At 42.5% G+C, this 288358-nt stretch overlaps 2 protein-coding genes across 3 annotated transcripts; one reads left to right on the forward strand and one right to left on the reverse strand.

The window, feature by feature from the left end:
• Positions 1-19197: 19197 nt before the first annotated feature.
• LOC306810308 (proline-rich extensin-like protein EPR1) lies at positions 19198-65359 on the forward strand (the record flags this gene model as incomplete). The annotated part of the gene is made up of 5 exons (XM_079322737.1): positions 19198-19464; positions 19627-19777; positions 38104-38232; positions 54569-54699; positions 65151-65359. 5 exons carry the CDS (start codon positions 19198-19200, stop codon positions 65220-65222), a joined length of 750 nt encoding a protein of 249 aa, XP_079178863.1. The 3' UTR covers positions 65223-65359.
• Positions 65360-68287: 2928 nt separating this feature from the next.
• Positions 68288-235899, reverse strand: MED13L (mediator complex subunit 13L). 2 transcript variants are annotated; one of them, XM_079322303.1, is made up of 31 exons: positions 234936-235899; positions 216025-216262; positions 155442-155526; positions 151184-151267; positions 114172-114317; positions 112910-113104; positions 112326-112517; positions 108220-108382; positions 107295-107399; positions 104313-105041; positions 103010-103232; positions 102469-102568; positions 101675-101796; positions 100450-100549; positions 96329-96549; positions 93065-93315; positions 89898-90841; positions 89089-89268; positions 87271-87494; positions 86473-86665; positions 85639-86086; positions 84234-84453; positions 81717-81905; positions 80095-80318; positions 79537-79679; positions 78186-78344; positions 76760-76936; positions 74532-74686; positions 72559-72720; positions 72154-72266; positions 68288-71133 (listed from the first exon to the last, which is right to left on the reverse strand). In XM_079322303.1, exons 1-31 carry the CDS (start codon positions 235005-235007, stop codon positions 71001-71003), a joined length of 6690 nt encoding a protein of 2229 aa, XP_079178429.1. In that variant the 5' UTR covers positions 235008-235899; the 3' UTR covers positions 68288-71000. The 2 variants fall into 2 exon arrangements, with proteins under 2 accessions (XP_079178429.1, XP_079178430.1); XM_079322304.1 differs by having other exon boundaries at positions 93065-93270; positions 234936-235898.
• Between the last annotated feature and the right edge of the window lie 52459 nt (positions 235900-288358).

Consider the following 288358-nt stretch of genomic DNA (forward strand, 5'->3'; position numbering starts at 1 on the left):
TAAGCTAGCACTTGTTGCTGGAAGAAAGCAGATGAAACAGTTCATTTACCACCATGTTAAGCCAGCCTCAAATACGATTTTTGGCAAAGGTTTCTTACAAGACGTTTGAGGAAGCAGGTCCAGCAGGAGAATGAACTTGCAAGCAGTTACTGTCATAACGCCTCGAATGAGTCAGAGATCTTTTTGTCTGAAAGCTTAAGTTCCCTTTGTCTGAAGGAAAGACTTATGCACACATTTTCAAAAGCAGCAAAGTAATTAAAAGACAAATTCCTTTAGAATTCATCAGCCCACACCACACAAGCCACTTCTTACCTACAATTACTTACATTATTGATTACCATTAGCTAAATGAAGTCCTTTTGGATACAGGTTTGCAAATAACCCACCTCTCCCTATGCCTGTACCCTGAGTTTACTGCTTACAAGCAGTTGAGAGAGGATAGTAGACAAATATATTTAATGGCATAAAAATAGAGAGGAGTGGGATGATCCCAAGGTCAGTGCTTTCCTAGGACTCTGTAAACATTGCATTTCAGGTCCATGAGAGAAGAGGTGGTGGCCAAGTGAAGAGACATAGAGTGCATATAGCAGGGAAAATCTGGTCTAAGGGGATGATTAAAACCTCACTAACTATTAATTCATACATGCCATAGTCCAATATATTAAACATATTTATACATCCATCTCTACTGAAATCAGTAAGAGACAGGTACCTGATTGAATATATTCAAAGAACTGGGCTTCCATCTGATGACTCTTAATGAGACTCAAACTCATGTGTGTTGCTCATGGGAATAGTACATGGACCTGGGGAAAATTACCTGGGTGTAAGGTAGCTCTGCTCATCCTTCAGCAAAAAAAAAAGGGTAAGTTTCCAGATGGGAGGTAGCAAGGAATCATGGTGTTCAACAGGAATTGTGTAGAACAAAGCCTGTAGGTGAAAACACTGGAAGCCGGTTTTTACTCTGAGGATCCAATTTAAGGCATTCTCCTGGTATGAGAATATTGCTACTGAGAATACACCTCCTCACCAGGCAGCACGAGGAGAGAGAACCAGTCCTCTGAACAGCCAGCCTTGCAATGCTTTCCTTCACTCACAGAGACTGGATTCCTCAGAAACTGAGGCTGACTGCTACAACACTCCCAGGTGCCAGGTCAGCTCCTACAGGGATGCTGAGCTCCTAGCAGCCAGTGTGAGGAACAAGGAGGTTCATGACACATGACACAGGTCCCACAAAATCCCCCACTATTCTTTGTCTCAGTCATGGCTTCTGCTGATTCTGCATCCAGATGATGCCCCTGCAGCACAGGAGAATTCTGATCTTCTTTAAGCCTTCCAAATGACTTTAGGGGGCATGGAGACTGCTATTAATTGCACTTTTTTGAAATTCTACAAAGTACAGGAATTGCCCTTCATGTGTAACAAATACCTGAGTAAAACAAACCTTTTGTGGACAGCTGTGAAATACCTCAACCATCACAAAATATTCATAATAATCCTTTATTGTCACAAACAGAACAGCACATTCTTTGATAAGGATCAGGTGTGTGGAATGGTGCAGAGAAAGTACATCTCTTGGGGCACCAAGTGGTGGTTCTGCAACTGTGAGGAGAAATGAGAGAGAAACAACACAGCCAGCAGTTCTCTTGGCAAAACTCAGCTTTAACTAGAGTGTTTGCTCTGCCAGAGGCAAGGTGGCAATCACACCATTTCCTTACCTCGCAGGGGTGTGAGGTGAGCTAGTTAATGTCTGCAGAGTACAAAGTCAAAGCTGGCTATTATTGCTGGGGTATTACGTCCTACCAAGTTTCTCTGCGCAGTAGGACAGGGAACACTGAGCGGAAAATTGCAAATGTAATAGCTGAAGTTATTCACTTTACAAGTTACCTCAATGTTTTTCTTTTTAGCTGTCAAAGTGCTTTATAAAAAGCAGCTCAGCTAAGCAACTCTCACCCTCTACAATTTGGTTTTGTTTGCTTCCTAACCTGGAAATGGGCGTCTCTTGTCTTTATTTCATTTCCAAGTCAAGTCTGAAAAGAAAAATGCTTGTAGAAAAATTATGTAATTACTGGATCTGATTTTCATTTGAACTTTTGCTTCATTCATATGGTACCAACAACTTCTGAAATTCAATGAAACTAATGTAATTGCAATTTATATGGAAGAATGAGTGGGCAAGTCTTTAAGTGGGCACATATATGATACACTGTATGTCCATAAGTGAAAAAAAAGTACTTACAAGATTAATACAGAGTCATTGGAACTGTAATATATGAACCAGCTTTCCTGAAGAATCCAGCCTCAATTTGGGCATTAAAATAAGTGGCTAGATTTTCAAAACTCCCTAGCTTCCACCATGCTGAGCAATTTTGATTATCTGGCCATAAAAATGTCTCAGTGAGAACTGCTGGGTGCCAAGCACTTTTGGAAATCTGGGCTCAATTGTGGGCTCTGAGCATTTAAGAAACCACTAGCTACAAATGTAAACAGTGGTTGTATGAAGCAATGGGTAAAAGTTATATAAAAGGCATATATGTGTCTGAAAGTATGTGTATTTCCTTAGCTTCCCTTAAGCATCTAATCTGCATCATACTCCTGCATGTTACCGTGCAAAAAGACACAATCATGTTGCAAGTCTTTCTTCTGAAATGAAAAGAAGCCTCAAAATTCAACTGTGTTCTAAATAAGTTCCGCTTCAATGCATCATCTCACAGGAAAACTATGAGGATGCTCCTTCATTTTGTATATTCATCCAAATGATGCAGGATGGTGCCAGCAGAGGCTAACCTTAATTACCATTGCAGGAGGAGTCATAAAGTCATTAAGAGCTAGACTATGATGGACAAGTTCATCACACATCTGAAAGTGACACTTCCTTTTCAACCCCACCAGAAAAACAAAAACACAAAAGAAATAATATGACTGGAAACAACAAACACTAAAGTCTAACACACTAGTAAGTGCATGTTTATGAGCCAAACAAGACCTGCACCACTGTTCTTTTTAGCCACCATGAGGCTCTGTGGATTTGCTTTGCAGTTACCTGGTTGCCTCAGACACCAGCTCACCAAAGTCCAACTTCTCTGGACAGGTCTGGTAAAGCCAACTCTTTCAGCAGTGATATTTAGAACTTGTCAGTCAGCACTCCTTCAATCTGAGCTACGTAACCAAAATGGAACAGAATGAGCATCATGTGAGCTAGGTGGCCAGTGGCACAAAAAATTTGAATACTTAAGGAAAAAGTCTCTGAAAATTGTTAGTAAACAATTTACATCTTGAAATATATTCATATGCAATATTTGTTAGTGTTTTTCAGTGACTGGTATAATATAAATGCTTATGGAATATTGATAGATAAGATGTGACAAAATTGTCAATATTTTTCTTAAAAATGGTTTTCCCAGCTCAATTAGCAGCTGTATTACAATAATGTTGTACTTAGCTCCATCATCTTTAATAATCTACAAGAAAGTAAGTAAATATCAGCTAATTCAGAAAGCTGCAAAGCATTTGCAGTCACTTTATGAAGAGATTCTTTCTACTAACACAACATGCCAGTCACTTTGATTTTGTGAAAAAAAAAAAAAGTGTTGCTCAGTGCCCCAAGGGACTCTGTAGCTTTCTACAGATGCTGCTAATCTCAATGGTCAGACCAGAATCACAAAAAGAAATCAAACTCCCCACACAGAGAGAGCATAATTAAACATTAAATTAAGCTGGCATTAATTAGCAAAGCATTGGTTAGTAATTTAATGAGAAAGATGGAAAAAGGGAAAAGGAGGTAAAACAGGAAGACAAAAGATGAGTGGCAAAATAAAGAGCGGCATGAAACATTTTTTCAACTGCTTTTCATGGTTTTAGAAGAGAATACACAATTCAGTGAAGTAATGTGAACAAAGAGTATATTTTTGTTCCAATAAATGCTTCATTTCCCTCAAATCTGGATAGCAATGCTTCCTCTTTCAAAAGTGCCTCCTATTGACTGGCAATAGTTAATCTCCCCATTTTTAGGTGACTTTGCTGAAGGGGGTGGAGGGGAATCAGGAAAAACAGTTTTGTTACTTATTTTACTTCCCTCGCTGTTCTGCAAGAGCTTATGAAAAGTATATTTTTACCTGTACCAAGTTTTCCAACAACTGTAATTTAAATGTGCTAATGGAAATGCTGGGGAAAAAAATTGCAATTTTACATGTGAAACTTCTGTGGTGAAAGCTTTGGCCAGGGTTTGTTTGCTCCCCTCTCCTCCACTCTCTAGCCCCTGCCTCTCCTCCTCTTCAGGTGCTTAAGAAATCAAGTGGCTGTTTTGTGCTTCAGTGTAGCAGCTCATAAGGCAAATGGATCAGATAGTGCAGATTATGCCCTTTAGGCCTTTACAACCCAAAACAATTTTTCCTTTTTAACTCTATAAGCCAAACATTTCTTCAAAGCACAACTATTAAGCTACACCAAACCCCTCTCATCTGCATCAGTCACAGAGTAACACTCATATGCCAGAAGCGGATTGGTGCACTCCCACTCACCAGCTTTAATGAGGATGAGAAACTGTCTGAAGTTCAAGTGTGCAAAGCATTTGGAAATTTTCTCTTACTACTGTAGTAAACCATTCTCAGTATGGGCTGTTGGACAGAAGGGGCTTCTACACAGCAGCATGATCTCCTGTGCAGAGTGACTCAGCAAGCAATCCAAGTGTGCTCCACAATCCCAGACAAGTTGGGCTCATGGTGCCTGCTCAGATCCCTGTGCAGTGTGAGACATCCTTCATGAGAGTGCAATGAAGCAGCTGCTTCTCCCATACCTGTGAATATTCAGCAACTGCAGCAAAACTACAATTCCAGAAAGGCTGTTGAATGTCAGGAAATCCTGGGCAAACAGGCAGAGCACAAAGTTCCTTTCCATTTATAAACAACATTTCAGGACAAATCAGATATATGGTAGCCTACACTGACAGAGAGCACAGATTACAAATGATCACCACTTAAAAAAAGGAGGCCATGGCAGCCCAGCATGGATGGCCCTCGTGTGCTTTTTTGGCACGAGTAAACATGCTCACACTGTGCTCCATTCTGCACAAACAGCCAGATTTTCAGAATGGCTAAGCTGCCTTTTAGGGTGACTAGACAGATTTTTGGAATGAGTTAAACCCATCTGGTGCATCCTGGATGGAGAAAATATTTTGAATCCTTATTTATTTGCCCAGGTGAGAAGAGAAGCTTTCAGATAATATGCTCCCCTAACATCAGATGGCAATAAGAAACATACTTTGTTTTGGCATCAGAAAAACCAAAACCTTTTACATCAGGCCTCGCTAGTACTAGCTTAGTTTCCAACCCCTACTGAACCAGAATGTTCAAGGTAAACCAACAGTTTATCTTTTTGCACTTCATTGCCACTTTTTGCATTGAATTGCCTTGCAATTTCCCCATAGAAGGGAAAGGGCCAAGACACAGGTTATTAGATATTCTTGCAGAGCTACTCTGTTTTATCCTAGAAGTGGCTGCAGTTTAGTAGTGACAGATAGAAAGTATAATAGCTAATCTATCCACAGTGGCTACAGTACCTTCTCAGGAGGGAACTCTGAGGAAGCAGCGACTCCCAGGATGGCTGAGCAGAGGCTGCAGGCAGAAGCTGCACAGCTCCACACCCCTTTCATTCAGTGAAGACCTACAGAGACACAAAAATTCACACAGTTGCTCCCAGCATTGCACACCACAGACTTCCAGAGATTTCTTGGGAGGAAAAGAGAACAGATCTTTTCCCTCTTCCCTGTCTGTGCTTTTATCATGAACTTTTCACACACAGACCTCACCAGGCTCCCTCTCCCAGGCCTGGCAGCAGTCCTGGCTGGTTCCCTCTGCACTGCCTAAGAGGAAGGGCCATGAAACTATCAGGGTTAAACTGCCAAGTACTTTCTATCTAAAGTGCCTATGAATATATGGAGACATCTATTTTTTAAAAACCTGATCACGCTACTCACAAAAGTGAGCATATTTACTGGCATGTATTTTTACACTGTCAGCACAATCATGCCTATATCACTAAACAAAAAATCACCAGCACAGAAAAGCAATCTGCCTATTACAGCAGACTGGTGATAATTTGCTTCATTTAATTTAGATTTATCTTTATCTCAAGAAAACAAAAAATTAATTTATTATCTCTGTACATTCTTTCATCCCACACATGCTAGGTCAGAGTCATAATGCTGAGAATTGCTCTATTTTTAAAAAAATTGTTTTAATACTTATTAATAACAAATGTAGAATTAATTAGAGACTCATTGTGAATGCAAAAGTGCAAAAGAAATTTTGTGAGATGTGCTATATTTAAGTATGAATGCTGCTGACAAGCAAAAATAAAGGCAATGCTATTTTTAGTGTTTATAGAAGATAAAATTTGTGTGCATACATGAATATATATTGTGCTTGTAAACAACACGCAGAGGGAACTGATGTCTTTGGGTGCTCATCAGCATGAGCATCAAGAGACCTTTCAGAACACCTTTGGACTCCTTTAGAGCATATGAATTTCACCATACAAAAATAAAAACCACTACCAGCCTTCAAAATTTAATCAGCTATGCATTCATGCAATTTCAGTGTATAAGACTCCATTCTGAATTTCAGTTCTGTATCTCAGAGTGTATTATTCTGCCTATTTTTCATTAAGTACACGATTATAAAAAAATTTATTTTTGAAAATTCTCCATGCAAATATCTTACAAAAATATAAATAAAACCATCAAGATTTTAATTGCGGCAGGAAAAAAATAAGGAAATAATATTTCTTAAACTGTCTTCCATCTTTTACTGTAATTGTTCTTCCAAGCTATACCGATTTCTTTGTTGCTGATTATCACACATTGTCTCCAAGCAGGGTTTGTAAAGCAATGCATAAGACTTGACAAGAAAAGATAATGTGAAGTGTGGATTTAAGTCAGCCAAAACAGATATCTAAATAAATGCCCGAGAATTTTCCTCAGAAAAAAATAATTATTTCAAATCTGCCCCAAATATCTATGCATTTTGCACAACATTCACACACATAGGATCTTATTTCAATGGTTTCCAAAGGCAGCAACATCATCTGCATTTGGCAGTTAGCTGCCAGCAAAGAGCCGTGATGGATTTGCAGTGTATATTTCTTTCCTATCTATTTTTGAACACTGCAAACATTGACGGTACCTTTGAATTCGATTTCCTCTGTCACTGGCTTTTAACCTGAGAGAAAAAGGAATATGAGCCCTTCTCTCGTGTACTTTCATGATTTGAGATATATGGAGGCAGAGGGTCTGTTTAATGGGAAATTATTTCCTAGTATTTTGTGCCTTGCTTGGATTTCCTTTCTTTTTAGTATTTTTAGATCCCAAGATAAAAAACCCCTTGGTTTATTTGTGTTGTAAGACAATCCACCAAATAAAGCACGGATCACTGGGAGACTTTCTTCAATGAAAGGTCCAGTTTAACTGGTTCACTTTTAATTTAATGAATGGCTCTTTCCCTCAGACAAGGAGAAACCGCCACAGACATTTACAAAGACACAAAGCCAACACTGGGCTGTTTTATGTTAGTGTCTTTTCTTAAAACATTTGTTTTTAACTTGAAATGTTCAAGGCAGAACTTGCAGATACAAATCCTTCCCCTCATAGAAACAAAAGTGTTTATATAGCCCACAGTAAATAAACTCTAATTAAATATATGCATCAACTATATTCTTTTATATCATTTATTATTTGTTTTCAGAATGTAAGATAATGTTTGATGGAGACTTATAATTAAATCTTTATCATACAGCAAATGCCATTTTTCTTTTGAATACTATGTATTCTTTTCTTCTTTAGAAGACTGTCATGTCTGATAGATGCAGCTTCTTAACACCAAATCCAGTACAACTTACTGTCCTGTTTGGATGTATTTTGACATAAAATATAATCCTTTCATGCCATCAGTTGCTGCCTCTAGTTTAGTCCAATTGGTACTTACTGCGTATTTCTACAAAATATTATTTCCTCTTTTCCTCTTCCTGCAAAGTTAAAATGCAAACAGCTCAGCAAATATAACAGAAAGGGAGGGGGGGAAAGGGGAGAAAATAAAAGAGAAAAAGAAAAAGAAGAAACAAGAAACAGGCCATGTAATATAGTCCAGAATTTTTTTCATTGTTTTTACAGAGGTTTACAGTGAAAAAGGAAGGAAAAATTCATATTTTGTTTTCTGCCTTTCTAGTGGTTTGTGCTTGTTGTAGAAATAAAGTATTACAAATAGAAACCAGAGAGAGAGAAAGGGGGGGCGGGGGAAGGCTCGTTTAGCTTCCCTTTTTCATTTCCTTTGCTGGAATCCTGGTTTGGAACATCTGAAGACAAAAAGGATTTCAAAGTTGGATGTTTTGTTGTTGTTTAAAGGAGCCCTTCAAGCAGCGCCGTGCGGGGTTCGTGGTGTCACAGCGGCCCCTGGAGGCGGCGGGCCGGGGCACGGCGGCGGCTCGGCTCGGAGCTGGGTCCCCAATGATCGCAAATCGCTCACAAACGCTATTCCCCTGCTCCCCTTCCGCCGGGCTCTGACCTTGGCCGCTTCCCGAAGTTTTTAACCTGCTACTTGTGGAACTAGCGAAGGCGGGAGCACGTATGGAGAGCTGGCTGGAGTCAGTTAAAGTCTCCATGACCAAACTGCTTTGGTTTTGTCCTTATAGCTCAACCCCCATAATTACAGACTTCACATGTTTTTTAAACTCTTACGTTTAACAGCACCTTATTGAAGCAGAGAAAGTGTTCACCACATAAAGCATATTCTGTGATATTTGTATATAATTGGTTTTTAAAATGTACTGATTACAAACCTGGTAGTCATACACAGATCTAAATACCTGTATTACATGCCTGCCAATTCCGGTTTGGGTTCGAAGATGTGAAATTCAAGTTACTTTTCTGAGAAATAAATATATCTAAAGTGTGGTAGACTATCAGGATCTAGTTTATTGCTTCATTAAGATATAATTCACTATGCAAAATATCTTGCAGGGTGCAGACCAGAAAATGAATCGTTCTGGTTTTTAGGCATGAGTATCTGTTGATCCCAAGTCTTTTGTTTATCTGATAAAATTGCTAGAGAGGCAGAGAGACTACATTATAATGTTTTAACATTTAAACATGTGCAATAAATCATAAATTTGGGCCAACATATCCACAATTTTTGTGGATATAAAATTTCAGTGATTGCCTTCACTATTCTTCTTAATGTTGTATAAACACTTCCTTCCCAAACCATTCTTTTGGGAAAAGTGGATAGAAGCTCACTGCAGCAGGAAATCTGACTATTTAAGTTTTAGATTACTAGTACACTTATATTTATTTTCAATAAAATAAAAGAATAAAGAATATTAGGCTCGGTAATTCTTAATTGGATATTTCATGTTCATATCTGTAACTTAGATACTTCATGTGATTTTGGTATTTCTGATAACTTTTTCCTCCTCCATATATACTTAAAGAATATTTAACTACATACAAAATAAATCTAATATTTTGGTATTTTGAAATGATAATAATAATAATAATAATAATAATAATAATAATAATAATAATAATATCTCCCAGTGAGAACCTGTAAAAATATTGTACATCTTCAATATGATCCTGTTATATAGGACAACTAAGTTCAAAAACATCAGTTTGTGCATACAGTGAGGCTTTTAAAGAATCTGTAGAATTTAAACAAGGTTTTATCAGTAAGGTTAGAATCAGTGGGGGTTTCTGCCTCATATACTGTCCGAGGGATTACAAATGTAACAAGATGTACACATGTGAAAGCATTTCAAACTCTGTTGACATAATCATGATGTAGAAAAAAAAATCCACCTCTGTCAGACAAAAACCACTGTAACTTGTGATTCATGCAGTTATGAATATACACAATCTCCATTTTCCTTCCACACTAAGCATGGAACAAGCATCTCATCCTTCAGTTCTGACACAACCTAGACCTGCATTTCTTACTGCAGTGGCCTCTGAATTCAACCTAATTCAACTAATTCAACTGTTCTGGGAAGGACACAACAGATCTCGCTCCATCCATCTGATCTCCCAGCTTCCAAACAAGTTCTGTACTTCCTAATCCTGCCAGGAGGAAAAAAAACTGACCCAGTGGCTCTAAATCAAATAAAAACAGACCACCACTGAACCCTAGAAATCATTTGTAAAAACACCTTTAGTGGGTGTTTAATGAAAGGAACTGCTCCACTGGGAGGAGGAATTTTTTTGTTTCCAACAGCCATTTAAATATCAGATAGAAATTACAAACTGAAGTAACTGTACTGAAACACAGCTGGAAAATACAGGAGAAATTTTTTCTGAGAAAATCACATCAAATTGTGAACCTACTCCCCCAACAGTCAATGTTCTGCCTGGACAGATAAATTACATTTGTATATATTACACTACTCTGGAAAATATATTTGCCCCATTTTTGAGGAAATTAAAGACAATTTTTTAGGGCTGTGACACAAACCAACAAAAGCCAGGAAATGCAGTGTTAGGACTGACGTTGTGTTATTACCTCTCTCATCATTGTACTTTTTTCCCCACAAAAAGCACTCACAATAGCGTGAGGCAAGAAGGGAATATCAGTCTTAATTTACATTTCCTGGCTTCTTCCAGCTGCTGTCCAAAACCTTACAGTTGTTTAGACAGAACTGAGGTCTTTTGTATTTCAAGTTTTTGTTGTGCATGCAAAAACACAAAATGCATCTAATTAAGAAGTCAACTAAAAGACTGAATAAGCAACTTTTTGCTGCACCAAGAAAAAAAGACAAATCATGGTTTTATTTCTACGTTAGGAATGTGGAAATAACTAACAGGAATAGCTACCAATGAGAAACAAACACTTTTCTGTCATTAATGCCACAACACCATGTACTATTTAAAATCACAGAGCATTTTGGATTACATTATTTACCAAAGACACCAATGTGATGTGAAAAGAAGGCCTCAGCCTCCAAAGGTTTTTGTTTAAGACTATATTTGTCCAAAAGAAGACAAGTTACAAAGGAAAAAAAAGCAAAAGGAAAAAAGAAAAAAAAAAGTTTGAATGCTAACACTATTAGTTTAGTGCTTAATACTTCAATAATACTGAGTGATGAAAGACTGAACATACAGGTTTTCTACATGTTGATTCTCTGCAAGTTCTTTTGCATATTTTCTTCTGCAAAATGTTTAAACTTTAACTACATTTTAGCATTTGAAGCATGATATATGTGCATGTAAAACTTCCCAGTGTGTACATAGTTATTCATTAAAACAAGCTTTATGACACTCTCCGTTAATTTCTGCATTTTTAAGGTGAATGCAAGAAGTTGTGGGTTGTTTTTTTTTTTAAACATATTTTGGTTGGATTTCACTGAATGTGTGCTACACCTTGGCATTTTAGGTACTTTAATGGGGGTTTTCTTAGTTACAAAAACGAAGTTCTTGAAATTAGAGGTTGAGAAGGGGGGAAATCCTTTTAGGAAAAAAGAGGGGGGCAGTATGGGTAAAAGTACTTTATTTTCTAAAGCTCAAATTCCAAAGGAGGAAGACGGGGAGAAATAGGAACTGAAACTAATTTACCTGCATTCCTTTGTCACTGCTTGGCCCTTGACTAGTAAATGATTCCTTTCACTAGCCAATAAAACCAAATCAAAAGCAGGCTTAGGGAGCAAAGGGGGAAGGGGGGCAAGAGAGTAGAGGAGAAAATCAACTTAAACTTTGACAAAAAAAAAGAAAAAGGGAAGAAAGCAAACTCACTCCTCTTGCTTTCCAGAAGCTCTCAGGAGCTGCATGCCTGACTCCTTGCGCTAACTTCCCAGCATTAGCACAGCACAAAGACATTCCCTACCTGCTTTCTTGCAGCACTAGCTAAGGTTGTTCCATTGTTGCCCAGGACAGATAGAGCTGCTTTTGTCCCCACGCCATGCTGGTTCCAGCCCTGCCAAATTAGGTACAGTAGGAGGCCTATACAGCAGATTCAGAGGTGAATGGTATCCCAGAAGGGATTTGCTCGGCACAAACCTGATGCCTCAGCAGCGGATCTGCGAGACCTGGGAAATGTTTACTTCAAAGGAAGGACATTCAGTAACAGCCAGCAGCACCAAGAGCTCTGAGGGTGAGAGCCTGGGATCCTGGATGCTGTACAAACACGTACCCTGGTATCTTCTCCCCCAGAGCACTTCACATTCTGAAGAAGCAAGACAGGGGTTCAGAGAAGGACACAGAATGTACTGACAGGGTCAAATTTTCAAAAGTGCCCACAGGCTTAAGGTTTATGGAACTCCACTGAAGGATACTTCAAATTCTGATTTTAATTTTTACCCTATTAATTATTTTTAATAAATGATTAGTGGCAAAAGAGGCAAGATAAGCTCCTCAAAACCAGACAACAGAAAGTATGATATGGAAATTCTTTGTTCTTGAAACCACTACATCATATTTTTAGCATCAAAGGGGCTTCCTTAGAGCTCAGTATACAGCATTTTTCAGAACTGGATTTTGTTTTCTTCTTTCATGCCTCTTTTGACTACAAAGAAGAGTTGATTAGAATGACAAGGAGGCAGTAAAGAGCATAATGAACAGCAAAGCCAAATAGATCTCTCAGTAACACGCACATCTTCAAGTGGTTGTAGTGCTGCCAAATACAAGTCAGGAGGTACAAGCACTAGTGAAAATAAAAGCTTTAAGTCCTGTCAAGATCAGGATCATTTAAAGCTTTACATTTTAATTTTAAGGCGTTCTATTTTAATGTTAAGGTGTTACAAGTTTGTGGAGAGAGGGCGCAGGGACTGTGTCAGACAGCAGCAGAGCCTACCAGCTGCTCCAGCACCCTACACGTGCTGCTTTGCCAACACTCACAGCAAGTCCTGAAGATTGTGAACCACACAAAGACGTGGATCAGCAGCAGAGCAGAAATTAGACCAGTTTTATCAAGATACCAGTGCTAAACACTCTCCATGAGCCTTTGGTACCTCTACAGTAGAGGTTAAGATACAGTCACAAACAAATACTTCCCTATTTTTTTCCTGCCTAAATTACTGGGTTGTGCCCAAATGACCTATATCCATCTCCATGGCAGAGGAAGACATCATCAGTGTAAGCACAGGCATGTAGTATTGTTGTCTGTACCTGAACTGTAGAAGACAAAGGCCCACCTTGGGGAACTTGGATAAACTTCCTTGACAGGGGAGAGGGAGAGCTGCCTCAGGAGACCAAGACACTTTTAGTTGTCGTCAATCAGCAAAATCTTTTTAAACTTTCTACCTTAGGGAAACGCTGCCTCAATAAATTAGATCAGCATTCAAATAGCAGGTGAAGCAACTTTGAGGGGTAGGGAACAGTATAGATTCCCACTGAGCACTGTTTGGAATTTCATGCAGAGTACAGGGTATTTATTCTAATTAGCAGCAAATATAACACATACAATAAAGAATTCTAAGGATTTAAAATTTCCGTTTGCATAGTACACATATACACACATACACATATCAGGTTTTACGGTCCTCACAGATACTCAAGAAACACAATCACAGAGAGAGGTGCAGTCTTAACTTATGATGTTTAATATGAGGAAAAGAGTACAGTAAGTATCAGAAAATTTCAGGAGCTCTGGGTAAGACAAAATGAGAGAACTGTACCTCCAAAGGACGAATGGTCTGTAATAAAGGGTTCCATTTATAGTGATGAAGAAATAGAAAACCAAAATTCCTTGGTGTAGCTTGATGCTGCACCAAGGCAGGTGCACAAACTTCATGGTGTGAACAAAGAACAAGCTGTGGTGCACAATGCACTCAACAACAGACAAGATAAATGTTAGTGATATCAATCATAATTGATATTGGGTGTAAGATCTAACAGAGGGTGTAAGATCTGGGGCATAAAACCCCAGAACCAGTCACCAGCACGGCGACATCTACATGCACATTTATTCTGAAAATGACAGAGACATCCACCAGCTCAAACATCTGCATTCACTAGGGTTTCATATGTGGACAGCAGAAGCTCTGGATTGGTGACTACCTCAGTCAAATCCCACAGAAAGAAGGCTGCAAAAGAAAGTTATCACAGAAGAAAACCCATGGAGCATGGGGTCACACTTCTTCCTGGTATCTCAGAAAAATACAACACAGAAGTTTCAGTTTTTCAGTGCAGATGTTAATAAATAAAGTATATTTTTTCCTTCTGTCAGAAGACATTGATCAGATTTATGCATATGTCAGATATTCAGACTAATATGGAGGAATGTTAGGGGCAGTAAAAATTACTATTAAAAGCAAATTAAATCAGTAGGAATCTATGATGTCTGTAGCCTACCTGAGAGGAGGTGTTAGGAGCTTGGTTCAAATGAAAGTCACTAAGCCCATGGCAGAGCTATGTAATGTAAATACGAACAGCTGAAGGAACTAAAGTAATGACAATCCAATGAGAATGCTGGGAAAATCTTAGACATTTACTCCAATGAAAGAAACTGTGAAAAGATGGAGTACATAAGAAACAGGTAAAAAACCCCCAACAAACCAAAAAACAAAACTCTTTTGAAAATAAATTACTATACACAGGAAAAGCATTGCCCAGACAACCAAATTCAGTCCAGACTGAGAGACTGCTCTATTAAGCATGGTAGGAACATATAAGAAATCCTGGCCTCGTCTTGAAGTATTTGCATTTAAGATGATGAAAGGAATTCATAAATGCTGAATAGTTGGGATGTTCTATGGTCTGTTTGCAGACAAACCATGAACAAAAACAGGGATGGAAAAAATTAAATTAATCAGGAGAAAATATGCACTCTTACTTATCCTAGCAGATCTCAACAAAGCCAAGGATTGTTGTTTTTTTTTTTTTTCAAAATACGTCACTGATCAATGACAAATATTTTAACAATATCAGTGTACAAACATGTATTTCTTTGTGCATTCTTGGACACTAACTCGAAAGGTGGAGTGAGTCAGTCATCAAGTGTAGCTGTAGAAACTTCAGCATATTTAAGGCCTCTAATTCTTCCCACTGAATTCTACAAAGTTTTTAAGACTAGCAAATTACAATAATATTTTGCTTTGTGAAATAATCTTTCTTGCTCTCCTTAATCTCTTTGTCTCCACAAAGTCTCTAATTTAATGGAGCAGGATGCTTCAAAATATTGCCAAGGCCATTATCTCTAGTGGTATTAATAAACTTGCCTCCAAGACACGCCCATACTCACATTCCCACATGCAGCCATTTCACATGGAAGGCACCGAGAATGCCTCAGCCCCTGCGGGCAATGTTTCTGAGCACTGTGAAAGAAGCAGCGCTAAGGAAGAAATAGGTAGGGCATGGCAGACACACGAAAAACCCCTCTCATATCCACGAGAAAGCAGGCTGAGCAGCCCATTTGCCAAGCTCTACGTTTCCTGGAGCAAACAAGTTGCAGGAAACTCCTCAAACAAGCCAGAGCTGGCCACACAAAAAGCATAACCCCTCCCTTTGGTTGTTACGTTGATAACTGGGCAATCCTTGGCCAGAGGACTTGAGGAAAAGGAAGGCAGAAACAGGAAATTTCAAGATCCAATTCATGGAATACCATAGTGAAACACTGGCTACCAGAGCACAGAAAAATACCCATCCCCATCAACTTCCCCGATCTAAAAGCATAAAATAGATGGCTCAGGGAGATAAAGTCTTCTCAAAAATGTAGAGATCTGCTTTGCCAGTCACCCACAAATTGTCTAATAAATATACCAACACACAGCAGGGCACAGACAAACTCAGGGAAACAAGCAGTGAGCACCTCCATCTACACAGGAAGCCAGTTAGCTTGTCCCAGTTTGCTCTCTTGGTGCCACAGAAACAGGAGACGAGTCTGGTCAGCCACAATCATACCTGCAGGAGGAAAACACCACTGATTTCTGCCACACAGTTCTGCTCTGAGCTGCAGTGCAAGTTCTTATTCATTGAAAACAACACAGACACAAGACTCTTAGACCAACCTAGCACCTGCCATAACCTACCCTCTTCCAGACGCTTTAAGCCAGCCTTGGCTTTAGCTAAGAGCAAGATGATTTGCCATCACTTAACGTCTTGTAGCTTCTTTCCTCCTCCTTCTGCTGATCAGGTTTTTTTCACTTTGCTGGCTCTTAACACATTTGCTAACTCACATCAGGACACTTCACCTCCTCTCCATGCTTTCTACAGTGTCTGGTCTCTTAGATCAATGCAAGGTGTTAATCTTTATCCCTATCTACTCCATGCTACCCTCATAGACCCACTTGGCCATTGGGTAGGGCCCTGTGATATGGTACAACAGCAGCAAAAGCAGTCGGTGTAGAGTTCTCCACACACACAGCACTGAATTCAGTAGTGACAATGACTGCTCTGCTATTTCACATTCATTGCATCCTACCTTTTTCCCCTGCATCCTTTAGCACCCCATACCCATTCCACCTTTGGCTTCCCTTCAAACACCATCCAAGATGGTACAACCAGTCCTTCAACCATCTGCCTGCTAAAAACTACAGAAGAATTGCAGATACTTTATTTTCTCTCAGGAGTTCACAGAAATCTCTCTCCGCAGGCACTAGAGAGCTGGGCCAAGAGACCATGTTAAAATAACCAAGCTTTGGGTTTTAGTTTTCACCCAGAGAAGGAAGTAAGTTCCATGATTTCCCGTTTCCAGGTCTTTCTTTGAAAATCCTTTCTTTTCTTTAATAACAAGGGGTAGCAGTCAAGTGAAAGCAAGGGCTACTTGATCCATTGTTTGGCCCCCAGCCAGGTTCTGCTGGTCCCGCTTTCCCTCTCAACCACCCGTTTTTCTATCGGTCCTGTAATTTGGGGAGATTAAGATGTATAGCCTGTAAATTGGCTAAACTTTTCCAGGCTGCTTTAATGAGACTTCATATAATAGGGCTGGCTTTTTTTTTTTTTTTTTAATATTTTCCTTAACGTGACCCATATGGAAATAAAAAGATATATTTTTTAATGTATGCTAGATTACGGCCGACATTTTCCTCAAATTAAAATCCATGCTTCAGCAGCAGCATACATTTTCAATGATGTCAAATATATTTTTTCAGCCAACTGGCTGGGGTCACCCTTATAACTCAAAGTTTAAGTGTGCTGGATAATCAGTAGAACATGTGAGACTCTGTAGGGCACTGTGGCTGCCTTGGTGCCTGCTCAGGAGCACACAGGGCCTATTCTACTCCAAGGCACTCGGGGCAGGAGATACGGAATGAGACAGGGATAAAGCTCTGCCTTGGAACGAGCTGACAGCACATGGCTCACAGCAGGAACCATGTGGCTCCAGCCCATGGAGGCATCAAGCTCTTCCAGCAAGATCACCAGGACAAAATCACCATGCTCAGCTCTAGGCTCAGACTGATTTTACAGGCAAAGCTAAAACCACCAGCACTTCTGCATTGACAGATGGAGTGTCCTTGTCAACCATTCCTGTTATTATTGTGTTGGGAATGACACTCAGTGGGAGCAGCCACAAACTAAACAAGGGCTGTTCTTAGCTTTGTTCATACTGAACAGTACTTCATTACTCAGCTACTTACTTACCTGATTTTCACACCCTAGGAATAAAGTCAGAATATTACCGATAGCATAGCAAATGTTTGGGCCTGTTGACACTCTAAATAAAGCTACATAGATTGCAACTAAGGCTGAAGCAAAATTTTCTAACAACTCTTTAAAGTCACTGATAATGAATCCACAATTGCTTAGGGAACCAAAAGAAACACAGGGCTTTCCACTTTAAATGTTTTTTTTGTTGTTGTTTTTTGGGTTTTTTGTTTTGTTTTTTGTTTTTTTTTTTTTTATTTCACACTATAGTTCCTGATTAGAAATTGCATTCTCATACAATTCAGTCCAAAAATCCCATTTCCATCACAATGATGTCCATTCAGCTTTACAGAAAAATATTTTTAAGTTTTAAGTAATTTCATAGTTAGCACAGATAGTGATAACTTAGAATGGAAAACTGAAACCTGGCCTATACTTAAAAGTAGCACAAGAATGCTGGTATTGACTGGGTGTAGAGAGTAACCCCTGTAACCCTAACATGGATGAATTCAAAAATGGGCAAAAAACCCAAAAGCAAACAATCAAAGTCAGTTTGCTCCCAGGGCTTGCCTCAAGCACGAGGAAATCACTATAAACTATGTAGACAAATGGTTCTTTTAAAGCTGTGGCTCCACTCAGAAGATTCAGTGATAGAATTGTGTCAGGGTATTTATGGCAGCAAACACTTCATAGTTAATGAATAAAAACCCACCAAAACCTCATTTACAGTCAAAATAACAGGTAATTAATATACAAGGGATTATGTTACTTCAAATAAGATTCAAAAAGGTTATGGGATTCAAGTATCAGGCTTCGCCCATAAATAAATTTGTTCAGTCACATCTGGCTTGCTCAACACCCCTATCTTCCCATCACAATCCTGTTCCTCTTCTGTTTAAAGATTCAACCTGTGAAATATTCATTTTTAGCCCAGGTCTCACAGACATTGAGGGCCCTGGAGCCTTGCTCTATCGCTATACCATTCTAATGGGGTTTTCATTCAACAACAATTAAGTTATTACTAAATAACTGCACTAACAATATACCTGTGACTGTACATATTCAGTTTCCTGGAGAAGTCAGTCCTGCCTTACTGAGCGAAGCCCAGATGAGCTACCAACGGCTCTGGAGCAATTTTATCCCAGGATGCAGAGGACACAGAGGGAATTAAGGAGAAAGTCATGTGAACCTAAAGGTATGGATCTCCTGAACAAGAGTAACAGTGTTTTGATGAAAGCTGCCCATAGTCAGAAGCAGAAACAACCATTGTATTGGAAATGCAGAGTAGGACACAGGTTGTCATTGAAACGAACATGAAATTGACTGTTGACAGTGAAAACAACCAACCAAGAGTTACAAAGCCATTTGTAGCATTTCACGAACAATACCAACATGAAAGGCCATGAACTTATTTCTGTGGAGGGTGGCAGACCACTGGAACACTAGTCTCCCTCTCTGGAGACGTTCCAAACTCACTTGGATGTGTTCCTTTGTCACCTGTACCAGGTGACCCTGCCTTGCAAGGGAGTGGGACTGGGTCATCTGCAGAGGTCCCTTCCAACTCTGACTATCCTGTGAACCTGTGAAAGCCACGTTTACTGCACCAGAGGTCACCTGTTTGCCCTCAACCTCCTCCCGCCATGAAGCGCTTCCTGAAGGGCCGCATCACCACTGCGCTTCGTGCCCCTCAGCCCCTCACGGCTTCCCGCGCTCGCCCCTCAGGGCCGCATCACCGCGCCCCGTGTCCCTCCGCGCCCCACGGCTTCCCTCGCTCCAGCCGCGTCACTGCCTCACTGTTCGTCTCGTATCCCTCCGCGCCTCAGAGCCGCGTCACCGCCACGCCTCGTGTCCCTTCACGGCTCGGGCGGCATCGCTCTGCCCTCCCTATCCTGCCGCCACAGCAGCAGGTAATTGCTCACCCGTGTCCTGCCTGGAGCACATTCCAGCGCCAGGGACATCCCAGATAGGTTTGAGGAAGAGATCTTCTCAAGTGTTAAGAGAGTCACAGAATGGTTTTGGTTGGAAGGGACTTTTAAGTTTCATCTCGTCCCAACCGCTGCCATGGGCAGGGACACCTTGCACTATCCCAGGTTGCTCCAAGCCCTGTCCAGCCTGGCTTTGGTCAGGCATGGGACAGCCAAGCTTCTTTGGGCAACCTGTGCCAGTTCTTCACCTCACAGCACAGGGAGCCTGTAAAAGGAGAACGTGGGCTACCCTCAGGTAGGAGATGAGGGTGATAATCACTTTCCAAGTTCAGCTTTGTGGCGTTCTATTAAACTCACTCATGGCCCATTGAGTCAAATAAAATAAATTTAATTAATTAAATTAATTTGTCACAAAGTAGACAGAAAATCCTTGGTTTCTTCTCCCATTGTGAGGGCTTAATGGCTTTTCTTGATGTCCTGGTCCACACTGGCATTAGCAGGATTGAAGCATTCAGACAATAGTAAAGGCTGAAACTGAGGCAAGTAACAAGAGTCAGGATGATTCCCGATGAAATTAGTTCCACTCTTGGCTAGACATGGTGCTGATAACACCAAGGTTATAGGTTCAATCCCTGTACAGGCTATATATATTTAAGAATTGGCTCAATGATCCTTGTGAGTACCTTCCAATTCAGAATATTCTGTGAATCAAAATGTGTTTACTCTATACTTGTTGAAATGAAGTAAAAATATAGAAGGTAATTGAGGCAGTTTTCTGAAAATCAAAAAAATTCTCCCTGGAGTTCTCATTGTTCTGAAGTTTATTCTCCTGTGTTTCACTCTAAACTCTGCATTTAATCAACTTATTGTCATTGATCAGCCATACCAAAGCAAGGCTGCAGTTCTGATTGGATATTACTGCATTTTAACTGAGCATCAGAAACATTTCTTAGTGATGAGACCTGTCAGACAGCTGAACTCTCTTCCCATGGAGCTCATAGGGGCCCTGTTATTGCAGCCAGTGGTAAATCCATTGTACAAAGTACTCTGTAGGCAGCAGGTTCAGGACAAAACTAAACTGATGTTCTGTCTCCAGGATTTTGGGGAGCTGCTCTGTGAACCTTGGGAGCTGTGAAAAAGCTGGGATTGCCCAGATGCCTTGCCGGAATTGCTTACACCCGTGTATAATTAAGAGTTCAGTTGTATAAGCTCTTTGGAACTTTCTGGAAGATGGTAAGTCACCAAATCATTGGACTTGTTCAATTTTCAGTGGCAGAAAAGGGTCATATCTGCAGAATCAGGTTCCTAATAAAATGTGGGAATGGGCAAGAACAGCCTTGTTTCAAAATTTGAATATAGCATTGAGATATTTATTTATTTTGAGCGTGAATATTTCCACACTCTACAGTGCTAACAAGAGCACTAAATTTGCATTTAAGTCTCTTTATTCCATAGCTAACACACTGAACTGTGAAAAAGACTCCATACATTTTTCTCTGATCATTTCTAGCTGTCCTGTATCTACTGGTTTCATTTAAGAACTGAAGGATGAAATGGAAGTAAAAACCAGAGAGTGGTGTCTTGAAATTGCCTGATATCCAGCTATACCAGAAATCTCATTAAAATATTATATATTAGAGTCCCATAAAATGTTCTTAATCAAACATGTCTATAGAAATATCCCTAACTGTCAAAGTAGAATACAGAAAAGGGTGAAGAGAAGGAAGGATTCAGATTTTTAAAGAAGTTTGGGAGTGCTGAAAAGAATAAATCTGCTGGAGGAAAGAAGGAAAAAATCAAATAGTTTTTGCCTGAGCACTAAGTATTACTGAAATCCCCTGCTTTGGCTGATGAGAGGAAAAGACGGGGAAACAGAAGATGTTTTGAATGTTCAGTGCCCAGGCAGTGGAGTGTTTTGAAATGTGCTCTGGTACAGCTGTGTTCTGTCACACAGCCATGTGCAGGCAGCCTTTGGTCTGCCTGCCAGGACAGGCAGGTAAGAGTGAGTGGTGTCAGCCCCTGGCACCTCCCAGCCCTGGCTGTGCACGGCAGGTGCTGCAGGCTCACTGCCAGCTGAAAGCCACCTTGTTTCCCTGCTTAGGCATTCCACAGGGTTACTGGAAAACTGCTTCAAGTGGCCATCCAGTACTAGGGAGTGCTTTTCACAACATGAACTCGTTCTAATGGACCCTAGAGGGCAACTGGTATTTTCTAGTATTTGCTATGGCACTTCAGGAATGAAAATAACTCTTGCCAGACTAAACAAGGCTAAATTAAATGAACAAATATCCCGTCTCTAGGACAAGTGCAATAACTTGTAGTTATGGGGCAGTGGAGGAACTGACAGCATCATTTCTTTTGGATACGATGATGTCACAGTGCACAGCTTTGGTCTGTTGACTGAGGTGGATTTTGTATTCCCATGTATCTTATCATCAGCACTTTCAAATCAATTTTACCCTTTTGAGGAAGGGAAGTGAGAGTTGGGGGTTGGATTTTTATTAGGCACAGCTGGTCCAAGGGACGTCATTTGTTCCTAAAGCCAGGGCTGTCTTTCATATGAAACTGTGGGGTGGATGGTGGGCAGGGGGAATCACTTGAAGTAGTTTCAGCAGCTGGGGGTCAAATTATAGGGAAAAGTGGAGAGAAGTGAAATTTATAATCTCTAATTTGAAACCAAAATAAGAATGAGACAAGCTGATTTGAAGGACTGGAAGGAAAAGGATGTGATATATGGCCTGATATAGCCAAGCAAAATGAACACTGGCATTGTACTATTACTTTGCAGACAATCCAAAAAAACCAAAAGGGCCTATTAAGGCTGTCTCTGTGGAGATCTAATTAGGGCATACAAACAATCTCTGTTGTTAATAGGACCCTTTAACCATACATGGACACCTTAAGAAGTCTGTAGCGGATATAGGAAAGATTCTGATCCATGATGGGAACAAGTGAACAAGAGCAAAGAAATAACAGATGAGAAATTGGCATAGGAAAAAAAAAGTCTAGAAATAGAATTATTGAAGTAGGAGAGGAACGTGAGAGCATTATTCTTCCCTAAAGGTGATGTTGTCCTGTTATGTGAGACATGATCTGCTTTGTTTGCTTAACATTAAGGGTATGGAGAAGAGGAATTGGTTAGAAATAATGCATTTTGAGGGGGAAAAATGTGCTTCTAAGGGAAAGTGTGGGAAAGATCATGTTAAAAGAATGTGTTTGCTTAGAGTGACTGATAGCAGTGACTACCTGTATCATCCTAGTGAAAGAGATCTAGAGGAAAGTTGAGTGCAAATTAAAATAGAATCACAAGTGCAGTGGGACCTCTTCTGGCTTCAGGACATCATGCAAGAAAGGTATCAGAGGAGTGTGGGTCCTCACTCACTGCAGACTGGACTTGTTGAGACAACAGCATCAAGTGACCCACTCACCCTTACACTGCAGGTGTGGTCCCTCTTCACACTTACCTTCTCTCCCTCCCAAGTTTCCAGGTAGCAAATAACTGTTTCACACCTATTACTCCCAATACGTGCTAATAATATTCTGACCACTCCTCTAGCACAGAACCCCACTCCTGTACTTGTTACAGCTAAGGGTTGAGTAATTTTTTTATGAGCATGTCCTAGAATCTTGAAAGAGTTATGGACTTAATCATAGCAGGATACTCTGTGGGCCAGCAAATGTTCAGAGTGTGTAGCAGTGTACCTGGACAGGGAGAATTTAATATCTGCAGAAAGCACACACTGAATGAGCAGTTGTTCATGGCATACTTGGAATGTGCTGTTCAGTCACCAGTGGGTGTACAGTATTTCTGTCACCTGAGTCCTGTAACTGGCTCACTTGGAGGGAATTTGCAGGTGGGATATTCACAGTGGCCTGGTTCTGAGCTATTTGCAACAAGCAATATTGCACACTAACACTTACAGGTAGTAAAGCATCTGAAATTTCATAATGTCACAATCCACTTACCAGTGGCTCAATACTATAAAGAGCCTAATTCAGTACTCAGACTTCTTCCCTTGGGTATTTAAGTCCCACTGAATCAGATGCTAAGAGAGTCAAAACCATGAGAAAAAAAAACACTTTGGAACCTTTATATGCATTCCAATCTAGCAGTGCATGGTCCTACAGCATTTTATCAGCAGTATTTAAGCTCCTCATTACCTATATGAAAACCCAGAGAGGTTATACAGCTTTGCTTATGCTGTGCTAAATAATTTCCTAAAGATTGTATAGGAGACCTGTAGTTAAGCCTGTAAATAGCATCCCATCCCAATCCTTCACTCCTCATTGAGGAAGAGTGCAAGTGTAGCTGTCCCAGGGAAAGAGATGTCTTAGGAGATCTGTTAGCCTTCCTTTCCGACCTGTTTTATGACTCTCTGCTCTGTTCCATAAAGTAAGTCTGACACTCCACTGCTTGGATTTTGGAGCAGCTAAGTTATAATCAGTTGAAAAAATCCAGTGAAGGCCAAAAATAAGAGTACAAAAACTAATTTTAATTTATTATTCGAAATTATAAATCAATTAGTTTATAACAAAATAACTAATCTATATGCCAATTATATATAGTCATCCAGTATATCAGCAGGTGCCACGACGTGTAGGAAACTCAAGGCAGTGATTTGGTAGCAAACCTACTGAGCTGATATTGCCCGTGTTTTGCTGGTGACATCATCACTGCTGGATGGCTCTTTGGAATTAATAACCTCTTCCACGTGTCCCTAAGCACGTGCTCCCAAAATACATTTCAATTGCTGTAAGGCTCAAGGACATCCTAAATCACCTTGGGTTAATAAGCAGAAGAAAAAGAGAAGGAAGGCATCCAGGATTTGTTTTTATTTCACTAGAAATACTTCAGATGAAGCAATTGTTAAATGCATTAAATACTACTCAAGTCAAGCAGGAAATAAAAGCATGAAGGTGGGAGAGATGTTTATATCAGATTAACATACTGAAAACCTGGCAGGAAACACTTCTCTAACTTGTGTATTGCCAGACTGGAAACCATGGCAGCATTCAAGATAGGCTGAGGTTCTGTGACTGTTTCATGAGCACTGGTTTTGTCAGGAGTCTTTGCAGAGGATTGTGTTAAACATTTCAGAATACAGAAGTTTAATGTAAAACTTCCCTGAGGAAAAAAAACCCCACAAGAACACTCACATTCTCACTCACAAACAGCAAAATTCATTCCCAAGTAGATGATCAGTGAAGGATGAGTAAATATAACTTCCACTTAGACCTAATCTGTAATTCTGGAATGTAAATGGTGCCTTTATCTCTTTCTCAGAACAGGGAAAATTTATGAAAGTATGAATAGATGTGTCATGGATGAATAATGCCAGTTTATTTAGAAGTGTCCAGAGCAGTTGATCTTCCAGGAACTAACAGGTGAAAATGAGTACTTAGCCAGTTTATGCTGGTTCTCTTTTTATAGAAGTAGGTTTTATTTATTCTGATGTGGTTTTTGCTTATCAGTCTGTAATACAGGGGAAATTGTGTCTAGAGACACTTTTGCATATAACATGCCCTGTCACTGCAGCAAAAAGTAATTCTAATATTCAGGTTGTGTTTCACTGAATTTTTGACAATTCTATCTGCTGCATCAAGCCTTGCACATCTGTGTGGTGCACCACAGAGAGCAGCATGGTTGTATTTCCTGAAACTTTGTGAAGTTGGAATTTTATTTAAGTAATAATTGGAATGTTGTTATTATTATTAATAGTGATTAGGCTCCAGTTTCTGAAGACATACAAAGCACAAGCAGTAGAGGTGTAAATAAATTATAAGTGCACAATATACAAAGGATCTTGTTCCTTCACCTAGAGAAGAGGGATTTTTCTCTGCATGTAATAGATGCTTTCTAAGCATCAGGTTTGACTTGTCCCTCTGCCCCATTATGGTTTTTTTCTCCTTACAATGGATAATAACAAAGCATAAAAACACAAGAAGTTGCCCTGAGTAGTGTTTTATCCTCAAGACCTATAGGGAAATAATTTACAGAAGTTGCTACCTCTGTACAAAACCAAGAAGGAAATTAAAAACTCCTGAAGTTGGAGCCATCTTTCTGCTTTTTGCCAGGAAAACAAGGCTTAGTTTAGAAGTGCAATGGGAGAAGTGATCAGTGTCCAACAAAGATTCCAGTTTTGTTTTTTACATGTTGCACTAAAGAGCAGAACCGCATTTTGGTTCATGAGAAAAAAATTAAAAACGAAAGACAAAATGTGTAAAAACCCCACTTTTTAATCAAAATGGTGTGTGGTTTTTGGTTGGTATCATTTGGTATGTCCTGTGGTGTGCAGCTGAACTGGACTGAGAAGCTGTGACATGCAGACTTTCAGAGAAGAGGTACATTCAGAATTCCCATTACACCACTCATCTCTACCTTTGCTGATTTTTTCCTCACAGTGCAGTATTTTCTCTTGTTATTTGTTCCGTGCTGCCTTAAAACAATTTGAACATCATAGTTTCACAAATCCCTTGCAGACTGCACTTATCATTCTGCATTTCATCCCATCCTACTCGTTCTATTCCCCAGAGAAGCTGAGGCAATCCCTTCCACTGCCTGGTGTGCTCCCCTTGCCCACCAGGGCTGGGGCAGCTGCCAGAGGTGGAGGTGAGCAGGAAGCAGTGATGGAGAAAGCAGAGGGGAGCACCTGGCACTGTGAGATCACTCTAGCAAGAGCTGGTTTAAAATTTCTGTCGATGACAGGCAGTTCAGAGACACTTGACAGTTTTATCACAGCAGAGCACACTGTAATTTCACTGCTTACATGGTACATGTGCTTGCATTTTACTGGTGTTTTTGCCTCCCCATGCACCTGCCCTAGTTACCTGAATGCAGTGACTTGAGTCACAGTTACTTTGCTCTCATTCTCTCTTACCTATACCACATCACACTGAAAATCCAGTAGGGAAGAATGCCATTGATTTATCCCATCTCCCAGGAAATACTGGCAAAGACTGGATGTTTTAAAAACTGTGAATAGCAAAGGCGTGTGATTGTTCCACTAAGTGTAATTTTCATCTCAGATGCATTTTTTTTAGAGACTTCCACATTTTATGAGCGTTTCACCATGTATTTGCTGTGTAGAAATGGTTCTCCCTGTCCCAGATCCAACCCTATATCCTCTGTCCCACCTCCCATGTTTATAGAGAATGTCATAATCATATGGTGCTATTATTATGCCTGTCACAAAGCAGATATGTCTAAATGGCAGCCTTTCAGGAATTAGCTCCCTCTTTCAGAAACCTGCAGTTGCAATTGTTTTCAGCTGCATATCCTCAGCTCAGACACCTTAAGACTGTGAAGCATGGTGATGTTTTGGAGGTCCTCATCTTCACATTCTAAAAGCTCTCAGCTTAGTTAAGTCTGTATTATAAGGATCCCAAGCCACATAATACTATCATACAGCAGTGGAAATCGTGCATGTAGCGAGCCAAACCTTTACATTGAATCAGCTGAGACAGAGACCTTGACAATCATCTCTCAGAAGCAGAAGTACTAAAGATGCCTGCATTGAGGCAGATTTTTGTAAGCCTTTAGCTATTCCACAATCCTTCCACAAACAGTGAGAAAGGTCTTAAGTATGCAAGTCAAGATTATTAGCATGTGACCCCAGCACCATGCTTTTCCATGGCAGCAGGGCACAGTGCCTGGGCCTGAGGGAGCAGAGCTGGTGGGTGACTGGGGTGTGCTCCCTGACCTCCCAAGAAGAGAAACCCAAGTAGTCTCTGACAAGCCTTGTCCTTCACACCCCGAGTCCTTGCTGTAAGCACTGTTCCTCCAGACCAGTCAGGGCAGCAAGAGGAGGGCTGGGACAGAGGACAGCAAGCCCAGGGAAGTTTAGTTTCGCAGGCTATAAATCCCCCTTCCCCTCCTCCCCTCTTTATTGCCTGTCTTTGGAAAACACAATCCGATATAAACCAGAGAGAGTGGAAGCAGGGCAATAAAACTGTACGGCAGGAGCACGAGTGTCACAGGGGTGTTATATTACTGGCATTCCAAGTGGCTGATGTCAGGCAGTGAGCAGCAGAGCCCACAAACCCACCAGGGCAAAGAAATGTCCCAACTGTCCTTTGTCTCCCTGTGACATCCCTTCTGTTCAGATCCATTCTCAACTCTTGCACTATTCATCTCTTCTGCCCTTTGCTACTCCCAAGTCCTTGTGTTATGATTTCAGAGGCTCTGGTTTCCAGGCTGTTCAAGTTGGGCACTCAGGCCTTTTGACCATGAGTCAAGATATTCTTGAAATGCATGATGTATTGTCTGATCCATGTGTAACAGGATCAGCAGTGCCACACATACAAAAATTATTTCTTGATGAGCACATGGCTGGATTAAAATATATATGTATTGATTTCTTTTATAAGTTAATTTATGCGAACTCAACTCTTTCTAGATTGGGCCAAGAGCCTCAAAACTGGTTAGCAGTTCTGAGTGCCATACATGAGTGATGGTTTTCACAGGACTGGCTCCCAGCATTTTCTGGAAACCAGGCCCCTTTAAGGTACTATTAATTGTGCACTTAAAAGAGTTTTGAACTGTCTTTGCCAATGCTTGCTGTGAAGAATTGAAGGAAAGACACTTAACCACAAGTTCCGAGGTATAAATATTGCTCAGAAACTCAGACATACTTCCATTCATAGAGCTGGCACAAGTACGATTTCTTGGGGCTAAGTTTCTTTCTCCTCAGTTGTCTTTAGTTAAGGTGTTTGCTATAAATTAACTTGTAAAGTTCTTATAATTGGTAGACTGAAAGAAATATCTCTGGAAAAGAATTCATTCTGCTTTTTTTTCGGATACGGTCGCACAATCAAAATTAAGCCTGCTGAAGTCAAGATGCATAACTCATGTTTTTCTCTCTCTTCTTGTTGTTGGTATTGTTCAGAGTTGGTTTGGGTTGGATCAGCTTCCTGATTTGATTTGTTCCGCAGCTGTATAAATGCTTGCTGGCACACAAGACATGGGGAAACATGCAGCTAAGGACAAGGGAATATGAGGTGAACTTTGGGGGACAGCTTCCCCTTATGTGGACTTACAGCAACCCTTTACCAGCAGCCTCAGAGATGCCTACCACAATGGCTTTGTCATCCTCTAGTTTTGCATATCTTTCTGTGGAGTTAGGACATGTAACAACCAAAGTTTGGTTTATCATTTAAGAATATTCCAGTTCTGAGGAATACTCAGCAGTGCCAATATGCTCATTGAAATGGTAAATTCTAAATGTAGATTCACAGAGCCCTGTGCTTGAATTTCTCTGCTATTTTATAAATATGACACATATACTCTGGGGTAGTTTTGGAGCATGTTGGGAAAAAATATCCAAATTAACTTTTGAAGTTGACCAATTAAAGCATAGTAAATCCCTGTGTAGACACTCTTCCTGAGTATCAAAGAGGCCTTAATTCAGGTCAACCTAATTTATTTTGTATTGAAGTAAAACAAATCAAATAAAGGTCCCTTTAATCCTAAATGAGAGTGCCTGTGCAGGCGGGTGGAGGGGGCTTAATGCTATTCAGAATTTAATGGCATTTGATAGCAATTACTTAGAATAATCTCCTTTATGAGGTTTTTGGACACTCCTCTCAAATTCAGTTGCACTGTTTGTTTAATTATATGGAATAAAGTTGACATTGAAGAGTTAACATTGGAAATTGAATTCCAAAAAGGTTTTCTGTACGTGAAATGTTGAGATTTTGAATGACCAAGGAAACAGGAGAAGGACGTGTGACTATCTCACCATTATAGGTATGCATTGCTCTCCATCTCATTTATTTCTACACATTTTGCCAAGTCTGCATAGCACTGATTTTTAGGTTTGAGTAACTTTCTGGTTCAACACAGCACTTGGAAGAGAAAGCTGTTAGATTAATAATTGCTTCCTGGTCTGTATATAAAGGGAGGTTCTCTTCATTCTCTCCTCTGACCAGATGGATATTTAATGTACAGAGTATCATGCTATTTTGCATGAACATATAACACCTTCAATCCTGTGATCCTAAAGGGTCTTCCAATGTCAGTGAACAAAGCTTCCACACTGTCCCTGAGAAAATCAGAGAAGTGCCATTATCCCAAATTTACGTATAGGAAAGAGATGATCCTGAAAAGTGAATTGTCTTTCCTAAGGTCACACACAAGGAGGGAGTGACTGCATGGAATAAAACCAATTCTTAATCCGTGTCTTGAGACTGCCCTTCTCTATTGTTTTATAACAAGCCTTATTTCCACTATCACCCCTTCCAGAAATTCTGCTGTCAATACAGTCCTTTCTGTGGTAGCCACATTGTCTGGCAGTATCTATTAGGAAAGATGGAGGAGTTACTGGTGGTATGCTTTAGGGCTGCTGTGGCACTTGAGTGTGGTGGGGTCTTTCTGCTCCTAATCCATTGTATCAGCTCCTGGCAATTCAAGCCCTGTCTACTGAATTGCTGGGGGTGAAAGGTCAATGCATTAAGCATAGCAGATTAATACACTGCAGTAAATCCCAGAACCAGCACTTTAAGGAGCCAGTAATATTTCACACGTGATTGTTCTACCAATTGATTGCACCATCTTGTGAGTGCGTTGTGTGTGTGCATTTCTTTGACTCCATTTACGAGCTTTCCCAAGCTCCCCTGTTTAGTGGAGATTGCTGTGTCCCACACTGGTTGCACTTTGATCAGGGAAATTCAATACCTGAGGTCTGGGCTTTATAGGAAAGCAAGGTCCAGATTAAGGGAATTAGCCACAGTATATCACAACTAATAAAAGAGTGATTGAGCCCCACCACAGTGCTGCCCCAGGGGATGGGAGGAAAAAGGAGGGGGGCAGTTAGTGGAGGGGGAGGAAGACTTGCAGATAAAGCCATGTCCATAATTAAAAATGAATAAACCTGCTATCACATCATGCTCTTACCGTGCTAGCAACCAAAGCAACATCTTTTCGCAAAATGTTGCAGCTATAGCCTTTTCTTTCCTTTTTTCCTTTCCCATTTCTTCCTGTTGACCTTATCCATTCCCACATTTTCAGAGCAACTAAATGGCAAGTCTTTTTAGAAATCTTGTGGAGAAATAAATCACATATTTATGGACTGATGCTTATGTCCATTTCATGGCAGTGATTAAATAACTCAGGTCAGTAGGAGCTGCAGTTTCAGACACTTGATAAAAGCAGGAGTAGGAGCACCAACTATTGTGTAGATGCTGGGATTTCTCTCAATATAAGCCTTGAGAGTTTTGTAAAGGGCTGCCTATTGTTATTATAAAATCAATCTGAATCATCAATCTTTCTTTATCTGTACTGCTAAAGAAAAGGGAAAAAAAATCAAACCAGATCTGAGCATATAGTTTGCACTTTGACTAAGAAAGTTGCTGCAATCATTTTCTTGGAAGTTTTTCACAGTAATATGCCATGACAAAGTGTAACATCTGCATATCTAAATCAGGAGATCATAGGTTCTATTATTTTACAGACAGTGACTAAGGAAAGATTAGTGATAACTCTATCAGAGGGAATCACACTGCTTGAAAATCCAAATAATTCACATACAAAAAGATTTTATATCAACTGTCTTCATCAAGGCCGTAAGCTTCACTTTGTTCTAATTTCCTTGCCTGTTTTTTTTTTCCTGAGCTCTTAATGCAGACCAATTTGCCTGGAGTTTTTCTTAAAAGATATTTTTTTTAAAAGATATTTGCTTGTACTAGAAGTGGCAAAAAGAGTAGAAAAAGACCCAGCTCATAATGCCTGTGTCTCATTTGTCTTACACATCTGGGGCTGGGTACACTGTACAGTTGTATACAAACAGCCTTGATTTGTTTCCCAAACTGTGCACTTGATTTTTCATGTTCTTTGTCCATGATATTTGTTTGGAAATCAAATATAGAAGAATATGTAGTTTTATAGTATCTCTTTGCATTTAGAAGTCTGTTAATGTAATGATTCTGGTGCTTCCTAATTTGAATCTGCAAAATCATTTTTGCATACACCTAATCTGACCTGCCATGTGTTTTAGGAGTTTTCTTGGAGTCAAACACAGAGTTAAGTGCTTCACTGAGTCAGAGCCACAGCAATTTAAACTAGGCACATAATGAAAGGAAGAGTGTATTAACCATACTTAGAGCCTTGCAGAATTTTAGGGTTTCTGTGTGTTGGATAAACGTCAACATCCTCTCCAATAACAAATTCCTATCTTTTTTTTCTAAATCTTTTCATTTCAATACTCTTCAGCATTCCTGCATGAGCAATGGTGAACACTGAAGCCAATGGGAAGAGTGTGTTGAACTAAATGCATATTTGATCAGGTTCCTAGAATCCATTTTCACCTATTATTTTTTATTACTGTTTATTATTATGATATAAAGTAGATGGCTACCTAAAGAGTTATTCTGTCTAATTAGGCTGGTCTGCCTGAAATCCTCATTCATTCTCCAGATAATGAATTTTCAGGCAAATGGCACAACAATATTGATTAATCACAGTAACTCTTGACAGTGTTTCTTGAAACACCTGACCAAGCACAGTACTTTAAAAGCATGGGCAAGTTTGTTTTTTTGGTCCCCTTGTGGTTGCCAATTAAATTTCCTCCAAGTTTTCAGAGCTACATAAAGAAATTTTCTTCCAGGATGAGGATTTCCTGCTTTCTAACACTTCTGTTTTCCTTAAGACCAGGAATCTTCATGCCAAAGCACACATTCGTGCTTGTAGCATTCTCTCTAAGCAAACCAGGCTCCCAGCCTCCTCAGCTTTGATATCATTACAAGAGGAGATTTAAAAAATTAACAGAAAAGAATATTTAATTCAAGTTCATTATGTTATGAAAAGGTATCATTAATTCAAGACAAATGGTTGGTTTACTTGAGCAGAAAATTTTGGTTAAATATCAGCTCCTAGAAAGATTTTTTTCCCTGATTGAGCCATCTTCCCACAATTGAGCCATCTCTTTGAATTGTCTGTCAAAAGTAAAATTATATATATTAGTTGAGACAGTGACAGCACTGAAATGTATTAAACTTGCCTGAGTATGAGCAAACCCACTTTCCTGTGGTAGCGAAGTTAAGCACTCAGGAATATACTATTTTATTTGAAATTAAAATGTAAATAAGGTGGAGAATTTCAGTTTAAAAACTTAAACCTAAACTTTGTGTCCTGTAAAGTATTATTAGATCATGTGCTTTTATGTAGTCTTTTACCTAGCAATAATTAAAGGCCAGCTTAAGCAATTTTGTGACAGCACAGCAAGTCTACCTTCTCTCACAAAAGATGCTCAGTACTGAGCAGTTTTTCTCTCCCTAATCCCCCACTGTCACCTGTGATTCTGTATTACTCATAATTTGTTCTGGTGTAGATTATCTGCTTTCATTATTTCATTATTCACCTGCCAAATAACAGGGGGAAAATATAAATCCCATTTTCTCTAAAAACCCCTCTAGCTGTCACATCAGATGATGCCTTTAACCCAGTGTCCTGTGCATGAATGGATCGTGGATCTGGGTATCAGTGGGACAAAGCTGTCAAGGGAAATCACATCAATAAACAAACAAACAAACAAACAAACAGGGAAACTTGTTTGAGAAACCCATTTTAAATCAAATGGGCAATCAATGCACCTAATGCAGTTCAGCTTTCCTTAGCATCTCCAGTCCAGTCCCTGGTACCCCTCCAAGCTACAGGTAGTATGAGCTTACTTCACAGTCCTGAAACTTTAACATTTTAATGAGGCAAAGTTTCGTCCCATAGAAGCTAAATTCTACCAGAAATGCCTAGGTAAGAGCCAAATATTGAAAATCTTTATGTACACAGTAATCTCTTTTCATACAATACTGCCATACAGCTATGAAATTGATTTCTTTCAGAAGAAAACAAGAGAGCAGCACCCTTTAGCTCTTAGTTAAATATTAGATTAAATTACTTAAATGCAAAATTTATGGCATTCATTCAGTAGAGGATTCAGACTATTTTTTAGCTGCTTTGTTACTTTTTCCAATCCATGAACAATTTACATGGTGAGGGATTAACTACCACTTCTTTAGGCATTTATTCCTGCTTCTATTCAATTGAATGATAAAATTCTGATAGATTTGAACAATGAAGAATCAAGGCTGATAAAAGGTCTACTGAAGATTCCCATCGACCCCCATAGTCTTTGCAGCAGGATTCCACCTGAGTGTTAACTTGAAGCAGCTCAGTGGAGTTATTTAGAATAACCCAAAACAAGTCTGTTACTGTAACTTGAGCCTGTTTTATGAAGTGGCAGGAAAGGAGGACACTGTTGATGGGCAGAACTCAGGAAATTGATTAAACCCCTCAAAATCTCTCTTTTGAGATCCATCTCCACAAGCAGCGGATGAATGCTACAGGTGATGATGAAATGCCAGTGAGCAGGGCCAGCCCACATCAACTATTTCATGACTGCTTGCCAGACAAACAGATTGGTTGTCAGAGCAGCAGGAGAAATACTTGGACTGCCAGTAACCAGAAGTTGAAAATCTGGCAAGGCCAGTCTCTCCCTCTAATCCTAACACTCAGATGTTGACTTCTCATCCCCCCTGAGAATGTGATAAAATTCATATGAACTGCTTTTAAAGTAGTTAGATAGGTAGTAGCTAGGCATTAAAATATTTGTGTGAAGCTACCCTAAGCTCTGCCAAACAGAATGCACTTTGCTGTACAAAACCCATCCAGACAGGACATGAAAGTTTGGTGCTGTTATCTCCACATAGTCATGAAAGAGACTTTCATGAGACTTTCACATCCTGCTCAGTTAGCATATTCCCAATTCCAAGCAGACTGTACCTTCAGCTGTCCAATAGCATTTGTCTTTCATTTTGACACTTTTAATCCATTTATGTGAATATATGTCTTATAAAGAAATCCCTTCTGTCCTTATCATTTCATAGATAGGGACAAAATTATTTACTCAAAACACTCCAGTGGCAGAGCCAGCAGTTAATGCAGTTTCCTGACTCACTGCCCTTTTGCTGAACCACATTGTGCTAGTCTAACATTGCCCAATATCTGCAACCACATACAGTAGCCTGGTTATCAATCCCCCATTATCTGTAACAACATGTACTGTGGTTTTTGGCTCTTCTAAGAAATGAAAGATTAGCAAATATTAGGTGTAATTTTCTGATTTTGATTACTGTTGCCCTAAATGGATAGTATTATAGTTAGCACCTCCCCATCCTTCTGGTCCTACTCAATCATGTATTTTGAAACCATTTGCTAAATAAAACTTCACTCTACCAAGGAGTCTGGAGAGATTTTGACCCATACAGTGCTACTATTCTTCCTCTTTTTTTTTTTTTTTTTTTTTTAACAGTCCCTTATTAAAATAGGAATGTCTACTTCAGTCCAGATTATCAGAATGAATGCTATGTTCCTTTTACCTGCACTCCAGGTATTTTTTTCTGTATTTACAGAACACTGCAAACAGCTGTCACTGGGACAGCTCAATGCAGACCTTTTGTCCATACAAGAAGTGGATTTGTTCATCCTTTACTTGAGCTGGTACCACTTATCCTCCCTTTGTCACCATCTACCACAGTGCAGCGGGTGCTAATGTTCTATATGAACAGGTTCTGAATAAGCCCTTAGGCCTCCAGTTTTCCCTAAGGGACAAAGTGTAGAACACTCAGGGCTTGGAGGTGAGCAAAATGCTTTCCAGGACAGCTTTTTTGAAATCAAATGTACTGAGGAGTATTTTCTTTGAATGTGTTCTCGCAAGATACTCAGAATGTTTTCAGTGCTTCCTTACATAATGATGACAGTGTGCAAGCAGCTTCCTTGGCAATCACAGAATGGAAATCTTTGGTTTGGGAAGCTGACAAATATTAAACCTTAGAGATGACTATCGTTTTACTCTGGCAGCTTCTAGTTCTAGGCTGCCACATTTGGCATGGCTTCTCATCACCATTATGCTCTGGTAGACACAACACCTAACATTTTTTTTAGTCAGGCTGCTATGATGAAAAGCCTTTTCTACACAGTGATTCTGGCTGATCTCCTCTTGCCTGGGGTAATCCTAACAAATGAAGTGCTGCAGTCAGGAGTGAATGTCAGTATACACACGTTCAGAAAGGGCAAGTTTATTGCTAAAGATAACATGGAAATCACACAGCTAAGTCAGTGTCCAAGTGTGGTGATCCCCCCAGTATGGACTGTAACTGTACACCCAGGCACACAAAGCCTGCTATAACCTTCTGTTAATTTGTTTTCATCTGGTTTTGTAACTACTTGGCCCATGAGAACATGTGTATAGCCACAGATAAGTTTAAGATGTGTTTTTCCTATGATTCTGATGGCATGGATTGTTGTGAAGTTCTGGAGATCCCAGAAGAATCATTACAAAGGGTTGAAGGTTGTTTGACCTGAGCATCTTTGATCTTCTGGACAGGAGGCTAATTTGAACTGGAAACTGAAGTATAGGTGACTATGAAAGGGAGTGGTAGAGAGAGAAAAATACATCCTGCTTGGGATCCATGTACTTGGATTTGCCATGGTGCTGTGTAAACTAGAGAAATCCAGTTTTCCACTGTATAAATAAAGACTTCTCCTGGGGAAATCTGACCTGGCCTTCCATAGGCATGGAATGCCTTGAAGCAGCAATAGGAAGATGACAGAAAAGTCCAGCGAATAAAAAATTTAGATAGGTACCTAGCACCCCGAGAATTTCTGTGATTGCACATGGGACATCAGAGTATCTGGGCAAGCTTCAAAGCTGGGAAAGCATGGGACAAGTGCAAATTGGCCTTGTGCCCTCCCAAGTGGCACCATGTTCTCTGTCCCTACTGTGCTGTTGAGTGATGGCACTTCCACACAGTTTCCACACAAGTTGATTGGATAAGAGGGGGACTCTCACAGAAGTGAGTCCTCACTTCCATACTGAGATAAACTGAATGCTTACCCCTTCACTGTGATTCTGTGAAATTTTCCAGCAGGTACTCAGAAAAATATTTCACTGCCCTAAAGGCAGGTTCTTAATTTATTTCCTGCCCTGCACGGTGTCTCACTCTTGCTTGTGTTTTTCTCTTTATTTTGAGAGTAGGGGACTGGGTTTTTATGGTGGCCATGTTAATCGTATCCCTGGTGGTCACAAAGGAGTTTAATAAAAGGGGTGGGTGGCTGGGTTAATTATTTTTTCCATCTGTCTTAGGAGAAGAGTGTTTTAAATAAATACAGCTCTGTTGGAGCAGAGGGGTTGCAAGGGTAACGTTTTCTAGTTTCCCTTCCTTTGTCACCCCACTACCCTCCTTACCACCCCCCCCATTTATTTCCTGATGTGGACACAAGTGACTTAATATACTGTTATTTATTTGTTAAAGATGTCTCTTTCCAGCAGTAGCTTTCCTGCTGGGGAGATGAGTGTCTATAAAATATTTCCAAGGTGTACCTCCTTTAAAGATTTAGTGGGTTTCCCAATAGCACGATCCAAGTTCTGCTGCTGTAAAAGTTGCTGGCTGTTTATTTTTCAATATGTCTAAGATCCTGAATGATGGAACTAGAGGAAAGTTTTGTTCTTCCATGGTTTTTTGAGTCTGATTCTACTTTGAGTCTCAGTTCTGTACAGCAGCAGCGAACTGCCAAGCCAGCACTGAGCCCTATTTTGTTTAACAAGGCTCTGGTTTAGCTCAACTTTATACCATGCAGATTTGCTAAGTAGGATTGAGACCTTCATTTTAAACAACTTTGTGAACAGTTGCTGAGCAGGGAGGCTTGAAGTTAAACTCTGGGCTTGAAGGCTCTGGGCCACAGCTCTCAGCATCATCAGTTTTTTTAATGTTTCAAGACAAGTTATTTTTTTACTACACCAGCATCTATGGAGGAGACTAAATACAGTACATTCCTGCTGGGAAAAAAAAAAAGCCAGCAAGGACTTTTTTTCACCACTGAAACATTCATTTTTTAAGAACAGACTTTAATTTCTATTTTTTTGCTCAAAATGCAGTCTGCCATGCTTAGTGCTGTGTCCAGCACTTTTCTGCTTTTCTCACAGAAGTCAGTAGAATATACTACAAAAATATTCAAAATTCATAACTACTCAATATTCAGTCTGCCATGCTTAGTGCTGTGTCCAGCACCCTTCTGCTTTCCTCATAGAAGTCAGAAGAATATACTACATAAATACTGCATACTAAGAGTGTATATCCTCACAAATGCCATACAGTTTCTCTCCAATCCTATAGAATTAGGAATTACTACTGTAGTAATTGTGCAATGTATGTAACACAACCTTCATACACATACATTACAGTGGTGTCTGGTGGCCCAGACAAGTTTACCTGCCAACTTCAGGAGCAATTCTGTACAATATAATGTAATTTGCTTTTTATAACCTCCCTGTATTGCATCAGCCCTAAAGCTACAGGTGAAACCCCACCTTTGGATCCAATTTTTCCTTGGGAGTAACCCTCAAAACCAACAGATTGGAGGTATGAGGACACCAACCAACCCAGTGTCTCTTTTGAGTGAAAACTCCTTCCTATATGTGGTTTTGGTCCACGTTCTGGTTGTTCAGTGCTGGTGTTGTACCTGGTACAACGTTTAAGCCTGGAGTTTACATATTTAGGAGCTACCTGAAGCAGGAGAGCACTTGGGAACCTTCCAGAAGTAAGGAGCTCAGTGTGTTTCTCTGCTTCCCCCAGGTGGAGCTGTCTGTGCTGGCATGGTTCTGAGATGGGCACAGCCTCTGCTGAGCAGAAGTCTACTAGAGACTCAAGGAAGGAGGAATTCCCAGCTTGAGAAGTTGGTAGAACAAGACCAAGATGCCCGAGGTATGTGACTGGTCACTGTCTACTGTTCTGGGTGAGCTGTTTGTGAGACTCTGCCTGATATCTTTATTGAGCAAAAATGCCATTTTGCCATCATAGGATGGGCTCAGCATTCTCTGGGTTTATGCATTACTGCTGAAGGTGTTCCAAGAATATTTATGTTCACCACTTAGATGAACTAAGGAGGGACAGAGCTATGCAGTGAAGAGAGAGGGGGAACACTAAGAAAAATTGAGAGAAGAGTTGAAACATCACTAGAAAGAGGCAGACACTGACTTTAGTTCTTCTAAGCCTGGACTTACAGAGTTTGAGACAACACACAGGGCTCCTGCATCATCTCACGTTGTAAGACAAGGCTACTGTACTGCCTTGAGCCACAGGTCCACACCGGACAGTCGCTGAGTGTGGCTACTTGGGACATTAATCCCTTCCAGTTTGTGAAAAGTTGCAGAGAGGTTGCTTCTCCACTAGGTACAAGGGGAAGGAAGGAGTCTGGAGAGGGAGCAGAAGATAGCTTAGTAATGTAACTACTGAAAAGATGCAGTGGGATCTGCTATGGAGGAGCAGGGCTCAGTCCCCTGTGTAGATGACCTTGTGTTGAACACAAAGAATGCAGAAAAAGTAGAGAAGGCTTAGAAAATGGTTCTTATTTGACAACTTGATTGTCTAATCTCAGGAGGGCCCTGAAGAGAGATGAACCAGTGCATGATAAGAATTCAAGAGAGTGGGTGTTGGAAGCAGACTGACTGTTAGCCAGCAACGATGGACAGCTGTATAAAATCCTGAAGACAGATAATTGTAATCAAAATTCAGTCCCACAGAGACAATTAGTTATGTGAATACAAACCAGAGCACACATAACTGAATGGAAAAGAAATATTTCATTCCTGTATAAGACTGGAACAAAAGCTGTGAAAAATACATGAAGAGTATTCATATGTACCATGAATGAAATAATTATATTATATGAAACTTTTACATTTCAGGCATTATTCAACATCCTAACTATGTATACATCTACTCAGAGTGGCCTTATCTGCAAGATAAGAGTTTGGGATTTTACCCTTGTTCCAGATTTGGGGTTTTTTTTGCTTACACAAAACACTGGTGTGAAATTTGAGCATTCTGAAACATTCCTGGATTTAAAGCAGTGGAATCTGAAATCAGGACCTTCCCTTAGCTTTGGCATCACCTTTCTCATTTTGTTCTCATTGATTTCAGCAGCCTTGCATGTGTAATAAAGTAAACACGTCAAGATTTGGCCCATAGCAGGAGTCATAAATTATTTGTTTTTGAAGGCCTGATCCTTCATCCACTGATGTTAATACAGGAATTCGTATTTGACGTCATTTGGGAGGAACAGATCCCAAGGCATTTGTTCTCAGGCATATCAAAGCAACTATTTTGTATTGAAAGTAAATTAAAATGCAATATTCCTACATTTGCCAGGAGTGTAAATCTGAGCACCACAAATCAAATTAATTCTATATCTGTGTCCAATATTTCAAATGAAACCTGTGACAGTCAGACAAGTTGTCCGATAACTGATCTTTTAAAAACATCAGAGCAAGATTATTCAAAGTATTACTTCAAACTGCTTTTTAGTGGCGGAAGCACAAAATGGTCTAGATTTAAAGTTTAAGTACAGCAATTTAAATTGAAGTTTCTCTGTATTTTATCAAGGATGCTTGAGGACAGAATGTCACCTGAATGAGCTACTCCCTACACTAACCAGAAGGTGACTGGACAATTTATATCTGTGCCTTTACTGAAAGGAAGGCTGAAGAGTCATTTTTGTTGATGAGTCTTGCAACAACGTTATTATGTCGGAAAACAAGCTGTAAGAGAAAAAGAGGGAAAAATAATTCTAAATTATCTCTGATCATATCCAGCCTCAGAAGAATGCGAGGCTATCCAGGATAATTCTTGATGCATCATTTTTAAATCATTCCCTGTCTAGTTTAGCAACACAACCCCACCTCAGTTTTGTTCAGTTTTTTACAGAACAGTTCTGACACTGTAAGTTCACTATGTAGGGTTACAACCTTATTTTAGGAAGATATAATTCCTCTGCTTCTCATGCTAATACTTGGCTGTTTTAAATGATTGATATATTTTACTTGTTGTGGAAGTCTTAGAGTATTTGTGTGTACACACATACTACATATATATATATATAAAAGTAAATTAGTTTGTTTTCTGTTTTTCTGTAAAGTTTCTTTCTAGGGAAGGCAGCTATTTCTAGGTTTTTATAAGCTGATGGAACAGACTTGTCAAATAGTCTTTATGAGAGAAGAAACAGGAAGATGGCTTGGTTTGCAGACAGAGGGTTATTGGGCAATTACGTTTTTTATAGAGCTGTTGTAGGACAAATCACGGGCCTGCTTTTGCCTTTGATGCTACGAGGCAGACGGCCCAATAAAGATCAGAACAAGGGAGGGCAAAGGGGGTCAGGGACAGAGCCTTCCCTTGGGGTCCCGCTTCTGCCGCTCGCCTCAGAAACCAGACACCCCTTCCAGATGCACCATAGCTCCACTGTGACCCTCCTGATGGGCTGTGCAGGGAAGCTGGGAGTGCTCCAGGAAGTGTTCACCCTGCACAGCCAGCTCCAGGGTGCTGGGGAGAAAGCTGCCCTCTGTGGTGTCCCAGCACAGCCATGGACATGGTTTGCTCCCATGACTATAAACAGCCAATGTACAAGAAACTGTGTGTGGAAAAAAAGTCCAGCTTAACTTATGCAAAGTTGTATAGCTGGCAAAACTCTCCCTGCATTTGTCCCTTTCTTGATATCTATTCCTTTTCTACTGTCTGAACTCAACTTTCAGCCACTCTCTAACTTTTCCCAATTAGGAAGAATCCTCCTTGGGGTGAGTTGTCCTCTAAGTTTTTATTTTGTTTCACCTTCATCTGTAGCAGTTGGTACTGGGCCTGTAAAAGAATCTTGGCTTACATAAACTACAAGTTATTTGTCTATGCCAATTCTTTTATATATAAACAGTGCTTAGTAGAAAAGTATGTTTATTTTGATAATGGAGATTCATCATATGCCTGTGTAGGGGACACTGGGGAAATCTCATCTCTGGAGTGTTCCTAATCTCCAAACATTTCTGCTGTCATTTAGCAGTAATTCAGTTGGGCAGCTCATTCCAAATACAAAATAGATAAATAAAATTGGAAGAAAAAGTGGTTGCACATTTTAAATCATCTTTTCATCATTATTCAGAGCAGTGCATGATATGAACCTGAGATACTTCTGTTCTGCTTTATTTTCTTTTGGGACACTTTGATGGCATTAGTTAGGTAAAGACCATATCCACATAAAGGCTGTGAATTGTGCACTGGAGTTATCTTTGGGAATATCCTGCTCTGCTCTCAGGGAGTTGGTGACTGGGAAAAGTGTCTAAGCCCAGAACTGCATGGAAAGGAGCCCTGTACCTCCAATGCTTGACTGGCCAGAGCAATAAAATAAATACATATATAACAACACAGGTCCACCTAGGAAAGCTTGGGGCAGTAGATCTGTTAGAACCAAATTATTTCATACAGTCAAAATTGTGGCTCAGTTACTTGAGGCCGTTCCTGCACTGACACCTGGCACAGGCTTCCAAATTATCTCTTTTGATCACTTCCACCACATTTTTGCCTCACAAGGAAAGTGTGTTGTGTCCTGGATATTGGAGAGACCAGAGTGTACTAGGGGTGCTAGAATCACACAAGTAGATGCAGTGTACATTATGCCAGGGAAGATGGAAATACTCAGTGTGCAAGTAGCAGATTTTGACCCCTGACTTTCCCTGACAAAAGTATTGACCCCCTTGCATCCTCAGGCTATCACAAAATTAGCTGTTCAGAATGAACTGAACCTAGAAAAAGGATTTATTAAATACAAAATTGACTGACAGGGTGAAAGTTCTCTCCCCTTCCAGCATGCCACTGATCAACTTGAATAGCAACGGGAAAGAAAATGTGTTGTTTAATGAAACTCACCAGTGTTTGCTGTTTATTTGCTAAATGCTTGATCAGTTACAGAGAAAATAGAGCACTGTCAAATTCTTACTGGAATAGCAGTGTGATTAGCTAGGGAATACCTAAGAGAGATAAAGATGGATCAGTTTTGCCAGCTGTACTTCCTTTTACTGTTACTAGTTTTCCTGTTTGATAAACCTGGAAGCTTTCCCTTTCCTCCACTACCAGTCACAGTTAGGCTTTTTCCAAAGACATCTGCTGCTTGTTTTTTGAGGAGTTTTTCAAATGATTGTTGGTCTGTGGCTGTTTCCAAGTGTCTGCTATAAAACCAAAACATGACTAGCTGATGTTCATTGTTGTTATTCACAACTCAACATCAAAAATTAAGTCTCATTCTGCACTCTAACAGAGAGAGAGCTTTGAACCACAGCATTGGAATTGACAGCAGATTCAGAGCCCTGTATCAGGACTCTCTGCAAGATACACAGGACTCTAATTTCCATGCTTATAGGATTCCTAACTACTTCAAAATGTAAGACTTTATGGACAACTAATTAACATTTAGTGTATAAAAGAATAAAAGTTTAGAGCTCAGAAGGGCCTCCTTAACATGCACATTAGAAGTCTGAAAACCTAGAAGATGGCTTGGTACAGGGAATACATCTTTCCCTCCTAGAGCTGAGGAATCCATATGTAGCCCGTTGGCCGAGCAGCTGGTCCCTGACAATCAGAGAATTCCAGGAACAGTCCCTTAGGCCTCTTCCAGTAGAGTCACAGGCAAGAGCCAGACAGAAGCACCAAGCTCTGTGCCCGAGACATCTTGAAGACTTAAATAACTGCACATTCCCTGCCCTCCTCTCTGCCTCTGCCCCCCAGTCATATTTCACCTACCTTGGGAAATCTGCAGAATTTCACCTGTGACAGCTCTGCTGACAAACAGGGGAGATCAGAGCTTTCATCTGGGTGATGAACTGCCAGGCTGTCAGAAGAGCAGAGTATCTGTGCTGTGGTGAGACAGGTCAGGGCTGCTGCAGGGGCTCTGCATCCTGACCTTGGGAAGGCTCAGGGAGGGCTGGGCTGTACCTGCTCCTGCCTCTCAGGCTCTGCAGGACACTCATGGCATGTGTTCCCTCATAGGACACAGAGACAAACCAGAGACACCCCTGAGCATACACATGGCTCAGGGAATTGTCTGGGATCACACTCCATTCCTCAAATGAGGGCCTCCCACACTGAGGGATTAATTGGCAGGTAGATTCTAGAAACTGATGGTGAGGTAATTACATTAAATTAGATATTTTCATTTGAATACCTGACTGTGAAGCCATAGCATTATATTTCCCCAGCTGTTACACAGCACAATTTGATCAACCTGAATTTTGATACATTTTAAAAAGCACCAAGACTAGCAATTTGTTTTCCTGCATGGCACCATATACAGAAGAGAACTATGTGAGTATTTAAGGAATTTCTCAATATGTCCTCTTCCAGTTTCTCTGGATCTGGTCTTTGAAAAGAGAAGGATCTTGTCTGGACATTTTGCTATCTACTCACACACATGTGATCTGAGTTGGGAAAACCCTGCATGCTTGTGACTTCCTGGATAAGCCCAGAAAATTTGAACAGAAAAAGAATATAGAAACCCTGTTTCTGTTTGAAGTAAGCTGAACCCACATCTAATTCTCTGAGTGGCCTGAACAGTGTACTAAAGTCTTTCTTGTGCCTAGGCTAAATATTTTATTTTTAAAATGTAATAGAACTAAACCTGAGCATCAAAAAAATCTCTCTGTTCTGAAATATCCAACAGTCTTGTGTCAGTGCTTTAAGGAAGATGCAAGTTCCAGGGTTCAGTAAAGAAGGAAAAGAGAGCTTTTAAGCCACGTTATTAGTTCCAAGGATGAAGACTTGGATCAAGCTCTCAACTTTGTTTTAGCCCCTCCCTACAGCTGAAGTCTTCCATCATCTCAACATTAATTTCTGTCAACATGTGAGGAATTTTGCTGAGAAATTTTTCTATCTTAACACATTACAGATGCATTTTTCTGCAAACATCTTGACTGCAGGGTGGCAGTTTCAAAGCAGAGACGAGGAGGTAGGAAAGGTGGGTCTCACTGCAGTGAAAGCATGTTATGAGAACATTAGTCATCTAATCCCTAATTCCTGGGGGGACTGGGTTGGTACAAGATCACTTTATGCTTGCATTGTTTCATACAAGCTTTCTATTTGCATCTACTAATGACCATTATAACAGACAGGATGCTGGGATAGATTTAGCTGTGATCTAATCCAATCTGACTCCTTTTGTGTGATTTGATAGTGGCTCCAAGACACTGTCTCTCCAGTGAGAAGATTTACAAGGTTTACCCAATTCGAGTAGTCCCCATCAGTGGAGTTAGGGAACTGTGGTGCCTCTAAGTGCTTGACAGAAGGACAGTGACTGTTGATCTGAAGTGGGACTGAGAGGCCTCTCGAGGCAAGTGCCGCACTGAAGAGCAAGTGCTATCATCGTTCCCTTCTTGCTCCCTAAATTTAAGACGCTGAACTGTTAAGATCAGTTGCCTGAGGTCAGAATGTTTCTCGGTGCTATAACAGGATTCTCTTCTCCTGGGGAAAGTACCGTGTCAGACTAGTTAGTACCTCCTTGCTGCTGGCAATTTATTTCTAATGGCAGGAGCCGGAATTCCCCTTTTTCCACAGGAGACAAGGAAGACAGGAGGCTCTGGCTGTTTGTTGGGGTTTCTTGCCTTTTTAAAATACTGTTTAATACTTTCTAGATGTAGTTTTGCTCATTCTTAGCACAGTGTTGTGCTTCTACACCTATGTATGTTTTCTCCCACCCCCCCCAATTCCTTCAAGAAAGGAAAGTTCACAAGTCCCAAGAAAGTTCACAAGTGAATTGCAGCTTAGAGTGTGAATGCCAGGTTAGCTGGACCAGCAGTAAATTACAAAAAACCAGGATGCAGCCAAGTGTTGACTGCAGAGAGAATCTGTGACCAGTAGAAGTTAAATAGAGAGGGGAAGAAATCTCAGCATTGCTGGTTTGTGTCTTTAGATCACAGAACCGCCTCAATGAACTCTTAACTGCTTAAAATTTTAGAAATTTAGACTCTGCAATGTGTTTTGAGCCTCTGCTGCTCTGTTGGCATATAATACCTTTGCAGGACTGGCAGTAAGGGCTCAGGGGCAGATTACTGCATGGAGGGCTCTCTCTCATCACCCAGTCTTGTATGGAGCTCTCTGAAACTCTAGAGCCATGGTAACACAAGAAGAATACTGGAAAATAAGAGTAATACGAGTGTTTGTATGGTTCTACACTAATGCTGAAGCAGTCCCTGGAAGGATGGTATAGTTAAAATGGGATCATGTGCAGGTCAGTGTCAATGGCATAGTGTAGTCTTCTGTATCTGTCGTTGTATTGACAAAGGAACAAGAAAATCTGCTGAATATTATTTAAACGTTTTTTTAAATTTTTCTTTTCCAGTCACCTCTTGAATTTAGATCTTTCAAATTTCAGGTATGTTCCAAAAATTCTGCAGAACAGTGAAATATCATACTTACAGTGTTTGAGGTATCAAGAGGAAAGTGTGAAAATGCTTAAACTCTTCAATTATCTGCTTTTCCCCTAATCTCCCTCCGTCTTGCCAATGTAAATTACACCATATTAAACTCCCTCTTGCTGTGGGGGCAAAACTAAGTGCACAAGAGTGGGAAGGGAAGAGGAAGGGAAAGAATGTGAGATTTGTGCACTACAAAGTAAACAGTTCCAAAAAAGTCTAAAGTTTTATAGGAAATGCACAACACCGAGTCATCCATCTGCTGCCACCTGCCTGCTCAGAGCACGAAGGGGAATCTCTGGACACTCAATTTCATTTTGGGTTGTGTCACTAGACCCAGAAACTGATGGGAAGAAGATATAGGTAGAAGAACTTTAATCTTAAGTCAGCCCTCTTTATTCCCAACTAAAAGCATCAGAGAGGGGCTTTCCTCTTCTCTTTGTAGAAAGAGCAGAAATCCCGTTTCACCCTCCTGTTCAGAACTGCCTGCCTGTACCTGCTCCTTCTGCCTCTGCTGGTCTGCTCTGTGTTTGGAATGAAAGATTTTCCCTGCAAGCCCTGAACCTCTTCCCTGGCCTGTCAGGCTCTTATCAGCACAGGTTCCTCAGTGGGCCACAGTGATTTACTGTCCAAATAGTGCTGTTCTTTGTCAGAGATTGTGATCGAAAAGCCTTACTTTGCAGCTAATAAGAAACTCTTCTCTTTCCCTCATGTTTTTTTACCTTTCTTCAAATATTGTTTTACGAGCCCATTGCTTGCTATCTGCCTGACACAGAAGCTGTGCCTCAGGGCATCATTTTCTCACCTCTAAGCCAGAGGGTTGTTGCTTTGATGCTGGGTTTGAAGAGCTTGGAACAGCTCCACGCAGGGTATCTACCCTGTCTCCCCAGGGCAATCTGCTCAGGTGAGGAAAGTTGCCTTCATGGTTCACACTGGCATTCTGGGCATTGCTGTTTTGTTTTGTTTTTCCCTGGTACAAAAAAAAAAAAACATTTTATAAAGGGAGAGGGCTTGACATTTATCAGACGTTTGAAAATGGCAACATGAACATGAATGGGAAAATGCCTGTTATTCACTGCATGTTTCTCAGGTTAAACTTCAGATGCTTGGGCACTTTGTTCTTAAGAGGTTGAAGGAGCAATCAGGAAAGGGGATTCTGGGCTGCAGTATACTTCCAAAAAAGTAGGAAAAGACAACTATCCTTTCACCACAATTTTGGTTGCTATTTGTCAAGCTTCTTCTCAAATAAGACAGGTGATGTTTTCTTGTTGATATCAAGCAAACTAGACATTCTACTGCTTAATTTTCACTAGAAGCTTTCTATTAATTGTGCTATTTTCCAGAAAAATCCATTTCTATTTCTGCCGTTCACATACTGAGAGTATGGCCATAACCTTTAAACAAAGTCCTGTCCTGAGATGCCTTCAACCATGTGGGAAGATTTGATAGCATGGGCGCTGCAAATGCTTTTTATCTTTAATTCAAGCACAAATACAAACAGACACACTCAGTTGAGATGATATTTCAAGCACAAGGCAATAGAGATTGCAATAGAGATGGCCAGACTACTCACAATCCCACTCTAAATTGATTATTTTTTCTTTTTTCCCCCCTTACTTTACATAGGGACATGCAAGTGTGTATTTCACTATTTATCTTCATACTGTAGAAATGTGTATTTTACCTTATCATTTTTCTCAAATGCATGTTATTATCTCAGTGTACACCTGAATGGTGACTTGACAGCCTATCATTTTCACATGTTAGAACACATTTTAAAGTGTCTATCAAAGGAGCCTGTTCTTAGCACCAGCTCTGTCACCCTTCAGCAGGGCTGCTTATTAATCATCATTCACATAAAAAGCTGTTTCCTTTGACTGTGCAACAAACATGAGAAAAAGAAAAGGGCAAAAAGGTAAAGATGCATAGATTGTTTGAGATTTAGTGAAGTGCAGTTGAAGCTTGCGTGCCACCTCAAGATATTATCTTGTCAGATTCCATACATTTTAAAAAGAATGCCAGAGCAATAAACGATAAGAGCTCCCAAGTCAATGCAGCACTGCAGGTAGTGACGTAGATCTGCAGGGTTTCTAAACATCCTGCAGCACTCTTTGCAATACAGAGGTGCCAAACCTGACATCCCTTCCAAATTCCAGCTGTAATTATTTTCTCTCCATTAATGTCTCATTGCATTTTCAATGGAGACATCATGCCTTGCTTTGTCCCGAGTTCATGTGTAGCATTCCTCCATCACATTAAACTGCTGCCAATTTCTGCCCTGAAGGGGGCTGCAATTAAGTGGAGGATTAATATTACTCCTTGTTTGACTCAAAACAAGTTTGGGTCCCTGCTGAAGCAGAAACTTGCTCCAACTGTTCTATTGGATTTCTTGGTTCTTGAAAGAAAAAGCAGATGTGGACTTCACACCTGGCTCAGAGTGTGCTGATACAAGAAAGTCAAGGGTAGCTGTGTATCCTGTTTGCTGTTTAACCAGAGGCCCAGAGGCTTCCTATGGTCCAAAATGGGCAAATTACTGATACAGTGTCAAATTTAACAAAACAGATTAGATTTTATTTTCTTCTTCAAAAGATAGATAGATACTAAAATAGTATCTACTTCAAGAAGAGCTCCTTCTTATACTCTTCATGTAGCTTCTAAGTTGTATTAAGAGCTTTTGGTGGCGGTGGTGGAATTTTGTTCCTTCAAGTCAGATTTGAATTTGGTTTGTATATGCTGAGCATTTGTGTGATCTGGCTGGAAGTGCTCAGCATCAGTGATTTTGGTTGAGAGTAGTTCTGTTCTCATGGCTCTCAGAGGTGGCATTTCTCACCCTTTCCTAAATCTGAGCAGCACTTGAGAACCAAGACTTTAATTAACAATGGCATTTCAGGCAGCTGCTGGTGGCTGCCCTTTCAGAGCAGAGTACATTTGTGGTCACACTGACAGCAGAGGGGGCAGGGGAAGAGAAAACAAGGAAACCCATGTGCACAGAATTGGAAACCTATCTTCTGCTTGATTGTGTTTTAGCAGTTAGAACTGAACTGTTTAGGACTGCTTCATTTTTTTTAGGTTCTTAATTGTTGAACCAGCAGTTCAGCATTTCAGTCTCCTCTGCAGTTTTCACGTTGCTCGTGTCAGAAGAGATGTCTCTCATCAGCCAAGTACCCAGTGGCACAGGCACTAAGAGTGTCCAAAATGCCAGCTGCAATTAAACATTGCTGTTGTGAGGCCCCACAGTTTGTGCATGGTGAGAGCAGCTTCCCTCCCTGAGCACAAACTGGAGCCTACCAACCTCAGCAGCAACAAAATCACATGTCCTTCCTCAGATACTCACAGGCCCACGATACAGAGGCTCACATGTAGATTAAGCAATATCTGACTATTCTGTGTATCCATCCACTGCTTACAGAGAGCAGAGGTAGAACTAACCTCAGTGATGTGCTTAGGTTTCTCCCTAAACTAATGCTCTACTATGTGACTGCTTACTTGGCAGCCTTGCTTCCTCTCTGTTACACCTCATATTCAAATTCAGGGACAGATTTTTTTTTTCATTTTAAACCCCACTGCTACCCCTGAAGGACAGGGACATTGAAGAAAATAGTGCATTTTTATCACTGATTCTTTTTCTGATGTCACAGAGCTGACACAGGTTTTACCTTTCTCCATAACTATGTGCACAGACAATATGTGATGGTGCAGTTTAGCACCAGCCTTGGCCTATAAATCTGAGTTGAGGGAGGCTGAGGCAATTTCCCCTCCCTTTTCAGTGTGAAGTCCTGCTCATCTGCATTTAGCCTGAGTTTGCCGAGCCAGCAGTTCAAGTTGCCATCATTTCACTTGCAAAGACAGCACATTTGAGCTGAGGTCTATGGAATGCAATACAGAACAATGCTCCTTCTCACTGGGGAGTGGCCCAAAAGGCTCTTCCTTCAATCCTCAGGGTTTATGTGGGACTCAGAGCTATCACTTCAGGTGGCTTGACCCACGTGGTTCTGACCTCCAGCTAACACAGTCCTTCATCCTACACAAACAGAGGGCTTTTCTCCTTGCTGCAGAGCAAACAGGTTTTAGATAGTGCAGATTTGCTTCCTTTGGGGCTGAAGGAGACAGAAGGCTGGAGCAATAAAATCCATTATATATATCATTTTGTATCTCCTTATCATGAACTCCTAAGAAAGGGAACTAAGAGGATCACCACCGAGAAAAGCACTATAATTGTAGCTCCTGAGCACCACATGGAGAAAATTGCCAAGGCAACCAATCATTCCACAGCAAGGGCAGAGGTAGTTGAGTTCTCCTGCTGTGCATAATCATATAGTAAGCAACATTTTTAAAAGGCTCTTGTAAAAAAATAGGAAAGAGGGGAAGGAACGAGAGAAATTAATTTAGTCCTATTTTTCTGCTTGTTCACTGATTGAGGTATAAGAGCAAATTATATGTGTGTTCTGCACCTGAGGACACTGGAGGCTGGCAAGGAACAGCTGCTTCCTTCAAAAACAATGTCTGACACATAGGGCACTGGGCTAGTTTTACCTAAAAAGAAATATGCTTTTGTTTCTAATGTATTTTTAAATATGAAATCTGCACAAAAGTGCTCTTCTAATGCAGAAGCTTATGTCTTGGCTCTTTGTTACAAATTACATTTCTTGAGGGATTGTTTGAAGTCAGTGAAATGTTTGTAAATAGGATTTTCTCCTGAAGTATGAGATTTGCAGATCAGTTCTCTAAAAATTAAAAGGGTATGTCTCACAGGGTATGTCCTTCCACCATCAGCAAACTCCTCTGAAGAAGGTCTTACCCTGGATTCCTCCCTCCCATTACTCCAAGCTACTTATCTGAGCTGCTAGAAATCACTTGTATAGCAGTACAGTGATTCACATGGCTGGATCATCAGCTGAAGCAGGTAATTTTATTTTTTGTTCAACTTAACCTTTCCAGGCAGCTGTATCAGTGGTTCTGCCTGTACTGGGCCCCACAAACAGTAAACTAGCAAGCACAACAAAGGCATGGCCAAGGCTAGGTACCCCAAGTACAAACAACTGCCAAAAAAATCTACCACAATTCTTCAGTGAACAGCACTTGTCACTTTTCCAATTCTAGGCACTGCTTTCCTCTAGTGACCTTCCACTTAAACAAGGAATAATTACTGCTTCACAAATGGCTGTTTCCATTTGTGGTTTTTTATTTCACAAAAGAGTTTGCTCCTTTTTGTTTTGAGCCATGCTGGCTCCTGCTAAATAGTTTGCAGACCAGACTGGAAGCATTCTGGACCCTCTTGTACAGATTCTCATTTCCACGAGTGGAACTGACCCCGAGTTTCTGTAGCTAGAACTGTGTCCATCATACATGTGAGCATCAGAAGTGGGATTCACCTGGGGTAGTCCTGCAGTGATGTTCTTGTTGCATAACTCAGCAGTAGCCATATAGCAAGGAACCAACCAAAAACATAACCTACAAAACAAAAACCCTGCTATCTGTCTTTATTTGTATGACCTGAAACCAGACAACTACAATTAGTACACTCTGAAAAACTGCACATAAAACTTTGTGGAAGAACAGATGCCAGCTGGAAAGCTGAAGCATCACAATAGTCTGTGCTGTTGTGTGAAATTTTGCCTCAGAAAAGTCATATGTAATTCATATGATACTGATCTTTGCTTTATTGGCAATTAGCAGGGGTGATTTTTATTCCAGACAGGTATCTAGTGGCAGACTAACTACAGAGCTCTCCTGCAGTATGGTCTGATTTTGTGATGTTACAGCTAAAAGCCAAGTAACACTTGCCCAGACCTTTCTTTTACTAAAATTAAACTCCAGCTCAGTCCTATACAAGTTTGAACTCTATGTTTGTCCTTTGGTACCCTTCAAATTAAAACTGACATTCAAGAAACTGAAAAACAAATTCTTTAGTTAGCACAGGGTCCTCGAAGAAAGTGGTTTTTCTGTACACATGAGGTGACCAGAGACATGGATGGTTCTCTTCTGTGATATTTTGAACCTATGGAAAGATGTTTGCTTGTTCTGCCATTCCAGATCCACTTTAATATTGATGTTTTAAGCCCCCACCCCTTTAAGGGTCCTCCAAGTAATCTGCATATCTTTTCATTGACAGATTCAGCTCTTTCCCAACCTTCATTTTAAAAAAGTGAGTCCCAATTCCACTGTTTCACTCTTGCTTTTAAAAAAGCTTTCCTGTTTTATACATTGCCTTCAGCCTGCAATATCACATCTTTCCATAAAGAATTTAGGTGTGGGGTTTGTTTGGTTTGCTGAGGAAGGATGCTTTTATGTCGAGGCAGACAACTAAAGTTGAGGGTATTTAGGTTGTGCCCACAGGGCTTCTCACAGTGTGAGCAGTGTGTGTAGCAAGTTATTACTTGATTTCTATGGCATTGCTAAAAAGATAGGGATAATACTTCACTATTTCAAGGTGATACAAAACTAGAGTAGTGTTTGAAATCATGCTGAAACAGCCTCTTTTCCCTCAAATAGAAGGTGTAATGGAGGCAGTGGTTTGTTATTATTATGTATTTACCCAATCTCATCTAGATTTTACATGTTTTTGCCCTGTGGTTATGTCAAATAGGGAAGAATACGGGAAATATGATTATATACTGTGAAGTAAATTGCTCTTATTTGCTGTTTTGTCCATAAAAGCTTCCTGGGGGAGCTAGGAGCTCAAAGGTACTTTTAGCTATGTCAGAGAGGGGTTTATACACCAATGAAAGCATTATCCTCTTCCCTGTCCTCTTTGCCACCCCAAAGTGATTTGGGTTCCCCCTCTCCTTTTCCACCAGGTTAGGAAGGAGCCCATCTAGCTAAGGGCTAACTGAGCTACTCAGAGCTAATTGTTTGTGAGCTGCACTAGCAAATTCATCTTTGCAAGCACAAGCTCAGAGCTTGGCATGACCCATCTTTGAGACACAGTGGCTCCCTCTTCACACGAAGCTGACTGCAGCCAAGTTCCCTTCTGGTATCACATTGAATTACTGTGCTTGACAAAAATAATATAAACAGTGATTGTACAAAACAGCTCTGTGCCCACCTTGTCTTTTTTGCAGGCTTAGGAAAAGAATTGGACAGTACTAATGTCATCCAGCTGGTGCTGCTTGGGCTCTTCTGGAATTGAGCCATGGATCAGTGGGCTCCTTTCTGGCAGCCATTTGCCACCCTTGCTTTAGTTACTCTGCTTTGCTTTACTCCAATTTCCACACAAATTATGACTAAGTGTGCAGGAGAAGCCTGGAACAAAGCTAGAGAAGTCTTCCCTGGTTTTTCTGGCTTTAGAACCCCAATCCTGCACATGTGCTCCTGGAAGCCTGATGTGCATCCCAGTGGCTTGGACAGAGAGCAAGACTCTCCTGAAAGCCTGGTGTTACAACTTTGGCTTGGCTCAGAGAAGTCAGAAGCTTGTCAATGCTACTCTTGAGGCTGAAAACAGCATTCCCAGTCCAGGGAGCAAAGACTGAGAGACAAACCAAGGTGTTCTACACATCAACACTTTATCCAGATTATTCTAGATAAAGAGCTTTATGTTTGTGCCATTGAAGTTTTGCCATGAAATGAGAATCTCTTTCTCTTCCCTTAGATTTGAAACAACACAGATGCAGCTCCAGGTTATCAGGCCTGAGATGTGTAAACCTGTCTTTTTTCTCACTTCAAAGATGTACATCCTGATGTTTCTCAGGTCAACCTGTATCTCTCTAAATGTATTGTAGGAGCAAAAAAAGTTATTAAACTCTGGGGAGAAACTGGTTCCTTTCCTGTGAGACTTTATTCACTCTCCCGTTCCCTATGAATGTCATTGTATCTGCTGTTTGCTGAGCAGGAAATGCATTATTAAAGCAGTTTCTCCTCTATAAACTGCTTTGCATCTGACTGTTCCATTGTAAATCCATAGCCACAAAGTCAGGCCACCTTGGGATAACCCAATGTGAAATCTGACCTGATGAAAGTGGTTCATGCCTCCCAGCCTGCATTGCAACCTGTGAGAAGGGCTTTTATTATTTATTCAAAACCTGTTTAAATCCCCCTTTTTCTGAAACAACCATTTTAAAAATATTAAAACACCACAGCTAAGCTGGGAGATTAAACAAGTTTAAACCTTATCATCGCAGGTGGGATATTAGTCCAATAAAATGAGGAGGGATGGCAGGCTGCATGGTAACTGGAGCCCCTTCTACTCAGTAACTAATCACCGAGAAAGCATTTGGGGAAGGAGGGGGAGAGGGGATGAGGGACTGACACAAACAATGCATCCAGGCTCCTGGCAACCCTCTCTGTTTACCATGGTGATGCACAAAAGGAAGAATGCCACGCAGAGGAGCAGACCTGGATCTGTCCCCATAACACTTGCCCTAGATTCAAGTGCTCTGGGAGGCTGAAAATGTGACCTTCAGATATTTTTTTGATGGGTGATGCTGCAGCTGGACAGCACTGTTCCAAAGCTGTCAAAAAGCTGCAGAGTATTTGCCTACATTTCTTCCATTGCACATTTTTCTTTTAAATCTTTAGCTATCAGTGCCTCTCTTCTATATTTCCACTCTTGTACTGATGCTTTTTAAAAAGAGCCACAGTCTTTGTGGGCCTTATTCACCCAGAAGTGTAATTTCATTAAAAGTATTTGAATTAAAACCCATCAAACTCCAAAATGTTCAGGTGAGGGATGACTATTTAAAATAATATTGTCCTCTCTTGAGAGCAGTATTTTCTAATTGGCCATTTGTGTTCTAAGGTACACTAACTTCTGTTTTCCAGTCAGGAGTAGCTTATGGAAACAATGTCCTACAGCTGGATCAGCCCTTCCCTTTTTTGCCCAGACTTCAGTCCCATGATGCAGGAGAACCACAAGTGGAGGCACAGCCTGGGGACCCCCAGCAAGAGATTGGGCACTTTTATCCTGAGACACAGATGTGCCAAACAGGAGAATCCTGCACCACCCAACAACATGGTAAGAAAGGGATTTATCAGTACAGGTACTTGACCATCTGGTTGGTGAGAGAATCATTTATTGCTAAGAGAAATTACATTGGTTGCTTACAAGTTTAACCTCTTTTTGTCACCAGCATTGAGACCTACGAGGTTGGTTCCTTTCTAGGGCATCTTTATACAGACTCAAACTTACAGTGGAGAAGATGCAATGTTAAAAAATACCAAACAAAACAAACAGTGCAAGCAAGGTTTTAAGGGCTACATAATTGTCCTGAGGGAGGGGCAGTAATCACTCAGTGATAATTCAGTAATTCAAGTTCTTATGCCTTGAGAATTTTCAGGAGGAAGATTCTAACATGTAAAAAAAATTTACTGTGTATCACAGGTACTTAGGCAGGCAGTATGTGCACTGTATAAACCCAAACCATTCAATAGCCCTTGGCCACTTCTTAAAGTGAGACAAGTATCTGCCTGAGCTATGTACTTAAATGCTTAGGAGAGGAAAAAAAGGGGGGCAAAGTTAATAGAAATCTCAGAGCACTAATAATGCAAGTGTAACTCCTAGAAGGAGAACTACTAAATGGTGCATCCAGAAACACTTAGGAGGAATCTGAAAATAATAAACAAATGCTTAGAAGGGGTCACCAGTGGGTGTGAAGGACAAAAACAGTATCAGAGGCTGATGGGGATAACGCTCTAACCTTGCAGGGGTGCCTGAGACCAGAGCCAGGGGGAGAATAGATCCAGAGCAGGTGTGGAATGGCCCAGCTCTCAGGTATTTTTGAGCACACCTGCCTGTAAGCCTGCTGCCCATGTTCCCAGCCATTGATGATTGCATCTGCCTCTCCTGTCATTAAGACGCTTTCTTGGTGGGAGTTGTAAAGAAACATTTACTTGTGACTGGAGGAATACTCTACCAGGGAGTGAGAGAAAGCTGATTTCACTGAATTAGAGATTTTCATGAGACTCCAAGAAGTAGCTCAGAAGCGAATACATGGGGAGGGTCCACATGGGCCACAGAGCATCTAATTCCTTTTGGAGGATGGACTTTCTACTTGTGATATAGTTCATGTATGTTTCCAGCTCTCATCTACAAAGGATTAGAGTAACTTCCCAGTGGTTTGGGGTTGGGTTGGCATTCTTGGATTCTTTGGGATTTATTTAACCTCCCTCCCACTAAGTATGACCTCTGGAGTCTGAGATGTTTTCTTTTTCTGAGAGGGACACAGGTATTTCATCCATATTCAGTATTTTTATATAAAGTTAAATTTTATGTGAGGGATAATCATCACTTCCTATCTTAGCTATATTAGTATCTTCCTGTATAGTGACTGACAGTTAGTATAAATTTGGGATATAATACAAGTTTAAAGCTTGCCAATAAATTCCTGCACCGGAGATGCACAGAAAATGTCTCAGTCTGATGTGTGTGGCTACATGTCCCCACACTTCATTGTCCAGAGGTGCCCAGTTTGTACTTGGCAAACACCACCACCAGCCAGTGCTGAGCCTCTGTTGCACTGGCTGCTGTATTTGCAAGTACAACTAAGGGTACCTTTGATGACCACAAACACAAGTGCTGCATACATGTCTCATTCAAGTCTAATGGAACTCAAGATGCCCAAAAAGTTAATTATATGGTGCACAGGATGCCCAATACTGCCTTCCTCTCTCAGGACACAGTCCCAGTATTCCACACCACCCTGTCCTCAGTGAAAGCCTCTTTAAATATGTCTTCTTTAATACAAGTCAGATCTCTCCCTATATATAGTCTCAATTTTTTTTTTTCGTCAGACCAAATCCAAAATCCCTCTGATTCTGAACATTTATTGGGCTTTGGCACCCACGGAAGGCAACCCAGCCGCCAGCAGGTTCAGCGGCCGGCAGGGAGAGCCCCTCGCCCTCTGCCCTGCTGCAAGTGAAGCCCCAGGTGCGCATGGGGAGCTCTGACACGGGGGGACGTGGGAATGAGATGGGCAAGGGGAGCCTCAGGCTGCTGCTGCCAGAGCATCACACAGGAGGAGTGGCTGGAGCCGGTTCTGCCGCCCGAGGCTGAGGTGGCCCGTGCTCTGAACGAGGGGACGCAGCCCGTGTATTCCGGCGCCTCCAGCCTTGGGCTGCGGCGACACCTCCCGGGAGTTCACGGCACAGGAGCGGCACCCGCCGCTCTCCTCCCCTGCCCCGGCTCTTGGCCGATCCACCATTTAGAAATAGCCTTTCGATTTTTAGCATGGGCTCCAGAAACTTTCCCTGTTTGACATCTGTTGTGTTAATCCCTCAGAGCAACAGCCCTTTGTTTTACCAGGGAAACCTCTTATCTTGCGCACCAGTATTAAGCTTGTAAGAGATAAGATTCTAAGCTGTTTTCTGTAGAAGGTGGTACCTGGAATTTAATGCTAAATGGGTGAAAAATGCTTGAACAGTGGTAGTTTAAGAGCCCTTTTTGCTTCTTAACCCAGTTAAAGAACATTTGCCTGTATGAAAAAAGGCTGGTGGTTCCTGGGATTGGATCAGGGGGATCAATAAGTACCTGCATGAACTGTTAAAGTTGTTAAGCCCAATTCAGCCCAAAGACTACCAAAGTCTTTGTTCTGATTATGGCCTTTGAAAGGTGATGTGTGAGAATGAAGGTTATTCTTGGGGGATCCTTTGATAAGTCAGTTGTGGTGTGACTGAGGAAGTCATTCCCTGTGCAGGTTCCTGTCAGTGGTGTCTATCACACTCCATAGGGTACTGAGAATTTAAAACCCCTGTGAAAGGCAGAAGCTTACAAAATCTGAGCAGCAAGAAAGAACACAAAATGTCCTTACCTTCCTGCTGATGACTTGGGCTCACTTAGTAAAATCAAAATGCCCTCTATAGTTGCTCACACCCCAATGGGATGCCAGTTCTTTACCAGGAGAACAGCCTGGTCACTCCAGGACAGAAGCCTCACAGTCCTAGCTGGCTCTTTTAGGAAATTCCCAAGTTTGTACAACAACATAGATCTAAGGATGCACAAGTATCCTGCTAAGCTCCCTCTGTAAGTAAAACCTGGGGTTTCACGCAGGCTCAAGTTGTGGGGAAACCGGCTCCTGAGAACAAGAATCAGAGCTGGCTCTTTCAAGACCCCTCCTGTCAGCTCAGTTACCTCCTGTCTCCTGAGCATGTTTCATTCAGAAAAAGTGGTTCTTAATACTCTTCAGAAACAAATATGTAGTGGTATCATTACATTCAGACACACCAAAAAAAAAAAAAAAAAAAAAAAAAAAAAAAGTAGACTAAATCATTTGAGTTCCAGCTGAAGTGGGACTTTAAAGTGTTCTGCCAACTTGGACCCTGCTGTCAGTTGCTCTGCAGTGGGCAGTGGGACAGGACAGTATCTAATCACTCTCACTGCCTTTTCCTCAGAAATGAGTGCTAGAGTTGTAACAGTAAGAGTGTTCCTAGATGCTTGTTTTTCAGTCTCAGCTCTTGTCCATAAGGGCTTTTTTTCCCCTCCTTAACAGAATGGCACAGTCTTCAGCCTCCTCCCCTGGTTCCCATCTTCTTTGGAAAATAAACAGCTCTGATTGTTGTGCACTTGAGATTATGAAAACATCAAGTCCATTAGTATTTGGCAAAGTGCTCTCTCATTTCCTTCTGATGTAATAATTGAGAGAGAGGGAGCAGAGACGGCAAAGATAGCACAAGGCACAAGTTAATGACCTTCTCGCATGTATGTGTGGGCTCTTTGAGAGGGAGCCTTTTCCAAGCCCCATCTCGCCTCCACTCATACTGCTTCAGCTGAAACACTGCTTCAATGTGGCTTTTATTATTTGATCTGATGTCCCTTGGCCAGCCTTCAGAGGCAGCTAAATGGCAGGCAGGTGTGGGGGGCTAAGAGACAAAAAGCAAATGGAGCTAATGCTTCAGCAGGCCTGCTACACACAGGCCCTTGGCTCCAGCCCTGCAGGCAAATGCCACTGGTGCCCAGTTCCTCTTGCCTGCTTTGGTTTCACTTACACATTCAAGTCTAGGGGGAGAATGTGTCCTGCTTCATTCTCTGAGGGAGATTCTTTGGAAGACTGAAGGCTTGATAAAAATCAGGACGTGGGTGGAATGGCTGAGTGTAGAAAGGGATCAGCTGTAGAAAGAAAATTAACTGAGGTCAGTGGTTGCTATTCTGTAAGTGTTGGACTGGCCACCCACTTACTTGATTGCCAAATTTGTGACTTTACTCTGGGTGCCTAGAGCCAAATTAAAGTGGGATAAATTCCACAGAAGGGTATAGTGTTCGCTGCTGGCTTTCCCTAGACTTTACTTCAGTCTTTTGAAGTGCTTCTAGAAGCCTCCAGAGATGTGTAGCTTTTCACATTAGCTTAACTAGAACCTAAGCCAAAAATCTCATCTCATTTAAAAAAATAATCTGAATTTGACAGCTGAATTTTTGGGAAAATAAAGATTACCCTTTGCCTAGTGGCCCCACCTTGAAGTGACAAGTCCCTAGGCTACCTGAGCCAAAAGGTGAAAATATGGATACTGCTCTTCCTCCGTGACATTGAAGCCCAATCCTTCCCTGTACCAGGTGTCCCTGCTCCCACTGGAGTCACATAGTCAGCACCCTGGAAAGAGGAAGCACGTGAAGGATCACAAGTGGATTTCAGTGGGGTACTCTCTCCTGCAGCCAAGGACTTCTGTCAAGGAATGGGTGGAGCTCTGAACAATCTGGGCTAGTGGAAGGTCCCGTGCCCATGGCAGGGGCATGGAACTGGGAGATCTTTAAGGTCCCTTCCAACCCAGACCATTCTGTGATAAAGGATTACTGATTTCTATGAAGGACTGACAGCAGTGCCAGGAGGCAATCCTACACTTCCTGGTGCCTAGAGAAGGAGTCTTTCTCCCCAGTTAAAGGTATCCACCTCTTCCCTCTGTACCTGGAAGTGTTGCAGTGGGAGAGTTAAGCAAGTTCGTTTGATGTATTCCAAGTCTCAGCAGGTTTGAGCTGGCCCTGTTTTGCCACCACAGCACCCTGGGTTTACATGTTCCAAGGCAAACCACGTGTTCTTTGTGCAGCAGTGTTGGAAGACTGGTGGGGGGGGATCAGTTTTACCATCTTTTCACATCCTATTCAAAAAGGAACTGACAAATGGATTCTAGAATTGATCTGTACCAGAAGACATATCTTTTCTGAAAGGACCCCCAGCTGTTTTCAGGGCTGTGTAACAGTCTTTCCCTGCCAATGTAATATGCCTTTATATTCGATTATGAAAAATTTCATATCAGAAAAATGCTCTTTTCTAGACCTAGCTGAAATGATAGCTGTTTCCTTCCTCCCTCTGCATTTCCTCCCCTCATATTTTATACATGCAAAGGCATATACATTCTTACTCCCTACTGCCATCCTTACATGGCTGCAGTTTTGATTTCATTGATTGCACACACCAATGTCTGCAGAGCTGCCTTAAGTAAGTCGAAGCCGTTGGGAATTCAAGGTGAATACATTTTTCTCCTTCAGATACGTTGTTTTAGTTAAAAGCCATTCCGGCTGCTCCATAACAAAACCTGACACAGTGGGCCCCATTGTCCGGCTCTTGGCCAAGGTAGCATGTAGGGATTAAGTGATGAATTGCAAAAAGGGCCTAAAAGCCAAGCTGTAACTTCACAAAAAGGCCATTAAAGGTGAGCGCTGTCAGTGAAGTGCCCATTCAGAAGGGCTTTTATGACCCTCGGTGTTGCAGAGACTCAGGAGCTACAAATGGTTCAGGCTCCCAGACTCCTGCCCGAGTGACACATCCTCAGCTGAACCTGGCTGGGAGAGCTGCTCTTTGCAGGGATGGGGGTGGGACACAGGCCCTGTCTGCACCCAGCAGGTGATGAAAACAGCACCTTGGACCTGCTCAGACATAAGAAGTCATGAGTTTAACTTCAAGGTGAAAAAATTAGGGAGAAAGAAAATGAACACACACTTTTTGGGCTACTTGTGCCTCCTGAACTTTACTTTCATTAATTCTGCATAAAATCTAATTTTGTCTCTTTTTATACAATCTTTCATATGGTTTTCAATGCACCTATCAAGCATCATAATTTCAATTATTGATACTTTTTAAAGCACATCTTAAAGTTTAGTACAGAGTGGCTAGCTTAGGTAATAGAAAATAGCTCACCTGTGGACTGAGATGTGCACATCCTTTAGTGTCATAAAGCTGCTAGAGGTAAATTGTGCCTGAGTTCTCTTACACTCCATATTAGTCTCTAAAAGAAGAAGGAGAATGAATTAAACCTGAGCCTGATTGTTTCTATCAAGCTTTAAAAGCACAGTTCATAGAGCAGCAGATTCATTACAAATATTTTGATTTCTCCCTGAAAGAAAAACATGCAACTTTCTTCTTAGTAAAGGAACTGAAAGGAGTGGTTTGTTGACTTCTTTGTGGTGCTTTGAAATCTGTAATTCAGTGCACTTGTGAAATGTTGGATGATGGTGGTTAGAAATAATTGCAACTCAAAGCAAGTAAATCTACCCAGGCTGGAGAATTGGCTACTTCAGACAGCTGAAACAAGCAGTCATTTCTCACCTGCAATCCACAGCTGAGAGGTGTTTTGGGGAAACTGCAACAAGCAGTTTAGCTTGAACTATATTCATCTCTTGGCTGAATTTAGTATTTCAGACAAGACTTGTTGAGGGCATTTCTTTCTTCACAGCAGCAGCTGATTTTCTGAGATCTGAGTTGGCTTTGCTGAGATCCCCTTACTGGGGACCTGCACTGGCCCTTAAATCCCAAGTTCCTGCTTTGGTCCAGTTGTAATGCTGAGCTGAGATCAGCCCTCTCTCTCTTTCTTTGCCTGAGAAGGGCTGAGGCTGGAAGCAGCTGGGCAAACTTTTACCAGTTTGGTTGCAGTTATTTGCTGTGATGCTGTTGCTCCTCCATCAGCAGCTCCCTTCCCAGCACCCAGCTGGACACAGGTTCTGCTCAGCCCTGAGGAAACAGCTCCCCTGGCAGCGTGCCTGTGTTTGGGGCTTCACTCTGACATGTCTTAGCCTCACACATTGCTGGGGAGGTGTTAGAAAGGCACCACAGCCTCTCTCTGAGCGGTGCTCTTTAAACTTTCTACTGATTAGGGGCCTTTTAGCACTCAGCTGGCTTTTCCTAATGGATTTTGCCTGTTCATTGAGACTATTTTTTTTGCAGGCATTGCCAATGTAAACAGTCACGGATGGCTATTTGGAAAGCAGGGAAGAGAAGAAAGGGACATAAGAGTCAGGACTGGTCCAAATGTGTCCAGACAAGCACTATATATCAGCTGATATGTGTTGGGAGCCAAGTGCTGCCAGAGTTAAAACCTCTGGGAAAACGAGTCCATTTGTTGAGAGACAGGCACAACAGATACAATTGCAAGGTCTTCTCTTGGATCAAAGATGCCATGCTTGAATTCTTGAGCCTTTAGGGGGAGCAGGGTGTGAGCTTGGCATTAATCAGCCCTCTTCTGATTTATTTCCAAAGTCTTGAAGTCAGAGGAGGTGTTTGAGTAATTCCAAGCTTACAGAGTTCAAGCATATCAATCCTTCACTGCTCTGAAGCAGATAATTTAGCCTTCAGCCAGCTCACTGTGTGGGAACCTATCAGGCACTGTCCTAAATGAAACTCCCTTCCTCTGCACTGTTCTGGTCGGTGGGAATCACATCTCTGTATAAGTTCAGAATTTGGTCCAGGCCAACAAAGAGAACAGTGGCTCTGTCCCCAGCTGGATCAGTGTGCCTGGTAACTTTTGTGTAGGCCCTGCAGAAGTGTTTGAGGGATATAATACATTTATGGCCTGCATTTTTTATCAGGCTCAGAAAAGAGTTGTTCTAGATTTGACAGTTCCTTCTCTGCTGCTTTGTGTCAAAGTATGAGAGGAAGAAAACAGACCTTTTGTGTAGGAATATCTTCTTTCCCTGTCCCATCTCCACACTGATTTGCTCCTTAGTTCAGCCAGCTGCTGAATGTCTGCTCTTCTTCCTCCTCAAATTAACTGCAAGAGTTCAGACTTTTCACCTTCAGCTGGGACTTGCTCCTTGCTGGAAGCTTCAGCTTTGTTTCACCTGGCTCCTTCTGGTCAGATGAGCATAATTCATGGACAGAGCTTGGGCTATGGCAGCTAGACCTGATCAGATGTCTCAAGTGCTTAGGACTCCTGCAGCCTCCTCTCCCCACGGCAGGGTCACCAGAATGTCCAGGGGCAGGCTCTCATGTGACTTTGATCCATGCCAGGGATGGATTCCAGATGGATACTTCCCCAGCGTTGGCCTACAGGCATGTTTCACACAGCATTGATGGGGTGTTAACGATGCTAAAATTTCAGCCAAGCTCCACTGACATGCTGGGTTGGGAATGAGGAGAGGAGTTCTTTAATAAAAACCTGATGTAGACCCAGCACTTTTACCTGTAGTGCAGCCAGAGGAGCCATCAGAGCACCTGGGAGAGGGAAATGAAGGTGCAGCCCCTGCCTGTTACCAACTTACTGAAGCACCAGTGGACCTCGGCATTTTCCAAGCTTCTGGCTGGAACTGGGGCCTGGGATGAAGCCATTCTTTGGAAGGTGCTGGGCAGTGTGCAAGTGGTGGCTTGATCCTGTAGGATCTGGAGGAGATTTGCCACCAGGAGCTGTGAGGGTGGCCCAGGGCGAGGGGAGCTGAGGGGAGGATCAGGCACATCCCCGCGGAGCTGTGGCTGCAGTCCTGCCTCCAGCTCCCCCCAGGGCCTGCGGTGCCCTGGGACACACACAGAGCTCGGGGCAGGCCTGCGAGGGGGCTCAGGGTCTGCTCTCCCCTGCCCTCAAGTCCTGCTTGATTCCTGGGGTGGGGACCTGCCACAGGCAGAACGGAGCTGAGCCACTGGGCTGGGCTGGGGCTGTCTGGGTGACATTATCTCACTCCTGCTAGGGCCATTTTTGGCTCAGACATCACACTTCTTTTTTCCTGAAGGGAATGATGCTGATCTGTATCCTAGTTTAGAGGCCATTCTACATCTATGTGTTTGGCTTAATTTTTTAGGTTTTTGTGTCTTACTATTAATTCTTGGTATTTTATTGGCCTGTTCCACAGCATTCTGGGATCTTTCTGTAAGTCTTTGCAGAAGGTTTTATTTTTTGTTGATCTAAATAATTTTATATCATCTTGACTAAAGTTTGCCAACTAATGCTCTGCATTCTGCTGCCTGAGAGGCTTAAAATGAACCAGAGGTCCAGTGAGTCAGTGGCATTGATTGTTACACAGGCAAAGAGTAGCAAAGCCAGCAGCTTGCCCAAAATCCCACATCAGTTTTAGATGGGCAGCTTTAGAGTTTTGATCTTTCCTCTCCCCTCAATCCCTTTAGCATGCCTTCTTGCTTATTAAATCTGGAGCTGTTCTTCTGATTAACTGCAGCCTTAATAACCCAAAGCCATTGCTCAGGAGGCTGTAGGAGTGGGCAGTATTTGCACAGAAACCTGGAACAGCAGTTCCATTCCATGAGTGCTGGCCCCAGGCACTCAGAGGTTATGCATTAACACTGAGTGCCAGTGTCCCTCACCTGCCCAGGCACCCTGGGCTGCTGTCCCCAAATCTCCAAAGGAATGGGGTACTGGGGTGGAGGAGCCCACATCACACATGAAACAGAGGTCACCCCAAATACCCCTCCCTGATTAGGAATCTGTAGGCTCTACAGCAAAGGATTCGTGCTTCCTGAATGGACAGGGGACTCATCCAGGTCACCTAAATAACAAAAGCAGAGAGATTCTGGGAAAGTGAGTATCTACATGCTCTCAACTTCCACCTGAATTTGTTTAGGGTGGAAAGGTTATGTATTGTGGAAAGAGATGCCCACTTGGGTGAGATATTCCTTTTAAATAAAAGCAACATTTCACTAATGAAGGGCAAACAAGTGATGATGAAGAGAATCTCCAAGCAAGGGAGGGGTCTCCTCTGTCCCTCTGTTGCCACAGAAGTAACAGGGTCCTTAGTGGTATGAGTTGTTTTCCATTTGGGCTCTCCCTGTTGTTCACAGCTCAAGTCACCCTGAGACCAGGCTTGGGCCATGCAGGTCCCTTTTCTGTCCCCTGCCTGTCCCTGAACAGCTCAGGTGGTGCAGCAGCATGTGGCATTGCAGCATGGGGCACTGCAGTGCGTGCCAGTGCAGCAGAACCCTTCCCCTCACACCACAGCCTAACGGGGAAAGAAATCCAAGGGCAATTACTTGTAACTGAAATGTTGCTGAAGCCAGGAGCCCGGAGAGCTGCTCACAGCACCGTTCTTTTAGCACTTCCATGGGCCATTACCCTGCTGGGATTAAGAGCCCCCTGCCCTGCCATGTACACCCTGCCCCATCACCTGCCTCTCCTGGCCTGTCTTTTCCCCAGGCACTAATGAAATTACCACCGAGACTGATTACAAGTGGGGTGGAGCACTTTGACCAATGAACCTACACCTGCTCGCGTGGTTGACCTTTAATGATCCAGCTCTGGAACTCTGCAGTTTAATTTGGTTGTTTAAAGCCCGGTTTAGGGAGAAGCTGCAGTTTCATTTGCCATCAAAACATGACCCCTGCTGGAGGACCAAGGTTGTGACTTTCAGTTATTCATATGGACAACCCCACACAGAGAATGGCACAGATGTGATTAATGTGACATGATACAGCTGTCGCTGGCTGCAGGAAATCACAGATAACTAAAAAAGTAGTTGGCTTAAAAAGACTTCTAGAGTATTCACCCAACTGCAAAGGTAAAAAACTTTTCCTGACTATTGTTTTTTTGGTTGGCTGGTTGGTTGTGGTTTTGGTTTTGGTTTAATTTTGGGGTTTTTTTTTCATGTGTGGGATTATTTTCTACAGAATTGCAATGAGGTTTTTCTGCAGGGCTCTGTGTGTATGTAATCCTTTTTAAATGGGGGTTCTGGACATCAAATCTTTTGGCAGAAAGTTCTCCAAACACTCATAGTAGCAACAGTGAATTTGAGGATGTAGTTTGTTCCCAGATTTATACCAACCTGACATTTTCCCAATGGCAAAATATTTAAATAAAAACAAAGAGAGTGTCAGGCTGGTAGGAATTTTTTAAACATATGTCTGATTTAGTGTGTAAGGAAAATAAATTCCACTTGTGAAGGCCCTAGGCCTGCCCTGGTTGCCACGTGGGCTGCAGCAGTTCCCTGCTGGCCTGGCTGTGTCTTTTAAAAGGCCCAGCTGGAGTGAGCATCACTGCCTGAGGAGCAGCTGATGTTGCTGAGTAGATGATAAAGTCCTGCAGGAGCAGGTACTGCTGAAATGAAACATCTGTCCAACAGGAAAAGGTGCATGTGCTGTGGGAAGGAACCACATTCCTGGGATGTGAAGGTAGAGGAGGTGGCTGGGTACCAGGGCTTGGCTAAGAACTGGAAGCTTTGGGGAATGGAGGTGTCAGCAGCAGAGGCTGCTGTGGTATCCTGAGCCAGGTGAGAGTGGCAGTGGAACTGGAGCAGACCCTGTGGAGCAGCCAAAGGGAGCCAGTGAATTCCAGTGGGTGTTGCAGGACCAAAAAAGATGTTCCTGTAGAAAGAGTCCCCAGCAGGGCCATGGCCTGCTGGTTTGGTGCAAAGGAGCCCTTGTGCTGAGCTGGTTTTTAACCATGATTCTGAAAGGTTTCAATAAACAGCTCTTAGAGGGAAGAGCTGATGTTTGTCAGATAAAGGAGCACGTGCTGTGTGGTTTTGGCTCCTGTCAGCTGTACTGGGTGTGTGTGTCTGTGGCTGCAGTGGCTGACAGGGCCTGCTGTGGGAGCAGAGCACGAGCTGCTCGTACAGAATGGCTCAGACTGGAGCCTGCCCTGCCCAGAGCAGAGCTCCTGTGACATCCCAACACTGGCAGCTCAGGGCAGCCTGAATTCCCAGCTGGCCTCACACAGAAACTGGGGCCATCTTCTTCCAGGCCTCTGCAGAGTATTTCAGGCTGCAAGCAGCCCTGAGGTTTCCATATCCCATGGGATGCTCTGGGATCGCTCCTTCGGTACGTGGTAGGGAAACAGCCAGTGAATCACAAACCAGGGGCTGCCACATCAACTTGTGTCCCAGGGCTAAGGTTTGGTATCAAAATAGGGAAGTGGAAGCTGCATAATTTTTTAAATCCTGTTTTGTTGTCAAAGACCAAAGACTTCCTGTTTGGGGATCCAGGGCTGTTTCCATTTCCACTGTAAATGGTGAGAGACTACCCATAAACCTCATGTTTACTTCACAATTTCTGATGCTTTCTACATGTGTGAAACAGCTTTCAGATGGCTGTGACATTTTGTCAAAAATAGAGATGGCAGTTGGGAAAGGAGAAGTAATCTTAAAAAGCATTTTCTTTATTGGAGTTAAAGAGCTGAGTCCATCACCACAGCGCTGCACACATTTGTTGTACATATTCCATTATTGTAACAAATCAACTGAGGTTTTTCAAAAATCAACTGAGTGTTTTCATTCAGTTTTTCCTTACAATCCTCATGGAATGGAATATTTAATTGCTGGATTTTGTCTGTGAAGCTAATGCATGAACTACACAGTAACAAATCCTGCTCTACAGTAATTCCAAGCACTTGCAGCTCTCACAGGGGAAGACCAAAGTGTAACTGTTCTGTACAAAGTTGGACAGGGTACTTGAAGTGTCATTTACTACCATAATTTACAATAGTACAGTGAACTAAAAAATACAAGCTCGAAAGTTAAAAAAAAAAAAAAAAGGTAAACTCTTAGGGACTATTTTTGTAACTGTCTAAATTCAGAACTAAGATGCACCAAAATTCAAGTGGACAAGAATCAACATCTGCTGAGGAAATCCCAAATGGCCATTAAAGAGCCATGGAAAGGAGTGGCAGTTCCTCCATCCAGTCACTGGAGCTGTCACACAATGCTGATGTGGGCTCCAGCTGTTATGGAAAATGAGTTCTTTTCGGATATTTTTTAAGGGAGTGAGCCACAAAGATCAGCTGTGAAACACTTGGGGTCTGCAGGAACTCCCCCATCCTCTTTTGCCAACCAGCCCTGCTGTAACAGGGGCTGTCCCTGCAGCCTGGGATGGCACAGCTGTTCATTACATGTCATTTTTGGCACTTGTGTCTTGGGATGACTCTGCTAAACCCAGAGTGTCTCACTTGGAGTGTCCTGTAGCTGTCAGCAGCTACACTCAGCACAGAACTCACAGTTAGCACAGAACCCAGAGTATCCTGAGCAGGGAGGGCCCACAGGGCCCGTGGAGTTGGCTCCTGGGGGCTGGGGGTTCTGCAGCCCCTCTGGGAAGCCTGAGGCCATGGCTCTGCTCCCTCCTCCAGGGCAATCCCTGTGCAGGGAGAGGGGCCAGGCTGACCCCTGCCAGCCTCTGCTGGAGACTCACCTGCTGCACTTGGACAAGTTCATCCATCCCTGATGGACTCTGGTTTGGAGTTGCCCATGGAAAGCAGCCACTGCTCCTGTGGCACTGGATGATCCCAGGCTGCTCCCACCTACCCCTCTGGCAGGATTTTCCATCCTTGGCATCAGTGACACCCGATTTCCCTCCACAACAGCCATGGTTTGAAACATTTCATTCCAGTTCCATTCACATCCCTGGATCTGCACTTTGCAATTCCTGCCCTGGGAATGCCAAAACTCAGAGCTCAATACAAGAATAAAACTCCACCAACAGTTTCAGTAATTCAATAATTTATTCATCTAAAAAAGTGTGTAAAAGTATATAGCTCTCATCCACAAGGTATATATGAATGACATTTAAAATGGAGGTCTTTTATTATTATTGTTTCTTTTTATCAAAGTCTTTTTTAGTGTATTGTACCAGCGATATACTGTAGATTTAAAATGAACTTCACATTTTTTTTTTTGTTTTCTTTCAAATTGTCGGCTATATATAAAAGAAGCTCACTGCAAAATGCTCAGAGGAAAAAAAAAAAAAGAAAACAAAAAGAAATTCAGAACTCCCCAGAAATGTACAGCTTTTACATTTAAAAAAGGTTCTGAAATATACATACAAGCATGCTGGACATTCCCCACCCTCCCACTCCCTTTAGCTGAAACAACTGTAATAATAATTCTGATTTAGGCATGATTTTCCAAAGTTAGAAATAAAAAAAAAAAATAATAACTTTCTTCACTCTGTAGGAAAGCCAGGGCTTGTACATTTCAGATTAATTCAGTAAAAAACTCACAAGTAAAATAATGCATATTTAAGAGAAATATTATACAGAACTTTTCACACTGAAGTACATAAGATTTTTCTTTAAAATCTATTGCCATTCATTTATTTTGCACAAAAACGTATAAATATGTCACCAGCTTCTCTTAACTTAAAAAAATTAAATAAAAGACACCAGATGAAAACTACTCCTTGCTGCCCTTTTTTAATTTCTAATTTTTGCTTAGAACCAGGTTTGTGGGGAAGAAACACCCCTGGATAAAAACGGCCCATTTAAAAACAATAAGCAAAATAATAATCCAAAGTTCAGATGAATCCTGGGAACAAATAACCCCCAAATGGTAAAAGATTACAAATGTCTACTTTACATTTTTTTCCTCCCCAAGTTAAATTTTTTATACAAGTTTACAATCTTCATCTTTTTATGCTCTTCAAAAGGCCTTGAGAATTTTCTTTTCTGATTAAGAAAAAATAGTACTGCAATATTTTTAAAGTCAATTTTACACTGTACACATTAGATACAAATGGTTTGATATCAGATTTTTTTTAACCTATACATTGCAAAGAGAACACCCACACGAAGGGGTGGAGCAGGGAAGGAAATAATCCATTTACAGGTTCCTTTCCTGCCTTCACCTTCTCATTACACAAGCAATTCTTTTTTTTTTTTCTTTTATTATTTTATATAATTTGTTTTAAATGTTACATTATCTCAAGAAAAATACTTTTTAAAATCATAGAATTTCATTTTTTTTAACCAGAACATGAAAGTCTTTTGGAAGAACTCTAAACTTGGTAGTTTTTCTTCACAGCCAGGGGAGGGGTCACCAAGCCTGATCCAAGTGCCTGACCCTGGCCCCCTCCTGCTGCCCAGTGCACCCCCAAAAATGAGGGAATGGGGCTGGAATAGGAACCCCTTGGAGCCTGGAATGAAGGAGTCATAAAAATACTTCAATTAGCCATTAACCTTCCCAATGGCAATCATTTCACTAAACAAAGTAACTTTGCCACCACAGTGGTGTAACTTCAAGTACTAATTTAATGATATAATTTTTTAAAATTATTTCTTTGAAATAATATTCCTATAGTCAGAAAAAATACACCAGATTTGTGACTGATTTAGTGTAAACAAAACCCATATTTTTGGATATGTACATGGACGAGTCTGCCCAAAATTAAAGGGCAAATTGGCTTTCAGTAAATACTTTTCTAGCATCACTAAATTTACTGGAAATATATTTCAATCATAGCTCTACAATAGATTAATTTACCACTTTCCACTTGCCCTGACACTGGGCTTTAAAGTATTTTTCCTCCCTACCTCCCTCTCACTCTTCTCCCTTAGGTAGTGTTATCCTTCATTAAACACTGGCCATTCCTTGCTTTAACCAGGCTAAACACAGGGGAAAACTCCTTAAAATACAAGATATCCTTACCAGAACAAACTTCCCTTCCCAGACTGACTGCTATGAGCTTCACTTTTGATTTCCAGGTCAGAAGAGTGAGAGGTCTGTAGATAAATAACCCTACAGTGGAACGCAGCTGGATTTTTAAGGTATTTTACTGTTCCTGGTCCTTTATAATTTAATCCCTCCCCAAACCTAAAAATAAATAAAGTATCTCCAGACCATTCATATCTACATGGACAGGTAACAAATGCATGCATTCATCCCAATCCACTCTGACAGGAACTCCAGGTAGACAGAAAACTCCAATATTTATACGAGACTACAACTGTGTGGTTTTGTGTTTGTGGTTTTTCCCTCCTGCAAAGTCCCAGTTTACGATGATCAAACGCCGAAACGCCCGAACTGGTCGCTACAAGGTGGGTTTAACTCGCTGGGCTGACACTGCTCGTGGGTCTTTATCAGTTCCTAATGCAAAAAGAGCCTGTAGTCTTCCTTAAAAAAATAAAATATTAAAAAAAATAATCACGCTGACCAGTAGTTACTGAGCCACCAAACTAACACTGGCTTGAGGTTACTCTGTGTTCACTGTTCTTGGATGTTCCCAGATTTTGGACTGAAGCTGCCAGAGATGTTAATGGAGAGTTTAGTTTTGAACACTGCAGAATTCACATGTGCTTTTGGAGGAACAGAAGCACAGCACAGGACTGGTGTGAAGAGAAGCAAACGGAGCTCTGTGCAGGTCGTGGCACGTTCCCGGGCGGAGGGGAGAAGCAGCCAGAAGAAGAAGTGCTTGTTGTGCCCTACAGGATGTTCATGATGGCGTTGTAGAGCTGGGTGAGCACCACGAAGTGCACGGGCAGGCAGGAGCTGCGGTCCTGCGTGGCCGGGTTACACGTCAGCCAGGACAGGGCGTTGTACTGCTCCAGCACGAACCTGCAGGAGGCACAGACATCACAGCCTGCCCTCCCTGGGGGGAATGGGCCCTCCTGCCTACACCCTGACACAGCTGCCACTGTGCTGGAAAAGGAGGAACCCCACTGACAAGCACTTGCTATGTCTGAACTATGTGCATGAAGGCCCTCCCAAACACACACAGACTCTGGACTCAGTGCTACAAATGCCACTGCAAGCCTTGGGGATTGAACACCTCTGCCTCTCTGGGCACCCTGTGCCAGTATTTGCTCACACTGTTCCTGTGATCCTGTATCTAATTGCAATTTCTCATCTTATAACTTCTGTCTATTTCATCTCATCCTTTCCCTGTCCACTGCATTCTTGTTCTAGCTCAATACCTAGGACACCTGTGAGAGTTCAGTCCTCCAAGAAGATGCAATTTCAGATCTTCTAGAATAGTACAACCCCAATTTCCTTAGATTAGACATTCCCATTCCCTGCGGATGTTTGTTTGGTTACCAGGGTGTCCCACACTCTGTGCTCTGATCACACAGATCTGTGTCCAGTCCCCAAAGGTGGGATAGAAGCAAACAGGCCCCACATGATTCTGAATAATAAAACACACCCTGAATGCATTCAGAAACAGTGTCTCCTTCATACTCCAGTCCTAGCACAGTGGGATCAGGCAGTGCTTTTATCTCCTACAAATCCATTTGGTGAGGTAAGATAACAAATGGCACAGCTCAGATCAGATGCCAGGGGAACAGAGCAGTCTGGGTGGGGGGCAAACCATGATGTCCCCGTGGCAAGGCTGAGCTGTTCTGAGTTTCCTTGGCATCACTGTGAACAGCAGAAGGAAGGCACAGAATTCCCTCTCAAAGCCCTGCTCTGGCATCTTGGAGGAGGAAGTGCCCCAAGACACATAGAGTACAGCAGGGCAAAAAAGTGCTGATAAAACTGGTAAGTAATAGTGATAGTTTGGAGAGGTTACTCTGAAACCTCTGAGTTCAGTCCCTAAAGTTCTGTTTAGGGCAAAAATGAAAACCTAAAGAGTGTTACCTCAAGACATCTGATGTAGTTTTAGAGTCAAGGGGATGAGGAACTCGCTGAGAATTTCTGGCAGGTAGAAGCTCGTCTGTCTGCGCTACAGAGATGTGGTGATGGAGAGAGGCCTGAAGAGGAAGAGAACAAAAATTAACTCCTCATACAGCAGGTACTGCTAAAGATTCCCAAGAAACATCCACTGTAAATCACCTCAGGATAGCGTGGAAAGTTGGCATGCTGTGTTGAACCCCCCCCCATGACCACGTGTATTTCCAAATCAATGGTAACATTTTTGAATAAACAGGTTGGAGTTCAGCAGTTCTGAAGTGGGAGGTCTCAGGTTCACTCTGACACCACAGACTCCAACTGCAGCTTTTACAGGCATGGAAACAGCAATGCTCCATGTGGAACATGACAGACCTTCAGGAAGAGGGGACACTGGTTCTGCGCCTGAGGACAGGAGGACCAGAACCACTGTGGGAGGTTCTCGGCTTTGGCAGTCGACACAAAGTATCCCAGAGCCAGAGGCTGCTGCTTCAGCTCCTCCGGGGCTTCCCTGGACAGGAGACGTTCACCTTGGCTCTGCAACACAGGCAAAAGGCAGCTCTGAGGGTGTTGTGACTTCATTTGCTAATTACTGTCCTGTGACAAATGAGCTCTCCTTTAGCTAGTCAGGAATCTCACTCAAAGTAATCCAGGCCCTGCCTTATTCCTCTGAACTCCAGGTTTATGTTTCAGAAACACTGTAGAGCAGTTCACTTCATCCATAAATGTCAATAGGTTAAAAGAAAAAGGCAAAGATTCCACTGCACAGAAAGCAGTTCAATTACAAATCCCTCCCTGCCAATCCCTTCCAGTGGGTCTGGACAGGAATCCAAGGCAGGGAAAAAGCCTGGAGCAGGTGGCACTGGGAGCCCGGCACACGGGGCCAGTGCCCGGCCATCAATTATTGCCCTGACCCTGGGCCCACGGGGGAATGATCACACACTGCTGCTCTGCTAAAGCCAAACATTACACTGCAATTACCAGGCCTGGCTTAATGGTTAATGGGAATTACTCAGGTTCAGCTGGAAGGGGCTTGTCCAGGGCTCTGGGCTCAGGCCCTGAACCTCCCAGGCCTGCTCCCAATGGATGCAGCTCCACTGAAAGCAAGCTCTGCATAGAAGTGGGGCAGAATGGATTGCTGAGGGAACTGGGGACTGAGAGAGTGAGGAGCTGTGATTTATGGCTGCAGGGTTTGGCAGCAGAATTTAGAAGTTTTCATTTGCCCACACATCAGTTTGGAATAACTGGGATGGCAACATGCTGTTACCAAGCCTTTGATGGGAGAGGTGTACAATCCACACAAGGTGGTTGTGGACTGAGCTCACAAAATGCAGGATTAGCATTTCTGTGGCTGAGGCAGGAGGCATTTCTCCCTCACTGACTGTATTAAAGCTGCACTGAGGCATTTTGCCAGAGTTTGCAAGGAAAATACAGGTAGGACTTTCTACTTCCAGGGGTAAAACTGCCACCATTTAGTCACACATTCTGATCTTGAGACATCTCAGTGACATGTCAAAAATGGTATGTTACCCTGTTTCTCTCATAAAATACTGTATTGTTTAGTAAAGAAGTAATATGCTACTACTTTAAACTTAATACTTTTAGAACAAAACTTCACAGAAACTTGTGAAGCATAAAACTTCTACCTAATTGTGATGGAAACCATTTTAAGAGAACAGCTCAGTCTTACATGTATGATAAAGTGTAGGAGGGAAAGAGTTCCATCAAACCTGATCCAAGCTGTGCCAATTCAAAAAAATAACTTCAATTACCAAAAATAATTTGCATTTTAAGCAATCACTGATGTTGGAACTGACTTTATAAAAGCCACTTCAAACAAAAATAACTCCCAAATGCTGCTTGCTCTGGGCTAAATATTCCTAAGAAAACAACATCTGCATAACCATCCAGCACCTGCGGAGTTTCCATGGGCAGAGTTTCACCACTGGGAGAATTCTCTCCCTCTTGCCTCCCCTGCAATCCACAGGAACAGGGCAATCACAGCTTCCCTTCTCTCAAAGACTTATCCCTTTGTTCCAGGGACATTCCATAGGATTTTCCAGGAAAGAATGGATGAGTACAGATTAAATCATGAGCTATGGCTGTGCCACACAAAAATAAAGCTGCTCTCCTCCTGCTCTCCCCCCCTCAATTATCCACCAGCCATGAACTTGGAGGGTGCAAACAGCCAATGCAGAGACAGTTCCTGCAGTATTTTACCTCCAATTTTAACCAAACTTTTGCTTGCTATTGACCTAATTATGTGTCAGGACCTAAAAGAAAAGGATTTGGGTCTTTCTTTATATTTTATTTTAAGCAGTGTGTGCCCTATGGTGTTCCAGCCTTACCCTACTGTGATGGTAGTGAGATCCCACTCCAGTGCCAGATGGTGATCCAGGGGAAGGAACTGGGGAGGAATTTGGTGAAGAGTGAAGATTCCCTGTTATCAAAATTCTAATGTCATTGTCCATGTCATCTGGGAATGGGAGGTCAAACATGTCATCTGAAAAGGAAAAGAAAGGAGAATAATTTCCAATGTGCTATACTCTTTTCTCCAACATCTTTTTATAATTTATTACCTTTCCCTTTAATTTATTATCATTACATTTTTTTCTTTTACATATTCCCAAGACAGATGAAAGCAGAGATAAAGACTTTACTGTTTAATCCCCCTTAGAACCCTTGACTGCAACCACACAGACATGAAAGGGAGAGTTGGCAGGCAGCTATTGGGATAATGAATTTTAGCAGTGGCCACAGAATGAACAGAATTCCCATTGTAGCACCTCCATAAAATCCAGACTGAATTTTGTAACAGAACAATTGACACCTCTGTGCAGTTGGTCAGAGACCCCTTAACAAGACACTTGGAATCATCACACAGCTCCATGTGTGTGCTGCTCCTCAGGCTCCCAGAGCTGCACCCCAGCTCCAGCCTCTGGGAACAGCCCTGGCAGCTCCAGGGAAACTGCTCTGGAACCCACGAGGGCAGCAAGGGACTTGTGATCCTTTCAGACGCTGCACAGGATCCCCAACAAAGCAGCCTTCATATCCCACTTTCACCTCAGGAGTTCCACACAGATTGTTAGCATAATTGGCTGGATTAATTTGGTTTATGTTAATATGTGGGGAGGTCTAAAGATACAGGAAGATGTGTTTGCCTTGTACATTCCATTGCTCATCATCTGCACACAGGTTACAATATCCCATAACAATAAGTTATGGGAGGGAAGGATAAGGCACCACCAACACAGCCAAAAATTACAGCATCACAATATGGTTTAGAGGGGTTTTTCTTATCCAGATTGCTCAGCAGACGAAGAAATCCAAGTGTATAATGACATTTAAAGCACATTTTAGTGGGTAGACAAGGACAGTGGGAGCTGTCTGACTTAACTGCATTAATTAGAACTGCAACCAAATTTATACTAACACTATACACGAAGCTCTAAATAGAAGTCATGCATCCTACATATAATAAATAATAATTTCTCTTGAAAAAGATTAATTTATGCTGTATAAAATAGAAAAGTATGCGTGTCCTGAACTAATTTCACCTGAAACCCCAATATGGAAACAGGCAGGTGGTTGTTTTCCTTCATCTCCCAAAGAGAACCTCTGGATTGCCGGAGCAATGCTTTAACTGAAGTTTATTAACTTGTGTCCTACAGCCTCAGTAAACAAAGCAGAGCTAATATCATGCTCTGCTTGGCCCCCAGAGCAGAAATGAGCTGGCTAATGGCATAGGAAGCAGCTTAATCATTAAGTAGAGCAGAGTTAAGAAAATTAAATTTAACACCATTTTGGAAAAGGCCATTCTTGTACCTGACTCTAATTAACATCTGCAGCACCAAGGGGCAGGTTAATGCAGGTTAATGTTTGTTGTGCTTGGGAGGGATCCCGGTGCCTCCTGGGACAGGGATTGAGAGGGGCAACTTCCCTTCAGAGGCCCTGGGACATTCCAAAAGGGACAGATCAAAGCCTTAAAAGCAGTAACGTGCCTTCCTCTCTAGGCCAACTGCCCTCCTCATTAATACAGCCACTGTACGTGTTCGCAGCTACTCTTGGTTTAAATTGCTTTGCACTCATTTAAAGGATTTGGGACAAAGTGGGAAAATGCTTATTTGGATATAAAGCATTAACCAGAGTCTTGCTGACTCAGACTGCAGGTTCAATTTAAAAGCACTCTGGGGGCACCAGGGAATCTCAGGTTGGGATATTTTCCCTACTCAACCACAAGTGCCTCCTTCCTGTCAGCTTTGCACACAACAGGGCATGATGTGAAGCACAACTGGAAAACAGCAGCTGGCCTGAGCAAGTCACAAGACGACAAAGCACATTCTGGTGTGTGCCACTCGGTGCATTGGCTGGTCCTTGTCCCTTTGGGAGTAGTGTGACTCTGAAAACACGCTCAGGGAAAGCACAGAGTGTCCCCCTGTAGCTAGAGCCCTGCAATGTTCCCTTGCCAGGGTGGTGTGGGGTCTGTGCAGAACCCTGGCCCCTCGGGGGTTATTCCTGCCCAGCTCAGCTCTGCTGACACCCTGCCAAGGCCCCGAGGGATTTCCCCCTCACTCACCGTTGGTGGGGCTGAAGCCATCCTCGTTGGGGTAATTTGCAGGTGCCACCTGGATGGTGGCAGAGGTGGGGAACACCAGGATGTGTGTGCAGGAGGCGTCCTGGGGGGTGTTGAGCTGGGACGACTGCAGGTTCAGTGCGGTGCTGCGCCCGAACACCGAGCCCATGGTCACGGCGTCTGTGGGGACAGCAACCGGCACAGGGTCACTGCAGAGCCCCCCAGCACTGCTCTGCGTGCAGGGACACCTCTGCCAACCCCCCTGCTCTGCAAACACACACAGCTGGAGGGCCTCATCTTCAAAAGATTACACTGCTGCAAGAGCTTGACATTCACACCACCAGCCCCACCCCGCCTGTCATTCTGCTGCCCCTTAATCAAATATTTACTTGTTAAATGAGCAAGTTAAATTGGTTTTTCACACATATCTCTGTAGATTTATGAAATACACCCTACTGTGGTTGATATGAACACAAGCACAAAAATGAAGCCACACAACAATAAAGCTTCTCTCTCCTCCTCTTCTATTCTTCTCAATTATCCACCAACAATTAACTTGGAAGGTGCAAACAGTCGATGCAGAGACACCTTTTCTGCAGTATTTAACCAGCACCTTCAATTTTAACCTAATTTTTGCTGGCTGTTGACCTAATTATGTGTCAGGATCTAAAGGAAAAAAAAAAATTCTGTTGAAGGATTTGGGTCTTTGTTTTACTGTGATATGAAAAAAGCCTCATTTGCCATCTGTTTTCTCACATTACAAAATCTCTGCTTTGAAAATATTCAGCATGATAAGTAATTTTCAAGCTCAATTAATTCTGGTCTGTATTAGTCTTTTCTTTCTAAACTTAAAAAACCCCAGAATGGTTTGTAAGGATATGTTAAGGATGTGTCACCACATACATTAAAAAGTATGTGCTTAGATAAAACAACAAAGGGAACCTCAGCATTAAATTTTACTTAAGCCCATGGACTGCTGCTTGTAAGTGAACTCCCTAAACAACTTCAGCATGTGAGAAGGCAAGTGGGCTTATCCTTTTTTTCATTTCCACAGGCTCCTACTCATTCCCACTGCAGCCTCCCCATGCACGAGGGTGTCTGTGACACAGCTTCCAGCCCATGGGAACTGGGCTGCATGAGCCCAGTTGTGTTAATACACGGGGAGGACTAAAGATACTAAAGATGTGTTCCCCAGGGAACAGATCAGCACCTTGGCAGTGTCCCACAGTCACCTTCCATCAGGAGACTGCTCTCCCCACACAGCATCTCTCTGTGGTATTTTGGGGAATTCTGCTGGCTCAACCTATTGTCTGCCACACGTAGCCATGCTAGTCAAGTTCTTCACAGAAATCCCAAGATTATTGTGCCCAAGTGTGAAATGTGATAAAGAAGAGTTTTGCTGGCACTGCCATAGCTGGCTAGAACGTACCTGGCATCACCACGAATGATCCCTGTGGCTCCATGGCAACGAGGCAGGCACTGAGGATGGAGGGGGAATCTGCTGCGGAGATGCCACACATGCGGCAAACCTCCTTCAGCTGTTTGCTGATTGTCTGCAGGGAGCACTCCCCGAGCAGGATACTCCAGTCTGCAAGGGAAAAGCACCATGGGAGGACAGAGCTCCTGCAGAGCCACCACTTGCCTGGAAACAGCAAAACATTCCCAACACTTGGCATTTCCCAGTCCCAAACTCTCCAGGACTGACTCCTGTGCACATGAGGGGTCTGGCCCTGCAAACTAGGTGCTCGAGCAGTTCCTGTGGGATGTTTCAGTCCAGGGTAGTCTCTTGGCTTTCCTTTGTTCAATACATTTTTTTTCTCCAAGACCTTTTTGTTTGCTTAGTGACATTTAAGTTGAGGAATCACAACTGAATCCTGTCTCTATTCTGTGTCAGGATAACTTCATTCAGAACTTTTTCTAACATGTGATAAGGCCTCCAACTTCCCTTGGAAGGACAGTGTGCAAACCCTGCACAACACGAGGGAGTAGCATCAGACCCAGGACACAAACAAGGAAAGGTTTATGGAAACCAATACAGGAATTCAATGCCAGGGTAGGACTGCAGCCAGCTCTGCTGTAATCCATGCTGTCATGGCCCAGGAAATTCCAGTTTGGAGGATCCTGGTGATTTCTCTGCCAGGTACTTTTACACTCAGATCCACTTGGTCAAGTGGGCATCAGTGTCAAGACAATGATGGGGACAAAGGGAGAGTAAAGGCCTTCAGCAGCTCTGGTGTTGATTATAAACTCCTAAGGATCCCTGCCTGGGAAGCCTGGAAATGTGGCTTCCCATCCACGTTTGCCCTCACTAAACTCTGGCAAAATAAACAACAGTCTATCCTGTCTGTGACAGAATTTGACACACCTTGTTCACCTTTTGTAAGGTCATAGTTCTAGGAAGCAGAGACAGGACTTGGCAAGGTGAAGCCAAATTCACCCCATCTAATGCCACTGTGTGAGGGCAGAGTGCACCCTCAGCAGGTCTGCAGGTGATGCAAAACTGAGAGGAATGGCTGAGTCCCCCATCCCTGGAAGTGTTCAAAAGCTGTGTGGATGTGGCACTTGGGGACATGGATCAGTGGTGGCTTCAGCAGTGTGGGGGAACAGCTGGACTTAAGCTCAGAGGGCTTTTCCAACCTAAACAATTTTGTGGCTATGTGATTATCACTCTCAAGTTTTTAGTTTGAAAGGTTTGTGATCAGGTCTGAGCTATCCTGCCTTTCACCCTGGGTCCCTGTCCCACTCCACAGGCTGGAGTGGCAGCCCTGACAATTGCACACCTTTCAGCTCCCCGTGGCCCAGCCGGCCCAGGCGCCCGATGACGACTCTCCAGGGCAGGGATGTCATCTGGACAATGCCAATGCACCATTCCCAGAGCTTCTGCAGCCCAATCTTCCGGGCAGACAGCTTGCTCCTCCTTGACCTGCAAGGGAAGGAATTAAAAACAACACTGAGAGGAGAATCAAGGACAATATTCAGATTTCTGTTCTCTCTAATTATGTCACTGTATGTCACTATAGAGGTCTGGCAGTCCCTAACCTACCTTTTACTAATACTAACAAGAAAAACTTAGGTGTCTGCTTTCAGTACTGTTACTGCAGTGCCATCACACCAGGTGTTCCTCAAGGGAAGATTTTAAACAAAACAGTTGTAAAACAAGTGTAACTCAGTCACTTTTCCCTGTGCAGATCTGAAAACCTACAAGTGCCAACTGAAATGTTCTCACTATAACAGCAGCATGATCTCCTGAGCAGGAAAGGGAAAGGCAGGGATATGCAAGGAGCTGGTGAGGGGTGACTCCAGACATGGATCCCTGGAGAAGCAAGGGCAGTGGGTACCTGCTGGGCAGGTCAATGTTGACAATGCAGGTCTCCAGCAGCTCCCCGTGCAGGTCGGTGCAGGATGCCAGGAGCCAGCGCTGGTCATGGGACAGGCAGTACCCCACAAAGAGCACGTTGTATTTCTGACTGGCCTCTCCAAATGTCTCTCCCAGCTCTGTCTGCTTGTCTTTGATGGGGGCCAGGATGAAAGGAGGTGAGTACAGCTGGATTGGGCTGGGCCTCTGCAACACAGTCAGCACAACCATCAGCTGGTAGATCAGAAACTACTGAACACAAGAACACACACACACTGGCAGCGAGTACAGAGACAGGCAAGCTTGAAACAATGAGTAAATTCAAAGCACTCCTAGTGAGGAGAGAGACTGGGAAAAGGAGGTTATAGACAATTCACTGCTGCCAGTTAAAGCTGATACACTTCAAACCTATCTAAAGATTTCTTTTCATGTAGAGGTAACCCAGGGTATGAAAGCTGTCTTTGGACCAGTCTCTGACACAGGCAGGAGTTTAAACCCCCTCAGCTGTCAGACCCTCCTGTCCCTTTATCATCTTTAGACCCTTGGCTGGATTGGCTCCAGTGTATCTGAGTTTCTTGTTCTGAGGAGCCCAGAACACAGGAGGACAAGCACCTCCCTGGCTGTGCTGCAGCACCTTCCAAAGGCTTCCAACTGCTGCTCCTCAGGAGCATCCATCGTGTCCAACAGGATCTCCAGGTCCTCTTCTGCAAAACTGCTTCCCACATGGGCACCCCAAGCCCATCTTTGCCTTGGAACTCCCCTCGGGAGAACACACAGGAGGGGCCTCACCAGACATGTTCCATAATTAAAAAATGGCCAGGGTGTTCTCCTAATTCTTCAGCAAAGTTTGGGAGTCTGCAGTGCAGACTGAGAACAAATGTGTAAAATGCAATCAACAGAGATTAATTAAATGCAATAAGTATTGTCAATAAGTTTGGCTTTGCAAGCAAGTTTTTAAACCCTCCCAAGCAGCTCTTCATGCCAAGGTAAGTATTTAAGTATTTCATTGGTCCATTAGATCTAAATAAAATATTCAAAGTTATCTTTCAAAGAATGCAAAACATTCATAGAAAGTAGGATGGATTATTCTTCCTTTGAAATCCCTGAAATTCCAGAATCAGGGCTTTACTATTTACAGTTTAAAATAGATAAAAGATAAGCTCATTGAAGAGGGGGATTTTTCCATTACCTCAGGGAATTAATATAACATCTGCAATTAGGCACAGCAACATATTTCATATATATGCATATATATGTGAATAGAAGTAAAAGTTTGGTTTAAACTCCGTTTGGAGCACTATAGACTGAAACCAGAAAATTACTCAGAATCCAAACTAACGATGTTCATTTTCTCTTCTTTCACACTTTAACCTTTTACTTTGTGACTCAAAACCAGAAGCTTAAAATGTTTTGAAAGCAAGTTAGCCTGATGGTTTTGTTATTATTTTCTATTCCATATTACCTTGCTTTTTCCCTTTATATCATCATTGTCTTCTATACCTTGAAAAAAAATCCCCCAACAACTATTTTCTCTACTCTTTGAAATTTGAGGAAAGTGGTTACAGTTTATTAACATACTTGGATTTTTTTGCCACCAATACCAACCTCAGGATTTTTGAGGGTCATCTCAATGCTGGCAGCTGGCCCAAAGCCTGTGAGGGACTTGATGTGGATCTGTGTGGGCAGGGGCCTCCTGCACTGGCAGTACACAGAGAATGCCAGAGACTTCAAGTGCTGAATGTAGAAAACCTGTTCATCCTTCATTGTCTGCAGCATGTACTGGCAAGGCACAATCTGTGGAATTCAGACACACAATAAAACAGGGCTGAGAGGCTTCCAGGAGCTGCCCATTAATATCCAACCAGATCCACACAGTCACTGGTCACTGAACACCCAGCATACTTTGGGATGCTCCACAATTTGCACTACAGGCCCCTTGGCAGGAGTGGCTGCAGCAGGCAGGGACTGCACCCTCTGGCACAAAACTGCTTCCACCATAATGAGAGTGAATTTTAATCCATAAAACCCAAACATCTGTATTCAAACACCCTGAATTTTTTACAAGTGTTTTTCTAGGCAACAGCTTCACTTGCAGGTGGCCTGAACCACACCATCCCTGAATGTTGTGCTCATGGTCAGGGCTGGGAATTGTTTGCTCTCCTTGTGGGAACTGGCACTATGGTGTCATCCTCAGAGAGGGGTGTCAAGGGCACAATTAAGATTCTGTTACAATGATTTGTGTGGTTGTTTCCCCTTTTCAATCTAGTTCCCAGTGGAAGCTCAGCAGCCTCAGCTGTTGCTCAGTTTATTTGTTTCAGAAAGCCATGGGAAGAAACCCACAAGGATTCCCAGGTTCAACAGCAAGAACCAGAGCTACAGGGAGATTTGCCTGGGAGATGAGTTTGGGGGTTAAGACTCAGCTACACAACAAGAGTAGGAAGGAGAAATGGCACAACACTCCTTCAGAAGGAAACAAAGCATTACAAAAAACTCAGTTTTCAGATCAAACCAATTTTAAAATTAGAATGAAATCCCTGTAACCTCACTGTTTTTATCTACCGGTTTTATTGTACAAGCACCACTTGTGGCTGTTAAAGTATCTTTCCTTTTACAGTGAGATCTTTGGAGCAGAAGATGTCAATATAAAACATTTACATTGTAGCTACCACTACAAGACTCAAACAGATTCTCTCAACAAATATTTTCAGTAGTAATAAAACTTAAGTGTCACAAAACTTTTACTACTTTATGGTTCTTGCTTGAACCTTCAGAACCTTGGCAGCACATTATGCTTAGCAAATGTGCCTGTGTGTTTTTAAAAGCCAGCCTTACCCAAGGATTTCAGAAGCTGAGCCTTTCTCCTCTGTACAGGAATGGCAATAAAGCTGCAAACATTTGGATTTGATTCATTTTGAAGTAACTGCATGTTGTGTGTGCTGTGGTACAGCTGTGAGAATACAGTGCTGGAACTGGATCATGTTTCCCTTAACTTACAAAAAACTGCTGCTTTGACTTAAACTGGCAAAATGCATTTTGAGGAACAAAAAGTGAATGTGCAAACAAACAGGACTGAGAAAAAGGGTCAGTGTGCTACAGGCTAAGCTCCAATGGCAGTGCAGGGGTTACACAGTTCTTGTGTTTTAGACACTGTGCTATCAGTGGCTGCTTTGGTTTTAGCATCCCCAGCTCTGGATCAATCAGCTGCCTGCAGCTTACCACAACATGAAGTTGTGGATCTGATTTTCAGCTCATCCCCAAGCCTGAAATATTTTGGTGACAGTTTCCCCCATCCTTTCAAGGGACAACGAGGTCAGAAACTATAAAAAAAACCCACAACAGTTTTCCATGCTCAACTTGAGACACCACAAGAATTTCCAATTACTAAAATTTTTTTAAAACTAATTTGAAACACCTATAAACCAAGATGAGCAGACATGGATAAGGTGCACAGAAATCCTTCCTACACTGTTCCTGCCTGTGCCCTCTGGCCTCCCATTGCCCCCACATTTATGGAGGCTTAGCCTCTGTGACAGGAGGCCTGGCAAAATGCAGCCAGCCTGGGCAGGAGGCCAAGAGCTGCCTCTGGCTGCACAAATTCAATTCTTCAGCAATTCCATAGTAAGTAACTGTTTTTATATGCCAAGTTACATGGTAAATTATTTTTAAGAAGCAGATAATAACAATACAATAGTCATATTATACATTAAATGTCTGGCTTCACGTACTTCTTTTGGATTAAATAGTATAAATCAAGGGAATATAAACAGCAAACGACTCAACATGTAAAGTAATCAAAGGAGCCACTGGCCAGTTTTGGCAATGGCAACTCGAGTTATAACTTAAATAATTGAAATCCCTCTCCAGGAAGCACTGAGCAGATAGGATTGCTGGGACCACGGGATAGATTCAATGCAGGGAAACTGTGGCTGCTGTAATTAATTTCCTCATCAAAACAAACACAAGGGGTTGTTTTAATATACATACTTGTACTGTCAACAAAACAATTTGTAAATGCCACCTACATTTTATGCATTATCTCCCATTTATCTATTAGCACCGTGTCCATATCACAGGTGTGCTGTGACAGTCTCAGTGTGAGGATACAGAGGAAGGCAGAGTTACCTGGAGAATGAAAGAATTCCTCATATTCTCAGGCAAGTTGTCCAACATTTCTGTGTAGCATCTCATGAGGCTCAGGAGCCAGAAGTTGGTGGAGGCAGACTCCTCGTCGGCGGTGTAGGTGAAGGGATCCACCATGTAGATGACCACGGCGGGGGGGAAGGCGTTGCTGTCGGCGGCGTCCGGCTCCGTGGGGATCCCGATCCGCTCCCGCTCCGCCGCGCTGCCGAGAGACACGCTCAGCACTGCCCCTGTGGGCCAGGAGAGCCAAACCAAACCCAGGAGGACAGCCATGGAGATCAGCTGTGCTCACAGCAGCTCCCAATCCGAAACAGCTGCTGCTAATCGGCATTAAAGGTACCATAGTCTAACAGCCTCTCACTGAATGCAACCAGACCAGCTTAGACCTGAAGAATATGGGAAAGCTGACTCCTTGGCTGTCTGTCTTTTCATGGAGGTGTGTGTTTGGGATTTTGGCAATTCATGGAGCCTGGAGTCCTGCTCAGGTCCAGGGAAGGCTCCACCGATAACAGAACAAGCAATTCAGAATTTCTTACAAGGTAAAACACTCCTCCCATGCCTCAGCCAGGAGACACAGGCTCAACATCTGTAAGTGATCAAAACTTCTCTGTCAGAAGCCCCTGCAGCTGCTCAAAGGGTTTTTTGCACAGATCAGGGAACAGATGTCTCAAGGACCAGCTCAGCTACAGCAGGATGTGGGTGTTTCCCTCTCTGTAGCACACACTAGGACTATCAGCAATGTGCATTATTATGAGAATAATGAAAAACATGCTGCCTTAGAAAGTTACTTACATATGATGTTAAAAAATCTTTTCTTAATTTTTATGTGATGGACGGCTATTCATAATGAAGTCTTTAAAAAAGTTGTGCTGTCCAAATTTCTTTTAAAGTAACAGGACTACAATTGTGTCTCCTGACCTCACAGTGTGCCTGCTTGAAAAACAACACCTTCAATGCAAAAGAATGGGGAAAAAAAAGAAATCCAAGGCTTGCATTTTGCATCTGTTAATGCTGCAGGTGTGATGGAGCAAGAGGCACTCAGCTCATGGGGTACCTGCAAGTGCCAAGCCACAGGTGTGGCACGGGCCCTGATACATCCCATGTGCTCCTGGTGCTGCATGGACAGGGCAGGTGGAGGGTCCCAAGGCAGCTCCACACCCATGCAGCTGAGTCGGGCAGGGATTCCTGTGCTGAAAAGGGGAGGGGAGTGTTTCCTGCTGCCCTTTGTCAGTGACTGCTCCAACAGCAAGAGGCACCACTCTGCTCCCACCTGCTCGGCTGTGCTGCACCTGCCAGAGGGGCTGCTCCTTGGAAGGGGTTCCCTAAGGCTGAGCACAGGACAGGGACCAGCGAGCAGCACAGTGAGCCACGCGAGCGCTTCACTCACCCCTCCTGTCCCTCCTGCTGCTGCTGCGGCAGGCTGGGGCCGGGCTCCGAGTCCGCCCCGGGCCCCGCGCTGCCCTGCGGGCGCTCGGCCGCGCCCCCCGCGGCGCCGCCGCCCTGCCCCGCGCCCGCAGCGCCGCTGAAGCCCGGCGTGGAGGACGTGCCCATCTGGGCGGCGCCGGGCGTGGCGGAGGAGGCGGACAGCTGCGGCACCGAGGAGCCCGAGGAGGAGGCGCTCCCCGCCGCCAGGCTGGTGGTGCCCGCGCTGGGCGTGGAGCTGAAGGAGCTGCCCGTGGCCGGGGCGCCGGCGGCGGCCGAGAGACACGAGGAGGAGCTGGAGGGAGCGGGGCCCGAGCTGCCGGCAGCTGCCTGCGGCTGGCTCGCAGCCGGCGTTTGGTACTTGGGCGGCAGCAGCAGGCTGCTGTCCAGCTGCAGGGTGGCCAAGTAAGGTGCTGGAACGGCATGGAAAGAGGGATTAATGACAGTCAGATCAAAGGAACCTGCATCAACCCGCAACTCTACAACATTCTAAGAGTATTTAAATGCTAAGAGAATGGATGAGTTTTATGGTCCCTTCCAACCACACCAGACTGTCATTCTGTAGTATTTGTGATACACAAACACCTTATACCAAACTGACTTTTCTAAAAAGACAAGAATTCGAATCTTTGATACACTCCCCAGAGTGACAAACGACACAACTTTCTGAAGCAAGCAAATTTAACATGGAAGAAGTTAGGATAAAGCCTTGTAACATCTTTTGACTTTTTGAAGAGACCATAATGTGCACCTTTAGAAAAGGCCCAGTGCGGGACTGCAGTGCCCCAGGCTGACTCACCAAGGTGATGGCGGCAGACCTGCGCGTAGAGCTTGAGGCGGGAATGATTGTCGCAGTCCTCGGAGCCCCAGGGCTGGCTGAACCACTCGCTCACCAGCTCGTCCGTCAGCTTCTGCGCCACGCTCTTGCCCACCTGCATGATCCCGTCCCGCAGCACTTTGCAGATGGGCTTGTGCTGCCCAAGTCTGCACATCTGCCAGGGGAGGGAAGGACAAACACCCGTAAGGAGATGACAAGCGCCCAAGCAAGTTCCAGAGACTGGCCTGTGGCTTAAGCCCCTCATTCTCAGCACACAGCTAGGGGCTTCTTAATAAATATCCAAAAAAAAAAAAAAAGGGTTACGTTTATCTGTTGCTTAGAACTAGGCACACAGCAAAACTTAGGTTACAAAGTAATCTGACAGTTGGGGAGTAAATGCTAAAGAATTAAATGCTTTTATCCCCAGCCTAGCAACTGTGAGAAAGCAACAGCTTCTCTAATGTGCTCCTGGCTCTTCAGGCTTGGCTGGGCAATCACTGGGAGGCTGCAGCTCTATTAATGCCCCTGCTGCCTCCTCTGTGAAACGAATGTTTGCAGGGAAGAGCAGACAGCAACAAACACCCAAAATCCCCAGAGAATCCCAGTGTCACTCAGATAGCATTCTTGGACACTGAAAGTGCCGAAAGCCCTCAAAATGAAAAGCAACCCCTCCTTCAAATAATTGTTACTTTAAAAAACCCCAGGGATTTCTCCCAGTGGACATGCACAGGAGCAGCAATGACACTTAAGCAATAATCCAGTGTGGTCCCTCTTTCCAACCTCGTATACAGCACTCAAGTCCCTGAAGAAAGTTTTGGCTCCGTCGAGCAAGGCCTCGTTTTCCGGACACACCACGATGTAGGCGACATCCCGATGGCCCCCGTAGGGGTCCAGCAGGAGCCTCTCCCAGAAGGGCAGGGAGAAGGGAGAGATTGTCAGGAAGTCCTTGTCATAGCCCACCAGCAGCGTCGGGATCGGGAGAGGCTCAGGAGACTCCTCAGAGCCTTCACAGCAGAAAAAACAAATAAAGAAAAAGTGTTAGAACACCTGGTTTAACTGCACTGGGTCTCTGCTGGCCCAGGAAGCAGGTTCTTTTACAGGGACACTGGAAATCACTCATCCCTTGCTGTTCTGAGAGTCCCACAGGTTTATCATGGAGAGGAAATGATTATCAAGGCTGTGCCATGCCTGATAAACCATGTGCTCCCAGCCTTTCTTCTTGGAAAAGATATTTAATAAAGGAGAGGGAAGATTTATATTGTACTTATGGAATGTCATATAATCAAAGTTATTGGCCAAAGTGGAGGGAGCTGATCCAAGCACCACTTAAACTTTCCTAGAAAGCTGCAATAAAACATCTCCCAGTGTACTCCAAGCTCATGTACTGCCCTTCCCGAGGCTTCATCTCCTGGTTTTCCTTTGTCATATCCATAACCACAGCCCAGGAGCTCCTGTTCAATCACAAGTAATAACAGGAACACACAAAATCTGACCTTACAGCTCTTCATCCACCTCCACCTGGTTGTGCAAAATTACTGATGCTTAGAGAAATTCATTCCCAGGTATATAATACTACACAAAGTTATTATAATTCTAAAAATTGCTTCTTGTCCCTCTCCATAGGATGTGCTCCAAGCATTGCTGTCCCCACAGAGAGGATTATTATCCAGTGTAACAGGGTGTCTCCCACATACTGCCTCAGTAGAAGAAATATTGCTGAAAATGTCAAGCTAAAATATACCCAGTAGTTCTTGCAGAATATAATTCAACTTTATTAAAAAGTCAGCATCCAGTAAAATTCACTGACTTTCCATCAAAGGCTCTGCTCTGCACTCTATGGGAATTTTGGTGTTATTCTCTGGTAACAATTGGCAAATCCTAACTCTTCAAATTACAAACGCTGGAAAAATTATTAGAAGTGTTCCTGGTGGGGCACAACAGCTTCAGACATGAACTGGAGTTACCCCCAGTTGTCCCAGCCCCAAGGAAAGCAGCAATATATCAAACACCAATAGAGAGCAAAGCGTGGTGCAGCTGTAGGAAAAACATTAAACCAGGCTGCAGTGGTTAAGCCTGAAATAAACTGCAAGCAAGAAATACAGATTGAAATGCCAGTCATTGTTCTGCAAACCTGCACAGACAAAATCTAATTTGCTATTTTGCATTTTACAGAAGTGCCACTTCTAGCCAGGATATACTGAAACTGAAACTTCTCATTAAGGCTTTGGGAACCTGTGTGGAGAAAGCATTCCCAGTCTTCCTGGGTTTTCAGAGCTCACAAAGCTCTGTTTCCATTATGATGTGGCTGATTTCAGCAGCTCCCTCTGCTCCCATTATGTCTACACCAGCTTGCTTTGGTCTGAGCCAGCCTCCCCTTCAGGTGAGGGGGCTGAGCACAATTTCTGCTCCCTGTAAATGTGCATCACCTGGAGGGGTAAAACCTTCACCAGGGCATCACAAAAGCCTTTTGAGGCACTTTAAAGATCTGTGAAGAGCCCCCTCAACCCGTATGAACAGCCCCTTGCTATCATTTCCAGGAGAAAGTGCCCATTTCTAGGAAGCTGCACCCGAACTTGGCCCCAAGCCCAGTGTAGGTACCGTAGGTCCCCCGTCCTGCCATCTTATGGAACTGCTGCCAGGTGAGTGGTCCCTGCACGTGCTGGATGTTCTCCCAGGTCCTTCCCGTCCGCTTCTTCTGGATGGCGTCCTGGAGGAAGGGCTGCAGGGAGAGCAGCATGCGCACCACGTCCTGGGAGGAGAGCATGCTGATGTCCAGCACTGCAAGGGACAGGGAGCAGCAATCACTTCAGGGAGGGACAGCACTCCCTCAGACACACAACAGCTTTTGTGCATTGTTCCTTGAATTGCTCTGCACACTGCCCATGGGATTTGGACACCTCTAATTAGCTGGATGGCACTCAGTGTGGCCTTTTCAACACTGCTGTCACCACAGGCCGTTACACACACGCTGCAGTACCACTGGTGTCCAGCTCAGACCCCAAGATGTCAGAGCATCTTCAGTATACAAACAAATAATATTTGATTACAATTATTTTCCCCCTTTGGTACTTTTACCCGTTTTCCCCCCTAACTCAAACAGAGCAATTCTTTTTCTGCCTATACCCTTCTCCAAAACAAAAAAGGGCTCCCTAATTTTGCCTTCCCCCAAATACCTGCCTTTGCTTCAGATTTGTGAACTTCCACAGACTCGTTCCCAATTTAAGCCACAAAGTCTGAGAACAACTAGATTATTGGTACTTTAGATGTAAAGCAAGCTTTCAAAAATCTGCTTTACCTTTAGCATATTTTCAGTCCTGTCATTTGCCACATAAAGATTATGTGGGTCACAAGTAAACAAACTTACAGAGGTCACAAAACAGAGACAAAAGGCTCAGCTGTGCCCGTACCATTGCTGTGAGGCCAGGAATGGACGGTGGCGCTTCGGACAAGGGCTTCGTCCACCTTGCCCCCCGTGGGGTTGTCCACGTACTGCCTGCCCTGCTCCAGGGCGTTGAAACATTCCACCCAGGAGTCGTTGCTGTCGGCCTGCAGCCGGTCGTAGCTCAGGTTGACGCAGGGCAGCGTCTGGCGGTTGTTGGAGGCCATGTAATCCAGGCAGCTCAGCGAGGTGAAGGGCTGCGTGTGCTGGTTCTGCAGCAGCAGCAGCAGGCTCATGGGAGGCTCCTGGCTCCTCCTGGCTCCCTCTCCCATCTGCGAGATCAAGTTGCTCTGGCAGATCATCAGTCGCCTTTCCGCAGCCTGGCCGATGTCCGAGGTCTTGCCGAAAATATCCAGCTCGTCCTCGATGAAGAGCCCGGAGTTGTAGCCGAGCTTGCGGTTGATGATGGCGCTGAAGCCGCAGGTGCAGCGGTACTGATCCTCGTTGGAGGAGTCGGGGATGTACAGCCCCACGTCGGCGCCCTTGATGTTCATGTTGCAGGCGCAGATGCAGCAGCTGTCGAAGTTCCTGTCCTTGAAGATGTTGAGCACGGAGTCGGAGAGGATGAGGGTCACGTAGAGGCTGTGCGCCTCCGGGATGGGCTGCACCGTGCCCGGCTCCACCGAGTTGAGCGGCCGCGTGGTGGAGGGCGTGGAGGCGGGGGAGCCCTGGTCGGCGCTGTCGTACTTGACGGAGCCCTGGGCACTGGCGGTGCCGCCGCCGCGGGGCGTGCGCGGCGTGCGCGGCGTGCGCGGCGTGGGCACCGAGAAGCGCGGCGTGGCCGGCGACGGCAGCACCCCCGCGCTGTTGCTGGCCGGGGCCGCGCTGCTGAGCGTCACGGGCGTGCTCATCTGCGGCGTGCTCATCTGCAGGTAGTCCTGCTCCGCCAGGCTGCCCACGCTGGGCACGTTGCTGCAGGGAAGGGTGGGACACAGACCCCTGCTGTCACAGCTCGTCTTTAAACACGAGAGACTCATTGAAACTGCACTAAAGAACACTCTGCTGGTAACTTAGACTCAGCTCTCAACAGAACTAGGAATTCTCACCACGTTTCTTATCATTATTCTTATCGTCTCACTACTGTTTCTTAGCATTATGATAAAAAGTATCACTTCACCCTCTTAAAGTTTATTCTCATGGCCTAAAACTTGAATGTTTTTGAGAATAATCTCTAGGTAAATCATCAAGTTAAGATTTAGAAAGTTTGCAATTTTTTAGGGAAAAAAGAAAGAATAGTAGCTATTATTTTAAACACCACTATCTAAAGAGATACAGAATAGCAGAAATGAAGGTATTTCAGAGATACAGAAATCTTTCTTTTAGAAATGATCACTTGAAATAGCTGTCACAAGTCATATATGTGGCTCTGATACACAGTGTCACCTCATGGACACACTCTGTATGTCTGATTCTATAATTTCAAATCCTCATTTCAGATTACACAGTCTATGGCAGAGTGGGATACGTTCCATTACAAACTCCTAGTCCAATAAAGCTAAGAATCATATTTTGGGTCATCTCCATTCAGTACTGGGTTTTACTACTCTGTTTTTGTCATTTCCTGCCAAATTCAAGTGCCCACAGAACAGTTTGTCCATTCCCATGAGATGTCTTCCATCTGCAAGGATTCATTTCAAGAAACAGGTAATAAGAGGCCAATCAAAGAAAAAGATCTTACTTTTCTCTTTCCACATCATTTCTAACCTGCTCACTTTTCCTGTAATGTGTTTATTACATAGTAGAATGAGGAAAGAGTGCAAGACCGAGTCTCTGGATAAGGAAGGGGAAACAGGATTTTTCCCTGTGCACTTTGTGTGTTATTGGAAAGGACTATCATTTGAATGCCCACCTATAATTAGTGACTTGAAAATGAAAACACTGAAAACCTCTTTCCTTACAGTTACTTTTATTACCTTGAACTGATGTGTGTCCAACTCAAGGCAGGAGAGGGGAAAATAATGAAGCAGGGTCTGAAGGAGCTGTGGAGCTGCAGCAGAGTGAGTGCCTCAGACTAATAAGAAAAGGTGACCTAGAAACCCTGATTGGCAATCACCACTCTGTCGGAAGCCTGCAGTAATAATCCTCACTCTAATTGGATTAGATTGAAAATGAAAGGGTTTTTTTCCCCCAACAAATACCTGAAATTAATAACCAGCTCAGACCCGGTGCATCAGTTACTATTATGAAAAAAACTGAGAATTAAATTGCTCCCTAGGCACTATATCAAGGGTTTACAATTTTTTCTTTGCAATTCTTTTGAGAACACTGAAGGACCCTTTGGGGCTGCAAAAGGACTGATTTAAAGGATTTACAGACTGATTTAAAGATACAAACTGCTTCCTCTAAAAATGAAGCAGTGCAGCAGGAGACTTCTGTACTATTACTATGCTTTTTAAGGGGTTTTATTAATTTAATGGTGCAAATTCTTGCTAGCTTTCAAAAGCCCCAGCAATGAATTTCCTCCATAAACATTGCTAATTTCTGAGAACTGAGTGAGGAATCCAAACTTTGAAATTGAATGTCAGTGGTTCCCTGTAGGTCATGGCACTCTCAGGAAGGGTGGGGCAGGACAGGACAGTGCAGGTACCAATGTCTGTCTGATCAGCAGCTCCCCACAGCCCCACTCAGGAGCTCAGAGGAGCTCCCATGGGAACACAGACTGGAGAGCTCTCACAGGCCCCCTCAACATTTCCAGAACCCTCAGAAGGGCAAATGGAATCATCAGGACCACAGGTCACCAGGTTGGAGCTCAAAGTGACACAAGGAAACCTGGCTAGAGCCTGGACATGGAAATGGGAGGGCAGAGATGTTCAGTGTATTCATTTTGTTCCCCAGCACCTGTGGTTTCTATTGAATTACAGTATTGCCTGCATCATAAATTACCATTAATTCAGGCACTGTATGTTCCTGTTCTTTCAAAAGCACCAAGAGTGGACACACACTGTAACACCCCTGATGCCAAAGCCAGGGTTAAATGTTCCTGCTATCAGAACTGGTTTGAGCTCAGTCAATGACAAACCTAAAAGGTTTAAAATACATTTGCAGGTTAAAGCATTGTCAATACAAACAACCATTTTAGTTACCCAGCTTTAGGCACAGGCTTGACAGATCCATTCCCTCCAAGGCTGTACTTACTTGTAGCCATCTCTGATGAAAGTGGCTGCAGGTGGCAATGGAAGTTGTTCAATTTTTGGAGGAACAGCCCAAGAAGGCCTGAAGATACAGGCATCTGGAATCTTCAGAGGTAGGAGGCACTGGCTGGGCAGGATCTTCAGTGGAGCAAACAGGGAGGAGCCCACAAAAGGTTGAAATGATGGAACTTTGTGCACATACGAAAAATCCTGCAACATCCAAGTGACCTTGGTTACAACCATGTGGTCAGGCTGCTGTTCAGACATTTCTTTTAAATTAAAATCTATTGTACTGCTCGAACCCTCTACAATTACCTTCCCCCCCCAAATGAACTACATTTATTCCTTCTACAAGGCATCCAAGAGTAGTTCCTTCAAGAAAACTCAGCTGAGGCTCCCTGTTATTCAGAGATGTTGCACAGCTTTATGGCAGGAGGTTTCACAATTGGATCAGGCTCATTTCAGACAGGTAGTGCCTGAAACGTGAGTACTGCACTATGAAATTTTCACACTACCTAACTCATAGCACCTTATTAGGCACTTAAAAGATTGACCTTTGCAAGACTTCTGTACTGATAGTGGAGAGAGGCTGTCACAATGTGAGGAACCCTGAGGTGCCTTGAGGCAGCCCCCCTAAATAACCCCCACCATGGGGGTTCACATCACTTTAGCAGTAACAGTGCACACTTTGCATATGCCAATCATTGCAGAGTATTAAATATAAATATCTAAACAATCCAGCAAATACAGCATTGACTATCAGTGAAGTTCAGCCCAGCTGGGCTTGCAGTGACTGTCATGTTTGCTGCAGACAGTGATGACAAGAACTTCAGCCAGAGTTTCTAGAGCTATTCCAGCTCCTTCAGGAGAACAGAACTAGTCCTCTTGAGGCACTACTGCAAAGCAAAAATCAGTGTGAAAACAGTAACAGCAGTCTCAGTATTTAACATCACATTAGAGCTTTGCATTTTTTCCCTTGCACCTTGTCAAGCATTGAGAGATGAGCAATGTGTGGATTTCTATCTCCAGCTGAGGAATGCTCAGCACAAGGAATCTACTTCCATGTTCTCAGAATGATCAGCAATGGGTTTAGTGCTTGTTTCCCCCACTGGAGTGTATGAGCAGGTGTGACACACAGAAGCAAGTCAATTGTGCTGTTGGAAATGTGCTCAGGCAGAATTGAAGTATTTTAATACTCCTGTAATGGCTGTGAGGGAGATTAAAATATCTTTGGTATCAATGATGCCCTGAAATCTGCTCCCACTTCAAAACCTTCAGCTCAACAAATTCCAAGAGAGACTTTTTTCTTTCCCCCAAGCCCAAGTTATCCTATTCTTAAACAAACAATTTACTGCACAAACAGAAGAGAAAAAACAGCAAGGTCTGTGGCAAGGCAAAGTCTTATAAACCTTATAAAAAACTTACTTCAAACTCCTGTAGTGGCATAAAACTTGTGGGAGCTCCAGCTCAAGATGGGCAATGGAGGCTGTCCTGGAGCACACACTGAGAAGGTGCCTTTACCTATGTGCCTCCAGGTGAGAGCTCAGGGAGGAAGGAAGGGATGATCTGGCAGTACCAAGCAGACCTGCCCCATGTCCTGATGTCCAGCTGGGCTCTGCCATCAGGAAGGACACTGGGAATTCCCTCCCACATCTGCAAAGCCACAGAACTGTTGGGACAAGCTCCCTGCCAGTTCAGCCCTTGGCAGGGGAATGAGCTGGGAATTCTGGGGTCTGACTGGATACACTGGACTGGCACCAAAACGTGGGAGCACAACCCTGGAATGCTGTCACACATGCTGCCCCACACCAGCCAGGGTCAAGGACTCCCTTCTCTCCCAAGGACAAAACTGAAAGCTCCTGTGGAAAGAGTCATCCTCTCTTTGCCACGGCCTCCCTTGCAGTCTGCCTGAGGGATGCTATTCCTGCTGGCAGGAAAATGTCCTGGTTCACAGCTGAGCACACCATTTACACTGAACAAAGGCATCCATCAGCATCCTCACACCAACACACAGCCACTTCTTGTCCATGCAGCTGCAAGTGTGTCCCTGGCTCAGCAATGCAAGATCCCTAAGAATCAGCCCTCAGTTAATTTCAACATGGGCACAAAGGAGAGGGAAGGAGGTGGTGCTGGGGAGAGAGATGGCTGCTAAAATAGAAGGAACAAGGCTGTGGCACATGAGGGACAGGGTGGGTCTGAAGGAGTACAATTAGGCTACACAATCAAAGGTTGGGGACTACCAGCAAGTCAGAGTTAGAGTGGGCATCTTCCTTTTTACTCCCTGTGTACAGAGCAGCTTGCTGTAGAACAGCATGCCGTGCATTTCCACACAAAAAGAGCATTTTTTATCTAAAAAACCCCAACCCAAAACCTCAGGCTGTATGCATGAGAATATGGCAACAGTACCTTCTGATAAAAGTGACAAAAGGCAACCCCAGAAGTTCAGTAATGCAGGACAGAGGCAGAATGATTTGTGCCCTGCTCTTACTCTGGGATGGAACAATGACACAACCAATGTAGATCAGTGCTGATGCTGGGTCCCTCCATGGGATGCTATGGACAAATGGCCACACTGGGATGTCACAAGAACCCAGAGTCCCCAGCTACAAACAGCTCTTAACTGAGACACTACAGGACTCGAGAGAGGAGGAACTAGGTGACATTACCTGACCTGTGTTATACAGAAAGTCAGATAAGAATGGTCCCATCTGGCCTTAAAACTTGTGAAGTAACATCAGCTGAAGAAGAAACAGAGCAAGTTCAACCCCTGGGCTTTCTCAGAGAATTTCAACCCTAACCAAAAAAGGAACATTTCAGAGAGATAAAGGCAGCCTTTCTACATGCACCACTTTACTCCACTGTGTGCCAGAGTGGCAGCAGGGAGGGGGCACATCAAAGGTGCCACAGAGAAATTATCTAAAGAAATACATCATTTAACAGCTACTTAGCCACAAGTGTGGTGTTCTTCCATACATGTACATTCATTCTGTTAGGCACAGGGCACATTTCACAGACAATACTGTTTGTTTCCTGAGAACACCCAGAACCATTACAAACATAAAATTACAAAATGCCTACAGTTAAAATCAGGGAAACAATTAAAAAGCTCTTCTACTAGAGAATATTTTTCCAGCTCCAGACTGACAGGTTCTTTAAATGGCTCCAGCTCACATTTGTTAGTTGCTACACACACTACATGGGACTTGTTTATAAAAATCAAAGTGTGCATAAATGAGTTTGCAAAAATCCCATATTTCTGGCATGTTACCTTAATTTCTTCAGGTTTAGGGCTACCTAATCCATCTTCCACCTCCATTTTAAACTCAGCCAGCTGTGTTGGAACCATGTTGACCATAGGACTCTCCATCATTCCCAAGGCAGTCACAGTCTCTGAACTTATTCCGTCTTTGTAACTCATCACTGGGGAGAAGGCAGGGTGCTGTTCTAAGGAGGGTGGTGTTGGGAACATCCTTTGGAGGTCTGCCACAGCTGAAGGGGATGAAATAACACAGTTAATCATTCAAATACAAATTCTCAAGGAAATTCAATAAAACAGAAGAGGTCAATTCAGTGTTAGCTCTTATTTAATCAGTTAAAACTAGCAAAGCTTCTCCAGACTTACCGGGGTTTGGACAGCAGTGTAAGTCTAGACCAAATCTAACTCCTAGGGATAATTTCCCCAAATTCCTAGGGATAGTCTGCAAGGTTATTGTTCAGCAGAAACAACAACCTGGTAGACAGACAAATAGATGTACAATTTACCAGCAACTTATAAATCCTTTGTAACAGGAGAGGTGAATTGAATTAATGCCAGGCTCATCCCAGTGACTGTTTCTAAGGAATCACACAGGAGTTTCCCCCTTTGCCAGACATAGCCCTAAACCAGGAGGCCTTTGGAATTTGTGTGCCCTGAGCTAGATTTCTCCACTCAGCCACTAAAGCCTTGTCTGATCCACAGCAACACAACTCCTGCCACAAACACAGGCAGTTCTGCCCAGGAACACACTGCCAGGCATTCTGAAGTTCCAGTACCAGACAAGCCACAAAATTAATCAAAATTAATCATTTTGCATCACAAGACATTAGGCCAGGAAGATCCTTAAATGACTTCTCAGGAAATTAATGTAATGGGATCATCCATTGTCTGTTTTTCTTCTTTAAGCAGAACAACCATCCCCAACAGAGATGCTCTATATAGTGTAATGCAATCAAACACAAATCACAGCAAAGTCTGGCATGTTGTCCCCAGCTCCATTCTGCTTCCTTCCAGCTACAGCTTCCATATTCCACATTCAGCATAAATGCTCTATTTTCCATTCCATAAATGTTCTATTTTCCAATTTGAATTAGGACAGATCCTCTCTGGACAAAACCATCATTGGTGACCACTGTAATTAGAGAAGGGTGAATTCCCACAAGTGTCTCCTCTTGGATAGTTTTTTGGACAGATTTAATGCCCAATACCATTTCCATACCCAAGCTGATGGGACACAAGGACAGTCTTACACTCAATAATATCTGCAGCCTAAAGATTATGGAAAATTCATAAATCAATACAGATCAGTACAGTTTCTGACTGGTAAACACTCTGTTGTGGAAATCCAAACAGGAAAGAAGTAGTCTTCTCAAAAACTAACAGAAAAAGGCAGAAATAAGTGATGGGATTAGAATTATCTATGGACTATGAATACCTGCACTAACAGTACATTTGTGTAGGATGCTGCAGCCTCAGGATGTGTCTCCACTGCCTTAACAGAGCCAACCCTGCATGTGATGCTTTTGTGCTCAGAGATGACAGATGACTGAACTCTTCAGACAAAGGGAAACCACTCAAATAGGGGCAGTCCTCACAAAATGCAGTTCTTTTGGTAATAGCTGTCCAAGCTGAACCCAGTCCTTCACAATCTGGAGCAGCAGAGTAAAGAATGGGCTATGCATTATTCACACTCTGTCCATATTCTTTTTTCCCCACTCCCTCAGTATCTGAGTTTAAAAGACCTTAGTCTTGTCCTGATACAGGATAAATCAAAGCTGAAAAAAGCTCAGCAGAATGGAAGAAACTCTTTTCCACCAACATTAGTATGGAATACAATGTTCAGGCTGGCAGCTGGATTTGCTCCCCCTGTTTCTCAGTAGAGAGGTACTTTAGGCACTGAAGAGGGGACAGGGAGGAAGGTGAAAATGAAGGGTGGCCAGCAGGAATTTATGATGCTGTACAAGGCACTTCAGCTCCCCACAGACACTGCTCTGCCTTGACAGCTGGTGGCAAGGCCACAGCTACAAGTGGAGTGTATCTATTTAACTTCACACTACATCATCTTCTCACCTCCAGCTCACTCCACTTAGCAAAATTCTGCAGTGCAGATTCATAAAAAAGTTTAATTACAAAAAATCCCCCAACCCTACAGCAACAGGCAACTATCATCATTCATTTTCATGTGTGTCATGCTTGAAAAAGCTTTGCATATTTTAAAAAGCTATGGATCAACTAAACCTGTCAAAATCCAATCTCTGTATACTTCAGACTTCTACATTTGAGTAAATCAGCACAGCTTTTATGGGTCCATAAAATTCTGACTCATCTCCTTCAGACTGGTTTTTTTCTTCACCTCAATTTGTTCTCATTACCAGCTGAAGTTAATGAGAAGGCATTAAAGAATGATTTGCAGAGAGATTGGATTTCTGCTTATAGTGGCCACAGAAATCAAACACACTTCCTTCTCACCACTAAGTAATTTGTAATTTGATTCGTTACTATTATACCAAAAATTCTCACCTTCCCTCTGTGCCACAAACACAGACACATTTCTCCTTCAGCTCAAGAGAAATGCCACCTACACCAATAGAATCAGAGATCTATTCAGGTTGGAAAAGCCCTCTGAGATCATGGAGTCCAACCACTCCCAGCACTGCCAAGGCCACCCCACGTCCCCAGGTGCCACATCCACAGGGCTGTTAAATCCCTCCAGAGCTGGGGTCTCCTGCACTGCCCTGGGCAGCTGTGCCAGGGCTTTACAACCCTTTCAGTGAAGGAATTTTCCCAATATCCAACCTGCCCCTCCCCTGGCCCAGCCTGAGGCCATTCCCTCTCCTGTCCTGATTCCCTGGGAGCAGAGTCCAACCCCCCCAGCTGCCCCTCCTGTCTGGTGCAAGCAATGCAATAAAGCCCTCAAACCTCAGAGTACAAGTTAACATCCCCAACAGTTGTTGGCACAGTCCTTACAAAAAAGCCCTATTGTTTTAATCCCACTTCATATAATTTTAATAATTTAATAATTTACATTTCCTGCACTCCCATAACCTCTCTTGTCCACGTGCAGGGCCTGCACAAGCGTCACTACCACAGTCACCTATAAAAAGTCCACAGCATGCCTCCAGTTAGAACCCAGCATTTTGATTTTAATCATTCACTTCCACATCTACATTAAACCCTGAGGGTTATTTTAGTTTTAATTTGTAAAATGTTCAATGCCATTTTCTTCCAAGACAGGTTGCACCATCATGGCCAGTTGGTAAGCCATGGTTCCAAACTCATTAAGTAGAATGATTCATACTTCAAGAGGGATTTGGTAATGGTGGAAGTCTCCAACAGTGAGCAGAGAATAGAGGAGAAAGCTTCCAAAGGAAGATTTGTAACAAACCCCTCCCACAGTTCCAGACTAAGACAACAATGTCAACAGAAGAGCACCTCATGTCCCAGTGGGCTCATTAAAAACCCGTGTCCGTATTACCAGTGCCCTCATTGAAACCATTCCAGCACCAGGGGCACCCTGGGTGACCCAGTGGCAGGCAGGGCTGTGCTGTGCTGTGCCATGCAGCTGCACTCACTGGGAGGGTGGGGGGCCATGCAGCTGCAGTCACTGGGAGGGTGGGGGGCCATGCAGCTGTGCTCACTGGGAGGGTGGGGGGCCATGCAGCTGCAGTCACTGGGAGGGTGGGGGGCCATGCAGCTGTGCTCACTGGGAGGGTGGGGGGCCATGCAGCTGCAGTCACTGGGAGGGTGGGGGGCCATGCAGCTGCAGTCACTGGGAGGGTGGGGGGCCATGCAGCTGCAGTCACTGGGAGGGTGGGGGGCCATGCAGCTGTGCTCACTGGGAGGGTGGGGGGCCATGCAGCTGCAGTCACTGGGAGGGTGGGGGGCCATGCAGCTGTACTCACTGGGAGGGTGGGGGGCCATGCAGCTGTACTCACTGGGAGGGTGGGGGGCCATGCAGCTGTGCTCACTGGGAGGGTGGGGGGCCATGCAGCTGTACTCACTGGGAGGGTGGGGGGCCATGCAGCTGTACTCACTGGGAGGGTGGGGGGCCATGCAGCTGTGCTCACTGGGAGGGTGGGGGGCCATGCAGCTGTGCTCATTGGGAGGGTGGGGGGCCATGCAGCTGTACTCACTGGGAGGGTAGGGCACTGCAGTCCGGCCGTCCTTGCCCGGCGGCCGCTCCTCGGAGCCCGGGGCCGGCAGCTTGGAGGAGCGCAGGGCTGGGGACACGGCCTGCAACAAACACTGCATCAGCACCCCCTGACACCCAGAGCCTGCACTGCAAACACACTGCCTGCTCCTCTGCTCTCCACACACTCCCCACAAGGAGCCTGCATTTCTTTCCCCCTTTCAACACTAAAAACAAAAAGAAGTATTTGCCTGTCTACAAATCCCCCCGTAAACTGATGCATACGTACAACTGTATTTTTGTATTTCTAAACACACACGGATTATATTCAAACATTAACACAAGCCCTGAGCTTGCAATGCACGTGACTGCTCTATTTGTTTCCATGTTTGGATTACTCCAAGGCAGTAATGGGAATATGACACTGAGACTAAGCCCAACACATGCAAATGTTAAGACAGGAAAAATGTTAGGGCTGTCCAGGGCAACTTCAGAGAAAGAAGTAATTTTTTATTTTGACAGAACAGTCCTCTGGTAGATTTGCATATTAACTGTGGCATCATAAGTGCAGTTTGTGTGGAACCACAGTAAGGAAATTGGTGCACTTAAAAAGTCTTGCCAAGAACAAGGCATAAGACTTTTAAACACTGTTACCTACTAACAGTGTCTTTAAGACTACCTTCTGTATCATTATGGCTGTATTAGATTATGCTTAAAAATAGTGACTATCCAAATCTTTGCCTTCCCAGGCAATTTCCCCTCCCCGCCATAACAGAAATAAATCTGCATTTCTTCTGTATTTCCTAACATGCAGCAACTATTTCTCTTTGCACTGAAATAAAGTGCTTGGAGGAATATAAGGGAACACGAGTCAGGGAATTACTGGAATCCTGTAAGGTTGTATTTCTCTTTCTTTGGGTGGGTTCTCAGACAAGGTAAAAGAACCCATCACCAATTAATAAAACTTGGATCTTTTCCATCATAATTCTCAAACACAAAAATTCTGACCAAAGTCCACGATACAGAACTAGACATACCGGATTTATAAAGCAACTGCATGGCTCTCCCTATGGAAGCTCTTACAGCCTGTCCATACAGGATGGATCTCCTGAAGGATCTCTCTCTTAGCCAGCAATCCTTCCTAGCTAAAATCCAAGCCTGCCTACCTGGAAGCTCCCCCCCAGGACTGCTGTTTCTGGCCTGCAGAGCAGTGGCTGGCACAGACTCACCCCCAGCTCATCCTCGTCGGAGTTGTCGAAGATGTTGTCGAGGTCGCGCAGGGACGGGGCCAGGTCAGTGACCTGGGTGAGGCTGCCAGAGCCGGGCCGGGCAGCGCCGTCCTGCCGGGGCTCTGCAGGGAGAGGCACCACAGTCAGGGGAGGGATGGCAGCACAGTCAGGGGAGGGATGGCAGCACAGTCAGGGGAGGGATGGCACCACAGTCAGGGGGGTGATGGCACCACAGTCAGGGGAGGGATGGCAGCACAGTCAGGGGAGGGATGGCACCACAGTCAGGGGAGGGATGGCAGCACAGTCAGGGGGAGGGATGGCAGCACAGTCAGGGGAGGGATGGCACCACAGTCAGGGGAGGGATGGCAGCACAGTCAGGGGGAGGGATGGCAGCACAGTCAGGGGAGGGATGGCACCACAGTCAGGGGAGGGATGGCAGCACAGTCAGGGGGTAGCAATGGGAGCACAGGGATGTGAGCAATGAGAGCACAGTCAGAGATGTGAGCACATGGCAGCACATGGGAGCACAGCAGCACCTCTGCCCCCCTGAGCCCTCTGCTGTGCTCAGCAGCCACCCAGGCTCAGTGGGGAAACAAGGAAAGAGCTGCTGCTCATTTAACAATCTAAAAAATATATAATTGTTTTTATAAAAAGGACAAGGAAAATCAAGTTTTTTCCAACTAGGGAGCTGTCTATAGCTCTGATGTAAGAGACAAAGTTCAGATTTTTCCTTTCAGATGTTATGGCATATGGTATTTTTGCTTTGCAGAGCAAATCAAAGAACTTTAACTCACCAGTTTTAGGAGCAGAACTGAAAATGGACATGGCATCTTTTCCATCAGGAACTGGTGTGGAATGGGCCGTTGGGGGGATTTCCTTGGAACCATCTTCTGACTATACAAAAAAATCAGAGAGATTTCATAGATACGAATTTAAGCTGTGTAAGAAAAAATGTTTTCCTATGTCCAGCCAGACTTAGGGGTCTGAGTTAAATAAAAGATTTAACAAAGGATTCCATGGATATCATTCATTCCTGACAGCTGGTCCAGGTAATTAACCACCTCAAATTCTCCAGGAAAAAACACCTTTTAGAATGTTTGCTTCCACAGCCAGACACCAAAACAGCTCCATAAGGGATAGGATACATAAGGAGCATCGTGCAGGTGATAATATAAAATAATAATTAAAAAAATACATAAACAGGACAAAAATATACATGTCTGATTTTGTTCTGTTGAACAGACTTGTGTCTTCCAGAGAGCTGTAGAACAAATGCTGTGCTATAGCATAACTCCCACAAGAACATTAATGCCAAGGACTGGATTTACACCTTACCTTGTTCTTTTTTGAAGGATCTTTCTCAGCCCCAAGTTTGCATTTTTTATTGACAGTGAAACTGTACTTGATGTCTCCATCTTCGAAGGTGTAAGGATCACTGGTGTCTCCCCAGCCTTCTCCAGGGGGTTGTAGTAGAGGCAAGGGGTCGAGATAGTTCAGGGTCTGCACTGGTTTCTGCTCTTCCAAAATTTTAAACCGTTTATTAGGCTGTGCTAAGAGCCTGAAGTGAAAATAAACAAGCAAAGCCACCATGAAACAAAAGCTGTCACACAAACATAGCCCATGGCTCACTCCATCCCCCTTAATCAAGTAGAAACATTTTTTCCTGAAAATAAAGGAAGTATAGCATACATTTAGTGTTAAATACCTTACTGTATATTAAGGCCTACTTTGGGACAATGAAAGAAGAATCAATTTTGTCACTATATAAATGAAAACACACTGAAGTCCAGCCTTCCCAGGCTGTGTTTTTCAGGCTGAAATCCTTTTCAGCCTAGTAAATTTCATTGCAATTACCAAACCCAATAGCCTTTTAACTCAGTAACTCTTCCTCAATTAATTTTTCCTAAAAATTTTCATTAACCTCTCTCTCTGGAGCATTTTTTAAAATGCATTATCAGAATGCTACAGTAATTTTTAGGCTAATATAAAATAGAAAAATATGTTACGAAGAGATTGATCATGTCTTGTAGTGTCCAACAGAAAACCAGATATGGAAAAGGCAAGTGTCTTGCAATAGAGTGTTTCTATTTAAATATTTGGTGCTCTCTGCATAATGCATGATGGTGAAGTGAAGCCTTAGCCTTTCTCAGTTGAAAAGCAGAAATCTGAGTGATGCCTTGGGTTTTAGCTTTTATATTTTTCAGATTCTCTGCTGCTTGGTGTGTGGTTGTGAAACTTCATGTTGGGTGCTGGTGAGTTCTCCTCACAGAGAAGTTGGACAGAGCAATTCCTTCCTAGGTAGAGAATCAAGGACACCCAGTGCCCAAAAATCATAAACAATGGTGAAGGGAAGGGGGCAAGCCAGGGAGCTGAAACTTCATAGCCTGGGCTGTGGTTGGACAATTGACCCCAACGTGTGGATGAACCAAACCTTACAAAAGTGTAAAACTCGTGACCAGAATCCATCTTGGGTTTGATTTGGGTGCAGCCCTGGCTGGGCTCTTGCACTGCCCAAGGTGAATCCTTTCAATAAATACCTACTGTATTTGCTTTGCTCTGTCCGGTCTCTGCTCCAGGTCAGACTTTCCAGGTGTCAGTTTGATTCAAGGTGCCCAGCCCTGCCCAGTGGTGCTCTCACCTTTTCAGTGCAGTGCTGTCGGGGCTGATCTCCATCCTGCCGTCACACCGCTCACACGGCAGCTCCGGCGGCCGGAACTCGGGGTCGGCACTCGAAGGGACACTGTAGGACCTCCACACGTCCACGGCCTCGTTGCTCTGAGTTATGCCACAGTACAAGGCTGTCTCACTGACCTCTGCCATCAGAGGTAACCTCTGTCCCACCAGGACTGTCCTGTCATCTAGGCTGGGCAGTGGCTGCAGCTCCAGCCCGCTGCTGTAGAGTGCTGGGTTCACAGGAACTGAAGGGGGGTCCAGGTTCTCCGTCTCCTGACCTCTGGGCTGGGGGCTCAGGGTGGGAGGCAGAGGGGAAGTGGGGGAACGGGGTGAATCCATAGGATTCATATTCATTTGCTTGCTGGGATTTCTAGCAGGCAGCGAGAGCGGCTTCTCGTATTTCCTGGAACCGGGCACTTCCAAAGCAGACTCCATCCCAGCCAGCCCCAGCTTCTGCCCGGACGTGTCCTGCTCCACGCATAGCTCTTCAGTCACCGAGGGCCGGTGGTGGAAGGGCATCAGGGGCCTTTTCTGCAGCTTGTCTCCCTTGTCCTGCCTCTCGGTGGTTTTGTGCTTTGAGGAGGCAGGAGGGGGCAGTGCCGAGGCCGCTGCCGTCCCCGCGCCGAAGCCGGGCTGGGGCAGCGCGGGCGGGCGGCCCGAGGCACCGGCGCAGCGCTGCTTCAACACCTTGTGCCTGCAGGGAGAGAAAGCACTCACTGCCTGCTGGGCACTCACAGCCCGGGAGCGCGGCCAAGGAACGGCACCGAGAAACCTCCTGCCTGCTCCACAGCTCCTAACTTCTGCCTCATGGAGGAACTTCGGAGAAATATTTTTAAATATTCAAAACAAAATAATGCAGTAGCGTACGATCTTATCACTGGCTTCAAATGGCTTTTTTTGACTTTGTATCCAGTATCTTTGAGACTGAGAAGCACAGGATTGAATTTCAGTGTTTCACATCCTGCTAAAAAGTATTTTCATCATACTGATGATTATTCCTGAGGATGTGACAACAGAGATATAACTGCCCATACTTTTACTGGTGTTTTTTTTGTATTCAGGGCTTTTTGCTTAGCTGTTTATTTGATTTTATTAAGCTAAATAGAAATTGAAAGATGTGTTTGTGCTTAACATTGCAATCCATTTAAAAATAAGCACTATTTCAAAATTAAAACTCTATCCCTACTTCATGAACAACAACAGGACAACAAAAAACCATTTCAAAACATATAATTTGCTTTCTACTTGAAAAGATAACCTCCATGATCAAAAGTGAAGCGGACTAGACTGGAGACACCCAACCCTGTGTACAGGTGCAAACACAACATCTTATGTTTGCAGCTCCCTGGAAGCATGCAGGCTGTGTGGGGTTATCCCAGCTTTACCAAGGCTTTGCTGTTCCCAGGACAGGCTGCAGATTCCCTGCAGCAGCAGATGGTCTGTGCCTGCAATCACCCTAATGTGCAGCTAATGCCCTGGTAACTGGAGATTTGCCTTAAGCATGTTCATGTAACATTTCATTGCCTTAATTCTCCATCATTCACCATATTCTAAGTGACTGTAGAGAATTATTTCAGACATTCTGCTCCTCACACACCAAGCTAGGTCTGCAGGAGACTGAATTTGATGCTGAGTACCAGACAGCCCTTTGAGACTCCAGATCTAAGACCATATCCTGACATTTATCCAGTACATGGAATGTGCACAGAAATGACTAAAACAATTTCTATATGCCAGCAGCTGCTCAGGTTCTGCAGCTACACAGAAAGTATTTATTGCTGTTTGAAATCAGGTACTGCCTTCATTTAAGGATAATGTTTCCATTTCCCAGCTGCTGTGTTTACCAACTGCAGCATGATGCAGTTATCACTGGAGGGATGAACAGACAGTGTGAAACTGCAAGTGCAGCTGAACCCATCCATAGAACCAGGCTCCCACTGCCCACTATTCATTCCCATGATTTCTAGACAAAGCTGGACCTCAGTTTTCCACAGGAAACATTTGGCATTCTGCTAAAACATTTATCTGTTCCACATTCTTGAGTATATAAACACAAATGTGTATAATCAGGGGGGAAGAGCTGCAGAAAGCTTCCTCTCACTTGGGATAGAGCAGGGAGTGTCCAGGTTGAACGTTCCACCCTTGTAGGATGCACAGACCCTTCATCTCTTCCTCTGACTACACAAAGAACTTCATTCTTAGGGAATAATTTTTTTGGGGGATAAAGGTGCTTTTATCACCTATTGATCTTGGGAATTAAGAACTTCAGCAGAAGCATTTCACAGGACTATTTCACTGCAAGCTGAGGATTTTTTCTAGCCCTATAACACCTGATAGTTTTAAGAATGGTTAAGTACATTGGTGATGATGGTTTGCCTTTCCTGAGTGAGGAGTTCTGGAATTCTAACCACTCAAAGATGACAGATAACTTTAATAACCTCCTAAAGTGTTTGTGTGAGAGAGCTGTGAATGCTTTCTGATGCAGTGACAGTGGGTGACCAGGCTGCAAAGGTTTAATATTCACTTGGGTGGGTTTTGGTGCCATGGCAGATTGATCAGAGGCATGTGAAGTGACCTGTAAGGATGTTTTCCCTCTTCCTCCAAATACCAGGATGCTCACAAACTTAGGCAGATCCTGCCCTCTTCACCACAAGCCTTAACCACTTAACCAAAGGTTACAGCTCTGAAAAGCAGCAGGATGAATTCCTTATGAATGAGAACTGTTGAAGTGATCCTGGCTCCAGGACCATAGATTTTCCACTTGGATTGGCTCCTGCAAGTGTCAATGGGCCGAGATGCAGATTCATCCCAAAATGTGATCACAGGTTTGATATTACAATTTCCTCTTGCCTCAGCTAAAGCATAACTCTCTTCTGTCAGTGTACCTCTGCCTGAATTAAACAGGGCTCTCACAATATGACAAATGTTTATTCTCTTCAAAGCTCACCTGGAACAAGAACAACTGACTCTTTGGACTGGATCCACAAAATCCCAAGAAACACTATTGTTAGGAACTTCCTCTTCCAAATTTGCAGCTGTAATTTGATTCCTCCTGAAGAAGAGAAAATTATTTTAGTAATTAGCACCTTTAGAAGAACAAAATTTTTAAAATGTATATGCATAAATTCATATATGTTCCCCTCAGATAAATTACTTCCTTCTACCTGACCTTCGAAATTGACAGCAGAACCCTGTACTACTCCTTAAATTTACAGCTTGATTTGTGTAGGAGGAAGGTCCCAGCTCTGCCTCAGATAATTCTGTCTGGAGTCTGAGCACAAGAAACAAAGGGAAAGCAATTTAAACTGCTTCTGGCAAGTAGTCTGACATACCCAATGAGGAAATTGCATGGAAATAGGAAAAAAATATTTCAGGGTTCACCATGCTGTGATACACTTTAAATCTCCAGTACTAAAGGTCTATGATACTAGCATCAATTTATACACCCTTGTCAATTGAAATTTTAGTCCAATTCATGTAATGCTTTCCAAATACTCCCCTTAGAGCCCTAAATATCAAATATATACAATTTGTTCTGCAGTCACACAGCTTTCAGTGTAGTAACTACAACTGGAGATAGAAGCTGCCATCACTAAATCTGAGAGCACTTGGCTGAAGGCATAGCCTATGGATGTGTGGCCTCAAGGACTGTCACAATTAGGATACACAACTGCAAATACAACAGGAAGTGTCAGGAGCACTCAGCTGAACGCAAGGACAAATTTTCTTTGATAATACAACATTTTCTTTGGCATCATTAGTTCTGATTGGTGGCATGAGTCCTGCAAGGACTAACATTAAGGTAAACTATGACAATTTTAGCTGTATATTATGTGTTATAAATGAGCAAAGCATGAGGACTGCTGCCATACTTGGACTGTGCCCTGTTGAGGATGCATTCCTTCCACACACGGTGAACAATCCGGTTGTGAAATTTGGGAGTAATCTTGCTTGATTTCTTTGGACTGTGGACACTGACTGTGCCCTCCTGCACAGCTGGATGGCTGATGCTGCTCTGAGAGCAGCCACTTTCTCCTGCAAGAGAAAAATAAAGCATTAATGTCAGAACTGTCCTTCATACTGTCACTTGATATTTTTTCCTGGAAGTCTCTGAGCAGGCTGTTGACTACTCTGCTGCTCACACCCACTGGGGAATGCTCAGAGCATCCTTACAAAACACACTGCAAAGCAACATTTCCTTTGAGGCAACAAAGATGGCACTGGGTTGTACCACAGACCTGGACAAGAGTTGTGCACATACTGCACCTCATGTGATGTGATACACTCTGCATATAATATATCTATATATATCTATTAAAAATACACTCCCTAATAAATGGAGGTACTTTAGATAGCCCCTACAGCTCTGGACTGAATCACTATGAAATAGTGCAGATAGAGCTTTTTCATTATTATCCTGGATGCTAAACTTGAATTTATATAGTCTTTGGTGAGTTGCTTTAAAGACAAAATTTATTGTAATATGGATGGTCCTAAAAGCATCTATTAAGAAAAAGTATAATTTATGTAGAGTATTTCAAAGCAAGGATCAGTTCTTTATATTCGATATTAAATCTCACTGAGGAAATGAATGGATCACTGATGCTTTCCTACAGAGACAGGCTGGGAGAGCTGGGGATGTTCATCTGGAGAAGAGAAGGCCCCAGGGAGAGCTCAGAGCCCCTTGCAGTGCCCAAAGGGGCTCCAGGAGAGCTGGAGAGGGACTGGGGACAAGGGATGGAGGGTCAGGACACAGGGAATGGCTCCCACTGCCAGAGGGCAGGGCTGGATGGGATATTGGGCAGGAGTTGTTCCCTGGCAGGGTGGGCAGGGCCTGGCACAGGTGCCCAGAGCAGCTGTGGCTGCCCCTGGATCCCTGGCAGTGTCCCAGGCCAGGCTGGATGGGGCTGGGAGCAGCTGGGACAGTGGCAGGTGTCCCTGCCCATGGCAGAGAGTGGAATGAGTTTAACTTTAAAGTCCATTCCAACCCAAATCACTCTGGGATTCTGTGCCATTTCCTTACAATATGCTTGAATTGAAGTAGTAGAATCAAAATTGTCTTTGGTGAGATTTTCCAGTTGAGATCTACACCACTGCAGAAATTTCCAACAGCTTATCACCAGTAGATACACTATTAACACAGCATATGATATTTTCAGTATGTATTTTCTGTATGATTATCAAAGAGATAATAAATTAAGATATTACTTCAACATGTTTGAGAGCCTGAAAACTCTCTGCACTCCATTCCTTCCTGTGATGCAGAAGCCTTTAGCAGCTATTGTATAAGCAGATGCTGCTTTTTCTGCCTGCAATGTGTTTTTGTTTAGCTGAACTGAACTCCAGCAGATCCATCTTGCCAAGCCTGAGCTGCAGCAGCAGAGGGAGCTTTGGGTCCACTGGCCTGGGCAGGAGTCCCTGCTCTGGGCTGGGGCTGGAACAGCAAGGAGGGATGTGCTGCATTCTCACAAGGTCACCCAGGGTACAGAACACTTTGTGCTCCTGCTGACGCCATCCAAGCAGCCTCAAGTGTGAAGTGCTGAGGGCACTCAGTGCTGCACATCACTGCAGCTAACAGGGAATCCTGCTGCTTGCCACCAGGTGACTTGCAAAACACAACTTCTGAAATGGTGCACACGCTGCCTAACCCTCAGCTTGCATTCTTCCCGTTATGCATTTCTTTCTCCACTTAGATCTTCCCTGATTATCTTTTTGTAAAGTGATGCATTGAAATCCCTGGCCATACTGAGGCTTGTGCCTTTAACCATGTATTTCACTGGCTTTCAAATGCTCTCCAACAAGTGGGAACTTGACAGATGATGAAAAAACAAACAGGTAAGAACTTCAGAATTGGCAAATGTGCCCTCCTTTGGAGAGGGGGAGAAGGAATATGGGATAGACAAATAACACATGCACACAGAGGCATCACATGTCAACAGCAGGAGGAAAACAAGGAAAAGTCTGATGTGAAGGGAAGGACAGGGGGCACAAGAGGATAACTAAGGGACTACCAGGGCTTTCAAGTTGCATTGGAATGCATGAATTATTGCTTTTTATAATTATGTAATATTTTATACTATACAGCACAGCAATATACAGCATAACAAGAGACAGAACTGTACAGCAGGCAAAAACATTTTGCACTCCCAAACACTGACACTAATTTTTATCCATGAACATCCCTGACACAGTTCTGGAACACACAGAGATACCTATGGCAGGCAATGGTACAGAGAGTGGAGGGTACAGCAGCCCCTCACTAGGGGCCACCACACAACCCCTGCAGTCAGACTGGTTCCACTGGTGAAAAATGCCATTTTCCAGTTCCAGCAACAATTTGTTTTATTACATATTTTAGACACAAACATGGAAAATATGATTAAAAGAGAAATGAAGAGATCATCTAGTCCAGTCTTTGCTTTAAAGCTGGATCAACAAATTTAACTAATCTGTCTCCTAAAAACAACCTTACAAAATGCCCCAGCAAAACCTCCCAAAACCCATCACCCCTTTGCTAATGGAACTTGTGTAGCTTCCCAACAGCCAATTTATTCTACCATTTCATTATCCTTCCTCAGAGCAAGTTTTTCCTCCTGTTTAACCTAGTTTTGCTTTGCACCAGTTTCAATCCATCACATACTGGTTGCAGAGAAAAGCCTATTCTTCTTCTCCTTGGAATTTCACTTCTCTAGACTAAACCACCTCAGTTCTGTCCATCTTTTCCTGGAGGTCCTGTTTGCAAAATCCAGGATCACTCTCAGTATACTTTCTTGGACTCCAGTCAGTTTGTCCCCATATTTAGGTGCTCCAAACTGGACATGGCACTAAAGCCACGTTTTAAACAGTATTGGGCAGAACTGAAGTATTATTCCTGTGCCTCACACTAATCCAGTTTATGGGTCCCATTAGTGCTTCTGGTCTGCATGAAATACTTTTCCAATCCATTCCTCCAGTTTTCCAAGGTCTTTTAAAATGGTTTTTGATAAAAAGGAATCCTTTCATTGTTTCCTGAAGAGGCACCCCTCTGATACAAATTCATACTGCCCTCAAACAATAGCAGAGATCAAACAGAAGCTGTGACTGCCAGATTGGACAAACACTTTTATATAAATGATAGTTCATAAATATTCAAAAATAGAAACCCCCTTGTGATACTGTACAAATGTAACAGGGTTTTGAAAATTTTAAATATACAACAGTACATTAATATATGCATCAATATTTGAATAGATTGTTATTTAAAAGGTGATTTTCTTGCTTCAGTTAGTTATTAATTAGTTATTCTTGCTTACTTTAATTCTCAGTTCCTTTGAAAAACACCATTCCAAGTGAATTTACATCTCATATTCTGACTTACTAGCAGTAAATACTAAATACTTTGATTGTCTTAATCTATAGCCACTAATCATGGACAAATAAATCCAGACATGTTTTCTTTGGTTTTGCATCCAGGTTCAAAGGTTGGACTTGACAATCTTAGAGGTCTTTTCCAATGTCAATGACTCTCTCTCTAGGACTGACCCTGTTGATGTGACAGAACTATCCCATAAAGGCCAAGTTTGGGAGTTCCTCAGTGAGAGTGTAACAAGGATTCTTTAGTCCCATCTGGCTGCACAGTCTCACAGAAACTTGTAGGGCCTTTGTGCCTTAGACACTTCTCTTGCTCTGTGAAATTTAGTAAGTGCTGCCCAACAGGTTCAAAAATTCTCCAAGTTCAAGAAGGTTGCCCAGGGGTGAGAGGTTTTTGTGTTGCTTTGCAGCACTGCACACAGATGTAGCCACAGGAAAGGAAGCTGAACTGAATTCACCTGTGTTGTGTAAAGGGGTTCTCACAGCACTGGCTTTCCTTCACCAAACCTACAAAGTCCTCCTCCACACTCCTGCATTGCCTGCTTTACCATGCCCCTGTTCACACAGGCACTCCCCAGGAGCAAAGCAAAGCCCAGAGTCTGGCTCCATCTCCCCAGCCCCTGCTTACCCATAACAGCCTGCTCTGGAGAGGTGGGGGGAGTCAGGGGCATCCCACAGGTACTGACAGGATCCTTCACGCTTCCAAGCCCCTGCTGTCCCACATTTATATGGCCTGCAGCACTGGCAGTGCTCTGTGACACTGGGATGTCACTCTGGGAGATGAGAACAAAGGCTGAAGGATACACCATCCTCACACCCCCTGCAGAGAGATGGAAAAACACAAGTCTGAGACACACCTGATAATATCCAGCAACCACAGCTACTTCCACTTTTTTCAATGTCAATTTGACAAAACTTATTATCTGAAATACAAAGAGCTAAGGAATTTCCATGCTAATATACATGCAGCCCTCTGTAACCAGCACAGAGCTGAAACAAGCAGCTCAATCCAGTGAATAATGGCATGTGGGATACAGGGAGTACAAAAGCTTGAGGCAACAGAACCACTCAGATGTTCCGGTGTCAAGAGAGCTAGGAGAGAATATAGGAAAATTATAATGGCTTTTTCTGATTAATTAGATGACTTTTCTTTTTTTTTTTTTCAAATCATGGGGAGGAAAATAATCCTTCAGGCAGAATATTGAAACTTACCAACAATGACTTCAACTGCCACAGGGAAATCGTTGTCATACCCCAGCTCTTCCTCCTCTTTCATGCCTTCCTTTTTCTTCAGCACCATGGGGTAGAAGTACTGCCACTCCTCCATGAGCTTCCGAGTGGCAGGGTCTGACATCTTGTAGGACTGGCCCGTGAGGGTCCCGTTCAAGCCATAAGGACTCACCAGCACTGCAACACAACACACAGCAGCCCTGAAGGATTCAGCAGCACTGCAGGAGAACAGGCACCAGCCCCACAGCAGGGCTGCTCCAGCTCTGCCTCTGCCTGAGCACTGAAGGGTCCAGGGAAAGCCCCTGCAAAGCCCAGGACAGGTGTGAATCCAAACCTACAGAGCATGAGCCCTCCTGAGCTAACACAAGACCCCATGGCAGTTTGGTCCATAACTTCCACAGCAAATGAAATTCCAGCAAGCCCAGTGTAGTGAAACAGCACTCAGGGATGAGCATTTGTGGAAAGAAGAGAGGACAGGAACATTTGAGACCTCCCAGCATAAAAAAGGATAGATAATACATGAAGAGTCACAATAAATAAGGAAAACTACTTGCTTAACAACAGGTATTTTCATTCTGACTCAATTTTGCTTTTAGTTGTATTTGATTTGAGTTATGAATTCAGCTCATTGAAATTAAATGTATGACTGAAGTGCCTGAGCCTCTGTCAAAGCTTTACATTTAGACACAAAATGTTTTCAATAAAGTTTCTATAAATCAACATCTCTATAAATGATCATTTCATGTGTCTCTGGGCGTTTTTTTACTCTAAGTTGAACTTTACTAAGATTTCTTACTTTAATTGCTTTGAAATTATAATTTCAGACTAGTAAAGACAGCATAATGCAATGACTCAAAATTCTTAATTTTTTTTTTTTTTTTTTTTTGTAGAGCATCACATAAAAATTACATTATGAATTTACTAAGCCATCACGTTAACTCTGTAAAATTCTAATGTCTTAGACTGGCAAATAAATAGTCACAGATACTTAAAAGATTTTCATTGTTTCTACTACATTTTCACACCCACCCACCCCTTGTTTTTAAAATAAAACAGTAAACAGTTGCCAATGTATGAATGAGTCCTGAACCAGATAAGCTCATCATTTGCATCCCCATCGGATTCACAGGGAGACCATGTCAGAAAATCACCCGGGTGCAGTGACTTCCTTAAGCACTAATTCTTCAAAGCTGCAGTGGTTGCTGTGCACTGAGAAGAGGCAGCAGAGGGCTGGGCAGCTGTACCTTGGAAGGGCGAGGGGGAGGACTGTGCCATGTGGATGTGCTCCTCGGTGATCAGGTAGATGGGCTGGTGCTGCGCGATCTCCACGCTCGTGCACACGTTGCTCTCCCCGTGCAGGAAGAACGTGAAGGCACACGACAGGTGTTCACTGCAGGACACAGGGACAACAGCAGACATTTCTGTGTTAGTGTCTCCAGCAGGGAATCAGAGCCTCAGAGGCCAGGCACACACCCTCCTGTCCCATTCTGAGCCTCCTTGCCTGGCTGACAGTCACTCCACAGAGGGATCTGTCACCAGACAAATAATTAACAATGTTGGCAGCTGGCTCATCGATGTGTTTTCCTACTTGTTTCATTACAAATAAATGGAATTTTAACCATTTTAACCCCAAAACTATGGGTCTTCAGAAATTCTTCCAAGTTCACTCCATAATGAGGTCCAGTTGAAAAGGACTAACAAAAGAATAGGAAAGATGTTTGCCCAACATCTCCTAAGAATCCTGATGCATGTGAATATTACAGAAAGTTGTCAACAACCTAAGGTGAACCATGGATTTGCCACTGCTGACCAAATTTAACTTGAAATGAATGGTATTGAAAATGTTTTCACTTCATTCTACCCATAGTGTGACTCACATCATGAAAAACTATTTGCTTAAATATTTCTTGCTACAAAGCCATCAGAAAAAAAAAAAAAAAGCACATTTCATGTTTTTAATAATCATTTTAATCAACTAAAAATGTGCAGAGCTGCAGTAAGTGTGCAGAGACTTTTCAGAGCTGTGCAGTTTAATGGGTGTTGGCTTTGGCACAGGGCCAGCCCTAATGTGCCTTACACACAGCTCTCACTACCTGCACCAAGAGGAACAACCAGAGCAACTACAACAATTACACTTCAGGGTTTAAGTCAACCTACTGCTCTGCTACTGCTGCCAGCTGTTTTTAAACAAAGACACTGATGGTCAGAACTGGGAGCTGCTCTAATCCCACTCCACACATTGGGCAGAGTAACTTGGCATCCTGTAGCCCAAGTTACTCTTCTGTGAACCTCAAATCCTACCACAAATAGAGACCAGAGGAAAAAGCTCAGCTGAGAAAAACCTGGAGTGAAAATGTTACTGAAAAAGGCAACAGCTACACTGCCCTGCTGCTGCAATCCAAGATTCTGAAGTACTTTGTAACAATAATTCCACTAAATAAAAGGTTTCATTATGTTTCAATTTCCACAAAGGAAAAAATTTTTACTATCCTCAGTGCTGAAGTGGCAAATTGATCATTAAGTTTCATGGCGGGGGGAGGGGAGGGAGGGAACAGGACATGGGACAAAATGGGTCAGACTCCAGCTATTTCTATCCTGCCTCGAGAAGAGAAGCAAATCAATTAATGTAATAAAACCCCTTGAACAATGGATTTCTGCACATACAAGAAATACAAAATTACAGCAAAGTCCAATTATTTAATCAAAGCCCATTAGTTTCCTTACACAGAGTGAGCACCTTAAATATAAAGAAGGTTTTAATAAATAAAACCCCCATGAGAAATCTGGTGTAAGATCAAGTGGGGATAATGTCTGCAGAGAGCTCACGTGCAGCAGGTCAGCATTTCCAAAGCAGAGAGCAAAGCTGTTATTTTCAGCTCTTTTCAGCTGTCTTTAGTATATGCACAGAAACACTCTGGGTCCTGCAAGCTTCCTACAGGATTTAACTGTGGGTTTGCTTGGCTGCTATTGAACTGAAGGGAAAAAACTGGGACCATCCAGGGACCCTCTCAAGTGTCTTGCAAAGTGCTCTGGCATGAACAAATCACGTGCAATCTAATGCAACACTCACACCTACCCATAAACACTGTGAGGAAAGGAATACACCAAATCACAGCTTGAAAAACAAAATATTTATCTGAGTTTGGAGGGAAGGCAATGCATGCTGCTGACTTTCAACTGAGATCATGTAACACCAGAATTAGTAGTTGAGATCACAGAATTAGGTAACTTCAGACTAAGAGTACAGACAACTAATTGTGGGGGGAAGAGGTGTACACATAGACTATCAGCCCATTTGCCTGTCCTGAATGCCAGATAAAGGAATAAGAGCAATGAATGTTACTGCTTACACCCAGCAAATAAGGACTTCATCAGTGCAAGATGGATCATTTCTAGCACTGGATGCAAATGAAACCATGCCCAGCTCTAGGAAGAGAACAACAGAGCTGGCTCAGTCCAGCAGTGCTTTCCTTCAGAGCAGAGCTGGTGGAGCTGCTGGCACAAGGTCCAACTCTGCCAGCCCTGTGCCCTGCTGCCCTCCCTGACTCCCCACCAGCTTTGCCAGGGGACAGCCACTGACACACAAGTGAAGCTCTCTCTGGTGCCAGTCACTGGTGCCATAAACTCAGCTTTCAAGACCAAAAATAACAAAGATCAAGGCTTGGGGACATCCTGCAGTCGCCATCAGCTCCTGGCACACCCTGGGTGAAAGTTTCCTTCAGTAACAAATAAGAATTTGATTTGAGCACTCACTGCTGGGCTGTGTTCCACTCTGGCATGTACTCCCAGCCTCCTGACATTCCTGCATGCAGTACAGCTCACACCATTCCTAAAATACCAGCCCAAAGAAATCATTCTGGCTACAAATGTGAGCCAGATCTTGGAAAAAAAATCCAAGAGGAGAAACCTCACCCAGCTCCAAAGCAGCCAGCCTTTCACACAGCCCCAGCACAAGGCTTCACCTGATCCACCTTCCACTGAGCTCCACTCTACACTCAACCAATTCACATCACATAAAGCTCCAAAGCACAAAACTGTTCAGGTCCTCAGCAGAGTCTTCCAGCATTACCAATATCCAGTTTTCATACCAGACCCACTCCTCTCTGCATCAACAAAAAAATGAACACAAAATGCAGAACAGACTAGGGCTCCTAAAATCATGCAACACCATGTTCAGACTGATTTTTTATTTTATTTACATTTCTTCCAATCCAGTCCAAAAATTGAAGCTGACAGGCTTTTGAGAAGCCACTCCACTATCTCTGTAGGTTTTTAAACATCCTCATTTCTGTACTCCTTCTGATCAGATGATAAAAGTGTCAGAAAGCACCAGGAAGACACATGAAATGGCTTCCAAATGATCTCCCTACTCCCCAGTGTCTGATGGAAAACCTCGAGCTGCCAGCTCAGGACAGGTACAACAATACAAGTGCTGCTAATTTTGCACAGCTGTGCTGCACATTCACTTTGCACACACTAACAAATTACACCAGGAACAAAGGGCACTCAGAGGCAGGGTCTGACTCCTCCTCTGACTCTGTTAATAATAAATTCACTCACATTTGAGTCTGTTTTGCTCTTGAAGTGTTTTCTCACTGTCCTTAACTCATGAGCCTGTTTTTTCCCCTCCTCTGCCCAGCTGTAGCAGAGGGGAGTCAGTGAACAGTTTTTATGGGTACCTGGCATTTTAACCAGTGTCAAATCACAACAGAAAACCCTGTGACAGTACTGTAGTCACACCATACAGGAACTCTTTCTTAGAGGTACTTTCTCAGAAACCTTTCTTTGCTCTCCCTGACAGCTGGCTTGGCTAGGATGTCATCTCCTCTAATGGAATGTATAGAACATATACAGAATAGATTTTGTTTCCAACTCTGGCTGCACTAAAGCTGAGGTGGGAAAAATGTTGAGCACTGGTCTGCAGCCAGCAGAACACTTTAGCACACACCTTCAACGTTTCCACTACATTCACCAAGACTTGTGTGCTAAATTTAAATCAACTGCTTAAACACAAGGCATCTATTAACACAAATACAAAGAAATAGCAATTTCAAATAACCTTTTGTAACAAAGGATCTGTGTCCTTTTAATTATTGCAGGTATTTTTTCTCCATAACACAGAAAAATCAAACCTTCACTTTGGCACCTAAACACCTGCAGCTGACATTATCTATCCTTTAGGTGTTTCCTCTGGGACCTCAATTTCCTCAAATAACTTTTGAGGTGCCTAAAGATGTAGCTGAATACCTTGGCAATGTAATATTTAGGACTTCCCATAAACTTTATGAATGCCAATTCCTCAGTTACTATAAATGACTTAAAGAAAACAACATTACATTTACTTACATATAAAAATCAGATGAGGATTATGAAAACCTGACTACATTTAAACTTCACAACACTGGTAGAGAATGGAGAACAACTGATGGATTTAGGTGTTGTTTCCATTTTTTGGGAGATTTGGATAAATACCCAGTGGAACCTGTGCTGCTCTCCATTCAAACTGTACATAAAAAAATGACAAGATACTGCAATTCCTAGCAGAGTTTGGAATGTATGTATTAATGTTTACCTTGTATAAAGCCAAACTGCACCCCACAAATTTCAAAATACACCACAAATGTGGAAATCAAACTGTCAGTAACAATTACTTCGAGATTTGGGGAAGAGGATGCTACAAAACAATTTAATTGAACAAAACAGATATTTTTCCTTATTAGAGAGATATTAAACCATAGTTTTATGGCATTAATTTTATCATTATAATTTAAGGACTTGAACCCATTCCCTGAAAACCCCTTGCTGCCATGCAGTGCAGTGTCTAAGTTTGCTTTGTCCCAAACACTGCAACCTCCTGACACGCCTGGAAAGTGCAGTTGGGAGCCAGATTCCAGGACTGACACTAACAGAGAAAATTTAAGAATCCTGTAATTGTACATATCCATTGCATTGTTAGGACAATTTCAGAGCTGAGCATTTTTTAAATACTTATTTCTCCACAGAGGAGCTTGAGCTCCCAAGCCCTGCCTCCAGGCTGCAAGCAACCTCTTGTTTTTCCTTTGCTTTATAAGCAATTGCCCACAAAGCCACTGACTGTGTATGATTAATTATACTTTCTAACCAATAAATTGTATGGCTGCTTTAATTCTCCTCAAAGTTCAGACTGGGATCTTAAAGCCCTCAAGTCACAGTTACCCCAAAATAGCTTCATCAACTCTGATGTTAGAAAAGAGGCAGCAGCAAGGCACAGGCATTAGGAAAACAGTCAAATCACTTGTTTGATGTGGACTACAAAAAAGAGGGCACCAAAAGGCAATTTTGGAACAGAAGAGTGACAGCAAAATAAAATAATTTCCTTTAAAGTTGCTAAAGCAACAGGACAGGAGCAGGTCACAGTGGGGTCTGGGCAGGAGATGGCAGCACCTGGACACCCCTACAGTCAGTAATGCTCCAACACCACAGTAAATTAACAGTCCAGTATGTAAATCAGCTCTTCTGAAATGCTCTGGAAGTGAATACTCCCAGAGAAGCCTGACCTTGAACAAGCTCCCACTAAGGGAAGAGAAGAAAGGCTGCCTGCTTTGATTTCAGAGAAGACAGAGCCTTAGTTCAGTGCAGAGTGGCCTTAAATGTGCCAGTGCCCAGTTAAAAAAAAAGCATATTGCTTTTGCAAAAACTCCTTGTCTCTTGATTTTGTTATCTCTTTCTCTTCTCCAACTCAAAAAAAAGAAAAGCAGGGAAACAGAACATCAGTTCCCAGAACTATCAGATCTTTAATAATGGTATCTCTAAGTCCATTCATTGTCTCACATATTCTGCTGGATTTTTTTTTTTAATGTATGAGATGCACAGACAGAAACTTTGTATACCTATTAATTGCCTTTAATGTTTTATCCAGTAGAGAAGTAAAGCACTAAGATAAGAGTTTCACAATGCAGCAAGCATTTAGATAACATTATCTAAACACTTGCTGTGTTACAGACTTATTACCTCAACACTGCCTCAGTTGTCACCAGCAAAGCCCTTGCCAAGGCCAACACACACCTTCCTAATGGGATTCCCTCCCTGATCCCATCTCCAGCAACCTCCCACTCTCCCCTGTGTACAAATACATGCACAGGATGAGCTGCCAGCCCAGGGACACAGATCCATTCTTCCAATGGATCCATCAATCTGCAGTGGGACAGGGTAAGAACAGCAGAACCTGCACCAGCCATGGGGAAATGCTGCACAGCCCATCAGCCTGCTCTGAGCAGTGATTCCATGGGGAAATGCTGCACAGCCCATCAGCCTGTTCTGAGCAGTGATTCCATGGGGAAATGCTGCACAGCCCATCAGCCTGTTCTGAGCAGTGATTCCATGGGGAAATGCTGCACAGCCCATCAGCCTGTTCTGAGCAGTAATTCCATTGTAGGATCACTTGGAACAAGACCCAAACCAAGTCTGTGCTGGAGGCAAGATCACATCCAGCATCCCTTTGATGGAACCATGGGACAAACTGCTCCCATTTCCTGCCCTGGCTCATGCCAGTGCCTCAGGCTGGGACAGCTCCAGGTTTGGGATTTTTGGAAATGGACTGGTTACAGAACAGAGAAGAGGTTTGGCTGTGAGCAAATAACAGTGACAGTGCTCCCCCCCTGAGGAGGAGTTTGCACTTCAGGGAAGCAGAGCTTCACCCCACGGCTCCTGCAGGGAGGAACAGGTTCTGCAGCAACAGCCATGCCATGCCTGGCCTGGAAACCAGGGGCAGAAAAAAGCACATTTTTACACTGCATTGAAGCAGTGTTCAATATTTGGCTCAATTTTTATTAATGGATAATTTAAATGTATAAGGAGTTCCTCCAGTGTGCTGGCATTGAGAGATTCCCTTCCATGTACAACTGGAATAGTTTTATTCCTGTGATCCTCAGTGAAGTACTACAGCATAATAGGTGAAAATGTCCCATAAATATTCACACAAATAAATAAACCCTTATTTTTCTATATCAAGCGAGTTTTGCGTGTTGAACACTGAAGTTTATTGATTTATTATTAACTGCACATATGCATAAAATGTGACTTGTCAAAACATGCTGGTCTAAAATTGTTTCCCACAATTTTTAAGCTGAACTGAATTCATTCTCAGACCATTGATAGTTCTGAAGAAATAACCCAAAATAATACCCTGAAAACCAAATCAGGCAGCAGGGCTGCCACAACCACTGCAATGTATTTCTTTTCTCTACTTTCAGGGACAAATGCTGCTCTTGATATCAGTTAATACCAAAGGCAAGGCAAGTCCCTGGATCAAGGATAGCATTTATCTTTATCCTATATATGCAGAAATATGGGACAATAGCAGATGGCACAAAAGGCTGGTGAATACATCTGCCAATATGAAAATAAACACATTAAAGTCAGAGCATGGCTATGCAGAATTCTGGTTTTCATGCTGAAAACTCAACCTGCTTGAAAGAACAGGAGAGGATTCCTGCCCTGGAAAGGGGCTGGGATCCATCTGCAGTGGGATGGTACCTGGCAGATCAAACCTCAGCAATCCAACAGTGCTGCTCAACAGGTGAGGAGTTGGTGCATCCTCCCACCAACACTCCAGAGTTAGGAACATTCAAGGCATGTTGGGTTAGAACCATCCTGGCTGCAGTAGATAAGCAGAGGTTGCAGGGTAAATAAACAGAGCAGATCATCATAAGCACTTTCCCTGTATCAGAAATTCAGATCACTTAAAATGTGCTAAATTATCATTTTTTAATCAAATCTGATTTTTACTAAATGTAATCAATACCAGATAAAACTGGCCAAACCCAAAGGGTCTCCTGAATCTCTGAAATAAAATTCCTGCAGTGAAATCCCAGTGAAGATCCCTCCCTTGGCAGAGGGATGGTGAGTGATGCAGCCAGGACTGTACCACACCATGTAGCTCGAGGCACTGAGGATTACTGAGTCCATTATTTTCTATATTCCTGCCACACTTCAGAGCAGTGCTGATTTAGAACTACAGCTATCTTGAATTATTTAAGATGTCAGTACCAAAAAGTGATTCTGAGAGTTTATTATATTCATTATGAATAAAATTCATTGTGATGAGACACTGCATCCTGCCCTATTTAGAAAACACAGAAGTTGTTGTGACCATATTTCTACTGTACTACAGAATATAGACTTTAAAATACTATATAAATGCATACCAAAAAGAAACATGGAAGTTATTAAAGTTATTTTCAGGTTAATGCCAAAACAAACATGTATTTTTCATATTTTTCACTGGAAATTCTGAGCTTTTTAAGATATATATTCTTAGGAATCAAGAACCTGCTTATATCTGTACCAGCATTACCAGGTATTCTAAAAACAATAATACCAGCTGGTGAAAACTACAAAATGGATTATAATAAACTAGAAGATTGTCAGAATGGATGCAATATTTCTTGCTTTAGCATACTCAAAATACCAACACATCAGGAAAAATTGCATATAAAGCTTCTAAAATCCCTGCTGTTATCACCCTCCTGCCATCTCTCTCTCTGTCTGAAGCACTGTGTTTCCACACAGGGTCTGAAATGGGTCCTTTGGAAAATTCATTTCCATGAAAGATCTGATACCCTTTCAAGCAAGAATGCAGGCAGATAAGCTCAAGCTAAGATATATTCACTGTGCCCCATAAGTTATTCATGGCACATGAATAAGTTACACGTCAGTAACATGTGGAATCTCCCAAAAAGCCCTTTTTGTGCTGTTAGTCTCAGCATTTCTTAAATACCATCCAGGCCTCAGAACTGTCATGAGAAGTTGTGCTCTGGAGATCAGGACTGAAACAAACCCTTTGGAATATTAATAACCCCAAACTCCAGCACAAGCCTGATGAGCTCTGATGGAGGTTCACCAACCAACTATTGCCATTTTTTTTCAGCCTAAGGCATAAACTGACCTTTCTTAACAGCTCGGCCCTGCAAAGTTTAAATGCTGGGTTCCCTTAAATTGAAGCTTTCTGTGGCAGTTTTATCACAGATAACACAGCTATCAGTTCCTCTGGCTTACAACTCCAGCTGTATGCTTGACTGGCACAGTCAAAATGATTTGTCTGTGAGTCACAGACCCAAACAGAGCCAGCATTTTGGGAAAAGGCTTCCCTCTAACCCTCATAAAGGGGTAGAAATATTATCCTTTCTAGTAAGATCTGTGTTGCACACTGGCCATTGGGGGGCAGTTAACTTTATCCAAATTAAGTCAGCCCAGTTTTCAGTCTCACACCTGAATTGCAGGAGCAGTGTAGGAAGACAGTGATGAAATCATATTCAGCAGAGAAACAAAAACGACTATTTAACTATCAGTTATGGGGGAGTAGGAAAGCACTTTTACATTGGGAGCTTCATTCTCATAAATTAATTCTGCTCTAGGAGTAAAGCCACAAATCATTAGTGATCCCTCAGTAATTGTTTTAGACAATTCCTTACTTTAATATGTCCTTGCAGCACTGATTCACTCAAAGCCACAGCTGAGTTTGTCACCAATATTTGCTCTGTGCTCTATTGGGTTAAAAAATGCACATTTAAGAAGAGTATCAACATGAAAAAACACAAATTTATTTGTAACAAATTATCAAAAATTATCTAAATTCTGTCTTGATTTATATCACAATTAGCTCTGAAAGCCAGAAACTTAATGCATCTTATAGTCTGTTTTGACTTGAAATGGCTTTGATCTCAGCAGCTATTTGTTAGAAATGACTGCTCTAAGAACCCCTGTAACCTGAATGAGCCAGGACATGGAGAAGCATTGCTGTGTGTTTTATAGGACTACTCAGTTATTATGTATGCAGAGTCTGAATGGTCACATTATCTGTTTATGTAACACACGTGGTGTTCTTACAAATAAGAGCTCTGAGATCCTCAGTAATCAAACATTCCCTCAGGTGGGAACACCGAGCTGGAACAACCACAAATGAGGCTGGGGGACCAAAAAAAATTAAAATATGGGAACAAAACCTGCTGTCAGTGCTCTACAAAAGCCCTGACTAGCAGGTGTGAGGTACAAGGGGAAATAATACATGAACATCAGATCATTCTCAGACTGCTCACAGCAAGGCAAGAAAGTGAGGCAGACACTCACTGTCACTTACTCCTGCTTGCACCACGTTTAAATTAGGGAGGGGTTGTGTGAAGCTTTAAAATTCTTTTATCCAAATTTTTTCAAGATAATCCTACACAAGCCCTAAAAATGAAGCTCAAACATAGTGAAAACTAAAATCCCATAAAAGAAAAGACATGTTTCTTATAATCAAAGACCTAATTTTCTCCCAAGCAGCCAGGCTTCTCTCCCTGCTTTGTAAATTAAGCAGCACTGGATGGTAACACAGAGCCCAGTAATTCACAAGTTAACAGACACCACAATTCATTTGGTCTCTCCCATTTAAATTCCTGCAGTCTCAGTCACAGGGATGCTCTCCAGACATGCACACAGGCTCTGTCACCACAGCCAGCAGCCAGAGCACAGCCAGGGTGCATCCTTTCCACGTCTGAGCTATGAAAACAAAGCCCAGCCCACCAAGGCTCCTCCTTTGCCCTGCAAGGCCAGCACTGCCTTGTTTTTCCTGCCTGCTAATGTAGGTTAATGCACCCTTCTCCCCTTCACCCCATGGAGGGTGAGCTATTATCCAAAGCAGCATTATATTAGATTAAGGCCATTCAGAAAAGAGATTCCTGGGAAAAAAAACAGCAAACTGAAAGAAAAGAAGGGCTATAGGTCCATTTTTTCTTGTCATAAAGTTCACTCCACATGCAATTAAATTTACTGGTTTCATTCACAAAGCAAATACATCAACAGGGGGAACTGTGGTTACCCAGGTTGTTCAATACAGAAATAATAGAAATATTGTTCTCAAAATCTCAAAACTATTAATGCAGTTTTGATTTGTGCTGCTTACTGTGGGCTCCCCAAGGGAAAAGAAGAAGTAAAGCATTATACTGTGTTTTATGTCACAGATTCATACAACCTTCAAAAGAAATTCAGACTCTCCAGGCATTAAATCCCTGTACCCACACTCCAGTGTGAGCAAAGTTTAGTTTTTTGGGCAGGTGAACACAGCACTGGGAGCTCTCCAGTGAGGAAGCAGCCCTGTTCTCAGAATGTGGAGCTGGGGACCTTCTGACCATCTCACATTGAGAAGTGGCGACTGGAAACAGGATTTGTAAGTGCTGCAAGACTTGATCCCCTCTAAATTCATTTCTTCCTACAAACCAAACCTTCTGGTATCTTTACATGATTATAAATCTATAATAATAACTCAGTATTTTCAATTACAGAGCATGAAGAGAGATGAATCCTGATGGAGAGCTTTAATATTCCCAGGACTCACAGCTGAGCTCTTAAATGTGACAGGACAACAGCACTACTGCAAAATGGAAGGAAATAATGCTCAACTATACCTTGATAAAATTAAACAAAAAACTAAACCCTCCCTCCCCCCAAAGTGGCAAAGCAAATCCAAGTGCCTAAATCTCTCTGCATTTCCCCACCCAGCACACATTGCTCAAGCACCAAGGACTAAGCAGAAAATGCCCTTCACACTTGTATTGAAGAGCACAGAACCAAGTTTTAAATCTGAACCTCATTTTACAACATGGGCTGAGAGAAAATTTGTTCTCCTTTGCTGTATGGTGTGTAAAGGAGCCTGCAAAGGCTGTAAACACCTCCTAATACACTCTGAAATTCCTGCTGTAAGCCTGCTGCCAGCTGTCCTTTAGGAGGATGGCTGCACAAAATTATTTCACATGCGTCCATTATGCAGCATGATCACAATTAATGGAATAAATTTTATGATTCAAAACAAATTAAGCAACATGTAGAAAATTCTAAAACCATGAAAAATGCATTAATTTATTCATTGCCATGCATTTGTGATCTTTCCACTTTCGGAGTATGGTTTAATTGACTAGTTTAGAGACCAATTAATCCCTTTACATTTAAGTCAATCACTGAATCCTCTCCAAATAATTTAACTCCTACATGCTGCCTCCCATTTGATGTCCCAAGAGAGTGACTGCAGTTGAAACAGGTGGCACACAAATCACATTTAGGAATGGAGAAAGAACTGCACTAGCAGGGATATGAAGCATTAAAGATAAAGATGCACAATTCAGTCAACCATGTTCACTCCCTGATTTCCACTACTCCAGCTCCCAATCATGTCCTTAATGTTTGGGGGGATTTAAATGACAATTGCAGGTCACACAATTATTTTAATTTTTTTTTTTACTTTCTAGTCCTCACCTACCTATTCCTCCTCTCTTCATTTTTTTACAAGGCACAAGAAAATAATTGAGTGTTAAAGACTGGGAGAGGTGGATTTGTCACCAAGGAAATAATTCCTCAGATGGGGAACAGAGGTACTGGACATCAAATCAGAAACTTCCACCATCACAATCCTAAGAGGAAGGAAAAATCCCGAGATATTGAGGTTTATTTGCCTATTAAAACCAGTCACAATCTCACCAGTATTGGAATGGACAGGGTATTTTATCTTCCCAAAAAATAACACTTTAAAAGCTATCAGAATGAAGGTAGGATTTCTCTGTTTAAACAATTAAGTAAATCTGAAAATGAGCCAAGGACTTCACCCCTTCTATAAGGTGCTCAACCAACAAAAAAGCTTGAAAAGGAAAATTATTTCAAATAAGCTAAAAACAGATCTTGAAACCACGAGGCTCAAGTAGAAATGAAAGTATTATTTTTGTACATTAGTCCAAGGCTTGTTGCATTTTAAACATTTACATAGACACATGATAAACAAATGATCTGAAACCTTGTGTTCCAAGAGCACAATTCAAGAAAAATCATGAGAAGGAAAAATAATTCTTCTCATATCAAATGCAAGACTTTGTGTTTTCAGTTCCACCAAGTAATCTTATAAATTATTTTCTCTCTCGTTTTCCTCTTTAATTAAGAAAAAGTTTCTGTCAGAAAACGAAAATAAAAAACCTCAACCGCACCACTGCAGAAAAACTTTTCTGCAGTGAGAAGTATTTTATAGAAATGCCTGAAATACCAATTCTGTGTCTTGGCAGGACTGAAACTGCACCCAAGTGAGTGAAGCAGACAGAGCTGTGGTGACCAGCTCCCACTGTCACAGGGTGACCCAGGACCTGTGTCCATCCTCCACCTCCAGCAGCTCCTGATTTCCCCGTTGTGAGACCTGTGGGAGCTCTGGGCAAGCCCCCAGAGGGCTCAGCCCTGCCTGTGCTGCCTCAGGATCTCTGCCAGGCCAAACAATCCCCGAGGCAGGAATGTGCTGCAGCTGTCGCTGTGTGCTCAATTCTCACCCACAGACAGAAACTCAACACTTCAAACTTCCAGCCTTGTTCTGGTCCTGCTGCCTGAGGTGGTGGCATGGGTTTGTTTGCTGCTCAGAAAGACTTCACCCCAAACATGGAAATAAAATTAAAGAAATTGCTCTAAAAACTGGATTAGCCTATTAAATACCAGGCAGAAATGACACAGCTCTGTCATGGGTACACAGCTCTGTCATGTGCAATGCTGAGCATCAGTGCACAGGGCAAACCCACACACAGACAGCACGCAGGGAAAATAAGCATGCAGCCATGCAGCTTGCCCTGCTCTTCAACCAGACCTCTTCCAAGCAGACCAGCACTGGAAGGGAATGTACCCACCAGGAAAAGCTGAGCTCCACAAACTCAGCTGTTAAAAGGTAAAGCAGTCATGCTTACATGGACTCCACAGTGTTTTAAATGTTCAAGTTCACAAAACTTCTCTGACAGCCCCTAAAATGTCATTATTTTAACAGGTCACTGAGATTTGGCAGGATTTTCCTCAAGGTCAGAAACATTCTCTTCAGGCTTTCAATTAAATACTGTTAATTTTTGACTGAATTATATGGAGAAGGAAAAGCAAATAACCACTTCCCGATTCTGGTTCTTCCTCTCTCAACCCAGTCATTTGATTTCTGAACATTCAAAGTCCAGTGTGTGCTACAGTTGTGCTGTTACCATCCTATCCCTGAAGGTTCCAAGAACAGAGAAAACACAGGATTTAGCAGTGAGCATGGGAGAAGGGAAATGAGTTAGACTGAAATCACAGTGATAGCTCTCAGTGTAGTCTGCAGCCTCAGGATCCAAGTTTTTCCTGTCTAGCCCAGAGAAACTGTCTCACACTATAATTAATAAATGGAGTCACAAGAAAAGGAGTTTTATACCCATATCCTTTCCTTTTTTTAACATCAGCAAGAGTCTCTGGTGGCTCTTCAAATGCTGTCTCTGTGCCAGGGACACCTGTGCTGTGCCATGTGCAGCTTCACCCATCCTCGACCTGCTCTCCAGGCAGATCTACCAGCCCTGAGCTGTCTGCATCCACCTCTGCTCCAAAGGAAGACAGCTGAAAGCAGAAAACAGACATTTCTTGGTAACACTGAATAGCTCCTTCCCAGTGGCTTCACAATGTTGTGTTTACCTGACCTGTGAGAGAGGAGGTGGCTTTCCTTTTGCAAATATTCTGGTAAACGGTGGGACTGGTCACCAGCCTGATCCCTATCAGGAAACATGAGCAGGTTTTGGAGGGTGTGAGCACAATGGGCTGTACAATCTCAGCACTGTTCCCACAGAGATGTCAGGTCTCTGTACACAGGCCTGGACCAGGCTCCCTCATTTCAGAACAATCAACTACTGCAGGAGATACACTGACAATTCCAGAAAAAAGGACATGTAAATGCAAGTGAGCAGGACAGCAGAGGGGAAGGTCAGAGTGAAGGTTATTTATAGTGCATGGTCTTTTGTGTGGAATTGGTTGGAAATGTTAAGACTGAAGATGAATGAAGTAAAAAACATGGGAATTATTTTACTTTTTCCTCAGTACCCACCAAATCTACCCATCAGCAAAACAAAAGCCTTCTTTGTTAATGCTCAGTGACTTATTCAAAACTCCCAGTGTAAAGTGAGATGTTTCAGTTGCTGCAGAAAGTCTTGAGAAGCAGAGATACCATTATTTTCTGATGGCAGTGGTTACATCACACAAAAAGGTACCACTGAGGTCCCAGAAACTTCCCAGGCCTCACTACCCAGGCAATGGCAGAACTGACCTAGGAACATCTCCACATCAAGAGAACAGCAGAAAGGGCAAAGTCCACTTGCATTTCATTCCAGAATTGAAGTCTAATAAGTAAGAGGAAATTCTTCCCCCAAAATCCACAGATTTAATAGAAAAGCAAACTTCAAAAGGGCCAAAATAGACCAAGAATGCTTAAAATGCCACTAACATCACCCTAAAAGATTATTTTCTTAGCCCTATTTTTAAAATAATTATTTTTAAAGGTATTAATAATAAAAAAATATTCTCTTAGTAGTCCCACTGGGAAAAAAAAATTCTGAAAGGGTCTGACATTTCTTGGGCAGGGAGAAAACATCAACCTGTAAAATAGGCTACCAAGTTAAGGAGACAGAACAAAGGAATATACGAAGCTTGTAAAATGTGTTTATTTTTAGAGATGGGAAAATCAAGATCCTTATTCTGGAAAGTGGAGTACAGTAGATTTGTATGTGGGGGTTTGCTGTGTTTGGGGTTTTCTGAGGTATAGGTACTGTGAATGTAGATTCAGAGTAAGTCAAGTGTTTGCTGCAAAGAAAATCACAGGAGTGCTTTACATCCAAGAGCAGGGAATGTGTCATGAGCTATAAAAGATCTGCTGCATTCCTGCTGGGAACTCTGCTTGTTCCACACACCGTTCCTACAGTTATGTCTTATTTTGTTACTGTCTCAAAGAACAGACTGCAGAAAGCACATCCCTGGGAACTGCACCTTCCTCTTTGGCAGAGAAGACAAAATAAACAATCCCACTGTAGCAACTCTTGTGTCACTGATGGAATTGCCTGCTGGTATTTTAAACAGCACTGGCATAACAGAAATTAAAACTGCTCTTAAATAAGAGTGTACTCCAGTAAGCCCAACAATAGTGTAAACACAAGGTTTTGAATGTCTCAATATTCAGCAAGGAAAAACTTTCACATACCTACACAGAGCAGAGAAATGTCACTTCCAACTATTAGTGCTTTGCAACTTGTATATACAGCAATAAATCCCATAATGGAAGCATGAGGAACAATATTACTGCTCCTGGGTGAGAAAAGCTAGAGACAAATCAGTTTAAAGAAAGCATCTGAACCAGCTTAAGAAATGTTTTCTAAGAAACAACATATCCTGTTTCAGCAAAGAAAAAAATGAAGGCTCTGCCATTATTTTACATTTAACAGAATGACTGCAAATCAGAAGTGAAAAAGGTAAAACAAATACAAGACTCTAAAATTTCTCATTAAGATGCTACAATAAGCGATGAAGCAAAATACAAAAATGGAAGAAAATGTTCTCTTGTTCCCTCTCATCCTGCCTGCTTCAAGAACAAAATCCAAAAGCAGATGTAGAAATCACTCTTTAGATACATCCATAAAGATGTTATGACAACTCCTGTTGTCTAACTGCACCAGGGCAGAGATGATGGTGCTGGTGCAGGGAGCTCGTTAGGATGTGGCCAACACTGCAGACAGCAGCAGAGACAAGCAATAAACAGCTTCACACTGGCTTTTGCTTCAGCTTGGCTCCCACTGCAGCACTGGCTGGCAACACTCACCAGCTGGCAAGGCAGGGCTGTCACCTATCAAGTGTCCCTGTTCTTGGCACTTAGGGGAGACTTACAGATCAGCCCAACCCAATAAATACATAAAAATCAGTTTCTTCATTAGTTTTCACCAGAGCAGGACTCCATAAGCATCAAATTCCTACCATAGAAGAGTACATGAATGAATGAACTCAAAGAATTTCTGGAAAAACAGAGGATTGGCACTTTAATGAGAGAAATGAAACCCTTGAAGGGGGGGCAGGCTGGATGATTAAAAGACTGGAGCTGGGAAAGGAAATTGATTTATACTGTCATCTCATCAATGTAACTTCAGGTCAAACACAACCACTTAGACTTAGGTACACAACTCCATCTACATTTCTCAGTGAAATGAAGTTGATTAAGCATCTTCATAAAGTCCACAGAGAATTCAAATGAAGCAAAAACAAACCAAGGAGCAGAACGTTTATGATCTACAGGAAGCAAAAGATCACACACCATGTCCCAAGAGCAAAGCATCAGAAGCAGCACTGCAGCAGCTTGAAGCTATTAAATGTTATTGTGCTTCAATCATCAGCAACAGAATCCAACAGGAATCACTCAAACTTCAAAAAGAAAGGAAGGAAGGCCCCATGCCCAATACAACCCCCCAGTCACATCAACCAGAGGCAAGAGGGATTTCACACCCTCTTGGTACTCCAGTGGCCTAAAGATCCAAGTACCTACATTTCCTATGCATTCTGTGATCTGCATCTTCCCTCTTTCAGACACTTGGCTAAGACATTTTAAGTGACAGAAGTTGTGGACCTTTTCTATTCCACTGGCCAGCAATTTGCAGCAAGTATCAGCAATGAGACAATTTGTTTCTGTCAGTGTGTCTGAATCACACAGAAATTGCTAACATCACACAAAAAGCCACACTTTTATATTTTACACAAACGGGACTTTCAACAGGTATCTGCTAGAAGAAGACACATTTCCATGATAGAAATGAAATGACACGTTTGTGAAATTACTTTTGTCACACAGTCAGCTTCAAAGGGAGATCTGCACCCAAAATCCAGCAGGAATCTCCTGTTGTTTTACCCTAGCAGGAGTAGGGTAAGTTCTGTAATGGTTGGAAACTGTCAGCTAAATGTGCCATGGATCCTTCTACAAGGAAGTTTGAGTGCATAGTGATGGAACACAATATTCTCATTTCAATCACACAACCATGCTTCCAGGGAAGCTGTTCTTTCTGGGGCTCCTAATAATATCCAGAGTGATTTAAGAGATTCACAGGCAGCTCCTCTCATTCCAGACTTCTTGTCACTTCTGCCTCATTTCACTAATTTCTTCTTGGGGAAAAAGCCCCACAAAAACATCAAGACAACAAATACAATGACCCAGCCTAAGCTGAGATGAGCATGGAACACTTTGAGAGGCTTTTCAGGTACAAAAATCCCAACAAAGCACAGCCAGCCCTTGAGAACATTTGCTGATGAAAGGAGCAGAGCTCCAACCCATCTTGTCCTCACAGACATAACGATGCTGGCAAAAACACCACTGGAAATGAATCTGTATAATCCAAGAGTTTCCTTCTGTTGATACAGCTTCTCAAGACCTGCTTTAAACTGTTAGAATACAATATTTTTTGCCAATTGAAGCTACACCAGCATCAGACAGGTTTGGTGGTTTTTATTTCTTCAAAAACTCACAGTAGAGAGATTTTTCAATAGTCCTACTTGTTGGGTCACTGCAGTCACCACCTGAGGTGGGAAGGGTGAAGCACAGCTGAAAACAAGACATCTGTCTTAGGGTTTTAAACACCTTGTCTGTAAAAATATACATACACTGATCCCACAGAGTACAGGTGAACTGTAAGGATAAGGTCAGCCAAGTGAGAAAACTGGATTCCATACAGCTCCATTTTTTTCTTAACCAAACAATATCAAGATTCTCAAAGTACCTAAAAACATGTGTCTCATGAGAACTTTGCAGTTAACTGTGTTTTTCCTCACATTTTTTCCTTCTATAACATAAAGGCTGATGATAAGTAGTGCAATAGCAATCTAAGCTAGCCCTGAAATTTCCATTTCTAAACCTCTCTCCATAAAGCGGAAAGGATTTCAATTTTCCAGCAGCCATGGGAATTCAGAGGAGCAGGAAGGGGGGGAAATCATTTCAGATAGATGCCAAGTTTTATCACACATGGAAGTCTGAATGAAATCTAAATCTAGGAAAATTATTTAGAAAGAAGACACACTATGTTTTTGTATAAAACTACATAGATTTAATACCAAGGTAAGACTGCCAGCAAATGGCTTTAGCAGGTTCTGTTTTCCTTGTGTTGGGATCAATTCATGAGCTGAGCATGAGGGAAGACTTCCTTCAGGGTTGAAAGGGTAATTTAGTTTCCATGGTCCATTAATTTCTTGGCTTCTTTCCCCAGCCTGCTCATTAGTGTGAAGTGCGGTGACGAGGTTTAGAATATGGAAGTTGAAACAGCACCTACAAAATTCCTTCACACAATGATTGCAAAACATCTATCAGAATCAGCAGAGCTTCGAGATTTTTTTGACCTAGAATTCAGACTGGTAGCCTGCATCAATAAACTTTTCTACCTTTAAAGATGGTACCAAGGCAGTTAATGACATTATTAATGGCTCCTCACGATTATCCATCAGCATTTGCTCCAACAGCCTCCAAACAGACAAACTAGTTTTACTTCAGCTGAATTAGTAACAGATGGAGGAGATGCATTACCCTCAATCACAAGGTTAAACAGATAATTATGAAAAAACACCCCCAAGTCTCTGATATTATCTGATCCTATTAATGTTGCAGGCAACGGAGTAACACAGAGCCGAGCACAGAAGCAGCAGAATTATTTAGGTCACTTGAAGAAACAGATTTTCTCTCATTTCTTTCTTTCTTTCCAGAAGCACAGACCGCAAGTGAAGCAGCCAAATTTGGCAGCATGGAGGCAGATAGAAACCTGGGTGTGAGTTCTAGGCTCTCAGGAAAAGCTCCCACTCTGCAGTAGCACCTGATGGATGAAATACTTAAAGATTTGACCCTTCCCTTCCAGAGGATAGGATGAAGAAGAGGTTAATGTTTCATTCTGCTGGCCTGTGCAAGCAAACCCTGCCCTACACTTTGTACACAAACAAGCATCATCCCTTCCCACATGGAATTAACTGGTTGAAAATGTATAGCAACATTAAAGCACAACCAGAAAAAAATTAGGATTGTCCCTTATGCTGTCCCACCCTGTAATTCAGGGCAAGGTTGTTAATTTTCTTTTTGAAACTTGCAGAAATAAAACAAAAAAACAACGTAAAACTCAGAAACAAATAATTCTTTTATTAGAGCCCACCTTAAATCTCAATGTTTAAAATAGATTCTCAGAAGAATAAAGGCAAAGTTTGAGTAAAACCAGACATACATTAAAAGAAGCTGAATTCAACCACTTCCTAGGGCTTGGCTGCTTCACTGACAGCACTTGATGAAAGAAAAAACTTCACTAATTCCTGCAACCCAGGATGTCCTGCAAGATGCACTTTCCTGACTCCAGGCTCCTGGGTGTGCAAAGCCCACCCCACTGCTGGAGAAGGTGTCTGCTCCCTGCCCTGGAACAGAACTGTGCCTGGGATTTCCTCAGGGGAGGTTTCTGTGACTGCCTGGAGGCCAGTCCTGTGTCACTGATCCACACAACACTTCAGTACACCTGACTGTGGAGAGGCAGATATTAAATAAGAACTCTGCACTGGGATAATTTATTTCTTTGGAAAATAATCAGACTAGGTAGTTCCTTTCTTACTTTCAACAACAAACACTCTCCCAATATTAAAACTGCCTGGGTGGAACAGCTCAGCTCACATTTTTCAACTATTAGTGAATGTTTTCCTAATGCTCTTGTTGAAAGACAAGAAAAAATTTTAATAAAATCTGTTAAGATTCTTCAGATGCTACTATCTGTTAAGACGACTAGGTGAGAGCAAGTAGCAGACAAGAAAAATCTAAATATTGACTTAAAACTATGTTACCTGACCATAAAATTGACACATAAAATTAAGCTCCTAAAAATACAACTAAATATTTGAAGTGCTCCTTGAAATGCAAGCTCTATTGTGTGCACTCTGCCAGCAAAGTAATCCCATGGAATCAATTAAAAAAAAGAAATAACACAACTGTGAGGAGACCATGGCATTTCTAAATATACATCCAGAGCTACACACACAGCCATCTCTCAGCAATCTCAAATAATCACCAGGACAAAACCCAAAGGTCACCAGGGAGTAGGGAGGAAGCAGCAAACTCCCTCCATCCTGTGAGGAAACCCAGCCAAACACACCATGTACTTTGGAACCTCATGTCACAGTGGGAAGTTTCAAGTTTGCAGAGGTGCATGGCTGCTATCAGATAAATTAATCCCAAAACCATGTGAATATAAGCATTTAGCACAATGCAGAAGGACAGGAATACCCAGTTCCTGTTTCTAAATGTGTTGGTACAGCAGGAGGGTTTTATTAATACCCATTCAGGATTGCTGAAGTGCTTTGCAAGTGGAAAGTCCAGCAGTGAATGAGGCAGTTCAGACACTGGTTAAGCCCTCCCATCACAGCATCTTCTATCCCAAACATAGCTAACACCTCCCTGAGGATGCAGGCCAAAAGTTGCCCAATTTTAAACAGAGCCATGGTTCCACACTCAGATCAGAAAGCTGGAGGATCCCTGGCAGCAGACTGGGCCAGGGAAAGAATCTCTTTGAAGCTGCTCATGAGTTTGGAATGTACAAATGAAGACTGTACCCTAATTCAGCCAGACAGGGAAGGCAGGACATAGCTTTAAACAATCATGTGGTTACAGCAGCTTCACTGGAATGTGATAGTCTGAAATTACATGCAGCTCAAGTGCTTTTTAAATAAGAACTGAAGCAATCCAACTGCAGGGAAGGAGGCAGAGCACTATGAAAGCAGCAGGCACCACACTCAGCCCTCTGTACCTGCTGCTGCAGCTCCCAAACAGGAGTCCCTGCACTGATGGGGGCTGGGGGTGCTCCCTGCAGGAGCTCACCCCCAAACCCTGCCTCAGGAGCACTGCTCTCACAGTCCACTCCACTTGTCATTACTCACAAGGTTTCCCTACAGCAACCTTTTTTATTTCCAAGAAACTCACTTGAAAGACAAAAACCTGCACAGTGGTTAAGTATTCCTTTGCCCTATCATTTTTTTTATATTTTAGGACAAGCCTTCTGTTGTGTTTGGGGTTTGTTTGTACTTGAAAATATAAAGTTTTAGGGTGTGCTGGTACAGTAGGTCTTGTGGTTGGGATTTTCCAGCCCCAATGCACACAAGCATAATTTAATTTTTCAAACATACCTAAAGAAGGTTTTATAAGTAACCCCAATAGAACTGTTGTCATGCAAAATGAGCTAAGAGTGAAGTGTTCACCACATATTGATCTTAAAGTGATTCTGTTAGGCTTAGGAAATTTAAATTAATTCTAATTGCTGTTATTTCAGATTTTATGGAAAAAATTCTACAGAAAAAATATTCATTTATTCAACTACAGAACAGAAAAGCAGCTCTGTATAAGCATTTCAGCTTTCCACTAAAAATATCTGAAAATTATCCTCCTCAACAAAAAATCTAGTTAAAAACAAGAGCAGCAACACATATCTATCTATAGCTATGCACAGATGATGTAATGTGTGTGCATATGCAGCAAGGATCTACAGGCACAGTCCAGCATCCACAGGCATCACATTTCTGGACTGCCTTTACAGTTCATTTCAGTATAAAAGGCCTCTAAGCAGGTAAACAAACAAAAAACCAACAGGCTGTTAAAACAATAATCACATGCAGATATGCCATTTGGATTAAGGCAGAACTTGAATCTCATTTGATCAGAGTCTTTCTTTGGAGCATGGAAGGAGCCATCTCCTAGCTAGAAAAGCCATTATCATAGGAAATCCTTTGACTTCACTGACAAGATGGATAAAAAGCTCCTCATCAAGGGTCAGGTTTGCACGGTCAGCAAAAAAGAAAGTAAAACCAGCTTTCCACTCCCCCTTCTCCTGGGAAGGCTGAATATTAGGCTATTAGGTAGTCAGATACATTATTTTATAGCTTGCAAAGCCCTTGGGTAATAAAGAATGAGTGCAACTGCCACAGGCAGCTTTACAGGAAATTGTGTGAAACAATGACAGATGCTCCAGAATTGTTTCAAAACAAGAAAGCCAGGAAGAGCACTGTGTCAGCTCAGGGGTTTTGCCCACAAACCATGTTCTCTAACATGCTGACAGAAACTGTGTGCATAAAAATTGTGCTTGGGATTATGTGCACATGCACACAAACAGCCCCATGAATGCAGAATTGAATAATTCTATCCATAATGAAATATTTCAACAAATACGTATTTCTGTTGCCTCTCTCAGAAACAGGTGGACAAGCCTCAATCATTTAACAGGAATTACTTGAGAAGCTACAAAGGAAAGTAAACAGGAGCAATAAAATTTAAGCTTTCATATTGAACTTGTAAAAAAAGTTGAAGTACTGGTCAAAAAAACCCACTCAGGCATTTAAAATAGTAAATGTCACAAACCCTCCATTTGATTTAATACCCTTTACTCACTGAACACAGGACTTACATCACAAGCCAACTTCAGAGCTAGATTTCAAAAGCAATTGATTGTTGCTAGATGGAAAAAGATACCAAGAAGAATCTTGAAGAAACAAATAATGCCCAATCCCCACTGACAGAAACATGAAGTAGGTGCCTAATGGTGCCAGCAAATCCTACAAGCAGCTACCTGCATATTAAATGACAGAGATGCTCTTCACTGCCTCCAAACCCAAGATTTTTAACTACAACATAAAAATCTCTTACAGATTTTGGAACAGTGGCACAGGGATGATTCTTCCACTCAGCCCAGGTGCCAATCTGCTGCTTTTGGCAGAATGACACTGATATTATTTTGCAGTGCCACCTATTTAATAAATAGGGCTACTTCTCTGTGATCTCCTGTTGGTTTGTGTGAATAACCAACCACATCTTTGTCTTCCTTAATACATGTTTACATTTCCAGTGTGCCTTTTACTATAAACTGCTTTAAACTATTTATTTGGTTTAACATGCTACCAACGCAGTGTGTAAAAGTTCACTTGACTGGCTTTTATAGAGACTTTTAGAAAAAGTAATAATATTTTAAAGCTTAACAGTAAAATCACATCAATGAAGTCATCTCAGTACTTTTTCAAACAAAGCAGTGGAATTGCAGTGCAGGATGCATCTGCACAGAGTGAAGAGAGGTGAAATTACTGCAACATTGCCAACTGCTAAGTACTTGGCTTCAGTTGTGATTCTCCTTGTTTATTAACATTTACAGAAAATATTGTTATTTTTAAAAGATTTTGGTCCAAATCATTCATTCAAATAATCAGTATCTTCATTTAAAGAATATTGCTGAACTGTCTCAAAAGATCTGGGAAACTCTTGAAGTGTGAACAAACTGTATCCTCAAAGCTCTTATAACCCAGCACAATGAGGACACAACAACATCCCCTGGCTCCAGAGGTGGTGGAAGTCAAGTCCTCCTTGCTTAATCTCTGGAGTTTTACAGCAAGGAAACTGTGTGCTCAGCTTTGTTAGAGCAGTTCAGAACAAAACAGGGAGCAGATTGCAAAAAATCCACCTCCAAGTAGCAGACAGGTCACACGAGCACGTCAGTGACACAAAGCACACTGCCAGAAAAGCAGGGAGGCATCAGGACAGCCTAAAATAAAGCCCTGCTATTTTTAGTTCTTTGTTGCTGTTGATTGCACTGTACCAGAAATAGATTCTAAAATAAGTATGGAGGTTTGGTGGAGACTTTATTAGTCCATCTGTTCTCCAGGAGTCTTTGATTTTTCTGTAATACCACACAAAGCTGCAGTACATGAAGGTGTCCTCAAATATAAATATATAATCAAAAGAATATTCAGGAAAACATGCAATAAACCAAAGTCTGTTCAGTCTCAAAACAGTGGTTTGTAGTTTGCAACTTGAGCAAAACAAAACCCCACAAAACTCACTCTCTTATTTCAAGATCTCTGTTGTGACAGTGTATTGTAAAAGGATTCACTGGTTTATTTTTCAACTCAAAGTAAATCATCTCCACTCATGCAAAACCATCATTCAAAACTGGAACATTACATAGATTTCTCGTTTTATACTCTTGAACTGGTAATTTACATTCAAAATGAATCTTCAAAGATCATAAATGTTACATAAAGGGAAATGTAAATGCAGTTGAAATTAGCTGTGTGTGTGTGTGTGAGACACAAATGGGAACAATCCTGAATTTGTGAGAAGAGTGGCCTTAAGAATAATGAAGTTCAACAGCAAATCCTGCTACACTGCACCCTTTATTATGAAGAACAGCCACTATAACAGAAGAAAAGAGATTTAGTGTCACTGACAGTGTTAGCTCATGTAAATAAAATGAGCATGTGATGCACAGGGTGGGGAAATGAACAGTTAAACTCACTGACCAGTAGAATTTCTCAATCAACTGGTTCACCATATTTAATTCCTTCATTCAGAACAGTTTTCTCTGTGCTAACTTCCATCAGTGAGGTTTTTTTTTCTCTGTTATTTTTACCATCAGTACAAGTGCTACAAGTTTGGACTGAACTGTATTATACAGGTCTGTGTGGGCAGTTCATAAAGTGCTCCAGCTTACTTTAATTAGTTCTTTTAATTCTCTCACTTATACAAACACTACAGCTACTTAAGTGCCTCTCCTGAGATCACTTAGCCCTCTTTGATTTCTTCCAGCATTGAGACACAGTCCTTGACTTAACATTGCATTTAAAAGAGACATCACAATTATTAAGGCTAAATAACGAGAATTGAAAGAAGAAGGTAAACAGCACAGAAACAAATTCTGCTCTGATTATGATACTGGAAAAACTAGAATTCGAGGCAAAGAAATTATACAACTTCAGAGAAGTCAGAGACTGGATGAGGGGAAAGAAAAAAAAAATACAACAAGGGAAAAACCCCCACCAAAAAATCCCAAAATTAAACTCAATAGAAATTAACATAAAGAAAAGGAACAGGCAGCAAAAATAATAATTCCATACAAAGAACATAAGGAGTTTTCATTGTGAAGGAGATGAACTGAACAGAGAGAGCAGATGTGCACTAAAATCAAAAGGCTTGAGACTAAAAAGGATATAGAGTTACATTCTCTCCTTCTCACAGGAAGTAGGAGCCCTAAAGTACACTAATAAATGAAAAAAATATACCAAAGATCCCAACCTTTTTTTTTCTACCCATTGCTTAGATGAGCTATGGTATCAATTACCAACAAGTATTTATGCAGGCTGAAATTCTGTGTGGGTTCAAACTCAATTAAAAGCACAAAAGAAAAATTCAGCAACAGTTGTTAAACATAAAAATATGTCAAGTTGTATTGTCAAACCCAGCAGGAACCTGACCCAGTGTACAGAAAAATAACTGAATTCTTGACAGGATCTGAAGACTCTTCCCTGAGCTGCCCCACTTCTGACCACTACTGGAGCCAATTTTTATGGTAAGGGATTATTTAGGATCTGGGCATATTCCTTTTAAAGAAATTAGAAGCACATAATCATAGGCAGCTTCCTGAAATGCCCAGAGTAACTGTATTACACTGATTTTTATCTGACTTGGCCAAATGCTACATCTGTCTCATGGCTGGGGCCAAAGTAGGCAGAATCTGATACTCTTCAGGCAACATTTCCACTCTCTCCTAAATTAAATCTTTTTCTAGGAATTGGGCAGGGCAGTAAATAATTTCCCTGTATGTGTCTGTCCTAGGGAACTGCTCTCCAAAATGTCAGATCTAAACGTGGCTTCAGCAGCACTGTGTGCACACTGATGTGTTTCTACATAATTTGAAAACTAGTAAAGAGAATTCTCTACATTAGACATCCAGTTCCATATTTTAGACTGTTGGATCTTTCAACAAGAAAAAAAAAAAAGGAAGATATTTTAATGTTCTTCCTTCAGCTCTTCTCCATCAGCTTTCCAGTCAACAGATGGAAATTATATAATTAGATGTACTGACATCATCATCCAAAAAACTCTTGCAGTTCCCCGTGTCTTTAACAGCTGGCAACATGAAGAGATTAAAAAGAGATGAGATCCCTCAAAGTAATTTTTGCAGCTTGCTTTCCTCAGGAGACAGAAAATCCCCTTGGCTGGTGGGAAATTCAATCTACCCCTGCATTACCACTTTGTCCTTCAAGATTTTTCCCCCCACAGTCCTGCCATGCCTGCAGACATCCCAGCCATCAGCATCAGTCTCTCACTCTCACATCATCAATTGTGGGACCATAATTTGTAAGCCCTTGAATCCTTCACATAGGCACCCACAGCTCCCACTTCTCTTGGAATGCCTTAGTCCTCCCACTCCTCCAGGGACAAAGCTCCAGAAATTGTCACCATGACATTCAGACTGACAGAAATCAGGGAAAGGCAACAGCCCTCCATGCAAGTTTCAACTTTCCCAAATATTCCAGGGTCTAGCAATGCATCACTGCACTTAAAGATGGCCATCATTACACAATGTACAGTAAGAAAACTGTTCTTCACTCCAAATCTGGATTGGTTCTCAGAAATCCAGATAAAACTCGAACAACAAGGCAAGAAGAAAGGGTGAAGGAAAAAGAGGGAAGTCTACTCCTGCAGGAAGAAAATACCTTGCAAGTCTCACACAGAGAGTTTCACACAGACATTGCTGAATCCAGTGATGCAGGAGGAATTCCTGTTGGATTTTTCTTTAGAGATCACCAAGGATCTATTGGCACTGCCACAGCTGTGGCCTGGGATCACAGGATACTTCATCTTCAATTCCCTGGACAGGTGAACCCTGACCAAAACACTCAGAGGCAACTCTGCACACACAGTGTCAGGATTTAGAGCCTTTTCCCTGTGTAATGCAAACTCTGTCACTCACATAAGCCACTCCAGAAGCAGCACTTCCCATCCTGAAGGACAGAATCCACATCCAAGCCTTGTAACAGCAAATCTGCAGAGGTGCCATTACACAAAGGAGTCTGGACCACACAGGGTGCCACAGAGAAGAGCCATGGTTTGATCCCTGCTGCATCACCAGACCTGAGGGCAGCAGATGGCAGCATCAAGCACAGTATTGGCAAAGATTAGTTTGGCAATGCTGGAAGAGTATATTTTGCTGGGCACCTGGAAAAAAGGTCTGCTCCTTAGGAATTACCCACTCTTAGCTTTATTAACAGGGTAGAGTTGAGAGACTAAATGCAGTCTGATTTATTGCAACAGCATTTCATGCTTATTGATTTTTCAGAAAGAAAGTTTGACATAAATACACTATGTGCCATGACTGTGAAGCAGAGGACTGCCCACATGTGGGTCCAGACAAGTGGGTCTATCCTACCTTGAGGGAATCCAGACAGCCCTGACACACTGCTAGAGAATAAAATTCTTGTTTCCAAAATGTTAATCAATCACTTGTCCAGGAATTCTCAACTTCCAAAGTGCAGACACTCAGAACATAAAAAGTCACTTCACTGCCCCAGTGAGAACACCTGAGAGTGGCCCAGCATTTGGGATTGAGAAAGGACCTGCTCCACACATGCTCCCCACTCTGCCCCTGCACCAGGCCACACATAACTTGTGCACAGCTTACACTGAAGGAACAAGGTCTGCCCTGCAATCCCAAGCAGGAGGAGAAGAGGCTTTTTCCTGAGGATTTGCCCTTCAAAGGTCAAAATTCTTCAACAATTCACACCAAAATCCCATTTTGAGGGAGGTATGGCAGCAAAGGATCACACATCCATTACAAGAACCTCTCCCTGCCTCCCCCTTCTGCTCCACTCTTTTCAATGAGAAAGTTATTGTTAACTGTGAGCATTACTTCTGTCCTCTCACCAACAGACTGAAGCCATAATTCAGAATTTTGCTTCCTCAGTTGCCAGCACAGTTCACAAATGGTGATGCATTTTAAGAATCTGCTGTGTAATTGTTTGTATCAGCAGATTGGTCCTCTGCAGTGTTCACTTCAGCCTTGGAAAGACCCACAGCTCCCTCATTGTTCAGATATGGGTTTGTTTGTGTTACAGGCCCCCCCAGAGGAACTGGTTTACACAGCCTTATTTAGATCATAGTGCTCATTCAAATTTGCTGTCTTCTAAAGCAGCAGTAAATTTCTACCAAAGCTACTCTAAAGCTGTGCCATTATCCTGAATCTGACCATTTAGTAAGTTAAAACACTACAGGCATTCAGAAGACTAATACAGCTTTTGCTCAACTCCATAAATGGTTCCAGACAATTAGTCTTTAAAAATAAGCATTTCCATAACTATTTTTTGCTGCATAGTAGCCACAAAATAGTCCATTTATATTCCTATCATTTGAGGATTTCTTAAACAAGAGACCTGGTTGCACAACACCTAATGGATCATGTGGTATTACACAAAAATCACATTATTTTGCAGTATTTAAAGGACTTGTTCCACTCTCTGCCATGAGCAGGGACACCTTCCACTATCCCAGAGTGCTCCAAGCCCCATCCAACCTGGCCTTGGACACTTCCAGGGATGCAGGGGGAGCTTCTCTGGGTACCCTGTGCCAGGGCCTCCCCACTCTCACAAAGGAGAATTTCTTCCTAACATTTAATTTAAACCTACTGCCTTTCAGTTTAAAACCATTCCCCTGTCACCATCATTTTAGTCTGAGTCTTCAGAAAATAAGGGTTTACAGAAATTTTTAATGGAACATAAGTCTCAGAAAACAGACTTTGAGAATAAATAACCTACATAACTGTTTTGAAACAAAGCTATACTTCAAGATTAAGTTATTTAAAAGATATATAAAAGTGTCATAAAAATAAATGAAAAAGGTATTATTGATGACAGAAATAATCCAACGGAATTGCTTTCAATTGAAGTTTTCTTTCTTGTTTTTGAAAAGAGATTGAAGATTCTTTTTTTTGCTTTGGACACCAATTTTATTTGTGAGTATGAGGAAGTGTATTTACTTCTGAATTGGACTGGAGACAAACTCCACAGTGGTACTGATTTTGCAGAACTCACAAGACCATATACAAGGATTTTAAATCAGTCTAAGGCCCAAATGCAAACTGATTTTCAGAAACCCAGACAAGCCATTCTCTCCTATTCCTGAATTCTCCTGCAGCACAGGGAGCAGAGCTGCACTGCACCTACAGTTAGAGCTGCAACACATTCAAATATTCCAAACTAAGGCCCTCTAAATATCTACAGAAGCCCTTAAGTCAATTCATTACTGATACAGTAAGTGACAACACTTGTGTTTGGCAGACAGTGCAACTGGGAGCCCTGACAAATCTCATTAACAGCACATCAGGGGCACTTAGTTTATCCTTTACACACAGTGCCAGGAGTGAGTGTATAATGAGAAAAGGAGCTTAAACTTTAGTGGGACTGCACTAATTGGTCACCGAGTCCTGATTAAGCCAGGCTTCATATATAATTACTGAAGTTCAAGTATCTGACACAAATGTATCCAAAAGCACTTAATGAAGATACTCAGTCACTTCTAAACTACACAAATAAAAATAAGAATGAAAAAGAAAAGAAACAGAGAAATGGGCAATGTATTTACTTGAAGTACCTGTCCTTTGTATACTCCTTGTGCAAAATAAGTCAGTCATTTAAATAACTACATTTTTCAAAGTTATAAAAGTGTGAAGATAATATCTCAATTACATTAAATAAGGCAAATACTTAGAATATATACAGGCATTCCAGTAATTTTATATATAAAAATATTTTTATATATAAATAACATTGCCCAGAAAAAAGAACTGCAAGAGAAGGTTTTACAGCATCCAGAAGTTAAAGATTACTGGATCAGCTTTATATACTTGTTCATTTACATTAATTAAATCAGTAAAGAAGATCTTTAACTTCAAAACTGCAGAAACAACTCTTCTGCCTTATAAACTGGAATCCACAAAATATGTGCCAGCACATCCCCCCCGCCCCAGATGGTAAAAGAGGAAACACATACCCTAACACACATATCCTGGATATCCTGGCTTCCTCAAAATCCTGCAAGGAGGTGGTAGTTACAAACATACACTGAAAATTCTGAGTGGATTATGAGTATTTCAGAGGGGAAAAGGCAATCCAAATTCTCAGGCACCTAACAAAAATCAGACTGTGCCACTCTGTGACAGCAGCCTCAATATCCTGGCTCAAACACAGCCCAGGAATGCAGGCTGCCTTTGGAAGTAGCAGGCACGACAGAATTCTTCTTTGTCTGGACAGAAAGGGATGAGAATTCTGCTACCAATTCATTCAGACTGGTGGATGTTGGTCAGGAGAACTGTCCCCTATGCTGGAAGCTCATGAGGAGCCAAACATCTGGAGTTCACATCAATCCTTTCACAAGACTGCAACACCAGATTATTCTGTGAGTACCAACCCTGCTGCCTCAGGCTGGGGATTGCTGAGTGGCAGGAGGGACCCTGATCTGCCAGAGACACACAGGCACCCCAAACACACCGGGCAAGTGCCCATGAGCTGCAGCAGAGCACTGAGATAATGCTGCAGCCACAAGGTCACTCCACTCACAGAACCTCTCTTACCAGACAAGGGTGCACTTGTGAAGAAATAACTTCTACCACCAAAATACAAGCTACAACCCGAGTGAAGAGCCCCCAGCAGAGCCCCCACCATCCCTGCTGCTTTATCCGAGGTGGCTGGCTCAGGTCCATGTGAGACACTGCACAGCATCACCTGAGCTGGCTGAGGTGGGACCTGCAGCAAACTGGAATCGACACCTCACCAGTGACCCCATGCAGGGAGCCCTTCCATTGTTATCCTGATGGGCAAGGGGCAAGCAATCTGAAGAATCCGTGCCTGGGGCTGCTTTGCTACAGCGTTTTTAATGGTTTTAGCCAGGAAAGGAGATGAAAAGGCAGGCCCTGGGGCTCCAGCTGCTCCAAGGACACCACACAAAGCCCTGCCCCACGCCCCAGCACAGCTGGGCACAGCCACTGCAAACTGGGGCACGCATTTCAAACGGCCATGGAAATTTTACAGCACGCTCAAGCACGGATATTCCAGCTCTTAGAAAATACTCGGTCATTATTTTCATTATTAAATGAAAAAAAAATAAAAAGACAACTGAATACCCCTTAATTTATAACTTATCTAGAAGGTTAATTTGGTGATAAAGCACACAAACATTGACACGTTCAGTCCAAAATGCTTTTGTCCTACAAAGTGTGTTAACATTTTCAATCAACAAATTTTACATACAAGTAATACAAACATACAAAAATACAAAAATAACCCAAGACTACCAGTAGCATACATAAGAATAGAAAATAATTATTTAAAAGATATTGCTTGAATAGCATTTTCCCAAAACATCTTAACAGTATCCTTAAGTAACCCTAAGCTGCTACTAATATGTTTCTGTTTTGCCTATAAAACATAAAAATCTATTATATTTATTACAGATTAATCTAAATTAATAGACTTGAATAAAATGATACTAAATTGCTTGGAAAAAGTCTATAAACATAAACATGTTGATATCAAGAATACCTTGGCATCACCTTGATATATTTGCAGATTTCCTGAAAAATGCATGTGAAAACACTTATTTTAAAATCTCTATTTTAGAACTATTCCTTCTGCTACAATACAAATGCAGACTATATCACATTGGGTACACTACACAATATTTCAGAGTAAGTAAGACTTAATTCAGCTTTAGCACACACAAGATTACCAATTAAAATAACACCAGCCACAGATATAACACAGCAACTTGCTGTATGGTTTTACTGAAACCATAAGTAATCCTCAGAAGAAACTCAGCAAAGATGAACATAACATTTCAGAACTTAAACCTCGAAAATACAAAAATATTTCCCTGGGAACTAAGCCTCTTAAACTGAAATAGAAAAGCTGATTTTTACAGAGGTACGAAGAATTACTGGAAAATACACAGTATTTCTCATTACTCTGAATTTCTATCACATTTACTTTGACAAGTCAGGAATAAGAATATATTATTTAAAATTAAGTCAGATTGATTTTTATTATTTTCCTGCCTAGTCTTTCCTCATTTATAATGGTGTTGGCAGTACTGTATATGTATATTACTACAGCATCACTAGATACCATTTTCAAGACACATATATGATCACATTACTGAATTTTTAAGATGGCTAAAATGCAAGTACACAAATGTGCAGAATTAAAATAATTTATAAGAAAACTGTACATGCACAGTCAGTTACTTTTCCTCAGCTGAGGAATTCAAATCTTCATAAAAATTTAAATAGAGCTCTTCAACTTATTTTACTGTGCTTTTACTGTACTATGTCTCCATGTAATGGAACACTGGAGTGCCATTTGCCAGAAGACATTATCAGTGCCAGGAGCAAAGCTCTGTGTGGGACTCAGCCAAGGTGCTCCAGTGCAGCCACCAGTTCCCAGCTGCTCCTGGCACAGCAGCTCCTCTCCAGGGCTCCCCAAACCTGATGTTTTCATGTGAAGGCACTGACCTGACTGGCAGGAGCTCCTGGCATGGCACAATGCAAATGCAGATGCAACAATGCTGTGTCAACTGTAGTATCCCTGATTTAGGTACTCCTTGCATGAGTCCTATGACTACCAGAAAACTGAAGACAATGATGATTTCAAGGATCTGAGAGAGGCTGCAGTGCTTTAATGTCTGCAGCCTTCATGCTTTGATGTCACTGATTAATGCCCAGTTTCCATGCTCACGAAGAAGTGAACACAGCTGTTGACCAAAACTGGCTGAGCTGTTACAGAGGGAAAAGTTCCTGGATTAGGTCTACAGGAGGAGAGCTGGCATGTAGTGCTCTGGATATTTATTATGACACCCATGCACTCGTGACTCAGAGATTTCTGTGTTCCAGCACCTCATATGAGGTTGTCAAGTATGGGGCAGTGACAGCCAGGAACCTGTTGGGGAATTGCAATCCAAGAGCTGCATGTCCCTGCAGCCTGCAATCCCACTGCTCCATCCATGCTGCTTCACAGGGGGCACAGGGGCTGCCTAAACCCCTAAGCCCCTATCTGTCACCTTCTCACTGAGCAATGAGGAGAGGAACAAGCTCTAATTCTAAATATTCTACCAATGGAGTAGTTTTCTTTTTAACGATAAAAATACCCAGCACACTTTTGGAAGAGGGGATGACCCATAAATTATTTAAGCTACAAAAAGCAACAATTATTTTTTCATGTGTTCTTTACACTGAATTTAAATAAAAACAGCCTAACAACTTAAGCTGCTCATACAGTTCAAAACAAACTGATTTCCCCCTCAATTTTCTACACATTAGGAAAACAGTCACTAAAACAATCAGCAAATATTCTTACATAAAATGGTCATAATTTATTTTTTCTGTAAGTTGTTTAACACTTCATTGTGGTGCTTTCCAAAACCAAAAAAAAAAACCCCATATAAACTGTGAGAATGAATTTTCATCATACAGTGAAAGGCACTACCAATGCCATGGATCTGACAAGTTCTGTGAACTCCAAACACACAGATCTCCTAGAGAAAGCTGTGTGAAAAAAATAATCAAGTTTGCCATTTCCCATCAGTAGCATGAAACCTATTTTAGACACACTGCTGTAGGATGACAATAAAATGTGTAGAATTATTTAGGAAGTGACACATAATACAGAAGATACTTGGGAAAGGAAACCCACAAGTTCTGCACTAAATTTCCTGTCAAAAGCATCTGGTCAGCACTGAAAGCAAAACAAAAGCCAGGCACAGAGGATCAGTGAGAATCCCCCTGCTGTTCCCTCCTGGATGAGGCACACTCACCCAGCCCTCTGCTGTTCCCAGGCCTCCCTCTCACAGCTCAGCATAAGTAGGTCATGGCCACTGTCATGCTCCACTTCATCTTTGACTCCACTCTGAAATCACAGCCCTCCCACCCTTCTCCTTTAATGCCATTCACAAAAACCACAGGCCCTGAAGGACTTTACTCCCTGAAAGCCAGCCCATGACTTTCAACTCCTTCCCTGTTCATTTACACCCAGCCCAGGACTTCTCAGAGCATTCCCAAAATGGTGTTAGTAACTCTGGACACTGGAAACTTCAGATGAGCAACTCTGCCACAAGCAAAACAGTACAAAAGCAGACTTTAGAGATGGTTTATTTCTACAGCAGAAAGACACCTGCTGGTTTCCACCATTCCATAGAGATCTCTTTCCACACTCAAGGAGAACAGAGCAGGTGTTTTCAATAGGGATTGCCTGTTTCCAGACTCCAATCTGATCACTGCACACACATGCAACTTATTTCTATTCCTTTATATAATAACATGACTTTAAGTAATACTGTATAAAATGCCATTTTTTTGGTTATTAAATCCAAGCACCCTCAGCTGGACTCTTCTTGCTGTGACTATTCCTTCTTGCTTTATCTAGAACAAGCTGCTGCTTAGAGCAAGAGCTCCACAAAGAATTTATCTGGAATTAACATGAATCAATTTGTGAAGATAGCTTTTTGTGCTATGCTGAGAAAGAAAGCTTAAAAGATTACATAAAAGGTGTCTGGACAGATTAGTTCCCAAAGCCTTCTTCTACTTGTTGCTATTGTCCACAGTTGACTCTACTGTCCACTTTTGCAATCTTTCAAGAAGATTAGTTAATTTAACGTTAAATTTCTAGCAAAAAAACCAAATAAACAAAAAAAAACCAACCTGAAACTACACAAAACCTATTTCAAATTAGGCATAATTTTTACTGCTAAATAAACACCTTTGAAATAGTACATATCCAAAGGATCTATAGTGACAAGAACTTTATAAAAATAAACAGAGAAACCAACACCCCCTCCAACCAACAACAAACATTATCTTTCTTCAAATCAGGAGGGCACTCTCCAACCCTAAAATCCTCAGTGTCAGATTTATATATGGAATACTTTAAACACAAACTGAGTTCAACATGAACTCAGGTTTTGTGACATCTTCCAGGCCAGATTTCTTTATGTGCAGATTACTTCTGTTTACAAATGCAATTATCCTCTACAGAGCCCTCACTGTGCAGGTTGATTTGGTGTTATATACATGTAAATCAGACACAGGACCTACTAATCTGTCAGAATTCTAAGGTGATATTACCTCCCACGCCAATGCTGCTGCTGTTTTTGACAGACATCATCTACTGTAGCAGATGTTTAATTTATTAAATTGATACACACCAGGAGCAGGCAGGAGACTCACAAGCTCATTTAATCTGAGCACTCAGGCTGCAGTGACGTGGATAAAACAAACAGCTTTTGCTGAAAGGAGCTGCCTCTCTTTTCCAGAAACTGGAATTGACCCCTACTTACGTCACTTAAGGGAATTAATCTTCCAGAAAATTAAGCTGATGTTGGTATGATCAGAAAGGCAGCAGGGAAAACACAGGGAGAAAGGTGGTTACACACAGGCAGGACAGGGGAAGCTATGGAAAACCTGGACCTTTCCATGGCTCCTTGCCATTAGATCGATGTGAAATCAAAGGTTACACACACACAGTGTCAGCCACAAAGTAAACAGTAACAAAATAGATAACTCTAAAGCTACCTTAACACTTTTGGGTTTTAGAAAGGAGACAAATTAATGGTTAATTCCTGCATTCTCTCAAAACCAAGTGCTGCTTGTAAGCAGCTGGCTTGCACCAAGTTTGCTGCAGAAGGAAGCCAATGGTTTGTAGCATTGCAATGTAACATTTCTGCAGCTAAACCTTGCAGTGAGATCACGATGAGAGGGAAAAGACAGGTCTGATGTGCAGGATGATTTCCACTTGTCCCCACCCTGCCATCAGACACTGTGTGACTGCAGCTACGCTGGATGGATGAAGAAGTTGCCACCCCACTTCATCTCCACTGCTCATTACCTTCAAATCTCCCAGCATAACTGCGTGTTTAGTCACTTCCTAACCCAGTTCTGTCAAAATGATTCCCGTTAGAAAATCTGTGTTTCAGCTTAACTCAGATTATTTTTGACAGAACTTGTTTAGCGGATGACTATAAATGCAAGTACCAGAAGATCTGAGAACATTGTAACCTTTAGAGCTCAGAGAGGAAATAGCAAGCAGTGGAGCCAGCTACCCCTGTTCCATGGCTGTGCTGCTGCAGAGAAGCACATTAATCACTCCTATAGGGCTGATCTGTCAGCCTGCCTGAGTAGGGAAAGCTGTGTATGGAGGGTGGCATCTTTAAAGAAAATAAATCAGGAAATCTATAGACTACTTATTCTACTGCTTAAAATGTCAGGTTGGGGTTTAGTGTCCAGAAATTAAAATAATTTGTTATAACTGCCTGCAATTCTGTTGTATAATGAGAGGAAAAGGCAGATGCTGCTCAAAAGATATTAATAAATGTGACATTTCTGTGCAGCTAATGGATAAATACCAACCTCGCCTTCTTATCTTAAATTATCATAACAAGGCTTGAAAACTTACTTAATTGCTTTCTATGCATGAATGATGTGAATATGGTGTCTGTGTTTTCACTTGTTACATGGCAAAAAAGTGAGAAAACTACCACCAAAACGCAGCACCCAATTACCATGGCACAATCCACAGCACTGACAGGAGCAGGACTTGAGATCTCCTTACCTTTTATTCACAGGCTTCTCATCCTTGTCATAGGGCCGGATGAACCATTTCCCAATTCTTACAAAGTTTTTATCCATCAGGCATCTAGAAAACAATTACAGCAACAATTACTAGTTACATCTTAAAGCATAATTAAAAGGAGTCTTTGAAGACAGTGGCTCTGAGGGATTAAACAGTTGAATTTCAATCAGATTGAAATAATAGTTTGTAGGTTTTGGGTTTTACTTCTTGTTTTCCCACATCAGGCATAGAAAACCCCCATCCCATCCCATGATGCTGTCACTGATGCTGAATTTCACATGTGCATTTCCCCTCACCTTTGCTACACTCTTTTCCACTCTGTGCTACTCTTTTTGCTGACTGACCCCTCATTCTATTTTTCACTTCCTTGAACAAAGGCCATTCATTAATACTGATTTTTTTTCTACAGTCTTTCAGATTTCAGATAATAAAGAATATGCATTCCCTTATTTTTGCCATGTAAATGGTACAATACAGAAAATTGCATTAAGGAAATATTAACAATGATTCAATTTTCCCTTCACATGATCCCCAGCATGATTTCAGGTGCTGAAACACCCATAATTACTGCTTCCTCAATACACTCCCACATCACCAAAATCAGAAAAATAAGTTCCATTTTTTTATGGCTCCTTTGGAAGTCCAGTTTCTTTTTAGAAACTGCATATTCCTCTTTGAAAAAAACCCAACCAAGGAGTCAAAGTGATCAATACCCAATTTAAATGGACAAGTTAGGGAGTGCCTGGTGCCCTTCTAGGTCCACCTGTGCAGATGAATCACAGGAGCAATTTGCCAACCCTGACTATGCCTCATACATTAAACATGAACTTGAACATGCTGCCCAAGGGACCACACACAGAAATTCATAATTAAGGCATATTTTTCAGTAAGGTAAATAATATGCTTCAAAAATTCTGTAAAACTGATTATTTGTTGCCAGTGGTTTATACACCATTACAAGTAATATGCAAGCCTTGCCTATACATTTCACATCTACTCAGTATTTTTTATTTAGATGAAAGAACTGGATTTTTCCACTCTTCTAAGTTCTCCAATAGTTTATTTCTATAGCAGCTGCTATAGCAGCCAAAACAAAGGGGAAAAAAAAATTAAAAATCACAAGAAACTTTCTAGGCAAGTACATTCTGCAAGGTTCAAAAAAGCTGTGTGATCTACACTTCAAAAGCATACCTAGAAGACACAGATAGGAAATGGATGGCTGACAATGTAAATACTAATATGCTCCTAATTTTTCTGTATAAACTTGGCAGGATTTTCCAAAGTTAAAGCTGAAGAAAATTCTACCAGTACTTTCTCAATTAAAGCAAAAATAATCCATTTCAGTTGAATAACCAATATCTTAAACTGAATATGAAAGCTTAGGCAGCAGAGATCTAAAAACATTGGTAGAGGGGGGGGAAGAAAGCTTCAGCAGCTATTTCCCTAGGAAATATTTGCTATCAGAGAGTCTGTCAGTGCCAGCATGTTTTATACAAACAAAAGGAAGTCTGTGAAGTTTACATCAGATCCCTAAAGAAAATAATCTGTAGTAGCAAAAAAAATGCAATAACTTCTTCCCATCACACACACTTCAATGCCACATCTCTGTTTCTCACCACAGCAGGTTTAACTGCCTCAAACTAATGCTGCTTTCCTAGGAAAAAAAAAAGTCTTCATGGGAAGATTTGTCCTTAAAAATCAGTCAACCCTCCATGCTAAACTAAATCATGGGTTATTTAAGGAATAATCCCATATAAAATCAGAGCCATGCCTGCAGCAGCACAGATCTCAGATGCAGCTGGGTGGGCAGTTAATGACAGTATGGTTATTTTTGCAGTATAAGCACTAAAGGTAACTAGTCTTTCACAGTGAGCTGTAACAATGGAGTTGTGAAAAAAAAACCCCAATATATGGTGATAAAAAGCAGTTATTTAATGATATAAGGACATGAAACACCCTGCAGGCCCTGGCTTCTCTCCTTCCTCAGGGCTGGGCGATCCCTCCCCCAGCAGTGCAGCTGTTCCAGCACTTCACTGGTGCCTGACCTCCTGAATTTCTGATTTTTCCATGAAAAAATTACCTGCCAAGGGCACAGCAGTCGTTATGAAACAACACTGTAATACTTTACTCATCCCTGAAAACTTGTAATGTTTTCTATGCTGTCAATTAACATAAACTAGTTAGTGTGGGTACAGAGGGGGGAAAATTAAAAATTAAAAAATAAACAAAAAATAATAAAAAACCCACAATCACTTGTGTACAGACCCTTTTTCTTGCCTTTTCCAGGGTTAGGTAAAAGCAGACACTTCTGCTCCCTTGCTGCCCTGTTTTGTTCCCACAGGTCCTTCAGGCTCCTCCATGGGGGACACTCCCCCTCACAGCTCCTCTCCCCCCACAGCTGATCCCACTCAGCATCCTAAAAACCAACACAAAACAAACCCCAAACCCCAAACTCCAAACGCCACCAACCCATAACCACCCACACCAGTGGGCCAGGAACAGAATCCAGCCTTCTCCTTCATCATGGGGCTTTCCTAAACATGCTATTGAATAAAGCCTGCACACATGCTGCTATTACTTTAAATGAAGTAATTATGATGTAAAATTCAGGTTTGGCAGAAAAGAGGCATAAAAAGTGAATAACATGAAGTAAATTCAACTATGAAACTGTAAAAATTGTAGTCAGCAAAGCAGTGAGAAGATGCTCATGTCCAAGGCTGGGACTGCAGCACCTGTATCAGCTTATCATTACATGAATCATATCAGCTCATCACGACATGAATTGTTGCAGTTTATCAGGACATGAACTGAGGCTCTCAGCAAACACCTGAGCTGTGTTCACCAATTACTGCAGGAAGAAAAAGACTTTCCAGTCACAGCTGGACAGAACAGTTCTGCTGACTCTGCCAACTGACTTCAATTAAGTTATATAAAAAAAAACCCTTAATTTATTTCACAAGTTTAAAGAGGTCCAAAGAATAAAATTAGCCACTTTACACATAAAAGTCAGCTTGGCTGGGTATCACAGATTAATAAACACATATAAAATTAATTTTCCCTTTTATACTATAAAGCTACAAAAGAACTAATGAACATTCTAGACTTGGAATTTAATTTTTATACTTTTGTTCATTCTAAGTAGCCTACAACTTTTATAAAAATTCCCTAAAGAGACTGATGGGATAGAAAACAGGGAATACAACAACTAATCCTTGTACCTGCAGATATGCACACAGGTAACTCGGTCACCCCATGGAAACACAGCCTCAGGAACATAATGCAAACCTCATTACCACTAAATCTACATCAAAGCAAACAGGACACTAAATGAGACAAGATGAAAGTGTTTTCCATTAGCTTATTTTCTGAAAGAAAAAATATCCAAGGCTGCATTCTACAAAATTACTGCAACACAAAGGTGCATTCTAATTTGTTGTTGTTATTATTATTAGAACCTCAGAGAAAGAGGGAATAGTCTAATGACATTTAATTCTAAGAAGATATCCAAATTTGTAAGAAATAGGATGTAATATAGGAAAGTGATGATGACCTGAAGAACTGCAGAAACAGAAAGAATACAATTATATAGCCCAAGATGCCATGTCCCACTCAATGGGCCTAAGAACAAGATATTCTTCAGTAATCTTAGAAGGTGATATCTGGATTCATCAGAAAAAGACATAAGTGCATTAACTAATCCCAGAATAACCCTGCAGCCAAGTAATATATATATATATAAAAATAAATAAATAATATATTTTATATATGGCTCATCAGAGCCAGAAACTGTTAAGCTTCACACTAAATATTGTGCACAAATGCAGTCAAACCTTACCATGCACATAACCAGGATAATTAAGAGAAGAGAGTTAAGAGCTTTTAAGATATGTATCATTTAACCTCATCAAGGCACTGAAGGTCAGATACAATTACACTCTCTAAAAACTTTCAGAAGGTGAAAACTTCCCATTTTTTGGCTTTTAAAACAGCTCCTTAGCAAAAATCTGAGCAGAAATATGTATCAACATTATTGTTTAAGTGTTTAATTCATTTGCACAGCATTTGATGATAAATCACCAGGATCAATGACTTGAGATCCATCCCTATCCTGTTTTCTTGGATTCAAGATCTGACTCCGAAAAAAGTAGTTTAAAATCCATAATTATTGCTCTACAGGTATCCTGTATGATTTTAAGTATCAAAATGATATATTTGAGAGCACTAGAGTTTTTCTTACCTTTCCAGAAGATTATGAATTGCTTTGAAGAGCAGGGTCCTACACTCATAGGAAAGTCCATTCTCCCAGAATCCTTCTTCCACCACTACAAAAACACAAAATGTCAACACGCTCAGAATAGAGAAATTCAAACATTTATCCAAAACACATCTTCAGCAGCTTTAATTTTCAAAGTAGCATGTTTCACTAAACTATTTCAACTATTATCTATATCACCCAAACAGCTTTAATCTTTGACAAAGACGCAGCCTTTGAATTAAAAAAAAAAAAAAAAAAATTAAACACAAAAGCATGAAAGCAACCCCATTTGTTTGTAGCATTCAGTATGCAAGTACAGGGGTGAGGAATGCACGATCATTCTTTGCCACCACTGCTGAGAGATCCTTTAAAACTTAACCACAGATGCCGACAATCAAGAAACAAAGTGAATCATTAAAGGTGTAAAATCAATTTACATAACTGAAACAACATGAAACAAGTCCCCAGAACCTCTCGCTGTCACACTCAAGTGCAGTTCCCCCATTGTACTGACTTCAGCTATTGCAGTTTTAGCAATACACAGCAGATTTTGTATCAAAATAAAAACTGTACACTCAGTACAGAACTGCAGAGTTCTAAAAAAGTAAGTCTAATTATCTCTCATAGTAGAGTGCAGCCTGAATTACTCACCTGAAGGACAAAGCTCAGAAATATCTGCTGTCCTTACTCATGGCTTTTGGGTGCTAAAACTACCAGAAGCAGCACTATTTCTGGTACGCCTGTACCAGATTCCAAATCTTACTCAGCCAGAAGACTCAGAGTGAAAACAGATGATAAAACAACTTTTTTTTCAAGGAGCAAGAATTTGCTAATTGTCTGAGTTCTGTCATTTCAATTATACAGGAGTAGTCGGCAGATCTTTAAAAGCGCAAACATAAAATCCTCGTGCACGTTAAGCGCCGAGTACTTCACACGCCTCCCTGGCCGATTTGCAGGCCCAGACCTCCCAGCAGCGCGTCTATCGCACACAGATTATTATCTCAGAATAGTTTACAACCGTGTTTAAAGACAAGCTTCTAAGGAGTCAGTGCTCCATGGAAAATGCTAATATTGCCAGCAGCATTCAAAGCCGCGAGCCAGTGTTCTGCTGCTTCTCCAGGAGCTGTAACTCACACGCTCAGACAAGAAAAGGCGCATTTTTCTGCATGCGCAATGTTGTGATATGGAAATGTCGGTAACAGAGGCTCTCTCTCCGTGCAGAATGGAAAAGCCAGGTTTTAGTACCTAAATCGCCTTATCGGACAGCACAGACTTGCCAGGAGAATGGAGACAGAGCTGTGCCCCTGGGCACGAGGAGTTTTTCCTTAGAAAGCACCGCAGCCCCTCAGTGCTTGCGAGCCCTCCCTGCCACAGGGTGCAATGGGCCACGGCTGTTCCCCGCACACAGCTCCGCACCCTCGGCTCCACGGGGACACACTGAGACGGAGCAGCTCGGCACGGTCAGAGCTACCGACGGATAAATTCTCAACAGCTCAGAACTACTCAAACCCCGGAAGCTGCAAGGCAGGTACAGTCCTGCACTTAAAAATTACATAATCCTCAAATATACAAAAAGCTACAGACTAGTTACACTATGAGAGATCACACCGGCATGAAAATTCAATGTTTAAATTAAAAACCAGATTTTTGAACAGCATCATGAAGTTGACAGAATCTGTAAAAGTCAAAATAAATTCACTCTTACACAGCAGTGAGCCCTTGCCCAGTTTCACCCTATCCCAGGCTGTACTGCCAGTATTGCCTCTGCTTCAGGAACTTCATGCAAAATAGGAGAGACAAGAATCAAGTCTATGATTTTACAGGAAAGTTTCCACCACCAATTCTGAAGTTCTCAGTCCCAGGTATACACAGCAGACTAACAGGGCCCTGTCACAGCTTACATAATCTCTCAGAACTATTTTCTGCAAGTATAATTTCATCATTCAGAATTCAAATCAGATCACACTGTTTTACACCATTGAATGTAATATTCAGCAGAGTTAGGATCATTTTAATCCAGAATTCTTTTGTGTCTGGACATCACCTGTATTCTTTTTCCCTGCTCAGTTTCCCTGGGCTACCCCAGCCTGTTATTCCTCCACGATCCCAGACATGAAAGCACTACACATCCCAGCAGGAGGGACTGGATGAGGGAATGGAAACTGGCAGCACTCCCCCTCCCTACCCACCAGCACAGCTGCATCCATGGCTGTGCACTCAGGAGAAGGAATGGCTGGGAGGAAAGTGCCCAAAATCCATGGAAAATCAGGGAAAAGCAACATTAACCTTGAAACCAAGTCCCGAGGGTCAAGTGTGCCATGAGGTCAGACTGGCTGAGGAGCAGCAGTGGAGTGGGACAGGGAAAAGGGGAAAGTCTAGAGTGGTATCAACTATCAATATTCTAATTTTCTAAACTGCCTTTCTTAGTACACAGAATTCACATAAATTATATATGAAATGGAAATAAAATTACTTCCCTATTAAATTCAACTCTAACTATATCATAAGACATTGCCATAACCATTTTCCTGTAATAAATAATGCCTCTAATTCCCAGATATATTAAAGCACTATACTTACTGTAATTACCTCTAATGCTTCTTTATCCTACTAAAAAAGTACATCTTGAAATTAAGAGCATGTACATATGTCTGACGCCATAAAAATGAGGAGGAAAAATTAGAAGTGCAGCATTTCACTTCCTCTCTGCTCTTTGGCTTCCTGATCCAGACTCCACAAGAAAAGTGTTGAAATGACTAGAGCAAGTTACAACTTCGGGATGCATATGGTGACCAATAAAAAAGCTTGGCAAAACACTAAAAATTAGACTATCCCTGTAAATTCCAAAGTTCCTGACACTTATAATTTAACTAGATTTTAGATTTTGAAGATTATTTTAAATTCCTTATAGCAAATTGAAACCTAGGAAATGGTCTCTGTCTGTCTACATAATGGTTTCTAATGCTTTTAACACTCAAAATGTTCAACTCCAGCTCCCCTCAGCTTTCCCATGCTCCTGATAGCATTTCCAGGCACAGCCAGCAGAACACAGGTGCTGCACAGGTTCCAAAACATTGGAACACCTCTGGCCTGTCCTGGAGGCATTTCTGCTACTTCAGGTGAAATATTTCTCTTTGGACATGAACAACAGCTGTGAAAAGCATCTTCCAAAACAGAGAACTTCTAGGGGGACAACCAAGGACAGATGGAATGTTTTAGTGAGAGAAAGCACAACAGAGCACAAACTACATTTTCCTCCATGAAAGTCAGAGGAGTGGGCAGGAGTTTGGAGAGGCAGCAAAGCAGAGGGGACACACTGTGGGTCACTGCTGCCAGGCCATGGGGAGACAAAGCCATGGCTAATGTGGTCCCTGTTTGCAGCAACCCCATTCTGGGCAGCTCCTTCTCACCAGTGATCTGTCAGCAGACTGCTCCTCCTCTGGGACAGGTTCATGCACACACATAGATAGAGTTCTGTGTATATATATATATATATATTTCTGTGTATGTTAACTACCCTATCCAAGCCTCTCTACCCTCTAGAGAAGGATGACACCTGGGAGAAGCTTTTACTTGAACATCCCCTTCTCACTGCCCAGCAATAGAGGGAGAACTTCACCACGTCATTTCTCACCAAAAGAAGCAACTGCTTTCCTGTAGTTATGTTTTGTTTTTTAATGAAATCATCTCCCAAAATAAACCACTAAGTCTATTAATATTCTGTCTCTAAAAATCTGGATTCTCAGAAAAAAAAAATCAAGAATAGCAGAGAATCCAAAACAAGAAAAATGTGTATCTGACACTTATAATGGATTATAGTGGTGTTGCTAATCTCAGTGCTGGTATTCAAACAGAATGGGAATTAATCAACTGCCTTAATATATAAAGTTTTCAGGCATTTGTTATGATTATGTTTTCCTAGGTTCAAAAAAGGAATAAAACGTTTGTGCTGATTTTTTTGTTTATTCTTGCAGATCAGATGTTAAAAGAATGAAAGGCAACTACAATAATTTAGACTTACACGGGAAATTTATAATTTAAACATACATTAATGAGCAGCTTAGTTGGCTTGGGATCTTTGTTATTTTCAAGTCAGAGATATTAAGGTCTTCAAAGTGTCCAACGATTTTTATGAAGCCAGCCATGTTCTCAAAAGAAAAAGATCCATTATAAAAATTTCAAGGAGAGAAATCACAGCAAAATATCAAAGCAAATACTTCAATAATTTTAGGTCTCCCAGCAGAGATACTGGAAAGATAATAAGATCTCTGTTCTGCTTCAGTGGCCAAACTGACATATTTTACTTAAAAGAAATATAGGAAGGAAGGAGAGGAGGCAAGTCGAGGCTGTGTCGGTGCTGCAGAGACAGTTATACCTTTAAGAAATCCTGCCACCCACATTTTAATAATTCAGGTCACACTGCCTTGTGCAGTTTAAAAGCAGAATTAGTTTCAAAGAATACATATTTCCTCAGAGCTATGTTACATATTTCCTTTTAATGTATCATATTGCAGCAACAGCTGAAATGAACGTCTAGACATCAAAAACAAGGCTTTATTCCCACCTACTGCTTTTTTACCTCAGGCATCAGAGCTAATGAAACCCATTATCCAGAACACTGCCCTCAGTTACCACATTGGACACTGCAAATATGAAAAAACACTCTGGGACAGCACCAGTTATTCAGCCATTAAAATTACTGAAAATCAATTTCTTGCTGCACACTGCAGAAATACTGATAGATTAAAGCAGGACACATGGGACAAGGAGATTACTTCCAGGGAAGATTACTATGTCAAACTGCTGAGGACGGGGACTTACTCAGCTCCTCAAGATTCACATTCAGAGCAGCACATGCTCCTTCTTAGCCTTTGATATTTTGCCTCCTCGTTGTCATGAAATATGAAGGATATGGGGTTTTTTTCCATGCTTTAAAAACACATGGCTTAACAACTCCAACAGAATCAGACAAAAAATTACTAAAAGCAAGCATTTAATTTTTCATCTGTATTTTTATTAACGTGCCCTTAAAACAATACTTCAAAAGCCAACGAGCATTTTGAAGCATCATTTCTCCTAAAAAATTGAGTTAAGAGAGTAACAACACAATGCAATGGTACATTAATTCTGAAAAACTATATTATACCCATAAAAATCCAATTAAAGACAATGCCATTGATCGATCATTGCTATACTGCCATTGATCACCTTGTAAAATCTGCGTTTGAAGTCATTAGTGATTAAATTGACTTATTACTAAATCAGATTCAACCCACTTAGAGATCTAATTTCCTTGTGCTGGTTATGATCGTAGGGAAATTGTGCTGCTCACTCGTACAGGCCTGAGAATCCATCTTGGCTCCCTGCTCCAAGTCAGCTCATCACAAAATGAACCTAAACAGTGCAAATGCTCCCCAGAATGATCCATTTGTGTTCTCCTCTTTCCAAACACAGGGAATATTCACTGGACATGCACAGAAGCATTTCCAATCTGCATCCTCCCAAGGTATCCTTAACAGCTTCCAGGAAAATCAGAATATTAATGGAGGCCGTGGCTGGAGATTGCTGCTCAGGCACGGCCTGGGTTTGCATCTCAATGCACTGCAATTTTCGATATAAAAACCAACACTTGCAAGCAGAGTTGACTATGAAACTAAAATTGTTGCACTTCAGAAGGATAAATAAAACCTTCAAAGGCAACAGCTGTTGAATATCACAGGAATACTCCGAGGCTTTAATTGTTGTGCATTGAAACAGAAATTAGCATAATAGCTATTTATTGAAAAACAGATGGTAGGTAACTATCTGCACTTAGATTGTGTTAGCACTACTTAAAGTAATACTTTTATCACTTCCTCAATCCCGTAGGTACAGAGTTGTTTTTTATAAAATACACATTAAATGTTACATGCTCTCCCTGGCCCACACACTCACATCCCTGTGCTCCCGCACCCGGAGCTCACCACAGCCACATCTTCACAGGGACGGTTTCTCAGCAGCTTGGTTAACCCAAATTATTATCTATGAAATCAGAACGAGCATTGCTGTGCAATTACAGCTCGAGTCTGCTCTCTCTGTAGGAATGCAGATGAGCTGTGCAAAGAGCTGAGCTGCTTGCTCCTGAGACAGCACAGATTCCAAATCAAACCATGGATCTGTCGTGTGGTTTGTGCTTTGAATGCTTCCTACAATCACCAGAAAAAGGAACAGAAATAAGGCACAATTTTACGTGGTTTACTCAGCTTCCCAAAGCAAAGCAGGAAGTTGTATGCAATGGGAAACCTGCTCTTGCATGCCAGAAAATCCCTCCAATCCCTGATTTATGCTGCTTCATTTGTCCCACCATGTGTTTGTGTTAAGCAGTCTTATTTCCAAGCCACTTTATATTTCTTTGCAGAGTTATTTCCTATAAATGAAAAGCATAACCTGACCATAGTGAAAAGGCACTAAAGGGTTGGGGAGATTCTCACCATCATTTCCTAAAATGTACCAGGCTAATGATACCAATAGAAAAGAAGTATTTTCTTAACTTTACTCCTGGGAGTTTCTAGAATTTCCTTTCTCATTTCTGAACTTTTCATTTTCCATAAAATCTTAAACTCTTTGGAATAAAAACATTAAAGGTAGTTTGTCAGAACAACATAAAAGCAACCCAAAAAACTTTGAAGGAAAATACAATTTTCAAAAGTATACTACACTTTCCTAATCCCAGAAACAACCTGTACTCTCCAAACTTGATTTGTTCTCTTCTTTCCCCTTCCAAATCTCCCAAGTTTTCTTCATTTCCATTTGCAGTGACCACGTGGTCCTTGCAGCCAGTGTGACCCTCAATTCCACACATCAGCTGCAACCTACACTTCTGCCTGTTGATCTCCCCAGGGTCAAAGAAAACAGAATTCCTGCAGTGGATGTGCAGCAGCGAGACCTTCCTCAGCACCTCAATGCCATGAGGAGGACTTGCATTTTTCCTCTCCAAACACAGCTGGTATTTACTAGCTCTGATGGGACACTGAGTGCAATCCCTGTTCCCAGAGCTCTGCTGGAGGTAACAGAAAGCACCAGGGCAGCGAGCGGGAAATCAGACGAGTGCAGCCATCCCGAGTAACACAGGGCTCGCTCTGAGAAAAAACGCCGTCCCTGTTAATCCCTACTTGGAAAGCCAAAGGAGCCCGGGGTGTTCCCTCACTTCCCAAGCATGCAGGACGTCACTGCAGGAGCACAGCTCGGTTCAGAGAGCAGCACCGGGCTGAGCTCCCCCTGCCCTTCCACACGGCTCAGCCTCAGAACCGCCCGCACGGCTCCACACAGCCCATTCCTCCCAGACTGCAATCCTGGCCCTCCTCGCTCCCATTCCTGTTCCCATTCCCGCTCCCATTCCCGTTCCTATTCCCAATCCCACCTGCCCTCCAGGATGTGGATCCATCCCCACATCCACAGGGAGCTGTGGTGGCATGCCAGGAGCTTCCCATGGCCAAGGGGACATGGACACGAGGCACTGCCATGGCCGCAGTGACCACCACTGGCCTGGGAGGGCACAGCCATGGCCAGGGGGTGATGGGGATGAGGATGGTGGGGATAGTGGCCATGGTGGGGATAGTGGCCATGGTGGGGATGGTGGGGATGGTGGCCATGGTGGGGATGGTGGGGATGGTGGGGATGGTGGGGATGGTGGGGATGGTGGCCATGGTGGGGATGGGGATGATGGGGATGCCCATCCCCACCCCGCAGGAAGGCAGCTCAGGCAGCATTCCTCGCTCCTTCACAACGTGCTGCTGCCACAGCCTTTAACTGATATACTGAGATGACAGCTGGAGAAAGACAAGATCTCCAACACATCCAAGGAGACATTTATGGAGAAATCCCGGCTGTAACATGCCCAGTCTCCCCAGGCCCCCAGAGTTCTGCTCTGCAGAACAAGAACTGGTGGCATTTCCATCTCAGCTGTATGCTGACTTAACCAAGTCAATATTTGGGTTTCCATTAGCTAAAATTTGAGTTTAACCTTCCACATAAAAATTAAGAATAGTGCTTATTTTTCCGGAGTTCACACTTGCTTTTGGTCCTGTATCACTACTTGCAGTTCCCAGGCTCCTATTTTTTTTTTTTTTTCCCAACCTAATGGTTATAGAAATAACAATATTTATTAGAAAATCTTCTTTGCCTTAACTTACTTGTAATGCTATATTGTGAGAAAACAAGATTTGAATTTAAGTAAGGGATACAGGAAATATTTTTAGAGCAGTTTCCGGTGTTAAATACACATCATGTGCCCCATACAAGGTTGTACGTGTGAACTATAACACTAATTCCATTATATATGGAACGTATTAGTTAAGTCCTCTTCATGTTACTGTTTGAAAATAGGAAAAGATGTGAATAATTTTTTTTTCTAGGTTATACAAACGTTCAAACTAATGTTTAAGCTTATTTTACTACTTGTTTTCCTACCTCCCTGCTGGAATTCATTATATTTTACACAGGAATAAATTACAAAATTGATTTTTTAATTTGCTGCAGCAAAAGCTGAATGATGCAAAAACCCCAAACCCTAACAAACAATCCCCCAAAATACAAAAGTAAGAGTTAGCAGCAGGCAACCACAAATTTAATATTGCTGGCAGGTTTTTTGAGTAGCAAAGTTAAGCAAAGGTCCTTTCCAATCCAAACCATAACATGATCATGTAGGTCTTTCCAGACATGAGTTTCAGCTTGTGATTTTTATCAATTAGAAAATAAATTTCAGCTTACAAGGTTTATATACTTCAGAAACAGAGGGTGGAGGCTTGAGCAATAACCAACATCAGTGCAAAAATGGTTATGGTCAGACTTGATGCTTGTAAATAAAATACTTAGAAAAAATATTTTCAAAGGAAAAGACTCTCCGTTTTGCAACATTCCTTGGAAATAAAGAAAAACTGAAAATGCATCTGAAATTGAGGTATAAAGAACAGTGTAAAAGAAATATCTGTTTATAAATTTGCTAGTGAGAACCTTTTCCCGCATATACTCGTCTTTTCAGAGAGGCCAGGAGCCTTCCAAAACCACAGGCACAGAATAAAAACGCAGAGCAGACTTCAAAGACAAAACAAGCATATTTTTGTCATTTTGTTTGTTCTTTACTCCCCACAAAACATGCCAAAATACTTTGTGCTCTTCTGTAAGCAAATGTTTACTGGAGTTTGCTGCTACTTGAACGGAAGCAAAAGCGAAATAACAGTTTTGTGTTGAGTTCCCCCAGCAAAGGGCCTGAGCTGAAGACAGCAGAATGTCAAGCAGGTTTTTAAATCTATTTTTGTCCTCTGAGGAAGCCAGCAGAGGGAGCTGGCTGGGACCTGGTCTGGGCTTCTCACCCAGGGGCTGCTTTTTCAATTAAGAAAAGGATCCGAGATCACACAGGCTAAAAATAAAACTTCAGGGGGAAAAAAATCGACCACATGCAGTAATAAATATATTAGGAGAGAGCAGATTTGGAGTGGGGACAGTGTAAGTGCTCCTTTTAAAATAAAACCCCCCATATGAAACAGATTTTGAAAGCAGAGAAACTTCCTTGAAAAATAATGTGGCCAAATGTGTGATTCCTTGGGAAAAGCTCTGGAAGATCCCTGAAAATCCTGATGTCCATTACTTCTGCTGGCTGAACAGATACTTGCCACAAACAGGTACTGAAAGCTCAGTGCAGGAAAACAGCCCCTCTCCCTCTCCATCCCTGCCTTTCCAAGCAGGGACTACTGCAGATGCTCTTTCAGATGGGGACAGAAAAACAATTTCTTCAGCAGCACATTCTTATTTATAATAATATGTTTATTTACTCCTGTTTATAAACAGAAGGTATTACAGGAGAAAAATAATGAGGAAGACACAATATGGCACTGGGAATGGAAAAAACAAATTACTGAGGACTGGAGAGCTGTTCTGAAATAGAGGAGTCCTTGGAATTCCACACAGTAATAAACAAAACTACAGGATTTTACAGACAGACTACCAAGAACTCCGTTTTTCTCATGATTTTTAAGGCTGAACATATATACAGCAATTATTAATTTAAAGGCAGTCCTGCTCTGTGAGATCTCTCCTGTAAGAATCTCTCCTGTGAGAGTTACTGCAAACAAGAACCCAAGCAAGCAGAATTCCCTTGGGGATGAGCAGGCTCCCAGAGGAACACCCAGGAATAGAAAGTTGTGATTTAACTTTCTATTCAATCCAAAAAAGTGCTGCAATTGCTGACTCCTCTGCACTTGGGACTCCTTCTAAAGATCATTTCTCTAAAATTGGAGCCAACTGACCACATTTGACCACTACAAAAGAATTCCCCTTCCCAGGCATCCCCTGTGTTCACTGCTGGAGTTCTTTCCCATATCCATATTTCAGCAGGAGCCGTCTCCCTCACTGCTGGTTCTGCAATGCAAATGCAATATGTTGTTCACTTTACAGGCTGTTGCCATGGATATTAATGTGATGTCATAAATTGTTACATCTTCATTGCAGAAACAAAATGAAAGGGCTTGGAAGCAGGAGAAGAATAAGAACTCATCTAACCAAGTATATTTAAGAACAAGCAACTGTTGTACAAATCACAAAGAAAAAAGAGGCTCATAAATGTGTATTTTAATTTAGTATTGTTGAATGCTTCTCTATGTAAGTGCTTCCTAAAATATTCCAAATTCCCTATTGAATTTTTACTGGACTGTTACCTGCACAGTGGGACCTCCTCAGCAACAAATGGAACAGCACTTCTGAAATTCAGCTTTTCACCACAGTTGGAAATACATTTTTCTGTTGGAAACATCAATTTCTTAACTCTACTTTAAATTATCAGGCAGTGGCTAACCATCCCAGCAATGCCAATGTACCTTTAACCTGCTTTTCCCTTCATTCCGGATACTTTTTGACTGACCAATTCCATTCATAGCATATGGGCCATAGCAAGTATACTTAATTTTTGAAAAATCAGGTTGTGGGTTGCCCTTAAGAACCAACAAATATTCCTGAAGTTTTTCCTCTCCAAGGACTCGGAGAATCAACAGTAACAAAATGTTCTTTCGCCTTATTAAAACAGTAGCTAAGATTACAACAACTTAATCTACTTTATCTGTTGATATACACACAGAGAAAAGAATAATTTAGATTGCAGAAAAGCAGAATACAGTACAAAGCACACCCAGTGTTCACAGTCACAGAGGATTTCCCTCATTTTCAATTAGTCAAACTGTCTGGTTTAATCTTTTTCCCAAACAGTTTAGCTTTGCTGAGAGTGGATTTAACTAAGTCGAAAGACACACAGCGAGTGGGGAATGAATGGGCACCTCGGCCTGCCCGGAGCTGCTGAGCTGCCAAGGAATAGCTGCCTGCAGATGGGTTAAACACATCCCCACCCCTCCCACTGGCACCAAACGGGCACCCAGAGGTGCAGCAGCGCTTGCTTCCCCTGGGCACAATCCCCATGGGCACAGCCCCCATGGGCACAGCCTGCCATGGGCACAGCCTGCCCTGGGCACAGTCCCCATGGGCACAGCCCCCATGGGCACAGCCTGCCATGGACACAGCCTGCCATGGGCACAGCCCCCATGGGCACAGCCCCCCTGGGCACAGCCTGCCATGGGCACAGCCCCCATGGGCACAGCCCCATGGGCACAGTCCCCATGGGCACAGCCTGCCATGGGCACAATCCCCATGGGCACAGCCCCCATGGGCACAATCCCCATGGGCACAGCCCCCATGGGCACAATCCCCATGGGCACAGCCCCTATGGGCACAGCCTGCCATGGGCACAATCCCCATGGGCACAATCCCCCTTGGCACAGCCCCCATGGGCACAGCCTGCCCTTGGCACAGCCCCCATGGGCACAACCCCCCTGGGCACAGCCCCCATGGGCACAGCCTGCCCTTGGCACAGCCCCCATGGGCACAACCCCCCTGGGCACAGCCCCCATGGGCACAACCCCCCTGGGCACAGCCCCATGGGCACAGCCTCCCCTGGGCACAGCCTGCCCTGGGCACAGTCCCCATGGGCACAGCCTGCCCTGAGCACAGCCCCCATGGGCACAGTCCCCATGGGCACAACCCCCCTGGGCACAGCCTGCCCTGGGCACAGTCCCCATGGGCACAGTCCCCATGGGCACAGCCTGCCCTGGGCACAGCCTGCCCTTGGCACAGTCCCCAAGGGCACAACCCCCCTGGCACAGCCCCCCTGGCACAGCCCCCCTGGGCACAGCCCCCATGGGCACAGCCTGCCCTGGCACAGCCCCCCTGGCACAGCCCCCCTGGCACAGCCCCATGGGCACAGCCTGCCCTGGGCACAGCCTGCCCTTGGCACAGCCCCCCTGGGCACAGCCCCCCTGGCACAGCCCCCATGGGCACAGCCGGCCCTGGGCACAGTCCCCATGGGCACAGCCCCCCTGGCACAGCCCCACGAACACGGGCCCGGCCCCGCGGACAGCCGGCAGGACGCAGCACCTGCAGGAGCCTGAGCCGGTGTGACACAGAGCCCGAGGATCGCTCCCCGGGGGGCAAGCAGGGAGGAATCTGCTGCCAGCCTGTGCCAGCTGCCCTTTGGAGCCCGCCATGGATATCGGCATTTTGCCTTTCTGTCAACAACTTCAGTGTCAAAACCAAGCACACGCATAGCGCCATCCCCACAGAGTGCCTGCAACCACCGCGGTTGTCCCTCTTAGAACAAAAATAAGCTGATTTTCTATCGCTGATACATTTTGCGCTGCAGAACGCCTACAGCCAAACCCAAATTCTCACCTACTTACCCCAGAAGCAGCAAAGCCAGACTTAATTGACTTTGTCACGCTAGGGATGTATAAAGCAACTCCCAACTACTGCAAACCATGGCTAAATACAAATCACAGTAGGTGAGTTTCACTGCAAATTAACAGGGAAAATGCCCCCGTGAAATCTCCCAGCACCCTGGCAGCCCCACCCAGCTCCATCTCTCTGGGCCAAAGAATTTCACTCACTTGTAACATTTAAACATAATCCGACAGCAAATGAAGCTCCAGTTGAAGATTACTAAAATGCTGGGTTTGCTTACTTGTCTCCCCTCAAGTATAACATAAACCAGCTGGAAAGATATCCTCTTGGAAATGTACTCCATTATATATTCTTTATCCTGATAAAAGTCTTTATCAAATACAACCAAAGATCATTGACTGATGCTTCTGACAATGTATTTTCTTTTATGCTTCCCTTCTTGTTTATGTGATACCTCCACAGCCTGTAAGAGGCCTTTGCCTTCAAGCACAAAGCATCACAATTACTTGCTGGCATAAAACCCCAGCTACAATGCATTTAAATTTCCACAAAACATGTCTGGGTTGTTTAAAGAGGGTAGCAACAGGGAGATAATCCCAGTTTAATAACTGCATGTAATTGCTCTGAGCTACCATCCTAAGCTGCCTTACATAAAACCCATGCCCTGAGTCACTCCTGTGCCCCTTACCCTGGGAGTTTGTGTCTGGCTGCACCTCCCAGCTCAGCAGTGCTCCATCCTCACCAGCAGTGTCCTGCATCTTTACACACCATCACAGCAAAGATGGGCTCCCCCTAAATTAATTCCCAGGACTGTCCCAGGATTTTGTAGAAAGTATCACTTGAGAAAAAAAAAAAAATCACATTTAATAACTAATATCTGTGTTCTGTGGTGCTTTTTTTTTTTTCATTGCAGCATTAGCACACTACAATTATCAACATGCAGCTTCTTTCTACTAAAATTACTAGTGAGGATTTAATGCTTAAAGTAACTGCACCATCTCCATTTGATAAAAAATACAAAACTAAAGGTCTCTACTGGTGGTATTAAACCTTTATCTCCAAAACTTAACTTTGACTTCAGAAGGGTGTGCACCATAACAGTGGTGGGTTTTACCTGGGCTATCAGAAAGGAATAAAAGTCTGATTAGTGTGGGTAATTCTGGAAAATTACTGGAACTTTTCATTTATGCAAAATAAAATCAATTGGGTTATGAAAACCTACAAGAACCTTAACAGAAAATGCCTAAAGTTCCTATGTTCAGGGAAGAGAAATAATTTCACCACACATGAGAATCTTTTCCAAGACGGACCAGTAAGAGACAGACAAATTATTTAACCAGTCCTTCACTTCCACTGGGATGTTTTGGCAAGAGATTCATACGGCAGTGGGAAAACACGTTTGATGAGCAGTGTTTTACACCTAAAATTCTCCTCATTCCCAACAAACTCCCCATGAATTGTCAGCAAATCTGTAAGGCAATAGAGCCCTGTTCTCACTGCTGTCACTTTTGCATTTCACAGAAGCGCTCTGAATATCTTTTCCTTGCCAAGACGTCCCCATCGGAATGCTGCATTTATTCTGCAGCTAAAATAAAATACAGTTGGTCAAAAAACTCCTTTTGGTCTCTATATTTTAAATGCATTTTCACGTGCCATCAGGCACAGGTTAGCGCCGAAATTCCTGCTCAGGTTCCAGCCTCTCCTTGCCCCACCCGCCCCGAGCCGTGGGGATGCTCGTGTCCCAGAGCTGAGCAGCCCCGGGGCCAGGGACTCCCTCCTGCAGCACCCCAGCCCCACGCTTATTTGTCAATAAGCTAATTTTGGTGAAAGTTACACAATCAAATACACACAAGCTTAGCTAAGAGGAAAAAACAAATTAATTTCTCATTTGGCTCATTTTCAAACTCCAAATTAAGAAAGAAGTGGAAGTAAGTAACTGGCTTCATCCCACTGCTGTTTAATAAGTTCGTATTTTGGTGTATCAAAGGAAGATAAGACTCTTGTATATATGTGTTTGTATGTGTATATATATATATATACACACACACACACACAAATATATATATTCACACACACATATATACTGAAGAGCCATATACTCTACCACACTTTAAAAACATTAAATAAATTCATTATTCTAGAAAACATTATGGGCAGAACCATAGATGCTTTTAAATACCTTTTTTTGCGTTTAAACACGATTTTTAAGATAATACTTAATGTATTAAGTACTGCTAATGCTAAGGAATGATCCAAACTCTGAGATATTTACATCAAACCAGGGCACACCAGAACCTTGTCACTGGAAGATATTAATTTATTCCTGGCTGGCTCCCTGGTGGATACCAGGATACATCTGAATCCAAGCAAAAGAATGTCAGGGAGGAAGCTCAGAAGCAATTTCAGATCTACCAAAATTTAAATATTACCTCAATAAAACAACATTTTCACTTAGGGAGCTCTGCCAGAAGAGAAGAGCCACCCTGCAGTAACTGTTGTTCTTTGGGGTGGTGTTTGTATCCAAGAACCATCTTCCAAGATGCTGCTGGTGAGCAACTACTGAAATCTCCACACTTGGACCTGCCCTAAAATCTACCAAACCTGCTGGATGCAGCAGGAGCCAAACAGGGAATTGGACAAGGATGATCAATGGAAAAAATAATGCTGGAAGGCAAGGCAAAAAAGGCTGGTGTCCCTCTGCTCCCCAGGCAGCCCAGCTTGGGGACATCCTACCAGGCACCAGCACAAAGTGGAACAGCAAAACAAACAGAAAAGATTCATGTAACAGCAAAACAAAAGGCACTTGTGATTTCTGTCTGCAAGGTACAGTATCACCAGTATCTCCCAGTTTAACTGGGGGCCATTTTTACAGCAAAATCACTCAGCAGAAAAAGCCCAACCCAAATGTGAGAGGAAGGGCTCAGGGTGAGTGTCTGTTGGAGGGGCACATTTATCTCCTCATGACTGTTCGAGAGGTTTGCTGTTCATGGATAAGTTATTTATAGCTCATCTGGGCAGCATCCACATCTTTAATTCCGTAGCAGCTTCCCTTGCCTTTTGAATTAAAAATTGAACTTTACTCCAACGGATTCTCAAGGGGGAAGCATTAAATGTGCCACATCCTGTTCTTTGTTTCAAAGCAGCAGTGTGAAATAATGTAAAGAGCTCACACAGCCCTGATGATTACTGCATATTTCATTACCACTCCAACACTCTTTGTCCCACTTAGAGCTGCCTACATGCCTTGGGCCATATGGAGCTGGTTAAGCAGGGCCTGTGATTACTACTTGGAAAAATCTACAACAATCATTCTCAGACAATTCTCAGCATTGTGATTACTTAACTTCCATTTTTCTAAACCTAAAAAAGTAATCGACTGTGTCTGGAATGTAAGTGAGCTCAAATTTTTCAAAATTCATTAAAAGATGCAACTGATGTTATAAATAATGACACACAACAAGTAACTGAGCAGAGGTACAATGAGCTATATTTATTTTTGCCCATCATTTTGAGTAAGTTTGGGGGAAATGTACGACTTCAAAGTCAGAAATGAGTGATCTTTTATAGCCAACACACATGGCTGGCAGGTGACACACATTATTTTATTGTCTGTGCTGCCTAAAACTTCCAGGCAGTTCAGTTTCACTGAATCACTTTTGGGTCTGTGACCCTGCAAATGTTAAACCCATGGATGAATTTGTAGCTAAGACAATTTCACCTGGAGCCTTACCCAGAACTGCCCAGTGACTCCCTCCCACAGGCACAGAAAGCCAGAGCCCATCCCAGTGTCACCCCCTGACTCTGCAGGGCCCAGACACAGCAGCATCTGCTCCTGCTCTCCAGACATGCCCCTCTGCCAGATCCTTTATTCCCACTGTCCAGATATATTTAATTAATTACATCATGGTTGTGCAGCATCCAGGAGAGGGAGATGCTGTTAACAATGTAGACCCAGTTGACAATTCTATTTCAGTTTCCACGGACCTCTAAAGGCAATGATTCCATGGTGCTCATCCCCTGCAGGCTTGGAAAAGCTTCCAAAGGAAAGGCTTCCATGCTGCTCACACACACCTTGGTCAGAGAAAAGGGCACATTTAGGGGCACCTGTCAGCAGAAGGAGGCTGGGCTGATCTTTCTGATGGCTGGTTAATTCCATAAATTAATCCTGATCAATTCTCAGGATACACTGAAAACACTCATCTTCCATCTTCAAGGAGAGCCCTGTCAGGGAAGTTTAGGCTGGATACTGGGAAAAGGCTCTTCCCTCCAAAATTCTCCAATACCATTGAATTAATCATGAATTACATTGACTGGTCCAGTGGTTTAATACCATCTAACTTCTACCAGCACATACTCTGCTTCCCACCAGTTCCCTCTTAGGGCTTCAGGGACATTCTGATACTTCATGGCTTACTCTACTCCCAGGATTATACTGGATACTGAAAAGCAAAAGTAAAGCATTTTATGCAGAAAAACAACACTTGCAGCATATGCAAAAGCAGAGCAAGCCCAGAATTAGCTATACAGATATTTTTCCAAGTTTGACAGTTAAGCCTTCTGTGCTTGTCATGCATATGCCACATTAGAAAAATAATGTTCTTATGTAGTAGTGAACACATGTTTATTTAATGGCATCTGCCCAGAGGGATGAGATATTTGCTGGGAGTACTCACAGAATGGTTTCTCTCAACCCAAATCACGTTTGAAATATCTAGGTTAAAACCAATCTGGAATGGGTTGATTTCTGAAAAACAAGACCTTTTTAACTTTCAAGAATTCAAACCCAGGGTTTTTCTACACAGAGATTAATTTACTATGCATAAAAATATCTGAAAAGAGGGAGAGAAAAATCAAATAAAAACATTCTAAATATTATAACATTTATAAACAGAAAATATGGTTTCAAATAAAACACTAGGAAATTTTATTCTTTCTGTTCCCCCACAAAACCACATTGTCTGTCCTGATCTATGTCTTTGGGCTACAGCCACAGGGAAACAGAAACTAATCCTTCAAATAAAAACAGATTTGCTTGGGTTTGCCTAGCATTTGTGGGAGGGTTTTGTGGGGGTTTGGGTTTTCTCCTTTGGGTGGGGTTTGGCTTTTTTAATTAAGCAGTGGAATATTTATGACTTTGGGTATTTGTTAAAGGAAATCATCAAAATGCAGAAAAGAAAGCTTTTTGTACAAGACTTACTACCTTAAAAGATTTTTAAAAATACAGGAAACAATGGGTAAGGCTCTAAAAATAAATACAAGCGAAAAAGCTCATGTTCTATTCCTTCTCCCCAAAGTGATGACTTCAGCTGAGTAACTCACTATTTGTGCTTTGGCACCACCATCCATAAAGACCAAACAGAGTGAGTTCATTCATCTTAAAAAGACACAAAAGAACTCCATCCCTTCCCATCCATGACTAACACACACGTGTAAGAGACTGCAGGCACTCAAAATGTGATGGCATCATTCAAAAAATTAGGAGCTGAAGGGATTTTGGTGTCAAACCCAGACTGAGACCTGACTGAAACAGGCACCAGAGGTGCAGCAGTTCAGGGGACCTATGGCAAGGGACAAAACAGCAGCAATTGTTTCAATAGTGCATGGAAGGAAGATTAAAATAAACCTTGAAAAGGAAAAATAGAAGATTTAGATTCCCTTTCTAATGTCTTTTGAATCTGTTTCTGTCAGAGTTCCTTGTGGGACAGCCTGGCCTGACAGGGCACAGGGGAGTCACTGAGGCATTTTGGGCACAGAATTCAGGGATGCAGTGCAAAGTTCTGTCTGAACTCTGGAGAAGCCCTCGAGCCTCCACTTTAAGTTTAATGCACTTGAGCCTCCCTTGCAATTTAATGCTGCTGCAGTGGGGCTCTCAGGGTATCCAAAGTCTGCAATTTCCCAGGGTGCCATCCATGCCAGGGCCCTCACCAGGGTGACATTGACTCCCCAGGTCCCACAGCCTGACTCCTCCCACTCTCACCTTCCTCCCCTTATTTCTCTCCCATTCTCACATCTCCACTTTTCCCTCAAATTTATTCCTCAGCTTCCATCAGGATCTGCCAGCACAGGGACCTCTGGAGAGATGCAGCCACCAACAGTGATGAAGATTGGGGCAGAAAAGCCCAGCTGGAAGCAAAGGGGAGGAATTGGTCCCTTTTTTTGGAAGCAGATCAGATTGAAATTCAGATGATCCTGCAAACACAGCTGGAAGAATCTCTTCCTAGAGGCAAAAGCACCCAAGCCTTCCAATAGCACTTGAAATATGAGCTGAGGGGGAAATAATTTAGAAATAGAAAATAAATTGCCTGATCAATTGGTGTTTGATCAGAATTTCTGCTGTATACATGAGTGTTCTTCAGGGCTCACATGCTGTAAACAACACGTCCCTGTCCAGAACATTGAAACAAGCTGCACATGAAACACACACAGTAATTACAAATAAATGTTGTGTTTCTGTGGTGCCTAAAGGGCTTAAAAACAGCTCCCAGAATATCTAAAATATTGTAATTCTGCTTCAGTGGCAAAAAGCTGCAATGCATAAATAACTGCTCTGCAGAGGATCCAGGCAGGCCTAAAAAGGACATTCTATGTTATGACATTTTTAGTGCTTTGTAAGAACAAACTTTGGATTTCTGCTGTTACAACGAGGATAAAATAAGTCAGGAGCCATATCCCCCCCTTGCCTGTTTGCTCTGCTTCCTCCTGGGAATGTGGCCAGAACTTATGGAGAGCTGAAAGATCTCCATTGGCACAGGAATTTAGGAACCATTCTTTGTTCTTTTATCAATATTAGGGTGGGGATTTGGAGGTTTTTGTCCATTCTGCACTATTTCCTATTTTTTACTGCTAAGCTAATAATAAATTGATGATGAGCTTCATGATCCATCATGTATTTCAGCTGGATAGCTGAAGCTGAGATGTTTGTCATCCATTAATTAATCTTTCGGAGGGTTTCAGGGATGAGAGAGAGAAACAATAAACCACTGAATAAATGGGATTTAATTCCCTTCCCCTCTCATCTTCCATTACTCAGAGCACACTCAGTATGAGAAAGTCTATTTGACAAGAAGTATCAACATATTAAACACACACAAAAGCCATCCATCCTGCCAGTGCTTCCTGCAGCAGCAGCCACTAACTGTGATTAATTTATACTAATTTAGAGTTTAAAGAAAGACACTGATAAAATAATGTTTCTCTCATTATTAAAAATATGGAGAAAAATACATAGAAGGCAGCCAGCAATTTAGCGGTGTGCAAGTCAAAAGTACATTTACAAAGACTAAACTCTGGGTGTTATCATTGCCACACTGCACCTGAGGACTGCCGGAATTCCAGGCACTGGGAGGGACATTTCACCGAGGTAATTCCATCCCACACCTGGGTCTCACCTCCCTCAGAGGCTTTTTGCTTTCTGAACCTTAAGAGAACAGTTCAGAAGGAAGGAGGACACTGAACTTCTCCTCTATGCAGGCAAACACAATCATTGATGAAAACTGCACATTTGTGGTTTTAATTTTTTACCTGCACTCAGTAGGTGCTGCTTAGTTTTTGTAGCTGCTCACATTTTTTTTCATGTAATGAGAAAAAGATCTTAAATGTTTTATTAGATTATTGTTTGTCTGGTTACTTATGAATGTCTTACTTGCTAGAAAACAAAACCTAATTTCTAATTATTCATTCTCCTGTATCACTCTTCCATCTCAAGGGCCAACCTGGTTTTGATAAGAGAGATCATTCAGCAGCACTACCCACACCCAAAGGCTTGGAGGAGCTGACACCATTAGCTGGGGTCTATTCTCTTTCCTGGACAGCAAAACTAGATGGTTTTATTTGTTTTTATTTAATTTATTTAATTACTTCCTAGTAGCTTGCAATAGGAAAATTGCATTATTAGTAAGATCTGAAGTTGTAATCCACACTGCACCACTAAAACACTGGGATCCTTATCAGCTCAGAAGCAAATCAGAACTTCCAGAAACCTAACTCCTGAACTTCATAATGACTGAGATGTGTCTTATCCTTCCATCTACACAATAAATTTAATTATTCAATTATTTTCTGGTACTATACTGATTTAGGTGGTTGTCAGGCAGCAATTCCATCTGCAATAATATCAAAATCTGCTGCCCCCTTACAGCCAGCTGTGCACCCAAGAATCAGTGTCAAACCACTCCCAGGTGATGTTAAATCACAGCAAGAAAACAATGGCTCAAGTTTTATATCCTTTCCCTGGGGCACAACTCCAACCTTTTATAAAGGCACATGCTACTGAAATTAGTTAAAAACATAGATTATCTGTGTGTTAATCTGGGGGTTTGAGATCATATTTACTTTGTGTTTTCTCCTCTATCTCAACTCATTAAATTCTTTACAGCCATTAATCAGTGGAACAAGTGTCTGAAGCTATAGGAGAAACATTTCCTATGGATCTCATCTGAAGTTTACCTATGGAAAAGAGATAAATCATCAAACAGGAAACCACCACTATCTTGTGCCAGCACATCCTGAATTCCTGTAAGTCTAATGCATCGTTGCCCAAATTTAAGTTATTGACTGCCCTGAGGTTCCAAAAACCAGGCACACTTTATTCCAGTGGAGTTTCACAATGTGACATCAAAGCCACAATGAAAATCTGGGCTCAGGAAACAAACTTGGTGCAGAAAACTGAAGCAGAGGGAAAGGAGGAGCAGTCTGAGCCCTGGTGTGAATATAAATACTACAGGTGCTCCCTGAGTTCTGTGCTTCTGGAATGGGAACTGCACTCCAGACACTGCCCAGACTGAGACTGATCTGGGAAGACAATCCACATGTTAAGAAAAAGAACCGTTTTTTAAAAAAAAATATAATCTAATAACTCTGTGGGTTTCAGAATTGTTTGGAGCTGCTCTGTGGGTCACTGCAAGGGTAATTTCTTACCTCATTCTACAGCAATTTGAAGTCCAATGCACTATGCCTGTATGAAGTGTAACAAATTTCTAACCTTTCTTTGTATAATTTATACGCATGTTATCAATAATAATATTTTCAACTGCACAGTCCCTCCAACATCTCTAGGATAACACAAAACATTGGAAACACAGCCCTCCCTCCATGGGAGTTCCCACAGGAGCTGAGTAACAACGAAATCCAACATTTCTTTAGTTATAAATCTCATGCTTTACCCCACAAACCATTCCAGCTTCCCCCAAGGCACAGAGGGATATCCAAGTAACAAAGGATTTAACAAAAGCTCTCCTAAGCTGTTTTATCTATTTATCATAGCAAGAGGGATCCAGGCCTGAGTCTAGCTGGGTGGGGATGTTCTGCCCCTCAGGATCAGCCCTGGCATCACCTGCAGATGGTTTTACTCCCAGAGCAGGAGACCAGGACTGGATACTGAGCTGAAATCAAACAGCACTTCAGGTCACAGCTCCAAGTTTCCTTTCACACAACAAATGATTTGAACAGGTTCTGAGGTTTTCTTATGGCTCTACTCCAAAGTCAATTCAGATCATGGCTCCAGCTGCCTGGCCCTCTGATACTTTCTCTGCCTCTCTAAAACCACCAGGGGCATTCCTGCAGTGTTACCTCCAGGAAACTTTCCTTTCACCTTGCCTGGTGCATCTCTTGCTCAGCTTTTCCAAAATCCTTATGTTTTGGCAAAACTGGATCTCCAGCTACCCCAAACATAAATTTGGTTCTATTCAACCTTGACCTCCCTTAAACTTGGGGACTGCACTCCATAAACCCAGCCCCATTCCTTATCTTAATTTCTCTTTAAGGACAAATTAATTGCTCCTTAATTTCAGTAACTTTTCCTCCCACAGATGTGTACCAAGCAATCCTACTGGAGCTACCAAGCCACTTTTCCTTTGACACTCAACAATCTGTCTGCAAGCAAGGAACAACCAGTTCAGCCCCACAGAAATTGGTGAAAATACCCAACACAAGAAAGCCAGGACTTGGCTGTGCATTAAAAAGATTTATGGTTGTGCTCTCACAACTGAACGTAGACTTGACAGGATGAATTGGCCTTTAAAGATAAGACAGGTTAAAATCCCATTTTTGCCTAATTAGCAACTTCCCCAAGAGCAGGAGCTGGTTTCAGAGTAGAAAATCCCATGAATGACCTTTACACGATGATAGTTCAGAGGAAATATTTTCCTGAAAGAGGAAGCAGATAACATGCTAAAAAAACATAGCTTGATTGTATCTCACAAATTATTTGCTCCCTTTTACCAACTTCCTGTAATTTTCTGCTATGTAATTCCAAGGTGGAAAACAAAAGGAACCCAGGATCTCACACTAACTCACCACCACCACCAAAACAGCACATTAAGCCTCGTTAACAATAAGGGCCCCTCAAAATATCTTTCTTATTTAAAAACTTTATTAGAAATCACAGAACAACCTGATGTTTGAATTTCAGTAGGAAGAAAGAAAGCAGCAGGGAATTAAGGTATCAACAGCATCCATTCTCCAGGGAGGAAAGGAGATCTGGCACAGGACACATCCCTGCCAGGCAGTGACCAGGTAAAATCCCCCAGACTGGCCCAGGTATTTATAGTTCTGAGGGCTGGCTTGGAATTTTGATGTCTTTTGTATAAACCCGGTTAAAAACTTCTTTTTGTTTAATTTACATCATCCCAAGTCCTGAGTGCTGTACTGCAGGGAATCACAGCTCTAAATTCCACCAGAAAGCCCATTAAAAAGGAAAAAAAAAACAGAGTGAAAGGACAGAGCAATGGCAAATGCTGTACTCCTCCTTCCAGGCTGTATTATGGAATGGGAATAATGCTTTTTGGGATATTAAAAGGGTCAGAGTACAATGCATCACCACCAGTGAATGTCCCAAGAACTCTAAATAGCAAACTGGGTGTCTCAGAGAACTTTAATTTCTTTAAGATTCAAATTCTCCAGGAAAAATGTTCCTGCCTCAGAAAACAAGTGAAATAAAATGGGGAAAATCCACACTGTGGCATCAAGGGCACCTGGCAAGGAAATTCTACTCCTAATGTTCATTTGCTCCTTGCGTCCAACCTCTCGACAGCAATCTTGTACCAAACCAGAGCAGCTTCCTCCCACAGCCCAAGTCTGATTCACAGTTCTTCTGGGCCACGACACTCCTCCACTGAAATGGTGGCTTCCAAAAAGCAAAGGAATCACAGTAAAATTTAGCCCAGAACCCTCCTGAGGCCATGGCCTGTAACCAAATCAGAAGTTAGCTAACACTGCTCACACAAGTCTGGAGCATCTCCAGGGATGAATATTCCATCATCTCTCTGGACAACTTGTTCCAGTGTTTGAACATCCTCCTTGGAAACAAATACTCTGATCCAAACTAGAAACTTTTGTCCATTGAGGTAACTTTTTATGTTGTTTTTCACTTTCCTTGAGCACATCCAGAACAAAAACCTGCTTCCCCCACCTGCTGTCCCCCCAGCCTGCCTGCTTCAGGGGTGTCCATGGAACCCAGGGCTCCAGATGGTCCCACCAGTGCCAAAGAGTGAGGAACAAGCCATTCCCAGAGCAGCAGGGAATTATCCACAGGGGAACTGCTGCTGATCCATATTCAGGTCCTTGGCCACCAGGAGCCCAGATCCTTTCCTACAAAAGCTGCTTTGTTGTTCCCAGGCTGTAAGTGGTCATCAGTGCAGGATTTTATTCCTCAGGTGCAATATCTGAATCAGACCCACCCTTCTGGAGAAGGGTGTTGCTAACCCAGAATGCCAACTGGACCCCAAACCACTCCCTCTGAGCCTGGAGCTCAGCCTGTGCTCCACACCAGAGACCAGAACCATCCCAACAGCCCTGTTTGTCCAAAGTCAAGTCCAGAAGACAGCACTGAAGTCAGAAAATTCCAAGATCTCCATGTCCTGTTGCCCCTTTGAAGGCTTTCCAGCTTTTTAAACCAGCCCAGGCCAAAATTGTCCAGTAAGAACAAAATATTCCATTTAAAAGATGCAAACATATTTGGTACCATGTTCCTGCACTGAACAGATCTCCTTCCACCACACAACAAGTTATGTATGCTAATATATGATAATTAGGCAAGCTAATCCTCTGAGCTGAAAACCTGTTTCAAGAGGAGGTAAACTTCAAAACATTTCTCAAAAAAGCTTGTACTGAAATCCATATTCATTACCTTGCAGGCATGGATATACCACAGCTTGGTACATTTGCAATTGGGTTTGACAGAAACCTGAACCAAGTGCATCCATTTGTCCAGAACTGATGGATAAGATGGACTTGTGGAAGGAAAATCCTTTTTTCTTTAAAGAATTAATTAACACTGACAGTTTCCCTGGCTGTAGAAAGTAGGGAAGCTGTGCATGGTGATTCTTCTAAAGATTATTTTCCAAACCAACACTCTGTAAATGTAAGGAATTTGTACCATTACTTTATTAACAGGTGGCACATACAAATGATGTTCTGCTCTGAGTGACACAATATTTACTGGATCACTTCAGAGGCTGCTCCCTAAGCAAGCAGCTGTAGGAAATCCATCTCCATGAGCATTGTTAATGTTCTGTGCTCCAGGAAAAGCAAAGGGAATGCTGTGGCAGTGCCCAGTGGGTGACCATGCATGTGTGTGTGCCCAATCCCTGATTTCCCTGGATACACAGGGAGCTGCACAGGCACATGGCAGAGGAGGCCTTGGAATTGCACAGGTTGTGCAGAAATGAGGAACTGTCACAGAAAATCTGGAATCTGTTACCAATCCAACTGTTCCACTTAATCAAAAGCAAAGAGACTTCTAAGAGCTCTCTTGCTACTTCTGACAGCCAATTTCCCAAAGAAAGAGCAACTGTGCTAACAGATCTTAATAATTCACAGGGCCTGGAGAGCTTTTGCTTAAAAAAAAACAGGAGGGAGGGAGGCTTTTCTTTTTGACAAAAACCAGCAAATGGCCTCTTGAAAACAGCAAGAAAAGAGGCTGCCCTGCCTACACGGAGCCTGCAGAGGAGAGGGAGCCAGAGCAGTGCCACATTCCTCATTCATTCCCTGGATTTAATGCCTTTTTCATGCCTGGAATGATGAACAACATGACTGTCTCCAGTGGATTACCTGTCACACAAAGTGCTTACCTCCAGGACTACACCCTCTCTGCTGCTGCAGCCTTTTATGGATTGTATTGTTCAGTGTATGACCTTGTTAGAAATGATTAAAAGAACAACTCCTACCACAGCCGATTAATCTGAATTTAAGCAAAAAAAAACCAACTCTGGTAGGAGATTTATTTTCTCTCAACAGTAGGAAGAGTACATGCTATAACTTCTGTAGATTATGGGAAAACCCTCCCAGAACAAGCAATAATCATTGCCTAATTCTTGAAAGAATAGCCAATAAAAATGGCTCAAGTAGAAAATTGAATGTCGCCCCTGTCAGATAAAGATTCCAGGCTCTGAAAAAATGAAACTTGCAGAGGAATTTTTCTATAAAACAAACTAAATTTTATTACTAAACAGTAGAAAATTTCTGAAGGTATTTGCAATAGAGTATACAGTTCTGAAGAAGTGTTCAACTTTATTCCTCCTTATATCAAAACCAGGTGTTCTGCAGAGGGAAAGAAAATCCTTACTTGGGAGAGAAAAAAATCCACAGGATCCATAAAAAACCCAAAGGTATGGAAGTGGTGTTTGACAGCAAAGGTAAAGCAGCTGTGCACAGCCACTGAGAATTCCCCAAGCACTTTGATAAGATAATTTCATTGGAAAGGGATTTTTCTATTCCAGACACTCTTCAAAAGGCACGAGTGCCATGCTGGCTGAGCTGTGGCCCTGCAGCCAGGCACAAGTGGCAGAGGTCTCTGTCCTCAGGTGCCTCTCAGCCCCTCTCCACCAGGAAAGAGCTCCTGGATCCGGCCTCCCGACAGGAAACAGCTCCAGGCAGCAGATGCTGGCTGGGACAAAGCCCATTCCCTGCCAGGAATAACTCTGAAACACTTCAAACAATAACATTCTTACTTTTTTGAGCACTGCCCAAAGAAAAATAAGTACAAAGAGGCCTGGAAATGCTGGTGTGTTTATAGCACAGAGTAAGCTACAACACAACCAAACCAACCAGTCACCAAAGTCTCCTCCTCACAAAAAGGAGCTGTATAGTTTTGGAAGCAAAAGCAAAATTAAGGGTAATAATAGGGTAAAAGAGCTTAATTTAAAAATCCACATAGAGAATATTATTTTCTCAGCTGTTTTATAAAGGAATAATAAGAGCAAAATAACAAGAACAGGAGCACAATAAATGAGGAATCTAAGACTGGCTGAAAGTCTGTTTCATAGATTAGTGGTAAATATTTTGTTTGCTTGATTTCTCCCTTGATTTAAAAGCAGAAACATGCCACTGTTCATTTTCTGGCATTTCTGTTCATTTTGTTTTCTTTTACTTTTGGACACAGATAAGACCTTTGTTGCCAAGCCCATAAATCACGAATGACTACATGAATGCCTTCGGGGTCTCCTGTTGTCCAAAGGCACTCCAAGCATCTCCTCTGTAGGGACACAGGCAGGAAAGGTGGAAGGGAGGTTACACAAGAGAAGGAGTCAGGAAAACACCCCAAATCTGCCTGCAACAGCTTCCCCCCCAAAGAGCAGCACAAAACACACAAAATACCACAGCTAAAATATCAGAAATAATTGTCATCAGTCCTAAAGGCCAGTTGAGGCAAATTAGTTTGATGTCCATATTAAAATCATCAGTTAAGCTCAGGATCTGCAGAATGCAGTGGAATTAATGTAGGATATCTCAGAATGGCAAAGCCTCCCAAGTTTCACTAGCATTGTGACATCAGTCTGAATTTCACAGATGACTTCAAGGAGGAAATGTTTAAGCCAACACTTCTATGGAGATCATGGAATGTAGAACGTAGAATGTAGAATGTAGAATGCAGAATGCAGAATGTAGAATGCACACTCTCCACTGCTGGGGGAATTCAGGACTGAAATTCTGGGGCTTCCTGCAGTAGTAACTCGGCCACTGCACCCAGAACTGGCTTTTCTTTATCAGAAAATTATTACTGTGCAGCAATTCATCTTGTGCACTAAGCAAAACCCAATACACAGAATTTACATTAAAAATTAAATAACTATACTGTACATTATTATTGTTATTTTTATTATTGGCTATAACAGATTTTTAGGTAATTTCTCAAAACAATTCATGGAATTCGGATATTCACTGCCATTCACAGGTGATTGCTTTCTCTGGACACAATTAATAATTCAACTTGAGCTTATTGTCAGCTGCTTCTCATGGAGCTCTGTCAAAAATCTGCTGCACAATGCAATGAGGGGTTTTTTTTCAACACACACCATTATTTCCAAACACATTTTCCACTAGTCCAGGCTGTGGTGACTATGTAATAAGGTGTATTTTTCAAAGAATCAAATAAAGAGTCTGTAAACAGAAGCTCATAAATAGAAGCAGCAGCACAGGTGATCATTGACTTCTGATATCACAGAAATAATCACTCTTTTCCACAAAAAAAAAAAAAAAAAAGAAGTAATGCTTACAATAACAAAAGGCCACAAATTAAAGTTCATTCTCACCGTTCAAGTAAAATCATTAAAAAGATGTACAGGGGGTTCAAGAGTACTTGAGTATCTTTCTAGCCCAGACTATTCCTGACCCAGCCAGCACCAGTGCCTGAAACTCCCCAAAGCACTGGGGTTTATCCTTAGCTTCACCTCAGCCTCCTCTCCATAGCACTGAGCACAACTACTGTGAGACCAGCAAATTTGATTTAACAGCACCAGCTGACCTGTAATGCCATTAATAACAACAGTCAGTCTAATAAAACACTTAATGCCTCCAAACTCCCACATTTTGAGCCCATAAAGGCAGGAGAAAGGCAGATAATTAAACAGCTTTCCTATAAAACCCCGCCCCATCTGGCTGCAGCTCTTTTTCCCAACTGCAGGATCATCAAGCACAAGACTCGACTTTTCATAAGGATAAAGGGATGGGAAAACTGGTTTTGTTGCCCGTGAGCCTTGCAAAAAGGCACTGCCATCCATATGATACCTGTGCTGGATTGCAGCTCAGCCTGAGCTGCAGGTGTGCAATATCCCGAGCTGCAGGAGGGGCAGCTTACAGGGGGGCAGTTAGTACTTTTTTGGGGCTTATCAGAAACCATTCATAAAGGAGGAATTTTTGCTTCTTATGTTTCCCAAATCCCTGCCTGCATTATTTGATCACAAACAAATCCAACAAAACCTACTCACAGTATGCTTTTAACAGCTCATTTTAGCCTGATTTACATTTTAAAGAGTCCACCTACACATGACCATCTCTGCTAACTCTGAAAGATGATCCAACTGTTTCCATCAAGTCTATGCCTGTTCAAATTCTTATTTTCAATTTTAACACTGCACAACACTTAAAAATTCCAAGTAAATTATATCACAGTGTTTGTTCCAGGTGAGCCACTCCAATTTCTTCAACAGGCAAGAGGGAAAGAGCTTGAGAATTTCAAACTGAGAATAGGTTTAAATGGGGTATTGGGAAGGAATTGTCCCCTGTGAGGATGGGAAGGCTCTGGTATAGGATGCCCAGAGAAGCTGTACTTGCCCCTGGATCCCTGGAAGGGTCCAAGGCCAGGTTGGATGGGGCTTGGAGCAACCTGGGATAGTGGAAGGTGCCCTTTGCAAGAATATATTGAAAAGTGATTAGGGATTAGAAGCATGAAGCATTCCAGAAGAGTGGGTCAAATCCAAGTTATACTTTTGCATTTGTTTCCCAAATGTGAGTGATGCAAAGCAGAAATAATGCATTAATTGAGTACATGGCCTGTCCTGCAAACTTAGAGTAAAAGTAACACTGTGCTCATCTTCACCTCCAGGAATTTTTTTTTTCAGCAAAATAACAGCTGCAGAATTTCAAGTTTCAGGAAATGATGATAGGGATCTCAGTACCTACAGACACTGCTCTCAGGGACAGGAAAGCAACTGACCATGCATAAAATCCTTAAGAAATGCTTATCAGACAACATGAATTGCAATAAACATAAGGACACAGCTCCCAGGGGACAGTATTGCCAAGGCTGCACTAGAAGGTTTATTCCATGTAACTCCAAGGGCAGTTTGCCTAACGAATCCTAGCCAGCATCAATCTATAAAAAGCTTTATAAAGTGTGATTTTCAACTGGAATTGTCCCTCCAGGAGCAGCACTCAGTGGCCCAGCACTGGTCCAGCCACACCAGGCTCTGGGCACAATGAGCATAGGGAAGGTGCTGCTGGACCAACCTTCCCATAAATGCCACTGAGCATCTTCAAAGTGTACAAGGGCTTGCAAATTCCTGAGAAATGCACTACAAGAAGACATGCAATTATTTCTCATTTTCACAATCTGAGCAGATTTCAGCTGAGAAAATAAAAAATACAAAGATTATATCTGTGATTATTTTTATCTCAGATGTTAGGAATGAAGAAAGCTTACAAATATTCTGGCTTCCAACAATACAAAACCAACCACAAAACAAGCTACAAATCTGTTTTATTAATAACATTTATGCTTTCATACAGACTAATTTTTGAGAAAGGTCAAAAAATGTTTGACTCCAGAAAGTGTATAGGAATGCCTCATTGTTAATGAAATGAGACTACCCCATCCCTTCAGAAAAGGCCAACTCTGTCAATAACTTCTAGGTAATAATAAAATAAAATACAAAAAAAAAAAAAAAACATTCTATGTTCCATGCAACTGCCAACGGGCTCAGCTGCTGAAGGGGCACCGGGGGTGGCCCTTGGTGACACTTGGCAACGTGGAACCCAGAGACCTTTGTGACATCAGAGAGCCCAACGCTGGCTGAGGGGTATATAAGGGGTGCAGAGGCCTGGGGTGCCCAGTCCCGTGAGAGGCGTTCTCACAGAAGGAAGCAGCTCCCGGGACCTGTTGGCGCCAGAGACCTTCAGCGATGGAGGACGGCAAAGCCAAGCCCAGCTCCTCCTCGCCAGCCAGCCCCCTGCCCAGCTGGGGCCGAGCCCAGGCACAAGCAGCAGCAGGCAAGGAAGCCCCTCCACGCGGAGCCGGGAGCTTGGCCCTGCGGATGGTGGCCCTGCAGGTGCAGCGTGGAGACACGGAACAGGGAGAGCTGCCCCGAGAGGAGAAGGAGTTCCCCTACCCAGAGCTGCCCCAGTGTATGGGGGAAAACAACACGGAGATGGAGCTACTCCAAGAGGGCCACGGTGATATACCGGAGCTCTCTGATGGAGAGACCAGCGTCTGGGGCTCCAGCAGTGAAGAGCTCTATGTCTCCATGGAGGAACTCATCAGTGACAAGAGCAGCGATGACTCCACATACGTCACCTGTCTCTCAAGGCTCAGCAGCACCAGCTTCGTCTATGACTGGGAGGAATTCAACATCCTCGAGGATGAACTCCGCATCCTGGAGCAGCAGGAAGAAGGCGGCAGTGCCCGAGGCCTGACACCCCTCAAAGAAGACGAGCTGTGTGAGCCTGCCCCTCAGGAGACCTTGCTGGAGGAGCAGGAGCCCGAGTCCCTCCCTGGCTGTGTCCCTGCAGCTGCCCAGGCCCCGCAGCAGCAGCTGGCTGCCCCCAGCACACGGCCTGGCCGCTTCAGACGGGCGCTGCGGGCGCTGCGGGCATCGCGGGCAGCGCGGGCCCTGCGCGCCCTGGGGACACTGTTGTGCTGCTGCTGCCGCAGCTCCCAGCCACAGCACCAGAGTCTGTGCCAGGCCACAGCCACCTGCACACGGCAGCTGGGCCCACAGAGACACTGCACACACCAGGGCACCTGCAGCCTGACAAACAGCAGCGCTTAAAACAATAGGAACAATAGGAATAAGAGAATACCAATAAGAGAGTAGGAATAGGAATAAGAAGATGATAAGAAGAAATAGTAGTAGTGTTAAGAGAAAACATAGTTCTTGATATAAGAATATAAAATAGGATAAGAATGACAGCAAGCATAACAAGTTAATAAGATTAATCAGAAGAATAGATTTAGAAGAGTAACAATATGATAAAGAAGAAATAGAAGAAATAAGAATAAAAATTAAAATAGGAATAAGAAGAGTAAGCGTAAGAGTAAGAAGAAATAGTAGTAGTAGCAATTAAGAAGAAGGAAAAGAAGAAGGGAAAAAAGAAGACTTGGAGGATGATGAAGACCAAGGCCAAGCTCTGAAGAGGTCAAGACCCAAGTGGACAAAGATCTGACATTTCACTGCCGGCCTCCAGAACTTCATTCAGGATACATCCTCTGCAGGACGAAGTAGGAAAACAGCTGAAGCTCCAGCAGATCCTTAAGAAACTTTTACCTTCTGAGTATCACTAATAAAACTTTCTTATATTAGTGGCTTGATTTTTTTATTAATCTAGTTATTATCTATTAATTTCTTCCGTCAAAAGCTGATGTTGCACATAAAAAGTGAGCTGTGGAAAAACCCAATGTTTCAAGTGATTAACACAAACTCAGCTTCATGGACATGCTCAAGTGATCTAAAATTGCTCCACACAACTCTGATGGCTCAAGAAAATCAATGTAGCTAAACCCACATATGGTCAGGATAAAAAAGAAAAAGAGAAGAAAAAAGCAGTAAAAGCCAAATCCCAGCACTACAACACAAGGATTCAAACCCTCACACAGCTCATTATGTGTCCAAATAAGGCTGGCATGGCCTTGGCCAGGGAATCTGTTCCACATGTTTGTGTGTAGCCTCCTCTCTCTCCTAAAGATATCTTAGTAAATGCAACAATTCCTGTTTGCAAGGTGAGCCTTTGGAAAGGTGTGGTGACCATACCTTGTGCTCACCTTTAGCTCCCTTCGACAAAACCCCCAGACTTCAGGACATTTCATTTGCAATTCTGAGCTGAAGATGACATGGCTTGGTCTGAGCTAACACAGGGAGCCCCTGCAGACACTGCAGCCATAATTTTTTCTGCACCTTTTTTCTGCAATAGCTGGAATGCAGTAACACTGAGAAGAATCAGTGAAAAGCAGGTATAAATAACAATTCAATAAATACAGTCTCATAAAAACAGCCATGTAACATTTCCCTGATCATTTCAGCAACACCCTTCACATCCAGGGCAGCCTTGAAAGTCAATTCCCACCAAGTGTGTTGATGTCAAGGAGCAGTTCATTGTGTCAATGGTTTTATCTCTTGGAGGAGATTCAGTCCTCACAGTTCACAGCATCAGCGACCCTCAGATCTGTGTTTTCCCAGAGGAGAGGCACCCAAAATGCAGCTCCTGCTCTCCTGTCTCACAGGGGCTGTTCTGCAGCCACACAGGGCAGGGCAGGGCAGGGCAGGGCAGTAATAAAGCTCTGAGCTGTACTTTTATGCAACAAATACCTTTTCAAAAACGATGGATGTGGCTTCAGAGCATTTTTTCCCTCTTTCCTTCTTATATGTCTTAAATGCATCTATTTCTGTCAGTGCTGAGGACACCTGCAAACCACAGTTAGTGCTTCCCACTCACCACTGCTATCAGGTACCTCTGATAGTGAGGGAATCCCTTTAAACCATTTCCACTAATTCTTAAAAAAAGGATTGTTAGATTTAACATGAGAATTACATCATTACAAAAGTAAAAGCTGTTATTCAGAAAGATTGTTTTAATTCTTTTTTTGCAGAGTGCCTTACACCATCCACAAGGCCTTATTGCAAATGTTATTAAAACATAAGTTACAACATATTTTTTCCCATGTCAAGCAGCAAGTTCTCCTACAGTTTTCCCTTACACAGCACATCTGGATTAATACCTGTGAGATGCAACATGGGGAGTCTGTAACACCCAACAGATTCAGAGGTTTAATCATTTGCCAGAAACCACCAAGTAGCAGATAAATATTGAAAACTGAGAGCAATTATGACAAAAACTGTGCTTACACACCGAGGTTACTAAAAATGCAAATAATGACAATGCAATTTTGGATTTGGCTCACTCCAGACAGTGCCAAATCCTCCCTGGAAAACATGACAGAGGATGTGGAACATCCCTCCACGGAGCAGGATCCACACTGCTTAAGTGAAGTACAGAATGGCAGCAATTCAGTGAGTTTGGATTAAACGAAGACCAACTATGCACCAAAAGAAATCCCAGTGCCCCCATCCCAGAATCTCTGAGCAACCCCTGACTCTCCAGTAACTCCCCCAGTTCAGGCTAGACACTAAAATTCTGTGTTTACAAACCAAAACAGGTCTTCTCATAGGATCTACAGACGTCACAAGCTGAATAATTTGAAATTTTGTTTTCCCTTCACACAAATAAAGCCCATGAGGTGACTCAACACCACACTATATCATTCATGCTCATCTTCCACTCAGCCTTTCTCTACAGACAGTATTTCTTTGTTTGAACAAATAAACATATTCTCAAAGTATACTCAAATATTTTTACAGCTGACAAGGTTCTTCCCTCATTTGAAATGAGAGTTGAAGAGGAAAAACAATTAAGCAAGTGGTTAAAAAAAAGAAAAAAGCATCAGCTGTTCCGTGAATTGGGGCACCAAGAACCATCAGATCCTAACACAGAGTAAATTAACCTACACAAATCTCTAAAAGCCATTTGTGTTTAAGCATTATGTGCTCATGTTTCTGAAATAACATAAATTTAGCTTTGGGCTGTATCTCCTCTGACTGATGGGAAAACCTGCTAATTCTAATTAAGGCAAACAAAAACCAGTCACCAGAGCTGGTGTTCTCACTCTAGCCCAGCCTCCCCAGGGCTGGAAAATAAAGACCAATCCAAATGGAACACCGGAGCTGGGAAGGGATGGACTGTGCAGGACTCTCCCTCAGAAGGAAAGCAAAGAGGGAACAATGGCCAGACAAAATACACATTTAACAAACAGAAATTCAAAGCAGTAAGATGACTTGGCAGATTCTTTCTAAAGAAGCTTACAGGGTTTGGTAGAATTTATTGAAGGAACAAAGTGCTCAGAGAGGGAACAGTGCCAGCACATTCCCTGGGACCACAGCAGCAGCACAGAGCAGGAGCTGATATTTACTGCTCTCCCCCACCACCCCCAGATGAAAACAGCACCTTTGGATGATGTACAAGGACAGCGGCTGCAGAAAAGGATGCAGAACTCCTCACATGCCAGGATATCCACTGTGAGATCTGGATGGACTGGAAAACCAACTAATGTAACTGTATTTTATGGTGAGAGGCAAATATTGCTACTGCCCTAGGAACTTCTTTTCCTTTGACAAGTGTCAAGAAAGCCCAAGAGTGTTGAAACTCACACAGACCCTGGCAGAGGCATCGGGGTATTTATTGTTGCAGCCTCTCCCTGTAAATAATCCCCTGCCAGGCTCAACTTGAGAAAAATTCTCCAGTAATATCCAACCATCCGCTTCTTTTTGGCTGGCATGAGGAAACACCCATCAGTCTACTCCAGCACTGGAAATACTTCAAGCAGAGCCTACAGGGGAGACTCTTTGGCCCTGGACTCTCTCTGGCACTTCCTGCTGCAAGGACATTGCTGGCCAGTCAGCTTGACCTCAGTACCTGGTAAGGCAATGGAGCAGTTTATACTGATGCCACCACACAGCACTTACAGGATGGCCAGGGTATCACACCCAACCAGCACGGCTTTAGGAGGGGTAGGTTGTGCTTGACCAACCTGGTCTCCTTGTATGACCAAGTGACCCCCCTGATGGATGCAGCAAAGGCTGTGGATGTTGTGTACCAGGACTCCAGCAAGGCCTTTGACACAATCTCCCACAGCATTCCCAGGAAAAGCTGCAGCCTGTGGCTTGGATAGGAGCACTCTGTGCTAGGTTGAGAACTGGCTGGACAGCCAGGCCCAGAGAGTGCTGGTGAATGGTGCTGCATCCAGCTGGGAATCAGGCACCAGTGGTGTCCCCCCGGGGTCTGTGCTGGCATCTGTTCTGTTCAATGTTTTCATTGATGACATGGATTGGTGTATTGTAATTCATAGTAAATTTGTAACTCATTAGTAAATTTGCAGACAACACTAAGATGAAAGCATATGTGAATCTGCTGGAAGGTAGAAGGGCTGTGCAGAGAGACCTGGACCAGTTGGATGGATGGGCAGAGTTCAGTGGGATGAAGTTTAATGAGTCCAAGTGTCAAGTCCTGCATTTTGGCCACAATAACCCCCTGCAGCATTACAGGCTGGGGATGGTGTGGCTGCACAGTGCCCAGGCAGAAAGGGATCTGGGCACCAGCTGGACATGAGCCAGCAGTGTGCCCTGGTGGCCAAGAAGGCCAATGGCCCCTGGCCTGGATCAGGAATAGTGTGGCCAGCAGGAGCAGGGAGCTCATTCTTCCCCTGTACCCAGCACTGGTGAGGCTGAACCTTGAGTGCTGTGTCCAGTTCTGGCCCCTCAGTTTAGGGAGGACATTGAGATGCTTCCGTGCATCCAGAGGAGGCAACAAGGCTGCTGAGGGACTTGGACCACAAACCCTGTGAGGAATGGCTGAGGGAGCTGGGATTGTTTAGTATGGAAAATAGGAGACTCAGGGGTGACCTTATCACTCTCTACAACTCCCTGAAAGGCGGCTGCAGTCAGGTGGGGTTGGTCTCTTTCACCAGGCAGCAACCAACAGAACAAGAGGACACAGTCTTAAGATGCATCAGGGAAAATTAGTTTGGATATTAGGAGAAAGTTTTTCACAGAAAGAGTGATAAACTACTAGGATGGTCAGCCCAGGGAAGTGGTGGAGTCACCATCCCTGGATGTGTTTTAAAAAAGACTGGATATGGCACTTGGTGCCATGGTCTAGTTGAGGTGTTAGGACATGGGTTGGACGTGATGATCTTGAAGGTCTCTTCCAATCCAGCCATTCTATAAATTCTGTGTTCCATGCAACTGCCAACGGGCTCAGCTGCTGAAGGGGCACCGGGGGTGGCCCTTGGTGACACTTGGCAACGTGGAACCCAGAGACCTTTGTGACATCAGAGAGCCCAACGCTGGCTGAGGGGTATATAAGGGGTGCAGAGGCCTGGGGTGCCCAGTCCCGTGAGAGGCGTTCTCACAGAAGGAAGCAGCTCCCAGGACCTGTTGGCGCCAGAGACCTTCAGCGATGGAGGACGGCAAAGCCAAGCCCAGCTCCTCCTCGCCAGCCAGCCCCCTGCCCAGCTGGGGCCGAGCCCAGGCACAAGCAGCAGCAGGCAAGGAAGCCCCTCCACGCGGAGCCGGGAGCTTGGCCCTGCGGATGGTGGCCCTGCAGGTGCAGCGTGGAGACACAGAACCGGGAGAGCTGCCCCGAGAGGAGAAGGAGTTCCCCTACCCAGAGCTGCCCCAGTGTATGGGGGAAAACAACACGGAGATGGAGCTACTCCAAGAGGGCCACGGTGATATACCGGAGCTCTCTGATGGAGAGACCAGCGTCTGGGGCTCCAGCAGTGAAGAGCTCTATGTCTCCATGGAGGAACTCATCAGTGACAAGAGCAGCGATGACTCCACATACGTCACCTGTCTCTCAAGGCTCAGCAGCACCAGCTTCGTCTATGACTGGGAGGAATTCAACATCCTCGAGGATGAACTCCACATCCTGGAGCAGCAGAAAGAAGGCGGCAGTGCCCGAGGCCTGACACCCCTCAAAGAAGACGAGCTGTGTGAGCCTGCCCCTCAGGAGACCTTGCTGGAGGAGCAGGAGCCCGAGTCCCTCCCTGGCTGTGTCCCTGCAGCTGCCCAGGCCCCGCAGCAGCAGCTGGCTGCCCCCAGCACACGGCCTGGCCGCTTCAGACGGGCGCTGCGGGCGCTGCGGGCATCGCGGGCAGCGCGGGCCCTGCGCGCCCTGGGGACACTGTTGTGCTGCTGCTGCCGCAGCTCCCAGCCACAGCACCAGAGTCTGTGCCAGGCCACAGCCACCTGCACACGGCAGCTGGGCCCACAGAGACACTGCACACACCAGGGCACCTGCAGCCTGACAAACAGCAGCGCTTAAAACAATAGGAACAATAGGAATAAGAGAATACCAATAAGAGAGTAGGAATAGGAATAAGAAGATGATAAGAAGAAATAGTAGTAGTGTTAAGAGAAAAAATAGTTCTTGATATAAGAATATAAAATAGGATAAGAATGACAGCAAGCATAACAAGTTAATAAGATTAATCAGAAGAATAGAATTAGAAGAGTAAGAATATGATAAAGAAGAAATAGAAGAAATAAGAATAAAAATTAAAATAGGAATAAGAAGAATAAGAGTAAGAAGAAATAGTAGTAGTAGCAATTAAGAAGAAGGAAAAGAAGAAGGGAAAAAAGAAGACTTGGAGGATGATGAAGACCAAGGCCAAGCTCTGAAGAGGTCAAGACCCAAGTGGAGAAAGATCTGACATTTCACTGCCGGCCTCCAGAACTTCATTCAGGATACATCCTCTGCAGGACGAAGTAGGAAAACAGCTGAAGCTCCAGCAGATCCTTAAGAAACTTTTACCTTCTGAGTATCACTAATAAAACTTTGTTATATCAGTGGCTTGATTTTTTATTAATCTAATTATTATCTATTAATTTCTTTCCTCAAAAGCTGATGTTGCACATAAAAAGTGAGCTGTGGAAACCTGAAGCAAGCTGGGCAATTAGGGCTGAATTGCTCCCTCCATCTGCTTCACAGAGAATTTTTATTTGACCCCAGGAATGCTGGTTACTCAAGCAGACTAAACAACTTTGATTCATTTCAGCATGTGAGGACTGGGGTGTGCAGCTCCAGGCCAGGCTGGCAGGGTTGAACAGGAATTCCCGAACAGCACTGGAGTCATGGTCCCCTCAGCATCCCCTGTTCCACCCAGCCCAGCCTGCCAGGAATCAGGCTCAGCAGTAAAAGCATGAATTCTAAATACCTCAGGATTACTGCCCCACATGGAATGATCAAGCTCTGTGATTCCAGAGTCCCATCTCAGGTTCTCATCTGGGCTAAAGGCTGTATTTTGGGTTAGGAACAGGCTGCCTGAGCCAGCCCCAGCTGTCATTGATAGTTATCAGCACCTGGCTGCTCTTGGGGTCCACAGGAGTGCAGAATCACAGATAAACCCTGCACCAATCTGTTTGCCTCGAGACAAAACTTACTTTCTTCTGCACACCAAAGTTCCTTTCATGCCACCTGGTTTAGATAAGCTGCTCAAGTTTTGCCTGGTTGGATTTGAACAGCTGCTCCCTGAAGATGAAGGGACAAGACCAGGAATAGTTAATAACTTTCTTAACTGGAAACACTGTTGAATCATTCATTTCCCTCCCCACAGATTGCGCAAAGCCTGCTCAGTGTTTGAGTCTAACCAACCTTTTAACTGGAAATAGCAACCCTCGGCAGGATTTTCCTGTCCTGGCACCAGTTTCTCTCAGAAGTGTCCCCCTGGCTTCCAGCCAGAGCATCTATAAATGGCATTTATTAAAGCCAAATTTTGAGATAGGGGAAGGTATGGGTGGAAAATTGAAGACAACAACTGAATTCTGAGTAGGTTTATACCTACAAAGCACCAGGGTCATCTCTGTTCCCTAATAATAATTCACATTATTTCCTATCCTGCCTTTGATTTTGACACCCATTCTCTATACCAAAAAAAACTGTTCTCTGTTGGCTTTTATAGCTGCAACTGTTCTGGTGTCTTTGCAGCTCTGCAAAGCCTTCAGTCTCAGACAGGACACCTAATTTTCTAAATTCCACCCCATGCATTCATGTACACCCCAGCCCTTCTCCACAGAGCTGATTCCCACAGGCCACCCCAGCCTCTGCTGGTGCTGGTCTTGTTCCTCCTCAGGTGCAGAATCTGCATTTGCCTTTGTGGGATTTCCAAAGGTTCCTCTCTGCCCATCTCTCTCCCACCTATCTAGGCCCTCTGAAGAGCTGCACAGCCCTCAGGGGATCAGCCAAACCTTTTATCACCAGTGAACTCCCTGAGGAGCCATCAACCTCCCAGGCTCTGCCTGTCCTGCTCCAGCTCCCATCATCTCTCCTATGTTTGTAACCATTTCAGTTGCTCTGTCTTTCCTTACAGAACAAGAAAATAAGAAAATAATCCAGGTGGATTAATGCCAAATTATGCTGGCATTTTACAGAGAGCATGAAAGACAACAAAACTGACGATTTTCTAAAGCAAAAGCACTATTACAGTCACAGTAACACCTATCAAGGAAAAATCTGTTCCCTAAAATAAGGAATAAATTTTAATATAAAATCCCATCAGCTCAAGGTGGTACCAATTAATCAAAACAATTCACTTGCAGATTCTTCACAGTCACTGTTTTTTAAATGGTAATTCTTTCCTTACTTGCTATTCCAGTGTTGGCACAAAGGAGGTTTAAGCTGATTTTCATCCAATCTTAAAAAACAAACCATAACTGTAGTTTAAAATAGTTGGGATTGTTTACTCCTCTCAGTTCTACATGCCAATTCAAATACTGAAAAAATGATAAAAAAACAGCACTACTGCCAAAATGAACACCTGAGAAATGCCAAAGTCATAATGCACAGTACAGAGGAATACTAAAATCTCTGATTTTTAATATACTATGAGTAGTGTACAATTAGCAAACTCCAAGAATGTTCTGGATTCACATGCCTGCGCACACCCCAAGTGAGCACCTTAATAAAATTAATCACTCATTAACTATGAACAGTCCTGGGTATTTTTATGAAGATGTTGAGTTGCTAATTGAATTTGAAGCACAACAGATGCTTAGTACTCAAACCAAATGCTGCTTTTCCTATATATTAAATATATATATATTTGTGTGGATTCATAAAAACACTCCACATCTACTAAAGTAATTTAAAAATATCAGCCAAAAGGTTTCTGCTTCCCCATAGCTTAAAAACTCAAGTCATGAGCCAAAAACCTCAGCAATTCCAGAGAGGAACCACTGCAATGATGCCACAGTAAGCACCAATTCTGATTAAAACACCTGCATTTATGAAGAATGGGTTTTTTTTAAGTTGGAAAATACTTTTGGGCATGGCTTCTGCACAAAAATTCTTTTCCATGAGAGTCTGCCAACTACTACAGAGCTACTCAGGGTTTAAAGTGTTACTCCAGGTTGTGCCTGGGCCAGCAGGGCAGAGGTCAGAGCTCTGCAGTAAATTCCTGCCATCAAGCAGCCGGCAGATAAGGGTTGGGAAAAGAAAAAAGAAAACAAACACAACAAACCCCAAAGCCCCACTGGCCACATCTCCTTACAGTCAGAGACCTTGTAAAATGTCACCTTTGTCTCCCCTGATGCCAAACTCCTGACAAGAGGTTGAGAACAAGGCACAGGGGGTAGAGAAAGAAGAATTTAACAAACCTAAACCACAAAGCTTCTCTTGGACTTTGTTTTTCGAATGTTTTGCAATTTTGCTCTCAGAAAGTCATGCAAGTTTTATGAAACTTGCGTGGAATTTAAATCAAAGATTCATGCTGTAATTTTTAGCCCTCTGCCTGAACACTGGTACCTGCACTTGTGTGCCCACACTAAAATAGCTCATTTCTGTCAAACTCTGCTCTACAATGCCAGGAACAGGAATAAAGCACATCCATGTGCATCTGGCAATGGCACAATGCACAGACCCACCTGGGGATGCTGCTGCCAGCCCTTATGCTCTGCAAAAACTCTTCTACCCACTTCAGGCTTCAATATTAAACACTAAGCAAAAGAAAATGTTACAGATAATGCCATCTCTAGCAATTCTCCTTGGCAGATGTTTGTGCAGGTCCTTTATCCTGGTGGAGGGGAGGCTGTTGTTGAGTAATCTTCCTCCTGAACCCCTCAAGTGACAGGAGTTTCAGCTGGGATCATAGCTACTCACAGCTCCCAAATCAGGTGTCACAGACCTGACAAGGTATTAGGGGAGGACACAGCGAGTTTCACACAGAAGACATTACAACCTCACAACAGAAGAAGCCACATATGGAGAAGGAGATAGCTTTGCTTCATACAATTTGCAAAGAAAATTCAGATTTAAACATGGTAAAATCAACTTTAAAATAACAAGGCTGCAGCAGATGCTCATTTAATGAAACAACAGCAAACTGAACCCCTTTCACATCTTCAGGTGTCTATTTGATCATAATACAGGTTCACCTTGACCATTGTTCAGTAGATGACCACAGACATACTGCAGCTTCCTGAAAATGTCATCTAATCATTCCTCTGCAATCCCAATTAATTTCCCATAGCACAGCCCCAGCTGGGCACAAGGAAGCTGTGGCTGCTGCTTTCTTTGCTAAAGTTCAAGTGAATCCAACTCTGTCCACGGTCACAGGTGTGGTTTGTCACTGAATTACAGAATCATGGACTGGGTTGGGGGGACCTTAAAGCCCACCCACTGCCACCCCCTGCCATGGGCAGGGACACCTTCCCCTACCCCAGGATGCTCCAAGTTCTGTCCAACCTGGCCTTGGACACTTCCAGGGATGGGACAGCCACAGCTTCTCTGGACAAAGCATAAGGAGAGAGGCTGTGCTCCTCCACAGATGTGAATCAACCACAGTGGCACTAAAACCCTGGGCATAAGGATGTATTTAAAAACATCAGAGATGATCCTTGTGCTTTTATAGGTAAAAGAGATCAAATGTTATATAAAAACAGCCAGGACTTCAATGCGTTCAAAAAGGCCTTTCATCAATGTCAGGCAAGAGGACAGAAATTAGAAAATACCTTCAGCCAAGTAAAACTGGCTCCATTCACTGAAACTATAGTAACCATCTGCTTTTTGTTGCCTCTGTGCTGTTACAATTCTGTCCAGAATGACCATGTTCAGAGAAAGTGAACACAGAGGGGGGGGGAAAGAATTATTTACAGCAATTCTACAGTTCTCCTTTTACTTCGATGCTCTATTTAAATATTCTGGCTGTTTCAAGGGCTTGGTAAAACTGGCTTTTGTAGACTGAACACAAAAAACAAACAGGAGAAAAATGCAGTGTTTTCCCCCCTCAGCCAGAACACAGTGAGAGCACAGTGGTTAAGCAAAGGCAGAGTAAGCTAATTACCAAGTACACAGCTGCTCCTACCTGGCAGAAAGCAAAGGAAAAAAAATACTATGAGTCATCAAATGCAGTTCCTAAATCTGGAAAAGCCTTACAAAAATAAACTTCCACAAAGAAGGGACCAGCTTCAGAGAGGAAAAAAAAAAAGCAATGCAGATAAAAAGATCATTATTTCAGAACAAAAACTATTTTCAGTTTGAAAGAAAAAAAGGTTTTTTGGCAAGGCAACTACTAAATATGTCATCTAGTTAAAAACAGCTTCTCTTCTTGTGGTTTGCTGGGGCAGAATGAGCGGAGATCTTCCACCAGATTCTTTTTTTGTATCAAACACTGAAAGGGGATGGGAAGGAGTCATTTCTAACCCAATTTAGAACATCTTTATTCCTCTCCACGATCATCAGCACCTCTTACATCCACCTTCAACACGCACAGAGCTTCAGACACTCACTAGGAATTCAGGGTAAGCTTTATGTTCCACTTTAAACAGGAAGGATAATCCTGACTTCCTGGTTTTGAAGACACACAGGGATACAAATACACAACTGTTTATGCTTTGGCAGAACTTCTGTTTTGCAAAGCCCTTAATTGCACAATTTCTCATTTATTTTAGAAAACAGCAAATAACTCTAAATTATTAGTAGCAAAATAAGAATTTGTAGTAAAAACATTGCTTGATTTTTTTTATTTTTCAGTTTTGTTGCTAACTACAGCATTTCCCTGATTTCTTTTGGGAGTCTTGCACTCATGCAAGGTTACTGCTGATATTGTATTACACTGGCCATTACATTTGAAGATATTTAAATTTAGAGATTATATTTAAAAAGAGAGGAGCTGAAAACTTCAAACCAGTTATGAGCTGTTTGGTTGGTGAGCTTTCTGTGTGTTAGGTTTTTAACTAGGTGTCAGAGGAGGTGAGTTCTGACCAAATGAGCACTGACTGACACAAGAGCTATTGCTGCCCATACATTCCCTCACCAAAACCAGGAAGCCAAAACTGCATTTCCTTCCTTTTTCCAAATAGATTTTTGATCCAAAATTCAAACTGTTTAATTAAAACTATTTCTGAGAGAAATGCATCAGCTTCATAATCTGATCCCATGATCTGCTCCATTATAAGCTGCAAAATATCCTGACCTTAAAAGTCTTTTCCAACCTAAATAATTTTGTGACTCCGTGAAACACATTTAAAATAAAGACAAGGAGTATTCTGAAACAACATCCCTGTTTCAATTATCCTCCAAAAGGTCTCAGAAATTGCAATGGAAAGTCTCCTTTCTGCCCAAACCACCAGATCCCATTTCAACTACCCCAAGTTTCAGCTACTTTATACTCCCACCTCTCATGCCTCCTAGTAGCAGTTACCAGAAATTTGCTTCAGGTTCATTTTAGAAGGAAATAATTAGATTTACAATTAACATTCCAAAGTATTTCTTGTGTAACATTTTCCCATTGCTAATCATTTACCCAGTGGCAAGGCACAGGAATCCACACAGGGTGAGTGTGCAAGGACAAACATCTAGAGGCTCTCAAAATGCAGCATTTAAAGTGAAAAAGGCCATGTTTTACAGGGACAACAACAGTTTTCCAACTTCCTTTCAGACTGATCTGCAATTTCTAGATCTTTCAAACAAAATTAGCTGACTTCTAGTAAGATTCCTTTTGATATTTTCTTCCCTTGATGTCTGGGTGGATTATCAGCAAAAAATACGTTCCTTTTTTCCTTACTCAAAAAATATTTGACTGCATAGCATCTCCCCAGAACGGACAGCAGGAGACTGACACTTACAGAAGTAAAAAAATAAAAAGACCCCAACAAAATAAGCAAAGAACAGAAATATAGTCACACACATCATTACTGAGCACTGCTATTTGATAAAAATAACTATTTATGTTCAATTGCAGTGTAATTCTTCCTTCACCTCTCCTGCATTTCATGAGGTTTTCTTAGCAGGTTTAATCAAATTTTCCAGAATCTTGTTGGATATTTAAATAATTATATTCCCCACTTAATTTGCACAAAGGAAAAGGCTTTGCTTTGATTCATTGGTTAAGCATTAAGTAATTAGATTTGCCTTGTTAAAGAGAGGATAAACACGTTGCTCAGTTACAATCTAAACCCAGAGCTGCCCCTTTTCCCCTTTTTGCCCTCCGAAAAGTTTCTTCCAAGTGGGCACTTGGAGATGACCTAAATGAAACAAGAGCCTGGAGGGACAGGGGGCAGGGACAGGTGAGGTATTGAAAGGGAGTTTTAAAGAGAAATTACATTAATGTGTTGTGCTCTTCTTCCAACATAGCCACAAATCTTGAGATAGCTCAGAAATTATCCTCCCTGACTCTAAACCAGCTATCATAACTAAAAAAATAGAACTTGGCTATAAAATTATCTTTTTTCCATCCTGTTCTTACTACGTACTATCACACAAAACAAAAACAAACAAACAAACAAAAAAGATGGCATCAACTCCTTGATTGTGTACACAGAGACAGCTGGAAAAAGTAATTTCTACACTTCAGGATCAAGTGAGGAATGGTGACACAGCCTAGAATTGAGAATACACCAATAACCCTGTACAATAAAGAGAAAATTTGCTGCTTATTATAAGTTAATACCCACCAGATTGTTCACAAAACACAGTGTCTAGAGACAACTTGTTCACAGCATTTACTATAGAAAAAAAGCCACAGAAAATAAATCTAAAAGCCTCATATCTCTATCCTATAAATCTATTCCCAGGGCAGAGATGTAGAGAACATTTGTACAGGGTTTGAGCTGGGGAAGGTTTCCACACTCACCCTGCTTTATACTTCCTGAAAATGTTTATTTAAGTTGCTATTTTCCATTACTGTTGTGACTCCTGTCATTTGAAACACCACAGAAACAGCCACAAAGTGTCAGAACAAAGCCAGAAAAACAAAAAGACAAAGCTCAGAAAGAACAAAGCCTATTTTGAAATCTGAAGACACCCGCACAAATCTTTTTTTAAGAAAAATAACCCAAAACTTTTTCAAGTGAAAAATAACTCCTCCAAAAACATATAAATTCAAGTGAAACAGTCAAGATAAAAACAAGGAAGTTCAAATGCACTTATACTGGATAATAAAAGAATTGGTTTGTTTGCTATCTACAGTGATTTTTCCTAAGAAAACATTCACCAGAAGACAAATATTTAACATTACTCAAAAGCAACAGTCCCTGTTTAAAGCTGTTCTGTAAGACCAACAACTCTGTTGAGCAGGCAGTGTTTATAACAAAAACGTGCTTTTTATATCAGACAGTTTGTGCTAACTCGGCAACATTTCCAGCTCAGTACACTCTGTACCAGCAGGGCTTGCCAGAAACTCGGCTCTCCACGAGCATTTTCCTATTTGTTAACTATTTCTTCCAAAAGAAAGGAACTAATCCCAGTGTTTCGAAATCCTCTTCCCAGCCATTTAACAAGGAATTCATTTGCCTAACAAATACACAAGGAAATACTAATGTAAATAGAATAATAGCAAAATAATTTCTGCTATGTAAATCAGAGAATCCAGTGGTTTGCTTTTAAACCAGAACAACACAAAGCCAGGCATTACCACGTTTCCTACAAGGCTAAATCAGAGAGGAATCCAAGAGGCACTAAAGGCTTCTTAACTTTTCCCAACTCTGTTCCAGATAACAGCCAAAAAAGCCCCTTTACATTTTGATTCTGTAGTGCTGGTAGTTTTTTATTTATTAAATATTGATTAAATATTAAAATATTTATTAAGTCAGAGAGAGAAGGGTGGTTAATGTTCTAGTTTAATGGATGAGCCAAGAGCACAGGCAGCCCCTCACACAACCACTGTTGCTCAGAAAAGAAAATCCATGGAATCACAGAAGAAATGTGCATCCACAATCAAAACCTACACACCACCCATGGCCACATCTCTTCAAACCTCAAAGTTGTGCTGAAACACGGGGACTGTCAGCATTTAGGGTGCTTTGCAGCCCTTTGGCAGCTGCCCCTGACCCTGCAGAGGAGAAACTTGGCCACAGCCAGCTCAGCTCAGCCACATGTGCTGAACACATTTGTGTGCTTGCACACCAAGGGGAGGGTGCAACACATCCCTCACACACCCAAACCAGGGTATGTGACACAAATACCTGTTGTCACAACAAATGGTGTCTCCTGAGGGGAAAATGCAGCAAGGCCTAATGCCACCCATGCAATTCACCCACTGCAGATGAGTGACAAACCCAATTATCAACACTGGTACTGAGGAACAATAAATACTGGGCAATCACCAATTCTCATCACTCTGCCTCTTCTGGTATGTACAAAATGGGTTCTTTTGGCAGCAATAAAATACTGACCTCTGAAAAACTGATTCCACTTCCACAAAAATCTGATAATGGGATTTCAGGTTATGATGGCTGTGCCTGTCACTTCCTTTGTGTCTCACCCTCTTGGACACTGCACAGCACAGTCAATTCTTTGCAAAGCTCCCATTCAATAAACTATCATTACATAAACAGCCCCATTTTCACAGTACATATGGTTTTAAAAACTCCCTTTATCCACTGGGCAGCTGTGACGCTGAACAGAAGCTATGGCCAGAGCTATGGTACATGGCAGAAAGTTCTGCGAGTCCCAAGTTCTGTGTGTTTTTATTTGGTTGCAAAATGTCATATTTCTGACATACGATGGGGATTTACATCTGCAAATGCTCAACATGTGACAGTGACAGACTGGGGCTGTGTTCACTGTGTGTTTTGTTAACACTGACAACAACCACAGCCAATAAAACTCTGGGAGTCTTTGTACTCCAAATGCACTGTATTCTTTTCTAATATATTTGTACAAAATATCTTAACTTCTTCCATTTTCCTCAAGCACTGTATATCCAAAGCTTTAAAAAGTTACAGTTCATGGGATTTCAGGGTTGTATTTTCTTTTGTTATTTTTCCTTTTCATTTATTTATCTATAATCTCATCCCAGATGTGGCATCAAATGCACACAGCGGGATATCCTTAAGCATGACTTTGTAGAGTTCTTTGTGTCACCATCTAACATTCCTAATCACGTGAAGATTAGCAGAAAGACTTAGCTGGGAGTAGTGTGAGCAATGGAAAGGCAATCTGGGTATCTGCTGGTTTAAAACAGTTCCATACCAGCTCTCTCTCCTTTCCCAATTTCCCCAACTCCCACAACAAGGAGACAAGGTAGAGCAATAACCAACCTTCACCTCCATTCACCATTTGCATTGCCTGCTTGCTCAGCACAGTACCTAAAAGCAATCGTGGACCAAGGCTCCCTCCTTCTCCTCTATCCCACATCCTGGACACATGGTACAGATGACAAGATGGTACAGATGACAAGAAAAGTAATTTTTTAGGATGCAGTAATTCATTACTCATCCTAACAGGTTAATTTAAATGGCTACCTGGGATTAAGTGGCCACAAGCCCAAAAAGTCAGAAATTGCATTATTAAGTTTAATAGGGAAAACTCCAGAAAAGAAGTGATCTGCTGACAGCAAAACTTCAAGCCAGAAGAAGAATGACAAATTTTGCCTCTGACACGTATGAACTAACAGGGAAACAAATTAACAGCAGCCTGTTCTCACATGAAATTATGAGACAGCACAATAGTGTAAAAGTCATCTTGCATGCAGAGCTCTTAAAACTGAATTAATAGAGGACTATTGCATAGTTATTGCTGGTTATAATTTGGAATACATTAAAACCTTTACTTCCCTAGACCAATATTTAAAATAAACAAGAAGCAATGAGCAGGCACAGCCACTTCATTAAAGTGATTACATAAACTCTCGAACCAAGACTTAATTTGAATTAATAGTAAAGATAAAATTGAATGCATAAACACGCCATGTAGAAAGAATGAAGTTCTGAAAAGAATTAAGTGGGTTGATGATATCACATAGCAAACACCTGATGAATTCATTAAACACAAAGGGTTGCAGATGCCACGATACACAGTGAGCAGTTCCTACTTGAAAAATCAGATGGATGTCAAACTCACAAAAGACTAGTAAGTCTTAACTGCTGCAGGACACAGACAGAGGTTCTGCAAAGCAACAGCAGAATTTGAACCTATGACTGATATAGCCAAAGTACAATACCAGACACAATTAGTTTCAATGATGTTACTCCAGTGTTTGGGAGAGCAGCTTCTATTTGTGCTTGGAAGTACCAGGGATTCCTTCCTTAAAACTGCCCTGTAGCTGAGATCCATTTTCCACCAGGCACATTCCCAAGGGGAGACCCTCAGATTACATAAACTACTCTCTAGTCTTACTCACCATAGTAGGGCAGCTAAATATATGCACCAAGATGTAAAATCTGCAGAGCCATCAAAGCACTTCTGCTGGAACAGAAGAGCCGACAATTTATAGGCTCTTCAGTTGTGCTTGCTTTTATCAGGCTGGTTAGTTGAAAGAAAATGCACACATAATTACTTAATCCCATTAAAACAAAGACAAATGACAGCAGAGAACTCCCAAGCTCAGCATTTTGAGCACTAGAAGATTCTGAACTCACACAGAAATGAATCACGGAGCCTTCTTTGTGGGCAGCTCCTTCCACAGCCCCTCTCATTTTGGCTACATCAGCATCACAGCTCTGATATTCTGGTATTCCAGCCAGCTCCAGAAAATGGCATATTGGACAATGAATAGCACCCAGATTTCCCTATGTACCAGAAATCCAAGGTCCCCACTTTTACAGTGAAGTGATTACATGTCAATTAAAGAAAGCAAGTCAACTCACAAGAAGCTACTAAAAAAACTCAGTTGCTTCTTCCAGCATTTGGGGAGCACAAGCAGGAATCCTAAAGAGGCAGCAAGTGGCAATTTGGGGATGATGCTTAATTTTAACATTTTGCATTTCAGAAACTTACAGGAACTCCTGTTCAGTGCATTAATGACAAAATGTAAACTGTAGTTAGTACCTGAAGAGCAAAAATGAAGTGAATTAATGTTTCTCCAGAGCATTTTTAACACAGGTTTGCTGGCATGTTTACTATGCAGGAATAAATAAAAGTGTAAAATAATTGCAAGAACTCATTGAAGAAATAAAAATTGAACTCAAGTAAATTCACATTAAACTCAAAAGTCACTTATTTTTAAGACAGTAATGGTGGTTTTGGGATTTTTTAATACAAATATATATCTAGTGTACCTCTAAGCATCAGGATCTTTTGTCTCTGCTGTTACCACACTATAATCAGAGCCCTTGAATGTGAGTAGTCTCACCTCCAGGCTCAGCCATCCTACAGCAGCTGTCTGGGACAGGACAAACAAACAGTGCTGAGTGTAATGTTTGCTCACCAATCACCCTTTTGTGGGCTCACTGAGAACCTCCCAGGACAAGGCCAGGCAGGAACACCTATCCCAAAAGGGGAGGGATTAGGAATTTCAGTACTAGAGTGCATTTCTTTTGAGACTAAGCAGTAACAGTCTTGCAGGCAAAACATTTTTCTTCACACTTTCCAGGCCTTAACTGTGGTTTACAGCAAAAGAAATAGTAATAAAATAATGCTTCCTGCAGTCTGGTTTAGTTTAGGAATAAGGGAGAGAGAGACTGAGCCATAATTCCACGTACACCTGGGACAGGGGATATCTGTCTGGAAGTTTTCCACTTCCAAGGACAGCTTCTCCAGGTACAAAGGCTCTCTGGGGAGATCTCTTGAGCAGGCTGCTGATTATTCCTCTCAGCTTTACCTCACCTGTTTATTAGCTCCTGAATACACTGTTTCCCAAAGAACAGGAATAAATGAGTGGGAACACCTCCATGGGAATAAATTCCTTGGGTTTGTGCAGAGGATCAGAGGGCCTTACTGAAGCTGGAAGCACCAACAGCAGCAGAGAAACAGCAGCAACAATGGTGACACCACTTCAGGGCACCCCAGTTTTAGTGAAGTATTTAATTTATTTTAGTATGGTGCAGCAATGGAAATCTTGTATGGAAAATCCAAATTGACTCCCAACTCAGGATTACTAGGGATGGCAAGAGAATCCTTAAGTTACTTGTAAGTTATTCAAACTGTAATGTTAGTACAAAATAAAAAGCTTTCTTTCAATAAACCAATTACACATTAAAGAAAGCTGATAAAGCTTTTGTCAGGAACACGGATTCCTCTTGACCAGCAGCCAGTAAAAGCTGCAGAACTCTCAGGAATATCTCTGGAAAGGGCAGCATTGCCAGTTAAGCCCTTCACCATTCTATCCCAGCACAGTCCAACATCACCTTCATCCCTTGGAAACAGCAAAGGACATTGCTCACATACAGAAGCCAACAGAAATCACATCCTTTTCATATAGAAGAGACAGGAAAAAAAAATGACAGGGCAGACAAATACCACACACTCCCCTTCACCTGCCTTGGAGAACAGATTCCAGAGAATTTTGCTGACAGATGTAGCAAAGTATTGCACAGAATAAATTTCATCAAACTCCAAAGGGACTAAGACACTTTCCTTCCAGCTCCCCACAACCATAAACCCATCAGACTCCAGACCCTGCTGCTCCCCTGATGACACAATAACACTGTGCATACTTTCCATCTCTTTAGAGAGCTTTAGAGAATAAGTATGAAATTCTTAAAGCCATCCCAGTGAAAAAAAAAAATCCTGTACAATGACCCTTTTATCACCTATGACTAGAAGTTTCCCTGGTGGGAAAGGTGTTCTATTACTTGTGTTTCAGAAGCAACCAGAATGTCATGGAACAACCACAAAACAGAAATGTTTTATTGAAAATCTGATATTTATTTTCTTCTTAGAAACTGCCACAGCTGCCACCTTCTGCTCTTTCTTCTAAGACCAAGTTTATCAATATAAGCACTTTAATATAGGAAATTCAGACTTCAATTTCTCCAGGAATTGGGGGTGCTACTTTTGCCTGGTTATTTAAACAATCCCGATCAATTTGTTATAGAAATTTGAAGCATTTCAGTTTGACTCCTCAGGCTCATTGACTATTCCAAAGCAATGAACACCCCAAGATTTGGTGCAAATAGTGGCAAACAGTGTCCAGGAGGAGCAGAGAGCTCAGGGCAGTGAAGGCTGAGCAGGAATGGCTGTCAGGACAGGCAGGAAACACCCGAGGTGGCTGTGCCAGGGCCCAGCCCAGCACTGGGCTGGTGCTAAGGCAGAGTCAGGGCTGGGAGGAGGCAGAGGCAGGGCAGGGAGCTCCCAGCCCTCAGCACTGAACAGAAACTGAAAGCGTGCTGGGCTCCAGCAGCCCTGAGCTACGGGAGCACAGGGACAGCTGCAGGGCACCCATGGGACCAAAGCAGCCTGTGCTGCTCTGAGCCAGGCTGAGCACCCAGACCTGCTGCTTCCCCTCAGCTCCAGGGACACAATGAAGTGTGCATTACATCAACAAGGAGGCAAAAGTATTTCAGCTTTTGTGCCCACCTTTCAGTGTCCCTTTCCTCTGGTTTGTACCTTCACTTCAAACTACTCAGCATTTCAGCCTTGGAGAATCAATTTTACACGATTCCACTCAAAGTTCTGCTCATCATTATATGAGTGACTGCAACATATGGGTGATTGGTTTGGTTTTTGGTTTTTTTTTAACAAAAATACTAATATTTAACCAACAGCACAACTCCAGCCTTTTATTTTACCTTTTGAAACCCCCACTTCCCATGGGCAAAGAGCAAAAGTAAGAATCCACCCTCATTCTTAACCTACCCCATGTACTCAGATGTTTTCTGCTTGCTCCTCCTCTTCATTCCATGCAGGAATATGGTTGTATTTGGTTGTTTGGAAAGGCCATATTTCAGCTTCAGCACTCTGATTTCAGTGAACATCAAGAACTTCACATTTCCAAAGCTGCCTTCCCCCCATTTTCCTGGCTGATCACTGACACCCCGAGCCATGGATCACATCTGGGAATTACCACATGGACACACTGCCAGGTATCCAAGGGACTTGTACTACAGATTACAGTCAAATCCCAGGATAAGTAAGTGCAGGTGTATAATGAAGCCCACTTAAAATGAAACTGGTCTCAGGCTTGGGGTATAAGAATTCTGTAGTAAGATTTATGACCCTTAACAGGAACTTCATTATAAAGAAAGTGACTTTTATGTAATGAAAACCATCTCTCTCTGAAGAGGAATGATGTGTTAACATCAGCAGAGCTGTGTTTCAGTGTTTTCTCTTTGCAATCCAGCAGCATCATTGTCACCTAAAGTTCATTAATTATTCTAAAAATGCCATTACCCAAATGCAATTGTATGCAATTTTTAAATAATTTTCTTCAGAAAGTGGCATTTCATCTATTTTAAGTCTAAATTTTCCAGTAGAGCTTACCCTGTGTTTTTAGAATTACTCAATACATGAAAATACAAACATTAGTAATGAGCCCTATTAACACAGATTTCACTTCAAGCTAACTTAGATTTACTTCACACAGCTAAGTGAGTTCATTTCACTGGAAGAAGATTCTCTAAAGGAAAAAACATCAACTACTGTGGCAGATATTGCCCAATACATCGCTAAAAATAAATTCTACTGATTGGATTTTTTTTCATTCCCCCTGCCTCCATAGCACTTTCAAAAATACAGTCTTTTAATGATTGTTTAATTTTCATATAACTAGAATATAAATCCTTTACATACTGCCTTGCTGCAGCTGCAGCATAATGTCTCATTTTTCATGGAAAAAAACCTAATTACGTGGTTCACCGAATTGCCTGTGGTAACACATCAATTTTATTTACATTCAAAAGTTGGACTTCAGTTTGTTCTCAGCACTCCAGTTAATTCCAAGCCCATTTTACACAATAGTTTCCCTGGATTCATTAGTAACACCTCACTCTGCTGTTATTGGGAGGGATTCCCAGCACTTTCCAGGCAGTTCCACCCCACTTTAAATACCCTGGATTTGCTCTAAGTCTGGCCTTGATGGAACAGTTCTGCCAAAGGACCATCAAATGTCCCTCCAGAAGGCAGCTGTTAATGGTGCCTCTGGAATACCAACTCCTTTGCCCACAAAAACACCAGAGGAAAACAAGAACTATTGTGTCAAATAAAATCTAAAGGTTAATTACTCAAAATTTCAACTATTTCAGTCCAACTGAGCTTACATTTGGAAAACAGAAAGATTATGAGGAAGCATGTGGATCCACCAGAAAATTTCTTGGCTTTACCTTCCATCAGTGACTTTCATCTAAACTTTTTTCAAAAGGTAATTTGTTGCAATCAACAGGAAATCCTCCAAATTCCCAGCCACGAGCATAATTAAGATGTTAATTCTTGAGTGATATAAGTAAAATAAAACAACAAAAAGCATTTACATAAAAAGCTTTTTTATATATGGCTCTTTGGTAGATTTAAGACTTTTTAATAACTTTTTAGGCTTTGATATTGCCAGCTGTAAACAGAGGGAAAATGCACTATAAATAATAAATATATAAAAAATAATAAGAAGAATAAGCCATGGAATATCTTGAGCTGGAAGGACCCACAAGGATCAGTAAAGTCCATTTCTTGCCTAGAACTGGTAATGAATTCAAAAATGCTACTTGTACTCATTGGATGCTGCTCTGAGCACTGAGATTCCATGTTGTGTGGAGATAAAACCACTGAAGGAGAGAGGAATTAAAGCAAAGGTAAGTACAATCACAATTCCAAACAGGACACTCATTTTTATAATTCCCATAAACCAATTTTCAAGTAAAAGGGGTAGAAGTAGGTGGTGGGAAGAACGTTTATTTTTAAAAGAAAACAAAACAAAATGAAGACATCTCATCCAGACACAATAAGGCTCTTGTCAACTTCATGTGTATAAAAGGAGTTGGCATTTTCCCATGAAGCAATTCCTTAATCCCAAATGATGGCATAATAACCTCATTTAATATGCCTCCTTAAAAGAAAAAGTTTATTTTGTCTAAGCTGAACTTCAACTGGCAATCACTGGACACCAATTACCAGTGTCAGATATAAGGGTCACAGAACAATTCTGAGGGCTGAGAAAGTAGGAATTCACTTTTCAATCCCATCTTCTTACCAAAAGGATGGAAAAGTTGAACTTTGTTTTCATGTCTTTAGGAATAATCTGTGCTAGGCAATTAAGAAAATGCAAATGACTTATCTTATTGAAAATAATCAAGCCAGAAACAGACTTTTCAGTAACTTAATATTCCAATAAAGTCTTCTGTCATAGGAACCTACTTGTTAATTCCACTCCGTGCTCAAGAACCGGCAATTAACCATTTTCAGATTTCACTTCAAATTATTAATAAGTGGTACTCAGCTGCTTGATATTCATTGCTGCTTTTTAAATGGAAAGCCTTCCAAAAGCCTTGCATTTCAGATCCTTTATTCCTTGCTCATGGGCTGCTTTTCCATGCCCTGTCTGCTCTCATTCCTGCTACCACTGGCCATGACAAGAGTTTGGGGTTTATGGAGTTGTTGTTGTAATTAAAATTGCTGTGATACACATCCCATGCTTTCACCAAGCCAAGGGATCCAAGGAATAACCTTTGGGCAAATCCAAGGAAGTCTCCAAGCCAGCTGTAATGCAATTCCAGCAGCAACCCCTCCCTTCTTGCCCACTGCCATAATCTCATAGTAGAATGAAAAGACTGAGGAGCACTGTCATTTGAACAGCCATTTCATGGCAAGGGGGCTCAGTCTTCATTTCACACTTTGCTTCACACACTTAAAATACGTTTGAATAGGCAGGAACATCTTCTCATTCAATAATTAACGTATCTCACTACAGAGCTTAGAACATACTCTGTAATTCCTGACAGAGATTCCAATTCCTTGCAATTGCAGAAATAAGACAGTACCCTGCAAGAACCTTAATTAGGCTCAAATTGAAATGGAAAGTAGATTTTTCATTACTTTATTCTCTTTTATATTTGTGGAACCAAAAAATAAAATTTTTCTAAGTTTTCCGTTAGTTTTTTCTAATCCCTAATAAATGCTGACAAGCACTAACTACTAAACATTTACAGGCTAAACACTGACCTTATTTAAAAGACTTGACTGATGAATGAAACTTTGAAATCTGGCAGTTCATAAGAGAGAATCAAGAACCCTTCTTAGCAGGAATAAAAACAACTACATTTAGTTCTGGGGCAAGTTGCTCTCCTCAGGAAAAATCCTTAACAAACAGATCTGACATGTTCTACTTTCTTGTAGGTAAAAAAATCAGCAAATTTCAGGTAGAGAAACAATAGCAGAAATTAATTTTGGGCTACAATCATGTGGGTTAATGTTGGTGCCCTGCACACAGCTCTTCCTACAGGCAGCATTTTTCCCTCCCCACTTTTATCAGCACCAGGGGATTACGGCTGCGCCAGCCCAATATGCCAAGAATTCATAAACAGGAACAAGCTGAAGCTCCAGGTTTTTCCTGTCACAGCTCAAATTTCAGCTACGTTTTTAAACTTACCAAGCTGCAAAGATCATGTGAAATAATCTTTCAGGAAAGACTTGCCTAATTCATCCAAGATAATCTATTCTTCATAAGTGTTTCCATCCAAATTCTTATATCCTAGTGAAACAGTGTATTTTTTCTGGGGAAGCAGCTGCAGAAATTAATGGATGAAGGGCAATATATGAGATAGAAATCCTAAATACCTTCCAGTAACTATGAGCTCAGACATACAAGCTACTAAGCTGATAGAAGGATGTAGTTTCATTTAAAGAGCTATCAAACACCCAGAATTTATTCATTTTTGAGTTCCTGTTTCACATCCAGCCAGCTTTTCAAAGCCCACCTCCAGTGCTGTGCTAAAGTCACCAACCTGTATCCTCAGTAGTGGTACACACCATAATCCCTGCAGTATTCCTGAGAACTCCAATATTCTGTACCACAAATGCAGCCAAGTGGAATATATCTACAATTCCACTACAGAGATGATAAATTGATAGACAAAACTGTCAGAGAATTATAGAATATTCTGAGTTGAAAGGGACCTATAAAATCATCAAGTCCAGCTCTTGGAGTGGTGTAAAATGTCAGAATAAAGTGCTATTTGCAAAAGCAAAGAAGGGAACTGAGGAACAGATCTCCCTTCCCTATAATCTCTGTGGAACTCACAGGGTCCAGGGCATGGGTGGGAGAAGAGAGAAAACCCAAGAGTTGAGTCTAAATTCTCTGTGATGCTCCAGATGGTATTTGGTCACCAAATGCAAATGAGAGCTCTGCAACTTGCAAATCCACAACATTCATGTCAAAAAAGCTGCCAACAGTCAGAAATTCCCTCCTCTCCTTCCCCTTTTTCTGCTGGATGTACAAAAAATGGATTTGTGGGAAAAGGTACTGTGGCTGGAAGAGCTGCCAAACCTCTCCAGGCAATAGTATTAAACAGCATTTATCCTTCATAAAACCAAACTTCAACAAAATAAGGCAACGCCCAACTTTTTCAGACTTACAGAATCACTCCAGTTTTTCCTCACTCACTGACCCCACCCCAATTAGCTTTTTCCACCCATTACTGAATAAAGATCTTCAACTCCTCATCCAGTTTTAAATGTCACCACAATAAAAACCAGAACAACATAGTCAAGTCTGGCAGGAAGAAGAAATGTAGGAGAATGTGCAAGAGACACCCCTGAAGTTCCCAGCTGCCTGGTTAATCCAACCACTCCACTGATCTATAACTGCTCTGCAAATAATTGTTTTTACTTAATCTCCCGTGACAGCATTTAATTATCCACAGTTTTGGAAAGCTACTACATAAACAACTCTCCTTGTACCTCCTGTTTACAACCAGTAAGTTGTTTTCCCTATGACTATTTGAAATGCTTTTATTAATGGCAGATTCGTTGTTTACCAAATCTTCAATGTTATAAAGATAAAAGAAGCCTTAGAATTCATGAGCAAAAAAGTTTTTGAAGTGCTTCTGGAAGCAAAGCTTCAGTTTGGACTTTTCCTCCATCTACTGAAAGCAGTAAGTATCATACAGCACTATTGGAGTGACTCTTATCCAGAAAAACCAAAAATTATCATTTAGACTTGAATAATTAAAACATAATATTTAAAAATTAAATTATTTGAAATTCAGTTCTCACTAAATTATTTCACTTTCAAAGCACAAGATCTAGGCAGGAAAAGAGAAATCCAAAACTTTGTTTTTGATAAGAATTCATGATCTTACTATCAGGCATTATTCCCTAAAATTTCTATATCTCAGATATCCAATTTGTTTTGGATTTGCAGAATCAGATTCCTGGGACTTGTGCTCCTGAACATGTGAATAAAACAGAATGAAGTTCTGGCCATGGTACTCTAAGTCACAGTGACAATCCAACCTGCAGGAGCAGCATTCTAAGCCAAAGCAGCTCGTTTCCTGAGCAGGTTATCCCCCCCCCCCCCCAAAAAAAAAGCAAAAAAAGAAAGCATAATGTTACCCTGGCCAAGCTGACAGGCAAGGAAAACTCTGCTTCAGTAACTTTCCTATTTTCTGTTTGTAAGCCCACATGGAAAAGCCCTTTATATTTTCAGGAAGCTAACTTCAACTATCAAATAGTTCAGTACTGTGGCCTGTTTATACAATAAAAAGCAGAATAAATTTGTTCCTTTTGCCTTCTGGCTGCATGAAGCAGTGAACACAAACTGTGTCCTTTGTCCTATCTCAAGGAATCAATGGACATAAATGCCTTGTTCTGGCAGAATTTGAGGCTCAATATTTTGTCAATACTGATGTTTGAACTCTAAAATGTACTGAACAGAGACCGACAGCCCTATCAGCAGGAAAATGTACAACACTTACACAATTTACATCACTTTGAACTATATCTGATAAGTCACTACAAGTGTTTCAATGTGCTTTTAATATAGAACAAGGAAATCTGTCCTTGTAGGATTTACACACGTGACAACAGAGGAGTTTCAGATTGAATTCCACTTAAAAGTTACTGCTCTGAAGGCTCCAGCCTGGAGGCTGGAACACCCTGAGTGCTGTGTCCAGGTCTGAGCCCCTCAGCTCAGGAGGGACACTGAGGGGCTGGAGCTTGTCCAGAGAAGGGAATGGAGCTGGGGAAGGGGCTGGAGCCCCAGGAGCAGCTGAGGAAGCTGGAAAGGGGCTCAGCCTGGAGAAAAGGAGGCTCAGGGGGCCCTTGTGGCTCTGCACAACTCCCTGACAGGAGGGGACAGCCGGGGGGGGGGTCGGGCTCTGCTCCAGGGAACAGGGACAGGAGGAGAGGGAACAGCCTCAGGCTGTGCCAAGGGAAGCTCAGGTTGGTTACTAGGAGGAATTTCTGCATGGAGAGGGTTGTTAAACATTGGCTGGGGCTGCCCAGAGAGGTGGTGGGGTCCCTGTCCCTAGAGGTGTCCAAGGAACACGTGGACGTGACACTCAGTGCTCTGGCTGGGGGATCAGGCACATGTTGGACTCAATGACCTTGGAAGTCTTTTCCAAACTAACTAATTCTGTGATTCCATGAAATTTTGAACCAGGCAATGCATGACGATGCTTTGCTATACTCTGCCCCATACTGCACCCAGCAGAAGCAGGTTCAGCTGTCCAGACATTCAAGTGGATTTCCATACCTCCACCACTGGAAGCAGCATCACATTGTAACCAAGATGTCAGATATAAACAAACTCCATCAATTTACAACAGAAACAGAAGCATCACCTGTGACTCCCCTCAAATAAAAAGCTACTTTAGTCCCATCTACTGCATTTGAAATATTAAATAAACTATATTTCACTAAGAGAAAAGCATATATTATTAAAGCTTTGCTGGGTAAGTAGAAATATTACCCATTCCCTCATTCAAAACAGATGCCTCATAAAAAATGAATGTCAGTGGAATGGCTCAGCACAGCACTTGTGAGCCATCTCTTTAATTATACATGATCATAGGGCTACCTGCATGGAACACACCCCAAGGTACTCAGGCCTCCATATCTGTGATTTTACAGGCTCTGGTGCCAAATAAACAATCTGGCAGCCATCAAAGCAGGAAGTTTGGAATGGTGCTTAGAACAGAATGAAAAGAAACAAATACACTATAACCCAGGACTAAACAGTACAGGGTACAGGTGGGAGATAAGGGACAACTCCAGCACACTTGAGAAACAAAATATCCTGTGTACTTAAAACAAATTTTATCACCAAGTCACCAGAAGGTCTAAAGGTCATGGGGATAAAAAAATTATTGCAAGAAACCAGAACCTGGTCCTTATGATTGTCTTGGGTTTTTTTAACTACCAAAACTGGTTAACTTCAGTCATTTTCTTGCAAGACACAAGGTGAAAATGGAGGTAAAATTCATACGGCCTAACAAAACACCTTTTAGTTCAGGCAACTAAAACTTGTCATACAATACACAACTGAAAAGAAAATAATATATACTGGATATAGTCAAATCCAAACAGGATCACAACAGACAAAGTAGAAGTAACTTTATCATGGTAAGGCTCCACATTTTGGAGACTCTGAGGACAATCCCAGTTGCATAAAGCCTATAATCACCAACTTATCACTGTCACCTCTGACCTACCTGCCCCTTCCTGCCTCTTGTTCCATTCACTTGCTGCAACTTGCCTTGGATCATGCTCAAATCCTCCAGCACGAGCAAGGAGCAAGTCCTGACCTCATGAATTTATGTGGGGTGCCATGGAGTTCACCTGATTCTACAGAAGTGATTTATTCCATCAGCTACTACCTTATGCCCAAGCTGGGGTATTATTATCATCATCACTCCTTAAACTAGAATCTAACTCTATTTTTAGAGATTCCACAAAAATCCAAGTCATGATGATGCGTACAGGTCTCCTGAGCTCAAGTTTCACTTTGCATTTTATCACATGGCAAAAAAAGTCAAATTTACAGGATTTATTTTTAAATTTTCCTGTAGGTCTTAAAACACAATGACAAAAATCACATAAAGTAACAAACTAAAGCATTAAGAAAAAAAAAAAAAATGTCCTTTTCACTGTAAAAAGAGAAGCAACAGAGAAACAAGGAGTGTCTTACTGTGCAGCTCGCGGTGGATGACATCGACCAGGTTGGGCTCGTCCCCCCACCAGAATATCCAGAGCTCCTTGCAGTCGGGTTTGACGTCCCGGCGCCACACGCACAGCAGGTTGGCCTGCAGGCAGCGGATGAAGCTCAGCAGGATGGGATCATCCTGGGCTGGAGCTGAAATGATGGGCCCACAGTCCCCATGGCCTTCAAAGTTGTACCTACGCCATTTGATGCCCGTGAGTTCAGCCTATGGGAAACAAAAAAAAAAAGAAAAACATCATTGGATTACTTAATAATTTAATATTCAGAGTTTGTTTCATTTTCATTGGTTAATTCCGCAATTCAAGTTGAAAAATATTCCTATTCATAGATTTGCCTTTATTGCCCTTCAAGGTAAAAAATGAATTAACAGCACTGAATAAACCTGGCTTACACCCCTGCATTTAGGTTTTCACCACAGCCTGACTCCCTTCTATTCATTTCTATTCTATTCATTTCCAACAGCTTCATTCAATTTCTAACCTTATTGTTATCTTATTGTCATCTTACAAGTTCGAATGGAAGAAAAACCAAACAGGGAGAGGGAATAAGCCTCATTCCCTACAGGCTGCTTGGAGGCCACATGAACTCAGTGTCAGCCCAAAAGTTGGCCACTTGAAAATCACAAAGTACCACAGCACTTAAGAAATCAGTGACTTACTGGAAAAGCTAAAACAGCTTCACATTGTGATGTTACAAGTTTACCAAATGGGCTTTTTATTTTGCCCAAATGAACAAAAGCAGAATATGGAATTTGCCATTTACTGCCTCTCAACCAGATAAAATTCTCTTATCAAGGAAGAATAAAAAGAACAGATTTGCTATCCAGATGTTTGGGAAAGGTTTTCTTTGGGACTCAACAGGTTCTCCAGGGAATGGGCACGGCCCCAAGGCTTCCACAGCTCCAGGAGCGTTTGAGCAACACTCTCAAGGATGCATATGGTGGGATTGTTGGGGTGTCCTGGGCAGGGCCAGGAGTTGGATTCAATGATCCTGGTGGGTCACTTCCAACACAGAGTGTTCTGTCATTCTGAGATTTTCCTCCACTCCCAGTTTGCCCCATCCCTGTTGTACCCTCCCCCTTTCTCTCCTCTCTCCAGCACATGACAGGGAAATCCCCAGGACAGTCTGGCTGTTATCAAACACAACTGGTGTGTGTATACCCTGCTCACAGTGGGCTTGTACTCTACTCTCCAACCTGTTACCACATTGCTGCTGCTGCTATTCCCTGCACTGCTTCATTTCCAGCGTTCACACCTTCCCTTGGCTGCCCAGAAGCAGCCGGTGCTCAGTTCCCAAGCGCTCCTGCAGGAACAGCCAGCTGCTCTGCTGTGAGGAGTGAAACACTCCAGGGCAGCAGCTACACCTCTGATGAGAGAGGGCATTGCCAGGAACAAGGAAAAGAGCCAGCAGTAGAAACACTGACTGTAAGAATGAATTTTTACTCCTAAAGAAAACCAAAGACTTGAGGATCACTATTCCTCCCCGTCATCACCTGTGTAAAAACATTCAACTTCTCCTCCAAAACCCAAATTCCCTATCACACACAGAGGACTTCCTTTTTTGAGTCGACAAACTTAGTCCATTTACAAGTTTAAACTCTAAAATTTACTTCTGTCCACCACAGTAGCTGGAAGGAGCCTGCCTGGTTCAAGAGCTAGCTGGTGAACTGCTGAGGAGCTGAAGGTGATGCTCATCATACCAACTACAGAAGCAAAAAACACAAGTATTTTTTGGATTTTGTAAATGCATTCTTTGAAATAGTTTCACCCCGTTTCTGTATACTGCCAGGCACAGCAGTTCCTGGGACTCTGCCTCAAGGGCTCTTTCCCCAAACACTGATTATTCACTTAACTGTCCTCTGAAGAAGCCTCACCAGGCACACAGCCACACAGCGCAGCACTGGGAAGAGGAAAAACCTATGGAACAGTGAACAGTGGGGAAATCGGGTTTATTGTGTGCACCAGGCATCTTTAGCTCCACAGGCAGAAGGGACTCTGCTATCCCATATCCTGCCAGCAGGACACCAGTCCTGGATTGCCCCAGCTGGAGGCTCCCTGCAGCCAGCATTCAGCTCTTGCACTCAGACAGAAATGCTGATCAGCCATCCAAAGGGTTGGGAACTATAGAAAAGGAAATGGGAAAAGATAGTCCAGACTGGCTGAGATACACAGCCATGTGCCACCTTCCTGGCACAACAAGGGCAGGGGAATGCAGGAGGAAGAGGCAAAATGGAAGGAGTAAAGCTCTTTTTTCCATAGCAGGGAGCTGGAATTCCTCATACTCTAAATAAATAGTCTAAGAGAAAGTGCTCCCCCAAAACATCTACATCTGCTCTATGTGTGTCCTCAGCTATAGCTTGGTCAAGGAACGGGCAAAGTTTCTGTAACAGAATAATGAATTCAACTATGAACCACAAAACACCAAGAATTAGTGCCAGCATAGGCAACCTTCAAAAAAATGAAGTTAAATGTTTGTGCCTTAACCAGCTAAGAACATATGCTAAGTCACAAAGAGCATGGAACAGGAAGATGATGAAAACCAAAACCAAAAATCCCAACTGAACAAAGGACCTTACCAAAAGCAGCACTCTCTTGATCCACACAGCAAAAGCCAGAGCTCAGCTGTTTCAAAGAGCAGAGAGGCTCCTGTGGCTTCCTGCCAGCTCAGAGGTATCACTCCAACATCCCCCCCAGAGGAGGGATGAAACAGAGTCAAAGCACAGTGAAATCAGCAGAGCTGCACCCAATTTAATTCTGCACTAACAAACTCCTGGAGCCTAATTCTGCGGACTGTGAGGAATGATAAACTACTAACCTGGATCACACCAGTGGCCACCCACACAGAGACTCCTGAGAAAAGGGAGAGACAAGTCCTGGGGCTTTGGACTCAGCAGCAGCATTAAATGAGCTCTCACACATTGCTTCCCAGTCCAAGTTGCAGAGATGTGGTTCAGCACATGTATTGGGATGTCTGCTTCTGTTTAAATTTTTAATAGGTAAGCATCAATAGTAATCCCTCAGAACTTCTGGATTATGTCCTCATGTTAATTAAAACTGAATTGAAACAGAGATTTGAATCCAGAAGGGATACACAAGAGCAGACTACACCCAAAACACACATTCTACGCCTCTCCTGACGTTCTGTGTAAAGTATTTAACACACTATAGGGAGAAGATCTGCACCCCCATGGGGATTTATTTACACTAATTTCTTTAAACAAACCAATAGTCCTGGTTTGAAGAGGCCTTCATCTCTAGCAGGGGTTGCACAGACAAGACAAGCAGTGGGCTATGGTTCTGGGAACTGTTCTGAAGAGCCAAATGTGGTTTCATTTGTGCTTCATTGGCAGTGAGCACAGGCTGACCCAACACAGCCTCCTCCTCAGTCCCAGCCATTCATTTCCATGTTCCAGTCTGATACTGGATCTGGCTGTGGAATCACTCAGTGAATGGGATCACTTCACCAATTTAAAAAAGAGAATGCAAGAGACAGAGAAATGTTTCCAGGCTCAGCACCCTGACAACTCATCCTGCAGCCAGGGCATCACCGAGCAGCCCCAGGAGAGGGAGGGAGAGTGGAGTAGGATCTCCCCTGCCAGGACAGCTCCAGCCAGAATAAACACAACTTTCAGTGCACCCAGAGTGCTGTGCACGTACACCCCAACCAGCACAAGCAGCACTGCTGCCAGAGCAGGCCTGGCCTGGGTGCCCTCCCTGCAGCACTCAGCTGCTGCTCAGACATTCACACTGAGCTGGGCTGACTCAAACCCACAAGGGTTGGATTCAACGACTTTTTCCTCTACTCAGATCAGTCCCCACACCTGATTCATTAAGCAGCCACAGAGATGCTTGTACCGGGAAGTCTGAGGACAGCAAAGCAGGTCAGGGAGGGCAGAGCTGCTCTGATTAGTAAAACTGCTGGTTTGAAAGCAGCCTGAAACACTGAGACAGAAACCAAAATTGCCAACCTGAGGACAAAACTGTGAACATGCTGTTTAACTCACAACTGGCCAAAGATGAATGCAGAACAAAGCAGAACTCTTGCCAGGTGATGTAATCTACTGTGTCCCTTGCATCTCTTCCCATATGCACAGTTTTGGCTTATTGCAGTTGCTACAATGTTTTTAAAACTAAAATGCCTGACAAAAAAAAAAAAAAAAAAAAAAAAAGGAACTTACAAATACTTATTATTATCCAACACTGTTAGCAAATCATGCATTAAATGAGATTTTTACTTTGGTTTATAAAGGAACATGTGTTAAGGAAGACTGTGCTGCAATGGGTTCAACTGCTCAGATAAGTGGGGCTGTTTTGAAATGGAGTTTTTTTCCCAAGTTCAGCTAACTGCAGTTGGACACAGAATATTTGTGAGACGCCAGTTCTAAATGCACTGGGCCAAGCGTGTGAGGAAACAGAGAAATTGGATCTCTAACAGTAATACCCAAACCCTTCACTAACATCCAACTTCTTACAGAGTAATTCCCAAGACAAAAAAAGATCTGTTTCTGATGTTTTCAAAAGCAGCTGTCAGGGTAGAGGAGTGTGTTCAAATTCCACACAGGCATCCAAAACCACCCAAAACATCCCCAAGAAATAGCCATTAATGAAAGCAGTGCATTGCCAACGTCTTTATTGAGATGCATGGCCTTAGAATGATCACACAGAGTCCCTTGGAAAGGGACACAGGCTCAGGTTTCAGCGACCATCATCACACCCTGCAGAGTGAAACAGCCTCAAAAGAGATGAGCAGAGAGTGTTCAAACCTCTGATCCCCCCTGCACACACCGACAAGCAGAGACACAGAAAGCAAATTAGCACTCTCTTTCACACCCTGCTGCCCTAAATACAGACACCTCCACATGGACCTGCCACAGCTCAGGGCTCCAGGACACCATCCACGACTGTGAATTCATAGAAGACAGAAAACCTAAGCTCTCATTCTTTCCCCACTTCAGGCTTAAATCACAATAATAGGCAGGCTGGGAGGGTCTTCTGCTGATCTCATCCTGCTCCACTCAGATTGGCAGAGTTTAGACTACTAAAAATCACAATTCTCCAGTAGCATTTCACAGTACACAACTTGGTGCTGGCATACACCCAGCAACCCTGAAGATATAATTAGTGCTGGGGAGCCACTGTGACTGTTTTCCTCTTCTGCAGCCCTTGCAGATGAAACACAAACAAGCCCATCTTCCACCTCCTCTTTTATTTCCCATCTCCACCAAATGCTTTTTGGCCTCTGTTTTATGGGAAATGGACAGGCCAACTCTAAATTAACTTCTCCAGATCACTTGAGTAATTCCACCCATTTTAATATACAAAGTTCCCTTGGAGAGATTATACAATAATATAGACACAGCAGAAGGACAAAGAGGGAAAGCATGAAAAGTTTGAAAAATTCTTGCATTTGGCCATACCAAGTATAAAGCAGAGCTATTTTTTAACTACTTTGTGCTTCTTGACATTAAAAACAGTGATTAAAACTATATAAATGTTATTTTTTCTTGCTTCATATAGTACAGAAAAGAAAAGCTAAGACAGAGGCTACAGAGCGTAGAAAATCATTACCCTGCTACTTTCAAAACAGAAAAGATACATTGGAAGGGAGGTAAGATCATATAATTAATAGAAGAACTGGACATCCATCACAAAGGCCCTCAGCTCCAGCCCTGCTTTCTCAAAGACTTTCAACATGATAACGTTCAGGTCATTTTATTTTTCACACTTCTCCAATTTGAAACAAAACAAAAAACAAGTATAAAAATACTTCCTAGTTTCCTGCCTAAAAGGTGCCACTCAGACAAATTCAGGTCTGCCAAGTGCTTCAAACATAACTTTCTTTAATGGTCTTAAAAAAAAAAAAAAAAAAAAAAAATGCAAGACACCTCATCACTTCTACAAACACATTACAGGTAAACAAAGGGAATATAAAAGCTTTCATCAAATGTCCTTCCAACCAAGGGAAGATGTTAAGCTGCCCAGAGTACCTTAAAACATTTTATTTGCCAACCTCTGAAGTTAGGCTCAGTCTAAACAATTCCTCTAATCTAGAATTTTGTTTGCTTCTACGTAGGAGAGTAGTTGCTAAGTATCTTTAGTCTACAATTTATGCTTCAAATTGGAACATAAAACATGTAAATACCATATATATGTTTGCCAGTTTTATTAGTGTCTCATCTTGAGAGCTTCATTCACATAAGTAGCTATTCTGAAGCCACCAGAGATTCATACTGAGGACTACTCACATGAGTGAAAATCTGCATAAGAAAGCCCTTAGTTCATAGTCCAAGAATTTAAACTGTAGTTAAAGGTGTCATGGGAATTACACCACCATTTTAATTAAATGCTGTAAGATCTTGCAGACAGACTCAAGATTAGCACCATCTGTTTTGGTTACAGTGTCTCATTTCACTACATCATCCTCACACAGCAATGAAATATCATTGCACACTCCACTCCAGCCATTTAAATACCAGATAAAAGTTATGTCATGTTGATACACTTTACCAGGAAGAAAGGACAAAAAGACCAGGACAGAGGGACTGAAAACTACTCTGTAACAAAGTGTTGCTTGTGGGGAAGGCAAACACCATCCCCTCTAGCAGTGAAATAAAGTATTTAGTAACATCTGCCTAAATCCCTGTCAAGTGAATTGAAAGAATAGAGGAGACTGCTTAACTAAAAAATTCATTTTCTTCACAGCTTTACAGACTGTTTGGACACCCTGAGAGAGATTCCTATTCCCACAGCACAACTGAGCAGTGCCAGCACCTGTCCACAGACATTCCCTGTCTGTTCTGCTGAAGATCTCTGGGGTTTGAAAACCCACAGTAGACTGATCATCTCAGCCCTGCAGAGTCTCCTGAAATCAGATCATTCCCCGAACTACATATTAACATTCTCCTCTTTATGCTTCCCATTTTAAAAAGCAATGAATGGTTTGTGTTCCCTCAGGGCTTATCCTTTCTGCCCCTGTAAGAGGGAGGGATCACACGGCACTGCAGAGGCCTTGCATGCACTGAGCTCCAAAAGAACATTTCTGTGAGGACAAGTATTGCTGTAACTGCACAAAGTCCTCCAAACTTGCTCTGAAATCAAGAACAGACAAAAAGTAGCACATTAAAAATAGCTAATTCTGAAATGGGTGTCCCATGGCCAAAAAAACCCCCAATGCCATGGTTTGTGCTTCAGAGCCCAGCACTCAGCCTCAGCCCTCTTAGTATGCAACTGAGCAGCAGCAGAATGACATGTTTGACTTTAATCCTCTGCCTGCATAAGCACACAGTCAAGTGGCTGGAAAAAAAGGGATAAAGGGCAGCCACTAACAAGCTTTTAAAAATGAAGGATGAAAAAATTACCTTTTTTTTTTGTTGTTATTCCTCAGCTCTTAATACCAATATGAAAGTGAGCATGCCAGTGCATGCAGCACATGTGCCTGAACAGCTTTCTGCTGGATAAACCCCTGCACTCCATGATGCCTCCTTCCCTCATGCCCCCTGGAACAGATTATCTAAATGCTCCTACTCCAGAGCTGTTTGTGACAAGCAACAGTGTCAGGGCATTTGTGTGTCATCTTTTACCTTTGCAAGTCTCAGAGAAGGATTTAGCTGTAACCAAAATCCTATTATCAGATATCTCCCTGATGGACTTCTGTACCTGGGGACATCTGAGAACCCGTATCACAATACTGAAGACCAGAAAACCAAGGCATTTCTAAAATAATAGATTTCACATTATTAAAACCCACAAACTAACAGCATGAACTCTTATGCCTAAAAAGTAAACAGCACTGTCAGAAATTTGATATTTTTTTCCTCTTTCTCCCCAGCGTGAGGGTGACTTTGCCCATGCAGGAGAGGAGGCAGCCAGGAAGATTAATTGCTTCTTTAAAAGAAACAAAAGTCAGACCCACCTCAAAAAGAATTTGAGGTGGCAAACAAGTACCATCTTTCCCAGTGGAAAATATAAAAGGACTCCAATACTAATGCTCAAATATCAGCAGCTCTGGCAGATGCAGGAATTACCAACAAAGGCTTTTTGAGTGGCAAGCATAAAAGAAAGAGCAATCTGGTAAAAGCACCCAAATTACTGATATGGATCCAAACCATCACAGAATTTCAAGGTTAAATACTAAAGTAGATGACTACAATCAAGCACAGCAGAAGGAAAATGAGCACACACTGATACACTGAAAAAGTGTTTTCTTCCAGTCCACCACAAAAACAGGTTGGCAAAACAAAACCAAACGTGACAAATTCATATGAAAGAGACAAAAGGTGATACAGAAATTGAAGCCATTACAATTAATCTATAGCTCTGCACATTCATCACAAACTGTAGCTCTTGTTTCACAATACCAAGTCCAGAAGAACTACAGGAATGGTAAAAAAAAAAAAAATCTATATTCCATACAGTTAAAAAATCATCCAAGGATTAAGTCTGGTTGATTTACAAGAGGGAAACTGAGATTCTCTAGAGAACAGCTGCTGGTTTTCTTCTAGATATCAAATAAAATTAGCAGAATGCAGATTCAGACCAAAATGAGGCAGCTGAAATTTTTTTATCAGGATAAAAACTTACATACTAGTCTAAAATCAGTCTACAAAATACCCACCTGGTTCAAGAAACCTCCCAAATACACAGAGAGACTATTCAAGGGAAGTGCAACCACATCCACTTCAGGCCAAACACTCACTGGCCACCACTGAGACAAGACACTTGGGAATTATGATTCCACAATGCTGTTCCATGTCCCTTCCTTCAGCCAGGTACCAAAGGTACCTTGGAAATCTCATCAGCACACAGAGAGCACTCAGTGGTCACCCCTGGAGCTGCCATCCTCAGCCAGGACCCAATGTCTACCTATAAAGCAGCTATAGTCCTTCAGGACTAACTGAAAAACTCTTAAAAATCTTTTTAAAACAATAAAGAATTAAAAACAAAATTTTAGATAAAAGACCTTTGAATTACATCAACATCTGTCACTTTCAGTGAAGGATTTGGTTAGCAAGTCCGCAGCCCTTAACCAATCCAGCAAATTCAGAATATGGTTCCAAGCTGGTGCCTGGCTCAGCAGCTCCCCTCCACTGTCAAGGCTGTAACCCAGTTCATCAGAGATGAGAAAGGATAATGTGATAAGTATGGCTACAAGCCAAAGGGCTGAGACTCAGCCATCACTTGAAAAGATACTTTCAAGCCCAAAATATTCAAGACTCAAACATAAGGAAACAGAGAGATGGCAGCAGCACTGTCCCAGGCCAGCGTGGCAGTGAGACTCCCACTGGCACTTCCACACGTGTCCTGCTGGCTCTTGCACCAACACAGCCACACAAAATGGGAAGCTGCTCTGCCAGAATCCCACCACCAGGAGCGAGAAAGGGAAATGGAAAAGCTAATCTGCACAACAAAACTGAAGAGGCAGGAATCTGGGGTTCAGAGGATGCACAAAACCTCCCATGTCCAAACATCTACCCAGCAAAGCCATGGCAACCAGAAGTAACACAGCATGACCAGGTTTGCTTTGGTTTGGGTGTTATTACTGGGAAAAGAGGAAGAAGTGGACTTGATCTTGGAGCTCTTTTCCAAACTTAATAATTCTACATGGAATGAAGTTTACTCTGGCAGAGCTGAGCACTTACCCCTGTAGGCTGTACAGAAGCACACAATGCCTGGAAGCAAAATGTCATCTCCAAGACAAAAGACAGAAGGATTTGAAGAAATTATTTTCATATTACCAAACCCTGGGTTTAGGTAGTGACCCACCCCACAGCTCAAGTCACAGACACCATTTTACAGTAAGGCACCTCTAAGTTTCTCCATCACTTCAGTCAGTTTGTTCACAAAAGGGAATCAATTCTACTTTAACTTCAGAGTAGATGGTTGAAAACAAATAATAAAATGGAAAATACCACTGCAAACTTCAATAGCACACAAAAAAACCTCAAAACCAAGTAAAGATGCAACTTGCCAGCAGACAGAGTACCCCTCCCTAGTTTTCAAACAGGGTGAATGATGAGGTTTGCAAGTCCCCTTCAGAAAGAATGAGAACTGACTTCCTATTTTCTAAATTTAAAAGTCCCCTCTTGAAGAAAGCGGGACTACAGAAAAGCAGTCCAACACATGAAAAAAAAAAGAAAAATATAAAAGCAAATCTGCAAGAAAACAAAGGATATTGTCTATTCTTCACAAATTTAACTTTCTTTTCTAGATTTTTTTTTTAAACTGAAAGAGGAAGGAAAGGTCAAACATCAGAGTCATACAATGGACTATCAGCTGTTTCCCAAACCAAGTAATCTGACAGACGGGCAGAAAAAATGGGGGGAGGGTGGGCTGGAGGAAGTAACAAACCGAGCAGAGTAAACTTTGGCACAGTGAGTTAAAGAATGCAGTTCCCTTTCTTCCATTACACAAAAAGCTGCACCAAGGACTCAGAACATTCCTGTGCCCCACATCTGAGCAGCACAGCAGCTCCCACGGGTTTACAGCTGTGTCCATCCCTGCCCTGCCCAGCAAAGCTCGGTTTTAACTCGTGCTCATCCCTGCCCTGCACACCTCACTCCCTTCCCAAAGAGGCCCATCCCAGGCTCCTGCTCTGGGACAGGGAGGCAGGAACAGCACAGGAATCCCATTCCCCAGCCCTGGTTCTTCATCCCTGTCCTCATCACTGACATCCAGTAATGCCCAGCTTGTCAGGAGCAGTCAAAATCCCTCAGCCCTTCAAAACCCACCACCTGGAGAATCCTGGTATATGAATCTCCTGTAATATGAAAAGTAGTAAATAAAGCCACTACATGACTGGTCATGTAGATTCACTTTGCTAGTTCTCTCACTGTCATTCCTGCAAAGACAAGAATCCAGCATCTCCTGCCAGAAGGGAATTATGGAAATTCACAGAGAGCTCCAGTCAAAATTTTATTAAAATACACATGGAAAATTAATAACCAGAAATGCTGGGCTAAAACTGACAGCACCTCTTTCAGAACAAAGTAATTTAGTCAATTAACCTTTTCTTTCAGCAAAGAAAATACTTTTTTATAAAAATACTTAACATGGCAACTACAAAAATACTCCTGGAATTAATTTAGTGTCTCACCAGAGCCACCTACAAATCCAGTAACATTGTAGACATACATGAAGTGAGACTCATAAAAGTCCAACTCTAAGAGACCTTAGATATATTAAACTAGGTTTGAAACCTTCTTAGTAAACCAGAGACTTCTGTAAGTGAAAAGTCAGGAGTCTACAACGTAAAAAGCCAACACATTTTGAAACTTATGTCTCATAGCTGTCAGCTATGAATGCATCGTTATCAAAACCTGGAAGTTTGCCAATGTCTGGTCAGTAGGTAAAGAAGAGTTTTCCTTTAAATTTTGCTTTCAATCCTCTGTTCTCACAAAATATTGTATTTTATGGGCAAATATGGAGTCATAAGAACAGGCAACCGCAAGGCCCTGACCACAGCACAGCTCTTTCAAAGCTAAAAGATGAATGAAATAAAGTTTTACTGAACAAGCTTTAAATTTCCTTCTCTAAGACACGGATTGTGGTTACAAAGCCACTTTGATCTCTGTTCAATCCACACCACTGCCAAAATGTGGTGGGGAGAGAGGAATGAGGGGAACAGAGCTGCCTTGGGAGAGAGAAGGGGAAAAGATTTTCACTAGGTCAATTCCACACTCCAGGCTTAAATATGAATTTATGGATCTTTCTGGAGTCACCAAGGCATGGAAGAAGAGTGAACAGGGAGGAACAAAAATGAAAGGTGGGGAAAAAAACTTCAGTTTTTCCCCTCTGTAATTATAATTTTCATAAACAAGAATACATTAAGCTGCAACACTGGCTGATTAAAGAAAGCTGAGGTAAGTGCCTCACAAGAAGTGATACAGAAATACATGTGTCATGTCTTATTACTTTTGCAATTGTAGAAGCCTAACCACTTTTCTCCACTTTCATAAGCTGATTAAATACATTCCTTAATAGAGGGACAAGGTCACTGTGTATGTTTGAGCTCATCTGTGTTAGTCACATAAATGTAAATATTGCCTCAGGGCACCTTACACAACAGCACCACACAATAAAATTCCCCATCTCAAAGAAACAAAAGCAAGGATGCCACTAAAAGCTCCAGTCACATTTCCGCATGTACTACTGCAATTCTGCTGATGGATTAAGCCACACATGACTCAGTGAGAAATAATATATTTTTAGAGATTAAGGTAGAAAGTGAGAGTCAGAATTCATCAAAATACATAGCACAAATCAAAGGAAAAACAGCTTAAATCTTTTACATTTGTGAGTAAGGCAGTTCCTTACTACATGAGGAAAGGCTGAGAAGCCTCCCCATATGAAAAACTAAACTTCCTCTCTGGTATCAGAGTGGGTTCTGCTCAGCCCTGATACCATTTTTGTTATCATTTTGCAATGCTGGGATCACACTAATGCACAGCTCTGTAACGAGCTGGGCCACAGGAGGGAACAACACAAGCTGTCATTCCCAGTATCCCAGTCCCCTTATCCCTGTGCTGTGCTCTCACTCCACTACTGTGTGCACAGGGAGCCCAACACCACCTTTTAGTCATCCTTCGAGGTCTGCAGAGCAAAATATTTTATTATTAGCTGGTTTCTCTTTAAAACTACCAGTTGATGTCAGGGAACTCAAGGAAAGAGGATCTATTTTTAAAGCAATACTTTGAGCTCAAAATGAAAGCAGTGGAACAGGCTGGTCTGAGGAACAAAGATGCCCCCATGTAAACACACACTCCTTATAAGCAAATCGTCTGGATTTGGGTTGGGATCTTCTGTTGGAAACACTTGTGCACTTTTAAAACTGGCAAGTTAATACTAAAACAAGCATGTTTTCAGTCAGAGCAGTATTTTTGCTTATTATTTGTGTTACTATGGTACCAACAAGATGCAAATGCCACTGTGACAGACTACACAACAAAGTGCACGACTCACCCACAGAATAGTAAATGAACACACACAGACTCCAAAGTTTTGTAAAAAGTACATTTGTCAGTCTTTACAACAGTGGGAACAGCCCAACCACCTATCCAGTGTTACTGGGTTGTCCAGAGGATCCCACACAAGGTCAGGAAAAGGGGTTTTGTAGGTCTGTGGACATCAACAGTCACCTTCCACAGCTGGAAGAAAAAACTGAAGGACATAAATTTATAACGAGGTGATCCTGCCATACACTGGAGCCAGCACTCAAGGAAAAATTACAGGCAGAGAGGGAGCAGGTGTAACAGCAGGGAGACAATGAAGGAATGCAGCAAGCTGCCAACCATTCCAGTCATTGGATGAGAGAAAAAATTTGTAGGCGCATCCCTGCTCCGATCAGAGCAAAACCCAAACCCTGATAAAAGTGTGCTGCCACAACTAAGGACACAAAAGTGGACTGGGGCAGATGGGGAGGTGGGTGCAATGCCATAGAGACACCAAGGAAAGTGACAAACAGGTGCATCCTCACCCAGTGAACAGGAAGCTTCAAAGCAGTCCAGGTGGGGACCCCATCACAAAGTGCTGCAGCCCCCTAACACAGATGGGGTTTGGTATTTAAGAGCAATGCATTTACATACACACATATCCTTTCTTGTAATGCTTCTGAGAAAGATGAAAAAATTAAAACAAAATCCATAAAGACTCCTTCATCTAATGACCAAGGTTACTGAAGTTAACACACTCAGCAAATATATCTCATATGCACCACATTTATTTTTTCAAAGACGAAAACCTTCGGTTTCTTTAGATTTTCTTCAAAAGAACTGCATTGTCCAGAAGGAAAATAATAGAAGAAAGGATTAAAAAGTTCTATCTGTAGATCTTTCTTTATTCTTTCATATGAGGAAGCACTCTCAGAGGAAGAAAAAAAAATTCAAGATCAAATGAGTCAGGGTGGGGAGGGTGTTTGAGAACTGGGGTTATGATGTCAATTCTGTATTAAAAATGCAGAAAAATAGAAAAATCTATTTCCAGATAGTATTACAGTAAATTAAAATCCTTGTTCCTAAGGTGCAGTTAATTACCTAGGACTTTTTTTAACCCATCACCCTAATATTTGAGTATTAATTTTGTTGTGTTGATGTTCCCAACAGCTGTCACACCACCAGACTCATAGTGCCACCAGAACCAGGACAGAGTCTCTGGGGAAGGATTCCCAGCCCCAGGAAATATGTATATTCACAAGATACTCAGGATATCAAGAAAACCTCACTCAAATATTTCTTGGTGGTTAGTTTGGGCACACTTCGCCTGAGCTGCAAATGTCACTCCTGCACCCCTCATTTTCTTTGGGAATATTTTCAAAAGGTTGTTTATCCAACAGATCCCTCAAGTCCCCTCCTGGAGCTGGGCACGCTGGCTGAACATCACTGTCCCAATCTCTTTGCAAATCTGGGTCTGTTCTCTTCCAACCCTTCCCCTGGCACATCCCATTAAACTGTCAAATACTCTGACAGGACATAATAAAAACCTAGCACTGAAGTGATTTAAAACCTGAAATAATCTTTTATTAGCAAGAAGTGAACAAGCTTTCTAATGTCATCTCTCTACTTCTGTCTTGTTACCTAATAAAATTCAGGATAAAGATAACTAGAGAATCAAATACTTTTGCACAACTTGAGAGGTTAATTCCATTTCTTAATTATTTATGCATGTAAATTCACACCTACATAAAATTCCAAACAAGCAAGATAGACACTGTGCAGTGCTGTAACATCCAGCATGCCAAAATCCCAGCCCACTGCTTGGAGCACTGCATTTATGAAAACACAACAAGCAAGGACTACTGGTTAATTCACTACTACTGAAGGCATTGAGCAATCAACATTTACTATGAAGTCCTTTGCTGACAATTATGCAACACCAAGGAATAGCTCACAGCAGGCTCTGCAACCTTCACTTTCCGATGCCAAGAAGAACCTTTAGGAGAATAAATCCAAATGCCACCTCAGCTTGCTTTAATTCCTTTTATTTTATTCTGGAAGCATCAACAAAACTCACTGTTCAAGGGGGACAACTTCAGTTTCTGGATGTGAACTGCAAAACGCAACAGTAGCAACTGCCTTCACTGTTTGTAACTTTGCCTTTTAAACAAAAACAAACAATTTCCACTGCCTGGACTCTTCTGACAGCAGGTTTTTGTAGGGAATGCATTTATACAAGAATATGGGACATCTTCCATAGCAGCTTCTATAACCAGATCTCGCTTCCCAAGAACACTATCATCTTTTTTCCAGCATGAAGATTTCTACAGAACCAAATCTTTCTCCCCAAGAAAGCTGCTCCAAATTTCAGCTCATTGCTGACACCCTTGGCTGTGCTCTTTCCAACTCCAGTATACCCAGTGTTACACAATTTCACCCCAGTTTCCCGAGACTGACTTGTGCCTTTGGATCCACCATGGCAGCAAAGCCAGATAGCTGAGGAAACATCTTCATGCAAGCCCTCACTGTCATATAAGTAACCCTTACTCACAGGAAAAGTCAAATTAATTTCAGTAAGACTACTTTTATGATTAAGGATTATTCACAGGAAGATTGCTTGCCAGCTGAGGCTGAAGTTTTAACACAAAGCATATTACCTCAGAACATTTTGTCTCTAAATAGTTATTATATAGCTCTTAATTAGTATTTAAATAAACTGGCCCATACAATGGCTTATTAAATACTGTTTATCAAAACAGACATTCTTTTCAGAAGCAGCAGCAGACATTTTGACTACAGCAAAAACAGAGCAAGGATAAATACAATTTTTCCTACCACTGTGCTAAGATCAGCAAATTCAGACAGAAAGCGTATTTTTAATGAGCAAGGCTATTATACCTAGCAGATTAAACAAGTTATTTGAGAAGCACTCTGATGACAAAGATGCAAACCAGCCCTTCCCATCACCTTAGTGGGAAAGGCTCCACGCTTGGAGCAGGACTGGGGATGTCTTTGTGCAGTCTGGCTGGGGGGTTTTGCCTGCCAGAGCACAGCAACATTAACCCATTTTCCAGAGCACCACACACACAGCGGTGCTGCCAAGCACTGCAATCCCAAGGGACATGCCGTGGAACCCAGCTCTGCCAGCACAGCACCACCCCCAGCACCTGCACAGTCAAAGGTAACTTTAAAACCTTCCCTTCAGACCGTGCCCTCCCCTCAGGTGACACATTCTGAGCCCAGAGCACTGAGAGCCTCCACAGTTTCTGGACATCACTGATAAAAGAGAATCAGTTACTAAAAGCTTTTAGAAAACACTTCCCATCAAAAGATTCTGAAGCAGTAAAGGCTCCTAACCTCTCTAGTGGGTCTACAGCTGACAGAAAAATAGAAACCATGAATTCTTAAACCAGCCCAAATTCACCACAGCAACCAGACAGAGCTGGCACAGAGCTCTGGCTTCTGCAGGGCAGGGAGACAGCATTCCTACTTCCACAAAATAAATGTCTGTGGCAAGAAATATTATTTAACCATGAACAAACAGTATCACGACAGACTATAATTACTTCAGAACTGTAATGCTCCAGCCACGAACATACAAAACAAAGCCTGCAGTTGAAAAACTCCCAACTTCTAATAGCATAATCAATTTTCAAAATATTTGTAATCTACCTCACTCCAAAAGAATGAATAGATTCCCACCAACCACTACTTTAGATTTTGTTCTGTTACACTGCAAAAGTTTCTCTAACTACTAATCCAGACTACTGTAGCCTTAACACTTCATAAATTTTGAAATTAATATGACAATCTGAGGTTAAAGGGTCAGTGGTGTTGGCCACATATTTCCAGTCAGTGTTCCCATTTTCGATATCTTTCTCTGCTACATAAATCCCAAAAAACCCTAACACAATATTAAAAAAAAAAAACATCTTTCTAATAGTTTTCATATAGGCTGCATTTTAAAAATACTACTACTTGATTCCTTTATCGGCTTTTTTTTATTTGTTTGTAGAGCCAGAATAAAATAAATACAGAGTTTCATACACAGCACCACATTAAGGCACAGATACCTCCCACAAAATTACACGGGAGATTAAAGGGTTGCACATTAAACTCATTATTATTAAAGCCACTTGCAAAAGAATTTTGTTAAACTTATTTCAGTGATACTGCACACACATTTAAAACGGAACATTTCCCTAGCCTAGTCAGGTGGGAGAAAAAAAAAAAAGCAACCAAACCACAATAACTACAAAATAGCTTCACTTTATAATTTATGCTAATTGCATGCCAACAATTATTTTTAACAGTGACAGATTTGCAGATTGCAACTGCAGGAGAAGTTCCGCCTCTCCAAACACACACTCCAGTCTGCATTAATGAACGGGGACTTCACAACTCTGCGAGGAGCAAACCCTCCACTGCCTCCCTTCTACAATCAGATACGATTGTTCCCTTCATGCTTCCCGATTTATTTTCCTCCCTGGCTAAGCGCAGCGTAGTCAAAATCACCATAACAATCCCCCAAATCACGCTTCCTGCATCTCAACGCACACAGCACTGCTACACATTTATAAATATTACTACATGCCTTCAAACAGAAGCACCAATACAAACCTACATAACAAAACAGCTCAATAAAAGGCCAAAGTAAGAAATGTATCATTCTCACAGAACAAGCTCTTAGGACAGTTTTCCAGCAGTGGAAGACTACGGCTCTCATCCCAGATTCTTAGAAGGTACGAGCAAAACATACACCAAACATATGTAGATTCTTTTAAAAATTAAAAAAAAAAAAAAAACCAACCCTGAGACAAAATAACAAATATACTACAATAAAGTTTAAAAGCATAAAACAAGCAGCTTGGTCATTTAATTTCTAAGTAATTTCCTTTTTTTCTCTCTCCTTATTTTCATAAGGGAGCTAAAAACAATCTCTTCCGTTCTGTCAGAAGAACATATGCACCCACCTCCAATTCTGGCAGAGCTCTGCTGCGGGGAGGGGGCACCCACCACAACCCTTTCACACATGCTACCCCCAAAGTTGCATCACAAGGTTTTAACTCCATCGCACCACGCACTGAACAAGTCCCTCCTCCCCTCCGACATTATCCCTATAGCACTGGAAGGCTCCCGATGATCCAGCAGCCCTCTCGCTCACTCAGCTGTTGCCCAGACAGAAGGGATAATGTTCCTGTGCGTGCCAGGTAAAATAAACCAAGGTATTTCCAAATGACTTTGCCATTACACACAAATTGTTTTCGCATTTTAAATTTAAATTGCCAATCTACAGCCAGCCAAAACTGATACCATGATTTTTGCAGCATTTTAAACCACGCAATCCACGTCGGAAGTTCCCAGTGAGATGGGCAGACGGCATCTATGCAAATAATCCGGCACACTACTGTCAGCCGTTGATGTTCTTCAGACAAGAAAAAATTAAAAGGTTTGGGGTTGGTTTTTTTTTTAACCTCTTGCCCCCAAGCACGATGTGTGCAAAGAGGAGAGCAGGCTGTAACAGCAGCTGACACGCCGTCACAGGAGCCCAGAGCTAAGTCCGACAGACGATCACACTACATGAGCGTTCGTTGCTGCTGAAATGGCGTTTGTCATTGTGAGAGGAGAGAAAACCCCTCGGTTCGGTGGCACAAAGCGCACAGGGCACGGAGTGCCAAGGGAGGCGGGGAGAAGAGCCTGTTTACCCAGGGAAGATGGTCGTGCAGGGGACACGGAGCCGTCCCCTCCCCGCTCTCCAGCTGCGAGCGCGATGCACGGACCCGCGGCAAAGCACGCTAAGGAGCAAAATAAACACGGGGACCGGGCCGGGGGAGGGGCCAGCGCAGGAGCAGCCCCGGGCCCTGCCTATAAACCCCCGGCAGCTGCTCCCGACCGGCAAACCCGGCGCGGAGCCACCCCCGGGCACCCACCCGCCCACCGCCCGTTCACTCACCAGCGAGAAGAGGTTGGAGTGACAGTCCTCCAGGCTGGCCCCGTTCGCCACCCAGTTCGCCGCCGCAGTCATGATCCTCGGCGAGCCGGGCCGCCACGGCGGGGCATGTCTGGGGGGACGGCCGGGGGGCGAGGGGCAAGGCGGGCGACCCCCGGGGCGACCCCCGTCACTGCCCGGGGCGGCCGCCGCGCTCCGGCCCCTCGGCCCCGCGGGGCCCCGCGGCCGGGAGGGGACGCGCCGAGGCCGGGGCGGGCGAGCTGCTCCTCGCTACCCGCCCCCGCGCCGATAATCCGCGAGCCGGGAGGCCCTTCTCCGTTGCAAGCAGGGGGCACGCGTCCCCCGCTCCTCCAGGCCGGGAGAAGAAGAGGAGGAAGGGGGGGCCCGGGGCCGCCCTTCCGCGTCCAGGTGCGGCCCCCCCCCGGCCGGGGGTCGCGCGGAGGGCGGCGGGTCCGTGCGGGACGCGGTGCGGGCGAGGCAAAGGGGGGTCCCGGTCCCGGCCCCGTGCGGAGGAGGAGGCGGCGGGCGGGGGGCGCTGTGTCCCCTCCCCGCCCCTCCCGGCCGCCCCTCGCTGCTGCCGCCGCTGGCTGTGCGTGGATGGTGTTTTCCTCCTCCTCCTACTCCTCCCGCTGCCGGCGCCGCCGCCTCGTCGGCGCTGCCCGCGGGGTGACGGCGGTGCGGGCGCGGCCCGGCCGGGGCAGTGAGCGCTGTCCGCCCGCGCTGTGCCGGCCGTGCGCGCGGCGGCCGCAGCTCCGCACCCGCTCTGCCTCCTGCGCTCTGACAGCAATGGCGCCCGGGCCCGCACCGCGCCGCGCCATTGGTCCGCGCCGCACCACGTGACGCGGGCCCGGGGGCGGGGCTCCGGCGCCGGGGCGCCTCCCGCCGCCGCCGCGCTGCGCCCGCCGCCCGCCGGGGGCGCTCGGGAGCGGCGGGGCCGCGGGGGGGTCCCGGATCCCGGTCCCGACCCTCGATCGGGATCGCGGCTCCCGCGGACAGCGGACAGCGCCCCGGGAGCGGCTGCGGCTGCCGCGGGGCAGGGCAGGCTGCGCGCCGGGACAAGCTGCTCCCGCAGAGGGTGGTCGGGCACTGAACGGGCTCCTCGGGGACCACTTAAAAGTCACAAAGTACCGCAGGGCATAAGAAAACCAGCGACTTACTTGAGATGTTTCACATTGTGATGCTACAAGTTTACCAAAGGGGCGCTTATTTTTTTGCGCTTTTTTTTTTTTCCCTCCCCAAATAAATAAAGAACGGATAAGGAAAGTTACCATTTGCTGTCTCTGAACCAGACAGAATCCTCTTATTAACCACCAAGGAAAAGCAGAAAGAATAGACGTGCTACCCAGACGTTTGGGAAAGGTTTTTCTTTTTCTTCGGGCACTGCCTCGGGGCTGCCAGAGCTCCAGGTGCACTCGGACAACGCTCTCAGGAATGCACAGGGTGGGATTGTGGGGGTGGCTCTGGCAGGGCCGGGAGCTGGACTGGGTGATCCTGGTGGGTCCCTTCCCCCTTGGGATATTCTGTGGCACGGGGACCGCGTCCCATCCGTGGAAGGGAAGCCGTTCGGGGTGCCAGTCACGAGGGATCACGGTGCTGGCCATTCCGCGGTTCACCAGAGGGTTTCCCCAGCACCTCTGAGTGCTCAAAGTTATTTTAAAAACTCCTCAAAACTCTTTCACGGCCGCTGCCACATCAGGACATGTCGAGCTCCCCTTCGTAGCCCAGTTTAACCCCATGTTCTGTATGCACAGCCCCAGAGCTGCCCCATGCCCACCTGAAACAGCTTCAAAGACATTGGGTAGCATTAATTTTTTATAAAGCGAGTGCAAAAACACCTGAGTTAGAAAAACAAATGAAATTCATTCCCAAAATAATCACAGTCTGAAGAGCCACAGAATATCCTGAGTTGCAAGGGGCCCACAAGAATCATGGAGTCCAACTCTAAAGTCTCCATGCAAGAAGATACTTGGATTAAAGCAGGTAATTCATCACAAATAATCTTTCCATTGTTTGTAATGACCTGTTGATGTGAACCAGTGGGAGCAGATTTAGGCTCACCCCCCTGAGTTTCTCCCTGACTGGAGAGTTCCACAGGTGGTAGAAATCAAATATTGTGCTTAACAGGTGAAAATATTGAGCATTTCAGCTTAAGCTTTAATACAGAAATGCAGCACATTTTCAATGATGTGATTCAGTGGAAAAAGTTCTCACTCTGTGCTCAGTGGCAGCTTTCATTATCTTGATTTTAATCTCATTTAAGCGTCTTTTCTGCAATTTACTTTTCTTGGCAATAAATTAAGATTAGCATCTCTTGCAATGGCTGACTGGAGTTTGTTTGGATTTACCTCATGGTAACAAATCTCTCCCACAAACAGGCATCACATTTACCTGAATTACGTACACAGAGTGAGAGACGGAATTTAAGCCAAAAGAAAATTTCCACCTAGCTCAGAATTCTTCCTGTGCGTGTGTTTCCTCTGACAAATCCATGATCCATCCAATCCCTTCACTGCCGTACCAAGCAGGAATTCTGTCTTGCAAAGACTTGGCCTATACAGTGAGGAAAAATGTTTTAAAATACAAATTATTCACGTTCAGTTACAATTGCAACTTATTCAGTCTGAGTGTCACAGCCTCAAAACTGCTTGTTACATCCTGGCACCCACAATCAGGGAAGTACTTTGGCCCATGTTACTCCCCTTCCTTTTGGCACAAGTCTCATAAACAGAGAACACAATCTGACACTTGTAAATATGTCAAGCAATGTGTATTAACCAACCCCAAACCACATCCTTCCGCATTAAAATAGTACAGCCTTTGTAACTCCACTGCAGCACCACGCACCCATCCTAGCACTACAGGAGGCCCAGGAACAACAAATTATTTGATGAAGTATCCATCCTATTTCTGGAATAAAAGAACATCCATTACCATGAAAAAAGATATATTTTCTTATTATAGAAAATATTTTGGAATTGCGAATCATGCTATTACTTATTCAGATAAATACTGTGCAGGATTGGACTCTGCAGAATTCTGTTCTTTCCATATGCTGCTTAGCTCCAAATGGTGTTTCCAGTCAGCAGCATTCCTCTTATCTGAATCTTTCAAGTAGTGATGACTTATTATGCTTTATTTTGTCAGGAAAATGTGGGGTCTAACAGATGATTCAGGTCCATTTTCATGAGAAGAAATGTTAATATGCTCATATTGTGCTGCACTGGCCACCTTCCAGTAGTCTTATAAATGTTAGATACTTTATAAATTAAAAATTGTGAAATCATAGAATGGCCTGGGTTGGGAGGGACCTCAAAGCCCACCCATTGCCACCCCCTGCCATGGGCAGGGACACCTTCCACCATTCCAGGTTGCTCCAAGCCCCATCCAACCTGGCCTTGGACACATCCAGGGATGGGACAGCCACAGCTTCTCTGGGCATCCTGTACCAGGGCTTTCCCACCCTCATCACAAGCAATATCCTCCCACCATCTAATCTAAATCTCCCCTCTTTTAACTTTACCAAAAATCATATAACTCAATTACCTATTTTGTGGCAATGTTCTGAAGCTGAGTAGTTGGTTCTTGCATTTTGGAAATGGTACCAGTCACACATTTTGACCATGGCCCTGTGCTGCCAAGTCCATTTTAGCTTTAAACTGGAAAAAAAAAAAAAAAAAAAAAAAAAAAAAAAAAAGGTAACATTTTTTTTCAAGTCCCCTTTTCCAGGTGCTTAATTTTATATTGCATTCAGTTATCACAGAGAAGGGAAATCATTACAGTCTAATCCTTCCCTTCCCAGTACCAAACTAGGGAAGTTCCCTTGCTGTTTCTGACAGCAGCGCTACTTCAAACAGAAACTGTTTCACTTAGATATCACACACAAGTGACACTTCCTTGTGCATAATTACCTGAGATGGTATGTGGTGGAACGTGTTCCCCAGCTCAAGATATTTCAGGTTTTTTCTCTGGTTTCTTTTACCTCCTTTCAAAAATCAATTAATGTGAACAGTAACATTGGGGTTTCTACTATGGAAAAATAACCATTTTTCTGTAGTGGGAAGATTCAGTGTTAACTAATTCTGTCAATGGATTAATTTGCAATTCTAAAGTTTAGCCACTGCAAGTTCCCAGGCTTGTGGAGATCAGTTGGGTCACAATCAGCCTTCAGCATACAGAGCTGGAAATGAGCCAGTCCTCACCTTGACAAAATTACTCCAAACAGTGATAGCACAGCTTATTTCATTCTAGAACAACTTCTTCAGAGCTCAGGGTAATGATGAAACCTGTTCTTCCAGGAGGATGGCTCAGCACTTCCATAGCCTTTGTTTTCACCAGCAGGTGCTGCTTAAGCTTCAAACTAGACATGGGGGAAGACACAAAAGTGTCACAAGGAGGCTCCAGCAAAGATGGAATGGCGAACAGGAGCTTGACTTTGTTTTGTCCCAAAGTTTTGTCCCTTTGTTGTACATGGAATCCATGGTAAGAGTGCTCCTGGAGCAGCAGGCTCAGACAGGACTCTCCCAGCTTTGGGTGCAGAATTTGACTCTTCTCACAACAGGAGAACTGGAGTTCAGCCAAGCTTTGTCCATGTCAAAACTCAGCAGCATTGGACATTCCGTGACAAAGACAATTCATTACCAGGTGAAATATATTTTTCTATGTATTTTAGCTGGACATTAGGGTTACTCACTAGAACAAAGTCCAGTGGCTGCAGTAGCACCAAGGATTGTATCGCATATTATTTAATCAAGGGTTATTTTTACTGTTTTCTGTGTTTATCTCCCCAGTAATGGAAAGAACATGGAGGGGAGGATGATATGATACCCAAATTATGAATACCACACAAGCAAGTGATCTCCAACTGTTCTATATAGCAAAAAGCTAAAAATAAAATAATTCTGTTTGACCTCTGCTCTTGGGTTGCTCTTAAATAAATTGTACTCAAGTGAGCAAGTTCATTGGCAAGGATAAAAAGTCACAGAATTTTAGAAGATTTTGACCATGATTTATGTATATTTTTTGTGTGTTCTCGTGATACAGCACAGCTGAGCAGCCTCACTCTAGATATGTTCTCAGTGGTTTCACTGTCCACTTTTTATGAGATTACATAAATTTCTTAAGTGTTTTTCAATTAATTTGATACTTACATATCTTTTTCAAGTGTTTATAAACAACAACTCAAAATTATTTTATTCTTAAACCAAAAAATTTACTTCCACAAATTGGAGACTTAAGAGGGGAAAAAATCAAAACCAAACTAGCCAAACTAATTCACTGGCCTAATTAACAATATCTAATTTAAACATAAAAATATTTTTAAAATTCACAAAACAGACCAATACCCAATAGTTCTTTTTTTAAACATTGATACAGATTGCCTGTAAACTCACACTTTCATTTTCATTTTATTAAGATTCAGGAATAGCTGCATTAGAGAATTTATTTACTCCTGGTAAAAATAAAAATTAAAAAAAAAAGTTATCTGAGTTTTAAAACAAGATATTGATTTTCTGAAGGGATGGGAATTTCTAGAAGGAAATTAGAAACATCAGTAAGAGGTTTGTTTGTAGAGCAGTTGTCCGTAGACCCACAGTTTAAGTCTTGCCAGTGATCAGACCGTGGTCTTTGAATCAGTCAACCTTGCCAAGGGTTCTTCATCCCCCTGACAGTCATACACATGAAAATTCCCTGAAAATTATTTTATTTGCTTGTCTCAATCCTATACTAACAGTGCCTATTATGGAGCAGTTTGAGGAAAGATTAATGACCTGGAAAGCCAATTTGGGGAAGTTTTTCCACCTCCAAGATAATGTTGAAAGAAATCTGCAAACAGTTGTAGAGGACTTCCATTAACCCAAGGTCACATCATTAGGAAAGTGAGAAGAGGAAAAGTTCAAATTAATACTCGAGTTCTAATGACAAGAATGAGACATCTAAGCTGACTCAGGAGCAGATCTGCTTCCGTATTTTTATCTAAAACAGACAAATTATCTTAGTATCTGCTTGTTCTCTGTGTTGCAAGAGATAGAAGAGAGGCAGGAGAGGAAGCAGTGGCAGGCAAGGGGAGATGGACAATCTTGTGCTGTCTAGAAAGAGAAGAGATCATCTCTGACTGCTACAGCTGGAGGAGCAGCAGGAGCTCAGTGAGGGCTGGGAGGGGTGGGATGGACAGAGAAGGAGCACTGGAAGAAAGGAAGGCACCAAAGGTGCCCAACTCATTCTGAAGAGCAGTGCTTGTAGCTGCTTTACTGGTGGGGGAAGTGTTAGGCAGCCAGGAAAAAAGGATGGCTAAATTTGTCTGTGTGAAGTTTAAACTGCCAGCAATGAATCCGAGAAAATCTCTAGAAATGTGACTGTGGATGAAAGGATAAAAACAGTTCAGGAGCAGAGTAGATTGATTCCTTCCCTACATCACAGTGATATTTAGATGACATTTCAGGTATAACTGGTAGGGATGAAGCAAGTAGTAAATGCAAACTGTTACTTTCAAGCAAGTGTAATGCTAAAAAATAGAAGTTGTTGGAAATAGAGATAAGATTTAAAAATCAAGCTTCAGGCAGTCCCATGTATGCTGACCCATTTGACAGTCAAAATGTGTCAAAACCTGTGAACAGGTTTTCACCTGGTTTTTTTTAAAGAAAGAATGAGAATGGTCTGTGTTTCACAGAGGCTTTGGGAGCTTCAGGTGCAAGTGGGACAGAGAACTGGCCAGAAGATCTTGCAAGGAAGGCCAAGGAAGGAGTTTATTTTCAAGTGGAAGTGAGGAAGTTTTGTGCTCTGGCTTATCCTGTTGGTTTCTGTGAGGCACCATTGCAACTCCACATTTAAATATTCTGTAGAACCAAAGCAAATGAGCTGCTTGGAAAAACAGAGAAGCAAATGACAGCTGAAACTACTCGGGAATAAAAGGGGAGTGTGATTTAGGCAGAGCAAAATGGCAAATATTTTTAAATTGTAAATTATTTTTGCACTCAAAAGAGGAAAGAATGGTGATTTGGCAAGATACCTTGCATTAGGAATAAACATACCTGAGTTTCTGAAGGATTTAATAATCTAACATGAAGCTCCCAGTAGCCCTGCAGGCAGGGGATGGGCCTGTTGGGTCATGGTTTCATACCATCAAAGAGAGATTTCATCTTTCAGATGTTGTTGTGCTCGCTTGGTAAGAATTCAGCTTATTAAAAGGTGTTAAATAAGATACAGGATAAAAATACTACAAGAGGAAAAAAAAATATTTAAGGCTAAAAGGCAAAGTAAATATGGAAATAACATTTGGTGAACACATTCTGAGAACAGAACTTTATTTGTTGGTTTAGATTGTGGGGTAACTCTGGATGGGTGATGCAGCTTGGTGTGCCATGACCCTGGAATCAGCCAGGCAGGCAACACCCAGTGCTGCACATGTGGAATGTGCAGCTTTTGGCATGGGAGTCCAAATATTAAAACTGGCCCATAAATCTGAGTACAGTTTTCAGGGTTTAAGAATCTTATTTTATCTGGATTAAAGTCCTCTTGCCCTCTGGCATTAGAAGGTGTTTATGGCTGTAAAAACAAGAATTGTGAAGTATTGCACTGAAATATCTAAGGGCTTCTCCTGCCAAACTTACAAGGTTTACTTTGCAGTTCAAAATTAAAACAAACAAAAAAAAAAATCTTCCAATATGGCCTTTGTGAACAAAGTGCAGGAAAAGAATGGGCAAATGAAATTCATCACTCCAAATATTTTTTGGAATTCTAAAAATAATTTTCTTTTCCTGTGGTGGGAAAATATAAAGTGAAGTTTTTCTTGCAAGTCCTAAGAAGTCTTTGAGGGTTTTGAAAACCATGCTCAAGTAATGTTACTAAAAAGATGGATAAAAACTGTGGCTCCTGTCTGTGATCAGTGACCACATCAGAGCCTGGATTAGTGCAGCTCCTGGCCTTCTGTTATCTTCCAACTATTCATCCTTCAGATATCCATAGGTGGAAACAGTTACCACAAATCCAATGTGGAAAGGTGTACAAAACACCTTCTAGGCAACAGCCCTGGAGATTCAGGCCATTATCAACCACAGATGTGCAGATTCTTCAGTGCAAATTCAGATACTTACAGGTACTATTTAATAGGAATTTCCAATTTCTCCTCTTCTCTTCCCCCTAGATTTATTTTTCTTGTCATTAAAACCTATTTTATTGTTGTGCACTCACATTTTGTACATCTTGATTTCTGAGGGTACCAAGTTATGCTGTAAACAAGAAAAGAGAACAAACCATTTTGCAGGTGTGGGATCTGGAGGGGGTGAGCAGCTGTGCAGTCAGCATTCATGGGATGGAGAGCAAAGGGTTTGCAGTGGATGTCACTGCCGTGGACTTCACCATTTAAAGAGAGATTGAGGTTCAGGTCATAGCCCTGAAAAAAACTCATCTACAGACTAAACCAGCTGCTTGGTGTCAGGTGCACTGACCAAAATGCAAAGGCAACGTTCCTGCATTTCACTCAGGTGCACACATTGCAATACTTGCAGTAATTTCTAATAATCCACACTGAGGTCTGTTCTTTCCTCTATCTTTGCTTCCACTCACCCCATTCCAAACTGGAGCCTGAACAACCCAGGGAGGCTCATCAGTAATAATGAGACTGAATAAGAAATGCTCTGTTTTACATTCTGTTACCACTCTGACCTCATTAAGGCCCTTTTGTTCTGGAACCTTGGTATCAGAACTTCCCTTCGGCCACAGAGCTGTCAAGTTCACTCACAGCTCACTTCTAAGAAATGTAAATCAAAGCAAATAGTCAGCTCTGGCTAAATTCTGCCTTCAGAACACATATGAACTGTATTTTTATGGGAAACAAAACATGCAAAAGGCGAAGCTCACTCTGGTAAAGATCCAACCATTAAAATAATTTACTGAATATCTTTGATGTTCATTTTCTTCAGCTGTAAGCATTCAGTGATCCATCAACTGCAGATAAATGTTGTGCTGAAAGCTTACACTGAAATTATGAGAAGAAATAAAGGAATTAGAGCCATAAGACTTCCAGAGATGCCCTGTGTTGACATCTCTGTTTCCAAGCCCTATTAAATAAAACATTGCATTTTTCTGAGATTTTAAGGTTTCACATGCTAATTTACAATGGAATTACGGATCAAATCCTATTTTGCTACCACTCCTATTATAAAAATTTAAAATATTCACCTTAAAGGATAATATACTTACATACAATTAAATATTTCAACTGCTTTTAATTTAATCAACTGCTTTCTTGATTACACAAGAAACTATCCATGCCTTAAAATGTTTGTGCAAAGGGAACCTATCATTCAGCTCAGAGATATCTGTGCTGCCTTCTGTTTTACTGCAGCCCAGGGAATATTGCTCCTTTTTTATTTTTCTGACACTCATTTCAGGAAGAAACTGAAATGTTTGTCTTTCCTTGACATACGAAGAAAGGAATTACACAGAGATATTTATTATTTTCCTGTCTGGAGCCTGCAGCCTCTTGGCTTCATTTAAAACACACTGCAGAACTAATGCCCATATTCTCACTCAGCCAATCATTTTGGCTGAGATTTTATGCAGAAGAAAAGCTAAAAATTTGAATGGGTTTGCAAAGGATATGGAAAGGGTAACACTGACCCAGCCCTGGCAGGAAAGTGTTCCCTGGTCCAAACCAAGGAGCTGTCCCTGCTTTCCCAAGGTTCACCTCCTGATCCAAGTGTGAGCAGTACACGAATCCCTGTATTTTCTGAAATCACAGAGGATTCTGGTCCAGTCTAATCACAGGTGACCTTCAGTTTTCTGGCACATGGACCTAAAATGCACAAAGACTACCTCTGCTGATTTAAACAAACCCTCCTCCTCATATTTAGAAACAAGTGTTGTTTTCACTTGCTGATTTGGGGCTTGATGGATACAAACTTATTCTGAAATGTGCTTGGTTTTGATAACAGAGATTTCTTTTTAAATGATTGACAAACCTACAAGTCACAGTGCTCTGCAGAGCCTAAATTCTATTCTACACCTTCAAGCTAATACAGTATTTTGACAAAACACAGTTGGTGTTCCAAATCCGTATTTGGAAGAAATATGTTTGTGTAAAATCTAAACTCACATCAAAGCTGTAGAGTTTGAGTAAAAGGAGAAACTCGGGAGTAGCAATACTGCTGAACCTCTAGATCTCAATATTTAGCCACTAAGATGGACTGGATGAAGGCACAGAAATCATAGTTTTGTTGTTGTTGACATTGTAAATCTTTGCTGAGATCCAGATGGGTGTAGACCCCTGGGGTGCAGGAGAAGCACATTCCCAGTCTACACCTGGACATTGGAATTGTTTGCAGCTGAAGGTCAGACACACCTCTTGTGTCCCTGAGGTATCTGACAGGAAGGAGCTCCTCATCCTATCAGTGTGAACTATTCCAATCGCTTATCAGAATACTGAAAACTTGGGTGATGCCAAAAAGCAAGGAAGGGTTTGGGAGCATGAGAGCTGGGTAAAAATTGTAGCACAATCCTCAACTCACTTTGTGGTTTCAGGCAAGACTCCTGTCTGCTGTCTGTGATACAGGTCAAATATTTTAGGTGCTACTCATAGATATTAAATGAAGGATTACATTATTACTGTAACAAGTTACTCTAGAATACTGTTTTTGAGGTAATGACACCATTTATGAGCCAAAATCCAATTCATATCCTTGGAGCCAATTTGTACCTTTGGAGCCAACTGCCAATTTTCAGACGCTGTCTCGATGTCACATTTCTGTCCCAAGTTGTGTCTTGAGGTCAAATTCTCTCATCACAGGTGCTGCCTGCCTGCTGTGTGTTCTCTGACTCCAGCCTGGGATTAACCAGCTCTCTTTCCATCCAGGACAGTCTGGGAATCACTACTCCAGTCCTGCCTCTCAGGCAAGGAGGGTACAATCCATGGGAGTTTCTGGCCTGTGAACCCTCAGTGTTCCTTCAGAAGGTACCAGCTCAGTGGTGCCACTTTAAATCCACTTTCCAAATATAACATGAGCAGCTTTGACCTGCACACAAAATTTACATTGGAAAATCCCTTCTGTCCATGTGCCCCTTATAATGGAATTTCCAGAAAATGGAGATACATTCCACCAGGTGGAATAAATGAGGTGGTGTTCCACCTCACCTAAAGAGAACCTACTTTTAATGAAGCAAAGTTTTCACATTTGATTTGAGCAGAGCGGCACAGCCCAAGTCCAAAGCGTGTCTGTGTATCACACCCAGTGCTTGGTGAGCTGCACTCTCTCTCTGGGAGCAGTGGGCAGGGAGTTGGGCAGTGCAGAAATAACTCCCAAACTCTGCTCTCTGGACTGCTCCTGTCTCTTGTAATTACTTCTACTTGGAGATGTCTGCCAAATTCTTCCCAGTGGACATATGGCCTCAGCAGGTAGGAACAGGCCGAAAGTGCTTTTCTTGCACTGACGTCAGTGGGGGAAGCGTGACTGAATGCAGCTCCCATGAAAATTAAATATTACCTGACTCCTGCCCTTTTATCAAGAGAACAGCGGCATGGCCTAGTTATTCCTACAGCTTCTTGAGAAATCTTCAGGCTTTTGCTTTCATATAGAAAGTGTCTTTACACTTAATTAGACGATAATGCCAGTCAGCTTCTGCTAATTATTTGTATTTTTGCTTAACGCTTATAAATCTACTTGTTCAGGTATTATTACAAGCTAATATTTGTCTTGTAACACACATTAGTCATTACAATTAGCAAGTAGAAATAGATTAGTCATGCGTAAACAATCTCATAAATGAAGTATTTATGCCCCCTTTGGGGATGGAAAGGAAGGTAATTTGAGCCTTTTATGATTATCAAGGGAAACCTGACTTGTGTCTTCTATTCACATTGTTATTTCAGGATTTCTTTTGGGGCAAACTCGCTGGGGGTTTCCTTTAAAGTCCAGTAGCACCACGAGTAGTTATGGATTTAATGAAAACCATCAGGTGTTACCTTACCTTAAACTGCTGGTCTGCACTGTTCAAAACTCATCACTTTTTTCTTGCAAAATATCTGTTTAGTTAATATTTCAACTTTTCCTGCTACTGCAGGAAAGCTCCCTTTCCTCTCTCTGAATTTAGATGTTTTGAGCAGTGAACAAAACATTTATTTTCAGATTTAGGGCTTCTGTCACCTCTCTCTGAGAAAGACAGCCTGGAGATTACAAAATTGTCACCCTAATCTGTGTGAGTGTTACCTGTGGCCTGGAGAGCTCCCTGCTCAAAGCCAATCCAGGACATGGTCATGAACTTCAAGAGGTGCCTTCCAAGAAAAAGGTTATGCAATTAGTTGATCAAAAATGTGAGTTACCAAGTTTGATTTGAGCAATTGTGAAAAGAAATAGTCTGGAGAATTCCATGGTTTCTATTCAATTTCCCAGTGGCTTTTCTCTGTCTCTTTTGCATAAAACTTCATCCTGTTTCTTTACAATTTGATGAGCCACTCAGAAAATCATCACTCTTTGTGTATGTATGTAAAATTTCCTAAAATGTCATTTCTAAAATAATTGGGCTAAGCCAATACATAAAGCCATTTTAAAATGAAAACTCCAAGTCATTTAATGTAAGTGAATATAACAGCTGTGGATTGTTTCCCTGCTGGTTCCCTGCATAGCCCACTGTCCCTGATTGTAACAAAGCATCCTGTTCCCACTCAGGCCTTCATTTTTTCCCTTTGCTATCTTTAATTTCATCTAATATTTCAATGCAAAATCAAGCAGCTCATAGCTCTTCCTCAAGGAAACATTTTCTCCAACTAAAGAAGTTGTCAAGCTTCCCGAAGGAAGGTGGGAAGAAGGGAATATTTGTTGCTATATTTAGCACAATTACAGAAATAGGTCACATACTGTTTCTGAAGGAAATGGATCACCAGCATAGAGGCCCCCACAACTCATCCTGGTCTCCCTCCCTCCACCCCCGTACACAGTGCTTGAAGCGTTCCAACATCCTTGCCAAATTCCCTCACAAATACTTTAATTCTTTACGTGCATGTCTCATTCCATCTGTTCCACATGCTCTTTATGCCATTTACATTCACTGGCAGGGGCTGTGAGATGACACCACACGGTGTAAATTTGCTGGGGTTTGAAGCATTTTTGGGATCGCTGGAGGGAAAAGCGGAGCAGCTCCAGGTCTGGGGTTTGCTCCCTGAGCCCAGGGTTCATCCAGCTCAGGGCAGAGTTTTGGGAGTGTCATCAGCAGGTTCCCACTGCAGTGCCTCCACAATCAGGAAGAAAAAACACTCTCCTGCAGAGGATTTGTGATGGGACTGCTGGTGTAAGAGACTTTGTGCCCAAATAAACAACAACGACAAAGCAAGTGTGATGTAAAGGAGGAATAAAGGAATGCAGCACTCAATGGGAAAGGTGAAATCACTCCTGAACAAGTGCTCTCCGTGTGCTCCTTCACCACAGGAGCAAACCACAGCTTGGGAGCTTGCAGGCTCTGCCTTTGGGAAGCATCCATTGGTTTTGGGGTTTGGCAGTGTGCTCACCACAGCCCACAGTCAGCTCTAAAGTCTGGAATGCACAGAGAGGCCATTGCAAATGTTTGTGGGACACAGATTCAAGGGTGTTTTCCAGGAAAAGAATAGGGAAACCCTCACCTCTTCAGGTTTCATTACAGGGACATTCACACCACCAACACACACATCAGCTGTGCATGTTTGGCCACAGGCCTTCAACTCCTTGAACAAATTATATGAAAGCCTCAAGCCCTGAATTTTAACTATGCCATTAGCTCTGGACACTGAACCTTTTCTGTCACCTCCGTTAGAGAACCTCAGATGAAAGAAAAATGCATTTAAAGCACATATAGGAGTCTAACAGAGATTCCAGGAAAGAGCAGCAAAACTGTGAGGCTCAGGCACAGCCTGCCCTGGGGAAGGCACCTGCAGCAGCCCCCAGGACCAGCACCCAGTACAAGCAGTTTGGTGTCCCGGCAGTGGCAGCACAGCTGGAGTGCTGGAACATGTTACCAGTATCCATTTCTCAGACCATTATGCAATACAACTACTTTACTATTCTTATTAAGAGGTTGTGAAAGTACATGCTAGATTTCATCAGAGGTCAGTCAACAGTTCTAACCTTCCCTTTTCCCAAAGTGAGACAGCTCAACTTGCTTACCTGGCAGAATAGATTTCTCAATCTTTACCTGTCCATTTTTCCACGTTCCTTTCCTCATCTAAATTTTCCTGCTTAGCTTGTGTGCTCTACTCCATACCCTGTTATCTTCTACCCCATCTCTCTCTTCGCTCCCTGCCTGTTATTGCTACATTGTCTTTAATGTTTCTTTGCTCCCCTTTTCTGCCAAACTCCAGTTTCCAACCTCTCTGAAAACATTTGATTCACACAGATCATTGTTTCTTCTTCAAAGGAATCATCGTCTAAAATAACCTGCATGTGCTGGAGCAAAGGCAGGGAAGGGAAACCTGGCATTCCCTGCTCACTCTCAGTTTGAAGCCTTGTAGGCAACTGCCCAGCAAATGAGGAGTAAGGAAAGTAACAGCCACTGTCCTGGAGGGGAAGGGAATTGAGTCTTTGCAGCACAACATTGGATTTTTGATCCAGACTTTCCCAGGCAAAGAAAAAAAAAGAATACAAATATCTTCCCAATGTCCAAACTTTCTGTACTTTACACATGTCCCAAACTAATCTGGAATAATATATCTTGGATTCCTGATCACTTCATACCTGCTTGATAAATTGTAGCAAAGGATCAAGAGTTGGAGGTGATTGGTCTGAGGCTGAGACCTCCCTGAGGTGTTAATCTGCCTGGGAAAGAGCTGAGGGAGAGCTTGCAATGGGGTCAGGCTTGTGCATCACCCTGCCCAAGGGAAGGCATGGCTGTCTCAGCATGGCATTGGCACACGCGTTCATGGAGAAAGTTTGGTTCCCCAGCAGATGGACACAAATGTCAGTGGAAACCCTGAAGGGTGGAGGGTGTTTGAAGTGCCTTCCTCAGCAAGGTTTAAACCTCATAGTCCTGAGCTGTAAAGAGCTGAGCTCCATGGCCACCTCTGCTCACCTCTCACAGAGCTGGAGCTGCACCCGAGACCATTCCCCTCGAGTTTAGGTACCTGAGGTGATCCTTTTAGAAAATGCTCTGCAGACACTGGGGCAATGTGCCCTGACACTCCAGCAGCAGGGAAATGGCAGACAGCTCCCTAAGGAGGTGCAAGCCCACATCTCCCATGGAAATGACCTCAGTACTAAATTACAGGGTGTTTGCTCCAGGTGGAGCATTCCCCACCCTTGCTTTGATGATAGCCCAGTGTGCAGCACTGTAAGAGTTACATTGGGCAAAAGAGAAGAATTATTAAAGCCTCATGAGTAAAGCACAGACTTATTTTGCCTTTTTTTGCCAGCGACTGTTTTACCTAATGACAGGTAAGGCCCTGTGCAAACACATCTCTTTGATCCACAGAACAACTGAAACCACGGGGAACGGGCTCATCCCATGAATTCCACTCACCTGCAACGAAATTTTCCTTCTAAAGTAGTTATTGCACCTTTTAGATTTTTCTTCTCTTTTTAGGTGTCCACTGTCATTGCTAATTACTGCATTATCTTTAACGTTGGTATCTCATCCTTAGCATGTGCTGCTTGCAGAATTGTGGAGAGAAAGAAATTCCATTGTCAGCTCATTTAGTATCCTGTTGGGGGGAAGAAAACCTGGAGGGTGGGATTCAATAAATGTTCAGTAAAACCACCCAGGTAAGTGTGTCCCACTGGCTCCATTTCACCAAATTAAAGTGATTCTACATTACAAGTGATTTCCCTATTTTACCTTTTGTCTTCTTTCCAGACAGATTTGAAATTTTCACTTCTTCTCATCATAAAATATCCCACAACCATGTGTTATACACAGTACATATAATTTATGGTTTCTTATACTATTTTTGTGACCTTATAGTTGGAAGCCAGCACTACTTGAGAATGACAACTATGAGAAATATTTCCTACTCTTCACCCTAGGTTGCCAAGCACAAAACCAGAAATATAGGTGAGAAAATTTCCTAATACAAATTTGTCCACAAAATCATCTGTGTCCTTAGCAAAATAATTCTCATTAAGAAATAAGTGTGGAAAAAAAATCACCACCCAAATAATTTACAAGTGAAATATCAAGAGCAAGGACACTGGGGACAGCAAGATCACTAATTGCTTAGGGTAGCATTCAGTGTCTCCTGTGGTTTAGGTACAAAAAAGTCTTCTGAGTGGAGAGGGGGAACTGTTCATGTGCAGAATAAGTAGAGGAGAAACAAGAGCAGCCAGTTAAAACATGAAGAGGAGCTCCAACCTTTGGAAAACACAGTGTGTATTCACACCAAGCACCAGGCACAGAGTGAATTGAATAAAATAGTTCTGAGTAGTAATCTGAATGGGACTTGGGCCAAAGGGTGAAAGGAAGGGAACACACTGGAGTTGTGATTCAAGATGTCCTGGAATCCTTCCTGACCCGCTGGGTCGGAATTTCTGACTCGACACCCTGCCTTGACTCAGAAAAGGAAACTGGATCCTAACTGCAGGTTTCTTTTTATAGAGCAAACTTTATTGCCAACTTCCTTTGGAGCACAAGTTTATCCCTCCTGGTCTTTAGGCACTACACCACTCACAAGACACAAGTGCAAGAGAACGTGAGCTCTGTTCCCCAAACATGACCCAGCCATTCTCCAGAAAGCAAACAAGAGGCTCAAGTTTGTCTTTATTCCCCGTGCAAGGGAATACAGAATGCACTGAAGGGTTTAAACCAGCTGGCTCATCTTTGGCCTCCTCCTTCTTGCCCTATAAACTTGGCCAACATGAAAGGACAGCAACCTGGGCCAAGAAACGCTTGCCAGGATTAGAGGCTAAATTGGAGATTTCTTATGTAATGCAGTAACAGGGAGGGGATGGGAAATCATGCTCTGGGAGAGACCTGGATCACCAGGATTTTCACTGAATTTCTCCCACAAGACAGAGTCTGTCATGGGGGGTCAGAAAAGACTCCTCCAAGATGGTTTGGGGGACTGCAGCTGATAAGTTTGCACACCATAGTCTGGGATGTGTTCTAGCTCTGGTGTTGATTACAACTTAGAAAGGGAAAGATTTGAAATAATTGTGGTCCCTTTTGTATTATTCTATAATTGAAAACAAGAATTTTATCTTTTTATTTCCACTGAATGGCAAAGATCAATACTGCATTTAAAATATATGAATCATGTAGGCAAGGCAAAACCTCTCAGAACCTTTTTTATTGTTGAGACAGCAACTCCTCTTTTCAAACAATCCATGTACTTAAATCAATATTGATAATTTAATCCAATTGTATTTTACATGAAAATTTTGGAGTGAATTAATCCCAGAAAACACGATATTAATTAATCTTGCAATTTCCTTCTTACTGAGGCAACTCCTCAATTCTGTGAGGAAGGCAGATTTAACAGGCAGATTCCAGCTCTTGGCACCCAGTTTGGGTTTGAATGAAATGCAGGTGTTAAGTGACTTGCCCAAGGTTATGAAAAAAATTATGGAGGAGCAACCTAATACAGAAACCACAGAACTAAATGAGGCACTTAAACTGAAAGGCCTCTTGTCTCATCCAAGAAATTTAAAAATAACATCTCTATAAAGAACAAAATTCTAGACAAAGGTGCAAGTGATATCACATTTAACATTTGTTGTCCTATAAAGGAAATTCATTTTAAGAAGTCAGACAGAAATTTAAGTAGTAAGCCAGTAATAAGACACAAAGTCTTCCTATTCTTCCCATAGAACCCAAACTCTATTGATTTATGTTATAATATGTTTTCCAGAGGTAAGGTCTTGGTTTTGGAAAACTGTAAGGAACTGTACCAGAACCATTTTCAGCATCAGTTCCCTCCATGGCTTTAGCCCCTTCTTCTGTTTGCAGGGCAAGAAGAGTTGGAGTGTCAGGGATTTGTTTCATGAGGTTCCCTGAACAGACTTCAGTCTTTGCACCAGGAGAAATAACATTTCAAAATTACTAAAATAACATTTTCTAAAATTAATAATGTGTCCAGGCTGTACTAATTTTTAACAGGATGGCTCAGGTCTCATTTTAACAAAATCTACTTTTCAGAATTTCTCCCTGTACCTTCAATTATTTGCCAGATCTGGCACAAAAACCTGGTTTAGGTGACTTTCTTCTCCCTCTTTTTCACAAGTACAGTGATTTAGGGAGAAGAGAGAAATTGATTCTGACATGGCTGAACAAATATTTCTGCTGGAAATTTCTATCAAAATAAATTTTCACTGGTGTCTGTGATTTTTTTTTTTTTGTTTTTCACACTTTCCCCGACATACATGTTCATATACTAATTTATTTGTATGACTTCATAGCCAAAAAAAAATTTGAAAAATTCAAACTACATCTAGGTGAGATTTGGGGGATTATTTCAATTAATATTCACTGTTGCTATTTCATTAGATTTATTCATTCTAATTAGCAGTGATTTAAAGAGAAAATCCTGCCTTTCATTGCCTCAAGGCACACAGAATCAGCAGTTGGGGTTGGCTTTAACACATTCTCCCTCCACAGGGGAAGGGACCTTCCCCAGTACAAATACCAAAAGGATTCAGATCCACTTCATCCTGAGGGTCTTCTCCCTGTAGGATTTTTCCATATTATCTTAGGCATGTGACAGATGGGATGGGCTGGGGAGGTTGGGTGTGGTAGGATGGAAGGAATGGAAGGACACAAGGAACTTCAGGGCAGCACTGTGGGGAAATGAATTCTTCCTGCACACAACACAGACTGCCAGGATTTGGTTTTGATGGCAAATTTTCACTCGTAGGTTTGCAGAGCTGTCACCTCAATTTGGGGAAGGGAAGCCACTCACAGACTTGTGCAAAGCCTCACCAAAATCCCAGCTTCTCCACCAGATCGTGCTCAGTTATTTCAAGCAAATCTCCTGAGTGCAGAAGAACCAGATTAAAAATGCTCCTCCCAGCACGAATGTGGTGTTTGTGCTGATTTGGTGCTGGACATGGGAGGTGCATCAGGGGAATATCCTCCCCTGTGGCCCATTCCATGGAGCTCCCATGGAGGTCAGGGAAGTTTTCTGCATGAGTTGAATGCAGGAAGGCACTGGGAGTCTGCTCTGCAGCGACAGCATCTGCATTGCAGATTGGAGAGGGGAATTTTGCCCTAAGTGCCAAATCTCATCTTTTAGAGCAAAACTATTTTTGTTTTATACAAGTGCAGAAAATGATCATCTGGGTAATACAGAACTGAGGAGTTTAAAAGTGAAAAAAACCAGTAACTGCCCTGCCATTCTGTCAAGTAATTTAAAAATACTTTTTTCTAAGTTTTTTTTTTTAATATTTTTGTTCCCACACACATTTCTAACACTAGCAGTGGTGACACAGGGCATATATATTTATTTTGTTGCCAATTTTCAAAACAATTTGGGAAGCTTGACCTAATGTGCACAGATAACTCTTCACTATTGATGTGGTGAAAGTCAGCACCATTCAGGAACAAACTATAATCAACAAAGTTAGCAGAGATTTTATTCTGATAGGAACAGTGTGCAGTCATACCTGTACAACATTCCCTATCAGTTTAGAACAAGAAGAGAATGCAATATAAAATTTAAATGCTGAAATTACAGCAAGAATTAGGATGTCGGTAAACACATTCTCCCTCGCTCATATTTTGGGATAAATTTCAGATTTAATGCATTTGGTCAAGACTAGCATAAAGGCCATGGAACATTTCATTCCACCTTTACAGCAGTGACCAGTGTTTGAAAAATAAAACCCTTCCTTTTTCTTTCCTACTCCAGACAGTGCTTTGTCCTTTTTTCCCCCGCCACCCCCTTTATGATAAACCCAACATGTAATTTTCTGCCATTTCAAAGCCCAGTTTAAGTATAGGTTTAACAAACACTGACAAGGAGTAGGTGCATTTACTGATACACCTGATGATCTGAAAAATAGCTGCTTCTGCTTCCCCAGTAAGTGTGGTGGAAGCTTTGTGCTGTGTTTCAGCTGGAAATGGATTTCTTCAGTACAAAAGTGCTTTGTGGCAATGGCTTGGAGTGAGGAGTGTGGTGGTGGAGCAGTAAAAAGGGCAGCTTTGGCAGTGTCAGTGACCACAGAACTCAAAAATAATTTGCTTTGGCATATAAATTGCCTTCGAAAATTGAGTAGACTGAGTCCATGCAAGAAGCTTCAGCCTCAAGTGCACTATCAAGCAATCTGTGGGGAGAGTAGCAATGGACAGCCTGGACAACACTTGGAGCAGTCCTGCTCCTCCTTTTTCCATTGGTTTGAAGATGGTGATTCCTTCAACTTGCACCAGGTTAATAAATGATATTGTTCATATATTTGTAAAATCCTGTGTGTGAGCAGCCAACTGTGAACACCTTGCCCCACCTGACCTCAAGAAATCTCAACAGATTTTTATGTGGTCACTTGAGTCTGTGAATTGCAATTTACCCTGGCATCCACTGAGCACACCAGTGTACCCAGCAGAGAGGTAAACAAGACCACAGACCCAGATAATTTTACTCCACATCACTGCTCAAAGATGTTGTGTTTCACCACTGGGATTTTGTTTCTCTGTTGGTATAAATGCCCCTTAGGCCAACATTCCTCCCAACAATCCCTGCATTAATCCAGTCTCTCTGTGGCTTGGGTGAAGTAGATAATGACTTAATCTGAGATTCGGTCTAACAGCAAATGAAATTCGGCCCTGTAAACAAAAGCATTTGAGGGAAGTGACATAGTCTTAATAATTGCCTGTAAACAATCCATCAGTTCTCCTGAAAAAAAGGCTTTTACAACATGTTCAGTGTCCAATTTCACAGGATGGCATTTTGTGATGTTGTCTGTATGAGATGGCTCTTCCTCATCCCTGTTATACAGACCCTGAACTGTCAATTAATGAGCAAAGGACTAAAATCCACCTATCTAACCAGCATGGCCTGCACTTTTCTATCAGAGAAACAATTACCTCATTCTGCCTCAGAAAATGAAAACAGGGGAAGAAGGAACCCTTCATGACATACCTGTTTTGAACATGATGTGCATTTCTCCCCTCCTGTATCAATACAGTTAGATCATGTTCTGTTTTCATCAGGTTACAGAACATTTCACTCTGTCAGCATGAGATAATTTGCAAGCGAGGTGATAGATCTCCCTTGCTGAAATAAAGAATCTTCTCATGCTACTTAACAAAGCTCTGATTCTAATCACGTCCGTCACTATTTGGTTCTGAAATTTACTGGAGTATTTACATTAAGTAAAACAAAGTGATCTGCCCAGACAATCTGAAAGGGAAAAAGAGGCTTTCAAGATTAAAAAAATGAGCTACAAGACAAACCCTTCAGAAGAGAACTCGGTAGGACTTTGAAAGTTGCCATTTAGACTCTTGTAGCAATCCCACTTTCTAAGATTTGGGGGTGGGGGAAAGGGTTTTGAAAGAGACAAATCAAAATTTAATTATGCTAAAATGACTTAAGAAATGCTACAAGCTTCCCCTTTCATTTGGTCCAGGAATGATGGATGCCTTGCAAGAGCAGTGAGTCACAAGGCAGGCGATGAGTAAGATGTGGGAGACTCTTCTTTCAGTTAATACTGATTAGTTATGAATGGGCTCACTCTACACCTTTCTAGCATGCAAATACTCATATTTCAGAGCCAAGAGAATTTTGGGTGTTCATCCTGGGAATGATACACATGACCAAATTTGCAAAAGCTGATGCCTCTAATTGATACCTGTATTTTGTAAGAAAATCCATTTGTGAATGAAAATGACCAAATTATGCACAATTCACCCATATTCATCCCTGTGAATTAATTTATAAGCAGCCTTTGGAATGCTACAATAACATCTTTTCTGTGTAATAGTCCTTAAATGCTTTACAAGCACCAATTGTGGTGTGGGGAGTGCTGTCCTCATTTCACATGCACACAAATGGAAGAGCAAAGCCAGGCAAGGACTCTGCATCAGTGACAAAATCTGGACTAACTCATTATCTTCAGCTCAGAGAAGAGAAAATGAAGACAGAGATGTAAATCCCAAGTGCCACGGATAAAATGGATGAAATATTATTATTTGCTGTTTCTCACATTACAGTGATTAAGGAGCCACAGTGAAGAAATCTGATAAATTCATTTTAAACCAGACGAAACAAGGGTTTTTCTTCATCATGGAAACTGTGGGATTCACTGATGCAGGATGTTGTGGAGGCACCAGGATCTGAAAGGACTTAAGCTATTTCATGGAGCAGTGATCCACTGACAGTTATTAAACATGATGGTTTATGTGCATCCCTCCTGTAGGGACACACATAAACCACCACCTGTCAGGAGCCAGAGGATTCAGCAGTAGGATCTTATCCTATGCAGAGCCTTTCCATAGCTCGAGTTTTCCAGCTACTGGATTTATGTCATTTGTGTGCCTCAGACACCAAGGTCAGAGGGGAGTCCTGGTGTTCCCAGGGTGATTTCAAAGAGCTTCTGCTTTGACCAGCAGTAGAAAAGACATGGAGCTGCTGGAGTGAGTCCAGATGGAGCATCTCTCCTACAAGGAAAGGCTGAGACAGTTGGAATTGTTCAGCCTGGGAAAGAGAAGCTTTGGGGTGACCTGATTGTGGCCTTTTAGTGCCTGAAGGGGTCAACAAGAAACATGGAGAGAGACCATTTACATGAGCTTGGCTGGGCAGGACACAGGCAATGGCTCCCCACTGCCAGAGGGCAGGATTAGATGGGATATGGGGAAGAAACCATTCCCTGTGAGGGTGGGCAGGCCCTGGCACAGGGTGCCCAGAGAAGCTGTGGCTGCCCCTGGATCCCTGGAAGTGTCCAAGGCCAGGTTGGGTGGGGTTTGGAGCACCTGGGCTAGTGGGAAATGTCTCTGCCCATGGCAGGGGGTTGGAAATGGATGATCTTTAAAGATCCTTCCAACCCAACCATTATATGATTCTGTGATTCTATAATAATGGATACAAAGGCCTGTATCAAAACATCAGAAAGCAGGGAGAAAAAAAAAAAAAAAAAGAGAGAGAGAGAGTGAGAGAGAAACATTTACACCCACAGCTCCTAACCCAAAATTTATCTTTAACTTGACCTTCATCCAATTTTATCCTTTTCTCCCTCATCCCGTGTATAAATTCTTTAATTGGGAAGGAGCAAACCTGGATGTATTTCCATTATGTAGGACGTGCACTTCTGAATACAGAGACCTTACAAGTTGTTTCTGCCCACTCTGCTCCAGAGAACTTCAAGGAGGAAGGAAGACTAAGTTCCAGGAAAGAAATGGTTCAGCAAATTTTGCATTTTTTAATCAAACCCAGGTGATGGCTATGTCCCACTTAGGAGAAATCCTTCCACAGCCCCTCAGAGAGAGCACCTCATGTCCAGCACTCAGGCAGAAGAAACTCTCTGCATTCCCCAGCTCCCTCTGAACTTTCAACCCCACTATATGCTGGAACCAGCAGGATTATTTCCACGACCTACTTTCTAATGTTTTCCCACTGCAGAGGGACATGGCTCAAGTGGTACTCAATGCTGGTGTTTTAACATGGCAGGAGCTGCTCAAGTGCCACTGATCAGGCTCCCCAGGCAATGGGCATGGCTCCAAGGCTGCCAGAGCTGTGGGAGCATTTGGACAGTGCTTCCAGGCACAGGGTGAGTTTGTTGGGGTATCTGTGCAGGGCCAGGGGTTGGACTCGATGATCTTTTGGGTCCCTTCAAGCTCAGCATATTCTATGATTCTTTTAAACCTGTATGGAATGGCACAGTGCTCATGAACTCTGTACGGAGGCACAGCTATTATTTCCTACAGAGGAGCCATCAAGAAGCGCATTCTCTAATGCTGGAAGGTCCCAAGATATTGCAGTCTTATCCTGAAGTCAGAAAAGCAAGAAAAAAGCCAGACAGAATTTTCCTCATGGCTTTATTAATTAAGCAGCTGTTCCTGTGGGATTAGCATGTGCACATCCTCCTCCAGAGGCAAACGTGTGCTGCACCCTTGAAGCACAGGTATTGGCTGTGCCACGTGCAGCTGCCAGCAGAATGACTATGGTATCTTCTGTCCTACCTGGTTCAGGGATGAACTCTTATCCTTCCCATTGTCTATGGATACACTTTTTCAATGCAGGCTGTCCTCAAATTGCCCTGGCCTCTGAAGTTCATCATTCCAGACACCCCAAACACTCTAAGGAGTGGTGCCATTCCCTGTGGCCCTGCCTTTGGCCATGCAGAAGAATGGGACAGGTGTGTTGGCTCCTTGGAAGGCTGAGCTTTCCCAGGAATATACACTATAGGAAAGATGGGAGTTTCACCCTTCTCAGTGCTTTACTTTTGCCAGCCTTATTCTTGAATTCCTTTCACACACTAGGCTGTAGGTAATAGATTGTATCAAAATTCCCAGCAAGAGATTAGAGTCTTGTGATTCAGACAAGGACTAGAGACACCTCACAGCAGATCCCTTTGCCACACATGATGCAGGCAGAGAACAGATGACCTGTGCTCCTGTACCAGTGCTCAAGAGCATTCCTGCTGAAATCAGTGAATTCACAGCTGTGGAATAGAAAGATCAGCCACACACTGCTTTATCTGAGGGCTGGCTTTGGTTACCCTATGCAATGAATGGATTCTCCTGGCCACAGCCATGTCATTAGTGCATGTTTTAATAGGTCTGTAAGTCAGGCAGGAGCTGACCCAGCACTGCTGTTTGACTGACATGTTTGAACTGACATACGTTCTATTTTAAGATCCTTTTTGAGATCAGAATAGCTGAGTTTTCCCTTGTAATTGTCAGTACTGCTTTAATTACTGTCTGAACAGCTCCCAGCCAGCAGCTTCTCTACGTTACTTTTGCTTGACAGGCCTGTAAGAACAGAGATATACCCAAGAGCAGGGGGTGTCTGCCTTTGTGGCCAGTGGCCTCAACATTTAACAGGAGGGAAAGAGAAATAAGTCCCAAGCACCTGGCCAGGCTGAGGCCTCCCCTGTGCAGTCACAGAGTTTTGGTCTTGTTTCACATGATGCCTCTTTGTTCCCCAGAAGTTTCTTCAGTCTCTAATACTACACAGTCCCTGTATTTCCTGATGGAGTCCTGAATCCTTCTGGAGTCTCCTGATCCCAGTCTGAACACAGCCACTGTCCTTTAGCCCATGTGCTTTCTTCTGTCACAGTTCCCACAAGCAGCACCACTGACATTCAGTCCCTGCAATTCCCATTCCTCCCCTGCCACCACTGCTCTCCATCTTTCTGTCCTCTCAGCATCAAAAAAGGCTACACTGCCCTTCATGTGAGAAAAAAATCATCCTAGCATCTGTAAAAATGGAAAATTTCATGTAGGGATGCACCCAAAAATAATAAGATGTACATTTTAAAAAATATTATAAATTATTAAAATACTTGTTTTGTCCACGGGCAGTAACTTTTTTTGTCCCTTTGTGGTTTACATTGAATAAATGCTCAAGGAACTCTGATTTATGCAAACCTTAAGGAAAAATCTACACAACTCTTCCAGTGAATAATTTTTTTCCTGATATCCAGCCTGAACAACCCCTGGTGCAACTTGAGGCCATTTCCCAGTGATGGGGATTTGAGGAAGAAACATTTCCCAGGCTTTGTCTGAACCAGAGAATGAAATTGTTGGAATACCTCTGAAGCTTAATACTGGTTTACATTCAAAGACTTGTGTTTTTGCGGAGGCTAAAGCACTTCCAAGCCTGGCTCATCTCCACAGTCATGCCTTTTTGGAGCAAGTTGGGAGCCTTCTGTGCACCCCTGCTGGACCCCCTGGCTGAGGCAGAGGAGGAGCCCCCCTTGGAAAACATGGGAATCCAGGGGGGAGTAAGTGAGTTGTTTCAGCTACTTCACATCCTCACAAATGGAGCAGGATAAAGCAACACCCAGAAAGTGAAATTACTCTGAAAAATCTGAGGCAACACTGTAAACAGTTCAGAGCACTTCTCTAAAGCACAAGGAAAGCCAGTAGCAGGATCTTTTTGTTCTTCCCTGGTAAATTTCTCTCCTGTGGAAATCCATAACAAACACTGTTTAAAGAGTTATAGCCCTGAGTAATCTGGATGGCACCCAGCCAGTATCACTGATTCTGTAGGAGGCCTTGTTGGAGACATATTTGGAACTAGTCTTGACTGACACTTATCCTTCTCCCTTCTGCTATAAAAAGAGTGCATTTGCCTGTGTTGTTTTTAAATGAACTATTCTTGTTCATGTTATGGAGGAAAGCCCAATGTACACATCATTAACGAGCCACTGAAAATAAGACAGTGCGACTGGAGTATCTACATTTCACGTTTTTCATAACCCAAAGGGAAGCACTAAAGTGGTTTGGTTTATTGGCATGTAGAAAACACCAGGATTCATCATCAACTTTTGGCTTGTGTTGTTCTTTCCCAAACAGATGAAAGAAAAAAATTCACACAGATGTTTTCTTGAGGCAAAGCACAGACCCCAAACTACAGGAGAAGCTGCCTTAGCAGGGTGAAATGTCCGTGGGAGATCTGCACCTCAGGATTAGGCAGTGAATTGCTCTTCTTCAAAGTCTTACCTCTCTAACCTTGCTTTTCCAGTGCTTCCATCACCAAATATCCAAACAAGGTTGCTCCCTTGTTTGTGAAGAAGAAAAATCAAACGTATTGTAGTATTAGCTTTGTGATTCTTTTTGTTCTCTATAACAGGAGCATTTTCAGAAAACAGAAAATCTGCCATGAATTAAATGATTTTAAAACTCTCACTTCCTGTAAAATTATTGTAGTAGTTCAATGTTATGATATGTACGATTAACTTGCACTGTAAGTTCATTAAATGCTTTAATAAACATGGCATTTTCCTGGGCTTCCTCCTTCTGCTCCAGCTCCAGCCCAACTCCAAAACAGCCATTCCTGCACAAAGCAATATGAAATGCTCAGTCTGGGGGGTGCAGGTACATCAGAGAACACTGTGGAAATCACAGTGCAGAGAAATTGCTGTTTTGTTCAGAAATCTGTCATGGCTCCAAACCCAATGCTCAGAGGGAGAATTGCCAAGCAGGAGTGGGTAGAGGAGAAGGGTGAGTAGGAACTCTTGAGTGGAGTACAAATCCTGGAGTGACATAACCAGGGATGTCAGTGCTTACAGTTTCAGTAAGACAGACACAAAATTCATCTTCTTGAAACTCACTTTGTATTGCTGGGCTGTAAATAAATTCTTCTCTCCATTACATGATTTTGCTTACTGAATGTGAAGAGACAGGGGTTTCCTTCTGCTCCCCACTACAGTGGGGCTTTCTCAGCATTACCTCTACTGGAGGGCCATTGCCAGTGCTGGAGAACTCAAGAACAGGAGATCCAACACAAGGGTGGCAGGGGACAGAGTGCCACATGCATCTTTCTTGGAGAAGAACTCACTGATAAATCAGCAGTCTCAAGGGAATTTGCTTTTCCATCTATGTTGCTACTTTTAGGCCTGAAAATAATAACTTTATGAGACTGGCCTGCCACTGAGAGACTTAGGAACACAGGAGCCAAATTCTTACTCAGAATTCAAACAACAAAAGAAAAGTAATAAAAACCCTAAACAAACATGACTTTACTCCACCTTCTTTCATTCCCCTGGGAGTAGCAAATCCATCCCTAAGTTCCCCTCTCTAAGCAGCTCAATCCAGGTTTTTCTTCTCTTACTTGATTCTACTGGCATTTCCATCATTCAAGAGCAGTTAATTTATGGCCCTTAAGTTTCCTTTCTTTCAGAGCCAATCATTTCAGCAGGGAAGGTTCAGCACCAGGTACTGCTGCCAGCACTGCCATTGGTCTGTGCTGACCTTTGGCAAGTTATTTAACCTCCTGATGTCTCCATTTGCTAGCCTGATGAATGGTGATGAAAACCACTTCACAAAAATGTACTTTTTAAAAAAAGTTATTAAATACTTGGCAATTACTGGATAAAGATGATTCTTAGCCCTTCAACATTGCTCCAGCTCTTAGCAATATTCAAAGTAGCTTTTGTCCATGTTGGGTGCCCAGCCACTTTTGAAGTGACAAGTTAATTTTTGCAGGAGAACAACACCTTGTGCACATCTCAGCTGCCTGTCCTCCTTTCCCAGGCACACAGCCTCTACCACACTTATTTCTCAAGCACAGTGAAATACACACAGTCCTTGTTTCTAGGTCAGCTAACCGTGACAGCTTATTTGAAATAGGAATAAAACAAAAGATGGCTGGATTAAATTTTTTAATGTATCAGTGTTTCATTCATTCCTCTTTTAATTTAACATTCACCTCCAAGAATCATCTTTGACTTCACTTGCTCTTGTGTAATGCTCAAATTACCAACAGCTGGTCAAATAGCAGTTTCTAAGGAGTGACCCCAAATTCCTGGAGAACCACAGAAGACACAGAAATGTGACCTGACCTGCTTAACCCTGTCTGACCTCCCTGGCCATGCAGCCTGACCTGACCTCACTCCTTTTATTCCTCACAACATGTTTTAATAGATTCCACCAGAGGAAAGCAGTGGGGGGAGAAGGAGTCAGTCTGCCTTAATGTCTTATTTCAGAGAAGTGTTTCCTTAGCTAAACATCATAACTCTGAACAGTGATTTCCGAATTGCTGGAACATTACCTCCCACCTTGCCACTGCAATCACTTCTTTGCCTGGGATATTCAGGAGTATTCCAGAGCCACTGTGCCTTTGCCAGCAGCATCTCAGAGCAAACACAACACATTCCTCAGCAAGGATTTCTTGCTATCACAGAAAACTTCTTGTTCTATGGAAAGGAGTGTTTGGGAATTTTATCCATCAGTCTGATAGACACTGCCACTTCCACTTGGATTTGTTGGGAGAGGTCAGAGAGGCATCAGTTTGCTGCCATATTATCCCTATCATAACATAATAATAAATAATCCCAGAGAGTTGCAAGAGCAAACCATCCCTTATAAGACAGACTCAGGACTAGCATTGACCAGACCTCTGAATTTCAGCCAGTGGTCCTCATCACTTACTCCCCATTTCCAGAACATGGAGATCCTCCTGTCCTTCTAGGAGCCCTGCATTTGCAGGCAGGCTTGGAAACTCAGAGACATAACAGATGTCTCCCTCCCCTTTAAATCTCTGCTTTTCTCTCCACTTACATAATGCTAATTAATTTGGGCTGAAATCTCTCTGATTCCTTGCTTGCACAGCACACGTTCCAGACTTGCTGCTCTCATAGGCAGTCTGAGCAGCATTGCACTGAACGTCCCTGCCAAATTCACTGTGCTCTTGTAACTAAACCCCAGGTCTCTTCTTGTCCCCAGAATATGAAATATCTCTGGTTTTAAATGGAAGTAGAGTAGCATAATAATTTCCACTGAGAGGTAAATGCTGTTTTCCAGAATAATCCTTCAAAAGGATTTCTTAATTACTGTAGAGAAAGTATTTTGTCATCCTAAGGAGAAAGATCTTTAAAATTAGGTGCACTCACAAGGGAAATAAAACCACTGAAATGGAAGGAATCCATGCCAAGGAGATCCTACGTACAGAAATTCCGTCACCCAATGAAGTTCTTCCAAAGGGTGGAGAGGAACTCATGAGAATATCAAACATTTAATCTAAGAAAATGGGTTATCCCATGTCACTCTGCTGATCAGGATGATTCTATAATTTTGGCACCCACAAGATGTGTGGGAAGAGCTGGCAACATGAAGCTTTACTGCTCCTCAGACTCAGCTGGCAGCAGCCAGGCCATGTCTCATGGGCAAAATGGATGGAAAATCCCAGTACATGATGACCAGAGACTTCAGCACATCCAGAGGGACAGAGCTGGGCTGAGAGAATCCAGCACCCAACACTACCATCTGCACTGTGGAAACTCATGTTAATTTTAAGTGGGTCCCCAAGGGATGTTTGGAAAACAATGAAGCCCTTCCAGCAATTAGAAGCAGGCTTCTTTAAAAGAATATGAGAAAGCAAACCAGCTAACCAAAAGAAGACTTCCAATGCCCAAGACTTTTACAAAATTTGTCCCAGTAGTCCAGTAATAGAAGTGAAAAAAGTCATGGCATTGGGCTGGATATCTGATTTTGAAATTCCCAAAGCCAATAGCATCATGTTTGCCTTGCAACAGTTCTAAGCCCAAGGTAATGAACAAATCCCTATGAGCAGCAAGAGTTTGAACATCTGTTTGACTGCTGAACTTGTGCACTGGACTTCCCTTTATTTTGCCCACCCATTTGCTTCATATTGGAAATCTTCCAAGACAGCTCGGTTTCTTGTCTGAAAAGCACAGGGCACAGAAATAGTGTCTTACCCCCATCAAGTCTTTTTTTTCTGTGAAGAAAATCAATTTTAGCCCAGTCAAAACACATATCCAGATCTAAGGAACAAATTCCCACAGACTCTCTTTTCCTGAAGTGCCTGTTCTTACTGATCCCTGGGCTATTGTTCACTCAGAGCCTCCAGACCTTTAGAATCTCCTCACAAGTGCCTGGCTCTTCACATTAAATAGACATAGGCTGAAATTAAAGTTATACTTCCAGAATAATTTAATAATTTGACCTGCAAACTATGGAGAAAACCTCCTTCCTTAAGAGTCCTTCCAAAGCTGGCATCAGGACACAAATGCATCTTCCTAATCACTCAGTCATTTGGAAGAAAATATATTCTTGTTTGGAGCTGATAGGATCCTTGCTTCAAAAGGGTAGGCTTTCCCTCAGATTCCAGGCAGAGCTACTGTGGGACAAGAGGAGGATATGTTTTCTTTCTCCACCACCCGTTGTTTACACATGTGTACACTCAGAGAGGGCTTTACTGCTGCAGTATAGCCCTTTTTGAATGGGCTAAACACTTGCTGTATCTCTGTTAACAATTAGATTGGATATCCCAAGAGATCATCAGTCCAGCTCCTGGCCCTGCACAGATACCCCAACAATCTCACCCTGTCTCTGAGAGCATTGTCCAAATACTCCTGGATCTTCAGCAGCCTCGGGGCCATGCCCATTCCCTGGGGAGCCTGGGCAGTGCTCAGCACCCTCTGGGGGAGGAACCTTTTCCTGATATCCAACCTAAACCTCTCTGACACAGCTCCAGTGTTTCCCTGGGTCCTGTCCCTGAGGAGAGATCAGAGCTGCCCCTGGGAAGAAGTTACAGACTGATTTGAGGTCTCCTCTCAGTCTCCCCTTCTCCAGGATCATGAGAGTCGGGCACTCTGTGTCCCTGAAACTGCAGAGGGATTATCAGCAGGCAAAATATAAGAACTTACTGCAGGTTGGAATCTGGCCAGCTACCAAATTTCTCATCCCTTGAAGAAAGTGCTAACACACAATGGGAGGTCAGAGTTCCAGCCTTAAGTCTCATTAGAAAAAAATGGCCCTATCAGCAGCACGGGACCCTGAAACTCAGCAGTGACCTGTCTGGTTCCATCAGATGTTTCCCTCTGCTGTGGCATTGCCACCATAACTCCCACTGAACAGCACAGGCTGCTGCCACCACCTGAGTTCAGATCTCCCCTTTCTGGGCTCCTGTGGCTTGTCCAGCATGGAGGCAAAGGCTTAAAGAGCACTGCTGGAGCAGTCAGGCTCAGTATGTCAGGAGGAATAGGCTGTGCCCAATCCACCCTGCGCAAATCAGATGAATAATTACAGCAAAGGGCTTCAGGCAGTTCACAAAGAACCTGGTGTGTAAGGCTTTGTTCAGAGATGAAATTTCCTCCTTACCAAAGCTCATTAATATCTTTCAAACCTTAAGCAAACAAATTTGCCATTTTTCTCATCATACAGAACCAGTTTTTCTCAGGATGAAGCAATGGTGGTTCAGTTCATACAGAAATATGGGATTTGTCTTGTTCCAATTCAGGGGTTATCAATGGGGAGAGAGGAGGAGAACACACAACATTCCATGTTGGCATATCTGGTTCACTTGCTTCATGCCTGTGGTTATTCTGGCACTGCAGAACAATTTAGATCTCTGGGACTGTCCCCTGAACACATTGAAGGGCAGTGTCCTGTTAAGGGCTGTAAGAGAACCATGGAATGGTTTGGGTGGGATTAGTCCCTAAAGCCCATCTTGTCCCCACCCAGCCATGGGCAGGGACATGTCCCACCAGCCCAGGTTGCTCCAAGCCCCATCTAAACTGGCCTCAAAAACACTTCCAGGGATGGGGCAACCAAACTTTTCCTCCCAGCAGAGCTGCTCCATCCCTCTGATTGCCCTGGTGCTCTCTCTGGATTTTTTCCACCAGCTCTAGGTCTGTGCTGTGCTGGGCTCCAGGGCTGGAGGCAGCTCTGCAGGTGGGGTCTCACCTAAGGAGGACAAAGGGGCAGAAAGGAAGGCACCAAAGCCACTCAGCAGTAACCCCACAGGCACTGAGCAGAAACTCAGGATATTTCTAGGCACTGCCAGCCATCCAGGAAGATTGCATTGGAGCTGGAACTGTTCCTGGCTCACACTGCAGTCTCCAGTGGCAGCCAGACCATCCTTCTCCCAGTTTCACACACAACACTTACTGTATACTCACAAAATAAATTTTAAAATATGAATAATTAAAAAGCAAAATATGTCTTAGAGTTTAACAGCTATGAGGGAGAACGTTCAGCCACAAAAGGTATGTTTTTAATAATTAATTGCTGCTTTATTTAGCACAGAAGGAAATGTCTTAGATCAAAATTAAAGCCTTGTGAGTCCCTTGAAAATGATGATGCAAAAAGTGGGATAAAAACTTGGACACTAAAAGCAAAAGAGGAAGGAGAAAAGAGTTCTATAAAATCCCAAACTGAACAAAATCAGGAAAAAGCTTATTAAAAAAAAAAAAAAAAACACATGAAAATTTTCTATCCCACTGGCCATACTCCTGTTTCCATGGCCCTGCTGGAATGCCATTCCCTAGGCAGACACTGCAGGAACACAAAGTTTTGCCTGCCAGGACCCCTTGAGGTGAACACAGAGCCCAGGCTGTGCCCACCCTGCTCCTCCCCAGCCCTTCCTCTTCCTCACCCAGCCATGCCTCCTCACCAAGTTTTGCTGGAAAAAAGCAGCTTTGGGGGCTGGAAGGAGACAAGGCAGCAAAATGTCCCTCACTGCAGGAAGCTGCAGGGAAGAGAATGGGGCAGAGCACACAATAAATAGCATAGAAGGAAGAAGAAAACTCTTTTTTCTTGATTACTTTCCAGTACGTTAATAAAACCTGCTTACTTCATGTACCTCTGAGAATAGTAACATCTCAGATGTGTTTGCAACCCAGTTACCACAGCTATGTTAGTGCATGGGACTGAGAAAGAGAAAACATGTTAAAAAACCCTGATCCTTCTTTCTAGCTCCCTTAACCACTTCACAGACTAAACTACACGAGTGTAGAGAGGAGAAACAGCAATAACTACCACTTTGTAGCAATAATTTATATTGTATAACAATTTGCAGCATGGCTACAAATTTTCACTGTTTACTTCTGTGTTTTTAGTTTCCAAGAGTGAGTATGGATGCAAAATAACGTTTTTCTTTGGAGGATTCCTGCAAACTAATGGAGGAGATGACTTTTCCACTGCACTCTACCCAAAATTAAAATATAGATTATATCGTGCAAGCCCCCAAAATTAAAAGGAAAGGTGGAAAATATAAATGTACTTTCAGGACTGGATTCTCCCACTCCCAAGCTTCATGTGAAAGGATGTTCAAGCAGGAGTGGATTCACAAAGTGGAATCACAGTCCAACCTAGGGACATCCTTTGCAAACTGCAGCTTCACCTAAGCATTAATAGAAATAGTTTTATGGTATTTTTGTATAATTTTATTTGCTTAACCAATCTTCAGAATTTTGAGTTATCTTTTCTCCTACATTTTCAATTATCTCGTAGCCATCACTGCACATTATTTGCAGCACTCTCAAAACCAATTCACGAGTCAATATAGATGGTAATCAAGTGGAAAAAGTATTGGAAAAACAAAGATATCCCTTAACAGAGGAGAACTGAAGGTCTATAATGATGTTTTTGTCTTAATGTTAAGAAAACATGGAATTGGCTGCTTCCTCCCTGTTTTGCTGTTTCTCAGAGGAAGCTTTGGGGCTGATGCAAAAGGCAAGTTGCAAATCCAGCTCCTGGAGCACATGACCGAGGTAGGACTGGAATAACAGGGATATCCCAGTGTCAGGCTCAGAGAGAAAAGCAGGAGCTGTATGAGAACCAGAAGCTGGGATTGTAAGGGATGAAATTTCTCTGCAGACCTGTGGGCAGCATTGCATGCAGGCTTAGGGCTCAGGAAGAGAGAACTCCAGAGCACCAGAGCAGCGAGGAGAATGAGTTGAAGAGTTTGAATGTGCTCTCTTCTAGGAGTTCACAGAGAGCTGGAGATCCCTAAGACTTTTCTTTCACTGGTCACCTCATTTGTGGCAGCTGGAAAAGAAGAGACAGGGACTGGTTGCAAAGGGGAGGAGTTTTCCTTATGAGATAATTCTGCTCATGAGAAATAAATTAGAAACATTTGGAAAATAGGGTGTGTAAGTTATTACTGCCTGAGGGCAGCAGGAAATTATGAGAATAATAGTGTATGCATGTCTTTGGCTTTTATTTACCTTGGCATTCAAAAAGCCATGGGGAGTTGCCAGAGCAACTTCTACACCAATGGTGCAAAAGATCCATGAACGTTATTTCTCCATCACAGAGACACCCACACCCACACACCCCAAAAAATTGAAACAACAGGGTAATTTTGAGGAGTCCTGGAAGTAGCAGCCTCAGGAGGATCTCCCTCTTCTTCTGGAGTAAATAAATGACTTCAAGGAATCCCTTTGGCTGAAAAAATATTCACTTCTAGCCCAATTCTGAATGCTGAAAGTGCCTTTAGCTGGAGCTTGAGAATGGCCACAGTGCTACAGAAAATCTGCATTATCATATGTTGTTAACAAACCTTTTCCAGCAGTAACTTATCACAGGTGAATCCTATACTGGATACTGAACCCTCAGTAAATCGTATTTCAACCAGACATCCCCTCTATCCTCTGCTTTCAGCCATTGATGACCTAAATTTTTCAAAGTCCAAACCAGAAAATACACCGAAAATAATGAAAAGGGGGAAAGCACAGCAGCAAAGGGCAGGGGCAGAACTGAACTGAGCAGCCCCTGATTTACAGTCCACTGCAGGCACCAAAGGGCCTGGCACCTCCACCTTAAAGGTCACACATGGTTATTAACTTGATTTAGGAACCAAAGGGCTGAAGGGAGACTTGGAACTTGTTTCCCTTTTCATTAAATTATTTTGAAAATTTATGGACAAGTAAAACATAATGATTTAGGCAGGACACCCTTCCCAAACTTAAATCCTCGTACACATTTTACATACTTGGAGATTTTAAGGGTGCTCCTGCAAGCTGCTTTTGCAGGACAAAGCCACTCTGCAGAGGAACTTTGGATAGAAAGACAAAAGCAGGGAAAGATATTAAAAATTAAATGGGACACAGAAGAAGGCCAACTTGAAAAAGAGGCAACAAAAGTAGTTGCTAGAGATGGAACAGTTTTACATGCAATAATTCAGTGGGGGTTGAGGTGGTGTAAGGAAAAGCAAATGCCTTAAGCTGTGGATGGGTTTATGAATGTGGATTGAATACCCAGCAATGCCCAGCGGGTGTTTCCTGCAGTGCCAAAGGATGCTCACAACTGCAGTGCTGCAGCCACTCCAGCATTCCCTGAGCTGTGGGTGAGCACAAAGGACAAACACGCAGAGCAGATGCTCGGGACAAAGAGCCCAGGCTCAGACTCCAAACCTGGAATGCCAGGGAGATGAATTTCATATGCAAGCCCCACTGCATTGTGCTGGACAAGAAGTGTCTGGTGGGGAGGGACACCAGGGCAGTCCAGCAAAGAGGGAGAGAAGAACAAATCCCATATCCCAGGTCTGCAGTGGCTGTGTGGTGCCAGCACCTCCCAGGAAACTTGCACCAGCTGGATAAAGCTGGGATGGAACTGAAACATTGCAAATTTACAGCCAATGGACAAAACTATCTTCCTTTTCATTTGCAAATGATACCACACAGCAAAGTCATCCTCAGAGTTACATTATTGATTCAAAGAAAAAGTATTTAGATTCTGGACAGAAAAAGGGACCCACTGTAAAGATGAGCAAGAGTCCAGTGAAAGAGATAAATCAGTTATTGCCAAAATTTTAATTATTCTCATACACAGCAAAGTTCACTTTACCCAAACTCTGTGAATTTTATTTCACATTTTGTGTTTGACCTTAGGATCTCAACCTAGTTTGGAAAAAATAGCAGTCACCAAACAGATGGAGGACACTAATACAAATAAATAACTTGGGCTTTTCTTTTTTTTTTCATTTGGGTTTGTTTGTGGGGTTTGTTTTGTTTTGTTTTGTTGTTTTTTGTTTGTGGTGGTGGGTTTTTTTGTTGTTGTGCTGTGGGTTTTTTATGATTTTTCTCCTGAGCACTCACCATGTGTGGTATTTGGGTTTTTTGTTTTTCTTGCCGCCTACCACAAGAGCAGTTTCATGGGGATGAGTGCTTTGTCCACTCTCAAGGTCTTGTAATGAATCTGTGTTTTATAATGTATTCTTAAAGCTGCAGTTTCTGTGGCTATACAACTGGAATTTTCATTTTAGAAAAATTAAAAGTAAATTTCTTAGGGTTTTTTTTTTTTTTTTTCTGTTCTAGGTAGTATAGAGAAAAGGGAAAAAAAACCACTGAAGAATCACGGTTCCAATAATCCCATGGGGTTTTTTAGTTCACCTTTTGAACATCCTTGCCATATTCTAGTGTAAATGTAGCACTCAGTGGGCAGATGTTCATGGAATACCAGCACAAGATCAGAGCTCCAAACCTGAACTGACAGTGATGTGAATGTAGCTGGCCAAATGAAGTGCAATATGAAAACAAATTAATATTTCACAAAATATGCCAATGAATGGAGAGAGATGCAATAGGAGGAATTAATTTTCTAGGGAGAAACAAAGCTCCAGCTCATCTAACAAATACTGAGCACCAAGGACTGTCACCGACTGCAGCTCAATGTAACCAAGCACTCAAAAAAGACCCAAAACCTTTCCCTTGGTTTGTGAGTGTGGAAATTCAGCACCACAAAGGTGACCTCGAGCGTTCTTGAAGCCTTATCTTCCCTGCAAAAGAGGTAGGATGTCTTTCCTGGTGGACTGGGCTTTCCAGATATGTGCCAGTTGTCAGGTGGAAGAACAGAAATGAGATAGCCCAGGCACCTTTCTCCTTTACCTGCACACAGGTGAGCAGCACCCCAGGCTGCACCAGAGTCTGTTTCCTACAGATAAACCAATCTGGGACTTTGTTTCCTCCCTGTGAAGATGGTGAATATTGATTTCACAGGATTCCCAGCATATTCCAACTGCAGTCCTGAGGTCTTCTCTGTCCCAACACTCCAGCTTCATTCTTACTTTCCAGAATGGACATTTTATCCCAGATAAAATCAGGCACATTGAGCCTTGTTCAGAGTCCCTCAAGACAAGGAGTATCTTGAGGGGTTGGAGCGTTTCCCAGGGAAGGGAATGGAGCTGGGAAAGGGGCTGGAGCCCCAGGAGCAGCTGAGGGAGCTGGGAAAGGGGCTCAGCCTGGAGAAAAGCAGGCTCAGGGGAGACCTTCTGGCTCTGCACAACTCCCTGACAGGAGGGGACAGCCAGGGGAGTCAGGCTCTGCTCCAGGGAACAGGGACAGGAGGAGAGGGAACAGCCTCAGGCTGTGCTGGGGGGCTGGGGGTGGTTGGGAATGGGGATGGATTAGGTTGAATATTCTAAAAGCTTCTTCATGGGAAGGGTGGTCAGGGTGGCAGAGCTGCCACAGCAGTGCTGCAGTTCCCATCTCTGGAGGGATTTACCAGTCCTGTGGATGCAGCACTCGGGCACAGGGGCCAGTGGTGGCCTCAGCAGTGCTGGGGAATGGGTGAGTTGATGATCTCAGAAGTCTTTTCCAGCCTTAATTGATTCCATGACTCTGACATGCCATTGACTCTTCCCAGGCTGGAGGAACCCAGTGTGACTCCTGTGCTCTCTGAGATAGAAATTACCCTCCTTGTACTGTGCAAAATCAATGAAAATGCTGGAGGGGACCATGGCCACCAGCTGGGAAGCACTCAGGAGTGCTATTTACTGACAGAAAAGGGACATTTTCCTGCCTCTACCCTGCAACTAAGGAGATGTGCAGGGCTGTCGGTTTAGCCATTCCTGGGGGAGTGGCAGTGCAAGGAGACAGAGCCTAAAATCAGCTGCTGAGCCCTTGGAACCTCCTTGGAAAGCAAGAGCTACGAATTCACCTGCACAACTCCTGCTAAAAGCAAGGGAGGATGGGACAGGTCATGTAAAAAATGGACTTGATGATCATCTCAAATGGCAATTGCACCTTTAAAAGAAATTGCCAAGTTATTCCTGTTTAAATCAAGAGAGATCAAGGCTGAGAGCTAAGTGGGGGCAGCAGCTAGAGTGCTCTGGCTGGCTGAGGGTGGAATTCAGCATCAGCCTTGCAATGTTTTTTCTCTTGCACACATTGCAAAGCTTCTGAGAAGATTTCTGAAAAACACCCACAAAGGGAAGGATTCATTATTTGATTGAGACAATTTTTAGGCTGAAGCAAAAGTCCAACGCTGCCCAGTGGGCTGAACTGAATGTGATGCACATGGATGCAGTCAAATCCAAATTTCTAAAGCACCAGTCTGGGAATGCTTTCAATCACTGGCTTTCCTGTTTTACCCATGCACACCTGTGTTTTACCTTTCAGAGCAGGATTTAGGGATCACAGGCATTACAGAACAGTGAGGGGCACACACTGGCAAGCTGCCACAGACTTCTGATCCACGATCCTGTACTCTGCCCTGGAAATCCTGGCACTCATTCACAGGGGAAGTATAAGATAGGGGAGAAAATGTCAAAACTAATTTTACCCAAATTAATTCTAAGGGAGGACTAGTATCATACTGTCCTTGTGTTTTTCTCCCTAGCCCTATGTCATCCTGCTTACTCTTAGGGGGGGAAAAGCATTATTTGAATGTGAAAAGCCAGACAGTGGTAAAGAATTTAGTGAGGATTTACAGCAACCAAGATGGTCATAACCAAAACATCACATTTTTGGGCTTTTTGGGGGTAGCTGGTCTGTAGCTGCAGTATTTAATATATTTTGTATTTCTCACAAAGATCCAGCACCTGGAATCAAGAAATTACTTATCAATCTTCCCCGTCAACTACAAGATTGTAGAAAAGTCTAGAAAACTGAATCCTAAAGGCCATTCAGAAAATAAAATCCTAAATACTCTGTTTCAGGGATCTAATTTATTGACCACTTTGAATGGTCTGTAGTCATATAAAAAAATGGAGCTGGAGTTTTTCCTCTCCTTGAAAAATCTGGTTTATAAATCACTCTGAAGGAATGAAACTGCAATGTTCTAGGTTTTTCCTGTAGAAGTGTTAAGCTAAAACACTCAGCACATTCCAGAAATTACTCCTGCATGAAGACAGGGTCCATAAAACTCCTTCTCTCTTCAATGCACTCTGAGTTCAGATTCTCAGCTGAGAATCTAAAACCACCAAAGCTCTGTCAATAATAATGTAATTTTTATTTTACATCAGAGGTCTAAAACACAGATAACCCAACTCTGAAAAATACATCAATACCACTGGGAATGGTGTGGTCAAACATCCCTACATTAGTGCAGAAAGGGCCATAGAAATTAAGAATCATAATATTCCCACAAAAACACAACAAGAAGCGATAGCATTAGGAGGTAATAATTTAAACCAGTTCACCATGAAATTTCTTAGGAATAAGGAGAGCAAAAAGCTGGTCTTGAAAACAATGCCAGCACTGCTTTTCTGTGAGAGTTTCTTTGTTTCCTCAGCCCATCTGAACCACTCTACATGGCAGAGCCCCCTGTCCTCTGACAGGATTCCTCCAGTACTGCTCCAGCCCATAAATCCATCGCATCCCATCTCTCCCTGTGTGTCTGGGCTGCACTAGGCTGTAATCTCTTATCCTTGCTCCCATGCTCAGAGTGATTCTCTTCTCTGTAACCAGCAATCCAATACAGGATCCAAGGGATGCACATTAATGGTTAAAAAGAAACATAATCTTCCCAAAATACAAACACAACCCTTCTCAAAAGAACCAAACAGATATGATCGTGCTGGTCATGAAGAAATAGGAAATCAGGGCCTGCCAGAGGGCCCAGAGAGCCTGAATCACCCCAGCTGTTAACTGACTCCAAGATGAAAGTTTTAAAATCTTTCCCTTTTTAGAACAGTGGCAAAATTGATGGCTCACAGCCAGCAGCAGAGAACAGCAGCCGCACCCCAGAGATGAAAAACAGGAACATTTACCTCCAGCTTCCTTCTTCATAAGATCTTTGTGGGGAGGGGAAGGGAAGGAATTGAAAATTCAAGCTCCCTCAGGTATCCCTGTCCTTTGAACCTCAGGGAGCCCAATCTGTAGGGAATGCATAGCCATGTGGGACATACTAGTGACTGCAACACCACACCATTTACCCCTCCCATTTCTTGATATTAAGTTTTAGCTTTAATTCTTCTCTAGTAAGTAAATTTTCACAATTTCTCAGCTGACAGTTGTTCTCCTGTGTGGAGGAAAAGAGGGGTTGACTTCAGCACAGGGATGTGGTTTGGAAAGGTGACCAGAAGTTGTTGTATCTGACACTGATACAAAGCTGATTGCTCACAGTGTGGAATATTGGGATGAACTAATGTATTCTGTGGGAGTCATTCTTGTTTCTCCTATTCCTCATCCTTAGAGTTAATTCTGACATTTAAACTGCAGCCAGCTCTGGCTATTATCCTGCCAGTAATTTTGTACAATATCAGCACCTCTGTGGGTCAATGCAAGTACTAAATTCAGCCCTAGAATTCTGCTTTGGACTAAGTTTAGCCTGGTTCCATGCACAGAGCAGCCCAGCTGTATGTTTGGTTTAGGAGGATCCTCAAAACCAATCCTTGGTTTGGGTCTTTACATCCTGGCTGGAGGTTGTACTACTCCTAAAGCACATTTTGTGTTTAAGTGTCTCCAAAATAAATTGATTCAATGCATTCTAAACTCACTCCAATGCAGGGAAAGCAGAATTGATGAGGGGACTCCCTTCAAAAGTGCACTCTTGCTCCAAATCAAAACACTAATTCAGGTAAAGCTCCTTTCAGCTGAAAAGTAATCACAGAGGCAGGGGTTTAGCAAGTGGTGTTTGATAGGTGTTCATTATCATAGCCACAGCCATTCCAGGGAATCCCAGCAGCTCTGTACCTTCTCACATGTTACCATCCTTAATTTCTTAAAGTCCCCTGCGAATCTTTCCCCAAACACAGGAAAGCCTCAGATTACACACAATGGAAAGAGGGATGGTTTGTGGTAAGCCAGTGTCTGAACACACCATATCCCTTTCCTGATCAACAGAAAGAAGAGGGACTATTTAAGAAAACACTTGGATACGCTCCCCTTGCTATGCATAGGATATGAGGACTCCAAAACATTACAGTCTAGGCTGTGGATGAGAACCATCAGACTTAGAATCTCCATCACACCAAGCGTGGATGCAACACCCTAAAATGGCACAAAAGCAGGGATTACCCATTGAAAAGATGACAAGATATGGAGGTGCAGCAGACCTGTAGTTCTTGCTTCATTGATTCTGGTGGACCAAGGAGGTTTCTCTGCTTCTACAGCATAAATGAACAGAATTTTCCATGGGTTTCCAATGCAGCAGTGGCCACAGGAATCCTACAGTCAGTACCTTTAGTCCCAAATATGATATGTAACTGCCCAGGGGCATGACGCCCTGACAGACACCCCAAAACCCAAATCCCACCTCAAAACGCACTCAGCAAAGGTGCCAGGTGCATGGCAAGGCTGGTACAGCTGAACTTTCACCAGCTTTGCTTTCTCAGCAACTAATTTGCTAATTTTTGGACAAATGTGCATATTTGTATTGTACAAGACACAACTGAGAGAGCACAAGGTGAAACCTTTCCTTGGCAAAACCTCCTTTTGACCTTCTAAACAATTGTCTATGTGAAGAGCAAATTTAGCATTAGCATTTTGCACCGTAAGAAGAATAAGGCTCACATATTAAAATTAAAAATTATTTATCCACAGTATGGTATCTGCCCCTAAAAGGGGGCACTGCCAGCTGGACAACAAACCCTACATAGCTCAGGCTGTCTTAGAGATCTTTGAGGATTCTCTTCAGCTGAACATTCTCCCTCCAGCAGCAGCTCTCATGCCACTGAAGGGCAATGCTCTGCTTTAAGACTGGCCTTGTTTAAGTGTCTGCACTTGTCAGCCATCCCCCACTTGGATGGAAAGAGATAAGACCCCAGAAAAGAGCCTTTCAGGACAACTCCTTTCCCCTCACCCTCTTTCCCTACAGACCTGCCCTCAGCAAAGAACTTCTCAGTATTTCTCCTGTCCAACCCAATCAGACACTCCGAGTTCAATGCTCTCTTTTTATCCTTCCACATGACAGGGAAATGGGGAAAAGAGCTGAGGGGGGCAAAGGAATGAGAATCCTTGCTGCTTTTGTGTACAGTTAAAATGAAAGGGAAGAGGGGATGTTCTGCTACTCTATGTTATTTTTATTAAATCACTTCATAAACCTCAGCTTGTTTTCACAGCTAATATAAGAGCCTCTTTTCACCTATCAGAAACTACCAAATCGTGGAACCTGTTATTTCTGGTGCATCCTAGTATTCCATACAAAATGCTCCTCAGGTCTGAACTCAATTTTTTCACTGACACTACCCACTGGTGCACCAAAAAAAGATCCCTTTCCTTCAGGGCAGACATTCACTGCTTTGCCATTTTTTTCCCTAAGAAGATCCCCAATGTGTTTATTTCGTGCATCCTTCATTCCTGATTAACAGCTAACTACTTTCACTCTGGAATATCAGCCTATGTATTCCTTGCATGTTGTACATCAGGCTGAGACTGTAAATTCCTCCAGGCAGGCATTTGCTTAACCTACGTGTTTGAAAAAAAAAAAAAGGGAGATTGGGTCAGACTGATTTTTTTCAGCTGACAGAGGGGAGCCAGGCAGAAATAAACAAAGAAAATAACCATGAGGGCAAAAAGGGAAAACAAAGAATGGGGAATGAAGGTAAGGAAGGAAAAATTAAAATAAAAGGATTGCTGGAGAGTGGCAATCGAGAGCAAGCTAATATATTTGATGAAAATGCAACATTAGCAAGCACAGTGTGATTTGACAAGTGTGAACAAGCCTCCACCAATGTTAAAAAGCACTACATCTGGCAATGTGTCAATGTTTAAGCAGCACTTTCCTTCTCCTCCCCATGCTGGGATTCTGCATCCTTGATATTCCCTCAGATCCACTTCTAAGCTGCTTAGGTCTACAGGAATACGTTTGTAGAGGCAGATTGGACAGAGAGCAGATATAAATTTGGAGTAATTACAGTCACTATCATTCTCTCTCTCCCCAGGTTACCTCGTTATGAAGGAAAAGATCAGCAAAATATTGTGAAATGCTGATTTGAAATCCAAACATGGGGAATCATTTAAAACAGGAACGTTGGGGTTAACCATATGGCATTTAACCTACCTATCCCCTTGTGCATATTCCTTTTACTCCAGCAAATATATGGCAATGAGATCACTTTTCTTTCGAAATACAGCAACAGTGCTGGGGCACTGAATTCAGCAGCTGCAGAATCTTAACCAGGGCAGGATACATATGTGAAAGGAATTTTAAAATTTCCTCAAACAACTTTCTCTCAGAACTCGTGTTGATATTTTCCTTAAGGAAAACTGGGCTGTGTGTAGATACACATTCAGATTGGATTGTAGGACTTGGCAGTGCATGTTATCAGTGAGCTCATACACCACACACTTGCTATTTTTACAAATCTAAAACTCCCAGATTTGCTCCCTGTTAACTGTTAGTTTCTAGCAGGTTGATCCCTTGCTGTTCTCAGCAGGGATTGAATATTATTCTATATTTTAACCATGCTTAATCACAACATTTTGTTCTTTTTTACCTATGGGTCCATTGGATCCATCATTCCTGCAGGTCTCAGTACAAGCTAGAGAGCTCTGCACTTAATAACATGAACTACCAAATCTGTCATGAAATTTGATTTTGGAGTTATTATGGAAGCAAAATATGAACCCTCAATACTTCATTCTGCTCATTATACTTAATCAATTTAAAGCAACCAAGCTCACAGCAACACAAACTTCCTGTTGCTTGCTCCTGCAAAGCTCATATGAGCAGATTGTTGTTTCTCCTCATATGTTAAAGCATTTGGAAGCTATCAGTCTTTTGGAGGGGGAGAGAAGAAAGGAAATTCCCAAGATTTTGCATGTAGGGACAAATTCAGTCCGTGATTAACAGGTGCAAGAGTTGTTGTTTTTGCCAGATTTATTTTTGCTTTTAGCAGGACAGAGCTGAAAAATCACGGATCTAATAAAGCAGATTTATCGTCTAGATAAAAGTAGTTTCTTTATCCTCTGCACTCTGTGTCCCATGCTGCTAAGGACCTCTTCAAAATTCTTTTGTTTTTGACAATAAAATGGTTCCCATGGCAACACCATCTGATGTCACAGAAACAACACACGTGAGGTCATAAATCCTTCAGAAGAAAAAATAAAATCACAAAGGAGGCTCAAAATTCCCCATATCTGTGATTTGAGGTTGATATTGACTTCTTTGTTCTGTACAGCTTGGTTTCACTCTCTTGCCCTTCTTTTTTTTCTCCCCTAAATATTTTATTATAGAAAAAAAAAGTGGAAAGATTTGTCCCAGGAATTTCCTGTTGGCTGTTGTTCAGAAAGCAGAGAATACCAGCAATAATGTGAACAATGCAAATTTCTCCTAGGCCTGCCTGGAGCACGATTCCAAGCCCTTCTCAAAGTTGGCTGAGATTTGACAGTGCTTTGGAGAGGTTACTGGGCTCTGTAGCCAGAGGTTTGTACAGAAACATTTCAGTCTCTCTCCTGCTCCTTCCCCCTTCTCCAGGCTCCAAGTTACAGGAATCCAACAGTTCATGTTATGGAAATAAACATCCTACTAGTGCACTGTGAGGAATCCCATAAGCAAATGGATTTGCAAGGAAAAAACACAAGCTTGGATGTGGGATATGATGAAACTCAGGCCATGGCCAGTGAAAGGGAGGGGAGCAGATGAGGTGAGAGCATCAGCCAAGTATTGTGCCAGCGGTCAGTTCCAGGAGTTTAAATCCAAGAAAACCTGCAGAAGGCAGTAGTTGGGAAATAATTTACTCACCATTTTTCCCTGCTCAGTGCTTGCTGTGCTTCCTGGAAGCTCTGTGCCAGAACCACAAGCACACACAGACTTTTCCTCCCTTTCCCTGCCATTTTTCTTTCTCAACTATTCCCTGTTCCTCTCTGCTCCTAAGAATCAGGCTCTGAAGGGGTTTGTGGAATTAAAGTAAGGAATTAGGCAGCTCCTCGAGGATCTGCCTTCAAGAGTCAAAAGAAACATCAGCAGATATTCAGGTCATGTGATGAAGATTTTAAGAGCTGAATTTTTAATGTGCTTTATACATTAATGCATATTTAAGAGGACAGATGTGTTTTTCACAGCTTCCATCCAAAGATCTCAAAACATTTTTAAATAGGTTTCTAGTTTAATCTTCACTCTCTCATGAAGTAATGCAAAGGATGTTCTACCAGTGAGGGAGGGATATCCAATCTCCCAAGCAGAGCATGGCAGCAAAAATAAACAAACAATACCTTGTTATCAAGTGCAAACACCAAAACTTAACAGTCATGCTAGAGACTTCATTGAAAAGAACATATCTTTAAACTACATCTTTTCCCCAGTCTTACCATGTACTGAGTTACTAGTTCAGGCTTTTCCCCAGCTGAGAAAACCAAAAATGTGCCCTTTATGTAATGAAATAGAGTTCACATATTTGCATTGCTTCAGGAGCTGGGACTTTTTGAAAATACAGCTATCCTGAGACTCCATAAAATCACCAGAGCTGGCAGCCCTGAGTTTCGGACAGGAAGTAATGAATGGTAATGCTTTCACTCAGAACTCCAGGGATAGGTAGAACACAATTACTAAAGTATGAATTTACACCAGGCTGAGCTTAAATATGCTCCCTGAAAAAGAAAAAAATCTTTTATTACTAGAAGAGGCCAAAGTTACCAGGTGTGTAATACATCATTATCAACAAATGGCTCGTACTTCAGTGTCTCCTGGAGCTATGCAGGAGCTACAGGTCAGAACTGGCTCCAGGAATACTTTCTACTCTGCCTTTGCTTCCTGCAATATTTGGCATTCATCTGTGAAAACACTGACTCAGAGCAGGGCAGCTTAAGAGATAACAGGATCACAGCCCAAACTCTGTAGCTGTTATACTAAAGGGATGGAGTACAATCATGGAACATAGTCCCCATGGCAGCCCCTGTTGAATTGTTGGAATTTAAATCCAGTATAACACAGAGTTGTGCCTACAGGTACAATTTTCCTTAACACTTTTCCAAAACAACCCAACTTCCTCAGGAGGTGACAGTGGATGGTGCTGAAGTACTTGGCTGTGGATGTCAGAGTGCTTTGTCTGAGGTGTAGAATTCCAGTTGCCCTCCTTCAGATACTGGCAGCTGAGGGTAATTACCAGTGATGACTTAAGAGTGCTATATATACTTATATCACATATGTGGTTATGGAAACCACCACAAAACTGCTGTATTTTCAAACCTATGATATAAATTTCCAACTATTATATAAAGTGGCTTTATATTTCACTGCTAGGGTGCACTAGCTTCTTTCTATACCATTCCTAGCATAGTTACTATAGTAACTAATGCATTGCAAAAGAGAGGAAGAAGCTAAAAAAAAAAAAAAAAGAAACTTCAAAAATTATGAAAACCAAAGACAGAGATTGTCTTTACAAATCCTAAAAAAACACTGTAAAGATTGCAGGCACAGTTGTGTGGCCATTTGTTTGGAACTGCCAGCTCCATTTCACTCAGGATCTTGTCACTTGATTTGTATAAATGTTCAGCCCAACAGTTCTGTGGCCCTGAGCATTGCAGTACCAGGCAGTCCTGGACTACATGAAACAAAGATTTTATTTCCTCCATCAACATGCAGAACTGCAAAAATAGTTTCCTCCACACTCCAATTAATGCTGCAAAGCTCTCAGATTCAGAAACACTACTATAGCTTGCATCAAATGATCATCTTTAGGAGACATGAGTGACTGAAATCCATGAAGAGTTTAAAATCTCACATTTTCAAGTTTCATGTGCAAAGCAACTGTCTTTGGCTTTAGCAGAGCAGTGTGGGAGTGACAGATCGACACACAAAGTAACAGAAACTGTTACGTAACATACTAACTAGAAGAAACCTCGACGGAACTCAGGGCTCTCTAAAGTCAGGCATTAAAGAACTTTAAAGCATCGCTTTACCTGTGTGTGTGTATATTCATACAATGCAGTCTGGTTTTCAACTACCACATGCAAATCTTAATGTAAAATCATTCTCTCAGCCTCTGATTCACCCTGTTACCATTCCACAGCTACAAAAAGCAAATCAGCCGTGGGACAGTAAAACCAAATACAAGAATAGGAATTCAAGAGCTTCAACCTCCTCAGCATTCCCTTGCCTAAGGATATTCCTGATAAAGCCTATAGCTCAATCTCTCTGTCAGTCTGTCAGCAGTTCTCTTTCCTCATCCTTCTCTGATACCGTCTTCTTAATAGCAAAGCCATCATACGGTTGGATGGGTTTGATTTGTGGTTTTGTTTGGTTTTGTTTGTTTTTGTTTGTTTTTGCTTGTTTATTTTGGGGTTTTGATGTTGGTTTTGTTTGGTTTTAGTTTGGGGTTTTTTGGTCCAAGTATTGTCCTGTTCTTTGGAGTCTCCATGATGGTATCAGGAAGAGCCACTCTCCTCATGTCCTGGAGAGTCACTTCAGGGATGCTTTCTGCAACTGACATTTCCCAAACACTTTTGAGAGAATGTGAAAAGCAGTAAAAATGGTTTCCACTAAATCTCTTGGGGCTGGATAGGTTGAGCCATCAGCTATTCAAAGGCTCTGGCAGCTGCTCTGAAGTTGCATGTCAGCCACACAAGTGAACCTGTTTGGCTCCAGAGCAGACAAAGAACACATGGAAAACTGCCAGCATAATCAGTTCAAGAAGAAAAACATAGCAAACCAGTTGGAAATTTTTGTAAGACTTTCTTTCATTTTGCAAATATTTTGCAAATCTCAGAAAAACAAGGGAAGCTCAAAAATAAAGGGTTTGCCACTGGTTATTTGGGTTGGCTGCAGGAAATGTGGCAATAAAGCTCAGCTTCAGCCTGCTCTAGGTATCAAACCTCACAGAGAAGAGAATAGAATCTCATTGAACTAATGTCTGTACTAATAAATCTGGAACAACTGGGGAGGGAGGAAAGAACTACACAGAAACTTGAGTCTCATCCTCTTTGTCTAGAAACTCATGGGAAGATCTCAGAATTTTAGAATGCAAAAACAAAGAAATTGCATTTCCTAATCAACCGAACTGCAGCACATAAAGAGCATGTAACAAAGAGTTCTAAGCTTTTCCCAGTGAACCTGAATTGACAAGTTCACCTGTATTTCTCATTCCTTTTGATTTTCCTCTTTCTCTCAACACACAGAAAAGATAGCACATACTCTTCAGACAGTCTAATATTTTTTTAATCAAAAGGAAATTAAAGAAGAGGCAATGATGTACATTCCTTCTGGGGAAAGTAGAAGCCTCATTCCTATCCTGTCTTAAAATAGCCTGATTGAACTACAATATTTGCATTACAATTCTGGGTCAGCTGCACCATGGGATTAGGCTGCAGATCAGAGGGTTGTTTAGTTTTTATTTTGAACCTTGTATATTTTTCACATTATACCCATTCTCCTGAACATTCCTCCTGATATTGTATATTGATGCAGTTTGGAACAATTTGAGAGATTTACTCCCTGGGTATTTGGAGGAAGAAACAAGCCTAGGGCAGTTTTATTCATTGGAAGTGGAAATCTTTGCTGCAGAGTATCAGGTGTCAAAGTAGACAAAAGAGCCTTTGATTCTTTTCAAACATTGATTCTGATTCTGATATTCTCTACTTCTGGGTCAAAATGCAGCATTCTTCACTCCAGTACTTTGGATTTCATCTGGACTATATAAAATGAGGACCAAATAATGCTTATGAGGTGTCATCAGGGATAAAACTCTTTCTGTCAAGAACAAGTGAACAAATGCCTACCACAGCTCAGCACAAATTGTCACATAATTTCACTTTCTTCACATATTGTCTGTCAAATTTTTGAACATATTTTTATCAGAACAATCTAAAAACTTATTCACTGCAGATCTCAGTGACCAGTTCACATGTACAGTTGAGGCTGAGGTGTTTGGTTACCCAGCCCAGGTGTTTTCCCATTTCTCTTTAGACAGCACTGACTCAGCCCAGACCTTGGAAAGGCCCATCCCTACAGAGCTGCATTCACACTCCTCTCCCATCACCTGTGTGTGCAAGGAGCACAGCACTTGTTGATCACAAAGGGAATTTGAAGCATTAATTAAAGCCCTTTAAAACCACTTCCTGAAAGGAGCTGCAGGAATATGAAATATTATCTGCTATATAGTGAAGCAGTGAACAAATCTTTGAGATTGAAGAGGATCTCTAGTCCCTAATCCTGAGCAGTGCAGCAATTAAAATATTCTAGGAATGATATTCAGTCCTAGTCAGTGGCTGTACTTCTATCATATTTCTTAGAAATGTGCTCCTCTGTGCGCTGACTCAGTCAAGAACAGATTTCATCATCTCTTTTTACCTCAAGAAATTACACTCCCTTGTATCATCTTTAATGGCTTTTCCCCAGAGTTTTTTCTTTTGGTTTTATGCTGCATGTTCTGGGTTTTCTTTTGCAACCTCACAGCATTTGTGACTTTATGAAACATTTTACATTATCAGACGATTTCTCCACATTTCTCTACCAAGTTGTACATAAAAAACCTCTTTTGATTTGCCTTCATGAGTCAAACCTCCTGATAATTCATGCTTTGAGTTGATGCTGATTTTTTTTTTTTTTTTTTTTTTTGCTTTGTAAAAATCTTTTCTTAGGCTAGAATTTACAGATTATAATGCATACATTTTATGGAGAAAATCACTGGACAGGATCTGGCTGGGGCAAGGAACAACCTTTCCCATGTAAAGTTAATGTTTCTAACTGTACCACAGAAAAAAAAAGTTTTATTTTCATCAGATAGTTTATCCTTATCACACCACTGTAATTTCCAAGTGACCTGATGGCAAATCTTCCAGTTCTGAGCAATGAAAACATTTGGATTTATTTTGATAGCAAAAATCTTTCCCTTTATTAGCATAAGAAATGGCCTGGACAAGGCCAAGTAGTTGATGAGCTGCAATTACTTTCATGATTGATTAATAATCTAAGTGCATGTCCTGGTGTTTTTTTATTCCTTTGCTATCATTCCTGATATACTCATACACAGGAATCTCACTGATTTCTGTACCAGTGTGATCTGTCATGCAAACAGAGGAGTGAAAAATGGCCATCCAGTTTCAATTCTGTAGAAGATGTTTGATTTTCTGTGATAGGAAATTCTGATGAAGCCAGAACATGACACACATTCCAACATGACACACACCAAATTGATTAAAAGCTGGCTGACAAGCCTGAAAATTTAACAATTGGGAAAAAAGCTCCCCTTCTCACCCTGCTTGACACAAGTGTCTGCTTTGAATGTCTCCTGGATACATAACATATATTCTACAAGAACAGAAAAGATTGGGTTTTTAAAACTACCTACACATGGACACAAACCAGCACTCACTCTCCCACTTCACCTTGCCTTGCTCTTTGTCTCTCCCACTTCCACACACAGAGCTCAGACCTGAGATGGAAAAGCCCCAGTTACCTCCTCAGCAGAAAACAGGAACAGCATTTCATGTATATTAATGAAGATGCATTAAACATCTTTTGCTGTGACTGAGCAAAACGGTGCTTGAAACCCAGAAGTTATTGAGAGGGAGAGAGAAAGACAGCAATATAGAAACAAAACACAATAGTCTGAACATGCCAAGGGCAAAGCACAGATTTCCACTTCCTTCCTGGGAGCATCTGCAATAGAGAGAGCACATCCCAAGTCTCATCAGGTTCTAGTGCTCGCTCAGAATACAGCACTCCTGAGTACTTTTTTATGGCTTAATTTTGTTTAATGTTATTGTTGCTAATATCCACTTAGAAGCACGGAATTAAAATGAGTTTTGTTACTACTACCACCATATTTTTCCGTTTGGTAGACTGACTAGCCTTCCTTCCTAAAGGGACCTGAAAGGAATATGATGTTCAGTGCTTTTTGTAATCCAGGTTTTTCCCTGGATGTCTCCATCCTGCATTGCCCAGGGATGTGCAGTGTTACCTCACACTCCCTCTGCTGGCTCTCAGGCACTGGAGCAAAGAGACTGCTTTGGTTAGGTCCTACAAGCCCCAAATGTGTTCATTACTAATTTTGTATAAAAACAGTTGTAGAATTTAAAGGAAATTCCTGCTAAGACCTTACAGTCTTCCTTCCAAGAGACCCTTCAGGAGGTCCCACCAGCTGCGGAGAAAACCCAAGTCCAGCAGCCTAACAGGCAACCTCAATTGCCAGTCTCAAATTAGATGTTTTAGAGTCCTATATGATCAGATTTTCCAAAAAAATTATATTTGACAAAGCTATCAGTCACACTATGAAAAACTTTTAGAGAAAATCGGCAAGCCATCATTTTAAAGAGATAAATATGAAAGATGGATGATAAACAAACTGATAGTGTGCAGAAGGAGGAGCTCAATTAATCCCCTGGATAGCAAGTGGAGCTCAAATTGAAAGATTCAGTCCTACATGCCAATAAAGATATGTTGCCAACACCAAACATGATTCCTGGTGATAATACAACCCTCTTAGCCCATCAGACATGGATCTTTTCTGTAATAGTTGTGGAATTAGTGCACAAGAGCCAAGGATACTCTCAACCATTTTGCCACATTATGCAAGAACCACCTCACTATCTGCATCTCAAACACAAAGGTCTTTTTCAGCCTCCCAGCTGGCCTTTCTGCTCTTCCATCAGCACAGTTAACACAGCTGACAAGTTTATCTGTCTTAACTGCGCTCTCCCTAGCTCAGCAATAATTCCTGACAAGTATCTCTGCTTTCAACCCAGCTGAACACTGGGTTTGCTGCAAAATCACGTCTGGAGCAATGAGAGGATCCTGTACTCACCCAGAATCTCTTTTCCAAGAGTCTAGGTTGATTTCAGCTACTCTTCATGATCCTCCCCAGAACTGCTGTCTCCAACAGCAAGACCAATTCCTCCAGGCTGAGGAGGATTCCCCCCAATTTCTCCTCCCTGCACAGGAGCCTGGGAATCTGCTGACAGGATTATGCAAGAACCAGCAACCTTCCATCTCACCTTCCACTAAGACCCTCCTAATATTCCGAAGAGACCAACAACTCACTTCTGAGTTTGTCAGATCAGTATCTCAACACTAAAACAAAAGACTCTGGGCCAAGAGGTATGGGCAGAAACCTGATACAATATTTTCTCAGTATCTGCAGCAAAATGTATAGACAACTTGGTGGATAAAAGAGGGAAGAGAAAGTTCAAATAGAAATACAATCAATTAACACCTTATCATCACTTAGAACTCACACCTGACCCTGGTGTCTGTTTCCCAATGGCAGAGTGCAGAGATGGGAGGAGTAGAAACGGTTCAGCCCCACTGGAAGAGCAGCCACCACCACCTCAGGGATCAGTGAGAAGGGAAAAGCTCCCAGGAGCTGCAGAAGCAGAGATGTCCAGAGACAAAGGTCATGGGAATGACAACCAGACCTAATGCATCCTGCTCAGGGCACAGCAAAATCCAGGCCTGGAACAGACCTGTTTTGAAGGATGGCACAAACGCATTGCTGAAAAACTGCAGAGATATGCAATGAAAAAAAAGTATTTTAGACTGTGTCGTTTAAATGGATTTCCTCCTTATAACAGATTCCTTATAACAGACCAGAAAATTTCCTCAGGATTTCATATGCTTTTCTGGGAAAATCTTAAAATATTTTGGACTTGAAGAAAGCAAACAGAATTAGAGTACAGGTCTTTCCATGTCAGTCTGAAACATCCATGTTCAGGAGCTTTTCCATATACCTGGGAACTTTCTGAATATTATCCCTGTTGGGACTGTCTTTATGAGAGAGTTCTTCATGCAGTGAGAGTATGGTTTAAGATAATTAAATGTTAATATTAACATCACCAGGCAGGTTAGTCCCCACTTCCTTGCAGTGGCTGCTCCTACAAGGTGACTTTCTGCTCTCATGAAGTGGAAGTAACACAATCCCTGGCAAAGTGCACAGAATGGCTGAGAAAAATATTAGAGACACACAACCACTACTCCCAAAACTGAGAACCTTTTCCTTTAATACAATAAATGAAGCTGCCTTGAGGTAAAGAAATATTAAATCA

The sequence above is a fragment of the Erithacus rubecula genome, assembly GCF_903797595.1.
Source record: "Erithacus rubecula genome assembly, chromosome: 19".
Classification (NCBI taxonomy): domain Eukaryota; kingdom Metazoa; phylum Chordata; class Aves; order Passeriformes; family Muscicapidae; genus Erithacus; species Erithacus rubecula.

What these genes read in the sequence shown, in the direction of transcription:
- MED13L (XM_079322303.1), bottom strand. Translation starts at nt 235,007, where the DNA reads ATGACTGCGGCGGCGAACTGGGTGGCGAACGGGGCCAGCCTGGAGGAC. An exon ending in GAGAAGCCTGTGAATAAAAG is followed by an intron (nt 114,318 to 151,183) that starts GTAAGGAGATCT and finishes TGTGTCCTGCAG; the next exon opens with TGAACACCTGTCGTGTGCCT. An exon ending in CTCACTACCATCACAGTAGG is followed by an intron (nt 72,721 to 74,531) that starts GTAAGGCTGGAA and finishes CCTGTGTTGCAG; the next exon opens with AGCCAAGGTGAACGTCTCCT.